The sequence below is a fragment of the Nerophis ophidion genome, linkage group LG14 (assembly GCF_033978795.1).
Source record: "Nerophis ophidion isolate RoL-2023_Sa linkage group LG14, RoL_Noph_v1.0, whole genome shotgun sequence".
NCBI lineage: Eukaryota > Metazoa > Chordata > Actinopteri > Syngnathiformes > Syngnathidae > Nerophis > Nerophis ophidion.
In genome coordinates this window covers 14,053,224-14,276,996 of record NC_084624.1, presented here as the reverse complement: position 1 = coordinate 14,276,996, position 223,773 = coordinate 14,053,224, and the positions used below count along the sequence as shown (strand labels likewise).

General features: G+C 43.5%; 5 protein-coding genes across 5 annotated transcripts; 1 reads left to right on the top strand and 4 right to left on the bottom strand.

Annotated features, from left to right (window-relative positions):
* Positions 1-10,359: 10,359 nt before the first annotated feature.
* On the bottom strand, positions 10,360-69,503 carry cetp (cholesteryl ester transfer protein, plasma). The gene is made up of 18 exons (XM_061919902.1): positions 69,350-69,503; positions 64,574-64,861; positions 64,369-64,483; positions 56,245-56,376; positions 53,768-53,838; positions 52,327-52,414; positions 52,157-52,226; positions 46,694-46,754; positions 40,815-40,906; positions 34,298-34,397; positions 33,197-33,276; positions 31,241-31,291; positions 31,017-31,163; positions 30,735-30,802; positions 25,321-25,360; positions 17,147-17,216; positions 12,910-12,995; positions 10,360-10,579 (listed from the first exon to the last, which is right to left on the bottom strand). The coding sequence occupies exons 2-18, from the start codon at positions 64,746-64,748 to the stop codon at positions 10,502-10,504; spliced, it is 1,524 nt and encodes a 507-aa protein (XP_061775886.1). The 5' UTR covers positions 64,749-64,861; positions 69,350-69,503; the 3' UTR covers positions 10,360-10,501.
* A 3,608-nt stretch (positions 69,504-73,111) lies between these two features.
* On the bottom strand, positions 73,112-100,536 carry herpud1 (homocysteine-inducible, endoplasmic reticulum stress-inducible, ubiquitin-like domain member 1). The gene is made up of 8 exons (XM_061919901.1): positions 100,147-100,536; positions 93,306-93,383; positions 92,850-92,927; positions 89,541-89,710; positions 84,287-84,397; positions 78,005-78,376; positions 74,750-74,864; positions 73,112-74,673 (listed from the first exon to the last, which is right to left on the bottom strand). The coding sequence occupies exons 1-8, from the start codon at positions 100,297-100,299 to the stop codon at positions 74,512-74,514; spliced, it is 1,239 nt and encodes a 412-aa protein (XP_061775885.1). The 5' UTR covers positions 100,300-100,536; the 3' UTR covers positions 73,112-74,511.
* A 7,834-nt stretch (positions 100,537-108,370) lies between these two features.
* On the bottom strand, positions 108,371-204,335 carry slc12a3 (solute carrier family 12 member 3). Its single transcript, XM_061921115.1, has 26 exons — positions 204,078-204,335; positions 194,373-194,501; positions 183,287-183,362; positions 181,014-181,109; positions 177,838-177,977; positions 174,633-174,743; positions 170,944-171,055; positions 170,688-170,818; positions 168,300-168,384; positions 164,468-164,625; positions 156,900-157,007; positions 149,715-149,838; positions 144,490-144,591; positions 135,025-135,180; positions 126,100-126,199; positions 124,308-124,419; positions 124,096-124,224; positions 119,683-119,789; positions 119,530-119,606; positions 119,416-119,445; positions 117,505-117,588; positions 117,329-117,440; positions 112,727-112,813; positions 112,491-112,629; positions 109,782-109,849; positions 108,371-109,714 (listed from the first exon to the last, which is right to left on the bottom strand). The coding sequence occupies exons 1-26, from the start codon at positions 204,333-204,335 to the stop codon at positions 109,573-109,575; spliced, it is 2,973 nt and encodes a 990-aa protein (XP_061777099.1). The 3' UTR covers positions 108,371-109,572.
* On the bottom strand, positions 176,664-177,153 carry LOC133568895 (actin-related protein 2/3 complex subunit 1A-B-like). The gene is made up of 2 exons (XM_061921089.1): positions 177,141-177,153; positions 176,664-177,094 (listed from the first exon to the last, which is right to left on the bottom strand). The coding sequence occupies exons 1-2, from the start codon at positions 177,151-177,153 to the stop codon at positions 176,664-176,666; spliced, it is 444 nt and encodes a 147-aa protein (XP_061777073.1).
* LOC133568893 (actin-related protein 2/3 complex subunit 1A-like) lies at positions 177,067-177,647 on the top strand. The gene has a single exon (XM_061921088.1). It carries the CDS (start codon positions 177,159-177,161, stop codon positions 177,645-177,647), a length of 489 nt encoding a protein of 162 aa, XP_061777072.1. The 5' UTR covers positions 177,067-177,158.
* Positions 204,336-223,773: the final 19,438 nt, after the last annotated feature.

The window sequence follows — 223,773 nt, the reverse complement described above, 5'->3', positions numbered from 1 at the left end:
TTGTCGGAGGGTGTAACAGCACGAACTGGGACGGATTCAAGTTTTCTTACGTGGAGTGTGCATCGATTAGCACGGCATGCTAATCGATGCTAACTTGGCAGGAATGGCAAGAATGTGTGCAGATGCATTTCCAACATTAAAGTCAACAAAATCACAAAGGTGAGTTTTGTTGATGTTATTGACTTATGTGCAAAACAGACATATTTGGTCGCAGCATGACTGCCAGCTAATCGATGCTAACATGCTATTTAGGCTAGCTGTATGTACATTTGTAGCTATATTTGCATCCAGCCTTTCCCTCCACCCACATTTAACGCCAAACAAACACTTACCAATCGACGGATTTTAGTTGCTCCAGTTGTCAAAAGATGTAATTGTTGGTTAGAAGGCGATCGCCGAATAGCTTTAATAGCTATTCGCTCAATAGCTTCAGTTTCTTCTTCAATTTCGTTTTCGCTATCTGCCTCCACACTCCAACCATCCGTTTCAATACATGCGTAATCTGTTGAAATCGCTTAAGTCGCTGAAATCCGAGTCTGAATCCGAGCTAATGTCGCTATATCTTGCTGTTCTATCCGCCATGTTTGTTTGTATTGGCATCACTATGTGACGTCACAGGAAAATGGATGGGTGGATTTACAGATAACGGAAATCAGGCACTTTAAAGCCTTTTTTCGGGATATTCCATGATGGGTAAAATTTTGAAAAAAACTTCAAAAAATAAAATAAGCCACTGGGAACTGATTTTTATTGGTTTTAACCCTTCTGAAATTGTGATAATGTTCCCCTTTAACCAGCGTTTGAACACTGTTGATTGGCATTCACAATTCCTTGGATATCTTTTTATACCTCTTTCCTGTTTTATGCAGTTCTATTACTTTTTCCTCACAGATCCTTTGACTATTATTCTGCCTTTCCCATGACTCAGAATCCAGATTAAATGCGATAAAAAGTCATTAGAATATAATACAAAGTAATAATTAAAAAAACATGATGTGCTGGAACAAAAATAACTTGATATTTTTATTGTACTTGACTTGTGTGTGGAAATATTGGAAAATAAGTACAAAATAACACTTCCTTGCAACTTACAGTGCTGCAAAAAAAAGTATACAATACCCTGACTGCCACACAATAATAAACACATTCGGAGGGTGAACTCAAACCTTGAGGAAAAGTTAAAAACATAAAACATTTTTTTTTTAAATGGTGGCATCAAAGCAAGAATTGAGACAAAAAATGAAGGAACTAATTATGATCATGTGACCATTTTAGACCTGAAACATGGCATTCAAAAACACGCCGATATTAGAAGGACATGAGAAAAGCAGACTACAAGGTGAAGAAGTATCAATGACTTCATGAACGTGTTGAGTTCAGTGAAATGTTTGGAATGCAAAGAATGGAGGAAGGGTCAGAGGTCACTGACCAGGGTGCAATTCTTCTCCAGTCTTAAGGTGGGAGCCAAGCATACAAAGAAAATGTTCCACACACACACAACTGAGGAAACTAATTGTTGAAGCTTTGAAAGTGGAATTATTTCCCATTCTTGTTTTATGTAGAGCTTCAGTCGTTCAACAGTCCGGGGTTTTGTTGTCGTATTTTACGCTTCATAATGCGCCACACATTTTCCATGGGAGATAGGTCTGGACTGCAGACGGGTCAGGAAAGTACCCGCACTCTTTTACTACAAAGCCACGTTGTTGTAAAACGTGGCTTGGCATTGTCTTGCTGAAATAAGCAGGGGCGTCCATGATAACGTTGCTTGCATGACAACATATGTTGCTCCAAAACCTGTATGGACCGTTCAGCATTAACGGTGCCTTCACAGATGTGAAGTTTCCAAAAATAATTTGAAATATGGACTCGTCAGACCACAGAACACTTTTCCACTTTGCATCAGTCCATCTTAGATGAGCTCGGGCCCAGAGAAAGCCGGCGGCATTCCTGGGTGTTGTTGACAAATGGCTTTCACTTTGCATAGTAGAGTTTTAACTTGCACTTACAGATGCAGCGACCAACTGTAGTTACTGACAGTGGTTTTATGAAGTGTTCCCGAGCCCATGTGGTGCTATCCTTTACACACTGATGTCAATTTTTGATGCAGTACCGCCTGAGGGATCAAAGGTCCGTAACATCATCGCTTACGTGCAGTGATTTCTCCAGATTCTTTGAACATTTTGATGGTTTGACGGACCGTAGATGGTAAAATCCCTAAATTCCTTGCAATAGCTCGTTGAGAAATGTTGTTCTAAAACTGTTCGACAATTTGCTTACAAATTGGAAACCCTCATGGAAGCCGCTTTTATACCCAATCATGGCACCCACCTGTTCCACAAGAACCAGCAATTTCACACTACTTTCTTTATAAATGTTATTTTCAACAGCTGAATGAAAGTTGCATTTTGTCAAATGCACCTCTGTCAAAATAAAGTGGTCCAAAAGCACAAAGCTTTACGTTTTCCATCTTCTACTACGGGCGAGTTCACATCTGTTTTCTTTTATAAAGGAGCATTTATTTTATGTTTATCTCATACTTATATTTATCTTTTTTTATTTTGGAGCAACATATGTTACCATTCATGCAATGTCTTTTTCATGGACGCCCCTACTTATTTCAGCAAGACAATGCCAAGCCACGTGTTACAACAGCGTGGCTTCGTAGTAAAAGAGTGCGGGTACTAGACTGGCCTGCCTGCAGTCCAGACCTGTCTATCATTGAAAATGTGTGGCTCATTATGAAGTCTGAAATACCACAAGCAAGAATGGGAAATAATTCCACCTGAAAAGCTTAAAAAAAATTGGTCTCCTCAGTTCCCAAAGGTTTACTGAGTGTTGTTAAAAGGAAAGGCCATGTAACACAGTGGTAAAAATGGGAAGTTAATGATTATTAGCAAAAAAAAAAAGTTTCTTAGTTTGAACATGAAATATCTTGTCTTTGCAGTCTATTCACTTGAATATAAGTTGAAAAAAAAGTATTCTGTTTTTATTTACGAATTACACAACCTGCCAACTTCACTGGTTTTTGGGATTTGTATTTTATTTTATTTTTATATATATTTTTTTTCTTTTTTTGAATCTTACCGTTTTATAATATTTAAAAATGATCTTAACCTATCTTAATATTCTTTTTTTAATAATATTTTCTTTTAGATTCATTATTTTATATGAATTCATATTTTTATATTTTTTCAAAGTATTATTTCTGTCCGTTTTTTTAAATCTAATCTTTATTTTACTTTTTATCTTCCTTTCATTCAAATGATCTTCTTTACCTTTATTCAATTTTTTTTTTTAATCTTACCTTTATCTTATTGTTTAACAGTGTTTGCATGCTTAAAAGGCTACAACAGACCTTTTCATTGATGAATGAAAGAATAAATGAATGAAAGATTTAGTTGTTATAATGTAATATCTTTTTCACTTTTATGAATCTCATAGACTTACCAAAAGTGATTGAATAAACGGGGTCACGTGATACATTTTGTTTATCATAACAATTTAGATATGTGCTAAACTAGCTGAAATAGACATGGCGATACAATAGTAGGGAAACACTGCCACCTGATGGCCAATGTGTGCTATACCAAGGTGGTCAATATGTGCTAAACTATCATAACAATCTGAAGTAGACGTGGCGATACAATATTAGGCAAACACTGCCACCTGGTGGTCAATACGTGCTAAACTGGTGGTCAATATGTGTTAAACTAGCTGAAATAGACATGGCGATACAATAGTAGGGAAACACTGCTACCTGGTGGTCAATATATGCTAAATACGGTGGTCAATATGTGCTAAACTATCATATCAATCTGAAGTAGACATGGCGATACAATAGTAGGGAAACACTGCCACCTGGTGGTCAATACGTGCTAAACTATGGTGGTCAATATGTGCTAAGCTATTATACCAATTTAGGCCAGGGGTCACCAACGCGGTGCCCGCGGGCACCAGGTAGCCCGTAAGGACCAGATGAGTCGCCCGCTGGTCTGTTCTAAAAATAGCTCAAATAGCAGCACTTACCAGTGAGCTGCCTCTAATTTTTAAATTGTATTTATTTACTAGCAAGCTGGTCTCGCTTTGCTCGACATTTTTAATTCTAAGAGAGACAAAACTCAAAGAGAATTTGAAAATCCAAGAAAATATTTTAAAGACTTGGTCTTCACTTGTTTAAATAAATTAATTTACTTTTTTTTCTTTGCTTCTTATAACTTCCAGAAAGACAATTTTAGAGAAAAAATACAACCCTATGATTTTAGGATTTTTTAAACACATGTACTTTTTTTACCTTTTAAATTCCTTCCTCTTCTTTCCTGACAATTTAAATCAATGTTCAAATATTTATTTATTTTTTATTGTAAAGAATAATAAATACATTTTAATTTAATTCTTAATTTTAGCTTCTGTTTTTTCGACAAGTAATATTTGTGAAATATTTCCTCAAACTTATTATGATTAAAATTCATAAAAATGATTCTGGCAAATCTAGAAAATCTGTAGAATCAAATCTTATTTCAAAGTCTTTTGAATTTCTTTTCAAATTTTAGTTCTGGAAAATCTAGAAGAAATAATGATTTGTCTTTGTTAGAAATATAGCTTGGTCCAATTTGTTATATATTCTAACAAAGTGCAGATTGGATTTTAACCTATTTAAAACATGTCATCAAAATTGTAAAATTAATCTTAATCAGGAAAAATTACTAATGATGTTCCATAAATTATTTTTTGAATTTTTTCAAAATATTCGAATTAGCTAGTTTTTCTCTTTATTTTTTTCGGTTGAATTTTGAATTTTAAAGAGTCGAAATTGAAGATAAAATATGTTTCAAAATGTTATTTTAATTTCTTTCTTGTTTTCTCCTCTTTTAAACCGTTCAATTAAGTGTTTTTTTTCATCATTTATTCCCTACAAAAAACCTTCCATAAAAGGAAAAAAATGTACGACGGAATGAGACAGAAATAACCTTTATATATATATATATATATATATATATATATATATATATATATATATATATATATATATATATATATATATATATATATATATATATATATATATTAAAGGTAAATTGAGCAAATTGGCTATTTCTGGCAATTTATTTAAGTGTGTATCAAACTGGTAGCCCTTTGCATTAATCAGTACCCAAGAAGTAGCTCTTGGTTTCAAAAAGGTTGGTGACCCCTGGTTTAGATGAATATGTGCTAAACTATCTGAACTAGACATGGTGATACAATAGGAAAACACTGCCACCTGCTGCTCAATATGTGCTAAACTATGGTGGTCAGTATGTGCCAAACCAGGGGTCACCAACCTTTTTGAAACCAAGAGCTACTTCTTGGGTACTGATTAATGCGAAGGGCTACCAGTTTGATACACACTTAAATAAATTGCCAGAAATAGCCAATTTGCTCAATTTAACTTTAATAAATAAATCTATATATATAAAAAAATGGGTATTTATTTCTGTCTGTCATTCTGTTGTAAATTTTTTTTCCTTTTACAGAAGTTTTTTTGTAGAGAATAAATGATGAAAAAAATACTTAATTGAACGGTTTAAAAGAGGAGAAAACAGGAAAAAAATGAATATTATATTTTGAAACATAGTTTATCTGCAATTTCGACTCTTTAAAATTCAAAATTCAACCGAAAAAAAGAAGAAAAAAAACTAGCTAGTTCGAATCTTTTTGAAAAAAAAAAAAAATAATAATTTATGGAACATCATTAGTCATTTTTCCTGATTAAAATTAATTTTAGAATTTTGACGACATATTTTAAATAGGTTAAAATCCGATCTTCACTTTGTTAGAATATACAACAAATTGGTCCAAGCTATATTTCTAACAAAAAAAAAATCATTATTTCTTCTACATTTTTCCGAAAAATTTTAAATGAAATTCAAAAGACTTTGAAATAAGATTAAAATTAGATTCCACAGATTTTCTAGATTTGCCAGAATAATTCTTTTGAATTTTAATCATAAGTTTGAAGAACTATTTCACAAATATTCTTCGTCGAAAAAACAGAAGCCAAAATGAAGAATTTAATTCAAATGTATTTATTATTCTTTACAATAAAAAAAAAAAAAATACTTGAACATTGATTTAAATTGTCAGGAAAGAAGAGGAAGGAATTTAAAAGGTAAAAAGGTATATGTGTTTAAAAATCTTAAAATCATTTTTAAGGTTGTATTTTTTCTCTAAAATTTTCTTTCTGAAAGTTATAAGAAGCAAAGTAAAAAAAGTAAATGAATTTATTCAAACAAGTGAAGACCAAGTCTTTAAAATATTTTCTTGGCTTTTCAAATTCTATTTGAGTTTTGTCTCTCTTAGAATTAAAAATGTCGAGCAAAGCGAGACCAGCTTGCTAATAAATAAATACAATTTAAAAATTAGAGGCAGCTCACTGGTAAGTGCTGCTATTTGAGCTATTTTTAGAACAGGCCAGCGGGCGACTCATCTGGTCCTTACGGGCTACTCGGTGCCCGCGGGCACCGTGTTGGTGACCCCTGTACTAAACTATGATAAGAATTTAGATGAATACATGCTAAACGATCTGAACTAGACATGGCGATACAATAGTAGGGAAACACTGCCACCTGGTGGTCAATACGTGCTAAACTATCATACCAATTTAGATGAATATGTGCTAAACTATCTGAATTAGACATGGCGATACAATAAGTAAACACAGTGGATTGACGTTTGTTATTATTTCATAACACTCCACGCCTGCCCGTGGTTAAATTGTCAAGCGTTGACCGGTCCGCAGTTCCAAAAAGGTTGGTGCCCACTGGTCTACATAACATGTAATGGTGGTTCTTTGGTCAAAATGTTGCTTAGATTATATTTTACAGATCATCTTCAAGCTGCGTTCTGACAGTCGCTTCAGGATGCGCCGTTTTGTGGGCGGTCTTTTTACGTGGCTCACCTTCGACGGCGTCTTCTCCCTGTCATCTTTTTTGTGGCCGTGTAGCGTGCAAGGACGGGAGTGGGAGAAGTGTCAAAAGATGGATTTAACTGTTTTAATGACATTCAGACTTTACTTGAATCCATAACGGAACAGCATCTCCTCATCTGGAAACCGCAACAAGGGTGGAAAAGTGTCCCGTGAAAAAACGTCCAACCGGAACTCTAATAACATAAGTTATTTTGGTGAATAATGTAAACTCACTACACCGGTATGTTTTATCGACGTCTGTCTCTCCAGTTTCTCCCACCTCACTCCTCCGCCAGCCGCTCACTGTTAAAGACAACAGCTGATTGGATTAACACGTACCACCTGCAAAATCTAATCCCCTGCCAGCTGTGTCTCTCTGTCCCACACATGCCCCGCCCCCTAGTCGATGGTGCTCCACCCTCAACACCAGACAGAGGCAGTGACCTTTTGCTCCTGCAGCACGCTGATCACACCCTCACCCCACAGGGGGATTTACAATATTAACTATGAATGATAAAACACTGAATATTGACAACATATTTTAAAATCAACCAAAACGCAACAAACATAGTGAAAAAAACACACCTACTAGAGATGCGCGGATAGGCAATTGTATCATCCGCAACCGCATCACTAATGTCGTCATCCACCCGCCATCCACCAGAACCAACATTTTATCAAAACTGCAACCGCCCGCCACCCGCCCGTTGTTATATATCAAGGGTCGGCATCCTTTACCACTCAAAGAGCTATTTTGACCCGTTTCACAGAGTTAAGAAGACGATGGGAACCGTCACCATTCCCGCAAATATTTGCTGGTGCTAATCCAGATTAACGAGGATAAGCCATTTCCTTTGACACCTTCTACAACAACTGCTTGCCAGTCCAGCATCATATTGTATGCAGCTTCCGCAGATACACGTACAAGATTGAAAGGCATACACTGATGGTTGTGATATAAACAACTTTAACACTCTTACTAATATGTGCCACACTCTGAAGCCACACCAAACGAGAATGACAAACACATTTTGGGAGAACATCCTCACAGTAACACAACATAAACGCAACACAACAAATACCCACAATCCTTTGCATCCATGACTCAGTGGGGCAGCATAGCTCGGTTGGTAGAGTGGCCGTGCCAGCAACTTGAGGGTTGCAGGTTCGATTCCCGCTTGTGCCATCCTAGTTACTGCTGTTGTGTCCTTGGGCAAGACACTTTACCCACCTGCTCCCAGTGCCACCCACGCTGGTTTAAATGTAACTTAGATATTGGGTGTCACTATGTAAAGCGCTTTGAGTCACTTGAGAAAAGCGCTATATAAATATAATTCACTTCACTTCACCTTCTACAACATGTGCAAACTGCTTGCCAGTCCAGCATCTTATTGTATGCAGCTTCCGCAGATACACGTACAAGATTGAAAGGCATACTGGATTACACAGAGTACACTGATGGTTGTGATATAAACAACTTTAACACTCTTACAAATATGCGCCACACTCTGAAGCCACACCAAGCAAGAATGACAAACACATTTCGGGAGAACATCCTCCCAGTAACGCAACAGAACAAATACCCACAATCCTTTGCATCCATGACTCTTCCTGACTATGTTTTACACCACCGCGCCCCCAACCCTGCCCACCTTACCGATGCACCCGTTGTTATATATCAAGGGTCGGCATCCTTTACCACTCGAAGAGCTATTTTGACCCGTTTCACAGAGTTAAGAAGACGATGGGAGCCGCAACCATTCCCGCAAATATTTGCTGGTGCTAATCCAGATTAACGAGGATAAGGGCGTACTATGAAGCCATTGCCTTTGACACCTTCTACAACATGTGCAAACTGCTTGCCAGTCCAGCATCTTCTTGTATGCAGCTTCCGCAGATATACGTACAAGATTGAAAAGCATGATATAAACAGTGATATAAACAACTTTAACACTCTAACCCATGGGTGTCAAACTGTGGCCCGCGGGCCAAATGTAATTTAATTTGGCCCTTGAGGCAATATCAATTTAGCATTAAATCTGTCCCGCCTGTGTTATACAGCTTCGGTGCCGCTGTAACACCGCATTCACCGCTAATACTCATACTTGCCAACCCTCCTAATTTTCCCGGCAGACTCCCGAAGTTCAGTGCCCCTCCCGAAAATCTCCCGGGGCAACCATTCTCCCGAATTTATGCCGATTTCCACCTATATTGGGGACGTGCATTTAAAGCACTGCTTTTAATGTTCTCTACACCCGTCGTCACGTCCGATTTTCCTCCATACTAACAGCATGTCACATAATATTTGTGGTTTTTACACACACACACGCTCAAGGCATACTTGGTCAACAGCCATACAGGTCCCACTGAGGGTGGCCGTATAAACAACTTTAGCACTGTTACAAATATGTGCCACACTGTGAACCCACACCAAACAAGAATGACAAACACATTTCGGGTGAACATCCGCACCGTACCACAACAGAACAAATACCCAGAACCCCTTGCAGCACTAACTCTTCCGGGAAACTTCCAGCAAACTGACCAATGATTAAAGTTTTATTCATGCATTTTCTCTTGCTACTTCAAGGCTTGAATGTTTGGTTCATTCATTATTATTTTATTTTCAAATGTATTTGTTTTTCCTAGTACTAGAGCAGGGGTCGGCAACCCAACATATTGAAAAAGCCATATCGGACCAAAAATACAACAAACTAATGTGTCTGGAGCCGCAATAATTATGTTGCTGTGGCTTGTGCAGCCCTTTGAGACACTTGTGATTTAGGGCTATATAAATAAACATTGATTGATTGATTGATTGATATTAGCCTGTGGAAAAAGAATTATATTTACCTCAGAAGATTGCAAATAGAAAAAAAAGCATAACATTTTTATTCAAATTTTATTTGATATGCCATTGATATTTTTTAAATTATTATTATTATTATTTAAAACTGGATTTTGCATGTCACTCAAGTTATATAAGCCTTGCTTGTTCAATATTTAATGCAAAACTTGTTTGGGTCCCTATTAAAAGGTTAATTCGTTCAACCTTGGCCCGCGGCTTTGTTCCGTTTAAAATTTTGGCCCACTCTGTATTTGAGTTTGACACCCCTGCTCTAACTAATATGCGCCACACTCTGAAGCCATACCAAGCGAGAATGACAAACACATTTCGGGAGAACATCCTCCCAGTAACACAACATAAACGCAACACAACAAATACCCACAATCCTTTGCATCCATGACTCTTCCTGACTATGTTTTACACCACCGTGCCCCCCAACCCCGCCCACCTTACCTATGCACCGGGGGGAGGGTGGGGGCGGGGTTTTAGTGCTAGCCGCCCCCTACAAGGGCCCTTTTTAATCCATCAGAAGGAAATATAACTCCCCAAACCCGGAGTAGGTATTGCCAGTTTTATTTATATATACATTTATATATAAAGAAGGGGTCAGGACTCCTTTTCAAACATGTTGCATTGTGTCATCATGTGATGTGGTACCTTAACGTAACTTAACAAACAAAATGTGACCATCAAGTTTGCTTGTTTGGTGGTCATTGTAGCATCTTCTTCAGGAAGTCCACCAGGAGGTGATGAGGGAAACCAAAGTCCATCTGAATAAGCACAAAGCCCTAAGCAGAATATACAAGAAAGAGTCACAGTTAGTCAAGGTCAAGGTTTTTCTAATAGTTCCTGGAGTTTATTGATTGAGACTTTTATTAGTAGATTGCACAGGTTAGTACATATTACGTACAATTGACCACTAAATGGTAACACCCCAATAAGTTTTTCAACTTGTTTAAGTCGGGGTCCACATTAATCACGACGGACCAATGCAGAGTCGGCATCTGCACCGATCCAGCTGTGGATATCACGACCCAGTCCTTCCCTCGACTCTTGAAGAAGAGGTTCGGGCGGTGGTCGGCAAGCTCTAGATCTTTAACGCCGCCCTCGTGGCTCACTGAAGCTTTTTCGAAAAATGTATTAAAATGGGAAAACATAAATGAAAAAATATATTTTGTTTTAATATGGTTTCTGTAGGAGGACAAACATGATGCCAACCTTCTTAATTGTTAAAAAATCCTGCAGTTTATATTAAAGATGCTTCAGTGTTGAGTATTTCCAGAGCGCCGTTTTGTCCTACGGATTTCAGCTTTCCTCGTTTGTTTGCATGCACGACTTTCTCCGAGGCTGCCACAGAGAGACGTGTTTCATGCCACTCCTTCGTTGTCTCATTTTGTCCACCAAACCTTGTATGCTGTGCGTGAATTGATGTTATTGACTTGTTGGAGTGCTAATCAGCCATATTTGAATAAATAGCAGCTAACCCGATATTTAGGCTATCATAAATGCGGGCAATACAACATACGGATAATGTACAAGGTCTAACTCCATCCTGTCTTGCCGATTGTATTGTACCATATGTCCCGGCAAGAAATCAGCGTTCAAAGAACTCCGGCTTATTAGTGATTCCCAGAGCCCCAAAAAAAGTCTGCGGGCTATAGAGCATTTTCTATTCGGGCTCCAGTACTCTGGAATGCCCTCCCGGTAACAGTTAGAGATGCTACCTCAGTAGAAGCATTTAAGTCCCATCTTAAAACTCATTTGTATACTCTAGCCTTTAAATAGACCCCTTTTTAGACCAGTTGATCTGCCAGTTATTTTATTTTCGGCTCTGCCCCTCTCTCCCATGTGGGAGGGGGCTACAGGTCCGGTGGCCATGGATGAAGTGCTGGCTGTCCAGAGTCTGGACCCGGGGTGGACCGCTCGCCTCTGCATCGGTTGGGGACATCTCTACTCCGCTGTCCCGTCTCAGCTCGGGACGGTCTCCTGCTGGCCCCACTATGGACTGGACTTTCACGATATTATGCTAGACCCATTCGACGTCCATTGCATCCGGTCTCCCCCCGGGGGGGGGGGGGGGGGGGGGGGGTCCCCACATCTGCGGTCCTCTCATCCCACTGGGTTGTGAGTTTTTCCTTGCCCTTATGTGCGCTCTGAACCGGGGGTGTCGTTGTGGCTTGTGCAGCCCTTTGAGACACTTGTGATTTAGGCCTATATAAATAAACATTGATTGATAATTGATTGACTTCCCATCCCTCGGTGTTGGGGTCAAAATTTTCAGTAAGAAATGACAGCAAGGTATGGAAAAGGTGAAGTGCTACAAATACAAATGTATAAGTCAGTACATGGAAAAGAGTGGAGTGCCATCTCCAGGTTGGGGAGGAGACCCTGCCCCAAGTGGAGGAGTTCAAGTACCTAGGAGTCTTGTTCACGAGTGAGGGAAGAGTGGATCGTGAGATCGACAGGCGGATCGGTGCGGCGTCTTCAGTAATGCGGACGTTGTATCGATCCGTTGTGGTGAAGAAGGAGCTGAGCCGGAAGGCAAAGCTCTCAATTTACCGGTCGATCTACGTTCCCATCCTCACCTATGGTCATGAGCTTTGGGTCATGACCGAAATGATAAGATCACGGGTACAAGCGGCCGAAATTAGTTTCCTCCGCCGGGTGGCGGGGCTCTCCCTTAGAGATAGGGTGAGAAGCTCTGCCATCCGGGGAGGAACTCAAAGTAAAGCCGCTGCTCCTTCACATCGAGAGGAGCCAGATGAGGTGGTTACGGCATCTGGTCAGGATGCCACCCGAACGCCTCCCTAGGGAGGTGTTTAGGGCACCTCCAACCGGTAGGAGGCCACGGAGAAGACCCAGGACACCGTCTAGCTCTTCCCGGGGGATCCCGAGGCGTTCCCAGGCCAGCCGGGAGACATAGTCTTCCCAAAGTGTCCTGGGTCTTCTCCGTGGCCTGGGAACGCCTCGGGATCCCCCGGGAAGAGCTAGACGAAGTGGCTGGGGAGAGGGAAGTCTGGGATTCCCTGCTTAGGCTCTTGCCCCCGCGACCCGACCTCGGATAAGCGGAAGAAGATGGATGGATGGAGGGAAGTCAGTACATGCAACTAAGACTTACATCCTGAGGAAGCACTTCTGGGTCATCGATGTCGAATAAGTATGCTCCCTGTTTGTCCAACAGCCTGGTTATTTCCTTCTCAAGCACTGCAAACACAGCAGAGAACACTTCACTGTATCTACTTTGCTTCTTTCGCTGCATAAAACGTGTTAATGTAGCACACGCACCATTGTATGTTCTCATCGAGGTGGGAGTGAGTCGACGTTTGCATCTTTGCAAGTCTCAAGTCCTTAATCACAAGTCAAAGTCGGGTCTCGAGTCAATGACTTGGTATTTTCGAGTACTTCCCAGGCATTGACACTGCTTTATGCCACTTATGTGGACCATGATCAGATTAACTGAAATTAACGGTTATATCTCAATTATATTTTTTAATAATAATGGATCCATAAAAGTGTGTGGGACCCGTTTTCATTTTGTATCAAAAGAAAAATGACAATTTAATACATTTTTCAAACTGAGACTCACTGGCTTTGGCTCATTTTATGTGAAGAACATTGTGAGGAGGCGTGGCCTGCGGACCTGCAGAGAGGCGGGGTGCGCCGGGTCCGGCTCCGGGATCGGCGTCAAGTGCGTAGATGGCTCACCTGGGTGCGTTTTGCTAATCAGCTGTCACTATGTAAAAGGGCAGCGGCCGAGAATGACGGGGCTGTAGAAGTTGGAGTTGAAGGGAGAGAGTCATTGGTGGATGAGGAAGAGCGAGACGGAGACGAAGACGAGGAAGGCTGATATGCGATTCGAAGAAAGAGACCATCACGAGAGGCGAGAGCTGCTGAAAAGCAACCAGAGCAAGTTGAAAATTATTGAAAAATAAACACAATCTCCCAACTGCCACACCTGTCATGTCTCACATTGGTGGTCCGAGGAACCCGGAGGGAAGAGTCGTTCCACAAAAATATATCAGAATACACATTTAATGACCACACACCATACACCCCCCCTAAACATTTCTATTACATATAAGATATCCGAATCCACTGGACCTGGGGCTAATAGAAATGTGGAAATTGATGTTTTGTATACCACACACACACACACACACACACACACACACACACACACACACACACACACACACACACACACACACACACACACACACACACACACACACACACACACACACACACACACACACACACACACACACACACACACACACACACACACACACAGGCCCTAGACAGGAGGAGGACAGAGTGTAGGCACACAGAACATCAGAGGGTCAAATGTGCGAGAAAATGAGAGCAGACAGTGTCGACAAACAATGTTGCAACCTTGTGTGGGAACCGCAAGTGCAGAAACACACAAGAAGAATCCGTGTGGAACCGAACAGATGTTTACCTTATCCCAATAAACGTCTGTTCAGTATTTTAACATAGAAGTGTTTAATTGTGAGGCATTAAAAGACAGGAAATGCAACGGGTCCATCAGACCCACAAACGGTGGCTGAGTAACAACGATATGAACGTTGGACGGAAAAATTTCTCTGCCAGTTTCTGCATCCCACAGGGGTTCTTCTTTTGTGTTTCTGCACCTTTGGTTCCCACACAAGGTTGCAACATTGTCAACATTGTCTGCTCTCATTTTCTCGCACATTTGACCCTCTGATGTTCTGTGTACCTACACTCTGTCATCCTCATGTCTAGGCCTGCTGTGTTGGCTGTGGCACACAGAACATCAATTTCCACACTTCGAATAGCCCCGGGTCCAGTGGATCCGGACATCTTATATGTAATAGAAATGTGTAGGGGGGTGTACGGTCCTAAAAATATGTATTCTGATATATGTTCTTCACAGAAACTGAGCCAAAGTCAGTTAGTCTCAGATTAAAAATAATTCATTAATTGTATCATTTTTATTTTAATAAAAAATGAAAACGGGTGCCACAGACCCGAACACCACACAACGTTTAAGATAGAAATATTGTTTTATCAGTAAGAATTTTATTTTAATTCAATATTTTTGCCTTAAAAACACACCTGTTGACATTGACAATGAAGTAAACTACATGAAAATTGATTGAAAAATGAGCAAGTTATGATGTATTTTTGTTATAAATTGCATTAAATTAGACCGTACTAAAATGGGCCATCACATGGTCATGTCATACCTTGGACTAACCACCAGTAAATCACTCAAGTCAAGTCCTGAGTCAATGATGTCAAAGTCCAAGTTGAGTTAAGTCTTTGATGATTTTGTCAAGACCAATCCGAACTCGTCAACATTGCGACCCGAGTAGATTAGAGTCCACACCTCTGGTGGATAGTAGTGGCCATCAAAATGTTCTCCTTCAAGCTCAATGGCAGCTAATTTCCAGGCAAGTTCTAGACAGGAACTTCCAGCCAGGACTGGCCACCAAACACGGATCAGTCAAACTTCATCCAAGGACCCTTCATCGAAACAGGGAAACTTTTGAGTAGCTCCATCTGTAGATGTCTTGCTGACCCACAGGGTTCAAGCTAAGAGATGATCATTCTGGCACTCGATTTGATTTGGGGCGGAGTGGTTTATTTGGTAATACAACCAACCACCCATCAATAAACGTTAAGGGTGTAGTGGAAGTCTGGAGAATACCTTGGACCAACCACCAGTAAATCACTCAAGTCAAGTCCTGAGTCAATGATGTCAAAGTCCAAGTTGAGTTAAGTCTTTGATGATTTTGTCAAGACCAATCCGAAGTCGTCAACATTGCGACTCGAGTAGATTAGAGTCCACACCTCTGGTGGATAGTAGTGGCCATCAAAATGTTCTCCTTCAAGCTCAATGGCAGCTAATTTCCAGGCAAGTTCTAGCCAGAAACGGCCACCAAACACAGATCCGCCGAGCTACATCCAAGGACCCTTCATCGAAACAGGGAAACTTTTGAGTAGCTCCATGTGTAGATGTCTTGCTGACCCACAGGGTTCAAACTGAGACATAATCATTCTGGCACTCGATTTGATTTGGGGCAGAGTTTATTTGGTAATACAATCAACCACTCATCAATCAACGTCAAGGGTGAAGTGGAAGTCCGGAGTATACTTTGGACCAACCACCACAGGACTGACACAAATCTTGATCCATAAAATCCATGACCACTCTATCACCTGAAACATGCTCCCCAATTGTGGTTGTCTATGACCACACCAGGACCGTCTATCATTGTGATTGCCGGCCACCAAACACAGATCAGCCAAGCTTCATCCAAAGACCCTTCATCAAAAAAGGAAAACCTTTGAGTAGCTCCATCTGTAGATGTCTTGCTGACCCACAGGGTTCAAGCTGAGAGATGATCATTCTGGAACTCGATTGGATATGGGGCAGAGTTTATTTGGTAATACAACCAACCACCCATCAATCAACTTCAAGGGTGAAGTAGAAGTCTGGAGTATACTTTGGATCAACCACCACAGGACTGACACAAATCCTGATCCATAAAATCCATGAACACTCTATCACCTGGAACATGGTGCCCGATTGTGGTTGTCTATGACCATGCCAGGACCGTCCATCATTGTGATTGCCGGCCACCAAACACAGATCAGCCAAGCTTCATCCAAAGACCCTTCATCGAAAAAGGAAAACCTTTGAGTAGCTCCATCTGTAGATGTCTTGCTGACCCACAGGGTTCAAACTGAGACATTATCATTCTGGCACTCGATTTGATTTGGGGCAGAGTTTATTTGGTAATACAACCAACCACTCATCAATCAACGTCAAGGGTGAAGTGGAAGTCTGGAGTATACTTTGGACCAACCATCACACGACTGACACAAGCCCTGATCCATAAAATCCATGACCACTCTATCACCTGGAACATGGTGCCCAGTTGTGGTTGTCTATGACCACGCCAGGACCGTCCATCATTGTGATTGCCGGCCACAGAACACAGATCAGCCGAGGTACATCCAAGGACCCTTCATCGAAACAGGGAAACTTTTGAGTAGCTCCATCTGTAGATGTCTTGCTGACCCACAGGGTTCAAACTGAGACATAATCATTCTGGAACTTGATTTGATTTGGGGCAGAGTTTATTTGGTAATACAACCAACCACTCACCAATCAGCATCAAGGGTGAAGTGGAAGTCTGGAGTATACTTTGGACCAACCACCACAAGACTGACACAAGTCCTGATCCATAAAATCCATGACCACTCTCTCACCTGGAACATGCTGCCCGATTGTGGTTGTCTATGACCATGCCAGGACCGTCCATCATTGGGATTGTTATCAATATCGTATGTTTATTTCTTACCAGTCAGCACTTTGGGGATGCCTATCCTCCTCAAAGCTTCTTCTAGGAACTCCAGTTGTGCTTGATCAACCTGTAAAAAACACAAAGGTGTAATTAATACCTATTTTACTTGAGTTCTCAGGGTACTCAATCACAGTTAAACTTGAGTTTGTCTTAGAAGACGTGTCTCGCCTCCCAAGCTTCATCAGATCATGTTCATAGACTCAGCTTTGTCGGGTCTAGTCTAAATGCTGGTTCCAAAGCCCCAACAACTTATAATCTAACAAATTACAAAAGGAGATAAGAACTTTCCGGTTCCAGGTGGTGGTGCAAACGAGGGTGATTCCAGTCGACAACCTTGTTTTAAGTTGGTAGTGGTTGGCCACACAACGCCTCATTGCTAATGAAGTGAATTAATTGACTCATTATGTTTAACATATGGTGAATGTTTATACCCAATTTGGAGAAAGCAAACCCTCAGTTTGAGAAAGAGCCTTAGATGGACATTTGCATGTGGACTAAAATTTCTTCTCTTCTGAGAAGAAGCACTGAAAACCAGGCTTCGGACTGCAAAAGTTATAGCTCTATCCTGGCGGAGATATTCCATGTTTATCTTGAACGTCAAGCCTACAAGATATGGTACATATTTGTTGTTTTCCAGTTTACACAGAAACATCTCCTTAAATGGTCAGGTTGTCCTGTCCTGACTTAGCACACACCAAGACAGAGAAAGAAGGAATATATAAACCAGGGGCGCTCACACTTTTTCTGCAGGCGAGCTACTTTTCAATTGACCAAGTCGAGGAGATCTACCTCATTCCTATTTATAATTTATATTTATCTATTTATGAAAGAGACATTTTTGTTAACAAGTTAATGGTGTTTAATGATAATACAAGCATGTTTAACACACATAGATTCCTTTCTTTCATGAAGACAAGAATATAAGTTGGTGTATTTGATTCTGATGACTTGCATTGATTGGAATTAGACAGTGGTGCTGATAACGTCCGCATTTTCAAATGGAGGAAAAAAAAAGTCCTCCTTTCTGTCCAATACCACATGAAAGTGGTTGGATTTGGCATCTCATTTGTCCAACTTGCATACTCGTTTTTAAACACTTTGTTATGAGAGTAGCATATGTGTGTGGCCCTTTAATGTCTGGCAGCAGGTGAGTGACGTCAGTGAGTGTGCGGGTGGGCAAGCAAGTGAGAAAGCGGTCGCTGAGGGCGGGGGAGAAATACATTGGCATCAAACTCCGTAGCTTGCTAGCTTGTGCAGGCTAGCTTTCTGAGACTCTTATTTTGTTAGCACAGGCAGGATGAAACAGGTCTTTTATGGTGAAGACAGGAACTGTGCAGTCGGTCTTTAGAGTTTTGACAGTAGGTACGGAGTCTCTAGAAATAAAATGTGTTTCTCTGCGTCCGCCCTGTTAGTGATTTTTTTCTAAAATATGAGCTCGCAGCAGCCAGCGTCATCTCACAAGATCCTCGGGTGCCGAGAATGTCAAACAACAGACGAAAGTGAAGTCTTGGTATGATTGATGATTGCTCATTTTTATGTATATTTTTTAATGCCTGGCTTGAGATCGACTGACACACCCTCCGAGATCGACCAGTCAATCGCGATCGACGTAATGCCCACCCCTGTTTTAAACTGATGGTTTGGCTTCTCCCGGAAATGAGTCCTTCATATTTGACCGAGATTCCTCCAGGAACTGCAGCCCTTGGTAATGACGCTTACTTATAATAAAACTATTTTTGGTTCGGCATAGCATCTCCGACGTATCTTTGGATCGAGCTACTCACCCCCTCTGTCCGGGAGGGGTGGGCGACAAGACCAGAAATACATTTCACTATCAAGGGTAATTCCATTTTAATGACTCCTGTTGGCATTGACAGAGGGGTTGCTTCTTTGCACCTGAGCCAGTTGTTTTTACACCAGAATGAGAGTGAAGCCAATAATTGCCTGAGCACACCCTCCTCCTGTTAGAGCAGACCTGGGCAAATTAAGGCCCGGGGACCACATGCGGCCGTTGGACATTCCCAAATCCTTTTTTTAGATCTTTAAGATGGAAAGTGTAGCTGCCTTTATGATGTGCAGTAATCTGCGCTTATGGATGATGTACCAGTCTGATACCAGATGATATACCAGTGATATACTCAGTGGCCTAGTGGTTAGAGCAGGGGTCTGCAACCACAAGGCGCCCCGTAAAAGATGGGGAAAAAGTTAAATGCTGGGGGGGATGAGTAAAAAAATACAATCCAGACTGGGCTCCTAAGAGGGCCCAGTCTGGAGTGGGAAGAAAAACTCCATAGCAAAGCACATATACATATTACAACATACATCTGGAGACTTGCAACACTGGGGAGGGAATGGGGGGCTACAGTGCCTGACTGCAGCTCCTCTGGTGCTGCCCAGCCGTCCATCACCCTTAAGGGATTTGAGTACCGTATGTCACAGCCTCTGTGCGTCATCTCTTGCTGCCAAGCAATTGTATTGTTTTTAGCGGTCAACCCCCCGGTAAGCTAGCAATGAATGGATCAAAAAAGAGAAAAATTTCTGATAAAAATAAAGCATTTATACTTCATGGACAGATTAATTTGCTTTCATTGATGACGAGGTTGTTCTTTTCACTTTTTAGTCAAACAAAATATACCGCAGTTGTAGTACTGGCGCGACTTGATTTTGTTTTCTAAATTCATCAATAAGGGAAGGACCAGTGTATTTTTTTCCGAATGTTCAAAATAATTTGGTGATTTGCTTGTACCCAGAAATAAAATGTGAATTTGATTTCATAAATTCTATAGCATACATGTAACGAAACTATAAGTGGTGTTATCGTCATTTTAGGAATCGAACAGTCTGCGGCTCTAGTTGGGTATTATTTGGGGGTAAATGGGCTCAATTGGCTCTTTGTATGCTGAACGTTGCCAAACCCCTGGGTTAGAGTGCCCGCCCTGAGATTGGTAGGTTGGGAGTCATACCAAAGACTATTAAAAAAAATGGGACCCATTGCCTCCCTGCTTGGCACTCAGCATCAAGAGTTGGAATTAGGGGTTAAATCACCATAAATGAGTCCACTGCTCCCCTCACTTCCCAGGGGGTGATCAAGGGGATGGGTCAAATGCAGAGGACAAATTTCACCACACCTAGTGTGTGTGTGACAATCATTGTTACTCTAACGTAACTTTAACTATGTGTGGAGATGCGGACCTGGCAGTCCGACAGCGAGGCAGGGCACACTGTAGCTGGCGGCGAGGAGGCGTGGACTGCGAGTAAGCAGCGAGGCGGGGCGCGCCGGAATCAACCCCGCAAATATTATCAAATATTCTTGAGAGTGCCAAAAATGATCTTTGGTCTGTGCAGCGAATACTATGACCCAAGTCAACATAAACGCACCGATTTTCCCTTGGAAGCGACGGCTTTGGTTCTCATGTCAACATAAGCGGTTGACTACATATAGCGACGACCTAATCGAGGCACTTTTTAGTACGATTCAAACAGGCTCCTGTGTACTTATATCCACAAGGAAGTCAACATTTAGGACCACTCGATGACTTGATGAGAGTACACTCCAGAAAAATTCATGTAAAATATTGTGAACCATGCAGATAGTTATGCAATACAATTTCAAGCCCCTGTATGGGTTGGGTTGCAAAAGGGCCGGAAAACATTCTTTGGATCCAATAATGATATCGGATTACAATCCAATTTTAATAAATGTGCATTTTGGTAGACCTCACGCCCTGACACCTTAAGAGCTTGCGCTGGATATGGAGTCGACAGCTCTGACTTTTACCTTGGTGCCAAGCGCTTTTGATTCTCATTAGGAGGACCCAGATTCGAACCCTGGGGGGAACGGAAGCAGTTGTTGGACCATGGGGCTTAAATGAATTGATTAACGTGGACCCCGACTTAGACAAGTTGAAAAACGTATTTTGGTGTTAACATTTAGTGGTCAATTGTACGGATCTGTGCAATCTACTAATATAAGTCTCAATCAATCAATAAATCGTAATTGGTGCCGTGAGCTGGATGAGAGTGAGGTTCAGGGGGGTGAGTGTAACAGAGGCCAGCTAGTGCAGCTGAGCCATTTGTGTACCATGTGTATTTTGGTAGACCTCACTCCCTGACACCTTAAGAGCATGCGCTGGATATGGGGTCTACAGCTCTGACTTTTACCTTGGTGCCAAACGCTCTTGATTCTCATTAGGAGGACCCAGATTCGAACCCCGGGGGGAACGGAAGCAGTCGTTGGACCATGGGGCCTAAATGAATTGATAAACCTGGACCCCGACTTAAACAAGTTGAAAAACGTATTTGTGTGTTACTATTTAGTCGAAGACCTTTATGAAGATGAAAAATCATGGACCCAGATTTCCCTCGCCCGGACGCGGGTCACCGGGGCCCCCCTCTGGAGCCAGGCCCGGAGGTGGGGCACGATGGCGAGCGCCTGGTGGCCGGGCCTGTTCCCATGGGGCCCGGCCGGGCACAGCCCGAAGAGGCAACGTGGGTCCCCCCTGGGCGACAGCCGAAGGCAGGGCACTTGGCGGTCCGATCCTCGGCTACAGAAGCTAGCTCTTGGGACGTGGAACGTCACGTCACTGGGGGGGAAAGAGCCTGAGCTAGTGCGCGAAATCGAGAAATTCCGGCTGGATATAGTCGGACTCACTTCGACGCACAGCAAGGGCTCTGGAACCACTTCTCTCGAGAGGGATTGGACCCTCTTCCACTCTGGCGTTGCCGGCAGTGAGAGGCGACGGGCTGGGGTGGCAATTCTTGTTTCCCCCCGGCTCAAAGCCTGTACGTTGGAGTTCAACCCGGTGGACGAAAGGGTAGCCTCCCTCCGCCTTCGGGTGGGGGGACGGGTCCTGACTGTTGTTTGTGCTTATGCACCAAACAGCAGTTCAGAGTACCCACCCTTTTTGGGAACACTCGAGGGAGTACTGGAAAGTGCTCCCCCGGGTGATTCCCTTGTCCTACTGGGAGACTTCAACGCTCACGTTGGCAACGACAGTGAAACCTGGAGAGGCGTGATTGGGAAGAATGGCCGCCCGGATCTGAACCCGAGTGGTGTTTTGTTATTGGACTTTTGCGATGGTGGGGGAGGATGCCGGACAGACCTGGGAGGCCCAAACGCATTGTGAGGGTCTGCTGGGAACGTCTGGCAGAGTCTCCTGTCAGACAAAGTTTCAATTCCCACCTCCGGAAGAAGTTTGAACATGTCACGAGGGAGGTGCTGGACATTGAGTCCGAGTGGACCATGTTCCGCACCTCTATTGTCGAGGCGGCAGATCGGAGCTGTGGCCGCAAGGTAGTTGGTGCCTGTCGGAGCGGCAATCCCAGAACCCGTTGGTGGACACCAGCGGTGAGGGAAGCCGTCAAGCTGAAGAAGGAGTCCTATCGGGTCCTTTTGGCTCATAGGACTCCGGAGGCAGTGGACAGGTACCGACAGCCCAAGCGGTGTGCAGCTTCAGCGGTCGTGGAGGCAAAAACTCGGACATGGGAAGAGTTTGGGGAAGCCATGGAAAACGACTTCCGGACGGCTTCGAAGCGATTCTGGACCACCGTCCGCCGCCTCAGGAAGGGGAAGCAGTGCACTATCAACACCGTGTATGGTGCGGATGGTGTTCTGCTGACCTCGACTGCGGATGTTGTGGATAGGTGGCAGGAATACTTCGAAGACCTCCTCAATCCCACCAACACGTCTTCCTATGAGGAAGCAGTGCCTGGGGAATCTGTGGTGGACTCTCCTATTTCTGGGGCTGAGGTCGCTGAGGTAGTTAAAAAGCTCCTCGGTGGCAAGGCCCCAGGGGTGGACAAGATCCACCCGGAGTTCCTTAAGGCTCTGGATACTGTGGGGCTGTCTTGGTTGACAAGACTTTGCAGCATCGCGTGGACATCGGGGGCGGTACCTCTGGATTGGCAGACCGGGGTGGTGGTTCCTCTCTTTAAGAAGGGGGACCGGAGGGTGTGTTCCAACTATCGTGGGATCACACTCCTCAGCCTTCCCGGTAAGGTTTATTCAGGTGTACCGGAGAGGAGGCTACGTCGGATAGTCGAACCTCGGATTCAGGAGGAACAGTGTGGTTTTCGTCCTGGTCGTGGAACTGTGGACCAGCTCTATACTCTCGGCAGGGTTCTTGAGGGTGCATGGGAGTTTGCCCAACCAGTCTACATGTGCTTTGTGGACTTGGAGAAGGCATTCGACCGTGTCCCTCGGGAAGTCCTGTGGGGAGTGCTCAGAGAATATGGGGTATCGGACTGTCTTATTGTGGCGGTCCGTTCCCTGTACGATCAGTGCCAGAGCTTGGTCCGCATTGCCGGCAGTAAGTCGAACACATTTCCAGTGAGGGTTGGACTCCGCCAAGGCTGTCCTTTGTCACCGATTCTGTTCATAACTTTTATGGACAGAATTTCTAGGCGCAGTCAAGGCGTTGAGGGGTTCCGGTTTGGTGACCGCAGGATTAGGTCTCTGCTTTTTGCAGATGATGTGGTCCTCATGGCTTCATCTGGCCGGGATCTTCAGCTCTCGCTGGATCGGTTCGCAGCCGAGTGTGAAGCGACCGGAATGAGAATCAGCACCTCCAAGTCCGAGTCCATGGTTCTTGCCCGGAAAAGGGTGGAGTGCCATCTCCGGGTTGGGGAGGAGACCCTGCCCCAAGTGGAGGAGTTCAAGTACCTAGGAGTCTTGTTCACGAGTGGGGGAAGAGTGGATCGTGAGATCGACAGGCGGATCGGTGCGGCATCTTCAGTAATGCGGACGTTGTACCGATCCGTTGTGGTGAAGAAGGAGCTGAGCCGGAAGGCAAAACTTTCAATTTACCGGTCGATCTACGTTCCCATCCTCACCTATGGTCATGAGCTTTGGGTCATGACCGAAAGGATAAGATCACGGGTACAAGCGGCCGAAATGAGTTTCCTCCGCCGTGTGGCGGGGCTCTCCCTTAGAGATAGGGTGAGAAGCTCTGCCACCCGGGAGGGACTCAAAGTAAAGCCGCTGCTCCTTCACATCGAGAGGAGCCAGATGAGGTGGTTCGGGCATCTGGTCAGGATGCCACCCGAACGCCTCCCTAGGGAGGTGTTTAGGGCACGTCCAACCGGTAGGAGGCCACGGGGAAGACCCAGGACACGTTGGGAAGACTATGTCTCCCGGCTGGCCTGGGAACGCCTCGGGATCCCCCGGGAAGAGCTAGACGAAGTGGCTGGGGAGAGGGAAGTCTGGGTTTCCCTGCTTAGGCTGTTGCCCCCGCGACCCGACCTCGGATAAGCGGAAGATGATGGATGGATGGATGGATGGATATTTAGTTGTCAATTGTATGGAATGTGTACTGTACTGTGCAATCTACTAGTAAAAGTATCAATCAACCAATCAATCAATCCAGATTGGTGCCGTGACCCGGATGAGAGTGAGGTTCAGGGGGGGTCTGTAACAGAGGCCAGCTAGTGCAGCTGTGCCATTTGTGTACAATGTGTATTTTGGTAGACCTCACTCCCTGACACCTTAAGAGCTTGAAGGTCTATTTTGGTTTCATCTGACCACATGACATTCTCCCAATCCTCTGCTGTATCATCCATGTATCCATTTTGGTATAAACTCAACTCGTTGTGTTTGGAGGAAGAAGAATACTGAGTTGCATCCCAAGAACACCACACCTACTGTGAAGCATGGGGGTGGAAACATCATGCTTTGGGGCTGTTTTTCTGCTAAGAGGACAGGACGATTGATCCGTGTTAAGGAAAGAATGAATGGGGCCATGTATCGTGAGATTTTGAGGCAAAACCTCCTTCCATCAGTGAGAGCTTTGAATGGTTGACCAAATACTTATTTTCCACCATAATTTACAAAGAAATTCTTTAAAATTCCTACAATGTGAATTCCTGGATTTGAAGTGAAGTTGAAGTGTACCTATGATGAAAATTACAGACCTCTGTCATCATTTTAAGTGGGAAAACTTTCACAATCCGTAGCTGACTACATACTTTTTTGCCCCACTGTAGTTGCATGTTAATTACACATGCAAAGTGTATTAGAAAGTATCCGGCATCATTCAACATACTGGGCCATGAGCTGAACCTCAAGAATGACTGTGATCTTTAAGTTACACCAAAAAAAAGAAATTACCACTCCACTTCAACTAATGACAGCAGAAATCCATTCCAGACAGTTATCAATAAAGTGATTGACCTACCAGAGGGTTTTGGTAGAGCTCAGCATGTAGAATAACGATTCTGCAGGAAGAACAAGATGGTCATTAGTTTGCATCTAACTCTGGAACGCTGGTTGTAGCTCAACCTCACGTCAACTTATTCAGGGACTAGATATGCTAAAGTCGCATGCATCGCAGTACGCAAGCTGATGAAAGTAGATCAAAGAGCGTCTGATTCGCTTTCCCTGAGCACAAAACTAAAGTACTGTACACAGAGTGTTGAAAAAAGTACCAGGTTGCTGCAGGATCCAACTGTGACAAGCATTCCATTAACAATCCTGCCTCTAGCGTCCTCTAGAACCTGTCATCACGTCCGCTTTTCCTCCATACAAACAGTGTGCCGGCCCAGTCACATAATAACACTGTTACAAATATGCGCCACACTGTGAACCCACACCAAACAGGAATGACAAACACATCGGGAGAACATTCACACCGTAACACAATATAAACACAACAGAACGAATACCCAGAACCCCTTGCAGCACAAACTCTTCCGAGACTCTACAACAGGGGTCACCAGGTCAGACGAGTCGCCCGCTGGCCTGTTCTTAAAATAGCTCAAATAGCAGCACTTACCAGTGAGCTGCCTCCATTTTTTAAATTGTATTTATTTACTAGCAAGCTGGTCTCGCTTTGCTCGACATTTTTAGTACTAAGAGAGACAAAACTCAAATAGAATTGGAAAATCCAATAAAATATTTTAAAGACTTGGTCTTCACTTGTTTAAATAAATTCATTTATTTTTTTTACTTTGCTTCTTATAACTTTCAGAAAGACAATTTGAGAGAAAAAATACGACCTTAAAAATGATTTTAGGATTTTTAAACACATATACCTTTTTACCTTTTAAATTCCTTCCTCATCGTTCCTGACGAGTTAAATCAATGTTCAAGTAATTGTTTTTTTATTGTAAAGAATAATAAATACATTTTAATTTAATTGTGAAGTGAATTATATTTATATAGCGCTTTTCTCTAGTGACTCAAAGCGCTTTACATAGTGAAACCCAATATCTAAGTTACATTTAAACCAGTGCGGGTGGCACTGGGAGCAGGTGGTTAAAGTGTCTTGCCCAAGGACACAACGGCTGTGACTAGGATGGCGGAAGCGGGAATCGAACCTGCAACCCTCAAGTTGCTGGCACGGCCACTCTACCAACCGAGCTATTCTTCATTTTAGCTTCTGTTTTTTCGACAAAGAATATTTGCGAATTATTTCTTCAAACTTATGATGATTAAAATTCCCAAAAAGTATTCTGGCAAATCTAGAAAATCTGTAGAATCAAATTGAAATCTTATTTCAAAGTCTTGAATTTCTTTTAAAATTTTTGTTCTGGAAAATCTAGAAGAAATAATGATTTGTCGGCGTGGCGCAGTGGGAGAGTGGCCGTGCGCAACCCGAAGGTCACTGGTTCAAATCCCACCTAGAACCAACCTCGTCACGTCCGTTGTGTCCTTGAGCAAGACACTTCACCCTTGCTCCTGATGGGTGCTGGTTAGCGCCTTGCATGGCAGCTCCCTCCATCAGTGTGTGAATGTGTGTGTGAATGGGTAAATGTGGAAGTAGTGTCAAAGCGCTTTGAGTACCTTGAAGGTAGAAAAGCGCTATACAAGTACAACCCATTTATCATTTATTTATCATTAGAAATATAGCCAGGTCCAATTTGTTATATATTCTAACTAAGTGCAAATTGGATTTTAACCTATTTAAAACATGTTATCAAAATTCTAAAATCACGCGTAATCAGGAAAAATTACTAATAATGTTCCATAAATTCTTTTTTAAATTTTTAAAAAAATATTTGAATTAGCTAGTTTTTCTCTTCTTTTTTTTTTTGGTTGAATTTTGAATTTTAAAGAGTCGAAATCAAAGATAAACTATGTTTCAAAATTAAATTTTCTTTTTTTTTCCTGTTTTCTCCTCTTTTAAACCATTCAATTAAGTGTTTCTTTCATCATTTATTCTCTACAAAAAACCTTCTGTGAAAGGAAAAAAAATATACGACGGAATGACGGACAGAAATACCCATTTTTTTTTTTATATATATAGATTTATTTATTAAAGGTAAATTGAGCAAATTGGCTATTTCTGGCAATTTATTTAAGTGTGTATCAAACTGGTAGCCCTTCGCATTAATCAGTACCCAAGAAGTAGCTCTTGGTTTCAAAAAGGTTGGTGACCCCTGCTCTACAATACACCCCCCAGGATTATCTCAAGGAGAGCATGTCCCAAATTCCAAGCTGTTTTGAGGCCTGATAAAAAAAACAAAAAAACACTTAGTGTGTCATGTTCGGTGGTCTGGATTATGTTTTTGTTATTTTCTGTAGTTTTTGGACTCTTTTAGTTCCTGCATACGCTCCTTCGTCTAGTTACCATGACGAACCATTAGTTTCTCCTGCCTCATGTAAAAAACTCACCCGCTCTAATCAAGAGACTTTTATTCAAGCCTGTTTTGCCAGTCAGTCAGTCATCCTGGCGTCATTGCTAGTTTTCACGCCATAGTTCATGCTGCTCCTTTTCCTCCCAAGTAGGTTTTCTTTATTCTTGCCACAGAGTTTGGTTTCTTGTCCATAGTTCTGCCTTTTTGTTTGTTTCTCTTTTTTTAATAGCCAAGATTAAATAATGTTCCTACCTTCTACCAATGTCCGGAAAAGTATGTTTGCATCCTGGGAGAACAATCCTCACAGTAAGCTGTGAAAAAACCCTCATTGTGACTTCCATAATAAATATGGCAGTGCCATGTTGGCATTTTTTTTTTCCATAACTTGAGTTGATTTATTTTGGAAAACCTTGTTAGATTGTTTAATGCATCCAGCGGGGCATCATAACAAAATTAGGCATAATATTGTGTTAATTCCATGACTTTATATATGTCGGTATCGGTAATTAAGAGTTGGACAATATCAGAATATTGGATGTCGGCATAAAAGCCATTTTGGGACATCTTTACTAAAGAGCTGTAATTTGATACCAGGGAAACCTGCGGAACAGGATTCTAGGGATGAAATCCCCTTCAGTGCTTTTTTCTGACCTAGCGAAAAAAATTTAAATTATATACCGTATTTTTCGGACTATAAGTCGCAGTTCTTTTCATAGTTTGGCCGGGAGTGCGACTTATACTCAGGAGCGACTTATGTGTGGAATTATTAACACATCACCGTAAAATATCACATAATATTATTTAGCTTATTCACATATGAGACTAGACGTATAAGATTTCATCGGATTTAGGGAATAGGAGTGACAAATTGTTTGGTAAACGTATTGCATGTTCTTATGTTAAAGTTATTTGAATGACTCCTACGATAATATGTTATGTTAACATACCAGGCACCTTCTCAGTTGGTTATTTATGCCTCATATGACGTACACTTATTCAGCCTGTTGTTCACTATTCTTTATTTATTTTAAATTGCCTTTCAAATGTCTATTCTTGGTGTTGGGTTTTATCAAATAAATTTCCCCCCAAAAATGTGACTTATACTCCAGTGCGACTTATATATGTTTTTTTTTAATTCTTTATTATGCATTTTCGGCAGGTGCGACTTATACTCTGAAAAATACAATACATATATATATATATATATATATGTATATATATATATATATATATATATATATATATATATATATATATATATATATCATACGTGAGGACTCCGAATTTGGGAGATGCGGTGGGAGGGTTGAGGTGGGCGGGGTTTGGTGGTAACTGGGGGTGTATATCGTAGCGTCCCGGAAGAGTAAGTGCTGCAAGAGGTTCTGGGTATTTTGTTCAGTTGTGTTTATGATGTGTTACGGTGCGGATGTTCTCCCGAAATGTGTTTGTCATTCTCGTTTGGTGTGGGTTCACAGTGTGGCGTGTATTTGTAACAGTTGTTTATACGGCCACCCTCAGTGTGACCTGTATGGCTGTTGACCAAGTATGCGATGCATTCACTTATATGTGTGTAAAAGCCACATATATTATGTGACTGGGCCGGCACGCTGTTTGTATGGAGGAAAAGCGGACGTGACGACAGGTTGTAGAGGACGCTAAAGGCAGTGCCTTCAAGGCACGCCCCCAATATTTTTGTCCAGGTGGAAATCGGGAGAATGGTTGGGGCACTGAAATTCGGGAGGGTTGGCAAGTATGATATATATATATATATATATATATATGTGTATATATATATATATATTTATATATATATATATACACATATATATATATATATATATATATATACAGTATATATATATATACATGTGCTTTGTGGACTTGGAGAAGGCATTCGACCGTGTCCCTCAGGAAGTCCTGTGGGGAGTGCTCAGAGAGTATGGGGTATCGGACTGTCTTATTGTGGCGGTCCGCTCCCTGTATGATCAGTGTCAGAGCTTGGTCTGCATTGCCGGCAGTAAGTCGGACACGTTTGTCACCGATTCCGTTCATAACTTTTATGGACAGAATTTCTAGGCGCAGTCAAGGCGTTGAGGGGTTCCGGTTTGGTGACCGCAGGATTAGGTCTCAGCTTTTTGCAGATGATGTGGTCCTGATGGCTTCATCTGCCCAGGATCTTCAGCTCTCACTGGATCAGTTCGCGACTGAGATGAGAGTCAGCCCCTCCAAGTCCGAGTCCATGGTTCTCGCCTTGGAAAAGGGTGGAGTGCTCCGCGTTGGGGAGGAGACCCTGCCCCAAGTGGAGGAGTTCAAGTACCTAGGAGTCTTGTTCACGAGTGGGGGAAGAGTGGATCGTGAGATCGACAGGCGGATCGGTGCGGCGTCTTCAGTAATGCGGACGTTGTACCGATCCGTTGTGGTGAAGAAGGAGCTGAGCCGCAAGGCAAAACTCTCAATTTACCGGTCGATCTACGTTCCCATCCTCACCTATGGTCATGAGCTTTGGGTCATGACCGAAAGCATAAGATCACGGGTACACGGCCGAAATGAGTTTCCTCCGCCGGGTGGCGCGGCTCTCCCTTAGAGATAGGGTGAGAAGCTCTGCCATCCGGGAGGAACTCAAAGTAAAGCCGCTGCTCCTTCACATCGAGAGGAGCCAGATGAAGTGTTTCGGGCATCTGGTCAGGATGCTACCCGAACGCCTCCCTAGGGAGGTGTTTAGGGCACGTCCAACCGGTAGGAGGCCACGGCGAAGACCCAGGACACGTTGGGAAGACTATGTCTCCCGGCTTGCCTGGGAACGCCTCGGGATCCCCCGGGAAGAGCTAGACGAAGTGGCTGGGGAAAGGGAAGTCTGGGTTTCCCTGCTTAGGCTGTTGCCCCCGTGACCCGACCTCGCATAAGCGGAAGAAGAAGATATATATATATATATATATATATATATATATGCATGCACACACACATTCGTACATCACAGTTCACGTCCTCTAAGAATGGATGAAAAGTGTCTTACTCTGCAGGTTTGCTGTGCAGTAAGAGGTGTTTTTTGGCGTAAGAAGCGCTGACATTTGTGGTGATGAACTGCATATAAAAACAGAAACCGCATTAAACTTGGACAAATTCCGCAAAGAATCACAACAAGAGTGCCTTTTACATTTCTTAACATGTGACTTGACTACAAACAATAATTGCTACTGAAAGAAGTGAAAATTTAACTAGTCATTCAGATGTTAAGGAGTGCAACAATATTTTGAATATGTACAAATACATTAGAGTATTTTCAGCCAGGTCTTACAGTTTGGAAGAGGAGTGTGTCTTGACCGTCACACCGCAGGCAACCAGAGGCCTCCGCCCTGACGGTTGTGCCGAAGGAGGACGTGTTTATGTCGGGAACTGAAGAACTCCACACGTGAAGATCTGGATGACCCGTTTCTACAAGGCACTTGAAAAACAGGTGATACAAAACCAATATGTATGTAATTGTTCAAGGATGTGTTGCCTCTGGCATTGTTGCTTTACCTTTCGGATAAAATCAGGCATGGTTGCGGAGAAATTTGTGTTGAAATCCTCCTGAAATTACACACACAGAGAATTCTGAGATATATCTGTGGTAACCATTTTTTTTTGTATTGTTTGTTCATTTCAAATGATGTTATGTGTTAGCCCAGCAATGAGCTAAAGACTTGTCCAGAGCGTACCCGTGCAACTGGGATAGGTTTCAGCCCCCTGCAACCCCCAGCATACTTGCCAACCTCTGAATTCGGGGGATGGTAGGCGGAGTTTGGTGGTAGCGGGGGGTGTATATTGTAGCGTCCCGGAAGAGTTTTTGCTGCAAGGGGTTTTGGGTATTTGTTCTGTTGTGTTTATGTTGTGTTACGGTGCGGATGTTTTCCCGAAATGTGTTTGTCATTCTTGTTTGCTGTGGGTTCACAGTGTGGCGCATATTTGTAACAGTGTTAAAGTTGTTTATACGGCCACCCTCAGTATGACCTGTATGGCAGTTGACCAAGTAGGGCTTGCATTCACTTATGTGTGTGTCAAAACCGCATTTTGTCTTGTTCAGTGGTCTGGATTAGGTTTTTGTTATTTTCCATTGTTTTGAACTCCATTAGTTCCTGTTTTTTGGTGCACTCTTGATTGTTTTGGTTGCCATGGTGACTTATGATTTTCACCTGACGCTCACCTGGCTCTAATCACGGCATGGCGTAGTGGGTAGAGCGGCCGGCCAGAAACCTGAGGGTTGCAGGTTCGTTTCCCCACCTATTGACATCCAAAAAATCGCTGCCGTTGTGTCTTTGGGCAGGACACTTCACCCTTTGCCCCCGGTGCCGCTCACACTGGTGAATGAATGATGAATAAATGATAGGTGGTGGTCGGAGGGGCTGTAGGCGCATACTGGCAGCCACGCTTCCGTCAGTCTACACCAAGGGAAACTGTGGCTACAGATGTAGCTTACCACCACCAGGTGTGAATGGATCATGGGTTCCCACTTCTCTGTGAGGGCTTTGAGTATCTAACAATAGAAAAGCGCGATATAAATGTAATCCATCATTATTATTATTATTATAATCATGAGACTATTTAGACCGCCCTTGCCAGTCAGTCGGTCTGGCGACGTTTCTAGTTTTCATGCCATAGTTCATGCTGCTCCTTTCATGATTAGTTCACGCTGCTCTGTTCATGCCAAGTAAGGTTTGTTTATTCATGCCACAGTTTAGTGAGTTTGGTTTGTGAAGTGAATTGAAGTGAATTATTTTTATATAGCGCTTTTCTCTAGCGACTCAAAGCGCTTTACATAGTGAAACCCAAGATCTAAGTTACATTTAAACCAGTGTGAGTGGAACTGGGAGCAGGTGGGTAAAGTGTCATGCCCAAGGACACAACATCAGTGACTAGGATGGCGGAAGTGGGTATGGAACCTGGAACCCTCAAGTTGCTGGCACGGCCACTCTACCAACCGAGCTATGCCGCTCCTGTTTCTTGTCCATAGTTCTGTCTAAGTTGTGTTTTTGCCTTGTGTGCCTATTTTGTTTGTTCCTATTTTGATAAAGATTAATTAAAAATGTTCCTACCTTCACGCCTGGTCCAGAGTAGTCCGTTTGCATCCCGGGAGAACAAACCCGGCAGCCAGCTGCGTAAACCCCCCCGTCTTGACACATGTAATGTGTGACTGGGCCGGCACGCTGTTTGATCGGCGGAAAAGCGGACGTGGTGACAGGTTGTAGCGGACGTTAAAGGCAGTGCCTTTAAGGCACGCCCCCAATATTGTTGTCCGGGTGTAAATCGGGAGAATGGTTGCCCCGGGAGATTTTCGGGAGGGGAACTGAAATTCAGGAGGCTCCCGGGAAAATCGGGAGGGTTGGCAAGTATGTCACTGTTCTCTGCGTGGTCTGCTTAGCGAACTTCCTCTTTCTGCCGAGCAAGACTGAGATATAAACGGTTTATATGGGGCCAGCTGGTACTTGCAACATTTACCTTCAAGTCTTTTCCGGTGACATGGAGCTCGAAGCGACCATCTTGGTGGGCAGCTGTCATCATCGGCCTTAAGACCTGGTCTAGGCGTGAAAACAGGTTTCTGAGTATTAGTAGTTGCCCAGTGTATTCATAATAATTTCACATGCTAAATCAAATGTGTCGTTAATAGTCACAAGCAGTCAAATCCTGAAAGGAGTAAAAATTAGTTTGTGTCACATTTTTAAACCAGCATTTTGGCTGATTTGTGTCTTAACATATCCAGTTAGAGCAAGCAGCTTTTTTTGTGACAGCGAGATTCAAAGAGGATTTGCAGTAAAGGGCAGTAATAAGCGACATGTAGCTAAGCTACGTAGCTGAACTTCATTTTCTAGAAGTTTATAGAATCTTCTATCCATCCATCTTCAACCGGGTGGAGTGCCATCTCCAGGTTGGGGAGGAGACCCTGCCCCAAGTGGAGGAGTTCAAGTACCTCGGAGTCTTGTTCACGAGTGGGGGAAGAGCGGATCATGAGATCGACAGGCGGACCGGTGCGGCGTCTTCAGTAATGCGGACGCTGTATCGATTCGTTGTGGTGAAGAAGGAGCTGAGCCGGAAGGCAAAGCTCTCAATTTACCGGTCGATCTACGTTCCCGTCCTCACCTATAGTCATGAGCTTTGGGTTATGACCGAAAGGACAAGATCACGGGTACAAGCGGGTGAAATGAGTTTCCTCCACCGGGTGGAAGTGGAGCTTCTCACCCTTAGAGAAAGGGTGAGAATCTCTGTCATCCGGGAGGAACTCAGAGTAAAGCTGCTGTTCCTCTACATCGAGAGGAGCCAGATGAGGTGGTTCGGGCACCCGAACGCCTCCCTAGGGAGGTGTTTAGGGCACGTCCGACCGGCAGGAGGCCACGGGGAAGACCCAGGACACGTTGGGAAGATTATGTCTCCCGGCTGGCCCGGGAACGCCTCGGGATCCCCCGGGAGGAGCTGTAGGAAGTGGCTGGGGAGAGGCTGCTGCCCCCTCGACCCGACCTCGGATAAGCGGAAGAAAATGAATGGATGGATGGTAAACCAGCAGGGATTAAATACTTTTTGTATTATATGACGGTAAATTCTGACCTGAGATCCAAAAGTAGAGCATCCTGTTATCAGTCAGCTGACTTGGGTTGAAAGCAGACTCCTCGATGACTGAAGACGTGTTTTTATAGTTCGTAAACCCCTGGAAGATTGATGAAAAGCACAAATTAGGCGTTGACGTTGTGTTTGATATTAAATGATACATGTATAAAAGAAAATGCGATACATTGTGTTTAGCTGTCATCGTACAATACTTTTTGCCCTGGGCATGACGTCAAAGTCTATCCGGCAGTGGAGGCTTCTCTATGGTGTCTTGGGGCACTAGGAAGTTAACCCCTTTACTACTGTTACCCCAGGTAGCCCTTGGCAAAGGCCTAATACCTGACTGCCCCCTAGCCAGGGATACGGTGAAGACCTCAACGGCAGAGTCGGCGAAAGACGGTAGATGTAAGAACTACCGCAACGGCTGCGATGGCGGAAGAAAAGGGTCCCCAGTCCACTTGGACTCCCTGCCACTGGACCCTGACCCGATTCTGTCAAGGATCGTGTGGTGACTGACTGTGCACCAGTCTCCCCACGTTAAACAAATTTACGCACAGGCATCCTCCATAAAGGGATACACCCCTACCAGGAGGATCGTCATACTCGTTCGAGTGACTGCCGATAATGAGTACAATACTGGACACTGTGTTCCTGGAACTATTTCTTAATATGTATAACTTAAAGCAAATATTCCATAACAACTAGACAATTTATATACGTTTTAGATTTAGTTTCCAAAATTGGAATTTTAGGTATTTTTATGATTACATCCATCCATCCATCATATTCCGCTTATCCGAGGTCGGGTCGCGGGGGCAACAGCCTAAGCAGGGAAACCCAGACTTCCCTCTCCCCAGCCACTTCGTCCCGAACCACCTCATCTGGCTCCTCTCGATGTGAAGGAGCAGCGGCTTTACTTTGAGTCCCTCCCGGATGGCAGAGCTTCTCACCCTATCTCTAAGGGAGAGCCCCACCACACGGCGGAGGAAACTCATTTCGGCCGCTTGTACCCGCGATCTTATCCTTTCGGTCATGACCCAAAGCTCATGACCATAGGTGAGGATGGGAACGTAGATCAACCGGTAAATTGAGAGCTTTGCCTTCCGGCTCAGCTCCTTCTTCACCACAACGGATCGGTACAACGTCCGCATTACTGAAGACGCCGCACCGATCCGCCTGTCGATCTCACGATCCACTCTTCCTTCACTCGTGAACAAGACTCCTAGGTACTTGAACTCCTCCACTTGGGGAAGGGTCTCCTCCCCAACCTGGAGATGGCACTCCACCCTTTTCCGGGCGAGAACCATGGACTCGGACTTGGAGGTGCTGATTCTCATTCCGGTCGCTTCACACTCGGCTGCGAACCGATCCAGCGAGAGCTGAAGATCCCAGTCAGATGAAACCATCAGGACCACATCATCTGCAAAAAGCAGAGACCTAATCCTGCGGTTACCAAACCGGAAGCCCTCAACGCCTTGACTGCGCCTAGAAATTCTGTCCATAAAAGTTATGAACAGAATCGGTGACAAAGGACAGCCTTGGCGGAGTCCAACCCTCACTGGAAATGTGTTCGACTTACTGCCGGCAATGCGAACCAAGCTCTGGCACTGATCGTACAGGGAACGGACCGCCACAATAAGACAGTCCGATACCCCATACTCTCTGAGCACTCCCCACAGGACTTCCTGAGGGACACGGTCGAATGCCTTCTCCAAGTCCACAAAGCACATGTAGACTGGTTGGGCAAACTCCCATGCACCCTCAAGAACCCTGCCGAGAGTATAGAGCTGGTCCACAGTTCCACGACCAGGACGAAAACCACACTGTTCCTCCTGAATTCGAGGTTCGACTATCCGACGTAGCCTCCTCTCCAGTATACCTGAATAAACCTTACCGGGAAGGCTGAGGAGTGTGATCCCACGATAGTTGGAACACATCCTCCGGTCCCCCTTCTTAAAGAGAGGAACCACCACCCCGGTCTGCCAATCCAGAGGTACCGACCCCGATGTCCACGCGATGCTGCAAAGTCTTGTCAACCAAGACAGCCCCACAGCATCCAGAGCCTTAAGGAACTCCGGGCGGATCTCGTCCACCCCTGGGGCCTTGCCACCGAGGAGCTTTTTAACTACCTCAGCGACCTCAGCCCCAGAAATAGGAGAGTCCACCACAGATTCCCCAGGCACTGCTTCCTCATAGGAAGACGTGTTGGTGGGATTGAGGAGGTCTTCGAAGTATTCCTTCCACCTATCCACAACATCCGCAGTCGAGGTCAGCAGAACACCATCCGCACCATACACGGTGTTGATAGTGCACTGCTTTCCCTTCCTGAGGCGGCGGACGGTGGTCCAGAATCGCTTCGAAGCCGTCCGGAAGTCGTTTTCCATGGCTTCCCCGAACTCTTCCCATGTCCGAGTTTTTGCCTCCGCGACCGCTGAAGCTGCACACCGCTCGGCCTGTCGGTACCTGTCCACCGCTTCCGGAGTCCTATGAGCCAAAAGGACCCGATAGGACTCCTTCTTCAGCTTGACGGCATCCCTCACCGCTGGTGTCCACCAAGGGGTTTTAGGATTGCCGCCCCGACAGGCACCAACTACCTTGCGGCCATAGCTCCGATCTGCCGCCTCGACAATAGAGGTGCGGAACATGGTCCACTAGGACTCAATGTCCAGCACCTCCCTCGTGACATGTTCAAAGTTCTTCCGGAGGTGGGAATTGAAACTTTGTCTGACAGGAGACTCTGCCAGACGTTCCCAGCAGACCCTCACAATGCGTTTGGGCCTCCCAGGTCTGTCCGGCATTTTCCCCCACCATCGCAGCCAACTCACCACCAGGTGGTGATCGGTAGAAAGCTCCGCCCCTCTCTTCACCCGAGTGTCCAAAACATGAGGCCGCAAATCTGATGACACAACTACAAAGTCGATCATGGAACTGCGGCCTAGGGTGTCCTGGTGCCAAGTGCACATATGGACACCCTTATGTTTGAACATGGTGTTTGTTATGGACAAACTGTGACGAGCACAAAAGTCCAATAACAAAACACCACTCGGGTTCAGATCCGGGCGGCCATTCTTCCCAATCACGCCTCTCCAGGTTTCACTGTCGTTGCCAACGTGAGCGTTGAAGTCTCCCAGTAGGACAAGGGAATCACCCGGGGGAGCACTTTCCAGTACTCCCTCGAGTGTTCCCAAAAAGGGTGGGTACTCTGAACTGCTGTTTGTGCATAAGCACAAACAACAGTCAGGACCCGTCCCCCCACCCGAAGGCGGAGGGAGGCTACCCTTTCGTCCACCGGGTTGAACTCCAACATACAGGCTTTGAGCCGGGGGGAAACAAGAATTGCCACCCCAGCCCGTCGCCTCTCACTGCCGGCAACGCCAGAGTGGAAGAGGGTCCAATCCCTCTCGAGAGAAGTGGTTCCAGAGCCCTTGCTGTGCGTCGAAGTGAGTCCGACTATATCCAGCCGGAATTTCTCGACTTCGCGCACTAGCTCAGGCTCTTTCCCCCCCAGTGAGGTGACGTTCCACGTCCCAAGAGTTAGCTTCTGTAGCCGAGGATCGGACCGCCAAGTGCCCTGCCTTCAGCTGACGCCCAGCTCACAATGCACCCGACCTCTATGGCCCCTGCTATGGGTAATGAGCCCATTGGAGGGGGGACCCACGTTGCCTCTTCGGGCTGTGCCCGGCCGGGCCCCATGGGAACAGGCCCGGCCACCAGGCGCTCGCCATCGAGCCCCACCTCCGGGCCTGGCTCCAGAGGGGGGCCCCGGTGACCCGCGTCCGGGCGAGGGAAATCTGGGTCCATGATTTTTCATCTTCATAAAGGTCTTCGAGCTGCTCTTTGTCTGATCCCTCACCTAGAACCTGTTTGCCTTGCTTTATGCCCCCGGACAACATAGCTCCTAGGATCATTGGGACACGCAAACTCCTCTACCACGATAAGGTTGCAGCTCAGAGAGGAGAGTGACCTACACGGAAGTGACTTTAAAAAAAAAAAAAAAATTACATCCATTATTTACCATTGGCTAAACTACTGTATAATAACAATAATAATAATGGATTAAATGTATATAGCGCTTTTTTCTAGACACTAAAACGCTTTCACAGAGAACTGAGAAGCCATCGTTCATTCACTCCACATTCACAGGTTGATGGTGGTCCCACTGGGTTGTGAGTTTTTCCTTGCCCTTATGTGGGCGCTGATCCGTGGATGTCGTTGTGGCTTGTGCAGCCCTTTGAGACACTTGTGATTTAGGGCTATATGAATAAACACGGGCTTCACGGTGGCAGAGGGGTTAGTGCGTCTGCCTCACAATAAGAAGTTCCTGCAGTCCTGGGTTCAAATCCAGGCTTGGGATCTTTCTGTGTGGAGTTTGCATGTTCTCCCCGTGAATGCGTGGGTTCCCTCCGGGTACTCCGGCTTCCTCCCACTTCCAAAGACATGCACCTGGGGATAGCTTGATTGGCAACACTAAAATTGGCCCTAATGTGGGAATGTGAGTGTGAATGTTGTCTGTCTATCTGTGTTGGCCCTGCGATGAGGTGGCGACTTGTCCAGGGTGTACCCCGCCTTCCGCCCGATTGTAGCTGAGATAGGCGGTAGCGCCCCCCGCGACCCCGAAAGGGAATAAGTGGTAGAAAATGGATGGATGGATGAATAAACACTGATTGATGATTGATACATAAAAGTCCCCCTACAGCAGAGCCACTAGGAGCTCCACTATTCCGCCCATAAAATCTGATAAATAAACATTCAATAAGCGCCAATAGTAAGTACTCTATTTACTGACACTAACACTTGAACATTAGCCAAGTGTTAGTGATTGTAGGAGCCAAATAGAGGGCCATACTTGAATTTATGTTTATTTTATTGTTTTGGAGTGATTCATGCGTGTATGTCAGTGTGCACCCTTTGCAGGTGGTGAAAAGTTCCCACGCAGGCCCGTAAGGGGCAGGAGCGCGCTGGGCGCGTGTTTGGCAGTCGGGCACCAGCATACCGTCTTTGACCTCACCTGTCTGTAGACCTCACCTGTCTGTAGACCTCGGCTTTATAAAGCTACCAGTTATTTTGTTTCCCGAGTATTCTGTTCCTTAATAATTGTAAATAAAACCATCTTCAATATCGCTGCTGGATCAGTTTGAATTAGTGGAGGGAAAGCGGGGAAAGGAAGAATACGTGACAAGGAAGGCTGTGTAAAAGGTGTGAGTCAAACAAGATGCCCGCGCCCCAAGTGGAACAAACATTTGAAACAAAGGGGTTATAGGAACAATCACTTTCAGTCTTTTATGCCACTACAGTGATATTGTTATTATAAACGCTAACGCAGACAGACTATTTAGAAGAGCAATTCCAGATGTGGCTATGTTTGCCTACAATGCTGCCACCTTGCATCCCTGCAAGTTTATTGTAGACCATAAATCATGCCCCTTACCTGAAATATGGATGGCTGAGAATAGAATCCGAGAAATTGGGGCACTTTGACAGCCGTTTCAGACAAAAACAAGCTGATTTTTTTGCTAAAATTCATTTGCCGTGCTGCAGCGGCCAGCAAAAATAAAACCCCTAACTGTATTTACCACAAGGCGGAGCGGTGCATACGCCATGGCAGTGCGTACAGCGTCCATCCATGGTGACAATTGACACATTGACTAGAATAGAAACAGTGAGCCCATCCATCCATCCATCCATCCATTTTGGGGTCGCTAGTGCCTATCTCAGCTACAATCGGGCGGATGGCGGGGTACACCCTGGACAAGTCACAATCTCATCGCAGGGCCAACACAGATAGACAGACAACATTCACACTTAGTATTGCCAATCAAGCTATCCCCAGGTGCATGTTTTTGGAGGTGGGAGGAAGCCGGAGTACCCGGGGGAACCCACGCATTCTAGGGGAGAACATGCAAACTCCACACAGAAAGATCCCGAGCCTGGGATTGAACCCAGGACTACTCAGGACCTTCGTATTGTGTGGCACATGCACTAACCCCTCTGTCACCGCCGTCTTGAGGAAATCAGGGTAAAGGTCTACTTGTAAGGTCAATTACATTCCCTGAGAAACCGATCGTGAAGCCTTTCATCTTGCAGATGCAGTGAATAAAAATTCCATCCATCCATCCATTTTCTACCGTTTGTGCCTTTTGGGGTCGCTGGCGTCTATCTCAGCTGCATTCGGGCGGTAGGCGGGGTACACCCTGGACTAGTCGCCACCTCATCGCATGGCCAACACAGATAGACAACATTCACACTCACACTCACACACTAGGGCCAATTTAGTGTTGCTAATCAACCTACCCCCAGGTGCATGTCTTTGGAGGTGGGAGGAAGCCGGAGTACACGGAGGGAACCCACGCAGTCACGGGGGGAACATGCAAACTCCACACAGAAAGATCCTGAGCCCGGGATTGAACCCAGGACTGCTCAGGACCTTTGGCAGATGCACTAACCCCTCTTCCACCGGGCTGACTAGTGCTGTTCTAGTTTTGCTGTGAGTGAATAAGAATTGACAGACGTGGTTTACCTTGTGGTACGATTCTATGTATTTGGCAGTGATGACCGGGGCAGCAGTCACACCGATGTCCACACCGATGTCTCCGTCACTCAGGAACTTCTCTGGAAAAAGCATTGAGACAAAGTGTACTTTATGTACATGACCAAAAAAAAACAGCTATTTTTGAGCAAATAGGCAGACAATACTTAGTGAAGCAATATTAGGCTTAGTTTATTGTTAGAAATGAGGGTCTAGCGTAAGAACGTTTAAAAAGTTGTGAATACTTTGTCAAAGTGACAATGTCTAAGTAATACAAACCCCTGGAATCACTAGACTTGATCACCGACATGACACAAAAGTACAGTTTTATCAAATGGCAACTTTATGGCTTTAAAGCACTCCAAAAAAAAAAAAAACGAAGGTCAATTGTGGTAGTTAAAAACAGTTTGATTTTTAGGTTAAGCAGAGTAAAAAAAAATGGAATCACTCATCCATCCATTCAGCCACCTTCAACATCTTATCCGGAATCGGGTCGCGGGGGACAACAGCTCCAGCTGAGACCCCCAGACTTCCCTCTCCAGAGCAACAGCAGCAACTTCTTCCTGGGGGATCCTGAAGCGTTCCCAGGCCAGAGAGGAGATGTAATCCCCCCATCTGGTCCTTGGCCTGCCGCGAAGTCTCCTCCCAGGACCTCCCTAGGGAGACCCTCGTGAGGCATCTGCACGAGATGCCCGAACCACCTAAGCTGGCTCCTTTCCAAGCGGAGGAGCAGTGGCTCTACTCCGAGTCTCTCTCGGGTAACTGAACTTCTCACCCTATCTCCAAGGGAGATGCCAGCCACCCTTCTGAGAAAACTCATTTCGGCCGCTTGTACCCGAGATCTGACTCTTTCGGTCATGATCCACATTTCATGACCATAGGTGAGAGTGGGAATGTAGATAGCTCGGTAGAACGAGAGCTTTGCCTTCTGGCCAGCTCTCGCTTCGTCACAACAGTGCGGCAGAGCTGCTCCGATTCTCCGGCTGATTTCCTTCTCCATCTTTCCCTCGCTCATGAACAAGACCCCGAGATACTTAAACTCCTCCACCTGGGACAGAGTCTCGTTCTCTACCTGGACTGTACAAACCATCGGTTTCCTGCTGAAAAAAAACGAATGGAATCACTCAATTCTGAGGAAATATGGAATCATGAAAACCAAACAAACAAAAAGCTACAACACATCACTAGTAATGTTTTTGCAGCAACTCTGGCTTTTATAACAGCTTGCAGTCTCTGAAGAATGGACTTAACCAGTGACAAACAGTACTCTTCATTAATCATGCTCCATCTTTGTCTGATTGATGATGGCGAGTGATTATTCAGCTGGATGGAGTGTGGAATGAAGGAGTTCTTGAATCAAACACTGTGGGAACAGAGCTGACGGAGCCTGTTGGAGTATGAACTCCGCTGTCCTTCAGTTGATTGGTGGAGTGGGTGGGCAGGATTGTCCATGATGGCCAGCAGTTTGTCCAGTGTCTTATTACTCACTGACAGAAACGCCTCCAACTGCCGCCAATAGTTTGGCTGGCTTTCCGGATCAGTTTGTCAATCCGGTTTGAGTCCCTTTTGCTGGTGCTGCTGCCCCAACAAACCACTGCAAAGTGGTTTGCAGACTGATAAAATATCTCCAACAGCTTGCTGCACACATTAAAGGACTCAAGCTTCCTCAGCAAAAAGCTCATGCTCTTTTCCTCAGCAAAAACCTCATGCTCTTTTTGTAAACAGCTTTGCAGTTGTCCTTCCAGTCCAGTCTGCTGTCCAAGTGGACTCCCAGGTACTTGTACTGTCCCACTACTGCCACCTCCCGGCCCTGGATCTTGATGGGCTCCACCAGGTAAAGGACCAGATAATTCGCCTGACACCACTCCACAAAGTCAGCGATCAGTGTCCTGTACTCCAATTCCTGTCCCTCTCTTATACACCCACAGCAAAATTGTCAGAGTATTTCTCCAGGTGGCAGGACCTGGAACTATACTGGAAGTCTGAGGTGTACAGGGTGAACAGGAAAGGAGACAGGACGGTCCCCTGTGGAGCACCTACACCACTGACCACAGTATCCGACAGGGAGCTCCCCAGTCGCACAAACTGGCGACTGTTAGACAAGTAACAGGTGATCCAGGAGGCAATGGATAAACTGACAGCCATCCTAAGCAACTTGTCACTCATCAGAATTGGCTGAATGATGTTAAAGGCACTGGAGAAATTAAGTTTTTGCAGTTATTGCTCTATGGCAAGATGCATTATCAACTTAAAAAATGTAATCATTATCGCCATACATATTTTCAATTAATAGAGTAAGAAAAAAAGTGTCAAAAATGTCAATGTAACACTGTACAGACTGGCAGACATTTTTAACACCTCATTGTCACTGGTATCCTGACCCCACCTGCTTAAAGACTGCAACAATTATCCCCGTCCACAAGAGCTCCAAGGTGACAGGCCTGGATGACCACCGACCTGTTGCACCAACCCCAGTAGTCACGAAGTGCTTCAAGAGGTTGGTCATGACTCACATCAAGGACGAGATCTACGTCAATATGGACCCCCATCAGTCTACCCATAGAAAAACATTATCCACCGATGATGCCATCTCATCAGTGCTCCACACAGCCCTTACCCACCTTTGGAGCAGAAAGTCTTACGTCCGTATGCTCCTCCTGGACTTTTAAATAGCTATCATACCACAAACTCTGGTGCAGAAGCTTGCCTCTCTAGGACTAAGTCTCACACTGGAGAACTGGGTCCTGGACTAGCTGTCTGAGGTGCTGACACATTTTAACACCTCATTGTCACTGGTATCCTGACCCCACCTGCTTAAAGACTGCCACAATTATCCCCGTCCACAAGAGCTCCACAGTGGCAGGCTTGAATGACCGACCTGTTTCACCAGCCCCAGTAGTCAGTAGTCCTGACTCACATCAAGGATGAGATCGACATCAATGTGGACCCCCATCAGTCCACCTATATAAAAAAAATGCTCCACTGATGATGCCATCTCATCGATGGTCCACACAGCCCTCTATGGAGCAGAAAGTCTTACGTCCGCCTGCTCTTCCTGGACTTTTAAATAGCCTAAAAAACATCGTCCCACAAACCCTGGTGCAGAAGCTTGTCTCTCTAGGACTAAGTCTCACATTGGAGAACTGGGTCCTGGAATTCCTGACCAATACACCTCAGACTGTCAGAATCCACAACAGTGCCTACTTCATCACCCTCAGTAATGGCTCTCCCCAGGCATGTGTGCTGAGCCCTCACCAGTTTACTATACTGACATACAATTGCTCGGCGAGACCCCCCCCCCAGCTGTCATATAGTAAAGTTTGTGGATGACACAGCAGTAATGGGAAGCATCACTAACAACAATGAGTCCGTATACAGACAGGAAGTTGAACACCCAGAGCAGTAGTGCAGAGAAAACAACCTATATATCAATGTGAACAAGACTGAAGAGATGGTGGTTGACTCCTCTGTACATTGAAGGATCAGCTGAAAGAGTCTCTAGCTTCAGGTACCTGGGTGTTAATCTGGAGCATCAACACATTCTGTCTGACCAGGAAGGCCCACCAGCGACTTTCCTCAGGAAGCTACAGCGAGCTGTACTTGAGAGCTCAGTCCTGAGGACCTTCTACAACTGGGTAGTGGAGAGCATGGCCTGCACCGGCATCACCGTGTCACACAGCAGCGGAGTAGATAGCTCTTCAAAAGGTTAGTGAAGGCTGCACAAAAGACCGAAGAGATGCAGGCGGAGGGCCCTCAGCATCATGAAGGACCCCACTCACCTTGCACACAAGCTCTATCAACTTCTACCCTTAAGCAAGCGACTGCGACACATAAGGAGTAAAACCACCAGGCTCAGGGACAGCTTATTCCCCGGCTCCATAGTCTCCCTCTGGTAATATTTCTGTCCCTCTACTTCCCCCACCGCACTGACTGCACAATTTGTTATTTATTTATCTATATCATTCCACACATCGTTTTTAGCCAACCGATCTCGGCCCTTTCTCTTAAGTGCATTATGTTATTGCCTATTTAACATTCATTATTGTTTTTCTTTATTGCCTACTTATTACTGTTTTTCTTAACTTTTGTCAGGACCTGAGTCCAAATTTTGTACCGTATATGTGCAAATGTGTACGGATATGACAAATAAAGCTCCTTGAATCCTTGAGTCCTTGAATTACCTGACATGCAGCAATGACTGTGGAAGTTAGCATGTTTTCTTCAGGCAGTCGTCTTCATAAATCTCATTGGAACATCACCAAACAAAAGTTCCAGGATTGTTACCTTTGCCCAATGTAGATTTGCTTAATGTGACTTAGTGTCATCCATATACCCATGATTGCTTTTCTTTAGCCCATTGTATCCTTATTTGTTCTTTTTAGGTCTTATTTACCACTTTCATTTAGTTTTTTGGTATTTGAATCCCCTTTCTTTGAGTTGCATTTCTACAGTTTGGTCACAGATGGTGACTCCAGTTTCAGCCCCTTTGTTCTTCATTTGTTTTGCCGTGCATTTTCTGTTTTCTGTCATGATCTGTGGTCCCGATCATTTTGTTTTTGTATTTTCTGTTAGTTTAACCACTCTACCCACTGCACTCAGTGGAATAGTGTTTAGAGTGTCCGCCCTGAGATCGGTAGGTTGGGAGTTCAAACCCCGGCCGAGTCATACCAAAGACTATAAAAAAAATGGGACCTATTGCTTCTCCCTGCTTGGCACTCAGCAACAAGGGTTGGAATTGGGGTTTAAATCACCATAAATGATTCCTGGTTGCGGAAGCGCTGCTGCCCACTGCTCCCCTCACTTCCCAGGGGGTGATCAAGGGATGGGTCTAATGCAGAGGACAAATTTCACCACACCTAGTGTGTGTGTGACAATCATTGGTACTTTAACTTTTGGACTCCTTTATTTAGAGCCCGGAGCTGTGCTAGTGGGGTGGCTCAGCAGCGCCCAGCTAGGCAGCCACCACCACCAATAGTTTTTTGTCATGCCAAGGCGCAACCCCCAGCTGAGCCACCCCACTACAACAGCTCCGGGCCCTAGCCTCCCCCTCAAGTAGCGGCTACCAGACGCGCTTCTTGCGGTCTGGAACCGTCTTTAGGGTGGGTGGAGGGAGGACAAGAGGAGGGTGGAATCCTCCCCTTTAAATTGTCCAAAGAGTCTCTTTCTATCCCCCAACTGAGGTGGTGGCCGGGCCGGAGGTTGATGCCTGGCTGGGCGCAGCTGAGCCACCCCACTAGCACAGCTCCGGGCCCTAATGACATTTTCAAGACATATTGTTTTTAAGTTTTCTGTCCTGAGGCTTTGATGTTTTTCTAGAGTACCAGTAGTCTTGTCTTTTACAGCCTCCCATGTTATTTGTACTTGGTCCAGATTTTATACATAGCTGGTTGTTAACAATCAACATATTTTGCAACACTGCATGATGATTTACCTTTTTGAAAGAGTTTGATTATCCCCTCCTTTGTTTCAATTGACATCTCTTGTTATTGAGCCATGATTCATGTCAATCCACCTGGTGCAACAGCTCTCCCAAGGTTTGAACACAGTTTTTTAACTGTAGACTAATTAACACAGCTGATCTGATGCAAGTATTAGCTTTCAAATTTAAAAAAATTACAGGGTGATAATGTTTTCCCTTGAATTGAGGGATTCTATGAACTTTTAATTAGTTTCATTTAAAAACTAAACTGTTTCTTGATTTTTTTTTTAGTTTCTTAAAGCCAGAAAGTTGACATTTGAAATGACTTTAGTTTTGTGTCATGTATGTTTTTGTTTTTTATCCCCTACAAAATTGAACATCTTAATCATCCGAAACATAAACATCTGGGGTTGTAGTAGTAGTAGTAATAGTGAGTAGTTAGTGAACCCACCTGCTCTTTCTTGTATGAAATCTGCCAATATGTTTGCCACTTTGTTGATCTCTTTACAAATCTGCAACAGACAAAACACAACGTTTTTACAAAAGTCTCCATCTACCCAAAAAAACAACAACAAAACTATCTATATTGGGGTGTGACGGTAGGTCATATTCACCTTTCAGTACGTACAGTACATCAGTTTTAGAACAAAATGCAGAAGACAAAACTACGACGTTACCTCGACTCACGAGTGTCCCCACTCACCAGGTTTTTGGCATACAAGCTGTCATTAATTGTGTAGAGCAAAAATTCCAGTTACGATCCTCCCTACCATCCATCCATCCATTTCTCCATCCATCCATTTTCTACTGATTATTCCCTTTGGGGGCGGGGCGCTAGTGCCTATTTCAGCTACAATGGGGCGGAAGGCGGCATACACCCTGGACAAGTCACCCTGTCATCGCAGGGCCATCCATCCATCCATCCATCTTCTTCCACTTATCCGAGGTTGGGTCGTGGGGGCAACAGCCTAAGCAGGGAAACCCAGACTTCCCTCTCCCCAGCCACTTCGTCTAGCTCTTCCCGGGGGATCCCGAGGCGTTCCCAGGCCAGCCGGGAGACATAGTCTTCCCAACGTGTCCTGGGTCTTCCCCGTGGCCTCCTACCGGTTGGACGTGCCCTAAACACCTCCCTAGGGAGGCGTTCGGGTGGCATCCTGACCAGATGCCCGAACCACCTCTTCTGGCTCCTCTCGATGTGAAGGAGCAGCGGCTTTACTTTGAGTCCCTCCCAGATGGCAGAGCTTCTCACCCTATCTCTAAGGGAGAGCCCCGCCACCCGGCGGAGGAAACTCATTTCGGTCGCTTGTACCCGTGATCTTGTCCTTTCGGTCATGACCCAAAGCTCATGACCATAGGTGAGGATGGGAACGTAGATCGACCAGTAAATTGAGAGCTTTGCCTTCCGGCTCAGCTCCTTCTTCACCACAACGGATCGGTACAACGTCCGCATTACTGAAGACGCCGCACCGATCCGCCTGTCGATCTCACAATCCACTCTTCCCCCACTCGTGAACAAGACTCCTAGGTACTTGAACTCCTCCACTTGGGGCAGGGTCTCCTCCCCAACCCGGAGATGGCATTCCACCCTTTTCCGGGCGAGAACCATGGACTCGGACTTGGAGGTGCTGATTCTCATTCCGGTCGCTTCACACTCGGCTGCGAACCGATCCAGTGAGAGCTAAAGATCCCGGTCAGATGAAGCCATCAGGACCACATCATCCGCAAAAAGCAGAGACCTAATCCTGCGGTCACCAAACTGGAACCCCTCAACGCCTTGACTGCGCCTAGAAATTCTGTCCATAAAAGTTATGAACAGAATCGGTGACAAAGGACAGCCTTGGCGGAGTCCAACCCTCACTGGAAATGTGTTCGACTTACTGCCGGCAATGCGGACCGAGCTCAGGCACTGATCATACAGGGAGCGGACCGCCACAATAAGACAGTCCGATACCCCATACTCTCTGACCACTCCCGACAGGACTTCCCGAGGGACACGGTCAAATGCCTTCTCCAAGTCCACGAAGCACATGTAGACTGGTTGGGCAGGGCCAACACAGATAAACAGACAACATTCACACTTTTCCCTACCAGTAGTTGGCTAATTGTCCCAAATAAAACTGTAAGATCCACCCAAAACATTAGGTATTACTCCCTAGCATTAGCTTATTGCTGGAGATGGACAGAACTTTGTTTTTTTCAAGCATGGTAATGAAGAGAAACTTGATTATCTAAAAAGGACGTAAAAGTTGGAGCAAGGTTTCCAAAAGTGCACCAGCGCAGGCATCATTAACGATGGCAGATAGGAGCTTTGGTGGCAAGCTTCCTGCTCTAGCGACCTGGGAGATGCTACACTTGTGGGACGAGGCGATGTGTCCCAGTGTGGGTTGTATCCAATATCTAGGGTGTTCAACCAGGGAAGACCGTGGGCTATAAAAAAAAAGGGGTATGAACATTTTGGAAGTATAAACAATGTGTGGAACAATATGTACAGTATATAACCCGCCTGGTTCAGTCCCTGTTTCCGGTCTGCCGGGGTTTGCAAAAATGGGTCCTCCTGAATGAAAGACGAACATGCTATACTGCTCTTCAAGCTTGTACAGCAAGATGCTGTCAGAGAACAGCTGGTGTTCCTTAGTCGGAGATCTGGAAAACTCAGATGCAATGACCCACTCGACCAGTTAGAGCCAGAGGTCCGTGATGGTATACTTAGAGTTCTCGCAAGATTGAGAAGATAATCTTTGTACAGTATGTCATCTAAAATATTAATTGATATATTTCATGTTCTTATTTTTAGTTTTTACAGCGTTTAATGAAGGTATCAACAAAGAAGGAGACTCAATAACTGGCCAGAAGTAGCTACAATGTCCATTCTCCATTTCATTCAGTTAATGTTGCAGATGCTTGTGCAGTTGTTGATAACGCTGCTTATTCAGTTTCACAACTGGATAAAGAACATGTGGATTGTTTTTTTTTAATGTACAGGAAATTCAGTATGTTAGCTGCCACACCAGAGGAAATAAGATCCTGGACTTGCTGTACGCAAACATCAAGGATGCGTACAGCTCCATACCACTACCAGAGCTTCGCCGGTCGGACCACAACCTTGTTTACCTCAACCCCTGTTATGTGCCTCTGGTCAAACGACAGCCGGTGACCAAAAAAAAACAGTGAGAAGGTGGTCAGAGGGGGGGTCCAAGAGACACCACAGGGCTGTTTTGAGGAACCTGACTGGAAGGTGCTCATGAAGCCTCATGGAGAGGACATTGATGGGCTCACAGAGTCCATCACAGACTATATCAACTTCTGTGTAGACTCAAATGTGCCATCAAGGACGGTCACCTGCTACCCAAACAACAAGCCGTTGGTGACCAAGGACATCAAAGCCCTACTGAAAGAGAAGATGAGGGCATTCAATGCTGATAACAGGGAGGAGGTGAAAAAAGTTCAGGTGCTGCTGAAGACCAAAATCAGGGATGCCAAGGAGAACTATAGGGGGAAGCTCAAGGACAACTACATGAAGGCGGTTTGATGAGGTATGCAGACCGTCACCGGCCTCAAACCGTCTGGGGGGGATAGGGGTGGACGGAGACAAAGAGAGGGGCAATGAGCTAAACCAGTTCTTTAACAGGTTGGTGGACGGAGACAAAGAGAGGGCCAATGAGCTAAACCAGTTCTTTAACAGGTTTGACACAGTTGCACCGACAATCTCCTGACCCCGCCCCCCCACCCCCCTGAGACATGCCAGCCGCCCCCCTGACAACTTCAGCGAACCAATCCATCCCCCCAACTCCAATGACTACCTCCCCCCACTTAACACCTCACCCTCAGCTTGATGACCCCTCCTTCCCCAACCACCTGAGACCCCCCTCCAGTGTGTTTGTCTACAGAACAGGTGAATAGACAGCTAAATAAGTTACACACAGGCAAGGGCGCGGGTCCTGATGGTGTGAGCCCCAGGGTGCTCAAAGCCTGCGCCCTACAGCTGTGTGGTGTGCTCCAGCACATCTTCAACATGAGCCTTAGGTTGCAGAAAGTCCCCACACGGTGGAAAACCTCATGCGTGGTCCCCAACCGCAAATGCATGCGACTACCCTCCCATATAATGAAGACCATGGAGAGGTTGGTCTTGGAACCACTCCGCCCTACAATCAAGCCCCACCTGGACCCACTCCAATTCGCCTACCAGCCCCGACTGGAAGTGGCAATGCCCAGTCCAATCAGCAAGCGCCCGGAAATCATGGTTCCAAATAGGTAGATGTCTTCCCCGTCCTCGATGGAAAGTACTGAGAGGCACATGATTCTCCATGTATCCCAGGAATCTCTCACGTACCCCGCAGCAAAGGTTCCGTCAGGGCAGGCAGGCTCCCCCGAACCTCTTTTTCTTGTCGAAAATATTTTGACTATTGCGTCGAGAGTCCAGCTGATCATATCCATGTCTGATGTTTCGATTTGAGGACAGCACGAAGAAAGAGGCTTCAAAAAAGTTCAGACAAGACAAGAACAAAGAGAGCAAGCTGGGAGAAGAGGGAGCGGGAAAAAAATGTGACCGCCCTCACCAGAGGCAAGACAGAAAGATAATGACAATAAAGTCAGTTCTATTCTATTCTATGTTTACAATAGGTTTTAGTGAAGTGTGGTAAGAACAATGGCAAGAGATTCAAGGATGAATATTGTATGTGGAGTAAAGTTTCTTATTGATTGAAGCACATAGTATTAACTCCCCATTACTGTTTCGTTTCCATTACTTTAACGTAATATTTTCGGGTCTCCCCATGTCTAGCATTAGAAGATTATAGTTGGAACAAAATGCGGCTGCTAGACTTTTGACAAGAAGAAGACAGGTTGATCAAATTACACTTAAGATGCGACTTTAAGGTTTTACTACTTACATATAAAATACTACACGGTCTAACTCCATCCTATCTTGCCGATTGTATTGTAACATATGTCCCGGCAAGAAATCTGCATTCAAAGAACTCCGGCTTATCAGTGATTCCCAGAGCCCAAAAAAAGTCTGCGGGCTATAGAGCGTTTTCTATTCGGGCTCCAGTACTTTGGAATGCCCTCCCGGTAACAGTTAGAGATGCTACCTCAGTAGAAGCATTCAAGTCCCATCTTAAAACTCATTTGTATACTCTAGTCTTTAAATAGACCCCTTGTTTAGACCAGTTGATCTGCCGTTGCTTTTCTTTTCTTGTCTGTCCCCCTCTCCTTTGTGGGGGTGGGGCACAGGTCCGGTGGTCATGGATGAAGTGCTGGCTGTCCAGAGTCGGGACCTGGGGGTGGACCGATCGCCTGTGCGTCAGTTGGGGACATCTCTGCGCTGCTGACCCGTCTCCGCTCGGGATGGTCTCCTGCTGGCCCCACTATGGACTGGACTCTCACTACTATGTTAGATCTACTATGGACTGGACTTTCCCAATATTATGCTAGACCCACTCAACGTCCATTGCATCCGGTCTCCCCTAGAGGGCACCCAAATCTGCGCACCTCTCCAAGGTTGCTCATAGTCATTCACATTGACATCCCACTGGGTTGAGTTTTTCCTTGCCCTTATGTGGGCTCTGAACCGAGGATGTCGTTGTGGCTTGTGCAGCCCTTTGAGACACTTGTGATTTAGGGGTAAAAAAATAAACATTGATTGATTACCAGTTCAGCCTTTTAGTCCTGTTAATCTTTCACTGCTTTTGTTTACGTATTTGTGTGACTACTGACTGGTCGCACTTATCATCACACCATGTACCAAATAAAAATTGCTTCGAGGTCGGTAAGCACAACCAGAATTATTCCATCCACCAGAGGCAACAGGTTGGCGCACTTTCGATTTTTGAGAAAATTAAAGGATATAAAGTGCGGCTTATAGTCCGAAATATGCAGTAAGTGTATTATTGAAGGTAAAGGGTGTGAGCTTTACCTGCCCCTTGACTACGAGTTTGACAGTGAACAGGATGAAGTCTGTGAAGAGCCTCTTCAGCAAGTTGGGTCTGAATACAAGCACACACACAGGCACACCAATGATAAAGAGGTAAAGACTGAATAAAGAAATTAAAAAACTATCTTTACATAGAAAGTTTGTGAACTTACTCTCGGTCTCCCTGCAGGCGCAAAAGTAGTTTGTCAAAGTTTAAGTAACAAGACGAAGTGTCTGCTGCTACTTTGCCTTTTCCGCAGTCTGACAGGATACATTAAAAAACAAAGCACATGTTGGTGAAAAAAAAACGTATTTATCAGTTAACCCTTGGGTAGTGTTCATATTGTTGTTAGTCAGCCAGCGTTTGTGGGTCTGATAGACCCCCTGCATTTTGTGGCTTTTAATGCCTCACAATCAAACACTTTTACGTTAAAATACTGAACAGATGTTTACCTTATCCTAATAAAGGTCTGTTCACTATTTAAACATAAAAGTGTTTGATTGTGAGGCATTAAAAGCCACAAAATGCAACGGGTCCATCAGACCCACAAACACTGGCTGAGTAACAACAATATGAACGTTGCACGGTAAATTTCTCTGCCAGTTTCTGCATCCCACTGGGATTCTTCTTTTGTGTTTCTGCACCTGCGGTTCCCACACAAGGTTGCAACATTGTTTGTCAACACTGTCTGCTCTCATTTTCTCACACATTTGACCCTCTGATGTTCTGTGTACCTCCACTCTGTCCTCCTCATGTCTAAGCCTGCAGTGTGTGTGTGTGTGTGTGTGTGTGTGTGTGTGGAACACAGAACATCAATTTTTACACTTGTATTAGTCAGTTTAAAAAGGGAAGGGTTTTTAAGCCTTTTTTAAAAGCATTCACAGTCTGTGGTGCCCTCAAGTGGTCAGGGAGGCCGTTCCACAGACTGAAAGCGGCGGAGCAGCAACCCCGGTTTCCTATTGTTTGTAGCTTTGTCCTCGGAGGTTGGCCTGTCCGGAGCGGAGATGTCGTGTGTTCCATCCATCTATTTTCTACCGCTTGTCCCTTTCTGTTTTGTTGAGCGTGCATTACATGGCTGGTAACTGTTACCTGGTACATAGTGGGGGAGTGGTTGCGTGTGGTGCACAGAACATCAATTTCCGGACATCTTATATGTAATAGAAATGTGTAGGGGGGTGTATGGTGTGTGGTCATTAAATATGTTATCTGATATATGTTCTTCACAGAAAATGAGCCAAAGTCAGTGAGTCTCAGTTTGAAAAATTAATTAATTGTATCATGGGGCGGTTTAGCTCGGTTGGTAGAGTGGCCGTGCCAGCAACTTGAGGGTTGCAGGTTTGATTCCCGCTTCCGCCATCCTAGTCACTGCCGTTGTGTCCTTGGGCAAGACACTTTACCCACCTGCTCCCAGTACTACCCACACTGGTTTGAATGTAACTTAGATATTGGGTTTCACTATGTAAAGCGCTTTGAGTCACTAGAGAAAAAGCACTATATAAAAATATAATTCCCTTCACTTCATTTTTTTTTTTAATAAAAAATGAAAACGGGTCCCACAGACCCGAACACCACACAAGGGTTAACTTAATAAAAGAAAATGAAGAAATACTCACAAAGTTTCGGATTGATTTCAAGGTCAATCTGAGACTCGATCTCAAAGTTGATTGATTGGTTAACGTTGACACTGAAACACAAAACGTCAAATATTTCAATATTTCATGTCTGTTGCCGATACACACAAAAATACAGTAGATTAGTTGTTGGTTACTTTATGACAACACCCGCCAAAAGCAAATAACAAATCGTTAAAATTAGAGATGTCCGATTATATCGGACTGTCGATATTATCGGCCGACAAATGCTTTATAATGTAATATCGGATATTATCGGTAGCAAAATTATCGGTATCAGTTTCAAAAAGTAAAATTCATGACTTTTTAAATCGCCACTGTGTAGATGGACGTAGGGAGGAGTACAGAGCGCCAATAAACCTTAAAGGCACGGCCTTTGCGGGCCGGTCCAGTCACATAATATCTAGGGCTTTTCACACACAGAAGTGAATACAAGCATACTTGGTCAACAGCCATACAGGTCACACTGAGCGTGGCCATATATAAACAACTTTAACACTGTTACAAATATGCACCACACTGTGAACCCACACCAAACAAGAATGACAAACACATTTCGGGAGAACATCCGCACCGTAACACAACATAAACACAACAGAACAAATACCCGGACACCCTTGCAGCACTAACTCTTCCGGGACGCTACAATATACACCCCCCCATACCCCGCCCACCTCAACCTCCTCATGCTCTCTCAGGAAGAACATGTCCCAAATTCCAAGCTGCTGTTTTGAGGCACGTAAAAAAAAAAAAAAAATGCACTTTGTGACTTGTTGGTATTTTTTTTTTCCATAACTTGAGTTCATTTATTTTGGAAAACCTTGTTACATTGTTTAATGCATCACAACAAAATTAGGCATAATAATGTGTTAATGCCACAGCTGTGTGAATCGGTATCGGTAACTAAGATTCAGACAATATCGGGATATCGGCAAAAAAAGCAATTATCGGACATCTCTATAAAATTCCATTCCTTTTTTTTTGAGGTGGTCAGTCATAACTTTTTTTTTTTTCCGGACATTGTGAGTTTTGGTATTAGTGTTTCTGAAAAAAAAAGACCCAATCACACATACTGTACCCCCAATTTTTACAGTTAAATAAATGTGTATGAATAATTTATACACACATACACATAGGCTCCCCTGTCAATGTGGCCCCCGAGTCAAAATTTTTGCCCAGGTCTGCCTGCAGGAGCAAAGGTCACCGCCTCTGTCTGTGGTGCTGAGGACCAGCACCGGCGGATGGGGACGGGGCATGTGCTGACGGCGAGACACAGCTGACAGGTGATTAGATTTCCCAGGTGGTACGTGTTAATCTAACCATCTGTCGTCTTTAACGGTAGGCGGCCGGGAGCAGGAGGGAGAGAGGATACGGACGTGACTGAAAGGTCATGTTCTGCTGGAGAAAGACTTTTGAATAAAATCTATGCACGTTAAAACTTTGTTAAAACTGCAGGCTTGGCTCCTGTGCCGTGTCTAGGTAGCAACTTCTACAATTATTGTAACATCTAGGTTGAATATGATGTTCTTTCTGCCAAAAATCTAATGAAAAAAACATGTTTTTTTCCGAAAAATATTTGTAGAATTTGCGTGACGGTGAATGCTGAGTGGCACTATGCACTGTAGACCAGAATGATGGTTTCATCAGTCCAGGATCTTCAGCTCTCACTGGATCGGTTCGCAGCCGAGAGTGAAGCGACTGGGATGAGAATCAGCACCTCCAAGTCCGAGTCCATGGTTCTCGCCCGGAAAAGGGTGGAGTGCCATCTCCGGGTTGGGGAGTAGACCCTGCCCCAAGTGGAGGAGTTCAAGTACCTTGGAGTCTTGTTCACGAGTGAGGGAAGAGTGGATTGGGAGGTCGACAGGCGCCTTCAGTAATGCGGACGCTGTATCGATCCGTTGTGATAAAGAAGGAGCTGAGCCGGAAGGCAAAGCTCTCAATTTACCGGTCGATCTACGTTCCCATCCTTACCTTTGGTCCTGAGCTCTGGGTTATGACCGAAACGACAAGATCACGGGTACAAGCGACTGAAATGACTTTCCTCCGCCGGGTGGCGGGACTCTCCCTTAGAGATAGGGTGAGAATCTCTGCCCTCCGGGGGGAACTCAAAGTAAAGCCGCTATTGCTCCTCCGCATCGAGAGGATCCAGATGAGTTGGTTCGGGCATCTGGTCAGGATGGCACCCGTACGTCTCCCTAGGGAGGTGTTTAGGGCACGTCCAACCGGTAGGAGGCCACGGGGAAGACCCAGGACACGTTGGGAAGACTATGTCTCGTGGCTGACCTGGGAACGCCTCGGGATCCCCCAGGAAGAGCTGGACAAAGGGGCTGGGGAGAGGGGAGTCTGGGCTTCCCTGCTTAGGCTGCTGCCCCAGCGACCCGACCTCGGATAAGCGGAAGAAGATGGATTGACCAACGAACATTTGGACAGTATGGAGTTAGTTCTGCGGACATGCTCACACCCAGCTGCCGTATCCGTAATGGATGGTCCCGGTGAAGGCGGCGGAAACGTTGCTTATCTCCATGGCGATGCCTTCACCGGCACGGAGATCAAAGGAGCTTCGACCGATCGTCAGGTTGTGAATCTCCAAACTAAAAGGAAGGGGAGAAAAACACAACTGTAAGGCACACTTTCTTTTGCCTCGGAAATAAAACGAATCCATGCAGGATAAAAATCAATTGAAATCTTTCTTTAATGACCCAAAGTGTCCTGCACATTGAATGCATATTTATTAAAGACTATTTAAAAGTTGAACTTAAACTATCCTGAAGTCTGCCTACAGTTTGGGAACAGTTGGTAATGGTTATCTGTGATGGGGTGGCGACTTGTCTAGGGTGTACCCCGCCTTCCGCCCGATTGTAGCTGAGATAGGCGCCAGCGCCCCCCGCGACCCCGAAAGGGAATAAGCGGTAGAAAATGGATGGATGGATGGTAATGGTTATGTACAGTAAAACCTTTCATGAACTCAATTCACCTTAAGGTTTATTCCTAAATATATATGTTCTACATCTTAGATGAAGAGAGCGGTTATTGCTAGAACAATTTTATCTAAGTTATCATAAAAAACTTTGTGTTGAAATGAGTTCCCGGCGAGAAGCAAAAACATGTCTTTGAAGCTACCAAGAAGAAGGCTTGTAAAACTCCACTGTGGAGGGGGGGAAGCAACATGAAGGGGTTTCTGTTTCTGTCATGTATTGTAATCAACAGGAAAAGACCGGCGTGACCCAAGAACTACAAAGTGGAGAGGAAGCAGGACTAGACTCCCCCTGCAGGTATAGTCTTTTTGAACTCTTATTTTTATTGAACCAACCTTTTCCTTTGAACTGTTCTGTAATCAAAGGCGATGGCTGTTTACGACCCCCGTCCCTTTGGAAGAAGCTGTTGCCATGTTGTCAGGGACGGTCCTAATAAAATAAGGAGGCGTGCGATCTTTTGGCCGAGCGTAATGACACCGTACAAGTGTATGGTTATACGTTTCTCCTCACTGAGCCAAACTGAATTCTGTTGCTCTTTGATTCTTTGCTTCTTGTCTTGTTTAATAGATGTCATCAGTGTTTGAACCTGATATTCCAACACGTCTGACGATTCCGGCAAGAGTGAGTGAAACCAGAGGACCATGGCAACCAACTCCTGATTGAGTAACTGCTTTTCTTCAATTCAGCTGGAATCTGATGACTGATGGAAAACCGAGGACAAGAGGAAGGAATGCAGAGTGCAGTGAGTCTCTGTTTAATTCCTTGCTTCTTGTCCTGTTTAATAGAAGTCATCAGTGTTTGAACCTGATATTCCAACACGTCTGACGAATCCGGCAAGAGTGAGTGAAACCAGAGGACCATGGCAACCAACTCCTGATTGAGTAACTGCTTTTCTTAATTTCAGCTGGAATCTGATGACTGACGGAAAACCGAGGACAAGAGGAAGGAATGCAGAGTCTCTGTTTAATTCCTGTTTAATAGATGTCATTGGTGTTTAAACCTGATTTTGGTGTTCATAGTAAACAACAAAAAAATAAGGTTTGGGGTATTGTTTACTCTATACGCATGCATTTGTCAAATGATGGCAAAGGGCACGCATTGTTGTGGGTTTCCTCAACGTCATATTCATCCCTAATGGAAAAATCGAATCAGTGGGAGCAAAAAACTCTGCCATTTTTAAATGTTTTTTTTGTTTGTTTTTTTGAGTCATCAGCTTGAAGCGTCCCTCTGTCTCTGGCTCCTTCGTTGTTATGCGTCATGAGTGTGCGTGCCATCCATCTGTCCATCCATTTTCTATCGCTTGGGTTGCGGGGGGTTGCTGGAGCCAATCTCAGCTGCATTCGGGCGGAAGGCGGTGTACACCCTGGACAAGTCGCCACCTCATCGCAGGGCATGAGTGTGCATGCGATTTTGCTCACTAGTTTCTTGTTATCCAATGACCTGGATAAATGACAGCATCCATACATAAGGAGAAAATCCATGCTGATTGGTTGGTGTTCGTATGATGAGTCACAATTGGCTAAGGTTAGCGCGACACATTACGGATTGGCCAATCAGTGGCAAGAAACCAGGAAGCAAAATCATAACAGTCACGCACTCATGTCACATGGGGACGAGGGAGTCGGAGACAGAGGGACGCTTCAAGCTGACCACTCCGAAAAACAAGTAGTTGAAAATGGCAGAGGTTTTCTCTTTCGCAGATAAGAATTGTCCTCTTTTGATGAAGACGATGGCAGGAAACCCACAATAATGTGTGTCCTTAACCATAATCTTAACTGCTCTCTTCGTCCAAGATATCCAACTCAACCCCCCCACACTCCAACCCCCAGGGGAAACCGGATGCAACGGATGTTGAGTGGGTCTAGCATAATATTGTGAAAGTCCAGTCCATAGTGGATCTAACATAATACTGTGAGAGTCCAGTCCTTTGTGGATCTAACATAATGGTGTGAGAGTCCAGTCCATAGTGGATCTAATATAATAGTGTGAGAGTACAGTCCATAGTGGATTTAATATAATAGTGTGAGAGTACAGTCCATAGTGGATCTAACATAATAGTGAGAGTCCAGTCCATAGTGGATTTAATATAATAGTGTGAGAGTACAGTCCATAGTGGATCTAACATAATAGTGTGAGAGTCCAGTCTACAGTGGATCTAACATAATAGTGAGAGTCTAGTCCATAGTGGATCTAACATAATAGTGGGAGTCCAGTCCATAGTGGATGTAACATAATAGTGTGAGAGTACAGTCCATAATGGATCAAACATAATAGTGTGAGAGTCCAGTCTACGGTGGATCTAACATAATAGTGAGAGTCTAGTCAATAGTGGATCTAACATAATAGTGAGAGTCTAGTCCATAGTGGATCTAACATAATAGTGGGAGTCCAGTCCATAGTGGATGTAACATAATAGTGTGAGAGTCCAGTCTACAGTGGATCTAACATAATATTGAGAGTCTAGTCCATAGCGGATCTAACATAATAGTGTGAGAGTCCACTCCAGAGTGAATCTAACATAATATTGACAGTCCAGTCCATAGTGGATCTAACATAATAGTGAGTGAGTCCAGTCCATAGTGGATCTAATATAATACTGTGAGAGTACAGTCCATAGTGGATCTAACATAATAGTGAGAGTCTAGTCCATAGTGGATCTAACATAATAGTGGGAGTCCAGTCCATAGTGGATGTAACATAATAGTGTGAGAGTCCAGTCCATAGTGGATCTAACATAATAGTGTGAGAGTCCAGTCTACGGTGGATCTAACATAATAGTGAGAGTCTAGTCCATAGTGGATCTAACATAATAGTGAGAGAGTCCAGTCCAGAGTGAATCTAACATAATAGTGAGAGTCTAGTCTATAGTGAATCTAACATAATAGTGAGAGTACAGTCCATAGTGGATCTAACATAATAGTGAGTGAGTCCAGTCCATAGTGGATCTAATATAATAGTGTGAGAGTACAGTCCATAGTGGATCTAATATAATAGTGTGAGAGTCCAGTCTACAGTGGATCTAACATAATAGTGAGAGTCTAGTCCATAGTGGATGTAACATAATAGTGTGAGAGTACACTCCATAATGGATCAAACATAATAGTGTGAGAGTCCAGTCTACAGTGGATCTAACATAATAGTGAGAGTCTAGTCTATAGTGGATCTAACATAATGGTGTGAGAGTACAGTCCATAGTGAATCTAACATAATAGTGAGTGAGTCCAGTCCATAGTGGATCTAACATAAAAGTGAGTGAGTCCAGTCCATAGTGGATCTAATATAATAGTGTGAGAGTCCAGTCCATAGTGGATCTAATATAATAGTGTGAGAGTACAGTCCATAGTGGATCTAACATAATAGTGTGAGAGTACGGTCCATAGTGGATCTAACATAATAGTGTGAGAGTCCAGTCCATAGTGGATCTAACATAATGGTGTGAGAGTACAGTCCATAGTGAATCTAACATAATAGTGAGTGAGTCCAGTCCATAGTGGATATAATATAATAGTGTGAGAGTACAGTCCATAGTGGATCTAACATAATAGTGAGTGAGTACAGTCCATAGTGGATATAATATAATAGTGTGAGAGTACAGTCCATAGTGGATCTAACATAATAGTGAGTGAGTCCAGTCCATAGTGGATCTAACATAATAGTGAGTGAGTCCAGTCCATAGTGGATCTAATATAATAGTGTGAGAGTACAGTCCATAGTGGATCTAACATAATAGTGTGAGAGTACGGTCCATAGTGGATCTAACATAATAGTGTGAGAGTCCAGTCCATAGTGGATCTAACATAATAGTGTGAGAGTCCAGTCTACAGTGGATCCAACATAATAGTGAGAGTCTAGTCCATAGTGGATTTAACATAATAGTGGGAGTCCAGTCCATAGTGGATGTAACATAATAGTGTGAGAGTCCAGTCTACAGTGGATCTAACATAATAGTGAGAGTCTAGTCCATAGTGGATCTAACATAATAGTGAGAGAGTCCAGTCCAGAGTGAATCTAACACAATAGTGAGAGTCTAGTCTATAGTGGATCTAACATAATGGTGTGAGAGTACAGTCCATAGTGGATCTAACATAATAGTGAGTGAGTCCAGTCCATAGTGGATATAATATAATAGTGTGAGAGTACAGTCCATAGTGGATCTAACATAATAGTGTGAGAGTACGGTCCATAGTGGATCTAACATAATAGTGAGTGAGTCCAGTCCATAGTGGATCAAATATAATAGTGTGAGAGTCCAGTCCATAGTGGATCTAACATAATAGTGTGAGAGTCCACTCTACAGTGGATCTAACATAATAGTGAGAGTCTAGTCCATAGTAGATCTAACATAATAGTGAGAGTCCAGTCCATAGTGGATCTAACATAATAGTGAGAGTCCAGTCCATAGTGGATGTAACATAATAGTGAGAGTACAGTCTATAGTGGATCTATTATAATAGTGTGAGAGTCCAGTCCATAGTGAATCTAACATAATAGTGAGTGAGTCCAGTCCATAGTGGATCTAACATAATAGTGGGAGTCGAGTCCATAGTGGATTTAATATAATAGTGTGAGAGTACAGTCCATAGTGGATCTAACATAATAGTGTGAGAGTCCACTCTACAGTGGATCTAACATAATAGTGAGAGTCTAGTCCATAATGGATCTAACACAATAGTGAGAGTCCAGTCCATTGTGGATGTAACATAATAGTGAGAGTACAGTCCATAGTGGATCTAACAAAATAGTGTGAGAGTCCAGTCTACAGTGGATCTAACATAATAGTGAGAGTCTAGTCCATAATGGATCTAACACAATAGTGAGAGTCCAGTCCATTGTGGATGTAACATAATAGTGAGAGTACAGTCCATAGTGGATCTAACATAATAGTGGGAGTCCAGTCCATAGTGGATGTAACATAATAGTGTGAGAGTCCAGTCCATAGTGGATCTAACATAATAGTGTGAGAGTCCAGTCTACGGTGGATCTAACATAATAGTGAGAGTCTAGTCCATAGTGGATCTAACATAATAGTGAGAGAGTCCAGTCCAGAGTGAATCTAACATAATAGTGAGAATCTAGTCTATAGTGAATCCAACATAATAGTGAGAGTACAGTCCATAGTGGATCTAACATAATAGTGAGTGAGTCCAGTCCATAGTGGATCTAATATAATAGTGTGAGAGTACAGTCCATAGTGGATCTAATATAATAGTGTGAGAGTCCAGTCTACAATGGATCTAACATAATAGTGAGAGTCTAGTCCATAGTGGATCTAACATAATAGTGGGAGTCCAGTCCATAGTGGATGTAACATAATAGTGTGAGAGTACACTCCATAATGGATCAAACATAATAGTGTGAGAGTCCAGTCTACAGTGGATCTAACATAATAGTGAGAGTCTAGTCTATAGTGGATCTAACATAATGGTGTGAGAGTACAGTCCATAGTGAATCTAACATAATAGTGAGTGAGTCCAGTCCATAGTGGATCTAACATAATAGTGAGTGAGTCCAGTCCATAGTGGATCTAATATAATAGTGTGAGAGTACAGTCCATAGTGGATCTAACACAATAGTGAGAGTCTAGTCTATAGTGGATCTAACATAATGGTGTGAGAGTACAGTCCATAGTGAATCTAACATAATAGTGAGTGAGTCCAGTCCATAGTGGATCTAACATAATAGTGAGTGAGTCCAGTCCATAGTGGATCTAATATAATAGTGAGTGAGTCCAGTCCATAGTGGATCTAACATAATAGTGAGTGAGTCCAGTCCATAGTGGATCTAATATAATAGTGTGAGAGTACAGTCCATAGTGGATCTAACATAATAGTGTGAGAGTACAGTCCATAGTGAATCTAACATAATAGTGAGTGAGTCCAGTCCATAGTGGATCTAATATAATAGTGAGTGAGTCCAGTCCATAGTGGATCTAACATAATAGTGAGTGAGTCCAGTCCATAGTGGATCTAATATAATAGTGTGAGAGTACAGTCCATAGTGGATCTAACATAATAGTGTGAGAGTACAGTCCATAGTGAATCTAACATAATAGTGAGTGAGTCCAGTCCATAGTGGATATAATATAATAGTGTGAGAGTACAGTCCATAGTGGATCTAACATAATAGTGTGAGAGTACGGTCCATAGTGGATCTAACATAATAGTGTGAGAGTCCAGTCCATAGTGGATCTAACATAATAGTGTGAGAGTCCAGTCTACAGTGGATCCAACATAATAGTGAGAGTCTAGTCCATAGTGGATCTAACATAATAGTGGGAGTCCAGTCCATAGTGGATGTAACATAATAGTGTGAGAGTCCAGTCTACAGTGGATCTAACATAATAGTGAGAGTCTAGTCCATAGTGGATCTAACATAATAGTGAGAGAGTCCAGTCCAGAGTGAATCTAACACAATAGTGAGAGTCTAGTCTATAGTGGATCTAACATAATGGTGTGAGAGTACAGTCCATAGTGGATCTAACATAATAGTGAGTGAGTCCAGTCCATAGTGGATATAATATAATAGTGTGAGAGTACAGTCCATAGTGGATCTAACATAATAGTGTGAGAGTACGGTCCATAGTGGATCTAACATAATAGTGAGTGAGTCCAGTCCATAGTGGATCTAATATAATAGTGTGAGAGTCCAGTCCATAGTGGATCTAACATAATAGTGTGAGAGTCCACTCTACAGTGGATCTAACATAATAGTGAGAGTCTAGTCCATAGTAGATCTAACATAATAGTGAGAGTCCAGTCCATAGTGGATCTAACATAATAGTGAGAGTCCAGTCCATAGTGGATGTAACATAATAGTGAGAGTACAGTCTATAGTGGATCTATTATAATAGTGTGAGAGTCCAGTCCATAGTGAATCTAACATAATAGTGAGTGAGTCCAGTCCATAGTGGATCTAACATAATAGTGGGAGTCGAGTCCATAGTGGATTTAATATAACAGTGTGAGAGTACAGTCCATAGTGGATCTAACATAATAGTGTGAGAGTCCACTCTACAGTGGATCTAACATAATAGTGAGAGTCTAGTCCATAGTGGGCCGAGCAGGAGACCATTACGAGCGGAGACGGGTCAGCAACGCAGAGATGCCCCCTGTCGATGCACAGGCGAGCGGTCCACCCCGGTTCCCAACTCTGTACAGCCAGCACTTCATCCAAGGCCACCGGACCTTTCCCTTTTCACAAGCGAGAGGGGGGCAGAGCAGAAAAGAAAAGAAACGGCAGATCAACTGGTCTAAAAAGGGGGGTCTATTTAAAGGCTGGAGTATACAAAGGAGTTTTAAGATGGGACTTTTGATGAGGTGGCAACTGGGATAGGCTCCAGCCCCCTCACCACGGACAAGCAGTAAAAAAAAAAAATGGATGGATTGATTGACTTTCTAAAATATTTTTTGTTAACAATATAATTTGTTTGGCGCCAACACACAATTAAGGGTTATATTTCCTATTTTTGATCATTCTATGCTAAAACTCAACCCTGTTACTCTCAGTCCTGTTCCTCAAATGGGTCGTTTCAGTTCAATACACCTTTGAAGTGGTGCTATGTGTGTTTTATCACATTTAGAGTATTTATATCAAGTGTTTTGTAAATACTTTTCCAGGCCGTATGAGACCACGCCCAAAAAGGGCACCGACTTCTCGGCCTTCACGCCAGGATATCTGGCATGCTGGAACGCCGCCTCGATCACTTTGGTGGTTTTCTCGTTCACTGCGTCAACCAAGCACAAAGATGCCATCACAACTTTTTATCCTCCGTGGCTGGGATGGATAAACGATGAGAAGAAAATGGCGTACTCACAGACGACGGCTGCGGGGTAGGTGAGGCGACACACGGCGCCGGTGGACGCGTACGCCGAGTCGGCGTTTGGCAGACACGTGTCACATGACCCCAGCAGAATCAAGAGAAGGAGAAGAAGAGACGCCGGCAAAACTCCGACGATCATTTTTTTTCCCCTCCAAATGTCTTTGTTCATTCAACGACAACTTCCGGGTTTTTTCCCGAATCCTGGAACAAAATGTTGACTTCAAGCTGCTGCAAACGTCTTCAAAATTTAATTTGATCTTCGGAATCCGCCAGCTTTGATTACTGTCAGGACACAAAAAAACGACAATGTCATCAAACGTAGAAGAGAGTGACTGATTTGACTGCAATTAAGAATTCATTAAAATGCTCAGTGGAAAATTATGCAGTCTAAGAAACAAACATGCAAATGACACATTCAGTTCGAACAGAGTTTTGAACCTTTAACCTGATGACTGTGAGGCCAACATGCGAATTGTTAGGTCGGTATATCCTGATCCGTTGCCCGGATCATGTTTTATTTTAGTTGGACTCCCTTAGTTCTGTTTCAGCACCGGTTTGTGTTTTCTTGGTTGCCATGGGTGCTGATTATTTCCACCTGCCTCTGATTAGTGTTCGGGACGCTCACCTGCTCCTGGGCATTAATCAGAGGGATATTTATACCTGCTTTTCGCCACACTTAGACCCTGTTTACACTAAGCCGGCTAAGGGTATCCAGGGTAAATCACACCTAACCTTATCCGTGTCCACACACAACAATGCCACCATTTAAGACCCCCGACCCCCTCCGTCCATCGGAGCAACGTGAAAAAAAAACAAAAAAAAACGTCCATCTGGTCTCCAGTCGATCAATCAATCAGTCATCCATCCATCCATCCATCCATCTTCTCCCGCTTATCCGAGGTCGGGTCGCGGGAGCAACAGCCTAAGCAGGGAAACCCAGTCTTCCCTCTCCCAAGCCACTTTGCCTAGCTCTTCCCGGGGGATCCCGAGGCGTTCACAGGCCAGCCGGGAGACATAGTCTTCCCAACGTGTCCTGGGTCTTCCCCATGGCCTCCTACCTGTCGGACGTGCCTGAAACACCTCCCTAGGGAGGCGTTCGGGTGGCATCCTGACCAGATGCCCGAACCACCTCATCTGGCTCCTCTCGATGTGGAGGAGCAGCGGCTTTACTTTGAGCTCCTCCCGGATGGCAGACCTTCTCACCCTATCTCTAAGGGAGAACCCCGCCACACGGCGGAGGAAACTTATTTCGGCCGCTTGTACCCGTGATCTTGTCCTTTCGGTCATAACCAAAGCTCATGACCATAGGTGAGGATGGGAACGTAGATCGACCGGTAAATTGAGAGCTTTGCCTTCCGGCTCAGCTCCTTCTTCACCACAACGGATCGATACAACGTCCGCATTACTGAAGACGCCGCACCGATCCGCCTGTCGATCTCACGATCCACTCTTCCCCCACTCGTGAACAAGACTCCTAGGTACTTGAACTCCTCCACTTGGGACAAGGTCTCCTCCCCAATCCGTAGATGGCACTCCACCCTTTTCCGGGTGAGAACCATGGACTCGGACTTGGAGGTGCTGATTCTCATTCCGGTCGCTTCACACTCGGCTGCAAACCGATCCAGTGAGAGATGAAGATCCCGGTCAGATGAAGCCATCAGGACCACATCATCTGCAAAAAGCAGAGACCTAATCCTGCGGTCACCAAACCGGAACCCCTCAACGCCTTGACTGCGCCTAGAAATTCTGTCCATAAAAGTTATGAACAGAATCGGTGACACAGGACAGCCTTGGCGGAGTCCAACCCTCACTGGAAATGTGTTCAACTTACTGCCGGCAATGCGGACCAAGCTCTGGCACTGATCGTACAGGGAACGGACCGCCACAATAAGACAGTCCGATACCCCATACTCTCTGAGCACTCCCCACAGGACTTCCCGGGGTACACGGTCGAATGCCTTCTCCAAGTCCACAAAGCACATGTAGACTGGTTGGGCAAACTCCCATGCACCCTCAAGAACCCTGCCGAGAGTATAGAGCTGGTCCACAGTTCCACGACCAGGACGAAAACCACACTGTTCCTCCTGAATCCGAGGTTCGACTATCCGGCGTAGCCTCCTCTCCAGTACACCTGAATAAACCTTACCGGGAAGGCTGAGGAGTGTGATCCCGCGATAGTTGGAACACACCCTCCGGTCCCCCTTCTTAAAGAGAGGAACCGCCACCCCGGTCTGCCAATCCAGAGGTACCGCCCCCGATGTCTCAATCAGTCGATCAATGTTTATTTATATAGCCCTAAATCACAGGTGTCTCAAAGGGCTGAACAAGCCCCAATGACATCCTCAGTTCAGATCCCACATCAGGACAAGGAAAAACTCAACCTAGTGGGATGACAATGAGATACCTTGGAGAGGACCGCAGATGTGGGTGACCCCCCCACTAGAGGAGACCCGTGCAATGGACGTCGAGTGGGTCTAGCATGATATACAAACCCCGTTTCCATATGAGTTGGGAAATTGTGTTAGATGTAAATATAAACAAAATACAATGATTTGCAAATCCTTTTCAACCCATATTCAGTTGAATGCACTACAAAGACAACATATTTGATGTTCAAACTCATAAACTTTTTTTTTGTACAAATAATAATCAACTTAGAATTTCATGTCTGCAACACGTGCCAAAGTAGTTGGGAAAGGGCATGTTCACCACTGTGTTACATCACCTTTTCTTTTAACAACACTCAATAAACGTTTGGGAACTGAGGAAAGTAATTGTTGAAGCTTTGAAACTGGAATTCTTTCCCATTCATGCTTGATGTACAGCTTTAGTTGTTCAACATTCCAGGGTCTTGTGGTCGTATTTTACGCTTCATAATGCGCCACACATTTTCGATGGGAGACATGTCTGGACTGCAGGCGGGCCACGAAAGTACCCGCACTCTTTTTTTTTACGAAGCCACGCTGTAGTAAAACGTGGCTTGGCATTGTTTTGCTGAAATAAGCAGGGGCGTCCATGATAACATTGCTCGGATGACAACATATGTTGCTCCAAAACCTGTAAGGACTTTTCAGCATTAATGGAGCCTTCACAGATGTGTAAGTTACCCATGCCTTGGGCACTAATGCACCCTCATACCATCACAGATGCTGGCTTTTGAACTTTGCGCCTAGAACAGGGCTCGGCAACCCGCGGCTCCGGAGCCGCATGTGGCTCTTTGGCAACTCTGATGCGGCTCAGCTGCACAATTGCCGACCCCCCAGATTGTTGCGGGGAGATTCCGGAATTCAATGCCTCTCCTGGAGTCAACGTTCTCCAATTTTCACTCGGACTACAATATTAAGGGCATGCCGTGATGATATTACTCTTAACGTACTCTTGAACGTCATCGCGCCCGCCATTCACGGAATGCTATGAGATTGCAAGGCATACTGGGTGACACAGAGTACACTGACGGTTGTGATATAAACAACTTTAACACTCCTACTAATATGCGCCACATTGTGAACCCACACAAAAGAATGACAAACACATTTCGGGAGAAAATCCTCACAGTAACACAACAAATACCCAGAATCCTTTGCATCCATGAAACATCCTGACTATGTTATATACACCCCCCCCCATGCGTGGTTGAGGTGAGCGGGGTTTGGTTGCCGACCCCTGGCCTAGAACAACCTGGATGTTTTTTTCCTCTTTGTTCGGAAGGACACCACATCCACAGTTTCCAAAAAACTATTTGAAATGTGGATTCGTCAGACCACAGAACACTTTTCCACTTTGCATCAGTCCATCTTAGGTGAGCTCGGGCCCAGCTAAGCCGGCAGCGTTTCAGGATATTGTTGATAAATGGGTTTGGGTTTGCATAGTAGTGTTTTAACTTGCACTTACAGATGTAGCGACCAACTGTAGTTACTGAAAGTGGTTTATGAAGTGTTCCTGAGCCCATGTGGTGACATCCTTTACACACTGACGTCGGTTTTTGATGCAAAGGATATTTGATCGAAGGACTGTAATATCATCGCTTACATGAAGTGATATCTCCAGATTCTCTGAACCTTTTGATGATTTTACGGACCGTAGATGGTAACATCCCTAAATTCCTTGCAATAGCTCGTTGAGAAATATTGTCCTAAAAGTGTTCGACAATTTGCTTACAAATTGGTGACCCTCACCCCATCCTTGTTTGGGAATTACTTAGCATTTCATGGAAGCTGCTTTTATACCCAATCATGGCACCCACCTGTTCCCAATTAGCCTGCACACCTGTGGGATGTTCCATATAAGTGTTTGATGAGCATTCCTCAACTTTATCAGTATTTATTGCCACCTTTCCTAACTTCTTTGTCACGTGTTGCTGGCATCAAATTCTAAAGTTAATGATTATTTGCAATCAATTTAAACATCAAATATGTTGTCTTTGTAGCATATTCAACTGAATATGGGTTGAAAATGATTTGCAAATCATTGTATTCCGTTTATATTTACATCTAACACAATTTCCCCAACTCATATGGAAACGGGGTTTGTAAAAAAAAAATATATATCTGGGAATATCCGACGGGCCAGATTGAAAATCTTAATTGGCCGCCTTAATTTGGCCAGGTCTGCGGTTGAGAATTTCGCCTCATGTCAGTTACTGTTTGTCCTCCAAAATACGTAGAAACCAGACATTTTCAAGTGCAAAGAGTCAACAACTTGAACATGAAACGATAGAAGGTGAAATATAGCAATAACAGCGTATTAAATAATAATATTATTGTTACTCACCTGCTATTTTTTAAATATTACAATACACCAAAATGCAAATATTCCAGAGTGTCCAAAAGTACTACATAGAAGTTCCTGATAATTTGCAGCACTGGTAAATACTTGAGTGCTTTTGCTTTATTTGTACTAGCTGGATGTCACTGATTGACAGCACAACAATCCTGCTGGTCTTTGTGAGGAACTATCTCGTGTCCAAAGTGCAGCGTGGTTCTTCTCGACCATTTCCCACCCCCAAATATAAAAAATAAAGACTAAAGCAAAAAAAAAAAAAATATATATATATATATATATATATATACTTGTGTTTTATGCAGAAGTGACTATTAGAAATGTCACCACGTGAACGTTGTGTTGACAAATTGGATTTATTTATGTCGCGTTTGAACCTGCAAACAACTCCGTCCTCTCCGGGAAATCAATAGTACTCCAAAAAAAAAAGAAGATCAGAACTTTGAACTCGTCGTTTATCCTCACTGCTGTCAATTCTACGTATTAATTAAATAAAATTCGACAAGCAAAGAAAAAAGAAAGATTCAAGTTTTGATTAAAATAAAGTATTATTTACATATTCACCAGTTTAAATTGTGATCATAATTAGATTAAAACAAAAAAAAATCTCATGTATATACATCCATCCATCAATTTTCTACCGCTTATTCCCTTTTGGAGTCCCGGGGGGCGCTGGCGCCTATCTCAGCTACAATCGGGCGGAAGGCGGGGTACACCCTGGACAAGTCGCCACCTCATCGCAGGGCCAACAGTGGGGCAAAAAAGTATTTAGTCAGCCACCGATTGTGCAAGTTCTCCCACTTAAAATGATGACAGAGGTCTGTAATTTCAACTGTGAGAGACAGAATGTGGGGAAAAAAATCCGGGAATTCACATTGTAGGGATTTTAAAGAATTTATTTGTAAAATATGGTGGAAAATAAGTATTTGGTCAACCATTCAAAGCTCTCACTGATGGAAGGAGGTTTTGGCTCAAAATCTCACGATACATGGCCCCATTCATTCTTTCCTTAACACGGATCAATCGTCCTGTCCCCTTAGCAGAAAAACAGCCCCAAAGCATGATGTTTCCACCCCCATGCTTAACAGTAGGTTTGGTGTTCTTGGGATGCAACTCAGTATTCTTCTTCCTCCAAACACGACGGGTTGAGTTTATACCAAAAAGTTCTATTTTGGTTTCATCTGACCACATGACATTCTCCCAATCCTCTGCCGTATCATCCATGTATACATTTTTATATCAACTCAACTCGATCCCCTGGGAAGAGCTAGACGAAGTGGCTGGGGAGAGGGAAGTCTGGGCTTCCCTGCTTAGGCTACTACCCCCACAACCTGACCTCGGATAAGCGGAAGAAGATGGATGGATGGATGGATGTTTTCCTGAGGTGCAAAGCGACTGGATCGGACATGTCATGAGAGTAATGACATTTTAGGGTTAGGCTTGGGTTAACCCCAACCCTAACCCCCTAACCCTAATCCTAACCCCAAACCCAACCCTAACCCTAACCCTGCCCCCGTGACCCGACCTCAGATAAGCAGTAGATGATTGTCCTCGAAACTTGAATTTAAGTTACTTGCCAGGCGAAATCTTTCAAATCTCCAGATCCGTTGGTCCCACTCTTGTGGATTTGAAAAGTCAAAAGGACTCCGGTGGCTGGATGTAGAACGTGGCGCACAGTCCCGGGGCAACCACCGGAGCGTCGGGTTGCCGTGCAGGCGCTACGGCGGCTCAGTCCCCCTTGCTCATGTTGTCCTTGACTTCTTTCTCCACAGACGCGTACAAACTCTCTTCACTTGGCTCGAACTCCACATTAACTACAGGACTTCCGACACTATGTCGCGTTACTGAATAACATACTTGAGTCCAGCCGTACTTTATAACGTGGATACTTTTATTACCTCAATCACACGTGTTTCCCGCTCCGTCGTGACTCCATAGCCTGTCGACTCTGTAGTTCTCCCCACCACATACAGTGGGGCAAAAGAGTATTTAGTCAGCCAACGATTGTGCAAGTTCTCCTACTTAAAATGATGACAGAGGTCTGTAATTTCAACTGTGAGAGACAGAATGGGGGGGGAAAAAAACATCCGGGAATTCACATTGTAGGAATTTTAATGAATTTATTTGTAAATTATGGTGGAAAATAAGTATTTGGTCACTTTAAACAAGGAAGATCCCTGGTTCTCACAGACCTGTAAATTCTTCTTTAAGAAGCTCTTCTGTCCTACACTCGTTACCTGTATTAATGGAACCTGTTTGAACTCGTTATCTGTATAAAAGACACCTGTCCACAGTCTCAAACAGTCAGACTCCAAACTCCACTATGGCCAAGACCAAACAGCTGTCAAAGGACACCAGGAAAAGAATTGTAGACCTGCACCAGACTGGGAAGAGTGAATCTACAATAGGCAAGCAGCTTAGTGTGAAAAAATCAACCGTGGGAGCAATTGTCAGAAAATGGAAGACATACAAGACCACTGATAATCTCCCTCAATCTGGGGCTCCACGCAAGATCTCATCCCGTGGGGTCAAAATGATCATGAGAACGGTGAGCAAAAATCACAGAACCAACCACACAGGGGGACCTGGTGAACGACCTACAGAGAACTGGGACCAAAGTAGAGGTTACTATCAGTAACACACTATGCCGACAGGTAATCAAATCCTGCAGTGCCAGACGTGTCCCCCTGCTTAAACCAGTGCATATCCAGGCCCATCTGAAGTTGCCAGAGAGCACATGGATGATACAGCAGAGGATTGGAAAAATGTCATGTGGTCAGATGAAACCGAAATAGAACTTTTTGGTATAAACTCAACTCGTCGTGTTTGGAGGAAGAAGAATACTGAGTTGCATCCCAAGAACACCATTCCTACTGTGAAGCATGGGGGTGGAAACATCATGCTTTGGGGCTGTTTTTCTGCTAAGGGGACAGTATGACTGATCCGTGTTAAGGAAAGAATGAATGGGGTCATGTATCGTGAGATTTTGAGCCAAAACCTCCTTCCATCAGTGAGAGCTTTGAAGATGAAACGTGGCTGGGTCTTCCAGCATGACAATGTTTCCAAACACACCGCCCGGGCAACGAAGGAGTGGCTCCGTAATAAGCATTTGAAAGTCCTGGAGTGGCCTAGCCAGTCTTCAGACCTCATCCCCATAGAAAATCTGTGGAGGGAGTTGAAAGTCTGTGTTGCTCGGCAACAGCCCCAAAACATCACTGCTCTCGAGAAGATCTGCATAGTGGAATGGGCCAAAATACCAGCTACTGTGCGTGCAAACCCGGTAAAGACCTACAGTAATCGTTTGACCTCTGTTACTGCCAACAAAGGTTATATTACAAAGTATTGTGTTGAATTTTTGTATTTGACCAAATACTTATTTTGCACCATAATTTACAAATAATTTAAATTACTAGATTTTTTTTCCACATTCTGTCTCTCACAGTTGAAGTGTACCTATGATGAAAATGACAGACCTCTGTCATCATTTTAAGTGGGAGAACTTGCACAATCGGTGGCTGACTAAATACTTTTTTGTCCCACTGTATGTCTTTGCACACTGTATAAACAATACAAAAGCATTATCAATTAATTATGTAAATAATATTAACAATTGACTTTAGAACCACGCAATCATAATTAAATACATTTAAGTATATTCTAATTAGTGTACATTATTTTACCCTCATTTTAGTCATGTCAATCATGTGTGATAATGAAACACTTAAAAGAAAATCAACTCACACAAACAGAAACTAACAAAAGGTGCTGGTTTAATAGCAAACGCTACAAATAATTAAAAAAAAGAGCTCAGATAACACATCATCTAACTGTCATTTCTTTTTCAGCATCCACAATATTCCACATAAAATACATTATCTGATTGGAGCAACAAAAGTGCTGGTAAAGGAAAAAAAAACGAGAAAAATCATCTAACTGGGTGCATGGTCCTTGGTGTGAGGTCTTAAATGTATGGTCCTTGGGTGCATACTTGCCAACCTTGAGACCTCCAAATTCGGGACATGGGGGGGGGGGGGGGGGGGGTTCAGTGGTAGCGGTGGGTGCATATTGTAGCGTCCCTGAAGAGTTAGTGCTGCAAGGGCTTCGGGCTATTTGTTCTGTTGTGTTTATGTTGTGTTACAGTGCGGATGTTGTCCCGAAACGCGTTTGGCATGCTTGTTTGGTGTGGGTTCACAGTGTGGCGCTTATTTGCAACAGTGTTAAAGTTGTTCATACGGCCACCCTCAGTGTGACCTGTATGGCTGTTGACCAAGTATGCCTTGCATTCACTTATGTGTGTCGCATATATTACGTGACCGGTCTAGCACGCTGTTTGTATGGAGGAAAAACGGACGTGACGACAGGTAGTAAAAAGGACGTTAAAGGCAGAAGGCACTACCCCCAATATTGTTGTCCGGGTGGAAATCGGGAGAAGTTTGGGAGAATGGTTGCCCCGGGAGACTTTCGGGGGGGGGTGGTCACTCCGGGAAAATCGGGAGGGTTGGCAAGTATGCTTGGGTGTAAGATCCTTGGTTGTATTGTATTGGTGCAGGGTTTGGATAGACCAGTCTAACCTCAAATATTTCCCTCAATCCCACATGTTCATATGAAAACAAAAATGATCTAAATCGAAGTCTAAAAAAAAAAAAGCCCCAAAAATCAGTAGATCCCTGCTTTTAATTTCGAGGCTGCTGTAAATAATCCCAACATCTTTATTTTCGAAACCTCAAAGCAAGGGGGCCCAACATGATGCTCACGGGCCAAATTTGGTCGTTCACAACTTTTTGTTTGGCCTGTAAGGGTGGCGTTCAAATGTAAAACATATTCCTACTGACCTCTTTCAAGCGCAAACATTTAACAATGTCCACTACCTTATAAATAGCGGTGTGGAGCTAAACTCCTCACTCATAGAGCTGAGGTACGCTTCAATTTGCTCCATTGGCACATTTAGACTTAGGCTTTTGGAGATAAACAGTCTGAAGGCCAATAAGTTCCACACACCATGATCAAATTCCACGTATTACCTGGTTGCAGGTTTTTAATGACAACGTCCAACATCCCCTAGTTTTTGGTCAAGTTGGGAGTTTTTCCTTCCACCGCGTGAAGTAGTCCATTGTTGCTAACTTGGCCTCAAGTCCGTTTGGGGGAAGCTAAGGTTAGTTGGCCACGCCCTGACGACCGTCGGGTATGAGCGAAGAGAAGAAGGTCTTTAGGAAAACCCAGACTGTCCACATGATGGATGAACTGTTTGGAGGCACCAGCACAGCAGTCATTGGCTCCTGGTTGTCTGCAGCACCTTCCATCTGTCCTACAGCAGCCTAAAGAGAAAAAAACACAATGACTTTGTACACAAATTCTATGAGTCGAGTCTTGAACCAACAGTAGTTCTCTTACAGGATTTGGGATTCTGTTCTCGTTCTCCTGGTTGTTTTGGACTTCAGGGGGATGCAGCTGGTTGGGTCCTGGGGCCTGCTCTCGTCTTCTTAAAGTGAACCAGCCTGTGGTGTGACTGCACCCCCCAACAAAAAAACCACACATTAAGGAAATCATGTAGACTCTACATTATGTAAAGATTGTTTAAAAACAAGGGGTGTCAAATTATCGCGTTAATTAGTCATAATAAACGCATTCATCTCATTTGTAATCTCTAACGTTACTGTCTATGTATGCCTGTGACTGAGTTTCCTCACACTTTTAATGTGGTCGATTTGCTTGGGTGTAAAATAGAGATGTCCGATAATAAAATGTAATATCGGAAAGGATCGGTATCGGTTTAAACAAGTAAAATTTATGACTTTTTAAAACGCCGCTGTATGGAGTGGTACACGGACGTAGGGAAAGGTACAGAGCGCCAATAAACCTTAAAGGCACTGCCTTTGCGTGCCGGCCCAATTGCATAATATCTACAGCTTTTCATACACACACAAGTGAATGCCATGCATACTTGTTCAACAGCCATACAGGTCACACTGAGGGTGGCCGTATAAACAACTTTTAACACTGATACAAATATGCGCCACACTGTGAACTCACACCAAACAACAATGACAAACACATTTCGGGAGAACATCCGCACCGTAACACAACATAAACACAACAGAACAAATACACAGAACCCCTTGCAGCACTAGCTCTTCCGAGACGCTACAATATACATGCTATCTCGGGAGAGCATGTCCCAAATTCCAAGCTGCTGTTTTGAGGAATGTTAAAAAAAAAAACAATGCACTTTGTGACTTCAATAATAAATATGGCAATGCCATGTTGGCATTTTTTTTACATAACATGAGTTGATTTACTTTGGAAAACCTTTTGTTTAATGCATCCAGCGGGGCATCACAACAAAATTAGGCATAATAATGTGTTAATTCCACGACAATGTATCGGTTAATATCGTAATCTGTAATTAAGAGTTGGACATTATCGGAATATCGGATTTCGGCAAAAAAGCCACTATTGGACATCTCTAGCCACAACACAACAACGTTCTTCTGTAGCATGATTGAAAAAGCCACAACACAATAACAAAAAGCAGTAACAAAACAACTTTTGACCAAAACAACAATATAAGGACGCAACGAATGTGACAGCAATCAAATTTTGGCAACAGACCAATTATTCCTGAGGCAGAAAGTTGAAAACGAACAATGTTGAAAATCCAAAGTTTGAAAAGTTTAATTGAATTGTGACCACTTTTGAGTCATAAATAACTTTTTTTAACGTTTTTAATCATTCTAACATACAGAAGGCAAATTTGCCAAGCACAGATCGATGTCTTTCCGTCTTCGGAATTTAAATTAAAATATCGGTTCATTGTTACATGCCTAGTTAAGTCTTCTTAAAAGACGTGTTAAGACCTGTAGAAAGATGTGTTCAAGACATGAAAAAAGAATAAGCAGAGAAAGTCATGTAAAAAGATGTGTTAGACATGTTGGAACGTGCTGAAACACATGTCAAAAGAGTTGTTCAAGATCTGTCCAAATGTATTCAAAGACTTGCTTTTCTCTCTGGCACTTATCGAGGGTGGACACTCCCCTTATCTCTCCTGCTTGCTTCTTTGTCTTGTCTTAATTTTTGTGTCCTCTCTTTTTGCACTGCTCTCCAAATCAACATTGGAACTATTTAACTGGCCTTAACGAAATTGACGAGAACTTTGGTTTAAGGGAACCTGCTTGTAGTTGTTGCTGGACACACGACGGACTCTTGGGAGAAGAAGAAATGCCACGTGCCTGGTGACCCTTTTCTTTATAGGGCGTGAAGATATTTAACTATTCGGAATTATGACAAAAGGACATCTGCTGATTGGAGTAAGCGTCGCTCTAGTTTGTCGACAAATTGGAAGTTGCTGGCAGTCTTCAAAATACCCCAAAGCTGCCACAAATGTTTTGAAGATGCGGTAAAAACTGTGTACACTTATGATTTTGGATCACATCGGACACTCTGCTTCGCAGGTTTGAGGACCAGTCATCGACAATTGAGAGGGAAAAGCTCATTTTATTTTCACTCGTATACAAATCATTCCAACTTGGATTGTTTCCCTGGTTTCGAGACTCTCCTGAAGGACAGTGAAGCAAAGACACAACAAACTTCCTTCTTGTCTCTCATGGACACACACCTGTTGTTGGGGTAGCGACTGCACGACATCAAGGCCGCGGAACAGAGAGACGCTGCAGGCTTACAAACAAACATGCATCCACAAAAATATACGCCACACATACCCACCCCCAACCCAACGCCCTGGACGCAAATCCCATAGGGGTGATGAAAGGATGGTCAGCGCCTGAGAGTTGCGGCCTACCGTCATGACCCCGCACTCTCTTCCCTCTGTTGCTAGATATCTCGAGATGTATGTTGTAATATGTATATGTGCATTGCTATGGATGTTTTTTCCCAGTCTAAATTGGATTTTTTTACTCATCCTTCCCCAGCGTTGACCTTTTCCCCATCTTTTACGGGGCGCCTTGTGGCGACCCATCAGCGTTCCTGTTCTGTAACCCTGTACACTGTGTTTGTTTAATCTAGAACGGGTTTGTGCTGAAAACAAAGTTTTGTTGTACTTGTGCAATGACTATAAAGACCTATCCCTATCCGTGTTAAAGACTTGTGTATGTCGTGTTCAAGTTTGTTGAAAGACAGGTTAAAGATGTATTAAATGTGTTGAAAATAGGTTTGAGATTTGTTACGGGTTAAAAAGTGTTAAAAGACATGTCTATAGATGTGCTAGACATGTTAAAATACGTGCTAAAACACGTTTTACATCCATCCATTTTCTACCGCTTGTCCCTTTTGGGTTTGCGGGGGGCGCTGGAGCCTGACTCAGCTACATATGTGTGTAAAAATAAATTACATACGTGGAAAGATGCCTTTAAAGATGTGTTCAAAATGTGTTGAAATGTTCAAATGACGTGTTGAAAGACATCCTTAAAACATGTTGTAAGAGGTGTTCAAGACGTGTTAATTATCATACTTAGAGGTGATGCAAAATTGCTAATCTAGTTTGTATATGGCATGTTCAATTAGCATTGATGTGGAGAACAGAAAGCATCAATAAAATTCAAACTCCACACAAAGTCTGTGTCTGTGCGGAAAGAACACCTGATTTGAAGTATTTGAGTGTGCTAGTAGAGGCCAATGTAAGAGGGGACTCACAGGTACATGATGAAAAGGGTGGCCATCACCAGCAGGAAGTGACTTAGGCTGGAGTTGAAGTACACAATCATGAGCATCACCCCCAACCTGGCAGCAGAGTACAGCCAGTCCAGCCAGTCTCGTTCCAGGTCTTCTTCGTCCTCCATCACAGGCCCGCCTTGAGCATTCATTCTCATGTTCTGATTGGCTATGGCTGGGTCGATGAAGGCACCGTCCTGTGCCGGATTCTGATTTGCTGGCTGTATGTGGATGTGGTTCTGGTTGGCTATCGGTGCTGGTACAGGTACCTGGTGCGCGTGGACGGCAGGGAGTTGGCCAACGGTTGCAGGTGATACAGCGGGGGCTGTGCCAGCTGCTGCCAAGGCTGCGTGGCTGTTGGTAAAACACAGATTTTGTCATGTCCTGTCAAAATATTGTGAACCCAATATCGTGTATTATATTGTACCATAAACTGAGAGTATCATCCAGTGTGCTCTATCTGTCACAACTACAAGACTGATTCATCATATTATAAAGACTTTTTAAAGTTTTTTTCATATGACCTGTAAATATGTCTGCTTAACGTAAGTGTTTATATTGTTACTCAGCACTTTTTGTTTAAAAAGGTCTTAATTTTATTGTTTTATTGTTCAGTAACTCTACCTCTGAATACATGTTTAATATTGAAGTGCAACTTTGTGTGTCAATACTTTACTTAGCCAATGTATTTATTCTTTTGTTTGTGTATATTTGAATTCCCCCAAAACCTTCCTTAACCAGGGTTTCCCGCAGCGCCTAAACTAAAGTCTTAACTCGCTGCTCCGCTTAGTTCTGCCTCTGCCTCTGTCAGTACGTCTCTGCAGCACCCAACATTGTCCCACCCACTATTCAGAGCAGAGCGCCTGGAGTCAGTGCTCCTTCTTTGGAGTGAGCAGAGAGGTAAGCATAAGGCAGCGGACTCTCCCCAAATTATAATAAACACTTCCAAGTCAACTTCTAGTAACATCACTATGGGCCCGTTGACGTTCTAGAAACATAAGCGGCAGCTCAGCTCCCTCGCGATTCTTGAGGTGAAGGCTAGTTAGCTTTTAGCGTAACGTTAGCTCACTGTGCGGTGCAAGTGTGTTACAGACAGCAAAACCCTGTCTGACAGAAAGACAAGCATTATTGACCTACTGTAAACAACTAAGTTATTTCACTTTACCTTTTTCTGTGTTGATTGAGCTGTGTTGAAGCAGCAAAAAATGACATTATGTTGAAACAACAGTTTTCTGAACCTGTCTCTGATAAAGCCTACATCATAAAGCCTAAATGAACTCCATGGTGTTCAGGGATGAATAGTCTCTCCTATTTGCTAGTGTACTATTTTTTCAGCTAAAGTTACATTAATCATTAGTAATATAGCAGCGTAGTTTTGAATGGCAACATGCTATCACATGTTGAAAAAAATAGAACATTTACATAATAAAAATCTACTACAGGCTTCCCAAATGCTGTAATAAATTAGGCATGATGAGTTGAGCATATGTCAGCATGTGGCCCCACTTATATCTCTTTTTTTCAAACGCTTGCTTAAAGTAAGTAATTAATTTGACTTTGTAGGTCATTAATTGAGTATCTCAGGTAACTAGGACTGTTTTGTTTTTACTTTACGGAAAAAATATCGAGATATATATTGTATATCGCCATTCAGCAAATGGAGCGGAAAACACGACGAAGCCGGCCTACGTCACCACAGTCTGTAGTCTATTGCCCCCCCAGGCTGTGGTGGCAGCGGCTAGGTGGAGACGTGATGGCAACAGGCCGAGTTACACCGATCCTTACACCCACCCATCGGCCCAAGCCTACCCATCCTTTATCTACTACATCTGATGGAAATCAGTCTAACCTCAAACAACTAAGCTTTACAATGACGTATAAAATGGCCACATAGAAAAATATGCAGTAATGAGTTTAAATAATACAAACTGTCATTATTCACTACGATTATAAATTATTTGAAGACCCTTTGTCAGCACTTATTATCCAATCCAATCCATTCCATCAGTGACGCCCGCATTACTATACTGAAAATCCAGTCCAAGTTTTCACAGTTACCTTAGCAAAGTTGAGCCAGAACGCAGCAACATTAAGGCTATGTGCAGTCCTTTCACAACACAGCAGGGTAAGATGTCCAATTCAATTTTTTTTTGGAAAATCTGATCTTATTATGTAGACGTTCACATTCCCAAAAAATGTGTCCAGACTCAAATGTGAATGCAAATACAGACATGGCATTATGACGTTGCACGTCCTGCAGTGTTGACGGACGTAAACATGCTTAAATTCTAGCTGTCTAAATACTGACGGATGTGACAATTTCAAAGATTCGGTGCAATCGAAGTAAGGCTGGGCGATATTTCGATATAACTGATATATCGCGGGTTTGTCTCTATGCGATATAGAAAATTACTATATCGTTATATTCGAGTATACGTTCTCACGCAGTTGCTTATAGCTGCAGTCATTACACTACATGCGTTTTCCACTCGTTCTTGTCTCTCCACAGAGAACTAAAACAAGCGCACCTTTTAACATACATCACATACTGTCACGAATGCAATGTCACACGCCCTCCCCGAGCAGACAGGTAGCTACATGGGTCACATTACCTGTGGTGCCAGTGGTGCGTTGTGAATTGTTATACGAGAGAGAGAAGGTGCGAATCTGGTAACAAATGGAGGAAGAATTAATTTCCAAGAATAGCACCGGGTCCACCGTCTGGCGGTGGTTTGGCTTAAAGAGGGAATATGCTGAACAATAATGCGGCAAAAGCGTTGCTACAAAAAGTAGCAGCACTGCTAATTTGTAGCATCATTTGAAAAGTCACCCGCTAGAGAATGAAGAGTGCTTGAAACTGCTTGTCAACATCTCCGTTCGGTGCCACATCCACACAATGCCGAAGCATCAATTTCCACCTCAACACCATATGACAAAAAAAATCAACAACAGAAGGAGATATCGTCAGCAGGAACCTACCACAGAACGAAAGACATACTCTATTTGATTTCCTATTATGCAGCTCATTTTTATTTGACAGTTTTTGAAATATCTTGTGTGACATCATACACAAAAGTGCACTTTATTTGTTTTTAACTACTGTTGTGGCGTTCTTTAAAAAAAAGTGCACTTTAAATTAAGTGTTGTTTTGATATGTCATCTTAGTGACATCATGCACAAAAGTGCATTCATAGCTTGTTTTCAAATGTCTCTGACAATCTTGCACTTTCTGTTTTGGAAATGACAAATGTTCGTGCTACTGCTTGATAACGTTTTAATAAATACAGTTTTGGTAAATTTACTTAGTTTTAATTTCTCTCTCCGCATGAAAGCTTAAAATGAGCATATTACAGATGCGCGGATAGGCAATTATATCATCCGCAACTGCATCACCAAAGTTGTCATCCACCCGTCGTCCACCCGAACCAACATTTTATCAGAACCACAACCGCCTGCCACCCGCCTGTTTGCTGCTAGCGGGGTGTATAAAATAGTCAGGAATGATCATGGATGCAAAGGATTCTGGGTATTTGTTGTGTTGCGTTTATGTTGTGTTACTGGGAGGATGTTCTCCCGAAATGTATTTGTCAGTCTTGTTTGGTGTGGCTTCACAGCTTGGCGCATATTACTAAGAGTGTTAAAATTGTTTATATCACAACCATTAGTGTACTCTGTGTCACCCAGTATGCCTTGCAGTCGGGTGCCTGTGTCTGTGTGAGCCACACACAACATGTTGCTGGACTGACAAGCAGATCGTACGTGCTGTAGAAGGCGAAAAAGCCAATGGCTTCATAGCACGCCCCAATACTTATTAACTGGGTGACTGCCGGCAGTCATTCTAGGGAATGTTTGCGTCTCCTATTGTCTTCTTCGCTTTGTGACACGAGTCCTAAATGGCTCTTTAAATAGTAAAGGATACCGATCCCTGATCCATGTATATCAAATATTTCCGAATGATTCAACCGCCATCCGCCCGAATGTAATTAAAATCTATTTTTTCGTCATGTCACCCGCCCGACCCGCGGTTTATCCGCGGATGAGACCACAAACCGCGCATCTCTAGAGCATATATTAATGCAGTATGAACAAGAATGTTTTAATGTAGACACAAATAATCATCAAACTGGTGTGATTATATTCATCATGTGATATTTGAAGGCTAAGGCAAAATATCGCGATATATATCGTGTATCGTGACATGGCCAAAAAATATTGAGATATCAATAAAAGGCCATATCGCCCAGCCCTAAATCAAAGTAAACATTTTCTGAAGATTATGAAAGAAGTGTCCTGCTGTTTTGCCTCAATGTCTGTTCTGAAGAAGCGCGTGTAGGTGATCAGTGGTGGAACATTGATTGACGTGACTTCCTAAAACATTATTTTCGCCTGTTTCTGCTAGTTTTTTTGTTTATTTTTTATCCGTCTATTTCGACAAATAATGATGACTCTTATGACAAGCGACGTCATTATTGGTCATTATGTGACCGCAGCGCGGGAGAGTTCACACTGAAGTCGTATTTTAACACTATCTGATTGATTTGTAATACAAAACTCACAATAATATTGTCTATAATATTGCTGACAGAAAAATAACTTCCGTACGATATGATAAGCAAAGCAAATTACTACAGCTTTGCAGTGTAGATGTGCTACTTAAACTTAATTGATGTAGTTCAATAACCTTAGTGTTATTTTAGAGCGGTGTATTGGGGGCTCTGAAGACTGGATGTAGTGATAAAAAGTTATTTTATCTTCACTTTTATTGTAAATGGCAGTGTATTGTGATAGTCCGTATCACCCATTCCTACTGGCCAGGGTGGCCTGAGGGCCTTGAATTTGGCACGTGTGGTCTAAATGCCTTAAATTACCATCACAGTAACAACAGGAAACTAACAATATTTTTTTTCAACCATTTTGATTTCTTCAGTATTTGCTGTGTAATTCTATTACAGTAACAACAAGCTGTAAACAAACATTCTGAATCAAAGAGGTTGTGCACAAAGGACATATCTTTGGGTGGACATCCAGCCCCTGTTCTCCAGGCAAGAAAGTTTCTTTCCACCTCCTCTGTTTTCAGGTCAACTCTGTAGTGCTGTGCAAGTTTGTTTACACAGCTATCATCTGTGCAAGGTTTCCCTGTTTGCAAGTTGCCTGCTAGCTTTTCCATGCAACAACACTATCCTTATGTGTTTGGGCCATCTCATGATTACTAAATTATATTACATTCCCTTTGCCTCAGTCTGCACCCCCTCTTCAGGGCCCAGGCTAAGACCGATTTTTTTATTTTATTTTAATCTTCTATTTTTTTCTCCCCTCCCCGTTTACCTGTATCTCATCTTTTTTGTAAGGGGCGCTGGAAGCCGGCAGACCCGTCAGCGATCCTGTTCTGTCTCCCTGTAATGTTTGTCTGATCTTGAATGGGATTGTGCTGAAAATTTTAATTTTCCTGAAGGAACTCTCCTGACGGAATAAATAAAGTACTATCTAATTTAATCTAAAAACTGACAATTTGAGTTTGACCAATATGAGGCCAGTATGAGGTATTTGTGAACCTTTCCAAAATACCTGATTCCGGTAAAACTCACATAAAATTCAATATTACAGGCTTTTTTAGATAAATTTCATGTTTGGTTTTGGAGTTATGATTATAAACCTTTCATATTTAGTATGAGAGGATTTAGTATCTCAGGATTCTAAGTACATTACTGTCAAATTGAGTAAAAAATTACTTTTTGTTTTTGCAAACCCTACCCTATCTAGTAAAACTCAGATGTATTCAATATCACAGGGGTTTTTAGACATTTTGCACGTTTGGATTCGGAATTATGTAGGAATACATTTTTATTGCTTTTTTTCGCGTTATCTCAGGATTCTAAGTACATTACTGTCAAATTGAGTAAAAAATTACTTTTTGTTTTTGCAAACCCTACCAAATGTTTTTTTTTTCAGGAAAACTCTCAAAGATGCATTTCTTCAGGCATTATTAGACATTTTGCATGTGTATTTTTGGAGTTATGTTTGAAACATAACTCCAAAAAGATAACCATGATTACTCATGGTTATCTTTACTCCATAAAGATAACCAAAGCTTTCTTACACTTCCACTTTCAACCATTTAGATGATTGCAGTGTTTGTTGTGAGCAAAAATATCTTGCAAGTGCAAAAAAACCCCCAAAAAAACAGGAACGTCCTGTTCTTCAAACCCAGTGACGCCTCTGGCTCATTATAAAAAATGTATAGGACCCTGAAGGTAGTAAACTCACTATTGCATCAAATACTGCTGAGCGTAGACGTGTTGGAGCCACAGAAGTTGTTGTGGGCTGTACAGAGAGTAGGCTGGGAACGCTGTTTGGGTCATCGGGGATGTAGCAGACCTGCAAGGAAACATAACATTAGCATTATTATCTAACTAAGTCATTATCCGTGCAACACAGATAAATATGGTTTTAGCTTTTGTAAGTTTTATCACAAACCAACAAAAGGGCATGAAAACAACAAAATATGATAAAGGAGTAGGGCAGGGCGATATATCGATGTATTGTGGGTTTGTTTCTGTGCGATATAGAAAATGACTATATCGTAATATTCGAATATACGTTCTCACGCAGTTGCTTTTAGCTGCTGGCATTAATTACACTAAATGCGTTTTCCACTCTTTCTAGTCTGTCATTCTCACAGAGACGTAAACAAGCGCACCTTCTTAGATACGTCACGCGTGCAAAGTCACACGCCCTCCCCGAGCAGAGAGGTAGCTACATGGGTAACATTAGCTATGTATGCTAACGGTGCGTTGCGAGTGGAAATACGAGAGCGAGAAGGTGCCAACCTGGTAACAAATGAAGGAAATATTAATTCCCGAGAAAAGCAGCACAGGGTGCATTGTCTGGCGGTGGTTTGGCTTCAAGTGGGAATATGTTCAACGATTATGAGGCAAAAGCGTTGCTACAAAAAGTAACACCACTGCTGTTTGATTTCCTATTATGCAGCTCATTTTTATTTGACAGTTATTGAAATATCTTGTTGACATCATGCACAAAAGTGCACTTTATTTTAAACGATTGTAGTGGTGTTCTGTACAAAAAGTGCTCTTTAATTTAGTGTTGTTTTGATATGTCATCTTAGTGACATCATGCACAAAAGTGCACCCATAGCTTGTTTTAAAATGTCTGACAATCTTGCACTTTCTGTTTTGAAAATACATGAATGTTTGTGCCACTGCTTAATAACTGTTTAATAAATATTTTGCTAAATTGACTTAGTTGTGATTTCCCTCTCTACATAAAAGTTTAAAATGAGCATATATTAATGCAGTATGAACAAGAAAGTTTTATTGTGGACACAGTATCATCATACTGCTGTGATTATATGCATCAAGTGTTCGTTCAAGGCTAAGGCAAAATATCGCAATATATATCGTGACATGGCCCAAAAATATTGAGATATTAATAAAAGGCCATTTCGCCCAGCCCTATAAAGGAGTTTGTTTTAAACACAGCTGTTGGTATGGATCATGCACCAGTGATCCACAAGTAAAACACCCCCATGGATGCAAATCAGATAAATGGTGTGTTTCCTTTACCGGTGGTGTGAAGAAAACCAACTAACATCTGTTTATTTGAATACAGACTTTTTGTTGTTGTCAGACACCGGTCCCTGACAAACCCTTTGACAAACTTGCTTGCATAACTTGAACTCACTTTTAAAATAGTACTTTGACAATGTCATAGAGGTATATTTTTTGAATGTTTTACTTGAATACACATCATTTCATTGCTAACAGCTTAACAGTCCTGTAGTTGTGTTCTTGTCACACTACGTTGTTTGCCTTCATGGATAACTGACTGCAATGTTAACTGTGTAATAAATGCTAATTGAAGCAAGGCAAAGTAGAAAATTTACTATTTGACATATGACCTTGTTCGTGTTATAACCGTGAGTGGAAATATGTTTGTTCTTCAAACGTGATTGGCAATAATGTTCTGATTGATCCTGTGGCAATCAGGAGAATACATGTTCACAAACTAATTTTGAAACTCATTCACTTCATAGAAATGTATTCAACAGGAGAAGCAGTTTTCTTCATTCGTTTCATCAATTATACCTGAACTGTGTAAAAGAGTTTTATTTATTTAGAATTTTTCTTTACTTTTTCACATGAACAGCTGCTCGCTAAAAAATAATTAGACATTTTAGATATAAACATCATTGTTTTCTGTTTATTCATTAGCAGTAATTATTAGCACCTATTGGTCTACATTAGAGATGTATGATAATATCGGACTGACGATATTTTCGGCCGAGAAATGTTTAAAAATGTAATATCGGAAATTATCGGTATCAGTTTCAAAAAGTAAAATGTATGACTTTTTAAAACCCCGCTGTACGGAGTGGTACACGGATGTGGGGAGAACTACAGAGCAGTTGCGTTTCCCACTCATCCTTGCCAACCCTCCCGATTTTCCCGAGAGACTCACGAATTTCAGTGCCCCCCCCGAAAATCTCCCGAGGCAACCATTCCCCCGAATTCCACACAGACAACAATATTGGGGGCGTGCCATAAAGGCACTGCCTTTGCGTGCCGGCCGAATCAAGTAATATCTACGGTTTTTCACTCACACAAGTGAATGCAAAGCATACTTGGTCAACAGCAATACAGGTCACACTGAAGGTGGCTGTATAAACAACTTTAACAGTTACAAATATGCGCCACACTGTGAACCCACACCAAACAAGAATAACAAACACATTTCGGGAGAACAGCTGCACCGTAACACAACATAAACACAACAGAACAAATACCCAGAACCCCTTGCAGCACTAACTCTCCCGGGACGCTACAATATAGAACCTCCGATACCTCCTACCCCCGCCCACCTCAACCTCCTCATGCTCTCTCAGGAAGAGCAGGTCCCAAATTCCAAGCTGCTATTTTGAGGCATGTTGAAAAACATAATGCAATTTGTGACTTCAATAATAAATATGGGAGGTGCCATGTTGGCATTTTTTTTTCATAACTTGAGTTGATTTATTTTGGAAAACCTTGTTACATTGTTTAATGCATCCAGCGGGGCATCACAACAAAATTAGGCATAATAATGTGTTAATTCCACGACTGTATATATCGGTATCGGTTGACATCGGAATCGGTAATTAAAGGCTGGACAATATCGGAATATCAGATATCTGCAAAAAAGCAATTACCGGACATCTCTAGTCTACATATAGAAGAAGGTGCTTGTCTTGAGCTGTCATTATTATGTGGCCCCTGTAATTTATTTATTGTGTTCCCCACCTCAAAATCGTCTGGATCCGCCCCTGGGTAGAAATGAAAAATATTAAGGCGATTTAAGAGGTTGATTAAAACATATGTGTTTTGGTGTCATTTAGTATTTTAAATGGTGTTTGTTTTTTTCAAATATAATATATACTATTTGAATATTTTTTTTATAAAAAAAAAAACTTTGTGAAATATGCATTTTTGCACTTCGAACCGATTAAATGCAGCCTCCCTCCCATGCACCTTCAACGGTGACAAACAAAATTACCGTATTTTCCGCAACGGATTATAAGGCGCACCTTCAATGAATGGCCTATTTTAAAACTTTGTTCATATATAAAGTGCACCGCATCATAGGGCGCATAGAATAGTGGCTACAATAGAAGCTGGGGTTACGTTATGCATCCATTAGATGGAGCCGCACTAAAGGGAATGTCAACAAAACAGTCAGATAGGTCAGTCAAACTTTATTAATAGATTACAAACCTGCGTTCTGCCAACTCCGTTCACTCCCAAAATGAATAAACAGGTGTTTTATTTTTTTCCTGGAGGTAAAGTCAGTGACGTGGTATTTTGTTTATCTTTTAACAACAAAAAGGTATAACATGTAGTACAACATTTATATCACATAGTGAAGGGGAACTTTTCCTTGATTTAACAAACACATAAAAAACAGTCTGATACTGTTACGGTAAATCAAACGTTAGTGTAATCACAATATAGTAACACTCGAAATAGTGCAAAGCAATAACAGCTCAACTTTTGTCAAACGTTAATGTCACACAACACACAAAATAAACATGTAAAGCTCACTTTACATGAAGTCATTTTTCATCCACGAATCCCTCAAATTCTTCTTCTTCAGTGTCCGAATTAAACTGTTGGGCGAATACGGTCTCGTCTAAGTCGTCATTAATCGAGTCAGTGTCGCTGCTGTTGTCTAGCAGTTCAGTGACAATTTGTGCCCTTCTGACTGATCGCCTGGAGTTTAAACTCTGTCCTAAGTATGTCTCTAACGGGAGCCATTTTGGGGTCTTTACATAAACACTCAAATGGAAATGAAACAGCACACCTCGCGCAGTCATATATCCCAGCATGCACCGCGCGCTTCTTCTACGGGGGAAAATTAAATCGGTGGCTGCTTTACCGTATTTGCGAGACCCTGTTGTGGCTCAATATTGGTCCATATATAAGGCGCACCGGATTATAAGGCGCACTGTCAGCTTTTGAGAACATTGGAGGTTTTTAGGTGCGCCTTATAGTGCGGAAAATACGGTAAATAAAAAGTGTTGTCAATGCAGATGCACTGCACGACTGCTTCTAAAATGCCCATGAAAAGTAGTACATGTCTCCTGTATGTTTGAAAACATAGCAAAACACCACAGGAACATAATAACATTAATGTACAATAAATGAGCAGTAAATGAGTGTCTCTATGGCGATGCCCCGTATATCACGGGCAAAATCCTCATGTAAATAAGTGGTCTGCACGACTTTTCAATGGCACGTCGGTATAGCTCGGTTGGTAGAGTGGCCGTGCCAGCAACCTGAGGGTTTCCGGTTCGATTCCCGCTTCCGCCATCCTAGTCACTGCTGTTGTGTCCTTGGGCAAGACACTTTACCCACCTGCTCCCAGTGCCACTCACACTGGTTTAAATGTAACTTAGATATTGGGTGTCACTATGTAAAGTGCTTTGAGTCACTAGAGAAAAGCACTATATAAATATAATTCACTTCACTTCACGTCCAGGGTTTGTAAATGGCACGCAACACGCCCACTAATAGTACACGCTTTTTATTGATTGCACACAATGATTAACGCGGAGCGTTTGGATCTTAATAAATCAGGCCTTGGTTGTAAAAAAATGGGATGCTCTATCACATTGACACATATTACAATTTAAGCAACACTAAATTGGCCCTATTGTGTGAATGTTGTCTATCTGTGTTGGCCCTGTGATGAGCTAGCGACTTGTCTCGGGTGTACCCTGCCTTTCGGCTGAATGCAGCTGTGATAGGCTCCGGCACCACTCGCGACCCCGATAGGGACAAGCGGTAAAAATGGATGGAAATAATATTTATTCCCATGTTGGGATTCAGTGTTACTGAGACACATACACTTAAGTCTACATACACTTTTTACTAAATCAGCACAAAGCGCTTATGTATGCATGCAGTACATCCCCGTTGGATCACAGTACAGATCATCATTGTAAACAGAAAACTTTTTTTTTTCTTACACTGAGTTACCAGGCCACGCAGGAGCATGTTGAGGTGGTGCTGGAGATTGTGTGTTTACTTGAGTCGCAGCTGGATTTGAAGAAGTCTCCCGTCTCTGCCTCAGCACTGCTGTGCTCCTGGGACTCGGTGGAGTAGGGGAAGGCAGGGAGAGATGAGGCTGCTCTGTTTCCTTAAATCAAAATGATTAATGTAACTCAGTGCTATGGAAAAAATATTATACACACATAAATACATACACACATACACAGTCGTGGTGAAAAGTTTTTCTTTGTTCTTTACAATTGTAAAGGACATGATGTCATAGCTGTTTAGAGTTTCCAATCATTTGTACAACTCTTATTTTTTTGTGGAAGAGTGATTGGAGCACACACTGGTTGGGCACAAAAAACATTCATGAAGTTTGGTTCGTTTATGAATTTATTATGGGTCTACTGAAAATTAGACCAAATCTGCTGGGTTAAAATTATACATACAGCATCGTTATTTGGTTACATGTCCCTTGGCATGTTTCACTGCAATAAGGCGCTTTTGGTAGCCGTCCACAAGCTTCTGGAAAGCTTGGTTGAATTGTTGACCCTTCCTCTTAACAATATGTGTGCAGTGCAGCTTAGTTTGTTGCTTTTCTGACATGGACTTGTTTCTTCAGCATTGTCCCCGTTTAAGTCAGGACTTTGGGAAGTCATTTCTAAAACCTTCATTCTTGCCTGATTTAGCCATTCCTTTACCACTTTTGATGTGTTTGGGGTCACTGTCTTGTTGGAAAACGCAACTGCGCCAAAGACCGGGCTGATAATTTTTGGTTGTCCTGAAGAATTTGGAGGTAATCCTCCTTTTTCAATGTCCCATTTGCTCTCTGTAAATCACCAGTTCTATTGGCAGCAAAACAGGCCAAGATTATAATACTACCACCACCATGCTTGATGGTAGGGATGGTGTTCCTGGGATTAAAGGCCTCACATTTTCTCCTCCAAACATATTGCTGGGTATTGTGGTAAAACAGCTTAATTTTTGTTTCAGTTAAAATCACATGGACAAAGATAAGCCCTTCTGGAGGAAAGTTCTGCTCTCTGATTGGCCTGTCCGTAATGTTTTGCCCTAATCTTAACCAATGATCCAGTGTGCTTCCAGTTCAAAGATGGCTCACCAGGTCACCTGACCAACTCTCGCTTCGGCTCACAGATATCAAAACTTATCATAATAAACCAATCAACCAACCAACAAATCATGTATTTTGGTATACGTAAACCAACCAATTATCATTGATGTTTTCTGTATATATATATATACACATATATATACCAACAACTACGGATTACCTGTAATGAGTACAGTATTTGATAAGCCAATGGTTTTCCATTAAAAATCATTAACTTAAAAATCAAAGCTATGTAGCGATGCAACTCCACGGTCAGTGGACTAAATATACAGAAAACATCAATGATGATTGGTTGGTTTACGTATAAGAAAATCCATGATTGGTTGGTTGGTTTATTATGATGAATCACAATTGGTTAAGATTAGGGCAAAACATTACGAACAAGCCAATCAGAGACTTTTTCTTGCGTGCGTGTACACACACACACACACACACACACATACATATATATATATATATATATTAGGGGTGTAATGGTACGTGTATTTGTATTGAACCGTTTCGGTACGGGGGTTTCGGTGTGGTGCGGAGGTGTAACAAATGAGTTTCCACAGGACATATTAAGTAGCGTAAACAATACTCAAAATGCCGGACATGAGGCATTTAAGAAACTCTGCCCTGACAGCCCCGCAAAAGAGGACATGTCTGGTGAAAAGAGGACGTATGGTTAGTCTATCATAGCCCGATCGCTGCTAGCAACGGACATGTCCTCTTTTGCTAGCATGCTAGCAGCAACCGGGCTGGGATAGACTAACCATACGTCCTCTTTTCACCAGACATCTCCTCTTTTGCAGGGCTTTCAGGGCAGAGTTTCTTAAATGCCTCTAATGTCCGGCATTTTGAGTTATGGTTGCGTGTATTAACAATATACGTTCAGAGTTAAGAAGGGGTTGAAAACAAAAGAAATTATGCGCGGAGCAGCAGCATTCGTGAGGGGCAGAGAGCGAGAGAGTTATGATAAACGCGCATGCGTCTCCAGGCTCTGCTTTTTATCCATTGATTTATCAGATTTAATTTTTTATTATCTCTAGCAGTGGTGTCAAAAGTGTGCCCTAGAGGCCATTTGCGGCCCACAGCTAATGTTTTAAAGGCCCACGGCACATTCTAAAAATACTATTATAATAAACAAAAACGAAACAAAAGTGAAACTAAAAAGCTTGAAGGTTAAATGTAATTTAGAAAAAGTTGCAATGTCGACTAATAAAACAAAGCTGTTTTTTTTTTTCCAAACTGTCATTGCTCAAAACATAATATTAAATCAAAATCAATTTTATTGTGAATTATTGACCTATCCAAGGTTCCGATTACTTCACATCAAATATTCCACCATGAAAAATATTTTTGGTTGAATATTTTGCAAATTTGGTAAATAAATAACCAAAAAATTTATATTTTGTTGTTTTCTTACTGTACCGAAAATGAACCGAACCGTGACCTATAAACCGAGGTACTTACCGAACCGAAATGTTTGTGTACCGTTACATACATACATACATACATATATATATATACATACATACATATTATATATATATATATATACATACATACATATTATATATATATATACATACATACATATTATATATATATATATATATATATATATATATATATATATATATATATATATACACACACATACATACATACATACACATATACATATACGGGGGGTGAGAAAAATATATATATGTATTATTTTTGTATATAAAATATTTTATATACAAAAAATATATGCACGCACACGCACATCCCCCCATCTCTGGAATCACACTTATGTGGTTGGGAATGATTGTAGTAAACGTAAAACTCGCTTAATACACCTGATTGTTACCAAAAATCTTATGGTGGGTAAATGGATTATACTTGTATAGCCCTTTTCTACCTTCAAAGTAATCAAAGCGCTTTGACACTATTTCCACACTCACACATACGTACACATTCGCACACTGATGGCGGGAGCTGCCATGCAAGGCCCTAACCACGATCCATCAGGAGCAAGGGTGAAGTGTCTTGCTCAAGGACACAACTAGGTGGAAGCTGGGGATTGAACCACTAACCCTCAGGTTGCTGGCATGGCCACTTTCCCAACAGCGTTATGCCGTCCCCGGTACATGCTTCATACTGATCGACCATGTGAACTTCTCACCTGCGCTCTTTCTCCCTCAGGTGATTGCTTCTGCGTCCTGACGGCAAAGACTAAATGCAACGTTGGAATTAAGTCAGTCTGTAAAAGAAAGACAGACATAGAGACTTTAACACAACTGTGACCAGACTAACTTATAGCTTCATGCGTCCTACTGAATGTACTATCACTTGTTACGATTTAGAATGTTTTTGGGACTACTTGTTAAATATTCATACACAAAAAAGTGTATCTTATAATGTATTTCAATGTTGATTGCTTATGATGATGCTACAGGCAGCAGCTACCTGCCCAACTTTATTGTTAATAAACTTACAATGTTATGCCGAGGTAAAGTTATAACATTTTTATAGACAAATTATACTATTTATAGTCATGGTGGAAAATGTGTGGGATATTTTTTCTTCCTAGTGGGGGTGTAACAGAAAATATTTGAGAAGCACTGGGTTAGCATCCTACCTGTCTGAAGAGATCTCTCATGGAAAGATGGTCGGGTAGCAGTTTGCCAGCGAAGATAAGCCTCTGGTCAGACTCAGTCTAAGGTCAAAGAAAACAACATTTAAGCTTAAGGAATGCTGACAGTGTGACATTTTTTTTTTATTTCAAAAAGGTTTTCAATGTATGCAGGCGCTCCAACGAAAAATGTCCAAGCCATTTCATGCTGTCCTGTTTCACTGCTTGTTTACCTTTGCTATGAAAGTGTCTGTTTTTCTGCGTCAGAAAGGTTACCATATAAGATATAATATAATGATAAAACCATGACAACTATTATGTATAGTACATCTGAATGTGCGACATCATGAACAAAAGTAAACTTTATTTGTTTTAAACTATTGTAGTGGCGTTCTGTACAAAAAGAGCACTTTAATTTAGTGTTGTTTTGATAAGTTATCTTAGTGACATCATGCACAAAAAGCTTGTTTTAAAATGTCTCTGACAATCTTGCAATTTCTGTTTTGAAATGACATGAATGTTTGTGAAACTGCTTAATAACTGTTTGATAAATACAGTTTTGGTCAATTGACTTAGTTGTGGTTTCCCTCTTTGCATGAAAGTTTAAAACGAGCATATATGAATGAATTATGAACAAACAGGGTTCCCCACACATTCATTTATTTGTGGCGGCCCGCCACGAAAGAATTACGGCCACCACAAATAAAAAAATTAAATACATTTTTTTTTTTAAATAAAAATAAAATAAAATAAAATTTCGGCTTTTGACTCGCTCGACCGCTCATAAAAGAAATGGGACTCTGTGAATGGAGCTTGTAGTTACATATTATATAAATATGTATATAAATATGTACATGAAGTGTTGTAATTATATTCCAACTCCGCGTTCTTCTTGGTCATCGCCACCGGGAATCCCCCCCAGCGGCCCGACCACACCACCACAAATAGATGCCTGACCTGCGGGAAAAAATGTTTTAATGTAGACAAATAGAATCATCATACTGCTGTGATTGTATGTATCAAGCGTTCATTCAAGGCTAAGACAAAATATCGAGAAATATATTGTGTATGGTGACATGGCCTAAAAATATCGAGATATTAAAAAAAAGCCATATCTACCAACCCGTAGCTGAGACAGTGAATGTCCCCGCACAATTATTTGCATACTTGTTTGCATAAATATGATGAAAACATTTTAGCATTCTTTTTGTTTAAATTACAGTAAGTGTGTATATTGTAAACATTCCTGCCACTTAATTTGACACACTATGGTATTAAGTTTTTTTTGTTATATATGTATATATATATATATATATATCCATCCATCCATTTTCTACCGCTTGTCCCTTTTGGGGTCGTGTACCACAATGATATTGTACCTTGGCTTTAATGCCTTGATAATGTTGTACCGTGAGATTTTAATACTGTTACATATACAGTGCTGTTGATCTCTTGTCCCATATTCATCTTTTTAAGTCAAACATAATTCTTCAGTCTACAACAAAAACAAATTGGACTCACTGTTCCAATACTTGTGGAGGTCACTGTAGAACAAGTTAGTCAACCTTAACAGTCACACGCTAGCAACTTCTGATTGTTTCGCTTCAGCTGGAGCCTATTTACTCTCAGAGGGGTGCGACTGAGGACTGACTGCCTCTGAGTTTATATTCTAAGTTGTTGGTGCTGGACAATGAGCTATATGGACCGCTGCCTACCATCTCATCTTTCAGCACATCTCTTAAGGCATTGGGGGTAGTGAAGTTTACACAATGTAGTTTCATTACCACATTTGCAACATATACCTGTTTACAAATGGTATACTGCACTCTAGGGCTGGGCGATATATTGATATACCGTACTCGATATATCCCGGGTTTGTCTGTACGATATAGAAAATAACTATATCATAATATTCGAGTATAGGTTCTCACGCAGTTGCTTTTACACTACATGCGTTTCCCACTCTTTCTTGTCACTCCTTCTCACAGAGACGTAAACCAAGCGCACCTTCTTAGACACGTCACATACTGTCACGTGTGCAACGTTACACGCTCCCGTGGAGTAGAGAGGTAGCGACATGGTAACGTTAGCTATGATGCTAACGGTGAGGTGCGGGTGGTAATACGAGAGAAAGAAGGTGTGAATCTGGTAAGAAATGGAGGAATAATTAATTACCAAAAAAAACACACAGGATCCATCGTCAGGCGGTGGCTTGGCTTCAAGCGGGAATATGTTTAACATTTATGCGGCAAAAGCGTTGCTACAAAAAGTAGCAGTACTGCTAATGTAGCATCATTTGAAAAGTCCCCCACTAGAGAATGAATAGTGCTTGAAACTCTGCAATCAACATTTCCGGCCGGTGCCACACCAACAAAATGCCAAAGCAACTATTTCCAGATCAACACCGTATGAAAAAAAAAAGTCAACAACTAAAGGAGTTAACGTCCGCAGTAACCTATTATGCAGCTCATTTTTATTTGACAGTTATTGAAATATATTGTGTGACATCATGCACAAAAGTGCACTTTATTTGTTTTTAAGTATTGCAGTAAAAAAAGTACAATTTAATTTTGTGTTGTTTTGAAATGTCATCTTAGTGACATCATGCACAAAAGTGCACTTATAGTAGGGCTGAGCGATATGGCCTTTTTTAAATATGTCAATATTTTTTAGGCCATATCGCGTTACACAATATATATCTCGATATTTTGCCTTAGCCTTGAATGAACACTTGATGCATATAATCACAGCAGTATGATAATTCTATGTGTCTACATTAAAACATTCTTGTTTATACTGCATTAATATATGCTACTTTTAAACTTTCGTGCAGACATGAAACCACAACTAAGTCAATTTAGCAAAAGTGTATTCATTAAACAGGTATTAAACAGTGGCACAAACATTCATGTCATTTCGAAACAGAAAGTGCAAGATTGTCAGAGACATTTTAAAACAAGCTATTGTGCACTTTTGTGCCACTACACAATTGTTTAAAACAAATAAAGTTCACTTTTGGGCATGATTTTGTGGGCGTGTGACACCGAATGGAGATGTTGACATGTGGAGTAAGCACTCTTCATTGTCTAGTGGGTGACTTTTCAAATGATGCTACTTATTAGCAGTAATACTACTTTTTGTAGCAACGTTTTAGCACCACACTCGACGAAATACTGTTGTCTGTTCGACATATTCCCACTTGAAGCCAAACCACCGCCAGGCGTGTTTCTTGGGAATTAATTATTCCTTCATTTGTTACCATATTAGCACCTTCTTTCTCTCGTTTTACCGCTCGCACCACAGCTAACGTTACCCATGCTGCTACCTCTTTGCTCCGCGAGGGCGTATAAGTATGTGACGTGTGTAAGAAGGTGCACTTGCTGTCTGTGAGAAGGAGAGACGAGAAAGAGTGAGAAAAGCCTGTAGTGTAATGCTCGCAGCTAAAAGCAACTGCGTGAGAACATATACTCAAATATCACGATATAATAATTTTCTATATCGCGCAGAGACAAACCCGCGATATATCGAGTATATCGATATATCGCCCAGCCCTAGAGTACAGTATACCATTTGTAAATAGGTATATATAGCAAATGTGGTAATGAAACAACTTAACGTAAAGCTTGTTTTAAAATGTCTCTGACAATCTTGCACTTTCTGTTTTGGAAATTACATGAATGTTTGTGCCACTGCTTAATAACTGTTTAATAACTACAGTTTTGGTCAATTGACTTACCATATTTCCTTGAATTGCCGCCGGGCATGTAATATGCGCCTGCCTTGAATTACTGCCGGGTCAAACCCGCTTCGCAAAATAATTAGCGCATGCTTACTATTACCGCCGGGTCAAATTCGTGACGTCACGAGTGACACTTCCCCTGTCATCATTTTCAAAATGGAGGGGGCTTATTTCAACAATTTGAAATTGCATAAAGGGAAGAAGATCAGGGTTTCCCACACATTCATTTATTTGTGGCGGCCCGCCACGAAAGAATTACGGCCGCCACAAATAAAAATAAAATTAAAAAATGTAATTTTTTTCCGGCTTTTGACTCGCCCGACCGCTCATAAAAGCAATGGGACTCTGTCTGTGAATGGAGCTTGTAGTTAAATATTATATAAATATGTAAATATTATATAAATATGTATGTAAATATGTACATAAAGTGTTGTAATTATATTCCAACTCCGCGTTCTTCTTGGTCATCGCCGCCGCTGCCTCACACTCAATTTTTTACTGCATGCCATTGGTAAGCGCAGGGGTGAGAAGAGCTTTTAAAATTATTAGCGCCTGCTTACTTTTACTGCATGCCTTGAATAAGCGCAGGAGTGAGAAGAGGTTTTAAATTAATTAGCGCCCCGGCGGCTATTCAAGGAAATACGGAAGTTGTGGTTTCCCTCTCTGCATGAAAGTTTAAAATGAGCATATATGAATGAAATTTGAACAAGAATTTTTTAATGTAGACACATAGAGTCATCATACTGCTGTGATTAGAGTATATGCATCAAGTGTTCATTCAAGGCTAAGGCAAAATATCGAGATGTGTATCGTGACAAGGCCTAAAAATATCGAGATATTAATAAAAGGCCGTATCACCCAGCCCCTACTGTAAGTCCCATCTATTTACCAATTGCACATTTTACATTCATACTTCTAATTGGGTGAACAATATTAATAAATACAAAAGATATAGCACTAACCCCCCCCCGTGTGTCGGTTGAGGTGGGCAGGGTTGGGGGCACTGGGGTGTATAATATAGTCAGGAATAGTCATGGATGCAAAGGATTCTGGGTATTTGTTGTGTAGCGTTTATGTTGTGTTACTGTGAGGATGTTCTCCCGAAATGTGTTTGTCATTCTTGTTTGGTGTGGGTTCACAGTGTGGTGCATATTAGTAAGAGTGTTAAAGTTGTTTATATCACAACCTTCAGTGTAACTTGCATGGCTGTTGACCAAGTATGCCTTGCAATCTCGCACGTGTGACGATAAAAGCAGCAAAATGCATGCGTCCAGCCGGCACGCAGATAGCATGGCGTAAAGGCGGGTGCGATGACATGTTGTAGAGTATGTTAAAAATAAAGCCATCACGGCACGCCCTTAATATTGTAGTCCGAGTGAAAATTGGAGAATCTTATCCCCGAGTGATGTCCGGGAGAGGCACCAAAATCTGGAAACCCCCCTGATAGCGATTATGCAGCTGAGCCACATCAGAGTAGCCAAAGAGCCGCATACGGCTCTGGAGCCGCGGGTTGCAGACCCCTGTTCTAATTGAACAATGTTAATACATACACACTATACTACACAATGTAGGATACTGTGTTTATTTTTATTGTATTTCATTAAGTTACATTTTTGCTGTCTAAACTTTCAATGTTGTATTTTTGTTCCGGTTTGAAAATGTGTCAACTGTCGCAAAGTAATTTCGTGCAAAGGGTCAAAATATTATTCAATATGTGGCGCATGCGCATACCGCCCTGTCATATTTAATGATTTAAAGGCCTACTGAAACCCACTACTACCGACCACGCAGTCTGATAGTTTATATACCAATGATGAAATATTAACATTGCAACACATGCCAATACGGCCTTTTCAGTTTAAGAAATTGCAATTTAAAATTTCGAGCGAAGTATCCTGTTGAAAATGTCACGGATTGTGGCGGACATTTTGTTCCAGCCCGATCCCAGCTATAAGTCGTCTGCTTTAAACGCATAATTACACAGTATTCTGGACATCTGTTTTGCTGAATCTTTTGCAATTTGTTCAATTAATAAAGGAGACGTCAAAGAAGAACGATGTAGGTGGGAAGCGGTGTATTGCGGCTGCCTTTAGCAACACAAACACAGCCGGTGTTTCCATGTTTACATTCCCGAAGGTGAAGCTTTACTTTGAAACAGAGCGGTCAGGCGAACATGGTTCTCTACCACATGTCAAACGTCAGGTTTCGGTGAGAAAATTGTGGTAATAAGTCGGCTCTTGCCGTAGACAAGAGCGGAGCTTCCATCTTTCCTTGTGAACCGGTCAAAGAGGCAGCTGCGGACTCTCTTGCATACTTCGACTGGCCGCCCCCGAACGTGGGATGCTTCCACCATGGAGGAGGGGGAAAAAAAGCTGCCTACGCTACGCCGTGTCGAGAAACGCGGCTTCCCTCAGAGACACTGGCGGTCACTACTCCCCTCCGACTATATAATCTCACTAAAACACTAGTAACACAATAAGCAGATAAGGGATTTTCCAGAATTATCCGAGTAAATATGTCTAATAAATTCTGAATCGCTCCCACTGCACTGTCTTTTTTTTTTTTTCTCTAGTCCTTCACTCTCACTATCCCCATCCACAAATATTTCATCCTTGCTCAAATTAATGGGGAAATCTTTGCTTTCTAAATCCGAATCGCTCTCGCTGCTGGTGGCCATGATTGTAAACAATGTGAGGATGTAATGAGCTCCACAACCCGTGACGTCACGCACACATCGTCTGCTACTTCCGGTACAGGCAAGGCTTGTTTTATTAGCGACCAAAAGTTGCGAACTTTATCGTGGATGTTCTCTACTAAATCCTTTCAGCAAAAATACGGCAATATCGCGAAATGATCAAGTATGACACATAGAATTGACCTGATATCCCCGTTTCAATAATAAAATCTCATTTCAGTAGGCCTTTAAAAGGGAAATAATTAAATATGTAACGTTAATGATATAACTGAACCTCTTAACACCCATTCTAGCACTTTCTATCATCCTGCGCTGCATTTAGTTTCTATTTCAGCGGGAAGCGCTGGGGGGGCAACAACTGTACATTCCAACACATTAGTTCCGGTAACGTTAGCAAAAGTCTCAAAACGTACCGGTTTTGTTGGATAAACGGCGGACAAATGCGTCTTCAGCTCCTTCACCGTCCAGTTCCAGCGGACGCCGTCGACGGTCTGGTCCTCCACAGCCTGGCTGGCTGTTTTGACCAAGATAGTCATGGTCTCTCCTGGAGAGTCTCCCACCTCCATTTTGTGTTCTCCTTACGTCTGGTTAGTAATGGGCCTTGCTACAAAGTGCGCGCCGTCTTACTGCTTCAAAACAAAAACAACAAAAGAAACAATATCGAATTAAATGACGAATAGTTGGGTGACGAAAGAAGTAGAAACGAACGAGCTGGAGTGGGGGAAAGTAGTCGTCTGTCGAGATTGGGTTGACGTCCCCGGTGTTGTTGCCAGACTCTGTGGCCGCCCTTGATTGGTCGAAGCCGGCTTGAACGCTGACGTGCAGGGCGTGGTATGGACGTTCATTTCTGTCTTTATTACGAAAGCTTATTTTTCACACGGAATTTATATAACTAAATATTATGCGTTCGGTATTGTGTGAACTCAGTGTTTTAAAATTGATTGTGTAACAATCTTCTTCCGCTAATCCGAGGTCGGGTCACGGGGGCAGCAGCCCAAGCAGGTAAACCCAGACTCTCTTCTCCCCAGCCACTTCGTCCAGCTCTTCCCGGGGAATCCCAATCCCAATGTGAAACAGGTCTTATTTTTGATCATGTTATGTTTACATTTTTGGACATTCAGTCACGTTTTGCACTTCCTGGTTTTGTTTGTTTCCATAGTAACTCATTAGTTCCCACCTTGTCACGCCCCGTCCCTCAGCTCTCACACCTGTTACTAATTACCACAGCCAGTATTTAAGGTTTTTACTTTCTGTCCATCAGTCTGGGAACTTTGCCTTCAAGCCTTCACGCACCCTATCCTTGCTGCATCTCCTTCATGTCCTCGTCCATAGATCCATGTCATGTAAGTTGTTGTATATAATTCATAGTTTAATGCTTTTGTGCTAAGTCCTTTTGTTTATGTCCATAGTTCATTCATGCCATCGTGCAAGTGTTTTTGTTTTCCTGTTTGTATTTTTGTAGCCAAGTTTTGTACCTCCTTGTGAGGGCCCTTGGTTTGTCTATTTTTTTATTATAGTGTTTAAATAAACAAACATGTACTTACACTCTCGTCTGGCTCGTGCCAATCATCCTTTGCGTGGAAGAAGCAAAACCAATCCATGTCCAGGTGTGACACCCAGGCCATCCGGAAGACATGGTGGACCCGGACTTAAACAAGTTGAAAAACTTATTCGGGTGTTACCATTTAGTGGTCAATTGTACGGAATATGTACTGGACTGTGCAATCTACCAATAAAAGTATCAATCCAATCAATCAATCAATCAAATATGTCCTGGGTCTTCCTCGTGCCCGAAACCACTTCATCTGGCTCTTCTCGATGTGGAGGAACAGCAGCTTTACTTTTGAGCTCCTTATTTTTTTTTAACATGCCTCAAATTCCTCAGTTTGGAATTTGGGACATGCTCTCCCTGGTTGAGGTGGGCGGGGCGGGGTTTGGTGGTTGCAGGGGTGCATATTTTAGCGTAGTGCTGCAAGGGGTTCTGGGTATTTGTTCTGTTGTGTTTTTGTTGTGTTACGGTGCGGATGTTCTCCCGAAATGTGTTTGTCATTCTTGTTTGGTGTGGATTCAGTGTGGCGCATACGTTGTTAATATAATTATATACATTCATTGTTTTGTATATCAGCAAAAATATTACAATAAAAATAACAGATGATAAAATCTATTAAATAAAAGTTTTAAAAAGTTAAAAGTTGTTTATACGGTCACCCTCAGTGTGACCTGCACGGCTGTTGACCAAGTATGCTTGCATTCACTTGTGTGTGTGAAAAGGCGGCACGCAAAGGCAGTACCTTTAAGGTTTTTTGGCGCTCTGTACTTCTACCTATGTCCGTGTACATAGCGGCGTTTCAAAAAGTCCTAAATTTTACTTATTGAAATCGATACCGATCATTTCCGATATTACATTTTAAAGCATTTATCGGCCGATTATATTGGCAGTTCCGGTATTAAATTTGAATCCAACTATTTTTATTGACTTTTTCAAATAGACCGAAAAAAGTGCAAGTCGAAACAGTCAGTAAATTCTTCACACCCTTTCCCTCCGATATTACATTTTAAAGCATTTATCGGCCGATGATATCTGCAGTCCGATATTATCGGACATCCCTAGAAAGTTAAAAGTTGTTTATAGGGCCACCCTCAGTGTGACCTGTATGGCTGTTGACCAAGTATGCCTTGCATTCACTTAGGTCCTGGGTCTTCCCCGTGGCCTCCTACCGGTTGGACGTGCCTTAAACACATCCCTAGGGAGGCGTTCGGGTGGCATCCTGACCAGATGCCCGAACCACCTCATCTGGCTCCTCTCGATGTGAAGGAGCAGCGGCTTTAATTTGAGTTCCTCCCGGATGGCAGAGCTTCTCACCCTATCTCTAAGGGAGACCCCCGCCACACGGCGGAGGAAACTCATTTCGGCCGCTTGTATCCATGATCTTATCCTTTCGGTCATGACCCAAAGCTCATGACCATAGGTGAGGATGGGAACGTGGAACGACCGGTAAATTGAGAGCTTTGCCTTCCGGCTCAGCTCCTTCTTCACCACAACGGATCGGTACAACGTCCGCATTACTGAAGACGCCGCACCGATCCGCCTGTCGATCTCACGATCCACTCTTCCCTCACTCGTGAACAAGACTCCGAGGTTCTTGAACTTCTCCACTTGGGGCAGGGTCACCTCCGCAACCCGGAGATGGCATTCCACCCTTTTCCGGGCGAGAACCATGGACCATTTTAATCCAACTCTTTTTATTGACTTTTTCAAATAGACCGAAAAAAGTGCAAGTCGAAACAGTACAATTTTAAAGTCTGAAAATTCTTCACACCCTTTCCCTCCGATATTATATTTTAAAGCATTTATCGGCCGATAGTATCGGCCGTTCGATATTATCAGACACCCCTAGAAATCAGTTTATAAAAAAAAATAGTGTATGACAAATGTGTGTACAAAAACTCAGTGTAAAACAATTTATTGTTCAATCAATCAAAGTTTATTTATATGACCCTAAATCCCGAGTGTCTCAAAGGGCTGCACAGGCCACAATGACATCCTCGGCTCAGATCCTACATGAGGGTATAGAAAAAACTCAACCCAATGGGAGACAATGACAAACCTTGGAGGGGACTGCGTGTTTTTGGACCAGTTGATCTGCTGTCTCTCTTTTCTGCTCTTGCCCCTAACTCCTGCGTAAAGACATTATTCGTTGACCACGGATCAGATTCAAAGTTGGGGTCCAGGAAGGACCAATCTTCTTTGCGTCAGTCGGTGTCGTCTCTGCGCTGCTGACTTGTCTCCATTCAAGATGATCCTCTGCTGGTCTCCCAATGGACTGAACTTTCACATGAAGTCAATACCCGGGGTTAACACTCCTTGGGCATCAGTTGGTGACGTCTCTGTGCCCCAACGTGTCTACCTGCAAGAGGACCCCCTGCTGGCCCCACTATGGACTGGACTCTGACATTATTAACTGTATCCACTCGGCATCCATTGCACTGGTTACCCATCTGCGGTCCCTTCCAAGGCTCCTCGTTGTTCCCATTGGGTTGAGGTTTTTTTTGCCCTGATGTGGGATCTGAGCTGTGAGTTGTGGCTTGTGGAAGCTTTTGAGACATTTGTGATTAAGGGCTGCATAAGTAAACTTTAATTGATTGATTGATTGAACTATGGACAATAAAACACTGACTTTGATTGATTGACTGATTTAACTATGGACAGTAAAACACTGAATATTGAGAACTGCAGATGATCTCCTTGATCGACATCTTTTATAAACCCAGCAAGAGCAACAAAGATGCGACAAACCCGGCAAAACATAAACGCCAAGGGTAAAAAACATCCACATAGTCGATATAATGTCACTGTTCTGCAGTTGTCGTAGAATCTGCCTCCATTTGACGATCAGGTTTGTCGGGAAGTCCTGTGGGGAGTGCTCAGAGAGTATGGGGTATCGGACTGACTGATTGTGGCGGTCCGCTCCCTGTATGATCAGTGTCAGAACTTGGTCCGCATTGCCGGCAGTAAGTCGGACACGTTTCCAGTGAAGGTTGGACTCCGCCAAGGCTGCCCTTTGTCACCGATTCTATTCATAACTTTTATGGACAGAATTTCTAGGCGAAGTCAAGGCGTTGAGGGGATCCGGTTTGGTGGCTGCAGAATTAGGTCTGCTATTTGCAGATGATGTGGTTCTGATGGCTTCATCCGACCAGGATATTCAGCTCTCACTGGGTTCGCAGCCGAGTGTGAAGCGACTGGGATGAGAATCAGCACCTCCAAGTCCGAGTTTATGGTTCTCGCCCGGAAAAGGGTGGAGTGCCATCTCCGGGTTGGGGAGGAGACCTTTCCCCAAGTGCGGGAGTTATAGTACCTCGGAGTCTTGTTCACGAGTGAGGGAAGAGTGGATCGTGTGATCGACAGGCGGATCGGTGCGGCGTCTTCAGTAATGCGGACGCTGTATCGATCCGTTGTGGTGAAGAAGGAGCTGAGCCGGAAGGCAAAGCTCTCAATTTGCCAGTCGATCTACATTCCCATCCTCACCTATGCTATGGTCATGAGCTTTGGGTTATGACCGAAAGGACGAGATCACGGGTACAAGCGGCCGAATTGAGTTTCCTCCGCCGGGTGGCGGGGCTCTCCCTTAGAGACAGGGTAAGAAGCTCTGCCATCCGGGAGGAACTCAAAGTAAAGCCCCTGCTCCTCCACATGGAGAGGAGCCGGATAGGGTGGTTCGGGCATCTGGTCAGGATGCCACCCAAACGCCTCCCTAGGGACGTGTTTCGGGCATGTCCGACCAGTAGGAAGCCACGGGGAAGACCCAGGACACGTTGGGAAGACTATATCAGCTGGACGAAGTGGCTGGGGAGAGGAGAGTCTGGGCTTCCCTGCTTAGGCTGCTGCCCCCGCGACCCGACCTCGGAAGAAGAAGATGGATGGAAGGATATCAGGTTTTTTTGCCCTGTAAACAAGCCCCGTCAACTCTGTTCATACCTGGTCTCCAAGAAGTAAAACAAAAATACAAAATTTTTCAGCACTGAATTTTTTTGGACTGAATTTTTATCTATAGATTTTTAAACAATTAATTTTTTACACTGAATTTTTATACAATGATTATTTTTTTTTTACACTGAATGTTTTTTCAATGAAATTGTCAGCATAATTGGATTCAGTTCACCAAATTCAAAGGCAAAAAACGGAGTTACCGGATTTTCCGAATTATAATGCACACTTTAAATAATTTGTCTTCCCTCAAAACTCGACAGTGCGCCTTAAAACCCGGTGCACCTAATAAATGCATTTTTGCTCACCGACCTCCAAACTATTTTATTTGGTACATGGTGTAATGATGATTATGACCAGTAGATGGCAGTCAAACATAAGATATGTGTAGACTGCAATATAATGGCAGTCACACACAAGATATTAACCTGTAGACTGCAATATCTCTCAAGTAAACACCAACATTTTATATGCCATCCATCCATTTTCTACCGCTTGTCCCTTTTTGTGGTCACGGGGGGTCTCTGGAGCCTATCACAGCTACAATCGGGCGAAATGGGGGGGAGCGTACACCCTGGACAGGTTGCCACCTCATATATCTTACTTTATATGTACCTTATATGTTCCCATGAAAATATAGAACACACGGCGCTCAAAAATTTCCTCAAAATGTTTTAGTACGACTTTGGTAAGCTATGAAGCCGCACTGCTTGATGGATTGTCCTGTGCTTCAACATACAAGTATTATTATGGGGTGTGTATAAGATAAGACATTAACTGCCGTTTTGTCTTGCAATATTATGCAAAAGATACTTTTCTTACCTTCTGGTACCTGCTGATCTGTATTTGGGATCTGCATAAATCCTGAAAAATTGTGCGCACCCGCCTTTGTAGTCGATAAGCTTCTTATTTTTCTCTTATCTTTTAGTTAAAAGATATTCATCCTCAGCTGTTGCCATTTCTAATATAAAGTAGTGTAAAGTTCTTACTTGTATCTGTCGGTAAACTGGCCATGAAAGCGCTAAAACATACCGGTGTGGTGAGTTTATATTATTCACCCCAGGAACTTTACCTATTAGAGAGTTCTTGTTGGACGTTTTTTTTTACGGGACACGTTTCCGGCGAATGAGGAGATGCTCCTCCGTTATTGATTTACGTAAAGTCTTCATTAAACAGTTAGCGCCATCTTTTGATACTTCCACTCCCGTCTTTGAACGCTACACCGCTGCAACAAAGATGACGGGGAGAAGACGCCGCCGAAGGTGTGTCACGTAAATGAGACCGCACACAAAACGGCGCATACGGAAGCGACTGTCAGAAAGCGTGTGGGGAGGCGTGGCTGGCAGACCGACAGCGAGGCAGAGTACGCCGGGACCGGCGCCTAATTGAACGGCAGGTGCGTGGATCGCGGCGAATGGTCCCCCCGAAAGTGATGACGATTGTGATGACCATTGTGATGAAGATTGGGACGAAGAGTGTGATGAAGATCGGGACGAAGATGTTGAAGAAGGAAAAGAAGAAGAAGAAAGACAAGAAGACAAAAAAGACAAGAAAGACAAGAGCAAAGAAAAAGAAGAGAAAGACAAACAAGTAGACAAAGAAAAATAAGAAGATAAAGACAAAGAAGATCTCCCCTACTAACCCACCAGTGCCTCCATGGAAATGCCCGCCTTTACCTCAAAGAACTACTCACCTCCAAATCCTACACACGACACCTACGCTCCAAATAGGCTAACCTCCTCCCACCTCCGAGGACAACGCTACGAACTATGGGAGACCGGGCTTTCTGCTCCACTGCTGCCAGTCTGTGGAACGCGCACCCTGACCACCTGAGGGCACCACAGACTGTGGAGGCTTTTATAAAAGGCTTAAAAACCCTTCTTTTAAAAAAAAACCTTTTTATAGATATATGCATACTAGTTCTAGCTATTAGTCTGTTATAGTTTTTATTATCTATTTGTTTTTGTTATTATTAATTTATTTTTTATTACACTATAGCACTTTGAGGTGGTTTGCTCAATGTAAAGTGCTTTTTACATATAAAATCCATTATTATTATAATTATTATTATTATAATTATAATTATAAGATAAGGAGGAAGAACAAGAACAAGTGAAAAGCAAGCGGAAGAGCAACCAGTGGGATGAAGAGCTGAAAAGTGACCCGGCGTGCACAAAGGCTTATAGAAAAATAAAGCAAAGGCACAACCTGCTCTACAGTGAGAGACTGTCAGAAAGCGGCTTGAAGATGATCTGTAAAACATAATCTATGCTTCATTTTGACCAAAGAACCTCCATGTTATGTAGACCCCAAGGAAGTGTTTTCCATCTAGAAAAAAATAAAATAAAAATATGACTCCTTTAATGCGCCGTATAATCCGATTCATTTTATATATGGACAAAGATTGAAGCGAGACCATTCATCTGCAGTTTTTGGAATAAAGTTCCGGGAGACTCACGAGTTTCAGTGCCCCAGGGAAACTATTCTCCCAATTTCACTAAACAAGAATGACGAACACATTTCTGGAGAACACCCGCACCGTAACACAACAGAACAAATATACCCAGAAGCCCTTGCAGCACTAACTCTTCCAGGATGCTACAATATATACCCCCCACTACACCTCCCCCCCACATCAACCCCGCCCACCTCAACCTCCTCAACCTCCACCTCAACATAAACACAACAGAACAAATACCCAGAACCCCTTGCAGCACTAACTCTTCCGGGACACAACAATATACACCCCACCGTACCCCGCCCACCTCAACCTCCTCATGCTCTCTCAGGAAGAACATGTCCCAAATTCCAAACTGCTGTTTTGAGGCACGTTCAGAAAAATAATGCACTTTGTGACTTCAATAATAAATATGGCAGTGCCATGTTGACATTTTTTTTCCATAACTTGAGTTGATTTATTTTGGAAAACCTTGTTACAATGTTTAATGCATCCAGCGAGGCATTATAACAAAATTAGGCATAATAATGTGTTAAATCCATGACTGTATATATCGGTATCGGTTGATATCGGAATCGGTAATTAAGAGTTGGACAATATCAGAATATGGGCAAAAAAGCCATTATCGGACATCTCTAAAAAGTAATCTGAATGTGAATTTAATTACAGTATTTCAAAACAACAGTGACAGTTATTAGTGATAACATACAGAATTTTATTAATGTAGATTATCTATTGTGTCCAGTGGCATACTACAATTATGTAGAAATAAGAAGGGAAAATCAATAAATGTTGCCTATCAATCCCAATTATTATGAAAGACATGAAGAGGGATGGATTTGTTTTAAAATGCATTCTAATTATTAAATCAACGTAAAAGTCAGCTTATACCAGAGCCAACGGGAGCCCATAAAATCCGATAAAAAAACATTGAAAAAGTGCCAACAATGCTTAATTTACATGTATTAAAAGTATTTGTATTGGCGATGTAATCACTCCCGTGTGTGCCCACAGTATTGTTTACATCTTCGTACTCGAAGATCACTGTCTGCTGTTTCCTCGCTTCCTTGCTCTCTGTAAGTACATTGCAGATCATAAATCATGCCTCTCACATGGAAAGTAGATAATCCCAAAAGTTGGTACACTTTGGCCGCCATTTAGGACCTAGAACTGGCGGGAACAACGCGAAAAGTGCTCGTTACCCTCCCATCCCGTTTCCACACGAGTATTATGAGTAATTCTTCATCTATATGAAAATAAATGAACTTCCCAGCAGTCTGCATTTAACGACAGCAGACCTTGCACAGTAAGTGATGTTTTCTTATGTCCGTCGGCTCTCATAAAGTCTGCCGTGAGCAGAAACCATCCATCCATTTCCTACCGCTTGTCCCTTTTGGGGTCGCGGCGTTGCCAATCAACCTATCCCCAGGTGCATTTCTTTGGAGGTGGTAGGAAGTCGGAGTACCCGGAGGGATCCCACGCAGTCACGGGGAGAACATGCGAACTCCCCACAGAAAGATCCCGAGCTTGGGATTGAACCCAGGACTATTCAAGACCTTTGTATTGTGAGGCACATGCACTAACCCCCTGTTCCACCGTGCTGCCGAGCAGAAATCAGTGATGAAGAAAAACATAATAATAACGAGGCGCCTTTGCTTAAAATGATCAAAATACTTAAATATTATTTGTTATTATAAATGTGCTTATAACAAATATACTCACTGTATATAAAACCCTAACAGTGGGGTCGGGATGTTTTTTTAGGCGCTCTATAATCAGAATTGAACATGCTCCCATAGGCTCTATTTTAAGCGGACTTTTGATCAAATTTATTTACTACAATATTCCTCCAAACGTTGCAGTTGTTGTGGCATGAGACATAGGGAAGATATTTCACTGGCAGTAGAAGGTGAGGACATTTTCCTGGTTTCCTCTGACCAACAAGACTGGAGGCTTCAAGTCACGGGACAGGACTTCCAGCCATGCCAGGTAGAGAACTCTGGGGCACACCGCTCTACTCCTCACGGGCATGGTGCTGCCAGGATGGACATCAACAACATGTGTTAAGTCGTATGAATACACACAAACATTGGTATACTCACATGACAATCAGTGCAGCCTCTCTGGAGTAATCCTGCAGAATCTCATTCAGACGAAGTTGACGGAAAGTCTGATGACCAAAGAAATACTGTTTCAGCGTCGGAAGGGTTAAACTCCATTTAATAAAATTATATTTTATGGTGGAGCACATCCGCAGCCCTAATCAACTAGGCAAGCCCCGGTTAGCTGTATATACAAACCCCGTTTCCATATGAGTTGGGAAATTGTGTTAGATGTAAATATAAACGGAATACAATGATTTGCAAATCCTTTTCAACCCATATTCAGTTGAATGCACTACAAAGACAAGATGTTTGATGTTCAAACTGATATATATATATATTTTTGCTAATAATAATTAACTTAGAATTTCCTGGCTGCAACACGGGCCAAAGTAGTTGGGAAAGGGCATGTTCACCACTGTGTTACATCACCTTTTTCTTTTAACAACACTCAATAAACGTTTGGGAACTAAGGAAACTGATCGTTGAATATTTGAAAGTGGAATTCTTTCCCGTTCTTGTTTTATGTAGAGCTTCAGTCGTTCAACAGTCCGGGGTCTCCGCTGTAGTATTTTACGCTTCATAATGCTCCACACATTTTCCATGGGAGACAGGTCTGGACTGCAGGCGGGCCAAGAAAGTACCCGCACTGTTTTTTTTACAAAACCACGCTGTTGTAACACGTGCTGAATGTGGCTTGGCATTGTCTTGCTGAAATAAGCAGGGGCGTCCATGAAAAAGACGGCGCTTAGATGGCAGCATATGTTGTTCCAAAACCTGTATGTACCCTTCAGCATTAATGGTGCCTTCACAGGTTTGTAAGTTACCCATGCCTTGAGCACTAATGCACCCCCATACCATCACAGATGCTGGCTTTTGAACTTTGCGTCGAAAACAGTCTGGATGGTCCGCTTCCCCTTTGGTCCGGATGACACGATGTCGAATATTTCCCCCCAAAAATTGAAATGTGGACTTGTCAGACCACAGAAGACTTTTCCACTTTGCATCAGTCCATCTTAGATGATCTCTGGCAGAGAGAAACCGGCGGCGTTTCTGGATGTTGTTGATAAATGGCTTTCGTTTTTAATAGTAGTGTTGTGGGACATGCGCATTCTGCGTCTCCCTCCGCTGCGAGGCCAACCTGAGGACCCGCTGACAGCGCATTCCAGACACGCCCCCGCACTCATCAAGCGGACCGCGCCCACTCCGCCGCAGCCGGCCGCAATACACACCTGTGAGTGATGACGATGAACTGCTTAAGAGACCAGTGGACCCAGGGATCCTCGCGGGAACTTAGTTCTCTACTGACATTCCGTAAGCTGTAATCCTGCGTTATGCGATCCTGCTTTCCCTGTGATTTTCCCTCTCCATGTTCTCAGTGTGTTTCCTTGTGTCTCCTCCGCAGTGCCCCCCGTTGCCCGGAAAGAGAGCTGTGCGTCTCTCTTCTCTCTCTGGTCTTTGACTGCCTCCCTCTATCCTCGACCCCCCCACTTTGGACTCGGATCTCTTGACGCCCCTCTCAGCCCCACGGACCCCCGCTTGTATCCCGGATCACCTGCCTGTTCCCTTGGACGTTCCTTCGCTCTTGTCAACACGTTGGTAACACACACTTCAGTTAACCTACACACATAGCCTCACAACACATACACTTTTGAATCTATAGTTCAAATTCCATTCCCTTAGTTCGTTTTCTATTGTTTGATTATTATAGATATGTGATTTAATATATATATATATATATATATATATATATATATATATATATATATATATATATATATATATATAAAATCTCTGTACACTACTGACACCTGGTGTTAGTCTGCCGTCATCTCCCTCTGCAATACATAACAAGTAGAGCTTTAACTTGCACTTACAGATCTAGTGACAAACTGCATTTAGTGAAAGTGGTTTTCTGAAGTGTTCCAGAGCCCATGTGGTGATATCCTTTAGAGATTGATGTCGGTTTTTGATACAGTGCCGGCCGGGGGATCGAAGGTCACGGTCATTCAATGTTGGTTTCAGGCCATGCCGCTTACGTGGAGTGATTTTTCCATATTCTCTGAACCTTTTGATGATATTATGGACCGTAGATGTTGAAATCCCTAAATTTCTTGCAATTGCACTTTGAGAAACGTTGTTTTTAAACGGCTTTACAATTTGCTCACGCAGTTGTGGACATCCTTTCTTGTGAAAGACTGAGCATTTTTTGGGAAGCTGTTTTTATACCCAATCATGGCACCCACCTGTTCCCTGTGGGATGTTCCAAATAAGTGTTTGATGAGCATTCCTCAACTTTATCAGTATTTATTGCCACTTTTCCCAACTTCTTTGTCACGTGTTGCTGGCATCAAATTCTAAAGTTAATGATTATTTGCACAAAAAAAAATGTTTATCAGTTTGAACATCAAATAAGTTGTCTTTGTAGCATATTCAACTGAATATGGGTTGAAAATGATTTGCAAATCATTGTATTCCGTTTATATTTACATCTAACACAATGTCCAACTCTTATGGAAACGAGGTTTGTATAACAATTAGCAGCTCATATCCAGAATAGCTGGGGCACTGGTACGGGTCAGTCCAGGTAGCACAGTAATTTTGGTGTGAAAGTACTTTTTGACAACTACAAGGAAACATTTCTGAATAATCTAGCTTCATTTGTCTTGTCTCATTAGTGTTTTTAAAAATGCGTGTCTGGTTCTATACCTTGGCCTTGTTCCTCTCCAGATCCTGCTCTGTGATCTCCCAGGGTTCCATCTCTTCTCTTGATGGATCCGAATCACTTTCGCTCTGTGCTTTGGCGTCCCGCTTGAAGGAACTCAGCATAATGTCAAAGTGGTGAATGCTGGGAACGATCCAAGATTGTCAACAAAAACGATGAGATGAATACCTGAATGTATCCATTTCTATGTATTTTTTCGTCATGTGGTCAACATGCTTACTTTCTAAGCTGAGGTTTTTGATGGAGGTCAGGAAGCACTTCAACATCGTGGAAACCGAGGCGGAACTTTTTGATTAATGTCAACACCCTGGAAAATATGACATCTTTACTGAGAGATGAAAATACAATATTATAGTGATACAGTATACACAGTATAATGTCTTGCTTTGATATAATTTGCATTGATACGGTTTCAAAAATGCCCTTACTCTTTATTTTTCACTCCATACAAAGATGACTTTGCATGGTGGTTTACTTAAGCACTGTTATCCTCAAAAACTGCACACACACACTGTTTACACACCTGAGCAAGCACGACAACTACCCAGAGTTACGAAAGACACGGGCCAGCAGGCTCAAGTCATTGATACAACGTCTATTATACAAACCCCGTTTCCATATGAGTTGGGAAATTGTGTTAGATGTAAATATCAACGGAATAAAATGATTTGCAAATTCTTTTCAACCAATATTCAGTTAAACAGGTACACCCCTTTGTCCACAACTGCATGAGCAAATAGTCAAACAGTTTAAGAACAACGTTTCTCAAAGTGGAATTGCATGAAATTTAGGGATTTCAATATCTACGGTCCATAATATCATCAAAAGGTTTAGAGAATCTGGAGAAATCACACTGAATGACTTTGACCTTCGATCCCTCAGACGGCACTGTATGAAAAACCGACATCAATCTCTAAAGGATATCACCACCTGGGCTCAGGAACACTTCAGAAAACCACTGTCACTAAATACAGTTGGTCGCCACATCTGTAAGTGCAAGTTAAAGCTCTACTATGCAAAGCGAAAGCCATTTATCAACAACATCCAGAAACGCCGCTGGCTTCTCTGGGCCCGAGATCATCTAAGATGGACTGATGCAAAGGGGAAAAGTGTTCTGTGGTCTGACGAGTCCACATTTCAAAATGTTTTTAGAAATATTCGACATCGTGTCATCCGGACCAAAGAGAAAGCGAACCACCTAGACTGTTTTCGACGCAAAGTTCAAAAGCCGGCATCTGTGATGGTATGGGGGTGCATTGGTGCCCAAGGCATGGGTAACTTACACATCTGTGAAGGCACCATTACATACATACAGGTTTTGGAACAACATATGCTGCCATCTAAGCGCTGTCTTTTTCACGGACGCCCCTGCTTATTTCAGCAAGACAATGCCAAGCCACATTCAGCACGTGTTACAACAGCGTGGCTTCGTAAAAAAAAAGCGGGCAGGTACTTTCCTGGCCCGCCTGCAGTCCAGACCTGTACATATATGTTTTTTAATATTGACTTCTAAACAACGTAGCAAAATATTTGCATTGGTAAATCGAGACAACGTTGACGTCTAACGCTGGATCCACGTCATTGTCTAGGAAATATCCTAATTTCAATGTCAAATCGACATCACCGTTGCGATCCATTGCTCGGATCGTTCTATGTTGTAGTTTTGGTTGTTTTCTGTATCACATTTTGGTAGTTTGACTCCTTAGTTCCTGTTTTTAGTCTGTTTCCATAGCTACGTATTATTTTCACCTGCCGTGGTTTCAAGACGCACACCTGGTTCTGTTAATCACCATCCTATAAAAGCCAGCCTTTTCTGTTCAGTCTTTCTGGGATCCTAGTTTGCAATCATGCAACAGTGACAACTCGTATGTATTTTCTCGTTAGCTTTCAGGCTACGCATTTTTTTCTCGCTAGCTTTCACGCTACGCCTTTGTTTTTATTCTAGCTCTCATGCTTATGATTTGTTTTCCCTGTTGTGTGCCTTCGTGCCTAGTTGTTAGTGTTTCTGTTCGTTTTCCTAGCTCCCACGCTAGCTCCCTTTGTTTGCCTTTTCTGTTTAGCCCCAGTTTTTTTTGTTGTTAACCTGCTTTTGTTACTTAAATAAATTCATTAGATCTTACCTTTCATGTGTTCATGTCGACACATCCTCGGAGGAACACAGTCGTAATAGTCACAGCCTGACTTTGAATAATGTCGTCAAAAAAAGTGTCAACGACAGGACCTAGGTCAACAATTTTTCAACGTTTTTTTTATGTCTTGTTTCTGCTAGGGAAGGACACTTCGTGCAGTTGGAAGAAATCTATGACTTTTGCTCCTTGTTCAAATACATTACATCACAGTCAGTGGATATACTTGCAAGTTAACTTTAATAATTTAATTAGCTGCTCTTTAAATTCAGTCTCCTAAGTAATCCAACTGTATCTGGGATGTTAGATCAAAGGTAATAATCCATCCATCCGTCCATTTTCTACCGTTTATTCCCTTCGGGGTCGCTGGAGCCTATCCCAGCTGCATTCGGGCGGAAGGCGGGGTACACCCTGGACAAGTCGCCATCTCATCGCAGGGCCAACACAGATAGACAGACAACATTCACACTCACATTCACACACTAGGGCCAATTTAGTGTTGCCAATCAACCTATCCCCAGGTGCATGTCTTTGGAGGTGGGAGGAAGCCGGAGTACCCGGAGGGAACCCACGCAGTCACGGGGTAAACATGCGAACTCCATGCAGAAAGATCTCGAGCCGGGAATTGAACTCAGGACTACTCAGGACCTTCATATTGTGAGGCACATGCACAAACCCCTCTTCCTCTGTGCTGCTAAGGTAATAATAATAATAATAATAACTATAATGGATTAGATGGGCAGCACGGTGGTACCACACACACACACACAGCCTAGAATGAGGAGGTCAGAGTGTAGGTACAGAGAACATCAGAGGGTAAAATGTGCGAGAAAATGAGAGCAGACAGTGATGACAAACAATGTTGCAACTTTGTGTGGGAACCGCAGGTGCAGAAACACAAAAGAAGAATCCTTGTGGGATGCAGAAACTGGCAGAGAAATGTTCCGTGCAACCTTCATATTGTTGTTACGCAGCCAGCGTTTGTGGGTCTGATGGACCCGTTGCATTTTGTGGGATTTAATGCCTCACAATCAAACACTTTTATGTTAAAATACTGAACAGATATTTACCTTATCCCAATAAACATTTGTTCAGTTTGATTGTGAGGGAGTAAAAGCCACAAAATGCAACGGGTCCATCAGAACCACAAACGCTGGCTGAGTAACAACAATAGGAACATTACACAAGGGTTAAAACACCTCTTTTTGAGGGTGTTTCAGTGTTATAATTTCACCTTTATCTATAGTTTTCAGGCCAAAATGGGTCCGCTCTCCCTTTTCCATCTACACACTGGGTCTGCTTGTAAGTACTCTGTGATTGTGCACTGCCGAATATGCTTGTCTGCTTGCAAAACCAGCAGTGTCATGAAATGACGACGCACCGTCTTGCCCTGGAACCGATACTAATCAAACAGAGTCTAGTACCATTTGTGATTCATTATACCGTACAACCACTATGTGTTATTAGAAGTATTGGAATTCAGATGTAAATTTACAAGCAAATGTCAGTTTCTCTTGTGATTATTTCGACAACCGTGTCTGTTGATTGTCAGCCAGCCCGAGTGTTGTTGAGATAAACGGGTTGCACTGTAATATTTCAGATATGGTGCTGCCATTAAACCCCCATAATGTTGACATTAGGATATTATTATTATTATTAGGGATGTCGGATAATATCAGACTGCCGATATAATCTGTCGATAAATGCTTTGAAACGTAATATCGGAAGCTATCGGTATCGGTTTCAAAATGATCAGTATTGGTTTCAAAAATTAAAATTCATGACTTTTTAAAATGCCGCAGTGTACACGGACATAGGGAGAAGTCCAGAGCGCCAATAAACCTTAAAGGCACTGCCTTTGCATGCCGGCCCAGTCACATAATATCTACGGCTTTTCACACACACACAAGTGAATGCAAGGCATACTTGGTCAACGGCCATACAGGTCCCACTGAGGGTGGCCGTATAAACAACTTCAAGACGGTTACAAATATGCGCCACACTGTGAACCCACACCAAACAAGAATGACAAACAGATTTCGGGAGAACATCCGCACCGTAATACAACATAACAAGGAGAATCCCTTGCAGCACTAACTCTTCCGGGACGCTACTATATACACCCCCTCTACCACCAACCCCCCCCCCCCCCCCCCCCCCCACATCTTCCGAATTTGGAGGTCTCAAGGTTGGCAGGTATGTATGAAGGCCAGCATGGACGAATAGAACAGACAAGCCATTGTAATGTCTGCTCGCGGAAAAACGAAAATCCTAATCTACGATTTGACTACTTTGAATGGACTTGACGCTGCAACAACAGCAAGGAGAAAACATCCTCCATCTCCCGGATTCGGAGGTCTCAAGGCTGGCAAGTATGGTCTACGCCCAGGTCTGGCGTAGAGTTACTCCCCTTACAAGAATCTCGTTCCTCTTGATCCGTGGTATATCATTTTGAAATTGTTTTATCTTCTCGTGGGTTAAGAAATATGACAGAACCCCTTGCGGCACTAACTCTTCCTTGTTGCCCTCTACCCTGTTGTTGAGATAAACAGGTTTCACTGTATATTTTCCATATAAGGTACTACCATTAAAAATATTGGGCTTTAGCACTCATAATGTTGACATTAGGATATTATTATTATTATTATTATTAATATGATATAATATGAAGTCCAATGAGTAATCCGAGCGCTTACTCCTCTTTCCGCTCCTCTTTGCTGCAACTTCCTCCGCCCACAAACACTCGAACTGTACATTTGGCCCAGCGCTTCCTGCGGGTGAGCAGGTAAGGCAGCAGCAGGGTGAGGCCTGAAAGGCACACAGAAATGATGAGGAAACATGGTAAGCTGGATTTAAAAAAGCATGAACGCACCTCCATCATCAGACAGCCAGTACACGTCGATTGTCTTCTCTCCTTGCTTTTGTCGGAACAATGTTCTGGCTTGAACCGCCGAAGCTGCAAACAACAAGTGTGTCATATTACCGTATTTTCCATTAGAGTAGACCAGACGAGGTGTTTCTAGAACAAGGGTGTCAAACGTACGGCTCGCGAACAGGTTTTGTCCGGCCTGTGGGATGAGTTTGCTAAGTGTAAAAAATAACCTGAAATTTTTGAATGAAAAAAAGCTGTTCTAAATGTGTCCACTAGATGTCACAATAGCAATTATTTGAATCTTTGTAGATGTATATATGATATAGATGTATGTATATATATATATATATATATATATATATATATATATATATATATATATATATATATATATATATATATATATATATATATATATATATATATATATATATATATATACTGTTACGTGTACGTTTGACCCGGTCTTCTGCCAGGTCACCTCCCAGAATGGTTCGATGACACATAAGCTGGTTATAAATGAATCCCAGGCAGAGTTGCTCATTTTGATATTTTATTACCAATGCCTTGGGAGATCAATCTAGATACAACAACCTTTCAATCGCATTGCCCAAACATTCTACGGAAGCGCTGTTTCCTTCAAAATCTCTCTCTCTCTCGCCCCCGCCATATATATATATATATATATATATATATATATATGTATATATAAATGTAAGAATGTGGGATTTACAATATTAACTATGAACGATAAAACACTGAATATTGACAACATATAAACGTCACACCCCCTCTCGATCGATATATTTTACAATCAACGAAACTTAACAAAAATGCAACAAACACATCGAAATATAAACGTGAAGGGTAACAAAAGAAAAAAACCCCACCATGTACAGTATATGTATATATATATATATATATATATATATATATATATATATATATATATATACACATACACACACATATATATATACATATATATGTATGTATATATATATATATATATATACATATACATATATATATATATATATATATATATATATATATATATACATATAGATAGATAGATAGATGGATCGATTGATCGATAGATATAGATAAGACAGACATAGAAAAATGAGCACTATATAGACATTTCAAAATAACTCACGCACGCACACACAATCAGTGATTGCGGTCTCTTTAAAAGACTCAACTCACACAATGGTAATGCTTTTTCTGCTACTACAAGATGCCGCAGATCGTGCCCTGGGGAGGGAGCGCATGTTTCACGACCATGTAGACCTATTTGCCCAAAATGACAAATATTTATTCGAACCCTTTAGGCTACCACAGCAGTCCCCCCTTTCTTAAACTTACGTTTTGACATTTTGTATTTCCCCTGCGAGATAAAACGAATTTCTCTTCTGTAATCTGTTTATATTGTCTCTGTGTGTTTGAAGTTTGGCTTTTCCTCCGGAAATGTGCCCTCATATGGGTAATTAAGAGTGTTTACCTATGCATATTGGGCAAATAAGGGCGTGTTTATATGCAAATTATGGTAGACACGCACGTGCTAACCATTTGGCATTCAGCAACTAAAGAACAACAGGTGGGAACAATTGAGCCGTTTAAGAACACGTCATGCATTTGAATAGACTCCTCTGAGGAAATCACTTAGAAATAAAGATGAGAGGAAAAGATAGGAACCTATTGCTGAATGGGGTATCACTAGAGGACGACAAGCAGCCAAACATGCTACTCAGCCCTAAATTGTACTACTTGTAAAATGAAGTGTTTATCAGCATCACACAACATGCATTGCTCCAGGTAGTACACACTACTACTACAGTACTATGTAGAACATTTGCATACATTCACTGATGTTGTGAAATCCAGACGGTTTATATGTGGTGTTTATACACTCAGGTCCTTCTTCAAAGCCTGGATTGACTGCAGACAAAAAAAATCAGGTTAAAATACACAGGTGTTTTACATTGTAGTTCAGTTCACGATGATTTGATTTGTGGCTCTCACCATGCGACTGATGTGAAACGTCCAGTCGCTCTCTCATTCTCAGGACACACACACCGTACTGAAGATCGAATGCATCCCTGAAATCAGCAAATATATCAATATCATGACACTAAAAGACTTGAGATTGAGTTGAAACACGAAGACGACACTCACTGCAGTATTGCGATGTAACTGTATGCCGCCTGAGGGGAGTCACTCAGCCAGTCTGACTTGAAACCCATTAGCAAGACGTTCGGCCGGATTCTACCCAAACCTGCACCCTGGAGTTCAAAAGTCCTCTCATTAGCATTCAACATATTTGAATGAATGAATGAATGGTTTATTTTGAGCCATGCAAACAAAACAAGAGAATGACATAAAATACAAAAGAAATATATAGATACATTATTTTTACACCTACATTGAAAACATTACATGTGACTAATCTTTTGTAGATGTCAAGATTGGCTCAAAAGGGAGTGGGAAGAAGTAAACTTATTACGTCCCACCCCCATACATATACAATATATATATATATACAATATATAATACAATAATATATATAATATAATTCAATTCAGTGGTTGCTGCTATATATTGTCTATATAAAATACATTTAAATTCACACACACTTACATACATACATATGTACACACATATGTACACAACACACACATATACACACACACATATATACAATTTATATATATATACATAAATATATATATATATATATATATATATATATATATATATATACACACACATACATACACATAATCACGTACATACACACATGCATATACCCAAAATACACACACACACACACCTAATATAAATACTATAAATATAATAGTATATATAATATACACTTTTGTCTAAACATTATTAACAGTTTATGGTGCCTATGGGAACAAGCTTTCATTTTGACTGTGATATTAGTGGTTAATAGTGGATCTGTGGCTGTGGAGCTACTGCCCCTGATCAACAGGACCTGAGGACCACTCTTGCTATGTGTCCTATGCTGTGCATTAAAAGAGACGAGGGGAGCCCCCTGCCAGAGGAGTTATCCACGAACATAAGATCCCCCACTCACCTGCCCTGTACTCCAGATAGTGTACTTATTATGTGTCCTATGCTGTGCATTAAAAGAGATCTTCACCCACGAGAAGATAAAACAATTTCAAAATGATATACCACGGATCAAGTGGAACAAGATTCTTGTAAGAGGAGTAACTCTACACCAGACCAGGCCGTAGACCTTACTTGCCAACCTTGAGACCTCCGAATTTGGGAGATGGGGGATGTTTTCAGAACAGTCTGCTCCTGTTGTTGCAGCGTCAAGGCCATTCGAGGGAGTCAAATCGTAGATTAGGATTTTTGTTTATCCATTAACAGACATTACAATGGTTTGTCTGTTCTATTCGTCCATGTAGGCCCTCAGCTGGGGGGGTTGAAGTACGCGGGGTTGGGGGGGCGGGGTTTGTTCTCCCGGGATGCAAACGGATAATTCCGGACCAGGCGTGAATGTAGAAACATATTTATTATTTTAACTCAAGAAATCTTGGCTGGGCATGAGGTAAACAAACATAAACTATGACGTGGAACAAAAGTAAAGTACCAATGATTGTCACACACACACTAGGTGTAGTGAAATTTGTCCTTTGCATTTTGACCCATCCCCTTGATCACCCCCTGGGAAGTGAGGGGAGCAGTGGGCACCAACGGTGCCATGCCCGGGACTCATTTATGGTGATTTAACCCCCAATTCCAACCCTTGATGCTGAGTGCCAAGCAGGGAGGCAATGGGTCCCAGTTTTTTTTATAGTCTTTGGTATGACTCAGCCGGGGTTTGAACTCCCAACCTACCAATCTCAGGGCGGACAATCTAACCACTAGGCCACTGAGTAGGTCAAACAAACAAAACCTACTTGAACACAGCATGAAGCGAACAACATGAACTATGATATCGCGTGAAAACATGCAACGATGCCAGGCGGACTGACTGGCAAAGACAGGCTTAAATAAGGGTCTCTTGATTAGCGCAGGTGCGTGTCCCGAACACCAGAGGCTGTTGAAACTATTAAGTCGGCATGGTAACCAAACCAAACAAGGGTGTCAAAGTTAGAAGTTGACGAACCCCAAGATGCAGAGATGGAGGCAGGCATTGGATATGAAGACATTATTTATTATAAATAATAGAACAAGAACAAACAAAAAGTGGGCGGAATAACAAACTAAGGGAGCTAGCACTGGAAGCTAGAAAACAAAAAGGAACTTTAGCATGGAATCTAGAGGATAGCAAACAGAAAAACTGGAAATAACTAATGGCTGACAAGAACAGCTTACCGCTATGACGACCAGGACAAAATGTAGCACGACAGGTAATAGCTGAAAAGAATCACAGACACGACAAGAGCAACATATGGCAACGACAAGTCCGAATGACAATACAATGATCCAGCAACTGACACAAGACAAAGCAGGTACAAATAGGAGCAGGCTGATTGGCAACAGGTGTGGCCAGGTGCCAATCAGCCAAAGCTGGGGAGGAACACAGCACTCAGTTTTTAAGACAGGAAGCTGACAAAATAAGAGCACTAGACAGGAACTAAAGATAGGAGATACTAAACACAGAGGAAACAGACAAATGCAGCGGAAAAAACTAAAACAGACAAACTGTCTGGGGAAAGCCTGACAAAGGGAGCGCAAACAGGAACTAAAAGAGTCCAAAAAGATAACAAAAACATAATCCAGACCACAGATCATGGCAGTTACTATGGTAATCTAAGTCACAGATTTTTACAAAAAAGTTCTAAGTTATATCAGATATATCAGATTGTAGGTGGGTTTGTTGTTGTTGTTACCCTTCACGTTCATATTTCAATGTGTTTGTTGCATTTTTGTTAAGTTTCCTTGATTGTAAAATATATCGATCGAGAGGGGGTGTGATGTTCATAGGTTGTCAATATTCAGTGTTTTATCGTTCATAGTTAATATTGTAAATCCCACATTCTTAAGTTTCAGGTACAAACACATATATATATATATATATATATATATATATATATATATATACATATATATATATATATATATATATATATATATATATATATATATATATATATATATATATATATATATATATATATATATATATATATATATATATGTGTGTGTGTGTGTACTATTTCGATTGTAGTTATGTTATAATTGAATATCAAAAGTATGAGAAAGTTCGAACTCCTTCCTTGTCTACTTCTGTGACAACCTCTTTGAAATTTTGTAATCAATCAGAAATATCAAGCACTTAAAATTCAAAAATGGATACATGTGGAGAGAGTGTTTTTCCCATCATGCCTCACAATTGATTAAAATGGGTGCAATTTCAAATAGTTTATGGTAGTGGGATGTTTTTTTTTTTTTTTTTAATAATATCCAAAAAGCTCAGTGAGCAGTTTGTGTTACGTGTGACCATGTGTGTTGATTTTTTGTGCTGGCTGATTTTTTTTCCTTTTTCAGTCATGACAAGGAAAGGTTGTTTGGATTGTGTCGTATAAGTAAATGCTGTGCTGGTGCTTTCGAGAAAGTCCACATCATGGTCACTGACCTGCATCACTCATTATAGCCACAGGTTAGAGACAAAGTCCCAACTGTCAGACCTCTGGATAATGAAATGTTTCTTATCGAATACCTGTCCAAAAGAATCACGCCAATTGGCTGCATTTGGACCGCCGGCCGCAGTTTGGGCATCCCTTTACAATACTTTGCATGCTGTTGCAATTCCAAGACATTATATGGCAGTATTTTGTAAACAAGGGTTAGTTCCCATAATCAGAAAGTAGTCTTTGCCATTAAGTTGAGTGTGTCAGTCTTGTCTTTTGTTGAGTCCTACAAAGTGTTTATACTTTAAGTATTGTCCTTATTACACTCCACCTAGGTGTTCATCTTAGTTGGAGTTGGCATTACCCAATTTGAAGGTGTTGAAATGGCCATGTAAAATTGCTAGTGCTAATAGCATGTTAATGGAATGTCCAATGCTAATTAGCATCGAGCTAATGCTTTTTTTCTTACGTCAGATCGTTTATTTTAGGCATGCTTGCTTTGTATGCCAAGTTTCCGACAAAGGAATGAAAATATGTTGCTTTTTTGATTTTTACATGAATTGACGCTCGTAGCATCGACATCGTTTGTAAAAAGTACTGATTTCGGTCCCCATCCCGACCAAGTAACGACATCTCTTGTTAATAAATCTATCATAATGGTAAAATATGTACCAAAAAATTGGGTCCTTAAGCTGCATTTTGGTTCTCTTCTGGTTTACAATATTCATTTGTTCTATTTTTTGTCTTACTGAACAACAACAGCACACTGATTTCATAGCAGAGAGCTCCTATTCGGGAATACATCTTAAAAAAAGGAAGAGAGTTTTCAAGGTCTGGCTTCTCCTTGGCAATAAACCAATTCCTGTCACTCACTTTTTACATGTACGAGGGGAAATCTGTACCAAAGCCACAAAATGATAATACGAATACATGCAGGACTGTCTTATAGTGCTTGAATTCTCATGCAGTTTTTGTATACCTGCAGCAGCATGTTCACTCCTGAGCGGAGGTCCGCAGAAAGCACATTTTTGTAGAAGGACTTGACCTTTCTTTGGTTCAACCACAAAACGTGACTGTCAACGCTTTGCACCAGTGGAGGGAGATTGCCCTGGGGGGAAAAATTGAAACAAAAAAGGTCTCAAAAAACGAATGAGAGATTTAAATTTATAATGTATGGTGTCATGTACTCACGGTGAGCACGTGGCCGCACATCATGAGACTGAGGTTCTTTGTCAAACAGCTGACCAGATCCACAAGAGCCGGCCGACTGCTGGGGGGTCCTGTCAGCACCAAGCACTGTGGTCTGGAGTAGTGTACAGTATATTTGCGACATATTGTAAGGAAAAAAAATATAAGTAACAGGTTTTTTCGCATAGTTTGGCCAGGGGTGCGACTTATACTGTGGAGCGGCTTATGTGTGAAATAATGAGCACATTACCCTAAAATATCAAGTAATTATAATTAAATTATCTATTATTATTACTATTTAATCATTATTATTATTATTTAATTTTTTATTATTTCTAAATTTATTATTATTATTGCTGTTATTGTTACGTAAAATATCAAGTATTATTATTGTTAATACATAATATTATTATTATTATTATTAAATTATTATTGAATTATTTATCATTATCCATCCATCCATCCATTTCTACCGCTTATTCCCTTTGGGGTCGCGGGGTCGCTGGTACCTATTTTAGCTATAATCGGGCGGAAGGCTGGGTACACCCTGGACAAGTCGCCATATTAATTTTATTTAATTATTATTATTATCATTTAACTATTTATTATTTTTACTATTTAATCATTATTATTATTATTAAATTTTTATTATTTATAAATCTATCATTATTATTAAAGTTATTGTTACCATAAAATATCAAGTATTATTATTGTTAATACATAATATTATTAATATTATTATTAATATTATTAAATTATTCTTGAATTATTTATCATTATCCATCCATCCATCCATTTTCTACCGCTTATTCCCTTTGGGGTCGCGGGGGCGCTGGTACCTATTTTAGCTACAATCGGGCGGAAGGCGGCGTACACCCTGGACAAGTCGCCATATTAATTGTATTTAATTATTATTATTATTTAAAAAAAAATATTATTATATTATATTATTATTATTATTACTTAGTTATTTATAATTTATTTCTTCATTTATTATTATGATTAATAATATGATTATTATTACTGTACAATCTCAATAAATATGATTATTATTATATAATATTATTAAATGATTATTTCATGTTTTATTATTATTATTATTTAATTATTATTCTTATATTATAATTATATTATTTTTTTATTATTACTTATTTATTTATGTATTTATTTATTTATTAATTTATTAATATTATGTTTATTAATATTATTATTAAATATTATACACAGACAGCGATTAGGAGTGACTTATTGTTTGGTGAACGTATAGCATGTTCTATATGTTAGAGTTATTTGAATGACTCGTACCATATTATGTTACATTTACATACCAGGCACCTTTTCAGTTCGTTATTTATGCAGCCACCCTCAGGTCACACTGCGTGTTGCATATTTGTAACGTTAACACTGTAACAAATATGCAACACACTGTGTACCCACACCAAACAAGAATGACAAATCGATTTTGAGAGAACATCCACACCGTAACACAACAGAACAAATACTCAGAATCCTTTGCAGCACTAACTCTTCCGGGGCGCTACGATATACACCTCCTTTTACCACCAAACACCCCCCAACCCTGCCACCCCACCTCATGTCCCGAATTCGGAGGTCTCAAGGTTGGCAAGTATGGTTGTGTTCCCAACGAAGAAGTTTGAAATAATCAAGAGATATTTGACAGAATATGGGAGGAGCTTCAGATAAATATGTAAATGCGCATCCAACAAGCACTATTACAACACGATAGGCATTCCTATTGGCAGCTGAGGGCACAGAAGACGGGGACGTTAACGACCTGTAGTTCTTCACATGGTCCTCCACGTGGTTGAGGCCCACACACTGGTTGAGTGCGATGCTGTAGGAGCTGGCCTGCACTGAAGACCCCCAATTCACTGCTGTGGACAAAAGGCGGCAAAATGTCAGCACTTTGCATGTTTTCTGCAGCTTCCTGTTAGGATGTTGTGTAACAATGTACTCACAATTAACCATTCGTACACCGTCATAGGCGCCGATCTTACATTTCTGCCAGTGGGTGCTCGGCATACTTGCCAACCTTGAGACCTCCGAATTTGGTTTATGGTGGGGGAGGAGGAGGGGGGGGGGGGACCAAGAGGCGGATCGAGACGGGACGAGAACAACCACGTAGGTCCCAGAAGAGACTGGAGCGATCAGTACCCGGAGACCTGCAGTGACCCACGGGAGCGACCAAGAGGCGGAGCGAGACAGGACGAGTACGGCCACGTAAGTCCCACGAAAGACTGGAACGACCAGGAAACGGAAACCTGCAGTGACCCACGGGAGTGACCAAGAGGCGGAGAGAGACAGGATGAGTACGGCCACGTAGGTCCCACGAGCGACTGGAGCGATCAGGACCTAGGGACCTGCAGTGACCCACGGGAGCGACCAAGAGGCGGAGCGAGACGGGACGAGTACGACCATGTCGGTCCCACAAGAGACTGGAGCGATCGGGACCCGGAGACCTGCGTTGACCCCACCTGGCAGCGACCAAGAGGCAGAGTGAGACGGGACGAGTACGGCCAAGTAGGTCCCACAAGAGATTGAAGCGTTCGGGACCCTGAGACCTGCAGTGACCCCCAGGAGCGACCAAGAGGCGGAGCGAGACGGGACGAGTACGGCCACGTACGTCCCGCGAGAGACTGGAGCGATCTGGACCTGGAGACCTGCGGTGACCCCTGGCAGCGACCAAGAGGCGGAGCGAGACAGGACGAGTACGGCCACGTAGGTCCCACAAGAGACTGGAGCGATCGGGACCCTGAAACCTGCAGTGACCCACAGCAGCGACCAAGAGGCGGGGCGATACAGGATGAGTACGGCCACATAGGTCCCACGAGAGACTGGAGCGATCAGGACCCGGAGACCTGCGGTGACCCCCGGAGCGACCAAGAGGCGGAGCGAGACGGGACGAGTACGACCACATAGGTCTCACAAGAGACTGGAGCGATCGGGACCCGGGGACCTGCGGTGATCCCCTGGAGCAACCAAGAGGCAGAGCGAGACGGGACGAGTACAGCCACGTAGGTTCCACGAGAGACTGGAGCGATCTAGACACGGAGACCTGCGGTTACCCCTGGCAGCGACCTAAAGGCAGAGCGAGACGGGACGAGTACGACCACGTAGGTCCCACAAGAGACTGGAGCGATCAGGACCCGGAGACCTGCGGTGACCCCTAGGAGCGGCCAAGAGGCGGAGCGAGACGGGACGAGTGCGACCACGTAGGACCCAAGAGACTGGAGCGATCGGGACCCAGGGACCTGCAGTGAACCACGGGAGCGACCAAGAGGCAGAGTGAGACGGGTCAAGTACGGCCAAGTAGGTCCCACAAGAGACTGAAGCGTTCGGTACCCTGAGACCTGCAGTGACCCCCAGAAGCTACCAAGAGGCGGGGCGAGATGGGACGAGTACGGCCACGTAGGTCCTACGAGAGACTGGAGCGATCGGGACACGGAGACCTGCGGTGACCCCTGGGAGCGACTAAGAGGTGGAGCGAGACGGGACGAATACGGCCAGGTAGGTCCCGCGAGAGACTGGAGGGATCGGTACCCGGAGACCTGCGGTGACCCCCGGGAGCAACCAAGAGGCAGAGCGAGACGGGACGATTATAGCCACGTAGGTCCCACGAGAGACTGGAGCGATCAGGACCCGGAGACCTGCGGTGATCCCCCGGAGCGACCAAGTGGCGGAGCGAGATGGGACGAGTACGGCCACATAGGTCCCACAAGAGACTGGAGCGATCGGGACCCAGGGACCTGCAGTGAACCACGGGAGCGACCAAGAGGCAGAGTGAGACGGGTCAAGTACGGCCAAGTAGGTCCCACAAGAGACTGAAGCGTTCGGTACCCTGAGACCTGCAGTGACCCCCAGAAGCTACCAAGAGGCGGGGCGAGATGGGACGAGTACGGCCACGTAGGTCCTACGAGAGACTGGAGCGATCTGGACCCGGAGACCTGCGGTGACCCCTGGCAGCGACCAAGAGGCGGAGCGAGATGGGACGAGTACGACCACATAGGTCCCACAAGAGACTGGAGCGATCGGGACCCAGGGACCTGCAGTGAACCACGGGAGCGACCAAGAGGCAGAGTGAGACGGGTCAAGTACGGCCAAGTAGGTCCCACAAGAGACTGAAGCGTTCGGTACCCTGAGACCTGCAGTGACCCCCAGAAGCTACCAAGAGGCGGGGCGAAACGGGACGAGTACAGCCACGGAGGTCCCGCGAGAGACTTTAGCGATCTGGACCCGGAGACCTGTGGTGACCCCTGGCAGCGACCAAGAGACAGAGTGAGACGGGTAGAGTACGGCCAAGTAGGTCCCACAAGAGACTGAAGCGTTCGGGACCCTGAGACCTGCAGTGACCCCCAGCAGCGACCAAGAGGCGGAGCGAGACGGGACGAGTACGGCCACGTAGGTCCCGCGAGAGACTTGAGCGATCTGGACCCGGAGACCTGCGGTGATCCCCCGGAGCGACCAAGAGGCAGAGTGAGACGGGTCGAGTACGGCCAAGTAGGTCACACAAGAGACTGAAGCGTTCGGTACCCTGAGACCTGCAGTGACCCCCAGAAGCTACCAAGAGGCGGGGCGAGACGGGACGAGTACAGCCACGGAGGTCCCGCGAGAGACTTGAGCGATCTGGACCCGGAGACCTGTGGTGACCCCTGGCAGCGACCAAGAGGCAGAGCGAGACGGGACGAGTACGGCCACGTAGGTCCCACGAGAGACTGGAGCGATGAGGACCCGGAGACCTGCGGTGATCCCCCGGAGCAACCAATAGGCGGAGCGAGACGGGACAGGTACGACCACGTAGGTCCCACGAGAGACTGGAGCGATCGGGACCCGGGGACCTGCGGTGACCCCCGGGAGCGACCAAGAGACAGAGTGAGACGGGTAGAGTACGGCCAAGTAGGTCCCACAAGAGACTGAAGCGTTCGGGACCCTGAGACCTGCAGTGACCCCCAGCAGCGACCAAGAGGCGGAGCGAGACGGGACGAGTACGGCCACGTAGGTCCGGCGAGAGACTTGAGCGATCTGGACCCGGAGACCTGCGGTGATCCCCCGGAGCGACCAAGAGGCAGAGTGAGACGGGTCGAGTACGGCCAAGTAGGTCCCACAAGAGACTGAAGCGTTCGGTACCCTGAGACCTGCAGTGACCCCCAGAAGCTACCAAGAGGCGGGGCGAGACGGGACGAGTACAGCCACGGAGGTCCCGCGAGAGACTTGAGCGATCTGGACCCGGAGACCTGCGGTGACCCCTGGCAGCGACCAAGAGGCAGAGCGAGACGGGACGAGTACGGCCACGTAGGTCCCACGAGAGACTGGAGCGATGAGGACCCGGAGACCTGCGGTGATCCCCCGGAGCGACCGAGAGGCGAAGCGAGACGGGACAGGTACGACCATGTAGGTCCCACGAGAGACTGGAGCGATCGAGACCCGGGGACCTGCGGTGACCCCCGGGAGCGACCAAGAGACAGAGTGAGACGGGTAGAGTACGGCCAAGTAGGTCCCACAAGAGACTGAAGCGTTCGGGACCCTGAGACCTGCAGTGACCCCCAGCAGCGACCAAGAGGCGGAGCGAGACGGGACGAGTACGGCCACGTAGGTCCCGCGAGAGACTTGAGCGATCTGGACCCGGAGACCTGCGGTGATCCTCCGGAGCGACCAAGAGGCAGAGTGAGACGGGTCGAGTACGGCCAAGTAGGTCCCACAAGAGACTGAAGCGTTCGGTACCCTGAGACCTGCAGTGACCCCCAGAAGCTACCAAGAGGCGGGGCGAGACGAGACGAGTACGACCACGTAGGTCGCCACGAGAGACCTTCGATAACTCCCGGGCGCGGCCGATTCTAATAAAAATGTGAACAAGCATAATTATCTTTCCTTATTTTGGGACGGTTGCTCTCATTACATTGGGTTCTTAATATTTATATTTGTTTTCAGCAAAATTGTATTAGATTTTAATATTCTACCACTCTGGTTCATTACAGTAGCGTCCCGGAAGAGTTAGTGCTGCAAAGTGTTCTGGGGATTTGTTTGTTCTGTTGTGTTACGGTGTGGATGTTCTCCCGAAGTGTGTTTGTCATTCTTGTTTGGTGTGGGTTCACAGTGTGGCGCATATTTGTAACAGTGTTGAAGTTGTTTATACGGCCACCCTCAGTGTGACCTGTATGGCTGTTGACCAAGTATGCCTTGCATTCACTTAGGTGTGTGTAAAAGCCCCATATATTATGTGACTGGTCTGTGTTTGTATATGCTACAAAGACAACATATTTTATGTCCATCCATCCATTTTCTACCGCTTATTCCCTTTGATGTTCAAACTGATAAACATTTTTTTGTGTGCAAATAATCATTAACTTTAGAATTTGATGCCAGCAACACGTGACAAAGAAGTTGGGAAAGGTGGCAATTAATACTGATAAAAGTTGAGGAATGCTCATCAAACACTTATTTGGAACATCCCACAGGTGTGCAGGCTAATTGAGAACAGGTGGGTGCCATGATTGGGTATAAAAACACCTTCCCAAAAAATGCTCAGTTACACAAATTAGCTGAGATAGGCTCCAGCACCTCCTGCGACCCCAAAAGGGACAAGCGGTAGAAAATGGAATATCTTAATGCTAAGAATAATTATGTATTTTTGCTCAAATTTCACACTTTTGTTTATTTTTGTTTATTATTTAATATGTACAACCTTAAATATAAATAACATCTTTATCATATATTTTTTAAAACTTTTGTTTCAGAACGATGCACATTAAACACAACAATTGGATTTATTTTTTTAATATGATGTTTATTAAATTATATAGAAAGAACCACATATATTTGTTGTGTCGGTTTACTTTTTTAATAACCGTGCACATAAAATACAAATATAATTCTTTAATATTTACAAACCTACATATAAATAACAACAGATCTTTTGGATTTATTAGGTTTTGAAAACTTTTATTTAGTACCTTTTATTATTTGTTATTTTTATTGTAATATTTTAGCTAATACACTAAAAAATGAATGTATATAACGGCGTGGCGCGGTTGGGAGAGTGGCCGTGCCAGCAATCCGAAGGTCCCTGGTTCAATCCCCACCTTCTATAAACCTCGTCACGTCTGTCGTGTCCTTGAGCAAGACACTTCACCCTTGCTCCTGATGGGTCGTGGTTAGTGCCTTGCATGGCAGCTCCAGCCATCAGTGTGTGAATGTGTGTGTGAATGGGTGAATGTGGAAATAGTGTCAAAGCGCTTTGAGTACTTTGAAGGACTCCTCAAATATGGACACTTTTGACCTTTCTTCTTTTCAACAACACCTGGTGTTGAACTTTGAGATCGGCCCCAGTACACAAAAACATTTCAACATCCCTCCCAAGTTTATTGGGCATACATGCACGCAAACACCCCCCCCCAAAAAAAAATCAACGCCTTCACCACCGCTTAATTCCTCTGGGGTTGTGGATGGCTGAGTAGCGCTCTATTGCGGCAGCCGGCCTCCAGGGCCTCAACTCACCCCCCCTCTGTTGCAAGTTGGTGGGATTATAGTGTATGTATCATGTTTAATGGGTGCCATGCTATGTGAGTTTTTTTCCTTGGACTCAGTCTGGACCCCTCCTGAGGGTCTATCTAGCCTTAGACCAGGGGTTACCAACCTTTTTGAAACCAAGAGCTATTTTTTTGGTACTGATTCATGCGAAGGGCTACCAGTTTGATATATATATATATATATATATATATATATATATATATATATATATATATATATATATACATATATATATGTATATATAAAATGGGTATTTCTGTTCGTCATTCCGTCGTACATTTTTTTTCCTTTAACGGAATGTTTTTTGTAGAGAATAAATGATGAAAAAAACACTTAATTGAACGGTTTAAAAGAGGAGAAAAGAGGAAAAAAAAAGAAAATTACATTTTGAAACAAAGTTTATCATCACTTTTGACTCTTTAAAATTCAAAAGTCAACGAAAAAAATGAAGAGAAAAAATAGCTAATTCGAATTTTTTTTTTCTAAATTAAAAGAAGAATTTATGGAACATCATTAGTAATTTTTCCTGATAAAGATTAATTTTAACATTTTGATGACATGTTTTAAATAGGTTAAAATCCAACCTGCACTTTGTTAGAATATATAACAAATTGGACCAAGCTATATTTCTAACAAAGACAAATCATTATTTCTTCTAGATTTTCCATATTTTTTTTTTTAAAAGAAATTCAAAAGACTTTGAAATAAGATTTAAAGTTGATTCTACAGATTTTCTAGATTTCCCAGAATATTTGTTTTAAATTTTAATCATAAAGAGTTAAAAGAAATATTTCACGAATATTCTTCGTCGAAAAAACCGAAACTAAAATGAAGAATTTAATCATTATTTATTCTGTACAATAAAAAAATAAATTGACTTTAACATTGATTTAAATTGTCAGGAAAGAAGAGGAAGGAATTTAAAAGGTAAAAAGGTATATGTGTTTAAAAATCCCAAACTCATTTTTAAGGTTGTATTTTTTCTCTAAAATTGTCTTTCTGAAAGTTATAAGAAGCAAAGTAAAAAAAAAAAAAATGATTTTATTTAAACAAGTGAAGACCAAGTCTTTAAAATATTTTCTATTTGAGTTTTGTCTCTCTTAGAACTAAAAATATCGAGCAAAGCGAGACCAGCTTGCTAGTAAATAAATACAATTTAAAAAATAGAGGCAACTCACTGGTAAGTGCTGCTATTTAAGCTATTTTTAGAACAGGCCAGCGGGCGACTCATCTGGTCCTTACGGGCTACCTGTAGGTGACCCCTGCCTTAGAGTGATATTTTTTTTACTCTCCCCCCTCTCCCAATGTCACCCTTTTCTCACATTTTTAGGATGCACCGTCTTGTCCCCCCCGTAACGTATGTCTGCTCTTAGCGGGACTGTGCCGAAAATGTAATTTCAGTTCTTATCTGTCCATCTGTGTTGGCCCTGTGATGAGGTAGCGACTTGCCCAGGGTGTAAAACCGCCTTCCGCCCGATTGTAGCTGAGATAGGCGCCAGCGCCCCCCGCGACCCAAAAAGGTAATAAGCGGTAGGAAATGGATGGTTGGATGTGTCTTGTACATGTGGGAAGGGAGAATGTAAAGCGTGTCTTGTCAATTGTCAAGGTAGAAAGGCGCTATACAAGTATAACCCATTTACCACACATACATATATATATATATATATATATATATACGTATGCGCCACACTGTGAACCCACACCAAACAAGAATGACAAACCTATTTTGGGAGAACATACGTACCGTAACACAACTTAAACACAACAGAACTAACTCCTCCGGGACGCTACTATATACACCCCCGCTACCACCAAAGCCCACCCATCTCCTGAATTCGGAGGTCTCAAGGTTGGCAAGCATGGATTTGATCCCAGTATGATAGTTTATCAACTGTAAATTTCGGGTAAATTTGCCATTATATTTTTATAAGAGCAGGAAGGGGCTAGGAATATGTTCCTGGTAAAATTTCATATAAAAGCGCCCTATCACAAAACAGGGCCACCCAAACATCATGGGACCCTAAGGCCCTGGCAGAGACGACTGATTGATTGATTGATTGATTGATGGATTGATTGATTGAAACTCCTATTAGTAGATTGCACAGTTCAGTACATATTCCGTACAATTGACCACTAAATGGTAACACCCATACTTGCCAACCCTCCCGGATTATCCGGGAGACTCCCAGAATTCAGCGCCTCTCCCGAAAACCTCCCGGAAGAAATTTTCTCCCGAAAATCTCCCGAAATTCAACAGGAGCTGGAGGCCACGCCCCCCAGCTCATACATGCACAGTTGGGAGCTTGAAAAGGAGGAATGCAGGCGGATTTGACCGCGGTGAATTAAAGTAGGAACACTCCGGAGGCAGAAGTTCATTTAGAGGGGCGGACTCACCGTTTCTCTGCCATGTTTCCGTCACACAGAGGAAGTAAAGACCGCAGGAAGTGAAGAAATCCTTCAGGATAAACGTTTTGTTTGTCAAAGATCTTGTGTTGGGAGAAGAGCCACAAGACGGGAAATGAAGGCAGGAATCCTGCCAGGTGAAAAAGCTGACTGGGACATCGAAAAACCAACGTCGAAGTTGATCATATCAGTGGGAAAGAACAAAGATCCAACAGTGTTTGGCGATCATACACAAGCAGTGAGCTGACAGAGACGAAATAGACGCAAATAACACAAAAACGAACAGAGCTGATAGCGAGAGACAGCAGGGCAAAGCAAATACTGGCGCCATCTTCTGGAAACTCGGAAGTGACGTTACTCAAATAGTGAAAGGTAAGTGTTGTTGTTGTTGTTTTTTAGTAACCAGCAAGCATATATATATATATATATACTGTATATATATGAAATACTCGAGTTGGTGAATTGGCTGTAAATATACACCCCTCCCCTCTTAACCATGCCCCCCGCCCGAACCACGCCTCCACCCCACCCCCGACCACACCCTCCGCCCCCCACCCCCCACCTCCCGAAATTGGAGGTCTCCAGGTTGGCAAGTATGGTAACACCCGAATACGTTTTTTAGCTTGTTTAATTCACGGTGAGCAATCGAAGGGAAGGGATTGTGTATCCAGCAATTTCTGGGCCATAGACCACCTCTTCCAATCATGCTAAGGAAAGGGCTGAAGTCAGGATCGACGATTGGCCAAGCGTGAGCACACCTTGAGTTCATTACCGGGCCTCTTGTAGAGTGTGTATCCCAAAAGGAGCACGACGACCCCAAAGGCAATGAGTGCGGCCCACCAAGTCAGCAGGAACATGATGACCAGACAACACACGGCGCACAACAAGGACAGCCATTTATTGTAGAACCTGAAGGTCGGACGCCAGCCTGGAAAACACCATGGTACGTACATAACAGTGTATTATATAATACATCGCAAAAAGGAACTTTCTCGTATGAACTAGATCAGGGGTCCGCAACCCAAAATGTTGAAAGAGCCATATTGGACCAAAAATACAAAAACAAAAAATAAAGCCATATTATATACAGATAGTGTGTCATGAGATATAAATTGAATTAAGAGGATTTAAAGGCCTACTGAAATGAGATTTTCTTATTTAAACGGGGATAGCAGGTCCATTCTATGTGTCATACTTGATCATTTCGCGATATTGCCATATTTTTGCTGAAAGGATTTAGTAGAGAACATAGACGATAAAGTTTGCAACTTTTGGTGCTAATAAAAAAGCCTTGCCTGTACCGGAAGTCGCAGACGATGACGTCACAAGGGTGAGGGCTCCTCACGTCCTTGTTTTGAATGGGAGCCTCCAGCAGCAAGAGCTATTCGAACCGAGAAAACGACAATTTCGCCATTAATTTGAGCGAGGATGAAAGATTTGTGGATGATAATATTGATAGCGAAGGACTACGAAAAAAATAAAAAAAATAAAATAAAATAAAAAGCGACGGCTCCGGGCGGCGGCAGTGTGAGCGTTTCAGATGTAATTAGACACATTTACTAGGATAATTCTCGAAGATCCCTTATCTGCTTATTGTTTTAATAGTGTTTTAGTGAGATGGTAAAGACATACATTGAGGTCGGATGGCTGCGGTGAACAGGCAGTGTCTCAGAGAGAAGCCGAGGAGCCAAGCTCACAGCTGCCTTTTAAACAGCTACTGCAGGAGGACGAATAATCCAATGATGTCTCCGGTAAGATATATATCACAATTTTCCCATCCAACAACATGCTGGTTGACGTGGAGAAACATGTTCGCTTGACCGCTTCTGTTTAAAACAAACAAACACCAGCTGTGTGTCGGTGCTAAAGACAGCTGCTGCAATCCACCGCTTTCCACCAACAGCATTTTTCTTTATAGTGAGTGAAGTATATTGGTCCGGTGGCCATGGATGAAGTGCTGGCTGTCCAGAGTCGGGACCCGGGGTGGACCGCTCGCCTGTGCATCGGTTGGGGACATCTCTGCGCTGCTGACCCGTCTCCGCTTGGGATTTTTTCCTGCTGGCCCCCACTATGGACTGGACTCTCACTATTATGTTAGATCCACTATGGACTGGACTCTCAATGCAAGATGGCGGCGCCCGGACGGGCTGCGACACTGCGGTGCTCTTGCTAAAGATGGAACATTTGGCGGAAATGCCGGACAGTTCTGCAGACTTCATGGCTGGCTCGCATCGTGGTCACTCCGTGATCACGTACGACCGCCAGACACTTCTGGATATGGACATATCGGGTCGTTTTGGACTGATAGACGCGGGCGTGCTAAACATGCTAACTAGCATGGGAATACGTCGGCGGCTACATCCAGCGGCCTGTGAAGCAGCGGAGTCTAGTAGCAGCGGGGGCCGTCTACGGAGCAGACGCCAGCGGTGTGATCGGAAACGCGGATGCCGAGCGGGGCTTAAAACAAAGCAGAAGGCTAATCCCCACAGAACACCACTTCCCTCCATCCTGAAGACGGATTTAGATGAAAGATGCGAGACTACTGGTCTGGGTAAGGAGTCTGTTAAATTAGAACAAGTTTTTTCTGCTTTGAGTGTTTCAGAGTTGGACATGTGTTTTACCGAGGTGGCTAACTATGATGCGTGCAGTTTATCAAAGCAACAAACAAACAATCGAAAAATCCCCGTTACTGAGGTGGCTAACTATGATGCGTGCAGTTTATCAAAGCAACAAACAAACAATCGGAAAATCCCCGTTACTCAGGAGGCTAACCATGATGCGTGCAGCGAGGTGGCTAACCATGATGATGCGTGCAGTTTATCAAAGCAACAATCAAACAATCGGAACATTCCCGTCGTATCAATTCCTAGATATGGTCGTAATTATACTGAATGCACTGGGCATAATAAACACAACATTATTAATATTGCTACTACGGATAATTTGATCAACAATTCACTAAAACAGCCCACAACCTATAATATAGGTTTTTTAAACATAAGATCATTGTCTCCCAAAACGTTGTTAGTTAATGATATTATCAGAGACAACAATCTTAACGTCATCGGTCTCAGTGAAACCTGGCTTAAACCAAATGACTTTTTTGCGCTAAATGAGGCATGTCCTCCTAACTTTACACATGCGCATATTGCCCGTCCGCTTAAAAGGGGTGGGGGGGTCGCACTAATATACAACGAAAACTTTAACCTTAGTCCTAACATAAATAATAAATATAAATCGTTTGAGGTGCTTACTATGAGGTCTGTCACACCGCTGCCTCTACACCTGGCTGTTATCTACCGCCCCCCAGGGCCCTATTCGGACTTTATCAATGAATTCTCAGAGTTCGTTGCTGATCTAGTGACACACGCCGATAATATAATCATAATGGGGGACTTTAATATCCATATGAATACCCCATCGGACCCACCGTGCGTAGCGCTCCAGACTATAATTGATAGCTGTGGTCTCACACAAATAATAAATGAACCCACGCATCGCAACGGTAATACGATAGACCTAGTGCTTGTCAGGGGTATCACCGCTTCCAAAGTTACGATACTCCCGTATACTAAAGTATTGTCCGATCATTACCTTATAAAATTCGAGGTTCAGACGCATGTTCGTCAAACTAATAATAATAATAACTGCTATAGCAGCCGCAACATTAATACGGCCACAACGACAACTCTTGCTGACCTACTGCCCTCGGTAATGGCACCATTCCCAAAGTATGTGGGCTCTATTGATAACCTCACTAACAACTTTAACGACGCCCTGCGCGAAACCATTGATAACATAGCACCGCTAAAGTTAAAAAAGGCTCCAAAAAAGCGCACCCCGTGGTTTACAGAAGAAACTAGAGCTCAGAAATTATTATGCAGAAAGCTGGAACGCAAATGGCGCACGACTAAACTTGAGGTGCACCATCAAGCATGGAGTGATGGTTTAATAACTTATAAACGCATGCTTACCTTAGCTAAAGCTAATTATTACTCAAATCTCATCCACCGTAATAAAAACGATCCTAAATTTTTGTTTAGTACGGTAGCATCGCTAACCCAACAAGGGACTCCTTCCAGTAGCTCCACCCACTCAGCTGATGACTTTATGCAATTCTTTAGTAAGAAAATTGAAGTCATTAGAAAGGAGATTAAAGACAATGCGTCCCAGCTACAACGGGGTTCTATTAACACTGACACGATTGTATATACGGCGGATACTGTCCTCAAAAATAGTTTCTCTCGTTTTGAGGAAATAACATTAGAGGAATTGTTACAACGTGCAAATGGAATAAAACAAACAACATGTTTACTTGACCCTCTTCCTGGGAAACTGATCAAGGAGCTCTTTGTATTATTAGGTCCATCAGTGCTAAATATTATAAACTTATCACTTTCCTCGGGCACTGTTCCCCTAGCATTCAAAAAAGCGGTTATTCATCCTCTTCTTAAAAGACCTAACCTCGATCCTGACCTCATGGTAAACTACCGACCGGTGTCTCACCTTCCCTTTATTTCAAAAATCCTCGAAAAAATTGTTGCGGAGCAGTTAAATGAACACTTAGCGTCTAACAATCTATGTGAAACCTTTCAATCCGGTTTCAGGGCAAATCACTCGACGGAGACAGCCCTCGCAAAAATGACTAATGATCTATTGCTAACGCTGAATTCTGATGCGTCATCTATGTTGCTGCTCCTCGATCTTAGCGCTGCTTTCGATACTGTCGATCATAATATTTTATTAGAACGTATCAAAACACGAATTGGTATGTCAGACTTAGCCCTGTCTTGGTTTAACTCTTATCTTACTGATAGGATGCAGTGTGTCTCCCATAACAATGTGACCTCGGACTACGTTAAGGTAACGTGTGGAGTTCCCCAGGGTTCGGTCCTTGGCCCTGCACTCTTCAGCATCTACATGCTGCCGCTAGGTGACATCATACGCAAATACGGTGTTAGCTTTCACTGTTATGCTGATGACACCCAACTCTACATGCCCCTAAAGCTGACCAACATGCCGGATTGTAGTCAGCTGGAGGCGTGTCTTAATGAAATTAAAAAATGGATGTCCGCTAACTTTTTGCAACTCAACGCCAAAAAAACGGAAATGCTGATTATCGGTTCTGCTAGACACCGAACTCTATTTAATAATACAACTCTAACATTTGACAACCAAACAATTAAACAAGGCGACACGGTAAAGAATCTGGGTATTACCTTCGACCCAACTCTCTCCTTTGAGGCACACATTAAAAGCGTTACTAAAACGGCCTTCTTTCATCTCCGCAATATCGCTAAAATTCGCTCCATTCTGTCCACTAAAGACGCTGGGATCATTATCCATGCGTTTGTTACGTCTCGCCTCGACTACTGTAACGTATTATTTTCGGGTCTCCCCATGTCTAGCATTAAAAGATTACAGTTGGTACAAAATGCGGCTGCTAGACTTTTGACAAGAACAAGAAAGTTTGATCACATTACGCCTGTACTGGCTCACCTGCACTGGCTTCCTGTGCACTTAAGATGTGACTTTAAGGTTTTACTACTTACGTATAAAATACTACACGGTCTAGCTCCATCCTATCTTGCCGATTGTATTGTACCATATGTCCCGGCAAGAAATCTGCGTTCAAAGGACTCCGGCTTATTAGTGATCCCCAAAGCCCAAAAAAAGTCTGCGGGCTGTAGAGCTTTTTCATTTTGGGCTCCAGTACTCTGGAATGCCCTCCCGGTAACAGTTCGAGATGCCACCTCAGTAGAAGCATTTAAGTCTCACCTTAAAACTCATTTGTATACTCTAGCCTTTAAATAGACTCCCTTTTTAGACCAGTTGATCTGCCGTTTCTTTTCTTTTTCTTCTATGTCCCACTCTCCTTTGTGGAGGGAATCCGGTCCGATCCGGTGGCCATGTACTGCTCGCCTGTGTATCGGCTGGGGACATCTCTGCGCTGCTGATCAGCCTCCGCTTGGGATGGTTTCCTGCTGGCTCCGCTGTGAACGGGACTCTCGCTGCTGTGTTGGATCCGCTTTGGACTGGACTCTCGCGACTGTGTTGGATCCATTATGGATTGATCTTTCACAGTATCATGTTCTCATATGTTCTCATAGTCATCAGTATCATCAGTATCACAGTATCATGTTCTCATAGTCATCATTGTCACCGACGTCCCACTGGGTGTGAGTTTTCCTTGCCCTTATGTGGGCCTACCGAGGATGTCGTAGTGGTTTGTGCAGCCCTTTGAGACACTGGGGATTTAGGGCTATATAAGTAAACATTGATTGATTGATTGATATTATTTTAGATCCACTAGGGACTGGACTCCCACTATTATGTTAGATCCACTATGGACTGGACTCTCACTATTATGTTTGATCCACTATGGACTGGACTCCCACTATTATGTTAGATCCAGTATGGACTGGACTCCCACTATTATGTTAGATCCACTATGGACTGGACTCTCACTATTATGTTAGATCCACTATGGACTGGACTCCCACTATTATGTTAGATCCACTATGGACTGGACTCCCACTATTATGTTAGACCCACTATGGACTGGACTCTCACTATTATGTTTGATCCACTATGGACTGGACTCCCACTATTATGTTAGATCCACTATGGACTGGTCTCTCACTATTATGTTAGATCCACTATGGACTGGACTCCCACTATTATGTTAGATCCACTATGGACTGGACTCTCACTATTATGTTGGATCCACTATGGACTGGACTCCCACTATTATGTTAGATCCACTATGGACTGGACTCCCACTATTATGTTAGATCCACTATGGACTGGACTCTCACTATTATGTTAGATCCACTATGGACTGGACTCCCACTATTATGTTAGATCCACTATGGACTGGACTCTCACTATTATGTTAGATCCACTATGGACTGGACTCTCACTATTATGTTAGATCCACTATGGACTGGACTCCCACTATTATGTTAGATCCACTATGGACTGGACTCTCACTATTATGTTTGATCCACTATGGACTGGACTCCCACTATTATGTTAGATCCAGTATGGACTGCACTCCCACTATTATGTTAGATCAACTATGGACTGGACTCCCACTATTATGTTAGATCCACTATGGACTGGACTCCCACTATTATGTTAGATCCACTATGGACTGGACTCCCACTATTATGTTAGATCCACTATGGACTGGACTCCCACTATTATGTTAGACCCACTATGGACTGGACTCTCACTATTATGTTTGATCCACTATGGACTGGACTCCCACTATTATGTTAGATCCACTATGGACTGGACTCTCACTATTATGTTAGATCCACTATGGACTGGACTCCCACTATTATGTTAGATCCACTATGGACTGGACTCTCACTATTATGTTAGATCCACTATGGACTGCACTCCCACTATTATGTTAGATCCACTATGGACTGGACTCCCACTATTATGTTAGATCCACTATGGACTGGACTCTCACTATTATGTTTGCTCCACTATGGACTGGACTCCCACTATTATGTTAGATCCACTATGGACTGGACTCCCACTATTATGTTGGATCCACTATGGACTCGACTCCCACTATTATGTTAGATCCACTATGGACTGGACTCTCACTATTATGTTAGATCCACTATGGACTGGACTCCCACTATTATGTTAGATCCACTATGAACTGGACTCCCACAAGTATTTTAGATCCACTATGGACTGGACTCTCACTATTATGTTTGATCCACTATGGACTGGACTCCCACTATTATGTTGGATCCACTATGGACTGGACTCCCACTATTATGTTAGATCCACTATGGACTGGACTCCCACTATTATGTTAGATCCACTATGGACTGGACTCCCACTATTATGTTAAATCCACTATGGACTGGACTCTCACTATTATGTTTGATCCACTATGGACTGGACTCCCACTATTATGTTAGATCCACTATGGACTGGACTCCCACTATTATGTTAGATCCACTATGGACTGGACTCCCACTATTATGTTAGATCCACTATGGACTAGACTCTCACTATTATGTTTGATCCACTATGGACTGGACTCCCACTATTATGTTAGATCCACTATGGACTGGACTCTCACTATTATGTTTGATCCACTATGGACTGGACTCCCACTATTATGTTTGATCCACTATGGACTGGACTTTCACAATATTATGCTAGACCCACTCGACGTCCATTGCATCCGGTCTCCCCCAGAGATCGGATGCAATGGACAGGTCCGGTGGCCATGGGTGAAGTGCTGGCTGTCCAGAGTTGGGACCTGGGATGGACCGCTCGCCTGTGCATCAGTTGGGGACATCTCTGCGCTGCTGACCCATCTCCGCTCGGGATGGTCTCCTGCTGGCCCCACTATGGACTGGACTCTCACTATTATGTTAGATCCACTATGGGCTGGACTCTCACTATTATGTTAGATCCACTATGGACTGGACTTTTACAATATTATGCTAGACCAACTCAACGTCCATTGCATCCGGTCTCCCCTAGAGTGGGAGGGGGGTCACCCACATCTGTGGTTCTCTCCAAGGTTTCTCATAGTCATTCATATTGACATCCCACTGGGTTGTGAGTTTTTCTTCGAGGATGTCCTTGTGGCTTGTGCAGCCCTTTGAGACACTCGTGATTCAGGGCTATATAAACAGTAATTGATTGATTGATTAATTAAAGAAAACTGGGTACAACACCTGAGTAGTAAACAGTCCAGACTTTTATCCAGCAGTACCAGGATTCAGTACCCATGTGATGTCAACAACTTATCACTGGATCAAGATTTTTCGGACATTCCCCTCTAAAAAATAAGTAAACATGTTTTTTCATCGGTGCTGATATGATTTTGGATCGATATCCAGCAATGGTCAAGGCTGCAATATCGTTATTACGAAGCCACGCTGTTGTAACACGTGCTGAATGTGGCTTGGCATTGTCTTGCTGAAATAAGCAGGGGCGTCCATGAAAAAGATGTCAGCATATGTTATTCCAAAACCTGTATGTACCTTTCAGCATTAATGGTACCTTCACAGATGTGTAAGTTACCCATGCCTTGGGCACTAATGCACCCCCATACCATCACAGATGCTGGCTTTTGAACTTTGCGTCGATAACAGTCTGGATGGTTCGCTTACCCTTTGGTCCGGATAACACGATGTCGAATATTTCCAAAAACAATTTGAAATGTGGACTCGTCAGACCACAGAACACTTTTCCACTTTGCATCAGTCCATCTTATGTGATCTCACGCCCAGAGAAGCCGGCGGCGTTTCTGGATGTTGTTGATAATCCATCCATCCATCCATTTTATACTGCTTATTCCCTTTTGGGGTCGCGGGGGGCGCTGGCGCCTATCTCAGCTCCAAACGGGCGGAAGCGGGGTACACCCTGGACAAGTCGCCACCTCATCACAGGGTCAACACAGACAGACAGACAACATTCACACTCACATTCACACACAAGGGCCAATTTAGTGTTGCCAATCAACCGATCCCCATGTCTTTGGAAGTGGGAGGAAGCCGGAGTACCCGGAGGGAACCCACGCATTCACGGGGAGAACATGCAAACTCTACACAGAAAGATCCCGAGCCTGGATTTGAACACAGGACTGCAGGACCTTCGTATTGTGAGGCAGACGCACTAACCCCTCTGCCACCGTGAAGCCTTCTTGTTGATAATATCGGGGAAAAATTTGTAAAATCCTGACACAAAATATATGAGTTGATTGGACCATCTATCATACAGTATATACCATCCATCCATCCATTTTTTCCTGTTTGTCCCTTTTCAGGTCACATGGGCCCCAGACAAGTCGCCACCTCATCGCAGGGCCAACACAGATAACAATTGGCTGCAATAAACAAGGTTAGCGATACAGTATTGCAGGCCCAGGCAACTATTTTGACTCGGGGGCCACATTTAGAGAAAATAAATGTGTCTGGGGGCCGGTATATCTATTTTTAGGAACACTAATACGAAACCTCACAATAATGTCCGATTGAATGCTAAAAACATTACGACCGACCGCATTAAAAAACGTAATGGATTTTTAAATTTTTCTATAAAGGATAAAACACTGAATATTGACAAACTATGAATGCTACACCCCCTTTCGATCGATCAAGTGAAAGGCAACAAAAATGCAACAAAAATGCAACAAACAGTGAAATATGAACGCGAAGGGTACAAAACAATGCCAGGTGTGCGATCTTACCGGGTGAGTTGGAGATGGAGGCGTGGAAGCAGCTGAAGTTGATCAGACAGTACGAGCACAGAAAGAAGTTGGAGATGATCGGGGCGATGGTGTTCAGCTCAGCTGTGACCCAAAGACAAACATGTAAGGTCGGTAAATTAATTTTGTCTGAGACAAATGCAACACAAAAAACATATGTAGCAAGTTAAAATACTTGTCACAGCAGACTTGTGTGAATGCTCTATTTTCTATTTGTTTTGTCCTGTTGTTTATTTCATGGTCGTGTGACGAGTGATGAGTGAAGAAGGCGCCAACGAGGAATCGTCGAACAAAAAGCTTTATTTGTTTCAACGAGCCTCAGACTGGAACTGCAGCTTCCAGGGGAAAAAGTATGCGCCTGATTACTTTAATACTGTCAGGACTTTGATTTGGATTTTTTTGCTTCTTCGATGCAGAGGGAATTTGGAACGAGCCAGGCGTGAATGTGAGTACATGATTAATCTATTTACACACTATAATACAAAAAGGGAAAACAAAGGGTGGCGAATAATAATCCATACTAAACTCCATACAAAACAGCACAATAGCATGACTAAATACAAATAAACAAAAGATACTATCAATGGTACAAAACAAACCAAAAACTTGCACAGAGGCATAAATATAAACAAGATCTTACATGGCGTGGTCAAATCAATAATCAGCGTGGCAAGGCAAGGTAGGCGCGTGGTCATCAGGGTTCGATACAAAGTCCGGTAGGTAAAGCAAGTACACAAGCAAGCAGCGAGTAGTAGAGCAAAGTTCCCAGGACGAGGACAGAAACAGAATGGTATAAACAATGACTGTGATGATGATTACTAACAGGTGCGAGGCTGAGGACAGGGGCGTGACTTGGAGACCAGGTGGAAACTAATGAGTAACTATGGAAACAAACAAAACCAGAAAACGGTAAACGAGTCCAAAAAACAAAACATAAAATGATCAAACATAAACCTGATTCACAGGCATGACAAATACATTTTACACGAAGACAGTTACTCTTTGTTGTCGGCCAGTTTAGACAACACCTAGGTTGTTGCCTATTTCCTGTGAGCGGTTTGAGTCGGGTGACCTCCAACCCCCATCCTCTACTCCTACTTGTGAGGGCTTCCTACCAGATGTCGCTAATGTCTTTACACTTCCTTCTAAAGTACAAACTTGCTTTCCTGTAGGATTCCAATTTCCTGGAGCACTAGTGATGGACTTATGCACTTTTGAAGCTATCTAAGGGCACCTGTCCTTAGAATAATCTTCTTAAGGATTCTGTGCCCAAATACACCACACCCCCATTCGAAAAAAACGACTCAAAACATTACACCATCAACACATTCCATTTATCCTGGGCATTCAAATTAATTATTAACACATTTTTAATTTTCAGTCCCCCTGTCACCCACATATTTCCCCCTTTTCACTACCTCTCCCACATTTGGGGTGTATTCATATTGTACCAGAGCCCCTGGGCTTTTGTAAAGTTTGGAGATTTTCTTTCTGTAAGTCGTCATAAATATGTCATAAATGCTAATATAAAATGAGTATAGTCATGAAATTAGATATGGTTAAATATGAATGTTGCTTCAATTAAAATTAGGAATCAACCCGTTTTAATTGAGGGCCAGATCACAGTTATAGCTGCCATCAGAGGGCCGCTTACTAATTACATAAATTGCTTTAAGTAAAATTTTACAGTAAAAACTTTACATTCACAAAAATCTTACCGTAAAATATAGTGTGTTTTAAAAAAAATAAAAAAATAAATATATATATATATATTTTTATGGTAAATGGAAAAACAGTACCACTGTTCTTTGTCTTTTGTGTTTTTTGGGGGGGCAGGAGGTCTAGGCTGGCATTTTAGTTCCCAGAATTTTTGTGTTTTTTTTCAAATATACTGTTAATGGGGGGGAAAAAAAAGTAGACTTTTTTTTTTTTTCTGGCAACTTAACAGACAGTTTTTCTACTGTAAAAACAAATGTACGGTCTTTCCTCTTACAGAAATACAGCATTAAAAAAACAACTGTAGAATTTTAACGCAAAAAATAAAAAACAGGAGTAGTTTTTTTTCAATCTATACGCTGTAAAAAAACAACATAAAATGTATTGACATTTTTATGAATTTGATGGGTAGCTTGCTGTAAAGTGAATTATTTTGTATTTAGACAAAAATATGTTTGGAAAGTGGGCCTGCGATGAGGTGGCGATTTGTCCAGGGTGTACGCCGCCTTCTGCCCGATTGTCGCTGAGATAGGCACCAGCGCCCCCGCGACCCCAAAAGGAATAAGCGGTAGAAATGGATGGATGTTTGGAAAGTATGATAATATCCAGCAACATTTGTCGCACTATTGGATACTGATAAAGTTTGAAAGGCATGCAATTTCAAGCAGTACATATATTTTTTCTGTCAAAATGAAAAATATCTATTACATCTAGTGAGAAAATTTTAGGTTTTTTTATTGGCTTATATCATTTCCAGGTGACGCGAAAGTATGTGACGTATGTAAGAAGGTGCGCTCGTTTGTGAGAAGGAGAGACAGGAAAGAGTGAGAAAAGCCTGTTGTGTAATGCCAGCAGCTAAAAGTAACTGCGTGAGAACGTATACTCGAATATCACGATGTAGTCATTTTCTATATCGCACAGAGACAAACATGGAGAATTCTTCACACAAGGGGTTCCGGGTATTTCTTCTGCTGTGTTCATGTTGTGTTACGGTGCGGATGTTCTACCGAAATGTGTTTGTTTTTCTTGTTTGGTGTGGGTTCACAGTGTGGCGCATATTTGTAACAGTGTTAAAGTTGTTTATACGGCCACCCTCAGTGTGACTTGTATGGCTGTTGACCAAGTATGCCTTGCATTCACTTAAGTGTGTGTGAAAAGCCGAAAATATTGTGTGACTGGGGCCGGAACGCAATGGCATTTAGAAAAGTCTTCAATTTTACTTTTGAAAGCATATATAGGCCGATAATATCGGAAATGTGATATTATCGGACATCTCTAATCAAAAGGAAAGCGTCCCTAACACACGGGAAGCTAAGGGAACCGCTTAGCACTGGAATCATGAACTCAAAGCTAAGAAACAAGAAATACCAACGAGACTGTTGCAAACGGCAAACAACGACGTCAGGCCGACTGACCGGCAGAGGCGGGCTTAAATAATGCCTCTGATTAGTGCTCAGGAAGCAGGTGAGCGGGCAAACACTAATCAGAGACAGGTGGAAATAATAAGGAACTATAGTCACTGACAAGGGTGCACAAAAATAGGCACCAAGGGAGTCCAAAACTAACAGAACCTAACAAAAAACGTGATACGGACCACGGATCATGACATTGTAATCATTCTGTGGCTGACTGAAATATTGTGTAAATTCTGTTATAACAAGTCCGAGTCCATGGTTCTCACCTGCAAAAGTGCCCTCTACGGGTTGGGGAGGAGACCCTGTCCCCGAGTGGAGGAGTTTGAGTACCTCGAAGTCTTGGAAGAATGGATCGTGAGATCGACAGGTGGATCGGTGCGGCGTCTCCAGTAATGCAGACGCTGTATCGATGCGTTGTGGCAAAGCTCTCAATTTAACGGTCGATCTACGTTTCCGTCCTCACTTATGCTCATGAGCTTTTGGTTATGACCGAAAGGATAAGATCACGGGTACAAGCGGCCGAAATGAGTTTCCTCAGCCGGGTGGCGGGTCTCTCCCTTAGAGATAGGGTGAGAAGCTGTGTTATACGGGAGGAGCTCAAACTCAAGCCGTTGATCCTCGACATTGAGAAGAGACAGATGAGGTGGTTCGAGCATCTGGTCAGGATGCCACCCGAACGCCTCCCGAGGGAGGTGTTTCAGGCACGTCCAACCGGTAGGAGGCCATGGGGAAGACCCAGGACATGTTGGGAAGACTATGTCTCCCGGCTGGCCTGGGAACACCTTGGGATCTGTTAGAATAATCATGTATATTTTATCAGACTAACTTTAGTATGCTTAAAGTCCGTTGCTTTAGTTATTAGCTATTGTGCTCAAGTTCGAGTTTTTGCAATCTATGTAAGGACAAATCTTCTTGTCTGAAGGGTGACCTCAGCCACAGATGTTATCTTTGTTTTAGCCCGCTAACAGCCAAGGACTTCAAGGACCTCAACGAAGATAAGATGACAGCACGCAGACGAAGCAGAGACTTCAAGGACCTCAACGAAGATAAGATGACAGCACGCAGACGAAGCAGAGACTTCAAGGACCTCAACGAAGATAAGATTACAGCACGCAGACGAAGCAGGGACTTCAAGGACCTCAACAAAGATAAGATGACAGCACGCAGACGAAGCAGAGACTTCAAGGACCTCAACGAAGATAAGATGACATCACGCAGACGAAGCAGAGACTTCAAAGACCTCAACGAAGATAAGATGACAGCACGCAGACGAAGCAGAGACTTCAAAGACCTCAACGAAGATAAGATGACAGCACGCAGACGAAGCAGAGACTTCAAGGACCTCAACGAAGATAAGATGACAGCTTGCAAACGAAGCAGAGACTTCCAGGACCTCAACGAAGATAAGAGGACAGCACGCAGACGAAGCAGAGACTTCAAGGACCTCAACGAAGATAAGATGACAGCACGCAGACGAAGCAGAGACTTCAAGGACCTCAACAAAGATAAGATGGAAGCACGCAGACGAAGCAGAGACTTCAAGGACCTCAACGAAGATAAGATGACGACACGCAGACGAAGCAGGGACAAGGCAAAATCACAAGGCCCCTAACCCATTCCGTCAATTACTGTCAGCCTGGACCTGCTTTGCATAATATATGTGACCACTCCTTTTAGAGGCGGCCTCAGTTATGTTGACTATGGAACTCTGAATAAAAAGAGGGACGCGGGAGCTGAACCTTCGAGCGTAGGGCGAGACTGTGACTAAGTGTGCAGCGCCATGCGTTCTCCTCATGAGCAAAATTGAACTCTGTCTCTGCATGATTCCTTGCTTCTTGTCCGTTTAATAGATGTCATCAGTGTTTGAACCTGACAGGATCCCCCGGGAAGAGCTGGACAAAGTGGCTGGGGAGCGGGAAGTCCGGGCTTCCCTGCCTAAGCTGGGAAGATGTTGATTTGAGATATGAGTGTTCTGAATCAAGAACTCCGTCACAAAACCAATCAAGTCCCTAAATTACGGTACTGCCGTATCATCGCAACTTTTAAACTTCTCCGGTCATACGTTTCCAGCCTCACCAATGAGAATGAAGCAGATGGCAATGATGTACGTCAGCAGGTAGCCTCGCAGTGGTTCCCGGTTTTTACCGTAGCCTTTTCCGAAGAAGCCAATGAGAGGGTAGAGTTTGTCCTCACACAGACACTGCAAACAACAACAAAAACGGATTCTGGGACACATTCAGTCATAAACAAGCAAAGAAGCTTTATATGACAAAAGCGGGGAATATGAATATTTTATACGCCGCCGAGTTTTTAAGTTGAGCACTGTTGTCTTTTGTCATTTCCCTGCCTTCTCTTTCATGGTGTCTGTTTTCTTCAGTTAATTAGTCCCGAGCTTGAATATTACATAGTAGTATTTAAGCTCGTCACCAACAGCTGGGTCCTGCCGGTTATTGTCTCCTCCACCTTCCTGCTTCACTTTGTCAGTCCTGTTATGTTGTCTCTCCTTATTCCTGAAATCCCTCACCTCTTTGTGTTTGCTTCCTAGCCTCCCTGAGGTAAAAAAGGATTTTGTGTTGGACCTTTCACTTTGCTCAGTGTGCCCTGGCCTCTTCCCCTGCCGACCACTGAAGAACCCGTTTTTGTTTGTTTATTCATGGTGTGCACTTCTGCCCCATCGCCTTTTGTTACACTTTTTGACTTGTTAAATGTTCCCCTTTTTGTAATTCTACCTGCCGACCACTGAAGAACCTGTTTTTGTTTGTTTATTCATGGTGTGCACTTCTGCCCTATCGCCTTTTGTTACACTTTTTGACTTATTAAATGTTCCCCTTTTTGTAATTCCACCTCGCCTCCCGTCTCTGCATCCTGGGCTCACCTCCTTGATGTAACGCTTTGCTGGCATCGTGGTGAAGAGTTGTCCTCTCGTGGGTGCAGCGGAGGATGGAACACAGCGTGAGGGTAAGGATAATGATTTATTAACGCACTATAAAACAGACTAAGAACCAAAAGACTTGCACAATGGCACTATAAACAAACCAGAAGAAACAAAAGACGCTAGCCTGTGAGCTAGGGAAACGAATAAACAAAATAGCATGGAAGCTAATCAAGTACGAAGAGTATTTATCACAATGCGGGAGTGCGACGTCACCTGATGCGTGTAGCAAATTACGGTCCGAGAGCGAAAGGCAAACAAAGACAGGCATATAGTTCGAAAGTTTAGTGATATATCAGTTATATCAGATTGTAGGTGGGTTTATTTTGTACCCTTCGCGTTCATATTTCACTAGTTTTTGCGTTTCACTTGATTGTAAAATATGTCGATCAACGGGGGTGTGACTTTCATATTTTTTCGATATTCAGTGTTTTATCGTTCATAGAAAAATGTAAAATTCCATTATGTTTTTTAAGGCGGTCGGTCATTGCGTTTTTAGCATTCAATCAGACATATTTTTTTTCTCTAATTGTGGCCCCCCGAGTCAACATTATTGCCCAGGCCTGCTATAGAGCCTCTGGAAGCCATTCAGTTCTGCTTATAAAGCCCTTTAAAACATCCAAACACCTCCATTAAGGTTTTACTGTATATTCATGTATGTTTTACTGTATATTCATAAATGTAATGTAGTAACAAGCACATTAATAATAACATTTAATATTTACATATTTTGACCATTTTAAGCATATGCAGCGCTTTAATATCAAAAAGTTTGCTTTTATTTATTCATCACTGATTTCTACTCACCGCAGACTTCATGAGAACCGACAAACATAATAAAACATCACTTACCGTACAAGGTCTGCTGTCATTGGGATGCTGACTACTAGGATGTTCATATATTCCCATTTAGATGATGAATGACTCGTAATCAGTCAGCAGAAGCATTTAAGTCCTAACTTATTTGTATACTCCAGCCTTTAAATAGACCCACTTTTTAGAACAGTTGATCTGCCGTTTCTCTTATTTTCTGTTTTGCCCCCCTCTCCCTTGTGGGAAGGGGGGGAGGCACTGGTCCGGTGGCCATGGATGAAGTGCTGGCTGTCCAGAGTCCGGACCCGGGGGTGGACAGCTAGCCTGTGCATCGGTTGGGGACATCTCTGCGCTGCCGACCCGTCTCCGCTCGGGATGGTCTCCACTATGGACTGGACTTTCACTATTATGTTAGATCCACTATGGACTTGACTCTCACTATTATGTTAGATTCACTATGGCCTAGACTCTCACTATTATGTTGGATCCACTATGGACTGGACTCTCACTATTATGTTGGATCCACTATGGACTGTACTCTCACTATTATGTTGGATCCACTATGGACTGTACTCTCACTATTATGTTAGATCCACTATGGACTTGACTCACTATTATGTTGGATCCACCATGGACTGGACTCTCACTATTATGTTAGATTCACTATGGACTGTTAGATCCCCTATGGACTGGACTCTCACTATTATGTTGGATCCACTATGGACTGTACTCTCACTGTTATTACTCTCACTGGATTGCAAGATGGCGGCGCCTGGACGGGCTGCGACACTGCGGTGCTCTTGCTAAAGATGGAACATTTGGCGGAAATGCCGGACAGTTCTGCAGACTTCATGGCTGGCTCGCATCGTGGTCACTCCGTGATCACGTACGACCGCCAGACACTTCTGGATATGGACATATCGGGCCGTTTTGGACTGATAGACGCGGGCGTGCTAAACATGCTAACTAGCATGGGAATACGTCGGCGGCTACATCCAGCGGCCTGTGAAGCAGCGGAGTCTAGTAGCAGCGGGGGCCGTCTACGGAGCAGACGCCAGCGGTGTGATCGGAAACGCGGATGTCGAGCGGGGCTAAAAACAAAGCAGAAGGCTAATCCCCACAGAACACCACTTCCCTCCACCCTGAAGACGGATTTAAATAAAGGATGCGAGACTACTGGTCTGGGTAAGGAGTCAGTTAAATTAGAACAAGTTTTTTCTGCTTTGAGTGTTTCAGAGTTGGACATGTGTTTTACTGAGGTGGCTAACTATGACGCGTGCAGTTTATCAAAGCAACAAACAAACAATCGGAAAATCCCCGTTACTGAGGTGGCTAACCATGATGCGTGCAGTTTATCAAAGCAACAAACAAACAATCGGAACATTCCCGTCGTATCAATTCCTAGATATGGTCGTAATTATACTAAATGCACTGGGCATAATAAACACAACATTATTAATATTGCTACTACGGATAATTTGATCAAAATTTCCCTAAAACAGCCCACTACCTATAATATAGGTTTTTTTAAACATAAGATCATTGTCTCCCAAAACGTTGTTAGTTAATGATATCATCAGAGACAACAATCTTAACGTCATCGGTCTCAGCGAAACCTGGCTTAAACCAAACGACTTTTTTGCGCTAAATGAGGCATGTCCTCCTAACTTTACACATGCGCATATTGCCCGTCCGCTTAAAAGGGGTGGAGGGGTCGCACTAATATACAACGAAAACTTTAACCTTAGTCCTAACATAAATAATAAATATAAATCGTTTGAGGTGCTTACTATGAGGTCTGTCACACCGCTGCCTCTACACCTGGCTGTTATCTACCGCCCCCCAGGGCCCTGTTCGGACTTTATCAATGAATTCTCAGAGTTCGTTGCTGATCTAGTGACACACGCCGATAATATAATCATAATGGGGGACTTTAATATCCATATGAATACCCCATCGGACCCACCGTGCGTAGCGCTCCAGACTATAATTGATAGCTGTGGTCTCACACAAATAATAAATGAACCCACGCATCGCAACGGTAATACGATAGACCTAGTGCTTGTCAGGGGTATCACCGCTTCCAAAGTTACGATACTCCCGTATACTAAAGTATTGTCCGATCATTACCTTATAAAATTCGAGGTTCAGACGCATGTTCGTCAAACTAATAATAATAATAACTGCTATAGCAGCCGCAACATTAATACGGCCACAACGACAACTCTTGCTGACCTACTGCCCTCGGTAATGGCACCATTCCCAAAGTATGTGGGCTCTATTGATAACCTCACTAACAACTTTAACGACGCCCTGCGCGAAACCATTGATAACATAGCACCGCTAAAGTTAAAAAAGGCTCCAAAAAAGCGCACCCCGTGGTTTACAGAAGAAACTAGAGCTCAGAAATTATTATGCAGAAAGCTGGAACGCAAATGGCGCACGACTAAACTTGAGGTGCACCATCAAGCATGGAGTGATGGTTTAATAACTTATAAACGCATGCTTACCTTAGCTAAAGCTAATTATTACTCAAATCTCATCCACCGTAATAAAAACGATCCTAAATTTTTGTTTAGTACGGTAGCATCGCTAACCCAACAAGGGACTCCTTCCAGTAGCTCCACCCACTCAGCTGATGACTTTATGCAATTCTTTAGTAAGAAAATTGAAGTCATTAGAAAGGAGATTAAAGACAATGCGTCCCAGCTACAACGGGGTTCTATTAACAGTGACACGATTGTATATACGGCGGATACTGCCCTCCAAAATAGTTTCTCTCGTTTTGAGGAAATAACATTAGAGGAATTGTTACAACGTGTAAATGGAATAAAACAAACAACATGTTTACTTGACTCTCTTCCTGGGAAACTGATCAAGGAGCTCTTTGTATTATTAGGTCCATCAGTGCTAAATATTATAAACTTATCACTTTCCTCGGGCACTGTTCCCCTAGCATTCAAAAAAGCGGTTATTCATCCTCTTCTTAAAAGACCTAACCTCGATCCTGACCTCATGGTAAACTACCGACCGGTGTCTCACCTTCCCTTTATTTCAAAAATCCTCGAAAAAATTGTTGCGGAGCAGTTAAATGAACACTTAGCGTCTAACAATCTATGTGAAACCTTTCAATCCGGTTTCAGGGCAAATCACTCGACGGAGACAGCCCTCGCAAAAATGACTAATGATCTATTGCTAACGATGGATTCTGATGCGTCATCTATGTTGCTGCTCCTCGATTTTAGCGCTGCTTTCGATACTGTCGATCATAATATTTTATTAGAACGTATCAAAACACGAATTGGTATGTCAGACTTAGCCCTGTCTTGGTTTAACTCTTATCTTACTGATAGGATGCAGTGTGTCTCCCATAACAATGTGACCTCGGACTACGTTAAGGTAACGTGTGGAGTTCCCCAGGGTTCGGTCCTTGGCCCTGCACTCTTCAGCATCTACATGCTGCCGCTAGGTGACATCATACGCAAATACGGTGTTAGCTTTCACTGTTATGCTGATGACACCCAACTCTACATGCCCCTAAAGCTGACCAACACGCCGGATTGTAGTCAGCTGGAGGCGTGTCTTAATGAAATTAAACAATGGATGTCCGCTAACTTTTTGCAACTCAACGCCAAAAAAACGGAAATGCTGATTATCGGTCCTGCTAGACACCGAACTCTATTTAATAATACAACTCTAACATTTGACAACCAAACAATTAAACAAGGCGACACGGTAAAGAATCTGGGTATTATCTTCGACCCAACTCTCTCCTTTGAGGCACACATTAAAAGCGTTACTAAAACGGCCTTCTTTCATCTCCGTAATATCGCTAAAATTCGCCCCATTCTGTCCACTAAAGACGCTGAGATCATTATCCATGCGTTTGTTACGTCTCGCCTCGACTACTGTACACAGACGTCCCACTGGATCATTATTGTCACCGATGTCCCACTGGGTGTGAGTTTTCCTTGCCCTTATGTGGGCCTACCAAGGATGTCGTGGTGGTTTGTGCAGCCCTTTGAGACACTAGTGATTTAGGGCTATATAAGTAAACATTGATTGATTGATTGATTGTTATGTTAGATCCACTATGGACTGGACTCTTACTATTATGTTGGATCCACTATGGACCGGACTCTCTCTATTATGTTAGATCCACTATGGACTGGACTCTCACTATTATGATAGATCCACTATGGACTGGACTCTCACTATTATGTTAGATCCACTATGGACTGGACTCTCACTATTATGTTAGATCCACTATTGACTGGACTCTCACATTATGTCAGATCCACTATGGACTGGACTCTCACTATTATGTTATATCCACTAAGGACTGGACTCTCACTATTATGTTAGATCCACTATGGACGGGACTCCCACTATTATGTTGGACCCACTATGGACTGGACTCTCACTATTATGTTAGATCCACTATGGACGGGACTCTCACTATTATGTTGGATCCACTATGGACGGGACTCTCACTATTATGTTAGATCTACTATGGACGGGACTCTGACTATTATGTTTGATCCACTATGGACTGTACTTTCACAATATTATGCCAGACCCACTTGACGTCCATTGCACCCGATCTCCCCTAGAGGAAGACCACATCTGCGGTCCTCTCCAAAGTTTCTCATAGTCATTCTCACTGACATCCCACTGGGTTGTGAGTTTTTCCTTGGCATTCTGTGGGATCTAAACCGAGGATGTCGTTGTGGCTTGTGCAGCGCTTTGAGACACTTGTGATTTAGGGCTATATAAATAATCATTGATTGATTGATTGATAATCCTTGCGAAGAAACGGGGGGGGGCAAGCGTCTTTTTGTGTCTTTCTCGTCATTTACAGGTCTAAAATGTCTGTCAAAGTGCACCAATTTGTGGGAGTACCTCCTCAGCCATCTACTTTCCAGATGAGAGGCATGATTTATAATCTACAATAAACCTCCAGGGAGCAAGGAAGCGAGGAAACACCAATCGATCGTGTTGAAATTGTATAAATAGTCTGTCTGCGTTAGTGCTTATAATAACAATATAACGAATACTTGGTTGATTTTTAAAAACACGAAATGTAAGTATTGTTCAAATATTTTTGAATGGTTAAATCAAAATAGAGAATGTCCCATTGGCTCCAAAGTAAATTGGAATGCATAAAAAAAAATATATATATATATTTTGTCATGTCATGTCTTTCATAATGATAGTGAGCTTTATGCAAAATTCCCCCCAAAATGTGCAGTTTCCCTTTCAGAAAGTACTCCGAATCTCAACTCATTATTACGTTTCACTTCTCCACCGGCAAAACCAAAGAGCTGTCGAAGATTGTAGACCTGCACAAGACTGGAATGGACTACAACGCATCAACAAGAAGCTTGATGAGAACGTTTCTTCTCTTAGTCCGTGTCATTTTCAAGAAAACTACCATACCATGACGAAGTGTTATTTGTCATGTTATGAATGTGTATTCCTGCTACTGCAGTACACATGTGAGTGCGTACAAGTACCTGGAAGACTTTGGGCGCCGATACCAGGCAGGCCAAAGCAGAGGAGAGAGTTGCACCGAAGATACCAGCGGTGATGAGGGGGGAGAAAGCTGATACCATGCTCATTGTCTGCAGAAACACACTTGGCTTGATAACACTTAACAACAATATCACATGGTGATGTCATTTTGATCATTATTAATCATTAGAGATGTCCGATAATATCAGAATGCCGAAGTTATCGGCCGATAAATGTTTTAAAATGTTATATCGGAAATTATCGGTATCGGTTTCGAAAGTCTGCCTTTGCGTACCGGCCCAATCACATAATATTTACTAGTGAATGCATGGCATACTTTGTCGACAGCCATACAGGTCACACTGAGGGTGGCCGTATAAACAAGTTTAACACTGTTACAAATATGTGCCACACTGTGAACCCACACCAAACAAGAATGACTAACACATATCGGGAGAACATCCGCACCGTAACACAACATAAACACAACAGAACAAATACCCCAAACCCCTTTGCGGCACTAACTCTTCCGGGAGGCTACAATATACCTCACCTTGTTACATTGATTCTTGCATCCAGCGGGCTATCACAACAAAATTAGGCATAGTAATGTGTTAATTCCATGACTGTATGTATCGGTATCGGTTGCTATCGGAATCGGTAATTAAGAGTTGGACAATATCGGAATATCGGATATCGGCAAAAAAGCCATTATTGGACATCTCTATTGATCACCGTCCATGAAGAAGAGCAACAACTACTGCATGGCATGCATGGTATGATTAACGTGGACCCCGACTTAAACGAGTTGAAAAACTTATTCGGGTGTTACCATTTAGTGGTCAATTGTGTTACAACTCGGAGTAAGGAGAGGACCCAGATGCAGAGAAGAAGTTAAAAAAAATAAAGCTTTTATTTTGAAACAACTTTTTACCTCCAATGCAAAAGTTTTTCACAAGAATAATCAACACGCGGAGGATAAACAATTTACTTAAAATCACTCCACAAAAACAAGGAGGAATACTAATCTAAGGAAATTCTAACCCCAAAAAAATATTAATAAGAATAAACGAAAAGCGCTCCAACAGGAGTAAAAAAACACCAAAACGACCTATATATATAAACACTAACTATAAATAACAAAAAAATCACTCAATCAATGAGGCAATAAATTCGAAATTTGGAAAAACAAAAACTCACCAATTAGGAAGACGAAGGATAACCAAGGACGCTCGAAGGAAGAAAAAGTAAACTCAAAATTACAGCAAAAACTAGGGTAACTAGGAAAACAGGAGCAAGACAAGGAGCTAATCAAGGACATGGACATGGACGCTAGAAAGGCACGATAGACGAGACGATCTGGCAATGGACAAACGGAGAAGTGAGCTTAAATAGGATGTGGGAGTGACGGGGAACAGGTGGAAACAATCAGGAATCAGGGATGACGTCAGACTGGTGACACAAGAGGAAGGCCCCGTGGTCTGAAACAAGAGGGTAGCTTTTCAAAATAAAACACGTTAATCACAAAACAGGAAAAACCAAGACAAGACTTCCCTCACCGCGGTGTGACAAATTGTACAGAATATGTACTGGACTGTGCAATTTACTCATACAAGTTTCAATCGATCAATCGATCAATCAATCAATCAATCAATCAATCAATCAATCAACGGTGTGCATGCACAACCAGCATAGGGAATAGTTAACACACGCCATAAGGAATATTAGCCATTGATACTAGTGTAATCATCGCATTAGATGATTATTGAAATGATTGTTGCAATCACATTTTGGAAATTGGATGAATCTTGATCAATCACAGGTGATTGCTCAACTGCAGAATTCAAATTAAAAAGAAAAGACCCCGATATTTGTACTCAAATACAATTTTATTGCCACCTCATTTAACTCGAATGCATGTCATTTGATGCCGCACTACTTGGTGTCACTTTTATCTAAGGGCAGGTTAAAGCCGATCTATGAAACGTGTGCAAAGTGGATCGCGTCTGTTTAGTGAGCAGAATAAGCCGCTCAATCCATTTCGCGTCTCGGTCTTCATTTATATGCAAAACACGTGCTGACCACCAAAACTCCCGCAATACTTGGAGGGGAAAATGCACATGTATTACACAGTTTTGTGAGCAACGTTTGGCATTTTAATTTAGCATGTGTCAGAGGGAAGTCTATCCATCCATCCATCCATCATCTACCGCTTATCCGAGGTCGGGTCGTGGGGGCAGCAGCCTAAGCAGGGAAGCCCAGACTTCCCTCTCTCCAGCCACTTCGTCTAGCTCTTCCCGGGGGATCCCGAGGCGTTCCTAGGCCAGCCGGGACACATAGTCTTCCCAACGTGTCCTGGGTCTTCCCCGTGGCCTCTTACCGGTTGGACGTGCCCTAAACACCTCCCTAGGGAGGCGTTCGGGTGGCATCCTGACCAGATGCCCGAACCACCTCATCTGGCTCCTCTCGATGTGGAGGAGCAGTGGCTTTACGTTGAGCTCCTCCCGGATGGCAGAGCTTCTCACCCTATCTCTAAGGGAGAGCCCCGCCACACGGCGGAGGAAACTCATTTCGGGCGCTTGTACCCGTGATCTTGTCCTTTCGGTCATGACCCAAAGCTCATGACCATAGGTGAGGATGGGAACGTAGATCGACCGGTAAATTGAGAGCTTTGCCTTCCGGCTCAGCTCCTTCTTTACCACAACGGATCGATACAACGTCCGCATTACTGGAGACGCCGCACCGATCCGCCTGTCGATCTCACGATCCACTCTTCCCCCACTCGTGAACAAGACTCCTAGGTACTTGAACTCCTCCACTTGGGGCAGGGTCTCCTCCCCAACCCAGAGATGGCACTCCACCCTTTTCCGGGCGAGAACCATGGACTCGGACTTGGAGGTGCTGATTCTCATTCCGGTCAGAGGGAAGTCTGTTCAGTAATTTCATTTTATGATTTTATTGCTGATGACTTACAGGGCTGAATAAAATAAATTCAAATGATGCATTTTGGTGTCTGGTGGCGTTTTTTTTTTATGTCAAGTGAATTATATTTATATAGCGCTTTTCTCTAGTGAACAAGTATGCAAGCCATACTTGGTCAACAGCCATAGAGGTCACACTGAGGGTGGCCGTATACACAACTTCAACACTGTTACAAATATGCGCCACACTGTGAAGCCGCACCAAACAAGAATGACAAACACATTTCGGTAGAACATCCGCACCGTAACACAACATAAACACAACAGAACAAATACCCAGAACCCCTTGTGTCCAGAATTCTCCATGTTTGTCTCTGTGCGATATAGAAAATGACTATATCGTGATATTTGAGTATACGTTCTCTCGCAGTTGCTTTTAGCTGCTGGCATTACATGACAGGCTTTTCTCACTCTTTCCTGTCTCTCCTTCTCACAGACGAGCGCACCTTCTTACATACGTCACATACTGTCCATCTTCTTCCGCTTATCTGAGATCGGGTCGTGGGGGCGGCAGGCTAAGCAGGGAAGCCCATACTTTCCTATCACCAGCCACTTCTTCCAGCTCTGCCCGGGGGATCCCGAGGCGTTCCCAGGCCAGCCGCGAGACATAATCTTCCCAACGTGTCCTGGGTCTTCCCCGTGGCCTCCTATCGGTCGGACGTGCCCGAAACACCTCCCTCGGGAAATGTTCGGGTGGCATCCTGACCAGATGCCCGAACCACCTCATCTGGCTCCTCTCGATGTGGAGGAGCAGCGGCTTTACTTTGAGCTCCTCCCGGATGGCAGAGCTTCTGTCAAGACTAAGACTATGGAGCGGTTTGTTTTCCCCAGAGCAAAGCGACTGGACTGTACACGGCATGACGGTACAGACATGGTTTAATTAATCTATCAAAAGAACTAACCAAAAGCGTGAACCAGGCGTAGACACAAACTTAGCTAGGAACAAAAACATAGAAACATAGCCTGAACTATGGACATAAATTAAACACTTACTGTGGCGTGAAAAAGTCAAAACAACAGAGCAATGGCATGAGCACTATGGCATGGACCGTGTAATCATTCGGGTATCAGGTGTAATGTCACCAGGATGACTACCTGGCAACAACAGGCTTAAATAATTGTGTCATGATTGAAAACAGGTGCGATGATCCGAACACCAGCAACAGGTGAAAATCATGCCACCATGGCAACCAAAAACAAACAAGGGTGCATCGAAAAAAAAACAGGAACTAATGGAGTCAAAAACAAACAAAACATGATCACAAGACATGAAAGCTTCTCACCCTATCTCTAAGGGAGAGCCCCGCCACCCGGCGGAGGAAACTCATTTCGGTCGCTTGTAGCCGTGATTTTGTCCTTTTGGTCATAACCCAAAGCTCATGACTATAGGTGAGGATGGGACCGTGGATCAACCGGTAAACTGAGAGCTTTGCCTTTCGGCTCAGCTCCTTCTTCACCACAACGGATCGATACAGCGTCCGCATTATTGAAGACGCCACACCGATCCGCCTGTAGATCTCATGATCCACTCTTCCCTCACTCGTGAACAAGACTCTGAGGTACTTGAACTCCTCCACTTGGGGCAGGGTCTCCCCCCCAACCCTGAGATGGCACTCCACCCTTTCCCGGACGAGAACCATGGACTCGGACTTGGAGGTGCTGATTCTCATCCCATTCGCTTCACACTCGGCTGCGAACTAATCCAGTGAGAGCTGAAGATGCTGGCCGGATGAAGCCATCAGGACCACATCCTCTGCAAAAAGTAGAGACCTAATCCTGCAGCCACCAAACCGGATCCCCTCAACGCCTCTACTGCGCCTAGAAATTTTGTCCATAAAAGTTATGAACCGAATCGGTGACAAAGGGCAGCCTTGGCGGAGTCCAACCCTCACTGGAAACGTGTCGGACTCTACTGCGGACCAAGCTCGGACACTGATCGTGCAGGGAGCGGGCTGCCACAATCAGACAGTCTGATACCCCATACTCTCTGAGCACTCCACACAGGACATAAATACAACAGAACAAATACCCAGAACTGCAGGACTGCTTGTCTCGGATATGTTACATGTAAGCCCATAACATATGATACTTGTCTTTTCCTGAAATCGGACTTATAGCCAGTATCCATATCGGTTCGGGGCACCCTTAGTACATACATGGTGCTATCGGTGGTGTGCCATCAGGGCCAGCAAGGCCTTCTCTGCTAGCCTAACATAAGCAGAAATCATGATCATATTTAAAGATAAAAGCAATTCTTATTTTACTTAACCTAAATATCCAAAATTATTCATATTCTTGTCATATTATGCTCCTCCCATTGCTGTTTATAGGTTTGATTTTATATCCAATCAGAATTCAGCTAGCTTATGTTGCCATGCTGTACGAAATCTGCCATAGGCCTTCGGAATCAACAATGCGGGCGACTGTGCTCTGTAAGTGAACGGGCACATACAGTTGATAGACAGTTGCGATAGGCAATCAGATCACGAGTTGTTGTCAGTAAGGCCTACTAGCTAGCCTAAGGTTGAACATAATTTACGCGTCCTGTGATTGGATACTCACCGGGACCATTAGCGGATAAATTTGAGGATATATACAGTTGATAGACAATTGCGATAACCAATCAGATCACAAGTTGTTGACAGTAATGGGACCCATTACCTCGCTGCTTGGCATTCAGCATTAAGGGTTGGAATTGGGGGTTAAATCACCAAAATGGTTACCGGGCCCGGACATGGCTGCTGCTCACTGCTCCCCTCACCTACCTGGGGGTGAGGGGTGATGGGTCGAATGCAGAGGATGATTTTACCACACCTAGTGTGTGTGACAATCATTGGTACTTAACTTCAAACCATCCATTTTCTACCGCTTATTCCCTTTGGGGTTGCGGGGGGCCTCGGTGCCTATCTCAGCTACAATCGGGCGGAAGGCTTTGTACACCCTGGACAAGTCGCCACCTCATTGCAGGGTACTTAAATTAACTTACTTAACTTATAGCTCGGTTGGTAGAGTGGCCGTGCCAGCAACTTGAGGGTTGCAGGTTCGATTCCCGCTTCCGCCATCCTAGTCACTGCCGTTGTGTTCTTGGGCAAGACACTTTACGCACCTGCTCCCAGTGCCACCCACACTAGTTTAAATGTAACTTAGATATTGGGTTTCACTATGTAAAGCGCTTTGAGTCACTAGAGAAAAGCGCTATATAAATATAATTCACTTCACTTCACTTAACGAGACTGTGATTGGATTGCAAGTGAGTATCCAATCGCAAGTTGCAACTTAGCAAGAAGCGGGAAGTGTTGATCCACAAAGAAGGAGAACAAAACATTGATTAGTTGGCACATATATTTTTTACCAGGCCATTTTCAAGAAGGATATTTGAAGAGAAACTACACCTTGCGAAATGGGGAAATGCCTGCCCTGCCATTTCCACTCGAATTGGACAAGGGGTACCCCGGCTTATACGGCGTCCTATGGGTGCTACAAATTGTGATTTCAAATATTCTATTTCTTTATTTCTGTAACGGCGCACGCGCAGTCTGCGTCTCCTTCCTCTGCAGGAGCACCCGGAGGATCCGCCGAGTGCGCTTTCGGACACGCCCCTGCTGGCACTGGGAGCAGCACGCCCACGCAGCTACAAGCCAGCAGACGATCAGAGTATCTGCACACCTGTGACTGATGAGGACCCAAGGATTGGCACGTTAACTCAATAGTTTTCATGGTGTACCTACATTCCGTTGCCTCTTAAGTGAGCTGTGCGTCTCACTTTTCCCCGGATCTCAGTCTTACTCTGACTGCCTACTCAGTTCCTCGATTCCTCGCTCGCCCCTGCATTCCGATGCATCTCTCTCGCCCTGGATAACCTGCCTGCCCCCTGGACTTCCTCGTATCTCGTTCAACACTTTGGTAACACACACTTCAGTTAAATTCTACACATAGTCTTACACCATACACACTCTTGAGTTTGTCACGCTTCATTATTAGTTAGTATTGTTTATTATTTCTTATAATATATATATTGCCTATATATACATTATATATCTCTTGATTGGATTATCCAGCGAATAGTGCTCGATACCGTTATAGAGCGCAATATGTAGGTGTGGGAAAAATCACAAGACTACTTCAACTCTACAGAACTGTTTCATGAGGGGTTCCCTCAATCATCAGGAGTATATATATATATATATATATATATATATATATATATATATATATATATATATATATATATATATATATATATATATATAATAAATTATTGAACATAACGGTACTCTGGTGTCTGTTTGCCGTCACCTCCTCTTAGTCAAGACCATAACAATTTCTTCACGTTTGATACGTTTTTTTTTTTAATTTTAGTTTTGACAGTACATGAGATTAGTTTGTGGGTTTATTGATTTTTAAATGCGACGGAAAATAACCCGTTTTGTACACTGTTTTTTTGATTGATTGAGACTTTTATGAGTAGATTGCACAGTGCAGTACATATTCCGTACAATTGACCACTAAATGGTAACACCCCAATAAGTTTTTCAACTTGTTTAAGTCGAGGTCCACGTTAATTCATGGTAAAGGGGAGTGTATACTACCTGATAGTAGTTACTGATGCCGAAGACACAAGTGTCGTTGCTGATGCAGTCAGTGAAGTCCCAGCCGTACCGACAAGCCAAAGTAACACACGTGTTGGTGGAGGAAGAAGACATGGTGTCGTTTAACAGTCCGGATGCATCGCGCAGCACGCAGGAACCTACATTAGCAAAAACATACAAAAATTGTAATACTCACACACGCACAGAATACATACGTAAATTACAAGTGCAGACTTTAAGGAAAATACCCCGTCTTGGCTTATGCTACTTGGACGGAGGTTTCTAGAGAGGGGCGCTTCAAAAAGAGGGACTCATTGATGAGTAAGTGTTTTTCTCTATTTATCTTTTACTCCAAGTCCACACCTGCTAAATGCAGTTTAAAAGTTAATGTGACAAGCGAGCATACTTGCCAACCTTGAGACCTCCGAATTTGGGAGATGGGGGGCAACCGTGTTCAATGGAGAAATCTCATCTACAAAATTTGCAGGCAGCACACCCCTTCCCCTTCGAGCTGTCCTGGATGAACTGAAATCATTTTTTTCCCAGTAATTTTGGAACTTAAAAGCGTACTTCTTCTTCTTACACGTCGTCGCCATGTCTCTTCTTCATTCTTCTGCTTCGTCTCTGCTTGGTTTTTGGACATTACTACTTGCCGTAGTTTTGAAGCAATGCATGATGGGAATCCGGATGTTGTGTGTCAGTGCATTAACGTGCCGGCTAGAATAAACACACGCTGAGAAATAGCTCCGTGCCTGCTTACATTATGGGTTATAGATAAACCTGTGGATAGCAGAGGCATATATAATAGTCTCCTTTTCAGCTGGGAGAGGACGCTAAAGACAGTGCCTTTAAGGCACGCCCCCAATATTGTTGTCTGGGTGGAAATCGGGAGAAATTCGGGAGAATGGTTGCCCCGGGGGATTTTCGGGAAGGGCACTGGGATTCGGGAGTCTTTCGGGAAAAATGGGGAGTTGGCAAGTATCCAAGTGAGCCTGGCAGGCAAGGAGAGAAGTCAACGCTGCGTCGTTTTGAAATACTTCAGCGAATGCTTCAATTGTGAAATCGAAATAACTGTACAGGAGGCCATTGATGCGGCTTAAAAGACAAACACAAAGGCCTGGACAATTCATGAAATTTTGATTTAAAATTGGACTTAAGATTGTACGGAATACAGTTACTAGTATAGTATCGCGGTACTAATGAGTCAAAAATGGTACTATACTTTGTTTGAAAAGTACCGGTTCTGTGTATCTGTGTTGGCCCTGCAATGAGGTGGCGACTTGTCCAGGGTGTACCCAGCCTACCACCCGAATGCAGCTGAGATAGACTCCAGCACCCTCTGTGACCCCGAAAAGGGACATGCATCCATCCATCCATCCATCCATCCATCTTCATAGTCTTCATAGTCATCTTCATAGTCTTCCCAACAAGTTCTGGGTCTTCCCCGTGGCCTCCTACCGGTCGGACGTGCCCTAAACACCTCCTTAGGGAGGCATTCGTGTGGCATCCTGACCAAATGCCGGAACCACCTCAGCTGGCTCCTCTCGATGTGGAGGAGCAGCTGCTTTACTTTGAGCTCCTCCCGGATGGCAGAACTTCTCACCCTATCTCTAAGGGAGAGCCTTGCCACCCGGCGGAGGAAACTCATTTCGGCTGCTTGTACCCGTGATCTTGTCCTTTCGGTCACAACCCAAAGCTCATGACCATAAGTGAGGATGGGAATGTAGATCGACCGGTAAATTGAGAGCTTTGCCTTCCGGCTCAGCTCCTTCTTCACCAAAACGGATCGGTACAGCGTCCGCATTACTGAAAACGCCGCACCGATCCGCTTGTCGATCTCACGGTCTACTCTTCTCACGGTCTACTCTTCCCTCACTCGTGAACAAGACTCCGAGGTACTTGAACTCCTCCACTTGGGGCAGGGTCTCCTCCCCAACCCGGAGATGGCACTCCACTATTTTCCGGGCGAGAACCATGGCCTCGGACTTGGAGGTGCTGATTCTCATCCCGGTCACTTCACACTCGGCTGCGAACCGATCCAGAGAGAGCTGACGATCCTGGACTGATGAAGCCATCAGCCGCTTGTCCCGAAAAGGAACAAGCGGCTGAATGGACGGAATGGATGGACGGAACTTTAAAAGCGAAAGTTACCCCTGCTGGTGATGAGAGCAAGATTTTGCTATGAAATATCAATTTGTAAATTGGATTAATCACGTTTTTCAAATTAAGTATTTTGTTGCCATCTCCGAAATGGCAATTTGTATGATTCCTCAACCATAATAATGAATTACGAGTAAACAAGGATGGATATAACACACACTGCTTGTTACATTGTTCATGATGAATGTATTCCTTACATATATTAATGTAAAATCAATAAAACAGTGACATTTATTGATCGACTTATTAGCATTTTTGCTAGTGCGACAAATACGTCACTTCAGGTTTTCATAGCAATTTCAAGGCTAAAAGCTAGCTAGTATCTACAGCTTGGTTTCCATTGATTCATAAACGCAATATAGTAAGAACAGTTGAATTGTAATGTTTGACACTTTCCTAAAACATTACAAACCCTGTTTCAATATGAGTTGGGAAATTGTGTTAGATGTAAATATAAATGTAATACAATGATTTGCAAATCCTTTTCAACCCATATTCAATTGAATGCACCACAAAGACAAGATTTTTGATGTTCAAACTCATAAACTTAAATTTTTTTTGCAAATAATAATTAACTTGGAATTTCATGGCTGCAACACGTGACAAAGAAGTTGGGAAAGGTGACAATAAATACTGATAAAGTTGAGGAATGCTCATCAAACACTTATTTGGAACATCCCACAGGTGTGCAGGCTAATTGGGAACAGATGGGTGCCATGATTGGGTAAAAAAACAGCTACCCAAAAAATGCTCAGTCTTTTACAAGAAAGGATGGAGTGAGGTACACCCCTTTGTCCACAACTGCTTGAGCAAATAATCAAACAGTTCCATTTAGGTCCATAATATCATCAAAAGGTTCAGAGAATCTGGAGAAATCACTCCAAGTAAGCGGCATGGCCGGAAACCAACATTGAATGACCGTGACCTGTGATCCCTCAGACGGTACTGTATCAAAAACCAACATCACCCCTAAGGATATCACCACATGGGCTCAGGAACACTTCAGAAAACCACTGTCACTAAATACAGTTTGTCGCTACATCTGTAAGTGCAAGTTAAAGCTCTACTATGCAAAGCAAAAGCCATTCATCAACAACTTCCAGAAATGCCGCCGGCTTCTCTCGGCCAGAGATTATCTAAGAGGGACAGACACAAAGTTCTGTGGTCTGACGAGTCCACGTTTCATATTGTTTTTGGAAATATTCAACATTGTACCATTCGGACCAAAGGGGAAGCATCAGCATCTGTGATGGTATAGGGGTGCATTTAGTGCCCAAGGCATGGGTAACTTACACATCCCTGAAGACACCATTAATACTGAAAGGTACATCCAGGTTTTGGAACAACATATGCTGCCATCTAAGCGCCGTCTTTTTCTTCGACGCCCCTGCTTATTTCAGCTAGACAATGCCAAGCCACATTCAGCACGTGATACAACAGCATGGCTTCGTAAAAAATGAGTTTGGGTACTTCCCTGGCCCTACTGAAGCTCTACATAAAACAAGAATGGGAAAGAATTCCACTTTCAAATCATTGTATTCCGTTTATATTTACATCTAACACAATTTCCCAACTCATATGGAAACAGGGTTTGTAAGTACAAAACTGTACAGACTAATTGTAACACTCAAAGAGTTATCCCAGCTTGTTAAAAAGAGACAGAAGACTATACCAATAGTAGCAGAGATGATGAGGTAAGACAAGGTGGTCCAGAATATTGCCATCAACGTTCCTCTGGGGATCGCCACTGCTGGGTTCTGGTGGGCAGAGAGTCAGACACATTGTACACTTGTATGTACAGATATTAATATTATTATCAAATATGGACACCTCTTGTTGTCAGTATCAGCTGACTGTTAACGGTGTGGTGAATTATACTGTGTACCATTTTCTTATATGATTGTGAACTAGCATGTGTTTTTATTTTGGTCACAGAATCTTTTAGAGGATTATTCTACTAAGGAAATATGCCCTTGGATAGCTTCAGAGGTGCACATGTCCATCACAAGCTCTCCGGAGAGTGGTGGCTCTTGCCCCCAGGAAATTGGAATCCTACAGGAATTCAGGTTTGGATTTAGGAGTGATAATAAAAAAAATTGGCGACATCTGGGAGGAAGCCCCCACAGGCAGGAGTAGAAGATAGGGGTCTGAGGTCACCTGACTCAAACCGATCAAAGGAATAATGTCAGGGAAAGACTGATTGGCCGGCTCTAAGGCGAGAGTTACAAAGAGTGGGGGTCTTCGGCGTGGGGTATTTAGTCACTGTGGTCCGAGAGGACATCAGAAGAGTAATAAGGCCCATCATTTTTCTCCTGGAAACTGCAGTTCTCGTCTGAGGCTCGGTAAAACAAACAAAGCTTTTTGTTCAACAATTTCTCGTTGGCGTCTTCGTGGCTCATCACCCATCACACGGCCATCAAATATACAACAAAGGTGAAATTAAAAAGTTGTTTTGATTTTAAACAATTAACATTTATTATCACATGGCCACACTAAAGTACTGAAAATTGCTACCCTTGAGTCCCGGGTATCGATGTTGTTGGACGGCGAGTCTGGTGGGATATTGTTGAACGTAGCAACCATTGCCATTGAGGAAGTGGGCCGGGAAAGACATTTTGATGACATACCCCATCCACAATGCCGTCGTGAACGGAGCAGGCCCGGGCGACAAAACGAGCAAGGACAACCCATATTGCAGTATGGGGGACTTTGTCAAAGACCTTTAGAGCCCAGAAAATAAAAATTACAGACTCTTCTCCTGGAGTTGGCGGGCACAAATGATCATATTGATCGTGCCTCAAGATGGTCTAAAGCTTCACTGAGACTCAGAGTGGATTTCATTCGTGAGAACAAGGAGGCGGATGAGGAGGATTCGGGAAGAGATCTTACTTGGAAAATTCCGGAGTAAGATGCCACAATTGTTATTCCGATCCTCTTGGTAACCCTTTTAGAAGATATTAATGACGGTTGCATCAAATGACTTGTCCAGGAGGCCTGTGCCTTTCCCAGATGTTAAAGACCATTCATGGTTCTGGTCCTGGTGCTTTGCCCGGCTTATGGTCATGATGAACTCATGAGGTGATCATCCAGTGGCAAATGGGAAGCTGTGGGGTGTTACACAGGACCTCAAGGATGTGAGTGGTCATTAAGAAAGCCCTCAAATTGCGAATTTCAGTGAACGAGGATAGCCTGGTTGTCAGGTATCGCATAGCCAGCTGCATTCTTCAGTACACCCGCTGATGACCTTGTGGACCCAAATATCTCTCAGGTAGCTGCATAGAAGGGGCGCAGGTATTGTTGGTGTGCATAGTTTTAGATCTTCTCTGCTTTATGTTTTGAGCTTCTCTGATTCCTCGCTGGCATTCCTCCCATGCTTGCCGACATTTCTGCTTGTTTTCCGAAGTGGTGTGGTTTTCAGGGATTAGGCATGTTCTGAGTTTGGCTTTACAAAGAACGGAAACGGTTTTGTTATTCTCGGCGAACCAGTCTTGGTTCTTCTTTTGAGCAAAGCCATTCGTCTCTGAGGCGGCTGTGGTTATAGCATCGCAAAGTGATCCTCTAAGTAGGCTGGCTCTGGGAGGCACGTCCGGGTTTCTTTCAATGGATTTTCCCTGAAGTCTTGAAATGCCTGTGGGGTAATGGAGCTTGGCACAGTTGAAGCATCTGGAAAGGATGATTACTGAGACTTGCTTTGGTAGGTGCTTGGTCTTGATGAGAGACAAGAAGTTGGTGAACCATCATGCAGTTGTCTGCCCCAGGCATTGGAGGCAGAGATGCATTGATCTCGTCTGTCCATAGATCTTATCTGGACATGGTCAAGGGTGTTCCATTTTTGGGACCACAGGTGTTTCCAGTTCATCTTTTGTCAAGTTGGGAGACAGAATACAGAATTGGTGACCATGACTTTGTGCTCAGCGCTAAAGCCCAGGGGGAGCTGACTATTGACATTGCTATCATGCCCAAAAATGCCATTCCATGGACTATAGTCACAGCCAAATTATTACAAAAACCAAGAACAAGTCTGTAAATGACGTTAAAAGAAAATACACATCAGATATACCTTCAGATCTCCAGAGATGTTAGCTCCTGCCAGGATACCGGTAGCCGAGGGAAAGAAAATGGAAAACATGCCAAAGAAGCTTCCCTCTTTCCCCCGCCAGTTGGGTACAAAATTTTCAGCAAATATGTCCGCTGTTAAAAGTCAAACAGATTTTATTAGTGTGAAAGAGGTACACTTGAAAAAAGTTTGTATTTAAAACTGGTTATGCTATTTCAAAGCTACCAAAGAAGAAACATTTGAATCATCAACAAGTCACATTTATAGCTGTAGAAGCCCTTGGCCTGTTTGTCCGGCGATGCAGGGATGATGGTTCCCACAACGTAACTGCCAAACGACACCATGATCACCAGGAAGAACACAATCTGGGCCTTTAAAAGAAAACAAAATATAAAGGCACATTTTTTTTATTGGAACACTGGAATACTACACATCACTTGCATATTTACTTGTGACTTTCAGACATAAGGAAAATGTATGATGATAAAAGATTGGGGAGGAAGAAATGTATTTTGTTATTTAAAAATATTTTGTTGAGGGATGCCAACACATTTGCCTCTGATTCCGATTTGATTATTTTGACAATTTCAAGTACAAATTAAATGTTTTAAATCAAGTAACTGAAGTTAAAACACACATTTTTACAAAGATTACCTTATTAAATTTAGATTTATATGTTGTTTTGAATGCCACATATACATTTTTTTCAACAAAATAAAGTGGTTATTGCCCAATAACCAAGGAAAAGCAAAAACTACTATTGCCGACCATTTCAATTATTTGGGTTTTGCCCTCAAAGCCTTCCTATATCCAGAAACATACTCTTTAAGTTTGTAAATGACCATAAAATAATTTTGTACTAATAATAGTAGTGGGAAAAAATGCCATTGTGGTGAGGATTAGTACCATATTTACCGGGCCATAGGGCACACTGGATTATAAGGCGCACTGCCAATGAGCATGTCGAGTCAGGTCTTTTTTCATACAAAATACGCAAAGGCGCACAGGATTCTAAGGCGCATTAAAGGGTTCAAGAAAGGGATTCTGTTTATAACCTTTATGGACAGAATTTCTAGGCGCAGTCAATGCGTTGAAGGGTTCTGGTTTGGTGTCCGCGGGATTAGGTCTTTGCTTTTTGAAGATGATGTGGTCCTGATGGCTTCATCTGGCCAGGATCTTCAGCTCTCACTGGATCGGTTCGAAGCCGAGTGTGAAGTGACTGGGATGAGAATAAGCACCTCCGAGTCCGTGTCCATGGTTCTTGCCCGGAAAAGGGTGGAGTGCCATCTCCGGGTTAGGGAGGAGACCCTGCCCCAAGTGGAGGAGTTCAAGTACCTAGGAGTCTTGTTCACGAGTAAGGGAAGAGTGGATCGTGAGATCGACAGGCGGATCGGTGCGGCGTCTTCAGTAATGCAGACGCTGTATTGATCCGTTGTGGTGAAGAAGGAGCTGAGCCGGAAGGCAAAGCTCTCAATTTACCGGTCGATCTACTTTCCCATCCTCACCTATGGTCGTGAGGTTTGGGTTTTGACCGAATGGACAAGATCACGGGTTCAAGCGGCCGGAATGAGTTTCCTCTACCGGGTGGCGGGGCTCTCCCTTAGAGATAGGGTGAGAAGCTCTGCCATCCGGGAGGAGCTCAAAGTAAAGCCACTGCTCCTCCACATTGAGAGGAGCCAGATGAGGTGGTTCAGGCATCTGGTCAGGATGCCACTCGAACGCCTCCCTAGGGATGTGTTTAGGGCACGTCCAACCGGTAGGAGGCCACAGGGAAGACCCAGGACACGTTGGGAAGACTATGTCTCCTGGCTGGCCTGGGAACGCCTCGGGATCCCCCGGGAAGAGCTGGACGAAGTGGCTGGGGAGAGGAAAGTCTGGGCTTCCCTGCTTAGGCTGTTGCCCCAGCGAGCCGACTTCGCATAAGCGGAAGAAGATGGATGGATAAAGGGGTCATATTATTAATTTTTTTTTCCAAATGGAAAACACTTTCTTGTGGTCTATATAACATGTAATGGTTGTTCTTTGGTCAAAGTGTTGTATGGATTATGTTTTACAGATCAACTGTTTTAATTACATTCAGACATTACTTCAATCAATAACGGAGCAGCATCTCCTCATCCGTGGCTCACTAGTGCAATAACAAAGCTGAAAAACCGTCCGACCAGAACTCTCTAAAAACTAATGTTCCTTGGGTGAATAATGTAAACTCACTACACCGGTTTGTTTTAACGCTTACTTAGTGACTCTACTGACAGCTATAAGTAAGAACTTTACACTACTTTATATTAGAAATGGCAACCTGTGGAGGATGAATGTCCCATACCAAGAAGATAGAGTAAAAGAGTAAAAGAAGAAGTTTATCGACTACGTCTTCGACACGAACTACAAAGGCCCAGATGCGCAAATTTTGAGTACTTATGCAGATCCCAAATACAGGTCAGCCGGTACCAGAAGGTAAGAAACGTTTCTTTTGCACAATATTGCAAAACAAAACACCAGATAATATGCTTTACCTTATAAACACACCATAATAATACTCGTATGTTGAAGCACAGTACAATCCATCAAGCCGTGCGGCTTCATAGCTTACCAAAGTCGTACTAAAACATTTTGATAGATTTTCTGTCATGATCCCCTACTTGGATCATGTCATATTCTATTTTTGTTCCGTCTTTGTATCACATCCTGTTTAGTATTTGTCTTCCTTAGTTCCTGGTGGCATTTCCTGTTTGTTTCCGTTTCCATAGTTACGTAATAGTGTCACCTGCATTTTGTTTTTCACGCTCTGTGATTATGTCCTTTATTTAAGCCTGCCCTTTTTGTTCATTCGGTCTCGCAGTCTAATGTGCTGTACGATGCAACAGGTGACGTCGCTATCCCCGATTGTGGTAAAATACTTTTTTGTATTCATTAACCTACCACGCTATTCCCCTGTTTGTTTACCTAGCTCTCATGCTAGCACTTTCTGTTCTTTTTAGCTCCCATGCTAGTTCTGTTTATTTTGTCTTAAGTGCCTTGTGCAAGTGTTTTTGTTCTTATTTTGTTCTTTAGTGTAAATAAATAATTGTTTACCTCCATGCTGTGTCTTTTCCGACTGCACCAACGAGAGAACGCACCCGCATCACCACAGTGCCAGCAAAGCGTCACATTTTTAATTGAACATATAGATTGTTGGTGTTGTTTACTGGAGTCATATTGCAGTCTACACATATCTCCTATGTGTGACTGCCATCTACTGGTCACACTTATCATTTCACCTTGTACCAAATAAAATAGCTTTGAGGTTGGTAAACACAACCAAAATTATTCCGTACATTACGCGCACCGAGTTAAAGGGCGCACTTTCGAGTTTTAAGAAAATGAAAGAATTTCAAGTGCGCCTTATAGTCCAAAAAATACACTCTGCTTTTTGGATAGACAAGATGTTCCTTATAACCTTCTCTGTGTTCAGGGACCCTCCTGGGATTCATGCAACCTCTGCATGTATGTAACAAGAAATATGGATATATATGGAAGTATTATTATACGTGTACCTCAATCCAATTTGCGTGTGTGTGTACTAATTTGTGTGTCTGTGCACCAAAAAAAAATTCCTAGTATGTGAACCCGTTTTCAAACGATGGCAATAAAACTATTCTAATTCTAAATTAACTTTGGACTGTTTAATCTTGTGGGACCGACAGCGAAAAGGTGAAGCGTCAACATTATTACCAGAGAGAATGTTCCTGCCTAATCAGAGGGACTAAGCGGATTTAATTGGATGCCAAAAGCAACTCGCTAGAAGGAGGACCTTCTCTACAAAACGGACCGAGACTCCACATGTTACTGAGGCTTTTTTCTTATCAAATCAAATCACCTGGCAGGACTTAAAAAAGTAAACTCTCAATTCTTATCTTTCCTCCCAATTATGATCTAATAACACATACACATCATTTGCACATGGCTGACCTTTGACTCCCACGCCATGCCAGCCAATGAGATACCAAGAAGACATGTGACTGTAATGATGCCAATTATGCGGATGTCATTGGTTCGGTTCACCATGGCAGCATCATTTTCCTGAAAGACCAAGAAGTTCATCTTAGTGAGACAGAAGGCAGACAATTAAATAATAATCATTATTGTCACATAAAAAGGTGGATTTTAAGACACAGTAGTTCATTAAAATTGTATTTTTTGAGTCGGCACATATTCACAAACTAATTCACTAACGTTGTCTAATATTTTTCAAAAACACCTGGTGCTTCTCAACTCGCAAACAACTACTGGCATAACCTGTGCTGCAACTATGTGATGTATGAGGGCATGAATAAAGCCTTTGGTCCAAGCACAATCAAAATTGTTCCTCGTAAATCTGCCTCACTGGACATCAGCAAGCTGATGGGGGAGATGGTACCAAGGTCAGTACTCCAGAGAGAACACAGTCACAGACAGAGCACAGAACCTTGGGCTGCCCTCAATAAAAGGCCACTTGAAATGTGCAGCTTTATCACACAGCACAATGTGTTGCCCGGTGAATTGAATGTTCATTTCTCTACCATAAGCCCTCACCTAAGGCGTGTCAGAGAATTTGGCAGTACATCCAACTGGCCTCAAAACCGCAGACCATGTATAACCACACTCGCCCAGGACCTCCACATACAGCAGGTGCACCTCCATGATCGTCTGAGACCAGCCACCCGGACAGCTGCTGCAACAATTTGCATAACCAAACTGTGAGAAACCGTCTCAGGCAAGCTCATCTGCATGCTCGTCATCTTCATCAGGGGGTCTTGACCTGAGTGGGCAAATTATATATATATATATATTAGGGCTGCCAACTATAATGCATACATGCCAACCCTCCCGTTTTCCCGGGAGACTCCCGTATTTCAGTGCCCCTCCCGAAAATCTCCCGGGGCAACCATTCTCCCGATTTCCACCCGGACAACAATATTGGGGGCGTGCCTTAAAGGCACTCCCTTTAGCTTTCTCTACAACCCTGTCGTCACGTCCGCTTTTCCTCCATACAAACAGCGAGCTGGCCCAATCACATAATATATACGGCTTACACACACTCACTAGTGAATGCAAGGCATACTTGGTCAATAGCCATACAGGTCACACTGAGGGTGGCATTAAAAGCAACTTTAACACTGTTACAAATATGCGCCACACTGTGAACCTACACCAAACAAGAATGACAAACACATTTCGGGAGAACACAACATAAACACAACAGAACAAATACCTAGAACCCCTTGCAGCACTAACTCTTCCCGGATGCTACAATATACACCCCCGCTACCATCAAACCCCGCCCACCTAAATCCCCCCCCCATCTCCCGAATTCCTAGTCCTTAACAATCCACTTAATACATTAGAAATGGCAAAGTCATACATTTTTTCCGACCTATAAAAAAGGCTCAGATAATTTCCAACACATGTCCTTATGACAACCACAAATATAAAGTGTTTGTTTTACACGTAAGAATTAGTTCTGGACAGACTAAGCCCCAGCATTGCAGTTTAACAAGCATACATACTCCCGCGACGGCAAATCCATTCGTGGCCCCTTAAATGGTTTTCTGCAAACCGTCTGCAAGCCCGCAGGACGTCACACCCTTTTACTACACAAACATCTGAAAAAGCGAAATGAAGAGGTGCAGCATCAACCCAGCGGGAGCGACAGCTGATCGAACCAACTGACAATCTACCCCTCAAGGCTGGCATCCTGCAAGCAGAGCAGAGAAGGAGCCAGAGGGAGGAAAGCGAGAGCTTGCAGGCATCCAGAGGCTCCAGCCAGCTCCTGCTGCCACAACCACCATTGACTACATGTGGAGGGACGGAGCCGACGAGCCGACAACAAGCTAGGACAGACAGCGGCCCTACCCGAGATGGCGGCCAGGAGGCGGAGCATGCAGTGGAACGGAGAGGCGGGGCGCACTTGGAGCGACGCTGCAGCAATCCGAGTCAGGTGCGTAAACGACACACCTGTTCTCAATCCCTTTTGTCTCCCTCGTATATAGACACTTGGGTGATGCTGTTCTGGTGCAGCGTGTCCAGCGCGGTGTTGCGGTCCTCGGTGGTGGCCCTCTTGTCCATGTTCCGGAAGCGCTCCATGGCCGAGATGTTCCTCTGGATGCTCTGCTTGGGGAGTTCCAGCTTGGACATGAAGGTCAGCGCCCCGCTCTTGTCGCAGCGGAACAGCATGGGGCAGCAGTCGTGGCCCGCTGCTACCAGACTGTTCTCAGACACAAACAGGGCGCTGAGGAGAGGAAGGAACTCGGTCTTCAACGGCAAAGGAGAGGAAGTTTTGGAGCTGTCTACCACAGTGACTGTGCTGTCATTGCTGACCCACGCCAGGCGATGACCAGAGTCCGCGAATTCGCCTCCACCTCTTCGAACCGTTCCCCTTTCGAGCTGCTTAGCTTGCCGGCCAAACGTGAGCGCACCGAGGAACCAGGAGAACTGCACTGAAGGACCACATCCAAGATGTCCCTTCATCAGTTTCTGTTGGAGCCCATCACCTGCCATGCGTGGAACCGCGACAGGACACAGATCGCCATAAGTCCCAACAACCACAAAGTTCATATTTATAAGAAGAGCGGCAACCAGTGGGTCAAGACTCACGAGCTGAAGGAACACAACGGATGCATTACAGGCATTAATTGGGCCCCAAAGAGTGACCGCATAGTGTTGTGTGGAGCGGACCGCAATGCCTACATGTGGTCTCAGAAGGAAGGCGTGTGGAAGCCCACGCTGGTCATTCTCAGGATCAACAGAGCTGCCACCTTCGTCAAGTGTGGCCCGCCTCTTCGTTCCGCTGCATGCTCCGCCTCCTGGTCGCGGTTTGTTCTATCTTGCTGTCGGCTCGTCGGCTCCGTCTCTCCACACTACACTTGCAGCAAATGTCAAAAGACTTGCCATTCCTGCATGGAGCTGTACAGCCACAGCAGGCACTCCACATCCACCACAGACTGAACTGAATCCCTGTAAGTCATTGTCGATGTCAACAACCAAACACTTGGTTTCCTTACCGTACCCAAAATAAACCAAACCCTGACCTTAAAACGAGGTACGTACCGATCCGTGAAGATGGTGTACCGTTACACCTTTACACCACATATGCAAATGTGGCAATGCTGTTTTCAAGCTCCCACATGCTACTCACCTGCATGAGGTCTGCAACAGTCTCAGCGAAGCCTACGGTGTGCATGGCCACAGCCACAGCATTGGCAAAGGCGAAGATGAGCCCAATGGACCCGCCCAGCTCTGGGCCAAGGCTTCGACTAATTAGAAAGTAGGTCCCACCTTGAAAAGATTGAAGATCAGTCATTCACAAGTTCGCCGCCACCTGACTCTGCCTCGGTGGATTCGGGGACACTTGGTCTGGCGCCCCACCGCCATGTCCCCCTTACGCCCTCCCATGACTCTTGATCCTGCTTTGTGTTTTGTTTTTGGACATCTGGGATCTGTCCTAAAAGGGGGGGGGGGGGCTCTGTCATGTAATTATTGTTTGGTTCTGTTCTGTTGTTTTTTTGGACTCTTAGTAGCGGTTTACGCTCCCTTGTTTTTTCACCATGACGGCCATTAGTTTCACCTGTTATGTGTTCACGACTCACGCACCTGATTTGTTTGGACTCACCCACCTGTCAATAATCAAATCACTATTATTTAAGCCATAGTTGCCAGGTAGTCGGCCTGGCGACATCACCCTTGATTTAACCTTTGATATACTCTTGATACTCTTGATACCCCTGACATTATCCATGCTCGTTTTTTCACGTCACAGTAAGTGTTTTCATTTTTACGTCCACAGTTTAGTGAGTTTTTTTCATTTCATGTTTCATGTCCTAAGTTGTTTTTGCCGCCACCTTGTGCGCGCCCTTTGTTTGGTACTTTTTGCGTGATTAATTAAATCATGTCATTACATTCATGCGTTGTCCAGTCCAGTCGCTTTGCACCATGGGAAAACAAAACGCACCATAGTCCAAGTCTTACATACATACATACATACATACATACATACATATAGATATATATAGTCAAAGTTTCTGTGGTTTATCAGTTATACAGTGCTCAATACTGGTGTAGCGCGGAATATACGTTAGGTCAGGAAAAAACACAGAGGCTATTTTATACCTACAAATGTTTTTCGCAGGTTTCCCTGCTCTAAAATCTCCTGAAGAGCAGGGAAACCTGCGAAACAGGCTTGTAGGGTTAAAATAGCTTATATATATACATATATGTATATATTTATATTTTTACGGCACACGCCCAGTCTGCTTCTCCCTCTGCTGCGGGAGCATCTAGAGGCTCCGCTGTGAGCCAAGCAGGACACGCCCCTGCACTCATTGCGAAGAGCGCGCCCACGCAACGCCACAGCCGTAGGAAATCTGCAAGCGACACACCTGGGACTAATGAGAGGTGGCAGGATAAAGAGCCTCGCCGCTGATTTCTCCTCGTTGGAACTTAGCCCTGTTTACAGTAAACTCTCACGTGTCTGGCTCCCCACCTGTGCTTTCCCTTTTGCCCGGTTTGTCTTCATCGTGCCTGGCCCTGATTTTTTGGTCTTTGTCATCTCCTGTTCCCGCCTTGCACTTCCACTGTAGATTTCCCCCGGACTCTGATTGCCTTCCCCGATTCGTGACCCCCACACCCGGATTTGGACCTCTGACGCCCCTCTCCTGCCCCACGGACCTCGCTCGGATCACAAACCCCTTTTAATCTCCACACATAGCATTGCATCCACACACTTAGTAGCATACACAATCCACGCAATCATCAAAAGCTAAATCAAGCCCATTGAGCTATATAACTCCTGTTGTTATGCCTTCTCCTTTTCCCTTGTCGATACATAACATATATACACATATAAATGTAAATATACATCTACAAACCCTGTTTCCACATAAGTTGGGAAATTGTGTTAGATGTAAATATGAACGGAATACAATGACTTGTAAATCCTTTTCAACCCATATTCAGTTGAATATGCTACAAACACAAGATATTTGATGTTCAAACTCATAAACAATAATTAACTTAGAATTTCATGGCTGCAACACGTGACAAAGTAGTTGGGAAAGGGCATGTTCACCACTGTGTTACATCACCTTTCCTTTTAACAACACTCAATAAACGTTTGGGAACTGAGAAAACTAATTGTTGAAGCTATGAAAGTAGAATTATTTCCCATTCTTGTTTTATGTAGAGCTTCAGTCCTTCAACAGTCCGGGGTCTCCGGTGTCGTATTTTACAATTTTTTAATGCGCCACAAATTTTCGATGGGAGAAAGGTCTGGACTGCAGGCTGGCCAGGAAAGTACCCACACTCTTTTTTTACAAAGCCACGCTGTTGTAACACATGCTGAATGTGGCTTGACATTGCCTTGCTGAAATAAGCAGGGGCGTCCATGAAAAAGACGACGCTTAGATGGCAGCATATGTTGCTCCAAAACCTGTATGGACCTTTCAGCATTAATGGTGCCTTCACAGATGTGTAAGTTACCCATGCCTTGGGCACTAATGCACCCCCATACCATCACAGATGCTGGCTTTTGATCTTTGAGCCTATAACAATCCGGATGGTTATTTTCCTTTTTGTTCCGGAGGAGACCACGTCCACAGTTTCCAAATATAATTTGAAATGTGGACTCATCAGACCACAGAACACTTTTCCACTTTGCATCAGTCCATCTTAGATGAGCTCTGGCCCAGCGAAGCTGGCGGCATTTCCGGGTGTTGTTGATAAATGGGCTTTTGCTTTGCAGAGCAGAGTTTTAACTTGCTCTTACAGATGTAGCGACCAACTGTAGTTACTGACAGTGGTTTTATGAAGTGTTCCTGAGCCCATGTGGTGATATCCTTTACACACTGATGCCGTTTTTTTGATGCAGTACCGCCTGAGGGGTCAAAGGTCTGTAATATCATCGCTTACGTGCAGTGATTTCTCCAGATTCTCTGAACCTTTTGATGATTTTACGGACCGTAGATGGTAAAATCCCTAAATTCCTTGCAATAGCTCGTTGAGAAATGTTCTAAAACTGTTCGACCATTTGCTTACAAAGTGGTGACCCTCACCCCATCCTTGTTTGTGAATTACTTAGCATTTCATGGAAGCTGCTTTTATACCCACCTTTTCTCAATTAGCCTATACACCTTTTTTTTTAATTCCACACTACAAAACTATAAAGTATGTGCAATTCTTGCTGCTATCGTATCAGACCAATACGGGTATCGGCCAGTACTCAAGGCGCCGATATTGGAAAAGTAAAAAAGTTGTTTTCGGACACTCCAACTTTTAACCTTACCAAACATGGAAAATCTTAGAAATGATTAAGCATACCTCCTTTTACTTTGCCGTTGGTTGCGATAGCTGAGGTGGAGAGACCGGTGATGCCGGTGATACAGGAGGACAGCAGGACAATCGCCCATGTCAGACCTAGTTCAAAAGAAATTGAGACAAAATAAAATCAAATAATTGTTTTCATTATTTACAGCAAACCACAGATTCAGTTTACAGAATATCCTTGAAAGATTGGCCTCCTCTATATTTAAAGATGTGCTTCAATTCACTAACAAATCAACTTAACTTTAAATAATTTACTTCTTTCTTTCAGGAGGTCGAAGTAGCTGTAAATAACTTTAAAGTATCGTATTTTTCGGCCCATAGGGCGCACCGGATTAAAATGCGCACTGCCGATGAGCGGGTCTTTTTTTTCATACAAAAGGCGCAACAAACCCTGCCCACCTCAATCTCCATAATTCGGAGGTCTCAAAGTTGGTAAATACGCTTGCACGCAACCATCAAGAGTTAGTGCTGCAAGGGGTTCTGGGTATTTGTTATGTTGTGTTTATGTTGTGTTACGGTGCGGATGTTCCCCAGAAATGTGTTTGTCATTCTTGTTTGGTGTGGGTTCACAGTATGGCGCATATTTGTAACAGTGTTAAAGTTGTTTGTACGGCCACCCTCAGTGTGACCTGTATGGCTGTTGACCAGGTATGCATTGCATTCATGTAGTTGTGTATGTAAGCCGCATATTCTAAATGGCTGTTTGAATGGAGGAAAAGCGGACGTGACGAAAGGTTGTAGGTGACGTTAAAGACAGTACACCCCAAATATTGTTGTCCGGGTGAAAATCGGAAGAATTCGGGAGAACGGTTGCCCGGGATGATTTTCAGGAGGGACACTGAAATTTGTGAGTCTACCGGAAAAATCAGGAGGGTTGGCAAGTATGACATGAATACAACTGAACAAATACCCAGAACCCCTTGCTACACTAAGTCTTCCGGGACACTACAATATACACCCCCTGCTACCACCAAAATTGTCTTGCTGAAATAAGCAGGAGCGTCCATGGAAAAGACGGCGTGTTGGAGCCTATTTATATTATATATTTATGAATTGTTTTGACAATCTAATTCAATAATGCCAATGAAGTTGTTGATTATTTATTGGATGTATTAGATGAATTATGATTGATTGACTGATTGTGTTCAGCTGCTCACGCTCTTCCTGGTGAGCCACTCCCTCCTGTAATTAGGAAGACAGCACAGCTGGGCGCTGCCTTTGTCTGTCTGTCATACTGAAGGAGTGAGGAGTGATATTGTTTGTTTTCCACTAGATAAGTGTATTTGTATTAAATAGAAAGTCAACCACGGTGAATATTTTTTGTTTGTGAAAATAAATTAACATTTTGAATCTGGAAGTATCTCCGCGAGTGCTTATTAGGAATTTAGTGCGTCATAAAACCTCCTCCTCAAGGCTACTCTGCAAACTTTATTTTTATTTTTTCGAAACCTTTTTGGATTGACATCGTAGCCGTAACACGGCGCTTAGATGGCAGCATATGTTGTTCCAGCATATGTTGGGCACTAATGCACCCCCATACCATCACAGATGCTGGCTTTTGAACTTTGTGTCGATAACAGTCTGGATGGTTCGCTTCCCCTTTGGTCCGGATGACACCATGTCGAATATTTCCAAAAACAATTTGAAATGTGGACTCGTCAGACCACAGAACACTTTTCCACTTTGCATCAGTCCATCTTAGATGATCTCGGGCCCAGAGAAGCCGGCGGCGTTTCTGGATGTTGTTGATAAATGGCTTTCCGCTTTGCATAGTAGAGCTTTAACTTGCACTTATATGTGTAGTGACGAACTGTATTTAGTGACAGTGTTTTTTTGAAGTGTTCCTGAGCCCATGTGGTGATATCCTTTAGAGATCGATGTCGGTTTTTGATACAGTGCCGTCTGAGAGATCGAAGGTCACGGTCATTCAATGTTAATCAGTTAGAACATCAAATATGTTGTCTTTGTAGCATATTCAACTGAATATGGGTTGAAAATGATTTGTAAATCATTGTATTCCGTTTATATTTACATCTAACACAATTTCCTAACTCATATGGAAACGGGGTTTGTAAATAAGTAGGGAAGTTCTTGAAAAAGGGCCTTTTGACAGTTCCAGGAGGTGCCTGATGCAGCTAAATATTAACTATTAGGTATGATCTGAGTCCAGTAACTTGAAGATTCCTTTTTTTTTAAATAAAAACACCCTTTATATGGAAATAAACATAACAAGTACATGAAGTCAATAACAAAGGTTTGTGTTTTACCTATGCCAGCTTGTGCAGTAATCCATGGCAGCCTCAGGTACAAGATCACCCCCCAAATGTTCAACATGCAACGGATCTAAAAAAGATAATTTGGTTAAGTCAAAAATGACGGATGGATCTGTTCTTAAACAATGTTTCTGTATTAATACCCTATTTAAACAACATAATACTCTTTAACAATGTTTATTTTCTTTAAAATGTTTCTGTATCAGTAGTTTTAACCCACATAGGGATTACTCAAATGTGTATTGTATTTTCCGGACTATAAGGCACACTTAAAATCTTAGTTTTCCCTAAAAACTTGACAGTGCGCCTTATAACCCGGTGCGCCTAATGTACGGAATAATTCTGGTTTTGCTTACTGACTTTGATGCAATTTTATTTAGTACATAGTGTAATGATAAGTGTGACCAGTAGATGGCAGTCAAACATAAGAAATACATGCAGACTGCACTATGACTGAAGCAAACAACACCAAAAATGTATATGGTACGTTGAGAATATAGAACATTACACGGCGCTGAAAAATCTATCGAAACGTTTTAATGAGACTCTGGTAAGGTATGAATTCGCACCGCTTTATTGATTGTCGGCACGTTAAACGTAAGAGTAATATTTTGGTGTGTGTGTATACGTTAAGACATTATTCGGCGTTTTGTTTCGCAGTTTTATGCAAAAGCAACTTTTTTTACTTTCTTGTACCTGCTGATCTGTATTTGGGATCTGCATAAATCCTGAAAAATTGCGCTCGTCCGCCTTTGTAATTTCTTCTTTTTCCTCTATCTTCTTGTTATGGGACATTCATCCTCCACTGTTGCCATTTCTTATAAAAAGTAGTGTAAAGTTCTTACTTTTATCAGTCAGTAAACTCACCATGACAGCACTAAAACATACCGGTGTAGTGAGTTTACATTATTCACCCAAGGAACTTTAGTAAAAAGATCGAGAAATACTCTGCAAAAAGTCTGTGTTCAAAAACCAGGGGGAAAAAAATACAAAAATGAGGGGTATTTTACTTAAACTAAGCAAAATTATCTGCCAATAAAAAACAAGAAAATTTGACTTGTCAAGACTTTCCAAAACAGGTAAAATTAGCTAACCTCAATGAACCCCAAAATACCTTAAAATAAGTATATTCTCACTTATAAGTGCACTTTTCTTGATAGAAAAAACAAATATGAGACTTTTTTGTCAATATGTTGAAAAATATTCAGAAATTAAGTAAAAGCTAGTACCATTATCTTGACTTTATACTTAAAACTAGTTTATTTTTCTTAATGGAAAAGCAACAAGGCAACCACTTGTTACTCTCGGGGTCTCCTAGCCGCCCAGGCAAATAATACGGTCTAAAAATGCATTTTTCCATCGACAACATGACATCATCACGCCAAGTGCGTGTTCTTTCAGTCAATTAGTGCGCATATACACAGCCCGGCCCCCGGCCAAAATTTTCTTAATTGTAATTTTGAGGAATTTATTTGCATGTGCATGAACTATTACGGTTCAAAATTGTTTGAAAATGTCAAATGTTTAAATATTAACTGTCAGTTTACTCTACTGTGCCAACTGTACTACTATAAAAATACATCTTTTCTATTGTTTCATTGAATATATAAACCGCAAAGTCCATATGGCTGTCATCCGTTTTAATTATGAGACACAATTGCGTCAAAATCATAATTTTTTTTCATGCTTGAAATAAGAAATGATTTCTTTAAAAAAGTAGCTTTATACCTGTGAGTGTTGATGACACAGCTTCGCAACAGTTGATGTTCTTGTCATACTTTGTGGTCACGTTCTGTTTTGTTTTGGATTCATTGGGCACTCTTGTTTGTTTTGTCACCATGCCAACCCGTCAGTTTTCACCTGTTCTGTGTTCACGACTCACGCACCTGATTTGTCTGGACTCACGCACCTATTTAAGCCTGTAGTTGCCAGGCAGTCAGCCTGGCGACATCACCTTCTACTCACCCTCGTTCCATGTAAGTGTTTTGTTATTCATGCCATAGTGTAAATTTTGTTTTATGTTCATAGTTTTACCTTAGTGCAAGTTTTTGTTTTCATAGCCAAGTTTTGAACCTCTGCTGAACCTTTTGTTCGTTCCTGTTTATAGTAAAATTAAAATATCTCATTACCTTCACGTCGTGTCCGGTCCAATCGCTTTGCACCACGGGAAAACAAACCACACCACAGTCCACACCTAGACAGTTCTAGTTTTAAGCATGGTTTACTCAATATAGGTCGTAAAATCTCAGCTAAAAGCTGTAATATCTTACTGAGATCATTTAGGACCAAAACACTTAAAACAAGTTCAACAGTCATGTTTTTTGGTCACGTTCTGTTTTGTTTGGGATTCATTGGGCACTCTTGTTTGTTTTTTCACCATGCCAACCCATCAGTTTTCACCTGTTCTGTGTTCACGACTCACGCACCTGATTTGTCTGGACTCACGCACCTATTCAAGCCTGTAGTTGCCAGGCAGTCAGCCTGGCGACATCACCTTCTACTCACCCTCGACACTCCCTTGTTATCCATGCCGATGATCCATGTTCCTTTCTCGTTACACGTAGGTGTTTTGTTATTCATGCCATAGTGCAAGTTTTGTTTTATGTTCATAGTTTTGCCTTAGTGCAAGTTTTTGTTTTCATAGCCAAGTTTTGAACCTCTGCTGAGAGAGCCTTTTGTTTGTTCCTGTTTATAGTAAAATTAAAATATCTCATTACCTTCACGTCGTGTCCGGTCCAATCGTTTTGCAACACGGGAAAAAAAAACCCACACCACAGTGCACGCCTTGACAGTTCTAGATTCAAGCATGGTTTACTCAATATAGGTCGTAAAATCTCAGCTAAAAGTTGTAATATCTTACTGAGATCATTTAGGACCAAAACACTTAAAACAAGTAAAACACTCTAAACATAAAATCTGCTTAGTGAGAAGAATTATCTGACCGGACAGACAATAAGTAACTATCACCCTTATTTGAGATATTCAATCTTACTTAGATTTCAGTTTTTGCAGCGTAGACTATTCATCGGCATTGCGCCTTATAATCCGGTGCGCCCTATGGTCCGGAAAATACCGCATTTTAAAAGGCCAAAAAAGTCCATTGTCATTAACTTTAAAATTTGATGCCAGCAACACGTGACAAAGAAGTTGGGGAAGGTGGCAATAAATACTGATAAAGTTGAGGAATCCTCATCAAACACTTATTTGGAACATCCCACAGGTGTGCAGGCTAATTGGGAACGGGTGAGTGCCATGATTGGGTATCAAAACAGCTTCCCAAAAAAATGCTCAGTCTTTCACAAGAAAGGATGGGGCGAGGTACACCCCTTTGTCCACAACTGCGTGAGCAAATAGTCAAACAGTTTAAGAACCACGTTTCTCAAAGAGAAATTGGAAGAAATTTAAGGGATTTCAACATCTACGGTGCATAATATCATCAAAAGCTTGAGAGAATCTGAAGAAATCACTCCACGTAAGTGGCATGGCCGGAAACCAACATTGAATGACCGTGACCTTCGATCACTCAGATGGCACTGTATAAAAAACCGACATCAATCTCTAAAGGATATCACCACATGGGCTCAGGAACAATTCAGAAAACCACTGTCACTAAATACAGTTTCACTACATCTGTAAGTGCAAGTTAAAGCTCTACTATGCAAAGCGAAAGCCATTTATCAACAACATCCAGAAACAGCGCCGGCTTCTCTGGGCCCGAGATCATCTAAGATGGACTGATTCAAAGTGGAAAAGTCTTCTGTGGTCTGGCGAGTCCACATTTCAAATTGTTTTTGGGAATATTCGGCATCGTGTCATCCAGACCAAAGGGGAAGCGAACCATCCAGACTGTTCTCGACACAAAGTTCAAAAGCCAGCATCTGTGATGGTATGGGGGTGCATTAGTGCCCAAGGCATGGGTAACTTACACATCTGTGAAGGTACCATTAATGCTGAAAGGTACATACGGGTTTTGGAACAACATATGCTGCCATCTAAGCGCCGTATTTTCCATGGACGCCCCTGCTTATTTCAACAAGACACTGCCAAGCCACATTTAGCACGTGTTAGAACAGCCTGGCTTCGTAAAAAAAGAGTGCGGGTACTTTCCTGGCCCGCCTGCAGTCCAGACCTGTCTCCCATCGAAAATGTGTGGTGCATTATGAAGCGTAAAATACGACAGCGGAGACCCCGGACTGTTGAACGACTGAAGCTCTACATAAAACAAGAATGGGAAAGAATTCCATTTTCAAAGCTTCAACAATAGGTTTCCTGAGTTCCCAAACGTTTATTGAGTGTTGTTAAAAGAAATGGTGATGTAACACAGTGGTGAACATGCCCTTTCCCAACTACTTTGGCATGTGTTGCAGCCATGAAATTTTAAGTTAATTATTATTTGCAAAAAAAAATAAAGTTTATGAGTTTGAACATCAAATATGTTGTCTTTGTAGCATATCCAACTGAATATGAGTTGAAAGGGATTTGCAAAACATTGTATTCTGTTTATATTTACATCTAACACAATTTCCCAACTCATATGGAAACGGGGTTTGTATTTATATAGCGCTTTTCTCCCGTGACTCAAAGCGCTTTTACATAGTGAAACCCAATATCTAAGTTATATTTTAAACCAGTGTGGGTGGCACTGGGAGCAGGTGAGTAAAGTGTCTTGCTCAAGGACACAACGGCAGTGACTACGATGGCGGAAGCGGGGATCGAACCTGGAACCCTCAAGTTGCTGGCACGGCAGCTCTACCAACCGAGCTATAACCGCCTCTTTACTCCTTACATGAAGTTGAAAAAGAAAGGCGATAATGGAAAAAGCACAGAAGGAGGCTGAAGGCTCGTCACAAGGGTGATAAAAATAAGTGCGAGCCGTCACTTGAAGCAAATAATGGACCCGCGCTTACAATGGCGACAGGGGTATAATTAAGGAGCATGATTAACTTAGACACAGGTGGCAACACTAATCACTAACTGGAGACAGGTGTGGAGAACAGCCATCCAGTTTCAGTTTCAGTTTCGGTTTATTTAGAACATGCATGCAATACAATGAATGTATTTAAAAAACCCGTTTCCATATGAGTTGGGAAATTGCATTGGATGTAAATATAAACGGAATACAATGATTTGCGAATCCTTTTCAACCCATATTCAGTTGAATATGCTACAAAGACAAGTATTTGATGTTAAAACTCATAAACTTTATTTTTTTTTGCAAATAAAAATTAACGTAGAATTTCATGGCTGCAACACATGTCAAAGTAGTTGGGAAAAGGCATGTTCACCACTGTGTTACATCACATTTTCTTTTAACAACACTCAATAAACGTTTGGAAACTGAGGAAACTAATTGTTGAAGCTTTGAAATTGGAATTCTTTCCCATTCTTGTTTTATGTAGAGCTTCAGTCGTTCAACAGTCCGGTGTCTCCGCTGTCGTATTTTACATTTCATAATGCACCACACATTTTCGATGGGAGACGGGTCTGGACTGCAGGCGGGCCAGGAAAGTACCCGCACTCTTTTACTACGAAGCCACGCTGTTGTAACACGTGGCTTGGCATTGTTTTGCTGAAATAAGCAGGGGCGTCCATGATAACGTTGCTTGGATGATAACATATGTTGCTCCAAAACCTGTATGGACCTTTCAGCATTAATGGTGCCTTCACAGATGTGTAAGTTACCCATGCCTTGGGCACTAATACACCCCCATACCATCACAGATGCTGGCTGTTGAACTTTGCGCCAATAACAATCCAGATGGTTATTTTCCTCTTTGTTGTGGAGGACACCACGTCCACAGTTTCCAAATATGATTTTAAATGTGGACTCATCAGACAACAGAACACTTTTCCACTTTGCATCAGTCCATCTTAGGTGAGCTCGGGCCCAGCCAAGCCGACGGCGTTCCTGGGTGTTGTTGATAAATGGCTTTCGCTTTGCATAGTACAGTTTTAACTTGCACTTACAGATGTAGCGACCAACTGTAGTTACTGACAGTGGTTTTATGAAATGTTCCTGAGCCCATGTGGTGATATCCTTTACACAATGACGTCGGTTTTTGATGCAGTTCCGCCTGAGGGATCAAAGGTCCATAATATTGCTTAAGTGCAGTGATTTTTCCAGATTTTCTGAACTTTTTGATGATTTTACGGACCGTAGATGGTAAAATCCCTAAATTCCTTGCAATAGCTCGTTGAGAAATGTTGTTCTAAAATTGTTCGACAATTTGCTTACAAATTGGTGACCCTCGCTCCATTCCTGTTTGGGAATTACTTCACATGTAATGGAAGCTGTTTTTATACCCAATCATGGCACCCACCTGTTCCCAATTAGGCTGCACACCTGTGGGATGTTCCATATAAGTGTTTGATGAGCATTCCTCAACTTAATCAGTATTAATTGCCACCTTTCCCAACTTTTTTGTCACGTGTTGCTGGCATCAAATTCTAAAGTTAATGATTATTTGCAAAAAAAACAATGTATATCAGTTTGAACATCAAATATGTTGTCTTTGTAGCATATTCAACTGAATATGGGTTGAAAAGGATTTGCAAATCATTGTATTCCGTTTATATTTACATCTAACACAATTTCCCAACTCATATGGAAACAGGGTTTGTAATAATACCACCCTAACATTTGACAACCAAACAATTAAACAAGGCAACACGGTAAAGAATTTGGATATTATCTTTGACCCGACTCTCTCCTTTGAGTCACACATCAAGAGCGTTACTAAAACGGCCTTCTTTCATCTCCGTAATATCGCTAAAATTTGTTCCATTTTGTCCACTAGCTGTCATAACGAGAGGGTTTACGCAGCTTCCTGCGAGGATTGTTCTCCTAGGATGCAAAATAACTGATCTGGACTCGGTGTGAAGGTAGGAACATATGTAATTATCCATCCATTTTTTACCGCTTATTCCCTTTGGTATCGCGGGGGGTCGCTGGAGACTATCTCAGCTACAATCGGGCGGAAGGCGGTGTACACCCTGGACAAGTCGCCACCTCATTGCAGCAGATTGAATTATTCAATATCAAATGGTACAAACAAAAGGGCGCACAAGGCTTAGCGCATGATAGAAAAACTAATACTTAGGCCAGGGGTCGGGAAGCTTTTTGGCTGAGAGAGCCAAGAAGCCAAATAAAGAGCCGTATAATATATTATTTTTAACACTGAACACAACTAAACGTGTGCATTTATATAATAAATCTCTTGTTTTTGTAATAAAATGTTTTTTTTTAAGCAAACTGTGGAGGGGGCATGGCCCGCGGGCCTGCAGCGAAGCGGGGTGTGCCAGAACCAGCCTCAAAATCAGTGACAGGTGCGTAGATGGCCCACCTGGGAATTGTTATCTAATAACATTGTTATTCTTAAGCAAAATGTGGAGGGGGCGTGGCCTGCGGGCCTGCAGCGTAGCGGGGTGTGCCAGAACAGGCCTCGAAATCATCGACAGGTGCGTAGATGGCCCACCTGGGAATTGTTATCTAATAACATTGTTATTCTGAAGCAAACTGTAGAGGGGGCGTGGCCTGTGGGCCTGCAGCGAAGCGGGGTGTGCCAGGACCGGCCTCGAAATCAGCGACAGGTGCGTAGATTACAGCTAAAATAGGCAAAAATGACATTTCTTAGGAAACTTTTGTTTTGAAGGGTTGTTTGCCAAATTCCTGTAGATTTTTGCTGAAAGAAATCTGTCTATGAAATCTAGGTCTAAGTCAGACCTACATAGAGGTTTTTGTTTCATGTCTCTACGACATTCCTAATGGAAGTTACAAGCAGTTTTGTCCGTGTGTTTTCCTAGGGGGCGCTAGAGCGCAATTTTGAGTTTTTTTTTTTTTTTATTAGATCGCAAGTTTTGCCAGTATTGATGTGTGTGTTAAATTTGGTGAATTTTGAAGCATGTTAAGGGGGTCAAATTACAGCTCAAAGAGGCAAAAATGACATTTTTTAGGAAAACATTTTGTTTTGAAGGGGTGTTTGCCAAATTCCTGTTGATTTTTGCTGAAGGAGATAAGTTTATGAAATTTGTTTCATGTCTCTACGACATTCCTAACGGAAGTTACAAGCAGTTTTGTCTGTGTGTTTTCCTAGGGGGAGTTAGAGCGCTATTTTGAGTTTTGGGGTTTGTTTTTTTATTAAATCACAATTTTCACCAGTCTTGGTGTGATGTCGAGATTGGTGAGTTTTGAAGCATTTTACGGGGGTCAAATTACAGCTCAAAGAGGCAAAAATTAAATTTTTTAGGAAACTTTTTTTTAATGTTTTTAGACACATTTACCAGGATAATTCTGGGAAATACCTTATCTTTCTATTGTGTTGCTAGTGTTTTAGTGAGATTAAATAGTACCTGATAGTCGGAGGGGTGTGTCCACGCGTGTCTTGACGCCAGTCTCTGAGGGAAGTCGACGGCAGCTGCATGGACGGCGCAAGCTCAGCTGATCTCCGGTAAGAGGCGACTTTTTACCACAATTTTCTCACCGAAACCTGCCGGTTGACAAGTGATCGGGATCCATGTTCGCTTGACCGCTCTTATCCATAGTAAAGCTTCACATCTGCGAATTTTAAACAAGGAATCACCGTGTGTTTGTGTGGCTAAAGGCTAAAGCTTCCCAATTCCATCTTTCTACTTTGACTTCTCCATTATTAATTGAACGAATTGCAAAAGATTCAGCAAAAAGATGTCCAGAAAACCGTGCGATTTATATATGTTTTTTTCCTACTTATGCATTTTCGGTAGGTGCGACTTATACTCCGGAGCGACTTATACTCCGAAAAATACGGTATATAATGGAATGATATTTGCAAAAATGCCAATAAGCTCTTTAGAAGCATTAAAGATAAGCTGAGTCAATTTAAGACATTGAATAGATTTTATTTTACATTTTCTCAGATTGATCCTGTGGATAAATAACGTTTGTCTAAGTCTAACTTTAACATCAAAAAGCACAGGATTGAAAAAAAAAATGAAAACACTGCTTGGACTGCAGATTACATCAAACATTTTACACGCAAGGCCATTAATCGCATACTGTTTTTTTTTAATGATATCATAGTTGATATCATATTGTATCGCCACAACTCTATTTTGGTAGTATTGCGTCCACTTGCACAAACTTCTGATTTCAACCAGAGCAATAGAACATTCTCTGTCTGATTTTTGGGCAATTTAAGGCGGCCCCTTAAGCTTTTCTATCTGGCCCACTGGACATTTCCAAATAATTATTTTTATAACTTTAAGATGTAAAATGTAGCTGCCATTATAATGTTTTTCTAATTTCTAATGACCGTAAGTCTTCAACTATACTGAGTATTTGAATTTGAATGCCTGCATTCTTGAGCCCAATGTCAAGGCAGGGGAGGCTTCGCAGCTTGCTGCGAGGTTTGTTCTCCCAGGATGCAAACGGACAAGGCGTGCAGGTAGGAACATATTTATTCCTCAAAACTCAAAAGGGTACAAAAAACGAAAAAACAAGACCCACCACACCAAGTTTTGCCACCATTCACGACGAGGACGTGCACAAATTCCATGCCTGCCACGATGATCACGCCCACGCAATCTTGGTCGTCCGTCACGCAAAGTGCGACGACCTCCTCGTCGGCCACGGATGTGGCCCTTCCCGGGTCGCCCACCTTGTCAGGTACAGCGGCGTTATACACGTCGCCGCCACCTGACTAGGCCTCGGTAGATTTGGGGATACGTGTTCTGGCGACCCACCGCCATGTCCCCCTCCCGCCATCCCATTACTCTTGATCTTGTTTTTGTTGGGTTTTTTGGGTCATCTGGGATCTGTCCTTACGGGAGGGGCTCTGTCATGTCCTGGTGATCATGTTTAGTTTGGCTATGTTCTGTTTGGTTTTTGGAGTTTGTCAGGTACTGTTTTTTTCATGACAACCCATTAGTTTTCACCTATCCTCATGTCACGCACCTGATTCATTTGGACTCACGCACCTGTTGTCAATCACCACATCACTGTTTAAGCCTACAGTTGCCAGGCAGTCAGCCTGGCAACATCACCCTCTATACACTCTTGTTATTCACGCTGATGATCCATGCTGCTCTTTTTCATGCCCTTTTCTCGTTCCAAGTAACTTTTCTTTATTCATGCCATAGTTTGCAAGTTCGGTTTTATGTCCATGGTTCTGCCTTTGTGCGAGTTTTTGTTTATACCCTTTGTTTCTGTAGTACTTTTCAGTGTTAAAATGAAGGGTTAGGGTTAAGGTTAGGGGATTAGAGTTATTAGGGTTAGGGGGTTAGGGTTGGGGTTAGGGTTGGGGCTAACCCAACCCTAACCCCAACCCTAACCCTAAGATTTCATTACTCTCATGCCATGTCCGATCCAGTCGCTTCGCACCTCAGGAAAACATCCATCCATCCATCCATCTTCTTCCGCTTATCCGAGGTTGGGTCGCGGGGGTAGCAGCCTAAGCAGGGAAGCCCAGACTTCCCTCTCCCCAGCCACTTCATCTAGCTCTTCCCGGGGGATCCCGAGGCATTCCCAGGCCTCGGGATCCGCCGAGGAAAACAATCCACACCATAGTCGTAGTGTTGACAGAAGGGTTCGACCAATCTGCACTTTTGCATGATATTTTAGCGACTAGTGTTGTCCTGAAACCAATATTATTTGGATACTTTTCTGAATACAGGGGACCATAAAAATTGCATTGTTGGCTATATTTTAAGAAAAAATCTTTATTATTTTTTAGATAACGATTTTTTAAAAATCTGTCCTTTCTAATGTATTTTCTACCGCTTGGTACTTTCGGTGTCTCCGAGCCGCTCGGGTAAATCATATTGTCTGAAAAATAAAATGTCCCCTTGTCCTAAAACAAACAAGTTTAGTCTGATATGATTTCAGACATGAAGAAACACATTGTATTTAGTGTATGTAAAGGTGTTTTTATCTTTAAAATGAAGGCTATTACTCATGTCTTCTGTGTTATAGCCAATATCATCTGACTTTAAACAAATTGAGACATTACAGACAAGAATAGCCGTGCTTAAAGTTCCTGCAACATCAAATCCAAAGACACATTTCAATGTGAACAAACAAACATGTCAATGAGAGTGTTCTACCCACCATGACTCCCTGAACCCAGCCGAATCTTATTGGTTGAGCAAGCTGCTTCGTTTGCTCCTCTTCCTGACAGTCGTCACCTTCCATGCGTCCACTTGTGGTCTCTTCGTACATCGGAGGTCTGGATTTGTCCTGCACGATAAGGCGCAACCATTGTTTTTAGCACTGTGAGTAGCAATGTAAACCAAGTGCCCTTTGTTGTTGGTACTGGTTCCTAATGGGGTCTGTCGAAGAAGTCTGTTAAAATCCTGGACTATCGGTAGTTTTTTATTGTCAGGTTCAAACACTGATGACATCTATTAATCACACAAGAAGCAAGGAGCCATGTAGACACAGAGTTCAATTTAGCTCCTGAGGAGAACGCATGGAGTTGCACACTTAGTCACAGTCCCGCCCTACGCTCTAAGGTTCAGCTCCCACGTCCCTCTATTTATTCAGGAGTTCCACAGTCAACATCATTGAGGCCGCCTCTGAAAGAAGTGGTCGCATATATTATGTAAAGCAGGTCCAGGACGCACAATTTGAGGGGCGGCATGGCGTAGTGGGTAGAGCGGCCGTGCCAGAAACCCGAGGGTTGCAGGTTCGCTTCCGACCTATTGACATCCAAATCGCTGCCGTTGTGTCCTTGGGCAGGACACTTCACCCTTTGCCCCCGGTGCCGCTCACACTGGTGAATGAATGATGAATGAATGATTGGTGGTGGTCGAAGGGGCCATAGGCGCAAACTGGCAGCCACGCTTCCGTCAGTCTACCCCAGGGCAGCTGTGGCTACAGATGTAGCTTACCACCACCAGGTGTGAATGAATGATGGGTTCCCACTTCTCTATGAGCGCTTTGAGTATCTAACAATAGAAAAGTGCTATATAAATCTGATCCATTATTATTATTATTATTATTAATATGTAACGGAATGTGCTTGGGGCTTTGTGATTCGCCTTGTCTCTGCATCGTCTGCGTGCTGTCGTCTTATCCGTGTTGAGGTCCTTGAAGTCCTTGGCTGTTAGCGGCCTAAAACAACGATAACATCTGTGGCTGAGGCCACCCCTCCGAAAATAAGTTTTGTCCTTGCACAGATACAAAAGTCTAACTTGAGCACAACAGCTAATAACTATAGCAGCGGACTTTAACCATACTAAAGTTTTGTGATAATATATGTATATACATGATTATTCTAACATTTGTGAAGTGAAGTGAATTATATTTATATAGCGTTTTTCTCAAGTGATTCAAAGCGCTTTACATAGTGACACCCAATATCTAAGTTACATTTAAACCAGTGTGGGTGGCACTGGGAGCAGGTGGGTAAAGTGTCTTGCCCAAGGACACAATGGCAGTGACTAGGATGGCACAAGCGGGAATCGAACCTGCAACCCTCAAGTTGCTGGCACGGCCACTCTACCAACCAAGCTATGCCGCCCCAGTTATCCAGTTGAACGTCGTAATTATGACACACACTTTCAGATTCATTTGCCGCCTCAAAGCATGAAAAAAGACACAGCGGATTAGCAAACAATTTTTTACCGGCCCATTTCCGGTTTCAAAGTTCACGGAAGTAAAGAAATCTGAGATTTACGCGTTATTGGAATCGGGAATGGATTCAATGTTGGCCAAAAACTAAATCTTAATCGCAAAAATGTGCGCAATTTGACTGAGATGCTGTCCTCTCTGTTTCTGCATTCTTGAGCCCAATGTCAAGGTGGGGGGAGTCGCAGCTTGCTGCGAGGTTTGTTCTCCCAGGATGCAAATGGACTATTCCGGACAAGGCGTGCAGGTAGGAAAATATTTATTTCTCAAAACATAAATGGGTACAAAAAACGAAAAAAACAAGGCAAAGGTACAACACGTTAATCAGACTTGAAGCCAAAAGTTAACACTTAGCATCGGCTATGGACATAGAGAACTTATGAAACTGTGGCATGACATAAACAAGACTTCCCTAGTCCAGGCATGAGGCAAAGAACTAGCGTAACTGTGGCATGGGACAACTAATGATGCCAGACCGACTGACTCACTGGCTTAAATAATCCTCTGATTAGAAGCAGGTGCGTGTCCCGAACACCAGAGGCAGGTAGAAAATCATAAGTAGCCATTGTAATTTAAAAAAAACCTCAGGTGTCAAACAGGAACTAAAAGAGTCCAAAACTAACAGAACATAACAAAAACATGATCCGGACCACAGATCATGACACCCAACAGTTTTCAAATGATTGCTAAGTGTCAGGTAATCTGTTTTTTGGCAAACTTGATGACTACTTGTCTTCCAAAAGCTGTGTGCAAAAACCCTTTGTCAGTACCAAAAAAAGCATGTGATCGCAAATTCCGATTAATCGCGCCCAAATACTAAAAAAAGAACGCTGGACTCTGGCTGATACGTCGCAGTCTGCCAGCAGGGTCGTATCGCCCCTGCCATGTGGCGGTGGCAATTCAAAACAATCCTATTCGTGGTCTGCAAGTTTTTTGTGATCTCTGAGCGCTAAGTTTGCATCCTGCAACACATGCCACTAGAACACATCTCGTGGGGGTAGAGATATTGATATATTTGCAGAGCTGACATTTTTCGGTGTATGTTGAACTCTCGAGGATCACAGCCATACTTGCCAACCTTGAGACCTCCAACTTCGGAGTTGGGGGAGGGGTGTTGAGGTGAATGGAGGTAGCGGGGGGCGTATATATTTTCAAGTATTTCTTATATATATATAATCCGGTCATGAATGAGTATATCCGTTCGGCCACCGTGTTCAATGGAGAAGTCTGATCTACAAAATTTTCAGGCAGCATACCCTTTCCCTTTCGAGCTGTCCTAGATAAACTGAAATTATTTTTTCCAATCATTTTGGAACTGGGCAAGCGTACTTCTTCTTCTTACTTCGTCGCCATGTCTCTTCTCCGTTCTTCTGCTTTGTCTCCTGTTATGTTTTTGGACATTACTACTTGCCGTTGTTTTGAAGCAATGCATAATGGGAATCCGGATGTTGTGTGTCAGTGTATTAACGTGCCGGCTGGAATAAACACACGTGGAGGAATAGTGCCAACTTAATGGGTTATAGATAAACTTATGGATAACGGAGACATATATAATAGTCGCTAAAGGCAGTGCCTTTTAGGCACGCCCCCAATATTGTTGTCCGGGTGGAAATCGGGAGAAATTCGGGAGAATGATTGCCCCTGGAGGTTTTCGGGAGGGGCACTGAAATCCTGGAGTCTCCCGGGAAAATCGGGAGGGTTGGCAAGTATGCTCACAGCAGAGAATGAAAAGAAGACGGTGGGAGCAGCTAATGCTAAAAGGAAGCTAACTCAGCCAGTGCCAGAAGGCTAAGCACATTTCAAAATTATGGAATTACTAAATTATGGAAATCATCGGATGAGATAACCAGCCAGAGGTGGAAGACACCGGGTTTTCGCCGACTTCTCTTTCATTTAAAGCCCTGCTACGTGCTACTTGGACGGGAATCTGCTACATCAGACCTGGGCAAAACCTCACAAAAATGTCTGATTGAATGCTAAAAGTGTTATGACAGACTGCCTTAAAAACGGAATGGAGTTTTTAATTTTTCTATGAACGACAAAACCCTGAACATTGAGAACAGCTAATGCTAAAAGAAAGCTAACTCAGCCAATGCCAGAAGGCTAAGCAAATTTCAAAGTTATGGAATTACTAAATTATGGAATTCATCAGATTAGATGACCAGCCAGAGGTGGAAAACACCGGGTTTCGCCTACTTCTCTCTCATTTACAGCCCCGCTACGTGCTACCTGGACGGGAATCGGCTACATCAGACCTGAGCAATTCTTTTGACTCGGGGGGCCAAATTTGGAGAAAGAAATGTGTCTGGGGGCTGGTATATCTATTTTTACGAAAACTGATACAAAACCTCACAAAAATGTCTGATTGAATGCTAAAAATGTTATGACAGACTGCCTTAAAAACGGAATGGAGTTTTTCATTCTTCTATGAACGATAAAACCCTGAACATTGAGAACATATGAATGTCCCACCTCCTTTCAATCAACATATTTTACAATCAAGCCAAATGCAACAAAAATGCAACAAACACAGTGAAATATAAACGCAAAGGATAAAAAAACAAAAAATATCTGATATCTGATAAATCATTGGGCTTTAGAACTTTCTTGTAAAAATCTTCCGTGTCTGTCCCTGACACCCGCATTTCAGGCTCTGGAAACACTCCGTGGAAACGCTCCCCACCCACACTGCTTGGTGCCTCATCTGACCTGCTCTGACGTAGATTACCTTAGTACCCAGTAGGGTTGTACGGTATACGGGTATTAGTATAGTACCGCGATACTAATGAATCATATTCGATATCATACCGTCTCTGAAAAGTACCGTTCCGCCACACCCTAAGATTTTTGGTTGAAATAAAGCCAATAATGCAATTTTTTTGGGCCCCAGTCGCTAAAATATCATGCAAAAGTGCGGATTCCAACCATTGAACTACTTAGTATAGTTGAAGACTTACGGTCATTAAAATAAACATCACCGCACATCATAATGGCAGCTACACTTTCCATCTTAAAGATATAAAAATAATTATTTGGGAATGTCCGGCGGGCCAGATTGAAACGCTTAATGGGCCGCATGGTTCCCCCGGGCCTTAATTTGCCCAGGTTTGCGCTACATGCTACCTGGAAGGTAATATTTCACAGACGGAGCCCTGCCTGAGCTCCACCAGGCAGTGTGATCTCATATGGAAAGTCTCCTTAAAGAAGGCGTCTCATTCTCTCTAAGCTTCACGAGTGATATATGGAGCTCGGACGTCAGTCCTATGGTGATGTTGAGCCTTACAGTTCGCTGGAATGATTCAAATTTCCAACCTCAAAAAGCCGTTCTGCATGGGCAGGAGTTTTCTGGCTCCCACACTGCCGTAGCTTGAGCAGATGCATTTACAAAAATGCTCCAAACGTGGCATATTCCAAACGACAAGGTGCATCTGATTCTGAGGGATAATGCCTGTAACATGGGGAAGGTGTTACAGATGCTGGATTACCAAGTTTGCGATGGATGGCACTCTGCAGCTGGCCAGATGCATTGTGGGGCATTCTCCTTTAGCCTATGCAAGACTTCAGAGCAGACAGAAACAACTCAGCCAGCCCAGCAAAAGACTACAAAAAGAGGTTGGCACAAGGTGGAGTAGCTCCTACGATATATTTCATGGTCTTCTTGAGCTAAAATCGGCTTTGGGTGCCTATGCCATTGTGGAGAGGCGGAACCGGCAGTCCGACAGCGAGGTAGGGCACAGCGTAGCCAGCCCAAGATGGCAGCGAGTAGGCGTGGACGGCGAGCGAGCGGCGAGGCGGGGCGGGGCGAGGCGGGGCGGGGCGAGGCGGTATGAGCCGGGAGCGACGCCGCAATCGTGATCAGGTGTGCGGTTCGCCCATCTGGGCGCAATTAAATAATCCTCTCACACTCAGTAAAGGGGTGACAGCTGGAAATGTGGGGGAGAGAGACGGAGAAAGGAGACGGACACCAACAGGAGGCGAAGGCAGAACGAGAGCAACGGAGAACGAGAGCAAAAGGGAAACAACGACGTGCTACTGAATCAGATGGCTCATATTTAGAACTTGGAACAGAGACCATCTTTATCCGTGAAATCCCGAAAATCCCGCCCGTTCTTCGGGGCCCCACAAACAGCTCCACACTTACCCCAGTGCGATACCACCCGCGACATTTCTACCACGTCGGTTTCCGCGGGGACGCACGCGCGTTATTCGAAGCTTGTCGTACGGCTCAGTGAGAGCGAATCAGATGGCTCAAATTTAGAACTTGGAACAGAGACCATCCTTCTCTGTGAGGAGCAAAAAATCCCGCCCGTTCTTTGGGCCCCCACAAACGGCGCCACACTTTCCCCGGTGCGGTACCACCCGCGACATTTCTACCACGTCGGTTTCCGCGGGGACGCACGCGCGTTATTCGAAGCTTGTCGTACGGCTCAGTGAGAGTGAATCAGTTGGCTCAAATATAGAACTTGGAACAGAGACCAACCTTATCCGTGAAATCCCGAAAATCCCGCCCGTTCTTCGGGCCCCCGCAAACAGCGCCACACTTTCCCCGGTGCGGTACCACCCGCGACATTTCTACCACGTCGGTTTCCGCGGGGACGCACGCGCATTATTCGAAGTTTGCCGTACGGCTCAGTGAGAGCGAATCAGATGGCTCAAATATAGAACTTGGAACAGAGACCAACCTTATTCGTGAAATCCCGAAAATCCCGCCCGTTCTTCGGGCCCCCGCAAACGGCGCCTCCAAACATATATTATTCTGAAGCGCTTAAGACCAAAACCCACAGACTGTTTCTTGGTCTGATGACAGAGGTTACTCAGAATGACTTAAACCAAGAACCTGAAGCTACAGGCCAGCCAGCAGAGAAGGTGCCATAGCCTGGATCCTCGTCCAGCAGAAGAAAACTCGCAGTAGTGGAGAACCATCAGAGATGATCATCTACCTCTCAGAGCAACAAAATCCAGCCCGTTCTTTGGGCCCCCACAAACGGCGCCACACTTTCCCCGGTGCGGTACCACCCGCGACATTTCTACCACGTCGGTTTCCACGGGGACGCACGCGCGTTATTCGAAGCTTGTCGTACGGCTCAGTGAGAGCGAATCAGATGGCTCTAATATAGAACTTGGAACAGGGACCAACCTTATCCGTGAAATCCCGAAAATCCCGCACGTTCTTCGGGCCCCCGGAAACAGCGCCACACTTACCCCGGTGCGGTACCACCCGCGACATTTCTATTACGCCGGATTCCGTGGGGATGCACGGGCGTTATTCGAAGCTTGTCGTACGGCTCAGTGAGAGCGAATCAGATGGCTGAAATTTAGAACTTGGAAGCGAGACCATCCTTATCCGTGAAATCCCGAAAATCCCGCCCGTTCTTCGGGCCCCCGCAAACAGCGCCACACTTACCCCGGTGCGGTACCACCCGCAACATTTCTACCATGTCGGTTTCGGCTGGGACGCACACACGTTATTCGAAGCTTGTCCTACGGCTCAGTGAGATCGAATCAGACGGCTTAGAACAGGGACCATCCTTCTCCGCGAGGAGCAACCCATTTCACGGCGTGCATCACCACTTCTGTACTGGAAAACTGATAAGGAACCCTTTCCGGACCTTTCGAGGGTAGCAAGAGCCTACCTGTCTGCACCATGCACAAGTGTGGAGAGTGAGCGCTACATTCAACATATCGGATGAACACAGGAATAGACTAATCACGTCTTCTTCTTCTTTTTCGTTTGGATAAAAACGTTGATTAGGGATGTCACCACTGTACAGCTGGGCAAGTGTTTAAAGGGGAACATTATCACCAGACCTATGTAAGCGTCAATATATACCTTGATGTTGCAGAAAAAAGACCATATGTTTTTTTAACCGATTTCCGAACTCTAAAAGGGTGAATTTGGCAAATTAAACGCCTTTCAATTGTTCGCCTGTCGGAGCGATGACCTTTCACATCGTGAAGCGACCCGCCATTTTCTCAAACACATTACACACACCAAGTCAAATCAGCTCTGTTATTTTCCGTTTTTTCGACTGTTTTCCGGTACCTTGGAGACATCATGCCTAGTCGGTGTGTTGTCGGAGGGTGTAACAACACGATCAGAGACGGATTGAAGTTGCACCAGTGGTCAAAAGATGCGAAAGTCCCTTGTTTGTTCCGCACACTTTACAGACGACAGCTATGCTACGACAGAGATGTGTGGATATCCTGCGACACTCAAAGCAGATGCATTTCCAACAATAAAGTCAACGAAATCACAAAGGTGAGTTTTGTTGGTGTTATTGACTTATGTGGAGTGTGCTAACCAGATGACTGCAAGCTAATCAACACTAAGATGCTATTTAGGCTAGCTGTATGTACATATTGCATCATTATGTCTCATTTGTAGCTATATTTGCATCCAGCCTTTCCCTCCACTTACATTTAATGCCAAACAAACACATACCAATCGTTGGTTAGAAGGCGATCGCCAAATTCGTCCTTGCTTCCTCCCGTGCCGCTGTCTGTCGTGATATGGCTCAAAAGCTTCTGTTTCTTCTTTAATTTCGTTTTCGGTACCTGACTGAACACTCCAACTATCCGTTTCAATACATGCGTAATCTGTTGAATCGCTTACGGCGCTGAAATCCGAGTCTGAATCCGAGCTAATATCGCTATACCTTTCTGTGCTATCCGCCATGTTTGTTTCTGTCTGGTCAGGATAATGGACAGGTGGATATAACGACTGTTAAATCAGGCCCTTTGAAGCCGTTTTTTGGGATATTTCGTGATGGGTAAAAATTTGAGAAAAACTTCGAAAAATAAAATAAGCCACTGGGAACGGATTTTTATTGGTTTCAACCCTTCAGAAATTGTGATAATGTTCCCCTTTAACAGCCAGCTGACCATGCTCTCGTCCACAGCTGCCAGCTGGCGGTTTATGAGAGAGGTTGTTACGACGTGGTCTGCAGTCTGCTCCTCTGCACCACATTATTGCTGCAGATGAAGCCATACCCCTTTTGCACAGAGTTGAGCAGAAGAGGCTGACGCCAGTCCAAAGGCCATTAAGCCTGACCCAAGCAGGCCTGGGAAAGCATATTCCCGGAGTCTGGAAGAGTTTTCGCGCCATTCCATGTTCCATTTGTAGTCAGCCTAGTTTACTACACTGCCGTTTGGATGGTTGAAGACTGATGACTGAAAAAGCAGAGATGCTCTTTTTTTTAATCAAAAATAATGTCACCACAATGCTTGATAACAAGTTGTAGGCACTTGATTCCATGCAAACGCAAATGCCGTTAAATATGTATCCTTGTCCACAGTAAATGGGCCCGAGATCATCTAAGATGGACTGATGCAAAGTGGAAAAGTGTTCTGTGGTCTGACGAGTCCACATTTCAAATTTGTTTTTGGAAATATTCGACATGGTGTCAACCGGACCAAAGGGGAAGCGAACTATCCAGACTGTTATCGACGCAAAGTTCAAAAGCCAGCATCTGTGATGGTATGGGGGTGCATTAGTGCCCAAGGCATGGGTAACTTACACATCTGTGAAGGCACCATTAATGCTGAAAGGTACATACAGGTTTTGGAACAACATATGCTGCCATCTAAGCGCCGTCTTTTTCATGGACGCCCCTGCTTATTTCAGCAAGACAATGCCAAGCCACATTCAGCACGTGTTACAACAGCGTGGCTTGGTAAAAAAGGAGCGCGGGTACTTTCCTGGCCCGCCTGCAGTCTTATCGAAAATGTGTGGCGCATTATGAAGCGTAAAATACGACAGCGGAGACTCCGGACTGTTGAACGACTGAAGCTCTACATAAAACAAGAATGGGAAAGAACTCCACTTTCAAAGCTTCAACAATTAGTTTCCTCAGTTCCCAAACGTTTATTGAGTGTTGTTAAAAGAAAAGGTAATGTAACACAGTGGTGAACATGCCCTTTCCCAACTACTTTGGCACATGTTGCAGCCATGAAATTATAAGTTAGTTATTATTTGCCAAAAAAATATATAAAAATTATGAGTTTGAACATCAAATATGTTGTCTTTGTAGCATATTTCAACTGAATATGGGTTGAAAAGAAGGAGCAAATCATTTTATTTCGTTTATATTTACATCTAACACAATTTCCCAGCTCATTTGGAAACAGGGTTTGTATACGTATTAGCTGGCATTGAACATGGCTGTGTTTAGACTTTTTCCTCACCTCAAGGTTGACAGACAGTTGGTAGAGAGACGGCCTGATGCGTTTTTTCCGTCCGCACTCTTCCGTGTTGGCGTAGAACTCATAGTTTGGAGGAGCATCCAAGGTGGCATAGTCAGGCCCTCCTGGTGTCACCTGGCTGCCATCATTATAGCAGTGATAATAGTCGGACACGTAGTCTCCGTCAGTCACTGATGAATGGATTCTGGGTCTGTAGTCAGACAGGTGAACGCCTGAATCGCTGATGACTGGCACTTCCATTTGGAAACGTCTTGGTATGGTACAGAATCCTGGTCACGTTACTGCTTTTATAATGAAGCCGAGAAGGAGGAGAGTCGGGGTCATTGAAGAGTGAAAATGCTCGACTTACAACCTTGTACCTAAACCATGTAGGACAAGGCAAATTACTTATTTTGGATCACATCATCTAAAGTATTAATCATTCATATCCGGAGTGATATTTAGTTAGGAAGTAAGTTGTAAACTGCATCATTACACAGAGCAAATAGTTGCCTCTGGGACAAGTCAAGGACATGAATAAACTGTTCTTTAAAACAAGGTCATTCTTAAATTCCACGCACTCTACAAACTTGTCAGGAAAAAAGACATTTATCAGTAAGTGTTTTCTTAAAATAGAAAACACGTTTCCATTCAAGTTGGGAAATTGTGTTAGAGGTAAATACAAAAAAGAATACAATGATTTGCAAATCCTTTTCAACCCATATTCAATTGAATGCACTAAAAAGACAAGATGTTTGATGTTCAAACTCATTAACTTTACTCATTTTTTTGCAAATAATAATTAACTTAGGATTTCATGGCTGCAACACATGCCAAAGTAGTTGGGAAAGGGCATGTTCACCACTGTGTTACTTCACCTTTTCTTTTAACAACGCTCAATAAATGTTTGGGAACTGAGGAAACGAATTGTTGAAGCTTTGAAAGTGGAATTCTTTCCCATTCTTGTTTTATGTAGAGCTTCAGTCGTTCAACAGTCCGGGGTTTACACTGTGTTATTTTATTCTTCAAAATGTGCCACACATTTTCGATGGGGGACAGGTCTGGACTGTAGGCGGGCCAGGAAAGTACCAGCACTCTTTTGTTACGAAGCTACGCTGTTGTAACATGTGCTGAATGTGGCTTGGCATTGTCTTGCTGAAATAAGCAGAGGCGTCCATATTCACCCTCATACCATCACAGATGCGGGCTTTTGAACTTTGCGTCGATAACAGTCTGGATGGTTCGCTTCCCCTTTGGTCCGGATGACACCTTGTCGAATATTTCCAAAAACAATGTGGACTCGTCAGACCACAGAACACTTTTCCACTTTGCATCAGTCCATCTTAGATGATCTCGGGCCCAGAGAAGCCGGCGGCGTTTCTGGATGTTGTTGATAAATGGCTTTCGATTTGCAGAGTAGAGCTTTAACTTGCACTTACAGATGTATCAATGAACTGTATTTAGTGACAGTGGTTTTATGAAGTCTTCCTGAGCCCATGTGGTGATATCCTTTAGAGATTGATGTCGGTTTTTGATACAGTGCCGTCTGAGGGATCGAAGGTCACGGTCATTCAATGTTGGTTTCTGGCCACGCCGGTTACATGGAGTGATTTCTCCAGATTCCCTGAACCTTTTGATGATATTATGGACCGTAGATGTTGAAATCCCTACATTTCTTGCAATTGTACTTTGAGAAACGTTCTTAAACTGTTTGACTATTTCCTCACAGAGTTGTGGACAAAGGGGTGTAGCTCGCCCCATCCTTTCTTGTGAAAGACTGAGCATTTTTTGGGAAGCTGTTTTTATACCCAATCATGGCACCCACCTGTTCCCAATTAGCCTGCACACCTGTGGGATGTTCCAAATAAGTGTTAAATGAGCATTCCTCAACTTTATCAGTATTTATTGCCACCTTGCCCAACTTCTTTGTCACATGTTGCTGGCATCAAATTCTAAACTTAATGATTATTTGCAAAAAAATAAAAAATGTTTTTTAGTTTGAACATCAAATATGTTGTCTTTGTAGCATATTCAACTGATTATGGGTTAAAAATGATTTGCTAATCATTGTATTCCATTTATATTTACATCTAGCACAATTTCCCAACTGATATAGAAACGGGGTTTGTACATTTTCAAAAAAAGCTTTTGTGTAACACACAACTTCATTTTTGTACACTCAAAATAGGGAACACAACATCAGATAGCATACATGTTGTTGTTGAATATCTATAAACATAATTGTTAAGGTCTTGGTCAAGTGGGGGTGACCCCAGGATGCAGAGACGGGAGACAAGGTGGGTTTACAAAAAATTAAAAGATGTAATTAGACAAAAAGGGATGTGAGTGTGAATGTTGTCTGTCTATCTGTGTTGGCCCTGCGATGAGGTGGCGACTTGTCCAGGGTGTACCCTGCCTTCCGCCCGATTGTAGCTGAGATAGGCGCCAGCGCCCCCCGCAACCCTGAAAGGGAATAAGCGGTAGAAAATGGATGGATGGATGGATGGGATAACTAAGGGCGATGGGGCAGAAACGCACACCATGTAATCTAGACAAAATAGGTTCCTCAGAGGTCGGCAGGTGAAAGGGCCAGGGCACACTGAGCAAGGCAAGAGTCCAACACAAGAAATACTTTTTCCTTAGGGGAACTGGTAAATAAACACACAAGAGGTTAGGGAATTTAGGACAAATTAGCTAAAATGTACCGGGACTGGTGAAGCAGGTGCATGCAAGAGATGAGTTTGGAGTACAATAACAGGCGAGGCCAAGCTCTCAGGGACGAGCCTAAATACTGCCGAGTAAATTGAAAGCAGGTGCACCACAACGTCCGCCTCTTGCCGAGGATGAAACACTGATAACACAGGTGCAGTAAAAGGAGAAGGCAGGATAAAACTAAAACACAACAATAATTACATTTTCAAAATAAGCCTTTGAGGACTTCCCATCTTCTTTTAATGTTTTTTGGCATCATTATCGTTTTCAACCATATATCAACCATATAAAGTTCCAAAATACTGCATACATGTTTTAAAGAAAGTAATACTAAGTGAATATCTGTTTTTGCCCTTAAAAATAAACATTCTACCGAGTAATTAGATTGACTAAATCATGACTGTCCCCTAAAATAAGAGAAACCACATCAAGCTTCATAAACAAACCAATCCTTAAACATATTTTTTCAACTTCCCCCAAAAGGAAGACACAAAATGGTAATTCCGAAACAAATGCAGGGTGGATTCAGATTCTTGACAAAAAATATCGGCAATCATCTGACTCCATCATATTCCATAGTTTTAACATTTTCCCTGTGGGTAGGAAGCTATAAATAATTTTAATTTGAAAATAACGAATTTGCACATCGATAGTAGTTTTGTGGATTAGTTTGATTATGGCATTCCACGGCAACGGGGCAGTCAAAAAAGTCCTCCCATTTTCCATTTGTGTTGTACGGGATAGCCCTCAAAAATTTCTTTATCAAATAGAAATTATAATCGTTTCTATTTATCTTAGTTCCTTTTTGCCAACTAGAATTTCTTATTAGAGGTTTTCAGAACCTTAATGTATTATCAGCAACCTATCATTGCAAACCTATCATTCCAAAACAAAATTAAAATGGCAAACATTGCTTAAATAATATTGCCTAAATTTTGAGCAAACACAAAAACTCCCTGAGCATTCCTTGGAGAATAAGTGAGCATCAACAGATGTCCACCCTGTCGCCACACCAGGATCGCACCGGTTCCAAAGCTAACATAACTAGTTAAATGTGTTATTATAATAATCAAATAACAGCAGCCATCCATCTTCTTTCGCTTATCCGAGGTCGGGTCGCAGGGGCAGCAGCCAGGGAAGCCCAGACTTTCCTCTCCCCAGTCACTTCGTCCAGCTCTTCCCGGGGAATCCCGAGGCGTTCCCAGGTCAGCCGGGAGACATAGTCTTCCCAACGTGTCCTGGGTCTTCCTCGTGGCCTCCTACTGGTCGGACGTGGCCGAAACACCTCCTTAGGGAGGTGTTCGGGTGGCATCCTGACCAGATCCCGAACCACCTCATTTGACTCCTCTCGATGTGGAGGAAAAGCGGTTTTAATTTGAGCTCCTCCCGGATGGCAGAGCTTCTCACCCTATCTCTAAGGGAGAGCCCCGCGACTCGGCGGAGGAAACTCATTTCGGCCGCTTGTACCTGTGATCTTGTCCTTTCGGTCATAACCCAAAGCTCATGACCATATTGTGAAGAGGGGAACGTAGATCGACCGGTAAATTGAGCGCTTTGCCTTCCGGCTCAGCTCTTTCTTCACCACAACGGATTGATATAGCGTCCGCATTACTGAAGACGCCGCACCGATCCGTCTGTTGATCTCACGATCCACTCTTCCCTCACTCGTGAACAAGACTCCTAGGTACTTGAACTCCTACTTGGGGCAGGGTCTCCTCGCCAACCCGGAGATGGCACTCCACCCTTTTCCGGGCGAGAACCATGGACTTGGACTTGGAGGTGCTGATTCTTATCCCAGTCGTTTCACACTCGGCTGCGAACCGATCCACTGAGAGCTGAAGATCCTGGCCAGATGAAGCCATCAGGAGCCATCTCCATTATAATATTTTCTGACCCAGGCTGTGGTTCCATCATGTTTTAAGACGGCCACAATCATTCCAGTACCTAAAAAACCCAAAATCTCCTCCCTCAATGATTATCGCCCCATGGCAGTTACCCCATCATAATGAAGTGCTTCGAGAGTCTCCAGAGTTCCCCGCACATTCGACCCATACCAGTTTGCTTATCACCCTATCCGCTCCACAGAGGACGCCATTTCCTCTGCACTCCACCCGAGCTTAGAACATCTGGAAGGAAAAGACACACAAAATGAGGAACATCAACGCATGAGATTGTACATATTGACTTTAAAGCTCAATGTGAAGGCTTGAGCAGGTAGGTCAGTTAGGAGAGATGTATATTAATGTTAACGTTACTCTGCTCCGAGAAGGTTAAGGTGTGTTAGCTAGCTAGCTAACATTACCCTTACCGTGTAGCAAGTTACGTTACTTGTTTGCCGCCTCAGTAGCTGGCTCAACACCCAAGTTGCAGCTCAAGACCTGGGTCGCGATGAATGCCTTAGCCTCATTGACCGAGGAGAGGGATCTCCAGCCTGTCTGGAAAGTTTGGCCGGGTAGTGCAGGGTAGGTCTGAGACCAAGCTTGAAGAGCTTTGACATGACATCGCTGTACTCCTATCGCTGATCGACAACTTCGGGTGGATAATCCTCAAAGACCAAGAGAGTGACCACGGCACTTCAGCTTTCCTCTCTTGGACCGGGCTTCCTGAATAATCGTGTCCTTTTTCAGGAACATGAGGAGTTTGATGATAACCGGTCTTGGTCACTGGCCTGCTGGAGGTTTGGGGGCGAGGGACCTGTGGGCGCGCTCGCATTCGGGTGGGGAGTCCAGGATGTCGCTGAAGACTTCCACCAGCATGTTGGAGAAGAAAGCAGTAGGTTTTGGACCCTCAATGGATTCAGGTAAACCAATTATTCTGATATTATTGTGGCGGCTGTGGGTCTCAAAGTCTAAAACTTTGGCTGCCAGTTTGGTATTCTTGCCTGCAAGTGCTGTAGTGGATATTTCCAGAGTTGGCACACGGCTCTCCGGGTCATTAGCTGTAATCTCAAGATTTTGGAGTTTGGCAGAGTTCGCAGACACTGTGGCTTGTACTCCGTCCAGTTTACTCTCTATAGCTGAAGGTGAAGTTTTGAAATCTTTGGATAGAGATTCCCGATGGGACTCGAGCAAAGTGGTCAAGGACGTCAGTTCGGGTTCAGCATCAGTCTGATTTCCTCTGGTTTTCGGGATTCTTAGAGCAATCAGAGAATAAGTATGTGCAACCAGCAAACAAACTTATTGGTTGACTGTCTAGTTAGGAAAGAGATAGTATCGGCGGATGTTAAGGTTAGGTAGGCATGAAGGAGCGAGACGCGACACACTCAAACTGCTACCATGTGTTTCATTCTTTACTCTTCCTTTTCTCCCTCACTCTTCTTCTGTAGCTTTGTAGCCAGGCTACAGCTTTACATGGGTCCAAACATAGCTCAGCTACGGCAACCGCTTGTTCAAAAAGTAGCTAAGCTACAGGGAAATGTAGTTAAACTACGTCGATTGCCTAACTCTGACCGTACATTAAACAGTTAGAGTCAGAGGTGGTCAACCAGTTTGGACACCCCTGGCGTACATCAACGAGGCAAATGTAAAACACCCTGGATCCATTGCTAAAACCAAGCAATATTATAGATGGAAGAAAGAACACCAAGGCCACAGCAACTGGGAAGTTTGCCAAGGCCTGGCCAAGTATTGATATATAGACTACAGCAGACGAGGCACGATCCATTAAATCATCACACGTATACAAAAACTGCCAATGTCAGACAAGCAGCATGACAACAGCAATCCTCCTGGATTCAACACCCTGAGGACAATTTCATGGCAACGACTAGAGAAATTGGACAACATTTTTTTTTATGGGAGTCTGGTGGATCTGCAGCAGGGAAAGGGCCATTTAGAAGTCAACGAGGAGAAGAAGGAAGAAACCCTCTGGATAACTTGCACTAAATTGTACTTGTAATTTCATAAAGATAACTAAAGAGATTTCCATTGGAAATTACTATTGGCTTTGGAGCGTTTTAAATGTGTGATTCCTGTAATTCCTTGCATCGTTTATAGCTGAAGTTGTTACGATCCGTAGCCCGGATCATGTTTAGTTCTGTTCATTTGACTACCTCAGTTCTGTTTTCAGCCCCCCTGGGTTTGTGTTTCAGTTGCCATGACCGCAGATTAGTTTCACCTGCCTCTGATTAGTGTTCGGGACGCTCACCTGCTCTTGTGCACTAATCGGAGAGCTACTTATCCGCCACAATCAGGCGCAGAACGAGTCGAGGATGATTTGTCGTGATCCCAATATGCAGAACACAGTTGGAGACAGCATGTAGGTAAAAAAATATATGATGCGCAAAACAAAAATTAACAAAAGGCAAGACCCTCAAGGAAAAGGCACTGAAGCTTAGGGACGGCTATGCAAAACGTAAGTAAAACTGAACTGGCCACAAAGTAAACAAAAAACGGAACGCTGGACGACAGCAAAGACTTACCGTGTGTGTCCATACATGATATGACAATCAGCAATGTCCCAACAAAGGACAACTGAAATAGTTTTAATTGCCAACACAAAGCAGGTACGGCAGTAGCACTCATAGGAAGACATGAACCTGCTACAGGAAAACACCAACAAAACAGAAAGGGCCACCAAAATAACAGCGCAAGACAGGAACTAAAGCACTACACACAGGAAAAATACAAACTAAAAGAAAAAAATTAATCAATCAATGTTTATTTATATAGCCCTCAATCACAAGTGTTTCAAAGGGCTGCACAAGCCACAGTGACATCCCTGGTTCAGATCCCAAATAAGGGCAAGAAAAAACTTGCTACCCAGTGGGATGTCAATGTGAATGACTATGAGAAACCTTGGAGAGGACCGCAGATGTGGGTGACCATCCCCGGATGCAATGGACGTCGAGTGGATCTAGCATAATATTGTGTAACTCCAGTCTATAGTTGATCTAACATAATAGTGAGTCCAGTCCATAGTGGGGCCAGAAGGAGGCCATCGCGAGCAGAGACGGGTCAGCAGCGCAGAGATGTCCTCAACCGATATCAGCGCTCTAGGTTCCATCTCCTGCTTTTCTTCTTTAACGCTGTTTCCCCTCACCTGCTGCTGATTGGCAGCCTGGTCACACCTGGTGTCAATCAGCCCGCCGCTATTTATGCCTGCCTCGCCCTCCAGTCATGCCTCGATGATTGGTTTCCCGGTATCCTGTTTCCCGTCTTCCCTGCATTTCCTTTGAACATTAAAGTCATGTGTTCCTGCGCTACGCCTGCCATCTCTGCATCTTGGGCGTCACCGCCAACTGATTGTGACAAAGGAGGACCCTTTAGGAGTCTGTACATAAATATACAAACCATGCTACCCCAGTACACGGTTACTGCCTGTACACGTACCCGCCCTGATACTGCACTACACAGTTAACAGCACAGCAAAGATCAAATGCTCAAATGATCAAAGCGGTGTAAGCTAACTAATCAGTAGAAGCATTTAAGTCCCATCTTAAAACTCATTTGTATACTCCGGCCTTTAAATAGACCCCCCTTTTAGACCAGTTGATCTGCCGTTTCTTTTCTTTTCTACTCTGCCCCCCTCTCCCTTATGGAAGGGGGGGTGGGCACAGGTCCGGTGGCCATGGATGAAGTGCTGGCTGTCCAGAGTCGGGACCTGGGGGTGGACCGCTCGCCTGTGCATCGGTTGGGGACATCTCTGCTCTGCTGCTAGGGATGGTCTCCTACTGGCCCCACTGTGGACTGGACTCTTACTTTTATGTTAAATCCATTACGGACTGGAGTTTCACACTATTATGCTAGACCCACTCGACGTCCATTGCATCCGGTCGCCCCTAGAAGGAGGGCGGGGGTCACCCACATCTTCGGTCCTCTCCAAGGTTTCTCATAGTCATTCATCTTGAAATCCCACTGGGTTGTGAGTTTTTGATTGCCCTTATGTGGGCTCTGAACATAGGTTATGTCACAATATTATGCTAGACCCACTTCACGCCCATTGCATCCGGTCTCCCCTAGAGGGCACCCACATTTGCGGTCCTCTCCAAGGTTTCTCATAGTCATTCACCTTGACATCCCACTGGGATGTGAGTTTTTCCTTGCCCTAATGTGGGCTCTGAATCAAGGATGTGTCACAATATTATGCTAGACCCACTTCCCGCCCATTGCATCCGGTCTCTCCTAGAGGACACCCACATCTGTGGTCCTCTCCAAGGTTTCTCATAGTCATTCACATTGACATCCCACTGGGGTGTGAGTTTTTCCTTGCCCCAATGTGGGCTCTGAATCGAGGATGTGTCTTAATATTATGCTAGACCCACTCGACGTCCATTCCATCCGGTCTCCGCTCGAGGGATGTGGGGGTCACCCACATCTGCAGTCCTCTCCAAGGTTTCTCATAGTCATTCACATTGACATCCCACTGGGTTGTGAGTTTTTCCTTGCCCTAATGTGGGCTCTGAATCAAGGATGTGTCACAATATTATGCTAGACCCACTCGACGTCCATTGCATCCGGTCTCCCCTAGGGGGCACCCACATCTGCGGTCCTCTCTAAGGTTTCTCATAGTCATTTACATTGACATCCCACTGGGATGTGAGTTTTTCCTTGCCCTAATGTGGGCTCTGAACTGAGGATGTGTCACAATATTATGCTAGGCCCACTTCACGCCCATCGCATCCGGTCTCCCCTAGAGGGCACCCACATCTGCGGTCCTCTCTAAGGTTTCTCATAGTCATTCACATTGACATCCCACTGGGATGTGAGTTTTTCATTGCCCTCATGTGGGCTCTGAACTGAGGATGTGTCACAATATTATGCTAGACCCACTCGACGTCCATTGCATCCGGTCTCCGCTAGAGGGATGTGGGGGTCACCCACATCTGCAGTCCTCCCCAAGGTTTCTCATAGTCATTCACATTGACATCCCACTGGGTTGTGAGTTTTTCCTTGCCCTAATGTGGGTTCTGAACTGAGGATGTGTCACAATATTATGCTAGACCCACTTCACGCCCATTACATCCTTTCCCTCCTAGAGGGCACCCACATCTGCAGTCCTCTCCAAGGTTTCTCATAGTCATTCACTTTGACATCCCACTGGGATGTGAGTATTTCATTGCCCTTATGTGGGCTCTGAACTGAGGATGTGTCACAATATTATGCTAGACCCAGTTCACGGCCATTGCATCCGGTCTCCCCTAGAGGGCACCCACATCTGCGGTCCTCTCCAAGGTTTCTCATAGTCATTCACATTGACTTCCCACTGGGTTGTGAGTTTTTCCTTGCCCTAATGTGGGCTCTGAATCAAGGATGTGTCACAATATTATGATAGACCCACTCGACGTCCATTGCATCCGGTCTCCCCTAGAGGGCACCCACATCTGCGGTCCTCTCTAAGGTTTCTCATAGTCATTTACATTGACATCCCACTGGGATGTGAGTTTTTCCTTGCCCTAATGTGGGCTCTGAACTGAGGATGTGTCACAATATTATGCTAGGCCCACTTCACGCCCATCGCATCCGGTCTCCCCTAGAGGGCACCCACATCTGCGGTCCTCTCTAAGGTTTCTCATAGTCATTCACATTGACATCCCACTGGGATGTGAGTTTTTCATTGCCCTTATGTGGGCTCTGAACTGAGGATGTGTCACAATATTATGCTAGACCCACTTCCCGGCCATTGCATCCGGCCTCCCCTAGAGGGCACCCACATCTGCGGTCCTCTCCAAGGTTTCTCATAGTCATTCACATTTACATCCCACTGGGTTGTGAGTTTTTCCTTGCCCCAATGTGGGCTCTGAATCAAGGATGTGTCACAATATTATGCTAGACCCACTCGACGTCCATTGCATCCGGTCTCCCCTAAAGGGGTGTGGGGGTCACCCACACCTGCAGTCCTCTCCAAGGTTTCTCATAGTCATTCACATTGACATCCCATTGGGTTGTGAGTTTTTCCTTGCCTTAATGTGGGCTATAAACCGAGGATGTGTCACAGTATTATGCTAGACCCACTTCACGCCCATGACATCCTTTCCCTCCCAGAGGGCACCCACATCTGCGGTCCTCTCCAAGGTTTCTCATAGTCATTCACTTTGACATCCCACTGGGATGTGAGTATTTCATTGCCCTTATGTGGGCTCTGAACTGAGGATGTGTCACAATATTATGCTAGACCCACTTCACGGCCATTGCATCCGGTCTCCCCTAGAGGGCACCCACATCTGCGGTCCTCTCCAAGGTTTCTCATAGTCATTCACATTTACATCCCACTGGGTTGTGAGTTTTTCCTTGCCCTAATGTGGGCTCTGAATCAAGGATGTGTCACAATATTATGCTAGACCCACTCGACGTCCATTGCATCCGGTCTCCCCTAGAGGGGTGTGGGGGTCACCCACACCTGCAGTCCTCTCCAAGGTTTCTCATAGTCATTCACATTGACATCCCATTGGGTTGTGAGTTTTTCCTTGCCTTAATGTGGGCTATAAACCGAGGATGTGTCACAGTATTATGCTAGACCCATTCGACGTCCATTGCATCCGGTCTCCCCCTGAGGGGTGTGGGGGTCACCCACATCTGCAGTCCTCTCCAAGGTTTCTCATAGTCATTCACATTGACATCCCACTGGGTTGTGAGTTTTTCCTTGCCCTAATGTGGGCTCTGAATCAAGGATGTGTCACAATATTATGCTAGACCCACTTCACGGCCATTGCATCCGGTCTCCCCTAGAGTGGTGTGGGGGTTCACATTGACATCCCACTGGTTTGTGAGTTTTTCCTTGCCCTTATGTGGGATCTCTTGATTAGACACAGGTGTGTCCCAAACAACAGAGGAAGGTGAACATATGGTGACTAAACTCAGGAGGTGCACAAACAGGAACTAAAGGAGTCCAAAACTAACAGAACATAACTAAACAAAACATGATCCGGACCACGGATAATGACAGGATGTCGTTGTGGCTTGTGCAGCCCTTTGAGACATTTGTGATTTATCCATCCATCCATCCATCATCTTCCGCTTATCCGAGGTCGGGTCGCGGGGGCAACAGCCTAAGCAGGGAAACCCAGACTTCCCTCTCCCCAGCCACTTCGTCTAGCTCTTCCCGGGGGATCCCGAGGCGTTCCCAGGCCAGCCGGGAGACATTGTCTTCCCAACGTGTCCTGGGTCTTCCCCGTGGCCTCCTACCGGTTGGACGTGCCCTAAACACCTCCCTAGGGAGGCGTTCGGGTGGCATCCTGACCAGATGCCCGAACCACCTCATCTGGCTCCTCTCGATGTGGAGGAGCAGCGGCTTTACTTTGAGTTCCTCCCGGATGGCAGAGCTTCTCACCCTATCTCTAAGGGAGAGCCCCGCCACACGGCGGAGGAAACTCATTTCGGCCGCTTGTACCCGTGATCTTATCCTTTCGGTCATGACCCAAAGCTCATGACCATAGGTGAGGATGGGAACGTAGATCGACCGGTAAATTGAGAGCTTTGCCTTCCGGCTCAGCTCCTTCTTCACCACAACGGATCGGTACAACGTCCGCATTACTGAAGACGCCGCACCGATCCGCCTGTCGATCTCACGATCCACTTTTCCCTCACTCGTGAACAAGACTCCTAAGTACTTGAACTCCTCCACTTGGGGCAGGGTCTCCTCCCCAACCCGGAGATGGCACTCCACCCTTTTCCGGGCGAGAACCATGGACTCGGATTTGGAGGTGCTGATTCTCATTCCGGTCGCTTCACACTCAGCTGCGAACCGATCCAGCGAGAGCTGAAGATCCCGGTCAGATGAAGCCATCAGGACCACATCATCTGCAAAAAGCAGAGACCTAATCCTGCGGTTACCAAACCGGAACCCCTCAACGCCTTGACTGCGCCTAGAAATTCTGTCCATAAAAGTTATGAACAGAATCGGTGACAAAGGACAGCCTTGGCGGAGTCCAACCCTCACTGGAAATGTGTTCGACTTACTGCCGGCAATGCGAACCAAGCTCTGGCACTGATCGTACAGGGAACGGACCGCCACAATAAGACAGTCCGATACCCCATACTCTCTGAGCACTCCCCACAGGACTTCCCGAGGAACACGGTCGAATGCCTTCTCCAAGTCCACAAAGCACATGTAGACTGGTTGGGCAAACTCCCATGCACCCTCAAGAACCCTGCCGAGAGTATAGAGCTGGTCCACAGTTCCATTTGTGATTTAGGGGTATATAAATAAACATCGATTGATTGATTGATAATCGTGTGAAACTTCAGGTTAATCAGCGATGCATTAAATCAAACTCAACATTTATTTAGTATTCAAGATATTAAACTGCCGCGATGTGGTGGCGACTTTTCCAGGGTGTACACCGCCTTCCGCCCGAATGCAGCTGAGATATGTTCCCAGCGACCCCGAATGGGACAAGTGGTAGGAAATGGATGGATGATATTAAATTATAAAATTTTTCAACTCCCACTGCCAACAGCATTATAAATATTATGGAATACCTTTTTTCATATGCATTAATTTGCTGAGGTGGGCAGTAACGTGCATACTTGCCAACCCTCCCGATTTTCCCGGGAAACTCCCGAATTTCAGTGCCCCTCCCAAAAATACCCTAATTTCTCCCGACTTCCACCAGGACAACAATATTGGGGGCGTGTCTGAAACAGCGTACCGGCCAAGTCACATAATATATGCGGCTTTTACACACACATGAGTGAATGCAATGCATACTTGGTCAACCGCGATACAGGTCACACTGTATAAACAACTTTAACACTGTTACAAATATGTGCCACACTGTGAACCCACACTAAACAAGAATGACAAACATTTTGGGAGAACATCCGCACCGTAACACAACAGAGCAAATACCCAGAACCCTTTGCAGCACTAACTCTTCTGGGACGCTACAATATACACCCCCCCACTACCACCTCAACCCCCCTACTCCCATCTCCCGAAGTATGAGTGACTTTACTTCATCACAGTGAGTTACATTTATCTTTATCCATTTATTACTTATTATGTCTTTGATTTGGTTCGTCAGAGAGACTTTTGCCTGAGGGTATTATCACTTGACTCGCCAATCAAACGTAGCCAGGCGGTCACATGACCGCATGCAGGCGCTCACATTTAATCCATAGTTAACCGACAGTTGCATCGCACTCGTGTCAGTAGAAATGTTCATGTGGTCCACTCACAAACTCATTGCGTTAATAATAAAACCCTACGCAGTGACAAGGCTGCAGGAAATCACCCATCAGCACACCTGGGCCTGGCGAGAAGGAGTGGCATAAAGAGACAGCGAAGCCAGGAGACCTTCGCCAGAACGATGCCAATCTCACGTGCGTAAGCGTCACGTCTGGCAGCTCTGCCTCGTTCCTTGCTCACCTTCCTTGTGCTCTTCCTGGTTCCTGTGTTGATGGCCTTTGTGTTTTCCACAGGGGGGATCGTGTCCTTGCCCCACGACCTCCTCCTGGATGGTTGCTTGCCTTCCCCGATCCTCGACCACTGTTTGGACCCGGACATCGTTGCCTCTCTCCAGCCCCCGACTGCTTGCTTCCCCGCCGACTGCCCCTTCTCCTTTGGATTCGACGAAAGATACATCCAACACGCATCGACCACACCCTCTGGTAAATTCCACATTGTTAATTCCTCACATCGTCTGCATTCACTCACTAGTGGTAGCATACACATCCCACACTTTCATCCAAAGGTTTGAAATAAACCTTCAAAAACGCAGTTCTGCCGTGGTGTTAAGTGACCAGGATTAGAATCAGCACCGCCAAGTCCGAGTCCGTGGTTCTCGCCTGGAAAAGGGTGGAGTGCCATCTCCGGGTTGGGGAGGAGACCCTGCATCAAGTGGAGAAGTTCAAGTACCTCAGAGTCTTGTTCACGATTGAGGGAAGAGTGGATCGTGAGATCGACAGGCGGATCGGTGTGGCGTCTTCAGTAATGCGGACGCTGTATCGATCCGTTGTGGTGAAGAAGGAGCTGAGCCGGAAGGCAAAGCTCTCAATTTACCGGTCGATCTACGTTCCCATCCTCACCTATGGTCATGAGCTTTAGTTATGACCGAAAAGACTAGATCACGGGTAAAAGCGGCCGAAATTAGATTAATGCGCCGGGTGGCAGAGCTCTACCTTAGAGATAGGGTGACAAGCTCTGTCATTCACATCGAGAGGAGCCAGATGAGGTTGTTCCGGCATCTGGTCAAGATTCCACCCGAACGCCTCCCTATGGAGGTGTTTCGGGCACGTCCGACTGGTAGGAGGCCATGGGAAAAACCCAGGACACGTTGGGAAGACTATGTCTCCCGGCTGGCCTGGGAATGCCTCGGGATCCCCCGGGGGGAGCTGGACAAAGTGGCTGGGGAGAGGGAAGTTTGGGCTTCCCTGCTCAGGCTGCTGCCCCCGCGACTTAAACCTCGGATAAGATGAATGGATGTTATAGACAAACTATACTATTCATAGTCTCGGCAGAGAATGGGTTTTTGGTGTGGTTTGCATGGCAGAAAATTACCACTTTTGTTGGATGTTTGATTTCCGATAATGTTATTTTGGTGTGGAAAATAAACATTTGACCAATGTTAAAGTGTGCGCCTTTTCAATCGTGCACCGCTCCCGTGTCTTCCATGCACGGAAAATGTACGCAGCGCAAAAAAAAAGTACAAATCCAACCTAAATTTTAAACAATATAAACACATAACAATTTGTTCTGTACCATTTTGCAATGCAAATGTGTAAATGTGACAGGTCGCAACAGATAAAACAATGACGTTACACCCGGTTCACCAAGAAGGGGATGTTTTAAGCGTGGTTTTATATTTATATTATTGTGTGGCTGTCTTGCGGTTCAGCAGATGCACGTCAAAGTATCCAAGAACAGAGAGTTTTCAACAGGTTTAATGTTTTTCAACACCACCATCAAAATAATCCGCCTTCTTTTTGGACTTTCCGGTCTTTCTCCCAACTTCCTCCCCTTCCTGCACCCGGCCGCTCACTGTTAAAGACAACAGATGATTAGTTTAACACGTACCACCTGTGCAATGTAATCATCTGCCAGCTGTGTCTCTCCGTCACCACGTGCCACGCCCCCGTCTGATGGCGCTCTGTTTCAGCACCATGGACAGAGGCGGTGACCTTTACTCCTGCGGTGCGCTGATCACAATCCCTTTCCACAATGTATTTATATAATTGTGTGCTTTTATTGTTTTGAGCAGTTTTAACTGTAGATGTTTAGCTTGTTAAAGTGCATAGAGCAGGGGTGTCAAACTCATTTTTTTTTAGCTCAGGGGCCGCGTGGAGGAAAATCATGGCATTAAATCTGAAAAACCAAGACAACTTCCAATTGTTTTCTTTGTCTTACCTTTGGCCAAAAATAGATCGAACACATTCTAAAAATATAGAAAAAAATACCGGCAGCGGTAAAATTTAGATCCATGAAGGAAAGAAGAAAGTGAATGAATGTTTATAACTGAATGCATTAAAAAATGTGTCTTTTGTACTATTTACAAAAAAAATTAAGTGACGTCTATGACAACCTTTTTCCAAAACACCATATAGAATGTGAGATATAACAAGATCATGCGTACATTTATCATTTGTTTTCAAAACGCTTAAAAAAAAGTGGGACCCCAAAACTTTACCGAAGGACCCAATTTTTATGACTTTTTATGACCCCATTTTGAAAATTCCTAGCGCCAACACTGATGGAGTTGGCGCAAAATTAGCAGCTAAAACTAATCAAATATCATCCATAAATAATTAATCTGGGGCAGCACGGTGGAAGAGGGGTTAGTTCGTCTGCCTCACAATACACAGGCATACTTTCCAACCCTCCCGATTTTACCTGGGAGACTCCCGAATTTCAGTGGCCCTCCCGAAAATCTTCCGGGGCAACCATTCTCCCGAATTTCTCCCGATTTCCACCCAGACAACAATACTTTAGCGTCCTCTACAACCTGTCGTCACGTATGCCTTTCTTCCATAAAAACTACGTCGCCTAATATATGCGGCTTGTACACACACATAAGAGAATGCAAGGCATACTTGGTCAACAGCCATACAGGTCACACTGAGGGTGGCCGTACAAACAACTTTAACACTGTTACAAATGTGTGAACCCACACCAATCAAGAATGACGAACACATTTTGGGAGAACATCCGCACCGTAACACAACTTAAACACAACAGAAGAAATACCCAGAACCCCTTGCAGCACTAACTCCTCCGGGACGCTACAATACACACCCCCGCCCTCGCCCACCTCAACTCCATCCCTCCATCTCCCGAATTCAGAGGTCTCAAGGTTGGCAAGTATCTACAAAGGTCCTGGGTTCGATCCTGCGCACGGGGTCTTTCTGTGTGGAGTTTGCATGTTCTTCCCGTGAATGCGTGGGTTCCCTCCGGGTTCTCCGGCTTCCTCCCACCTCCAAAGACACGCACCAGGTGATAGGTTGATTGGCAACACCAAAATAATGGTCCCTAGTGTGTGAATGTGAGTGTGAATGTTGTCTCTCTATCTGTGTTGGCCCTGCGATGAGGTGGCGACTTGTCCAGGGTGTACTCCGCCTTCCGGCTGAATGCAAGCTGAGATAGGCGCCAGCGACCACGAAAGGGTCAAGCGGTAGAAAATGGTTGGATGTATGGATGGATGGATAGTTGACTTTGACACATAGAGCATATAGAATCGCTGTCATTATTGCTGAATTGGTTGGTGGACTGATTGGAGGCAGCTGGGACAATTAACAACGAAGCGATGTGATTAGAGAAGGGGACCGGGAGTTCCCGGAGGAGGAACACGCAGAGGGGAGACGGAGAAAAGCAGGCAGAAAAAGGTGTCACGTTGGAGGGGCATTAACAATTAGAGTGTTGCGTTCGGGACGCATTTTGATGCGCGGAGTTGTCACCCCCAGATGCTGCAGGACTCGGACAAGGCTGGATTGTTTAAAGGGGAACATTATCACAATTTCAGAAGGGTTAAAACCAATAAAAATCAGTTCCCAGTGGCTTAAGTTTTTTTCAAAATTTTACCCATCCCGGAATATCCCTAAAAATAGCTTTAAAGTGCCGGATTTTCGCTATCTGTGAAGCCACTGTCCATTTTCCTGTGACGTCGTCCAGTGATGCCAATACGGATAGCACAGCAAGATATAGCGACATTAGCTAGGATTCAGACTCGGATTTCAGCGGCTTAAGCGATTCAACAGAGTACGCATGTATTGAAACGGATGGTTGGAGTATGGAGGCAGATAGCGAAAACGAAATTGAAGAAGAAACTGAAGCTATGGAGCGGATAGCTATTGCCGCTATTCGGCCGTGTTTGCCCTAGCATCGCCGGTAAAATGTGCAGACCAACGATCGGACGTTTCGCATCTTGTGACACTGGATCAACTTAAATCCATCGATTGGTAAGTGTTTGTTTGGCATTAAATGTGGTTGGAGGGAAACGTGGGTGTAAATATAGTTTCAAATGTACATACAGTTAGCCTAAATAGCATGTTAGCATCGATTAGCAGGCAGTCACGCCGCGACCAAATATGTCTGATAAACAACATCAACAAAACTCACCTTTGTGATTTCGTTGACTTTATCGTTGGAAATGCATCTGCAGGTTATCCAGGCCATGTCTGCCTTAGCACTGCCGGTAAAATGTGCAGACACTCCGGCACATTCAATGGGGGTCTGGCGGCAGATTTCTTTGACTTTATCGTTGGAAATGCATCTGCTTTGAGTGTCGCAGGATATCCACACAATCTTGCCATCTAGTAGCATAGCTTTCGTCGGTAAAGTGTGCGGAACAAACGACTGACCATTTCGTCGGCTTTCCCCACACCTTCGTATTTTGAACAAATTTCGTCCAATTTCTTGCCACTTTCGCATCTTCGGGCCAGTGGTGCAACTTGAATCCCTCCCTGTTAGTGTTGTTACACCCTCCGACAACACACCGACGAGGCATGATGTCTCCAAGGTTCCAGAAAATAGTCGAAAAAATGGAAAATAACAGAGCTGAGACGCGGTTTTGTAATGTGTTTGAGAAAATGGCGGCTTTATTACCTAGGTGACGTCAAGTTCTGACATCATCGCTCCGTGAGCGATAAATAGAAAGGTGTTTAATTCGCCAAAATTCACCCATTTAGAGCTCGGAAATCGGTTAAAAAAATATATGGTCTTTTTTCTGCAACATCAAGGTATATATTGACGCTTAGATAGGTCTGGTGATAATGTTCGCCTTTAATATATAAAATGACAAAAGAACACTGACAAAAGACAAAGGAATGGATTGCCTATGCACGGGAAGCTAAATGCTAATGGTTAGCAAGCATAGAGTTCAAAGTTCAGAAGAATCGTCGTGCAGAGAGCACGCGAAGCTAAGACGTGACTTAGCAGAGTACATACAAAGCAGAAATACCAAACGTGACTTGTTGCTGGTAGCAAACAAAACATCCAGGACGAACACAGGTAGAGGGCAGGCTTAAATACTCAAACAATAATCAAAAACAGGTGTGCGTCAGAAAGACAGTGCAGGTGGAGCAAATGAAGTCGCCGTGGTGACTAATACAAACAGGGAAGTGCTCAAACAAAGTCAAAAGTCCACATAACACACGATCCGGACTACGGATCGTGACAAGGAGGACTAGGCAGGAGGGTCGAGAATCTGACGACGCAGAGCAGACGACAGGTGGGAGATATTGGTAAATGGGTTCTACCTTCAAGGTACTCATAGGACTATTTCCACATTCACCTATTCACACACACATTCACAAACGTGCTATACTGATGTGAGAATACTGATGTGAGGGAAAGAGCATATCGTGAGGTCGACGCTGTATCGATCCGTTTTGGTTAAGAAGGAGCTGAGCCGGAAGGCAAAGCTCTCAATTTACCGGTCGATCTACGTTCCCATCCTCACCTATGGTCATGAGCTTTGGGTTATGACCGAAGGGACAAGATCACGGCCGAAATGAGTTTCCTCCGCCGGGTTGTGGGTTTCTCCCTAAGAGATAGAGTGAGAAGCTCTGCCATCTGGGAGGAGCTCAAAGTAAAGCTCAATCTCAATCGAGAGGAA

Bases quoted from the DNA above. Each gene is read 5' to 3' on its own strand.
- cetp (XM_061919902.1), bottom strand. From the start codon at position 64,748: ATGAACAAAGACATTTGGAGGGGAAAAAAAATGATCGTCGGAGTTTTG. The intron at 64,484-64,573 runs GTGAGTACGCCA...TGGTTGACGCAG, and splicing joins CTACCCCGCAGCCGTCGTCT to TGAACGAGAAAACCACCAAA. The intron at 52,227-52,326 runs GTAAGTTCACAA...GCTTGTATTCAG, and splicing joins CGCCTGCAGGGAGACCGAGA to ACCCAACTTGCTGAAGAGGC.
- herpud1 (XM_061919901.1), bottom strand. From the start codon at position 100,299: ATGGAGGTGGGAGACTCTCCAGGAGAGACCATGACTATCTTGGTCAAA. The intron at 89,711-92,849 runs GTGAGAAGTTCA...TTTTGATTTAAG, and splicing joins CTGAGGGAGAAAGAGCGCAG to GAAACAGAGCAGCCTCATCT. The intron at 84,398-89,540 runs GTAAGAAAAAAA...GTTTCCTTGCAG, and splicing joins GCGTGGCCTGGTAACTCAGT to GTCTGCTACATCCCCGATGA.
- LOC133568893 (XM_061921088.1), top strand. From the start codon at position 177,159: ATGTCCCTTCATCAGTTTCTGTTGGAGCCCATCACCTGCCATGCGTGG.
- slc12a3 (XM_061921115.1), bottom strand. From the start codon at position 204,335: ATGGAAGTGCCAGTCATCAGCGATTCAGGCGTTCACCTGTCTGACTAC. The intron at 171,056-174,632 runs GTCAGCCATGTG...TTTCTTTTAAAG, and splicing joins GCATGGCGTGGGAGTCAAAG to GCCCAGATTGTGTTCTTCCT. The intron at 157,008-164,467 runs GTAGTATACACT...GTGTTTCTGCAG, and splicing joins GCATCAGTAACTACTATCAG to ACAATGAGCATGGTATCAGC.